Below are 288,358 nucleotides of genomic sequence, written 5' to 3'. Positions count from 1 at the left end.
TATGTACCGTCCGGCGTCCGGTATGTACCGTCCGGCGTCCGGTATGTACCGTCCGGCGTCCGGTATGTACCGTCCGGCGTCCGGTATGTACCGTCCGGCGTCCGGTATGTACCGTCCGGCGTCCGGCACGTACCTCTTGGGGACGACCGCGTCGGCTCGCGGCAGGTTCCTGGTCCCCAGCACCATTACAGGCAACATTTGCACAAAGTCCTCACCCGGTTGCGTGAACACAACCTTTATGCTAAGTTGGAGATTGCAGGAGAGACAGAATACGAGGTGCAGCACATTCTCGACAATATATGCAGGGCCAATATAAATAGCTCTTCAGTGACCTGTTCATTAACAGAAATGTATAAAGAACAAGAGGTAACCCTCTGAGACCAGAAGAGCGGGAATTTCATAGAAGACAAAGGAAGGGATACTTTACAGTAAGGACAATAAAGGTGTCGTACCTTGCTTCCTCCACAGGGTGGGCGGCGTGGTGGCGCGACGGGACGGCGGTCGTCTTCGCGGCTCTGTCTGTCGTCCGCTTCGCTGACCTGGTCTTCACTTCCCACGTCCATGCGGGGAGCCGGAGTCAGATGTAACGGGAGGAGGGTATGTCGGCAGGAGGGGCGGCGCTTCTCCAAGCAATTCCAGCACCGCCTTCTCCTGCAGACTGTACATTCAAGGGAAAGGAGGGCAGGACAGCCCAGAGTCTGGTTGAAGGGGCGGCACTTCAACTGAGAGTAGTAAGGAGAGTGTGATAGGCGGATCTGCAGACGTCACATCATAAGTCACGTCCCAGATCCCTATAAAACCTCTGAGCACTCTCATAGCAGCGCTGAGATATTCTGAGACAGTGCATGCCTTGTTCTGCTCTCCTATCCCTACTGTGACCCTTTTGCTGCTTTACCGTATTTGCTCGTTTATAAGACAAGGTACCTCTCGTCTTATATTCGAGGTTGTCTTATAATCAGACCTCAAATAGAGGTCTGACTACAAGACTAAGAGCCACATCCCCTGCAGCGCTGCAGGGGGCCTGTATCCTCCTCTTTGGCAGCTGGATGTGCACAGACAACCTCCGCTGCTGCCGGCACTTCCGCTGGGGCTTCTATGAAAGAGCACCGGTGTGACATGACCGTCCGGTGCTCAGTACCGGCCAGCAGCAGCTGAGGTCTACGTGCAATGCGTGGACCTCCATCGGCTGCCCCCACTAGACACGAGAGAATCTGAAGCATGGAGGACAAGTCTAGGGATGCACTGGTAAGTCAGGGGGTGGTATAAAGGGGGTATAAGGCATATCTGGGAGGCAGAGTGGCATAAATGGGGTATAAGGCATATCAGGGAGGCACAGTGGCATATAGGGGGTTAAAAGGCATATCTGGGAGGCAGAGTGGCAAATAGGGGGTATGAGGCATATCTGGGGGGCAGATGTGCATAACTGGAGGCAGGTTGAGAAAAAAGGAAATAAAAACAAAAAAATCTTTTTTCTCAATCATAGTTTTTATTAAATATGAAAAAAAAAGTTTACATGTAAATTTATATTTACTAGTAAAACTTTTTTCTTATAGGGTAGTCTTATATTCAGGCTTTTTCCTTTTTTCCTAAATTAATATAAAAATTTGGGGGGGTCGTCTTGTAATCGGGGTTGTCTTATAATCAAGTAAATACAATAATATTTCAGAGCTTCTTGATCCAAGGAGAACTTGTCTTATAATCGAGCAAATACTGGACTGTGCTTTAGTTTACCAAGAGTAGATAAATGGAACAGCCTCTCATCAGAAGTGATAGAGGCTAATATAGTGAAGGCACTTAAATATGAATGGGTTAAGAATAAGCTAACCTGGTTAGGGTCTGAGTCTTTAGATCAGAAAAATGGGCAGCAAAGATTGGCCAAATCTATATGAAATTCTGTACATACAAACATGTAAGCATGTTGACTAAAAGAATAGTGTTTGTAAAGGGCCCCCCTGGACGGTCAGGAAGGGGGAACATGACTGCTGTCCCCCTGCCTGGGGTCAGTAGTTCATGGTCCGGTTCAGGATATGGGTTGCAACATTGTTGCTTTAATGTTCTGGGGAGGAATATAGGGGAAACTTTCCTTATTCTGACCTTCAGTCATTTGACACTCTGGACGAGCTTTGCTTCACCATGGCGTCTGAACAATTAGAAATGGCCCTAGTGGCATTTCTACAACATCATGACAGGGCCTCGTTGATGGAGATGGTTGAGAAGGCTGCTCCAGCTCCCGTTCCTCCAGTTCCTGAACAGGCTGATGCTGCAGAAGGGACCAGCAGGCGATCCAGGCGTTCCAGACCTCCTTCCCGTTTAAGCCCTAGTCCTTTAAGGGGCGGAGGGAGAAGATCTCTGCCTGTGTCCCGGGATACGAGGTCTGCACGATCCGGCAGACCTCTGCAACGTCCCACACAGAGAGAACAGCAGCAGGGGGCGTGTCCTCCTTCCCCCGCTGCAGAAGATGATCCGGGGGTCGTGTGTGCTGCCGGCCCATCCTGTGAACGCAGCCGTAGCCCCCACTCACCTGGCAGAAGACGGAGAGAGGCGGCGAGTGTGGCGTCGGGACGGCAACAGCGGCGTGATCAAGTTTCTTCGGGTCAACAGACGACTCCTCGTGAAGGGGGGAGGCGGGCTTCCAGGGCAGCCTCTCGCCCCCACCCTGCTCCTGTTGCTGCACGAGGCCGGAGTGCAGCCTGCAGACGGCGTGAGGATTCTCCATCGTCCATCACTTCAGGAAGCAGATCTACCTCCTCCAGATGTGACGATCTGCCGCCCAGACTTTCTCCTGCTGCTAGCATCGATGGTGAGTGCTTGGGCCAGACGGCCTGGGGCACAGATGTTAGGGGATTGCGGGAATCACAGTGTGGGAGGGAGGGTTCTGGGGCTGACCTGGCAAGGGTCCTCAGGGATTTATTGGATAAACTTGGTAATTCTGGGTCAGCTGATCCTTTCCCTGTCCTTGGGAACTCACGTTTAGCTGCTGTTTCGGGTTCTTCCCCTACACCGGCTGTCCCTACTTTATGTGAAGTTGCGCCGTTGAGTATGCATGTCGCTTTGGATGTTAGGGAAAAAATTTGTAGACTGGAATTTGTTGATTTGCTGTCATTGGTGCCTGTAGACAAAGAGACCGTGGACAGGCCACGGAGGATAGAGCAGAGTGAGGCTGACAAAGGCAAACAAATCCCACGTACTTTTGGTAATTGGCTTCAAGGTTTTTCAGTTTTTTCTAGCATTCTGTGCGAGCGCTTTCCTGACAGAGGCCCGTCGTTGTTTGCATATCTTGATCTTATCTGGGGTGCCTATAAAATTTATGGTGGTCAGTGTTGGTTTAAATACGATCAGCAGTTCCGTCAGAAGATGGCTGTTCGTCCCGGCATGCGTTTTGACATGCAGGACGGCAATTTGTGGTTGTTGTTAATGACCCCTAACAGACCGCTGCCCTTTCATGGGGGGGCCGCCGCATCAGCCCCTGGAGCGGCGGCAGGTGCGAAAAAGGGTGTTTGCTGGCTCTACAATGAGAGTCATTGCAGGTGGTACAGCTCCTGCCGTTTCCGCCACGAGTGCTCCCATTGTGGAGGACCGCACCCGGCGGTTAAATGTTTTAAGAGGAGCAGAGCAGGTGGCAGCAAGTCTGGAGGGAAGGAGGATACCAGCCGGGGCGAGGACCCCGGTGAGCGTCCTAAAGATGCTCCCTTGGTTAGACCGGTACAACAATAGGCGGGAAGCCTTGCTGCTTATGGATGGTTTTAGTAGAGGCTTTTGGATCCCCTTTGAATACTCTGATGCTCCTTCTATGGCTAATAACCTTAAATCTGTTTCATTGAATGAGGATTTGGTTGCAGCTAAGTTGCAGAAAGAGGTTGATTGTGGCCGTATGGCTGGCCCCTTTGTTTCACCCCCTTTTCATAATTTAAGAGTATCCCCACTAGGTTTGGTCCCCAAAAAGGAGCCTGGCAGTTTCAGGATGATTCACCATCTCTCATATCCTGTTGGTTCGTCAGTTAATGATGGTATTGCTCCTGAGGAGAGTCGGGTTCATTATGCTTCCTTTGATAGGGCATTGGAGTTGGTTAGGGTGGCTGGGCCTGGCTGTCTGTTGGCCAAAGCTGACATCGAGTCAGCTTTTCGCCTCCTTCCCATTCATCCCGAATGTTTTCATTTGCTTGGCTGCTTCTTTCGGGGTTCCTATTACTTTGACATGTGCTTGCCTATGGGCTGTGCGATCTCCTGTAGTTACTTTGAGGCTTTTTCTTCCTTTCTGGAGTGGGTGGTGGTCCAAGAGTCTGGTCTCTCTGCCTTACTTCATTATCTTGATGATTTTTTGTTTGTTGGCCCTGCTAATTCTGACTGCTGCACTCTTTTGTTGAACGTGTTTCGTAGAATTTCTGGTGAATTCGGTGTTCCTCTGTCCGAGGACAAAACGGTTGGCCCGGTCACATGTTTGTCCTTTTTAGGGATTGAAATTGATTCCTCTTCTATGCTATTCCGGCTTCCTCAGGCAAAATTGCTCTCTCTGTCTCAGCAGGTAGCCAGGGTTCGGTGTTCAAAGAAGGTTCAGCTTAAGCAGGTTCAGTCTTTATTGGGGCTGTTGGCCTTTGCTTGCCGGGTCATGCCGATGGGGCGTGCCTTTTCCAGACGTCTGTCGTTGGCTACATCTGGCGTTCGAGTTCCCACTCATTTCGTCCGCATTACGCGCTCCATTCGCGCTGACCTGGGAGTTTGGGAGTCCTTTCTCCAGACATATAATGGTCATACTTGCTGGCAACAGGCTGAATGTTCCAATGTTGACCTTGAGCTATTTACGGATTCCTCAGGTTCGGTGGGGATGGGAGCCTATTTTAGGGGGGAATGGTGCTCTCAGACTTGGCCTGCTTCTTGGTTAGGGTCGGATTTGTGCCGTAACCTCGTTTTCTTGGAGCTCTTCCCAATAGTGGTTTCATTGGAGTTGTGGGGTCCCCTTTTGTCGGCTAAGCGGGTTGTCTTTCGAACGGACAATATGGGTGTTGTTCATGTGATTAACCGTTCCACCTCTCGTTCCCCTCCGGTTTTGGCCTTGTTGAGGCACTTGGTTCTGCGATGCTTGGAGTTCAATATCTGGATCAGAGCTTGTCATGTGCCTGGAGAGGCAAATGTCATTGCTGATGCATTGTCTCGCCTTCAGTTTCAGCGCTTCAGGAAAGCTGCGCCGGAGGCTTCGGTCACGGGTCTCCCCTTTCCGCACTCTTTATGGAGCCTCGCCTCTCCAACCTAGTGCCGATGCTCCGGAATTCCTTGTCTTCGAATACGTGGAGAGCCTACATTCGAGTTTGGAGAGCGTGGCTGTCGTTGGCTGAAGTCGAGGGTGATCTTGAGTCGGAGGATTTCCGGACTCGGGTAACGTTGTTGTATTTATCCAGCTTAAGGGCTTGTGGGGCCTCTGGTTCAACAGCTGAGAGGAACATGTCAGCCTTGTCATTTCTGTTCAAATTGTTTGGCTGGCAGGAGCTGGGTTCCAAGTTTGTTATTTCTAAGATTTTGCGAGGTTGGAAAAGACATGTGGTTCCTGATAAGAGGCGCCCGGTTTCCTTTGCCCTGTTGCATCAGATTTTGGCTGTTCTTCCTTACATCTGTTGTAATGGTTATGAAACGTTGTTGTTTCAGGTGGCTTTTTCTTTATCATTTTACGGAGCCTTGCGGGTTGGTGAGGTTGTGGCCCCTAGGGCTGGCTCCGATTCCCCTCTCACGGTGCAGGACGTTGTTTTACAGCCTAGGTTAGTGCAGGTATTTATTCGGCGTTCCAAGACTGATCAGGTGGGCAGAGGTGCTATGGTCAGCATTCGTGCTACCGGCTTGGACTGGTGCCCTGTCCGTCTCATTCATTCTTTTTCTGTTTCACGTCCGGCGGGATGGGTCTCCTTTCTAATCCATTCGTCTGGTTCATCCCTGACTAGGTTCCAGTTTTCCACAGTTTTTCGTTCCTGCTTAATCCGGTGTGGCGTGTGTCCCCGTTATTTCTCTCCTCATTCATTCCGGATCGGGGCCGCCACTGAGGCTGCTCGGGCCGGGTTACCGACGTCTGACATTCAGCGTTTGGGTCGTTGGGGATCCAGGAGGTTTCGCTTATATATTCGCCCGCAGTTACTTTGATTGTTTTTCAGGTCCGTCCCCTAGGCTCGTCTGGATAATCGGTCACTCCTTTATCTACTGGGCGGCTCGTCGGGCTGAGGAGCGGGTATATGGCAGGAACTTGGGTTTTCCGTACGTCGAGGCCAGAATTCGTTGGCGGGGTATTCGTGGCCTTCGGTGGGCTCAGATGTTTCCGGAGTTGTGTTCCTTGAGTAGGTTTGTTCCGTCTTCTATTATCTTAGTTATACATGCGGGTGGCAACGATTTGGGTACTGTTCGTACCATCGATTTAATTTACCGAATTAAAGGGGATCTTTCTCGTTGTTTTGCCCTTTTTCACAAGGTCATTGTAGTCTGGTCGGAAGTTATTCCTCGACCGGTGTGGGCTCAGGGGTTGGGCGCTAGAGCCTTGGAGAAGTGTCGCAGGAAATTGAATGTTGCCGTGTCTCGCTTTGTTACCTTCATGGGTGGCGTGGTTATTCGGCATCGCGACCTGGAGGGGGATAACAGGGATCTGGTTCGTAGCGACGGGGTACATTTAAATGCAATTGGCCTGGATATTTTTAATCTGGGTTTGCAGTCTGGAATTGAAAAGGCGCTGGCCTTGGTGGGGGCGCAGCCATAGCTCAGGCAAGCCTGAGTTGGCTGCGGTGGCGGGAAGTCATGGCCAGCACCTTTGCTTGGATATCCGGTGTATAAAGAAGACTTGGGGAGACGAGTTCTGCGGAGGCTGATGGTACCCAGAACGAGAGCTCTTGGCAATGTTTGGGGTATCTGCCTGTCGGTAACACGACAGCTGGCAGGATGATTATGTTTATGGTTACAATGTGCTGGTTCATGATGTTTAATAAAGCTGTGGCCAATGCCCTTACCCACAAACTGTGTCGTCTTCTCTTTGGGTGGGGATGTGGGCTTTGGTCATGCTTGGTGTGGTGTCTTGGGTCTAAGCAGTCAAGGGCCCCCCTGGACGGTCAGGAAGGGGGAACATGACTGCTGTCCCCCTGCCTGGGGTCAGTAGTTCATGGTCCGGTTCAGGATATGGGTTGCAACATTGTTGCTTTAATGTTCTGGGGAGGAATATAGGGGAAACTTTCCTTATTCTGACCTTCAGTCATTTGACACTCTGGACGAGCTTCCCTCCCACCCTCCCCTGTTTTTTCTGTATTTGTTGTGATCTTTGTTCCTGTGCTGGTGTCGGTTTTTTTTCTTTTCTTTTAGTCACAGCGGGAAGTCATGGCCAGCACCTTTGCTTGGATATCCGGTGTATAAAGAAGACTTGGGGAGACGAGTTCTGCGGAGGCTGATGGTACCCAGAACGAGAGCTCTTGGCAATGTTTGGGGTATCTGCCTGTCGGTAACACGACAGCTGGCAGGATGATTATGTTTATGGTTACAATGTGCTGGTTCATGATGTTTAATAAAGCTGTGGCCAATGCCCTTACCCACAAACTGTGTCGTCTTCTCTTTGGGTGGGGATGTGGGCTTTGGTCATGCTTGGTGTGGTGTCTTGGGTCTAAGCAGTCAAGTAGCTGCACACTGCAAAACATTGACTACAAATGAGTAATTCTCGCACTCCAACAAAGACATGTGAGACTGTATTAAAAATGTAATGCTACATGACAGCAGCCACAGAGAGGCAGGCATTTTTGTAGGTGGAAGATATTTTAATCTTGATACATAGTTGTATTGATATATTATGTTGACTGCAAAATGTAAGGATTCGGAGGCGGTGGATCCAATTTAACGTATTTACTATGCACACTGAAAAATCCTCTGACCATCCGTCTCATAGCGTTTATACCTATTTTACACAGTAGAGGACTTTACAAGTCTGATACACTTCATCACACATTCACAAAGTGTTTCCACCATTTCTATTAAAATCATAAAAGATTTCAAGCGACCTTATAGGAATTAAAGGATCTTGTTACATTTTGAACCTCAAGCGTGAACTAAGCAGCCTAATATTCTGACAAGCAGGAGTTGATTTGTTAGTGGGCTCCTGGTTTATAAAGCAATTTATCACTTCAGGGATATTTGCTCCTGCAACAGCCTAATGCAAATAAGCAATAAAACATAGTGGGGCATATTGTGGCCTTGTTCTGTCTCAATGTATATTTCCAGTTAGATTTCTTGAAGTTTGGCTGTGCATTAGCAATAGATGATAAGTCAAAAGTGAATATTATGGTAATTGTAGTATTTCAAAAAGCCCACTGGCCGGTTATTATTCACTGGACTGTCTGTATGTATTTTCTCTACTTGGATTTAACTAAACCACTGGACAAAAGAATGTAGCATTTAAACATAATAACGAGCCTTGGAAAATATTTATTTATCATTTTGTACGAGGAGAAACTCCAACTCTAGGTCCAAAGCAGTTGGCAGGTTTCTGATGTGATTATCATGTCTCTTTAGCCAATAAAGCCATTCAATATTTGGACAGTTCAGAACAAACAGCAAACTATTTCATGTTTTTTATGGCCAGCATCTGCCATTTAGATGGCAATCTGTTTACTCTGTGTAATAACAGACTCTCCCTTTAGAGGCTTTGCTTGAGTTAAAGTAAGCTGTTATCGAAATGAAGAACTGCAATGAATTCCCAGTTCTGGGCTGTGGTGCCATCAAACTAACAAATCTTCCTTTGCAGGTACTAACTGGATTAGTCTTCAGTTTTCACAAACGGGTCTCTGAAGTGAGTTACATTCACACAAATTATCCTCCAACCTGGAAGAGATTCCCTATTGGGAAACCACGGATGTGTCAGGCTGTATATATATGTTAAATTGGGTGCATCAATCATGCATTTGGATAACGTTAGCATGAAAAAAATAATATGGAGAGTACAAAAGAAAAGTGTGGTGCTTATTTAAAAGTAGTTTATATGAACTATGTATGGTTTTTTTTTTGCCAATGCAACTATACTAGTTGTGACCTGCATTCAGTACAAGATTGGCAGAATAGGGCATTGACAAAGTTACTGATTGGGCTCAGAGGAAAAATAGTAACAAGGTGGAATGACTCAAGACAAGGATGTATCAAAATGGGAGATATGGTTATCTTGCAAGAGCCTCAATTTTCCTTGAGATTTGGAAACACTGAGATAAATATCTCCCCCAACCAGGGCCGGCCCAAGACATAATGCGGCCTGGGGCGAAGTTTAAAGTGCCGCCCCCCCTGCCGACGGGCGGGGCGGCATTTTAAACTTCTCCTCATTATTATCTACCCTCCCTCCCTATTATCTACCCTATCTCCCCCCCTTTGTACTTACCTTTAAACAGTCCTGCGGCGAGTCTCCCTGACGTCACTTCCGGCGCTGAGCATTACAAGCCGGCACCGAGACCGAGCTAGAGGGCTCGCAGAGGAGAGAGAGGGGCACCGAGCTAGTACTGACAACTTGGTAAGCAAAAACCACTCGTCGCCTCTCTCTCCTGCGCTAAAAAAAAAAAAGCGCTTGGGGAGGCAAAGTGCCACCTCTTCAAAAGTGCCGCCTGGGGCAATTGCCCCACTCTGCTCCATTGTAGGGCTGGCCTGCCCCAACTCTAGTTAGCGTAGCAAACAGAACACTATAAAGTATGCAATAAGTATTGTTAACATCTGGTTGTAAACAATATATTTTTACTAGCTGATGGGTTCTTTGTTAAAATGACAGTAGGTGTCCTCCCAACTTTCATATAAGTGTCCAATAAAATCTTTATGGCGGGGTTCTTAGCCTGTTCTCTCTTGCTAACTGTCCCAGCGGTGGAAGTGCCTCCATCAGTGGTAAGGACTGGAGAATCATCAAGATAGAGCCACATGTGCGAATGGCTAAGCACATGGACAGCATGAGCAGGAGATGACTGGGAGAGCCCAGGCCAAGGAGACACACAGTAAGATCCAGCAATCAGTCTCTGTACCAATCAGTGCTCAGTGTCTGTGTGGATATGATGTCAACATTATAGACACCTTACCCTGTGTTGTTTGTCCCATCCTCCCTCCCTGTTTATTTTGTTGTGGGTGGTGGTATTTATGCCATCAAAGCCGGGTTGGTAGCTTACCAGGCATTTAGGGGTTGTGAATGCTCTGGGGGAGAGCATTTAGTGGGAGGTTTCCGGTAGGTGGTGCTGGGAGTCTCAGGTTTGGGCATCTTGGTATGTCCTTCCCTGTGTGATGGTTCCTAGTTTGCCTGGTAGGCTTTATGGATTTTGTTAATTATTTATGTTTATTGATGTCATTTACTATATTTATGTGTTCAGTTTGGTAGTCGTTGCTCTGTTATGGCAACAAGGTGTTGGTGCCTAAGGTTCTGTGGTAATGACTTAATTGATAAATAAAATTGGCTGTGGCCTTTTCAACCCAAACGTTTGGTGTCTGTCGTTATTGGGTTAAGGTAAATTGGGTGGGGGCCTGGCCTGGATATTGAGGGTAATTTGGGAAAAGCTTTTACCCTAGATTTAAGGGCAGTTTTACTTAAGTTTTGAAATCTATCATAGAAGCATTGTTTGCAACACTTTGCAGAAAATTATTATAATGTTTTATTTTTCTGTTCTCAATTATATTAATAGAATTCCCAGTGTAGTTCCACATGGTTCGAGTAGACAGCACATTGAAAGTGACATATAAGCAAGCATTAGAAAGTGCTCCTGGTATGCATACCATATGGTACTTAATTGGTCCCATTATATTTCTTCCCTGAACTACACAAGCTGCTTTTGGATTATTTCCTTTCAACAATATAACAAAATTGTACTAGCTCCCCTATTCCATCCTCCACTGCATTGAAGCGCCTATATTTTACATTATCAGATGAGCAAGATATGTAGATATGTCATATCTAATTGATCTTTTTTAAAAATCATGAATTCAGCCCTTTTACTAATAAATAAATAATAAATAAATAAACACTTCAAGTAGCATAGTTCATTTATTAATTAATATAACTGTGCCCACTTAAAATTGACATGCTTGCAGCCTGCAGCCCAAAATGCCGTTTCTGTCAATATGGTCTAATAAAAAACACATGACCTGTGGGTATACCAGGCACTTTCTGGGTTTGCCCTGACGACTCTGGGTGAAGCATCACTTCTCTGGGTCTCCAAGTCACAGCCCAAAATCTCCGGGTCATGGCACCATGGGAGCAATCCTGCCAACCAATGTCACTGGGCTCTGGGGAGCCGGAACATGGAAGTTCCCAGGTATGCCAGTGGGCATGTAATTTATAGGTTGTTATTTATCTGCTTATGCTCACCATGTGCTGCACTTTAACACACCTATGACTGGTGTAGCAAGGTACCTGCTAGGAGACTTCTAGTGCCGTGGGGACAGTGGAGACCCAATATGTTTCCAGGCTTTTATTGCACCAAATCAATCAAACAAGCACACAAAGTTACTTACTATACAGTAGCCAGCTGAGAGAGAGGCTGTTTCCGCCAACCTGCATTTATCGCACAGTGCAGAGGTAAACCTGGGGTACCTATGTTAATGGGACCAGCAGTTAACCCATTGGCCACTGGGATAACCTACTCTTTCCAATCTCCTGATTACATAGAAGCCATCTTTCACGCTGTCACACTGGCTAAATGTATTATGATGGATAATGTGGATTCTAGTACAGTACCTCTAGTGCCGAAGGTTACTTTAGTGTCCCATTGTCCCTAATGTCCCATTAAGCTCATGCAAAACACTAGCTCAGGCCCCAACCAGCTCAAAATGTGAATTGATTGAGGACATTTGTTTTACTAATATTTTTTTAATTCACATCAGTTCTAATATTATTAATTTCATTTATCAGTAACCTCAGTGACAAGTTAGTAGAGAGGGGAATTTTTCTGTTCATGCCCCGGGTGCAAAAAGAGCTAGGTATGGCTCTGCTCCTGGCTTGGTGCCTTCTTTAAAGTTGGAGTCCTGGATGTCACTGACACAGTGTAATGCTGTTCGGGGGCAAAGATGTCACTGACAACCTGTTTGGCAACAAAAATAGCTATTTGGGCACAAAATATGGTGATGACAAGCTGTTTGGGGTTTAAAAGATGGCACTGACAAGCTGTTTGGGGATAAATATGGCACTGACAATCTGTTTGGGAGCAAAGGTGGCATTGAGAACCTGTTTGGGGAAAAAAATGGCACCAACAAGCTATTTGGGCACAAAGATGGCCCTGACAAGCTGGGGAGAAAGCTGGGCCTGTAGGAAGCGGATGACATGTTACTTTGAAGAGACCAACGAGGTGGAGTAGTTGCCATAGAAAATGGGTGTGGTTAGAAGTATTATGTTTGTTAAGGGGAGGAGTTTTCAACATAGCCACATCCACCTAGGTGCATCAAATTATTGCTATCAATGACCCTAGGCTCGGCTTTGGGATGCAATCTGCCATTTGAGCGGCAATGAAGGTATACTTGCTATGGCAGCTTTGCAATACAAGTCTGACAATGGACAGAATATCATGTACAAAAAAGGCTATTGTAGAAAAGTTCACACCAGCAACTGTTTGTTTACTAAGTGATATTTAAATTGAGTTAGTAACAAAAACCAGCTAAAACTAGTATGGAAATTGCTCATAGAGACTTACAAATGCTGAGAGCAAACAAATAAAGTTCATAAGATCAGGACAGTTTAATTAGCAAACACTGATTACACTATACTTTGCCAAAGGGCTTATGTTTGGTTCATGAATATATTTTAAAAGATAGGGTGAACTAAAAGCAGATGTGTCATTACTACAGTAGATGGAAATGTAATACTTATGCCGTACTTATCATGATGGATTGAAATGACAGCACATTTGTGTGCAATTCAGAAGAAACATCATTACCAAGAAGCAAACTCTTTTTCTTACGAACTCAGTTGTCTTACATTTGCTTTTCGTTTAAAGGCTTCATTCATATATTTTATTCAATACAATAAAAAATTACATTTTTTACCACCAAATCAGCCTGAAGATCAAAGTCTCACAGAATACAATAATAAGTTCCTTACTGAATATCATGAGCAACAAGACCCTGGAAATCAGTTGACAATTTTGATGACAATGCCTTTGATAACAGACACCACTAAGTCCTTTCAGTCAAAAATTATTCACAGACAGGGAATAGGCAGAAAATGTAGGTAGAATAAGCAAAAGGTACAGTAAATAATTGCTTTAAGAGCTTCATGAGTGTGAGCGAGATATACATTGGGAAGGACACCATTAAGTTGTCCACTTTGCTTCACTGGAGCCCCTAGAGTAGACCTAGGCACTTGTCAACTCTGCCTTATTAAGCCCTGTCTGTTGGTAGTATAAAACACCAAGACTTTAATTTCCCTAATACTACTAGACACTTGGAGATTGAATTTGTCCAATGAAAGCCCTGTCTCACATACCTAACAGTGCCCCTTACTTTAGTTAACATTTAATAGCAATTTATAGGCTATGGAAGCTATTTTTTTCACGTAAAGTTATGATAATTTCACAAAACACGTTTTATTTTACCAGCAAGGCTATTATGGATTGCCCAGACACCAACCAGTCAGTCATCTTAAAGTAGCAGAGTCTCTATTTGGCCATTTGAATTAATCAAGTATATGTTATATATTTTGCGGCTATATTATTGTCTCTATGTTTAGGTCAGTGTGTCTTTCTTCAGCCTTATTAGTAAACCCACTTCTGGAATGTTCGACTTTCACAAATTTGTGCTTAGAAAAAGCACTTAATTCGCATACTATATATAGTATTTGGTTATACACAGACACCTAAGATTCACCGTGGCTCAAAATCATTTGCTTAATTCTCTTATAAACATCACAGAATAAATAAGGAAAATAAAACTCTTCAGCTGTAATAATAATAAAAAAGTAGATGGAAATGAGATCGCTAACTGCTGTTCTAATTGGATCTCTAATCATCTCCAATTACTCATTCGTAAGCCCTGGGAAATGGCAGGGGTCCAGATGCCACGAGTTATCAGTTCAACTTACGCAGTTTGTGAAAAGCTGATATACTAATGTCAAACATGGCAGATGTGGTCATCATAAGTTATAGGTAGTTTGAATTAATGAATTTAGTTATACTTTAGGCTTTGATAGTAACAATTAACTCAAGATACACACATTAGGTTGATTTGTTAAAGACGCAATAGAGAAACATTAGAGAATGCATTAGAGAACCGTGCTATTGTGAGTTTACAGTCTATTGGGTTTTGCTCATTGCTGCTTTGTAATAACAATGACTGGGATCATATATGATGCACTGATGGGATAGGTGCAAGGTTGTGTTTCTGCTGTATCAATGGTGGTTATGGGAACTGAATGGTCACCCTACATTGTAGCCTAATCTACTTGTAAATATATATATATAAATGTTTTTCTAGGTTTTCATCAAGGCTGCTTAGGTCAGTATTTCTTTAATTTGCATCTGAAAGCTGACATTATTGGGGCTTTTAAGCTCATGCTGCGCAATGTTATTTCTTCTCTAAATACAACTATTTGAACATTACTTAGTCACTCAGTAATAATTGCATTCTAAAGTAGTAAAAGAAAAACTAATAACAATTGAGAAAAGCAAAAGCTGAGATAATTATCCAACGAACCTAAATCAATTGCCGCCTTGGATCAATAGGGTAACAACCTTCCAAGACCCAGTCTGACTTATTTTGTCCTTCACAGATCACAGTTTTATATTCAGACATCACAGCCATACTATTTAACTTGCATCGGTTTCACTACTGATGGGACTACAATGATAAGAATCTAATCAGACCCATTTGACTGCACTGGGGATTTCATTTGATTTTATTGCTCTCAACAAACACACAAGTGATCAATAAGATAAGAGCACAGTGCCAGGGCGGACAAGCTATTTTTCGTGAATTCCTGTGTCAGAAAATAGATTTCAGGCTAGAAAATTAAATAAAGTATGTGATTCCAACAATACAGAATCCCCAGTGAACAATCCTTAAGACTGAATTGTTAGTCACAATTGGGTTTGAATACAAGCAGAATGGTTTACCTTTGGGATATTATGTCCACCTGTGGAGCAGGCAGCTCTGCCAGTAAGTTATATGAGCCATGCTTAACTCACTGTGTTCAGTGAAGAAATAACCTATAGCATGAAAAGGGCTGAGTTGAATTTACTTAGTTCTAAAACATTCAAAATTCAATTTTATATGTCATATGCCTAATTAGCATTTCACAACACATACACCACATGACTACACATTTGCTTCTCTTTCTCCTTGAACCTGTCTGCATCATCATGGCTTATTGGACTACCTCCGAGTGGAGTCACAGAGACAGCTTCTCTCCCTGTTCCTCCAATCAGTTTTTGTCCTGAAAACTAATGGCACAAAAACAAAACAATAAATTAGATTTTGGTCCATTTGCACAAGTTATCAGCAATGTGAGAAATGTATACGTGTCTTTAAAAAAACAAATGTCATGTTTATTTAAATAGGTGGATCAGTACATTAATCAGAATCAATTACCTGTATTTTGAAACAACTTGGATTCTGAACATTTTTTTTTCCTTTTTAGGTAAGATATTTTGGTATATGAATTTTAAGCAGAACTTTCTAATGCTAATAATTATAATGATTAAAATATATAATAAATCCATGTGAGTAAAGCAGACATTTTTATATATGCAATACTTTCCAAAACTTTTGGTTTGTTTGTTTTTTACCAATTTTGGGTATATTTATCAATAAGTACTATTTTTTATATTTGGTGGTAAAGTATAAGTACGTGTAAGGTATTTAACTATGCATTCTTCGTTGTTGGGACTGTATAGGGCATTTGAATGTCCCTTTAATGAATTAACCCTATCATTAAAAGAAAAGAGTACAGTATGTACTAATAAAATGAAAGCGGTTAGAAAAAGATATTAGCAAGCTTTTATTTGTATTGCTTTTCCCCCAAATAAGATCACAAATTGTAATCCTGCTACCACTTACGCACTCAATCAATGTAGCCAGAAAACAAAGCACAATTGTAATACTGTTCAGAATGAAATAGCTGCTTATTTGTCTCATAAGGACTTGATTTGCTTTGATAATGATATTTATATGACATTATGACATCCGTAGATGATGATACATGATATCATTAACTTGGTCTATTGTGGAAATACATATCTACATAAATTAACTGCTAAATGAAAATGGACCAGATTGAAACTAAATGGTTTTTTCGCTGAAAAATGACACCAAACAGTATGGCGTTTTCATGCAAGTGGGCTGAAGTAAAAATAACATGCAGATTGATAGTTTATCCATATGAGAGTGCCCACTTCACAAAGAGAACATTTTAATGTTATAGCTTTTCTTCCAAGTACTAAAGGGTTCCATCTTATGGAAAGATTTGTAGCAGATGTTTATGTTTTAGATTAACCAAAAACTAATATAAATTGGCCTGTCTCCCCGCTCCAAGAGTTAAAGGTCTTTAACTCCTGACGGCGAACCAAGGATCGGTTGATCAATTGGTTGATGCTAGAGGAGGCCCCAGCCGGCGACTAATAAAGTCGTTGTCATAGAAATTTAACTCCTGACGGCGAACCTACAAATTTAACTCCTGACAACGGAACTTGGCTTGGGGAGACCATGGTCTCCCCGCTCCATGGGTTAAAGGTCCTTCATTGGTTGATGGCAGAAGAGGCCCCTGTCGGCTCGTACAGACCTTTAAAATCCTGGTGCCAAAGCTGCTCCGTAGTGCGTACCGGGTTAACCCCGTATTAACCCCTTCTACAAAAATGAACACAAAGAATGTACACAAATATTCGCCTAAACCAAACACAGGAACGGGCGAATATTCGTGTAATATGAATTTTTTTTCCCCATGAAGACTAACACGAAGAGTTGGCCGGCGCCCAAGTGTAGTATATAAATTGTTAAATTTGTTTCTAATTATCAGTCAATAATTCAATTTAATACATTTCAAGCATAATTCAGAGAAACTGAACTACGGGTTTGAGGTGGTGACAGAGGGATGAATAGTTTGCTGTCCAAAACATGAAATTTGAAATGGAAGGCCAGACCTCAAAATGTAATCCTACCTAGCAATCCTCCAATATTGTCCCCATACATTCAAGTAAGGTATCATCAGTGGACTTTAGAGGAACTGGAGTTTATTCACTAAAGTGGGAAACTATGCTCTTACACGTTTTCAGCGTACGACACTGTGTTTCCAGCTAGCTGATACTTTGGGCGTGCAAAGGGCTGCCCATTATATCTCTCTCTTCAATGATTTCTCACAAAATAGTTTAAAAGTATACAAAGTAAGAAGCAATTTTTAAAAAAAAGAGGAAATTGTGTTATAAGCACAAAACTGATCTTATGGCTGTACAGATAAATTATTAAAATATCTTAAGAAATAATGTATTGTTGAATATTATATGATCTTGTACAGCTATTATGACAGAAACACAAGACACTATCATTAGCATTATCATTTGCAAGACTGCATTGCATTTCAAAAATACCTGAATAACTGTGGCTTCTCCTAGTCTTATAACACATGCGCTAATTCCAATTTACCAATGAGAATTCCAAGACCTACAAAAAAATCTCCATGCATTATTTAAACATAATGCTATACTTATTTAATCTCTTTTTACCAAACCTGGAGGCTTCCAGCTATAAGACTTTTTCAATACGAGTCCCTCCAGAAAAGAGTGCCATAAGGAACTATGTTTCACTTCCAAAGTGATGAAATAAATGTTATTAATAATAAACAAGTCCCTAACTTGTTTCTGCTTTATTGCAGCCATAAACAGGCAGTTAATCAGAAAAAGGAATGGTAAGAGCTTTCATTTCTAGGAGGAAGAAATAAGCTATAGTGCATGGGCACCGCCAGGTGGCTGAATGTTTTTGTTTTTTTTGACAGCCCTGAACGGTGACTTTAGAGTTGAAGTATACATCATCCCTATATCTCTGATGATACTCAACACAATGTTCTTCATTTTAAAAATCTTACTGCTCATGGCTCTCCTCTGTCTATCACATGTTGTCGCTTGTATTAGGGGATCATGTGACCTATGCGAGGTACGTAAAAATGGTGCATATTACATTAGCCCCAAATGTCTGGTACCTAGGATAAATATGAAGTACAAGATATTCGTTGGCCTACTATAGTTCCTACTAAACCAGCCGCATGATGATAGGTTTTAATCCTGATCCTTTCAGAAACATTAACTACAGGCTAACATACATCCTTTGGTTAATGGCTCTAATTCGGACATCGTTATCTAAAGGTATCTAGGAATTTACAATGGGGTCTTGTTTATTGAGCCAATGTAGAAAAAGATGTAAAGTTACATAGGCTTTCAGACCTCACAAGTTTCTGAAAAAAGATACTCCAATGTCACAGTCCTGTCCCCTATGCGCATACGTAATGTTGGTCTTTAACCGCAAGAGTATTAATTGGAAAAGATTACTATTTAGACTAAAGCCCCACTGTGGAAGCTGTAGCAACAAGTTAGCACGCTTGCCAACTATAACAAAAGTTTAATATACTTTTCCTTAACACAAATTATTATTATTATTTAATGTTTTATATAGCACCATCATTTTCCATAACTCTGTACAATGGGGAGCCTGGACGTAACAAGTAGTATATAACATAACAATTTGACAAGTTAACTACAAGAATATAAAGCCATGGAAGACAACATTTAGTCCATATGCCACTATTTGGCTCATATACCACAGGATTAAAACATAGGGTATCTAATTTTACATGATATTTATATCAGTACTTACACCATAAGATTGTGTGGTTTCTGGAGCAATATTCTGGCCATAGGGTTTACACAAGATAGAACACATTTCCTGTCCAGAAATGTTACACTAGATGTATTGGATCCCAACAGCTCATTATTATGTGTGTGATTGTTTTCTTTGGATACAGATTAGCAATTAAATTTGCCTTTTCCTATTCTACAAACAAAAAGCTTTACAGACTTACATAGAATATGTAGAGCACTAGCTATATAGCAGAAAAGCAGTTAATGTAGGAGGTAAAAAATAGATCTCAAAAAGAGTCTTCACGGTAATGTTAATGATAAGTGACATGGCCTTCTGGGAATGATACTCAGTACAAACAAATGACGCTTTGAGTAAACATGTCAACAAACATGGCTTAATTGTTGTAGTTTTCCTCTTATAACTACTCTTGTTCCAGGGATAACCTTGGAATTCTTAACAATACTACTTATTTCTTGATGCATTGATGAAAATTCTGAATGGAAGCCCAGCACAGTCAGTGCCCAGTTTTAAAGGGCATCTTGTGTTCCAAATGATTCTGTTTTTTATCTTTTAAAATGGGCTTTAGTAGCCAGCTGCTCTAAGTACTTGGAAGTAACTTTAGTGATTGCCTCTAAAACACACAGGAAGAATCTATGAGGTCAAAGGACAAGCTGACTTCAAAAAAGTGGTCAATTTAATTAATCAAGATGGAGACAATTTTATTTAAGATATGGAAGTTTTCATTGATTTGCAGGAAGCGAGATATTTTCAAGTAAGAATCATTACGTTCTCTTAACATAGTAATAATATGTATAGTGATATTATAGCACTTAAGATAAATCAAGAGTAATTTGCTTCCAATCAAGTGATCCCAAGGACAGCTTGAGAATGTAAGTCCCAAACCTCAGCATTTATGCTTATGGATAAAGCATCGGTGCAATGATGAGTTTCTCTGGAGACATGACTTTTATGTAAGATGAATTTGTGCTGCTTGGGATTACAGCTCAGTCAGAGTGATATCAGTTTACGTGAAAAAGATGGTGTGGGGTGTTGAGTTTGGAATATGGTCATGAGCAAAATTAGTTCAGACAGTTCATATATGTATACAGTATATATATGAGAACTACAACCTGATAATATGATGGGACGAAGTATGAGAGGCATAGAGGTTAAAGAGAAGATAGATAGAAAGACTGTAGAATTGAGAAAAAGTTGGTCATGAGACAAAGGTAAAAAACAAAGGTAAAAAGCAAAAATTATTTTCATAAACAACATAGCTGTACAACATAACAGCTTTAAATAAGAGGTGGTTACAGAGAATGTAAAACTATGTAACTAGAAAATGTAAAAATACAACTTAATGGTACTCTTCAATGTCCATTGTGTGGCCTGTGCATTGCTGTGAAGACTAAAGTGCAGACCAAATGAGCCATTTTGTTTCCATGGCCCATATACATTCCATATCTAATTGACCAGCGTATGTTAAGTATTACTTTGTGGCATGTGGGGTGAGTTATTGGTTCACTTTGGTAAGCTTACGCATCCGGCAAACTGCCAGGTAGCAATTTTACATGCATTGGTCAGCAACATATGAATCATATATATGTGTCATCAAAAAAGGCAGATGGTCTCTCCCTAGGTATTATTTATTGATTTGAAAAGCACAGTGCAATTGGGCGTAAGAGCTGTATAGGATATGTGACTGTGAGTCAGCTTTGAGCAAATCATTTCGGCAATTCGTGGAATAATAATCCAGGGATGTGATAAAGCTTGCCTGGTTCTTCACTGCTATTTAATTTACCTAAACAAAGATTCCCTTTGTCTGTGTGCTGCATACAAGTGCATTGAATTTGAAGAGTTGGCCATTTGGTATAATACAGAATAATTATCTGCCTGAAGTGATTCCATTAACGCAATCTACATGAACAGATTCCTCTCCTGTGGCAAAATGAGTCATGTGGCTGTTGTCATGTGGAATATGAGTTTATTTGGGAAAAATCTGCTAAACTAAACAGTTCAATCTATGCGTGTGTTCCTGTTCACAGGAATGAAAAATGCTTTTTAAAATAATAATGCTGCATTGTTTTTTTCCCATTGAGCCTTACCATGGCAAATCAGCCATTAAACAGCACCATAAATTAATCTTTTATGTAGGGGGTAGCCCTATAGCGTCCGAGAATCACTTCAATCCTCACACAAGCAAATATGTATCTAAGAGAATATTTACTAACCTATTGATAATAACTAGCCAGCATGCCCACCTCGGTTAACATAGCCAACATCAAGGTGTTTTTGTGAAATTTAGGACAAGCCTTTGTGTTCTTTTTGGAGAGGGTTTTTGTACTGTCACTTCCTTATTGTGGAAATGTGAACACCAACCTTAACTGAGGCACGGTACTTTACATGGTAGTCTGGGTTTTTTGTGACTTCCTGGATGAGGCGTGTTGTGAAATACAACAGCATGTACTGCGTAATATGTATGAATAGCACTTGAGCTGTAGATGGTGCTGTACGGTTATAATTACTGTTTGTATATGCCTGTAAAGATTTTGGTACTGTTACAGGAAGGAAGTCCTGTCCCTCCTTTATTCCTTTTTTTGTTGTATGTGCAGTTTTGTTTTTTTTACACAAGTAAAGTCTAATGTTGCCTTACCACAAGCTGCCAGTGTCTCTTCTTGATACATAACCAATAAGTCATTAATGCTCTTGTGGAAGAATTTTGGTAGGCCAGTCATGCCAGGGAAGTTTTCTCTATTTGGTTCACTGGAGTCCTGAAGCCTTAGAAATTGGTTAGTAACCATCCCCAGTCAATTTTGTCTCATCTGTTGTTGAATTTCTTTAGATCACAACTTTATGTGCTGCTTTTTTAGATCCTTTAACTTACTTCACTGTGCAAGACAGGTTCTAGTTAATTGATCTTTAGATTCAACAGGGCTAGTAGTAATCATACCTGAGTGTGTCTAGTGAAGTTAAACCCAATTGTCATTTGGTTAATTGGTTGATTTAGTAATTAAGGAAGTATTTACACATAGGGTTAGGTAGGGTTTGGGTACCTTTTGTCTTTCTATACATGAAATCATCATTTAAAAACTGCATTTAGTGTTTACTTTTTTGTTTTTTTTATGTTTTTTTTCTGTATATTTTTTTGCTGTGCATATTTTCCGGTTCTGACCAAACCTTAGGTTTGAGCACCCCACCTGCCACACAGGTGCCTCATTAATGGCGTCCAGAGAAGGTTTTAAATCATTTGAGAGCCTCCATGGATTGAAATGCAGTGCAGTCATTCAACTCCTTGGTGAGCAATATAGCCAAAAAAATTAGATAGGACTTGCGTGAATTTGGGGTACTTTCACGTAGTGGCATAAGCAATATATGGCCATATAGTGTAACTGAATCCCAGATTTTTATACCTTTAGAAACGTGTTTTTGAATCGTATGAATGGCTGGGTATGAGCTGTTTACTTGGGTTATCTTTATCTAATGTTAAAATTAGTGAGCTTTAAGTCTAAATGTGCAAAATTAGGGAAGGGGCAAGTACCTTTTCACAGTACTGTAACAGAGGATTAGTAGGGGAAACAGTAAGCTTATCTGTTATTTACAATGTGGATCTTCTCTGTTTCCATATTGAACAACAATAACCATCTTAAGCCTCAAAGTGAATCAGCCAAAATCGACCTTCTCCTATATACACCCACCTACACAACAGCATACACAACCGAATACATTGCTTTGAACTAATATTAATGCCTTACACCCATGCAACTCATGCTTGGTGGTTTTATTACCACTGGCACTTAGCATGACTGCATCAGCCATTTTGTTTCCATGACATGGGCACATTGAAAGTTCTGCCTTAAAGTATATGGGATGTACAAACTCAAAGAAGGTAAAACTAGTACTTTATTTGTGTTTCCGAACAAAATTGACATAGACCAAGAAAGACAAAACAAAGATACATTGGATAGACCAACAAAACAAACTTATGAAATCTACTTATTAGTCTCTATCTGTAAGACAAGGTATCTTAGAACAGACAACATTCAGATGTATGCAGAGTAAGGACCAAAAATACATCTTAAAAGGATTTTTTTTTTTATGACAGATTTTATGACATATTTTTGTAAGCAAACATAAAATAATGCACTTGAAAATTCTGTGTTCATTATTGTCGTGATTTTCAAACCAATCCTTAAAATATCCTGATTGTGCTAAAATCTTATTAAGCAAGGAGGCTGCAGTAACAGCAAAAAATCTGAAGATGGGGAAGTAGTTCCAGCATACAGAGGAATGTCTGAGTGCAGAATATGAAGCGTTCATTACAGCTGTACAGATGAACTTACAGGGAAATATTTGGTTGTTAACATTGTATTAAAAACTGATGAGAACCCTAAGTACTGATCCAAGTGGTTCCCTGCTCTTTGTTAAAGCTGAAACACTCCGGGTCAAGAGGTTTTAAGTAGTACTAGATCCATTTGTTTGGAAGATATACAGTATATATATTTAAAATAATAGAATGTAAAATATAAGGGAGGTCTTTCTTTTTTTCAAGGTTTGATTGTTAGTCTATTATTCTGAATCTCATACCCAAGTTTGAAATAATGTATTTTTCATTAGTAATTTTGTATGATGCAGGTATCGGTATACATGGCTGTGGATTTTTTCCTGAGGGTTAAAATTCTGTGTCATGCAACTTTATTTTAAGTGTGATAAGTTATTTTTTCTAAACAAGGAAACAAGAGAATTTGTGGTCAGGTTTGGGGACAAGGAGGTATATTCACCAAAGGGTCAGTTGTCAGGAGAATTTGCTGGAGAGTTGTGGTTTTAAGTCTTTCACTTCAATATTCATTATGATGGTCCATCACTAGCAAGTTTCACTGGAATTTAGAAGAGCATTTCCATCCTGGGCCTAGAGGTCGGGTCCACACACTCTTCCTGACCCTGCAGCATTGAGCTCTAGGCTACCCAGTACAGGTATCCGAGACACAGTGTCTGTGTCATTTTTTGCCTTAGATTCTATTGCCCTAGAATTTGTAGCCCATCATTCCATTATACACACACAGATCAATACACCAGACAAAAGAACCCACTTCAAGCTCTAATATTGCTTTTGTCAGACCCCTGCTTATCAAACAGATGTGTCAGACATGGCTCCCACATTACATTAGCAGCTGCCATCATCTTGAGTTCTTGAAATAAAGAACTCTTATTGTTTTTGTGGAGTTCTAACTCTAAGTGAAGCTCTGCTGTCTGGGAGCTTTGAACATAAAGTGCCCAAACATTTCTCTGATATGTAAAGTAAAAGACACCTTTAAAAAGTGTGTAACAAGTAACACTTTTTGGATGCCACCTCTCAGGCTATAGTGTGACACTGAGACTTATTGTCTTCTTTATACTGTAAGTAGGTGTACGTCTCTCCTTCATGTGTTTTTTCTAACATCTCTACAAGTCAGAAATAGTTTGCGGTATGTGTTGCTTTCATGGGGCTTCACTTTATGCCCTGTGAGATTTAATTGCACCACTTTCTCCTTTTGGAAGAGTTGTTTGCCTTTCCTGTGGGACCTGGCTGTGTATCTCTCCTGTGGGTTCTTTCTGTTTCTTACCTGAGGGAGTTGCATGTCTTTCTCATGCGAGATGTGAGACCTATTTTTGTGCTCCTGTGTGCTTGTATATTCTCCAATGAGAAATGCATCTTTCACTTCTTTTCCAATTCAAGTTGTGTACATCTCTTGGAGAGAGAGAGGGAGAGAGAGACAGAGACAGTGACATGTATGTCTCTGATACAGAGTGTAACTTGAAATGAAAGCTATCTTTCTTACATAGTCTTAAGGATCTCAGTTAAGTCCTGTATCCAGTTATATGCCCTTCTTTTTGACAACAATGACTTCAAGGTGTTGACTTGGCATCGAAATTTCCCAGATCTCAATCTAATCGAGCATCTGTGGGATGTGCTGGACAAACATGTCTGATCCATGCAGGCCCCACCTCACAAATTTCAGGACTTATAGGATCTGCTGCAAACATCTTGGTGCCAGATACCACAGCACACCTTCAGAGGTCTAGTGGAGTCCATGCCTCAATGGGTCCGGACTGTTTGGCAGCAAAAGGGACCTGCACAATATTAGGCAGGTGGTCATAATGTTACTGCTAATGGTTGTATATAGATCACACTCTAAACCAAAAATCACACTATACTACACATTCGCCAGGCTCAGCCCCACAGGTCACACTGATCCACACAGACACTAGTCACAGCCTCACATATAGCACTGCCACACACCACTTTCAATCACATAGATCAGTTGATGACATATGCTCAGCTGCAATTTTTACATTTCAGTTTAATACAACACCTTATAAAATAATTATACAATTACACAGAAACATATATCTAAAAAAGGTGATATGCCACAAATACTTACATTATATATCAGATTAATCTGAAGCATCCCTTTTCCTTTACCCAAATAGTCACAACGCTATCCTGAGGTCAGTTATGTGAACTCCCCAGATATGTATATGCTATGTGTGATTTGTTCAGTAAACTGTTTGTGATGGTTTGATATAGAGGATTTTTGCATATGATATGGCATTTCAATGCAAAGGAGGTTCAAGACCTGCCAAGGATGGTCAGATTTCCAAGAAATCTGGACTGGCCTGACACATTTAAGCATCTGCTTGTTCTAGCAAGGAATTAAAGTTCACCTGTCATATAACAAGGTGCCAAGAGTAACATTTCAACTATTGGTTAGATGTAGGTCAAAACTTATTTAAAAGATTAAATGTTTCCTTATTATCACTATGGTGTCATAGAGGTACATGTGATCACACGGTAGTCTGAGTGAGAGTGCAGGTATATGGACAAGACATGGAACTGATAACAATGATACCGTATAAAGTGTCATACTATGTTTATGGATCCCAGGTCCACTTTACCACAAATATGCAGATGTAATTCTCTTTTTTTTACAAGGAGACAATGCTGTCATTACTGTTTTCGATAATTTCTGTAATCAAATGCTGTATAATATTTCTGCATAATTTTTTTTAAGGTTACATTTGTGTGATAAAGGTTCATTTCTGCTACAGGTATATAATTGTTTTATTTGGGTTTTAAGAAAGGGCATCATTGATGGCTTCAACACTAAGGATAAAGCATGTAATCAGCTGTAAATAAGTATGTTTTTTTATGTTTCAGTTCATTCAGTTCTTTCACTTTGTTCTCTTTTTATAAATCTGATCTCCTGTCATTCAGCTTTGATAAGCTCCTGCTGACCCCAGATAGGTAAGTGCATTGCTGTATCTTCAACAGTTTTCACATTGATGGAAGGTTACCTGTGGAGAGAAACGAAGGAAATAATATAATAGCAATAACGTGTCGTTTTATGATCAGGGGGGAAAATGAAGCCATTAGCTGTACTTAAAATTCCAGCACTCCTAGGTGATGTACAGATAGATTGTGACACTGAGCAGGTGGCCTGCAGAATATATTTAGTACAGTCTGCTAGGAGTAACAGGGAAGCATCAGTTCTTGGATCCTCAAAAAAGGGCTAGTGGCTTATGTTAGAGACATAAGACATTGATTAATTCTATGTCCTGTATACATATAAATTAAAACAGACTTTCCAGAAACAATCTTGGCAATCAGCATTGTTAACTCATGTTTAAGGATATAAGTATTATTAAAATGCCTTTACATACATTTCATTATACATTTTACCAAGCCTTATATATTAAAACCTCTCTACCCTGCCCTCTAATTACTCCTGTTGATTACCCTTTGTATCTGTTTGTCACATTTACTCTTTATAATTTATAAAGGGTGCCCTTCTCATGGAATGCCAGAGTAATTGTATTGATATTATGTGTATCCTTTTATTTGCATTTAAAAACACCAAGCTGGTATATAAGTATAAACTGGAACAAATATTCAAGTACCATTTCACTTAATGCACGTGTGATATTACCAGTGGCGGAACTACCGGGGTCGCAGGGGGGCCCAAGCCAAGGGGCCGTCCGAAATCTTTTTTCCATTTTTTTTTTTTTTTAAATAAGGCAGGGGCGTCCAACATGCGGCCCGCGGGCCAAATGCGGCCCGCGAGACCTCGAGGTGCGGCCCGCGTAAGATCGGCAGCCAGGGCAACCGATCTTACGCGAGCCGCACCTCAAGCACTGCTACTTACTTGTGGGAGGGTCTTCTGGACTGCACAGAGGAAGCGGAGTTCACGTGACATCCTACTTCCTCTGTGCTTTAGCAGAGAAGGCAGAGGGAGGCCGCGCCCCCTGCTGAAGTCTGTGAGCGGCATCGAGGAGCTGCAGTGCAGGTAAAGGGGTGGGGAGGGTGTTTGAATGAGGGTGTAAGTGCTGGAACCTAGGCATGATGGGACTGTGATTGCTGTTAGCAATCACACTCCTATCATGCCAAGTCAGCCAGTACATGCTGAAACCTGGCCAGCTGCCCCCCTTGTGTAGTGATGCTGCCAGCAGTATGGGGTCTGCACTTACAGCCACCCTGTACCAGCATGTACTGGCTGACTTGGCATGATAGGAGTGTGATTGCTAACAGCAATCACAGTCCCATAATGCCTAGGTTCCAGCATTTACTGGATGGATGTGTAAGTGCTGGAACCTAGGCATGATGGGACTGTGACTACTGTTAGCAATCACACTCCTATCATGCCAAGTCAGCCAGTACATGCTGAAACCTAGCTAGCTGCCCCCCTTGTGTAGTGATGCTGCCAGCAGTATGGGGTCTGCACATCACTACAGCCACCCTGTACCAGCATGTACTGGCTGACTTGGCATGATAGGAGTGTGATTGCTAACAGCAATCACAGCGAGCACAGTCCCATCATGCCTAGGTACCAGCATTTACTGGTTGCCTGGGTATGATAGGAGTGTGATTGCTGTTAGCAATCACACTCCTATCATGCCAAGTCATATTGCTAATTTTGTCCAATTGTGTGTTACCTACTTTTATTAAACATGTGAGTTTTTATTATTATTTTTAAAGGTGGGGGTCATTTTTGGTGAACCCTGAATGTTTTGGTCCAGAATTTTCATTTTAGTTCATCCCTAGAATAAATCTAGGGAATCCTGAATTTGTAGTCGCAAAACTTTCAAGGCCCAGAAATCAGTGAGAGGAAGAGTAAAGGTTTTGTGTCATTTTACTTTATTTTAATCTGCATATTTTAATAAAGGCCATATTTTTTGTCACAGTGAAAAATGAGTGCGGCCCGCGCACGTATACAATTCTGATGAAGTGGCCCACTGCAGAAAAAACTTGGACACCCCTGGATTATGCCCTTTGTACATGCGCCCCTTTTTCTTTGATTTTTTTACAGATATGATTCAATATGTAAATTGAATTTGTTGAAAAAAAATTGTTGGGTAAAAATCATGTTTTTTTTGGGGGGGTGAGGGGGCCCTTAACAGATTCTCACACCCGGGCCCTGAGGCGTCTAGTTACGCCCCTGGATATCACACAGGTCAAACTCCAATACACTGGCAGCGTGATGTCATGGCATGTTTGATGCTACATGTTGGGCGTCATGAACAATGTTCCCTCTAATTTTTCTTGGGTGGTGTGCGCAGAAAATTTCTGTTGTGCAAAATTATTCCCAGAGCCAAAATTTTGTGCGCACAATATGCTTCTACAGTCCATATAAAGCAAAGTTGGTGGAGCTGAAAAAAAATCACATTGCAAGGGGGGCAGAGCTATATATTTCCAACCCCTTTGACTCCATGGTCTATTTTAAAGGTGAAATTCTCACTGCAAAAGTTAATTATGAGTGAATCACGAGCGGAGGCTCCGGGCTGCATAAAGGATCTCTCTCTCTCTCTATATATATATATATATGTATGTGTGTATATATATATATATATATATATATATTTATAATTATTTTTTTATTTTATTATATTTTTTTATTGATAAAAACTGCATAGTTTCTGTCGTTAGACAACCATTGACAGTGGGTACAACATAACACCTATCACTATATACTGAGGCACACATTGACTGGGGTACAGCATAACACCTATCACTATTTACTGAGGCAGACATTGACGGTGTTGCAGCATAACTGCTATCATTATAAACTGAGGCAAATATTGACAGTGGTGCAGCATAACTGTTATTATATACTGAGGCACTCATTGACGGTGGTACAGCATAACTGCTATCATTATATACTGAGGCAAACATTGACAGTGGGGCAGCATAACACCTATCACTATATACTAAGGCACGCACTGACGGTGGTACAGCATAACACCTATCACTATATACTGAGGCACGCACTGACGGTGGTACAGCATAACACCTATCACTATATACTAAGGCACAACACAACACCTATCACTATACATTGAGCCGGACATTGCCAATAATGTAGCATAAACCCTATCACTATATACTAAGCCAAACATTGATGTGGTGTAGGCCTACCGCTTCAGTGTCTGGCTTAGTATATAGGGATGCTCCGAAATGAAAATTCTGGACCGAAAATTCAACATTCACTTGACTGAAACTGAAAATGACCCCCCCTTTAAAAAAAACAAAACACTTTATTAAAAAAAACACACCAAAATTAGACAAAAAAACCCAACAACAATATTATATATAATATATATATATAATTGCTAACAGCAATCACACTCCTATCATGCCCAGGCAGCCAGTACATGCCGGAACCTGGACATCATATTAATGGGATTACAGCCTCCCTATGCCATGCTATCCCCACACTTACACATCCATGCAATCACACACACACTCATTCACAAACATTAAGCATAAACTACAGCATAACACCCATCACTCTCACACACTTACTAATCCACTCTCACTTAATGTTTTCCTACCTTTCCTCTGTTAGTTACTTTTCCTCCTCCTCTTCGTTCTTCCTCTTGCCTCTTCTTCTTCTGTCCTTGCCTCTTCTTCTTCTGTCCTTCTGGTGCAGTAAAGACAGTGTGCGTGGCTTCAGTGCTGTGCGCCGGGATATGACAGCAAATCCCGACGCACAGCATCAGTTGCTGCGCGCATCACAAGGGAGCACGATCGGAGGTCTGCATTAACAGACCTCTAGCTCCCTTGATTGATTTTAAGCCGGTTGGAGGGAGATCCATGATCTCCCCAAACGAGCTTGCTCCTCCAGTGGCGGACATTACTGTCCGTCTCTGGAGGAGTGCCAGCGTCACCTTGGATGGCACCCTGGACGGACTGCCCGCCCCCCTAGCTCCCTGTTAGGTACTGTGCGCACAATTTTAGGACGTGTGCGCTCCCTTGAAAAGCGCACAGCTTAGAGGGAACACTGGTCATGAAGTCACTTCACTTTCCCATAAAACAGCCATTTTGCTTTTGTGAAATGCCCACTGTGCATAGCCTGGCCTGTGGTATTTTCCAAACAAGGTCCACTCGATGCCTAATTTTAGCTAGCCAACAGAGGGACTGGTTTTGTTGCAAATAAAAGCTAGCCATCTACAGGATTTCTACCGGCCACTTGTGCATTTCATATAGCATTATTCGCTGATAAATAAATGCTGTACACACCGACAAGTGCGGAAACCAGGCATTAATCTGATTCCATGGGATAACAATGAAACAATTTATCCATATTATGCAAATTCATGGGGTTATCTGTATCTAATTTGTATTTATTATTTTTCATACAGAAGAGATTTGGTGACATGAAAGGATATAGAAACTTGCTAGCGATATTACATATCAATACTGCAGCTTTCAATTACACAGGACGAATATGCTGTATCTAATGCACTATGTGGGAGAAAAGATTATCTCATAGCCCAGAATGAAATACAATTTACAAATTAATGTCGCTCTGGGAATTAAAAAAAAAAAACAAAAGACAAAAAACTTCTCTCTCTCTCTATAAATATATATATATATATATATATATATATACGTATACATATGTATAGAAATAGCAGAGGAATTATTAAATGTTTATCTACATCCACCAGACAAGCCAGAAGACTTGTAGTGCTATCACCACTGCAAGGGATTCTGGACATGCATATGCAAAAAAGGTAAAAAAAATAAATAAAAAAAAAATCCTTCTCTATATCAATTTTATGCGTAGATCCCTTTAGACCAAATGTTGTCTGTACTAGGCAGCCCTTAAACAAAGAGGTGCAATAACCAGATCGCCACTCATGGACAGCTGTTTCATCCTTATAGGACTTGTCAGCATGAGGCTGCTTATATATATATATATATACAGACACACACACACAATTTAGAGAGATGTTTGTCCTCTACGTCACAAAATGTATGATTGGGAGACTCTGTAGCCATTTTTTGTAAATGGACATTAGGCTAAGCGGATATTTAACCTTACAATGTGTTTAAAGCGTCTCTTTATTCCCTTAAAGGTGAACTGTCAGATTTTAGCATCAGCAATTTTAAAACTGCCAGGTTTTTGTTTTCCACGAGGAGTAATAATTTTGGAGCAATTTTAGTTCTAGTAAAATGGCATCAATAGCATATGCAAAAAGCATACCTCCTAACTGTCCTGAGTTACAAGTTTTTTTCTTGTCCCAATAAGCAACATTCATATCCTGGTTTGCGAGTGAGAGTCTTGCAAAGAAACAGCGTAGTTTTGATTTTCCAGTCACGGTCAAAGAACATGTATCCAAAGGACCTCTCATTAACTAGGGGGTCAATGGTAGGTACCTTTCTTCCTCCACCATATGTGTGATCGGGATCCCAGGGGTTAATACACCATGATATTGTTGATTCTTCTCTAATATTCCCACTTCCCACTTCGAGTGGTGTAGGTCTTTTTTTTTAAATAATAAATTGTAAGATAGTGTCAAGTATTCAGGTGCACTGAGTGGAACATGTGCAATAGGCTGAATTTAGTGGTCTCTCTGCAGGTGAATTGCCTTTCATGTCAGATTGATCCTTCAGCTGTAGGTATATCTATGATTTAAGAACCACAGTAGTTGCTGAGACTATAACAGGGTCAAGCACCACTCAAAGTTCACACTAGAGACAACAGAACAAGTGAGCACTGAAAGTCTCAGGGAGGTTGTTAATTAGGCAGGTGTGTTTCAATATAGATACAACAAGGTTTAATGGAAAAGCTGCAGGTTTTCGAAGAAGATGTGGTTGATGATGCCCTGTAGTACCAAAGGTATGAAGAGCCTTTTTCATCAGGGCATTGCATTTTGGAAAAGACCATTAGAATAGTTAAGAAAGCCCTGAAGTACAAGACCTGCATTACTAGGGATCTGAACACCCTGTAACCAGACTATGCTTACTTCACCCATGTAAGCAGCTGTAACAATCAATGGAAAAGGAAAGCATATGGGTTAAGAAATTACGAACGTAGGTGGAGCTGCAGGGAGAATTGATGTTAGAGGAAATGCAACAGTTATTACTTATACCAACCAATCCCTGCATGGGTACATTCTACATGCTTCCCAAAATCCACAAAGCATTGTGGGGATTGGTTGGTATAAGTAATTCCAAAATCCACAAAGCAGGTAATCCAGGCAGACCTATAATTACAGGTATGGACACACTCACAGAACAGATCTCAGGACTGGTCGAAAACACGCTAAAACCTCTTGTCATTAACACAAACAGCTTCATAAAAGACACCACTGACTTCCTCAACAAACTCAACCAAATCGCCAACCTCCCTGCTAACACCATCCTAGTAACCATGGACGTGGAATCCCTGTACAGCAACATTCCACATACAGATGGCATTAACGCCTGTTCACATTTTCTCTCAGGCACTGACAACCAAAAATACAACCCCCGAATCATCACAGAACTGATAAAATTCATCCTCACACACAACTATTTTGCTTTCAACAATGAGATCTACCTACAAATCATGGGGACGGCTATGGGGACGAAGATGGCACCTCAATATGCCAACCTTTTCATGGCTGACTTAGAACAGAGATTCCTTGAAACACAAGACACCAAACCACACAAATATTACAGGTACATCGATGACATCTTCATCATTTGGACGGAAAGTGAGGAAAAACTGAAACAATTCCATGCCTCTTTCAACTCATTCCACCCGTCAATTAAACTAAAAATGGAATACTCCACAAAATCCGTAAACTTTCTGGACACTACAGTAAGATGTACCAATGGTACAACCCACACCTCTCTTTACAGAAAACCCACAGACAGATGCAGCTATCTCCACAAATCCAGCTTTCACCCCTCCCATACTAAGCGGGGCATCATTTACAGCCAAACAACCAGGTACCATCGAATATGCTCTGACCCCAACGACTGCAACCTGCATCTAAACGACCTCTCCAAATCTATGAAACAGAAAGGCTACCAGTCAAAAACTATCAACCAACAAATTAACTCTGCTCTCAAAGTTCCACGCACACACCTGCTACAATATAGAGAAAAAAGAATCTCTACATGTGTACCACTTGTAGTCACCTATAACCCAACGCTTGAAGAAATCCGGAAAGTCATCAAAGACCTACAGCCTATTCTAACAGAAGATGAGACACTAAAAAACATCTTCCCTGAAACCCCCATTTTGGCCTTCAGACAACCCCCAAACCTGCAACAAAAATTAATTAACCGGAAACTACCCACTGACAGAATGAATAAAGAAAAAGGGACCACACCGTGCAAAAGGCCCCGCTGCAAACTGTGCCAACATATATGCACAGACAACATAGCCACCCACAACAGCAAGACCTACAGTATTAAAGGATCATATACCTGCACATCTAGCAATGTAGTGTATATGATACAATGCACGAAATGTGACCTAGGATGCTACATTGGAGAAACCAGCCAGCAATTAAATGGCAGAATGAACATGCACAGACATTCCATTAAACATCACAAGGAAAATTCCTACTGCACCCCTGTGGGACACCACTTCACCCAAAATGACCATTCTATCAAGGACCTAAAAATCAAAGTACTGAAAGGGGACTTCAGTAATACCAAAGACAGACAAACATTTGAAGTCAGAATGATTCAACTATTCAACAGCAAGAATAGAGGACTCAATGTCGATTTGGGTTTTCTATCCCACTACACAGGTTTTACATAACCCCCCACCTGCTATATGTACTGTTTTTTTAAGTGCACCATGTTCATCTATATGTACCTGTATATATGATAACATGTGTAGACATATACATTCCCATCCCTATATTCATCACTGCACTCCTATTCCCTGTATGTGAGCACTAGCATCTTATGGTATATTTTTATTTTTTTTTGTCAATTTATCTTCAGCAGTGCAAACCCCCCCCCCTCAAAATTCCCCACTCAAAACATTTATGACCCTCTGGAGGGACACATACTTTTACAACATCTCACCCTCCCTTATCAGATCTGGGTAGTAGGCCCCCCCTCCCCTGCCACACAACATTGAATTCTATGTGTCGTTTTGCTCAGAAATGTTTTAGACTTGAGAAAGGGAGAAGAGCTCCCGAAAGCTTGTCATTCCAAAATTCTGTTAGTACAATAAAAAATGTATTATCACAAGATACTTATTCCATCTGTTTTTTGATATTGACACTACTGGACTAATACGGCTACAACCTCTACTCTACTATATATATATATATATATATATAATGACAGTCTACCCATTAATGTTCATGTTTTGGGCATAAAAGGGTATAGAATGAATAAAGGGTGCATGTGAGCCAGACTGAGAGGAGACGCTGTGGCTAAATTGATGCTGGGTAAATTCTGTTGATGCAATCATGGCAAGTCCCATTTCTGTGTATAATCTGCAGAAGTCCTCGTGTGTAATCTGGGTGTTGTGGCAAATTTCATTTGATCTATACCTGCAATCCTTTGTTTCCATGTGGTGTTTATTTTATCTATATATGAACTACATGGGAGCGGTGTAGCAGAGTGAAAGAAAATCTTGTCTTTGGCCTCCTTGTGGCGGTAGGACCCTGTCAGAAAATAGTAAGAAGATACGTTTAGCAGATGACTGCTACTACAGCCCAATTCTAGATCACAGCATATCATAATGACACAAAATAGCCAGGATGGACATCTGGCCTTGTGTGACAGCCCAGGCTTAAAGTTTGGAGTTTGGGGTAGGAGCTGCGAAAACATTAATTGAAAAACGTTAGTGCGTAGTAGTGTTTCTATTATAGAACACATTTTGATACATGTAGTGTGCTGGAAAAGTCATCTTATCTTATGTATTATGAATAAATGCTGTGGCCATTATGTGGCCGAGTGGTTATATGCTTGAATGTATCAAGTGTGCTTTGGCCTTAAGGCGGAATGGAAGTAGAGGATTCCGCTAGGCATGTGATATTATAAACATATACACATGAAGTAAATGCACACTGACACTGCTTAAGCATGGTCATCTCGCTTTAGCTCCTGCAATAACGTTCACGTTAGAATTTATATTTTGTCTAGTGTTCACTAACCTGGAACAAATAATGGTTCATAAAAAAAGTTCCAAACACTGTAATAGTTATTGATTAACTGTACAGATAATGAGCAATTTGCAAATAGATTTTTATGTCTTGAAAAACCATTAATTAGACTCAAATTGTAATGCATAAGGATTCTTAGTTGGAATGTTTATAGTACTTTACAGTAACTCTCTCTCTACATGCCATACACATCCATGAATCAATATATTACTGATGAGATTATATTTTTTTAATTTAGTGCCAGTTCTGTACACTGAGAATGGTAGGCATATTGGCTTGAAAATTTAAAGTATACCTAACATATTTTTAAATAAATATTAATATTTTCCCTGGTTCCACTGAATGTCTGAGACTATACTGCTAAATATTTCATTATGGACTTTGTGCTTATTCAGTGAAGATGCATAAGCCTTAAATCTGCTAGATACATTTCCAGTAAGCCAGACATAAGGCATCATGTGAGTCAAGGTAGCAACTAGGAATGGAGCTGCTTTAGTAATTTTGCTGTGATTCTTTCCTTTAATAAAATTTTGCAGGCATACTTTATTACATGTATCTAGCACAGGAATTTGCCTTGCTCATAAAGTTGTATACCAGAGGTCCATGAATGAAAATGCATAATTGAATGCAATGTGTTGTGGTTCATGATGTCCTGCATGTGTCTGAAGACGGTCTTCTCATGTTTGCAATGTATATTTAAGGATCCATTACTGGTTTTTCTGGCATCATGGGAAAGTTTTTGGCTGGGCCAAACACAACACACACTAACACCAACACAGGAAAACACCATACACTAACACTACCCCCACACACACTGTAACACCATAAATTTAATGGATGAGGCATGGTTAAAGGTGTGCCTGGGTGGAGTGTCCCTGAGCCGTCTTGTAATAACATCTAGTTTTAGCTCAGGAAAAAATGTGCTTGGATGCCCACACATACTGGTTATATATATATATATGTATATATATATATATATATATATATATATATATATATATATATATAATGAAATGTGAGCTGCAGGGAAATATTAAGCATGCAGTCGGAACAGCTGTTGTATGGGCCAATCATAACCTCTGTTCTTAATTATATGTACAATGTATCATTTGCATAATGATATGTGGGTACACAGATGCCCAGGAACCTGGCCTATATTTACCATTGCTTATTATATCATCAGAGGTTGGGAGAACTGCGGGAAAGGGTTCGATGGAAGAGACAGAGGATGCCCAAGAAAGAATGGCAAAATCAGCTTCATCATGCATTAATAATAAAAGGCAACCATCATACAGTTCTTCTGCAAGTATGACTAAATATAAGTCAATACATATTATCAAAGCAAGAAAAGGACAAGAAATTAGTATTTAGATATAGTTTTCCAGTAATTACATGTTAAGTAGACCTGAAAGTCCTACCAGGTCAGCGGCCATAAAGAGAGGACGAACAGCCAGATATCTACTTTCTTTTAAGAAAGGCCTTTACTGCCTCAAAAACCATGTTAATTAAGCATCCTTTAAAAGAAATTCCCCATCACAAATGATTAAAAGCGTATTTGCCTTGCAGCAAAGCATTCTATAGCCTTGTGATGAGTACACTGGTGTTGACTTGCTGCATCTTGAGTAAATCCATTCTTTTGTTTACTTTCATTAAATTTTATGTTGAATCCAGTAATTCCTTCCAAATCCAGCTTTAGCAGGTTTTCCAATGCTTGCTTACAATCTAGTTAACTGCCACATATGCACAATTTTATTGATATCTTATTTTGTGACTGACGGGACCAGGTCTTCTCTTTAATGTGTGGCAGCGCTGAAATACGTATTTCCACATTTGTGCATTGGCTGTAAAAATGCAATATCCATCCTAAGTATATTGGAATATTGTGGTGTCACAAGCACGTCTTAATATCATACACTTCAGCAATAGAAAGACTCAACACAGGTCCCACAACACAAAACAGAAAGGTAGATTGCCCTCTTGGATGACCAGGCCCACAAAGTATGCTGCTGCTCAGTGGGACAGTTACAAGACATTATGAGCCACTATGCTCATATCATATCCAGGCCACCTACAGTGATGGCAGTGACCATGGATTGGGCACTATCATTAGTGTGTGGAGCCCTAATTGTGTTCACCTAATCCCCCCCCCAATTAATTATTTGTGTTCATCAAAGTGGCTTTTTATTTTACAAAAAAGTATTTATTGTATTTTATTACTACAATGACTATACACCATAAATATGCTTGGCATAACTACGAAATCTTCTTTTTTTGGAAGAAACCTCTTTTCATGTGACAACACTGAAGAAATGACACTCTGTTACAATGTAAAGTAGTGAGTGTACAGCCTGTATAACTCAACAAACTACAAAAGTGAGTACACCCTAAGTGGAAATGTCCAAATTGGGCCCAAAGTGTCAATATTTTACAAATGTCAGGTAAATCCTGCTAGAACAGCTGGACCTTATTTGTGATTAATCAGAGTCACTTTAAAAGATGGCAGGCGTGTAATGATAATCTATTTAACATGAGTTTGAATGTGATTAATTCTGAACACAGCCACAGCCCCAGTTATAAGAGGGTGTGCATACTTATGCAACCAGGTTATTGTGTTTAATTTTTTTTCCCCTCAAAGATTTTTAGCTTGTTTTGCATTTGAATTGTTCACATTTATAGGTCACATTAAAGGTGGAAAAAGTTCTGACATGATTTATCTTTGTCTCATTCTTTAACATCACAAGAACCTGGCATTTTAACAGGGGTGTGTAGACTTTTTATATCCACTGTATATATGATACAGTGCTTTGGTTTAAAAAGACTAATGATCAAAATATAGGTAGTGTCGCTACCTTTGGCCATTTGAAGCAAAGGGTGATGATGTATAGTGTTGGAGTGTTAATTGTGGTCATGTTCTTCATAGGTTTAGAATATATGAAAATGTACTCTAAATTAAATTAATAGTAACTAGCTAATAGGAGGTTAATGAGCGACCTGTATAATAATGCTGATAACTCTTTTAATGTTCTCAAATGTCTTTCCTGTATCACTTTTAATGCTAGTTAATTATAATACATTGTGCCAATGGTATATAGTGAGCATCCTTTCTGGTATGTTATGCCATCTTCTATCAATCTCAGCTATGCATTATATGTGGATAGTAGGATTTGCAGAGCAGCAACATCTGGATTTCTGCAGTTTGATAAGTGCTGCCTTAAGCTGTGTTATACCACCCAGTGAGTAAAGTGTATGACCAACTGAAGAATCAACACCCTGTAAATAGGGCAATTGTCAGTGCAAACTGAATAATGTTGTCATAGGGCAACAAGAAACAGGGATGGACTGGCCATATGGCACACGGGTAATTATGGAACATTTGGGTTGGTAGGCATACACTAAAGACCTATTTATGTCCTGCTTAACATTTTCATTGTGTGGATTACTGATATAAACTCAAAATAGGGGGTGCAATGGAATACAATTTCCAATAGGGATTGATATATAATGCAGATAGCTGCCTTCAGCTTATACTGTGCACCCAGTGTGAACTGAAAACATGCATTTGCTGCATTTCTCAACATATTACTTATGCCGTATATGCAGCAAAAGGTCAATCTGCCCCTCAGTTTTGGAGTAGGTGGCCTGCCCTACCCTGGACCAGCCACCCTAGGCCTAGACCAGAATATGTTGCTGATCAAGGCAGTAATTATATTGTATATTAAAGGAATATCTGTACCTGAGACTTATTTCATAAACCTCTTAGATCATTTTAGGACTGGGATTATACAATATATTTACTGTATTGTAGCAAAAATAACAGATCCAGGGAAAAGTTTCATGATGTATGAAACCTGAAGGTGCAGATCCTTATATTGCATGTACATTTCTGCCAGCAAATCATATGTGTATTTATTATTATATATTTTGAAAGCTGCTTTTTGCTGTGTGGTTTACATTAAAATTATGTTTGTATGTCTGTTGTTCCCCCCTGGGCTTTACGAAACATTTATTTTCCATGTGACTCTATATTCTAGCTATGATGCCAGTAGACCAGGAAATGGAAATGCAAAACTTGCATTGCAGATTGATGTTCTCATCTGGAAAAACTATGATATTTTATGTCAGTGTTGTGAAGCAGATAAGTAATATCCTTCATCCCCCATTCATCAATCTAATACCGATGGTTGGTTATTTTCAGTGGATACCTAGTCAGCTATATCATGAAACTGATGCTCCAAACTGAAATGGGAGCACAATTCCAACTTAACAAACATATGTGTACAGATGCAGTCACTTTGTTTAAAAGGAAGTAAATTGAATAGTTAGAGAGTGCTATATAGACAAGTACAAGTACCAACATCAGAATCCATATCCATCTCACTGATGAGTGTCACTAAGGCCAAAATATACGTCATGGCTTATTGGTTCTCTAAAGAAAATTTGCCCAGCAAAGTATTAGCTTTCCCTATGGATGGGATCAGTCTGATACACCAATGGAAATTTTTAACAAATAAGCATTCGGTGGAGCAAAGGTAGGGTACCCAGAGCTAACATTCTTTTAAAGAAGTACATTTGTGAAGGTGCAGGGCTTGCCACACACAATTATCTCCACCAAGCCTTAGGGAATGCAGTTAGTTAAACTTAGCCTGAGCCTAAGAGGAAGCAAGGATTCCCCAGACACTCTTGGTCAAGAGTTCCCATTTATCCAAGTGTGTTAGGTGATTTACCACTGGACAACCTATATCTCAGGCACATTTGCAATTTTTAATCCACATCCAGAAAGGGATTATATCTTCTAGAACTCACTCTAAAAAGTAAGATAAAAGGAATAACATTGAGAAATAATCCATAGCAAACACTTTTACCAATCTGGTCAAGTCTAAGACATGCAAATGAGGGTACCTTTTGTGTACATGTCTTAGACTTAGATATCTCCATATTGAGGTAAGTGTATTTTATATTGCTTGCAGTTCTCTGCACAGTAGAGAACTTCTGTAACTTTTGACCCACCATAATCATACAGTTGGTGTAAAATCCCACACACAAGACAGGTAGGTACACAACATTGGAGCATTATTACCACAAGCAATTCTTTCTGGAATTGGAGACAATAATACATTTCAGTGCTGGATTTTTTTCTGTTAAGTGTGCATATGAAGCTGCCCTTAAAATTACATTGAGGTCTGATATAGTATGTCTGAACATTATTTGATGTGAGGTCAAGCAATGATGTTAAACGAAAAGGCCTGGCTCATAAAAGGATTTTGCCCAAACTGGTGCCACAAATTTGAAGCATGTATTTGTCTAACATGTCTTTGTATGGTGTAGAATTAATACCACCTTTCACTGGAAATAGGGGATAGCCTGTAACTGTCATTACATAGGATTGTTTAGTGTATTGAATGATAGAATGTAGGATCTAAAACAAATGAAACATGCTTTAAATATGGATTACGTGGGTACAATTCTTCCCATGAACCACAACCCATGATTTGGTGAATAAGCCCCTGTATGGTGGTATGGTCTTGTGAATCGTGAAGAAAAGAAATAATGTGGCATGATGATGTGCAAATTCATTTCCATTCTCCTTCTTTGAGAAACACCTAATTTACTACCATTTCCCGGCATGATAAATTGAAAATAGTTGTTAAAGATTATATCCCTGCCGTTTTAATCACAAACGAAGCCAAACTAAAAATGCAAATCCTGACACATGACCTGATATGAATAACTTAGGGATATTTCACAGCCTGCTAGTTTTCCCACAGAGATAACCATTTAGACTGCCTTTGATAGAAAAGGTTCTCAACAACAGTTCTGGTCAGCGGGATATAAATTACATTCTATTCAAATGTGAGCTGCATATTTTTCTTTTAATGTTCTAAAAGGACAAAAAAAACTATTAAAATGCTACTTCTTCCTTTCTACGCACCACAGTTTGGTCCATTACAATATGCAACCTTCTGGGTGGAAAGTGGCTTCCTTTAAAATGACCTCAGCGTTTAGAATGCACAATATATATACGGTAACAGCTTTGTAAAATTCACTTTAAAGGATGTGTTACTAATTACCAAAACGTATCTTATAAGGAGGTATTCGGTCTGAATACAGAGAGGGTGCATAATAAAGATGTGTCATTGGAGGTGCAGAGGTTTGCTTTGGTCTTATTAGACGCACTCTGGGAAATCAGCACACACTGGGTTTGCCTTACAAACTTCTTGTGAATGGCTAGATATTAGTTAGTTGAATTTGAACAATGTGCAATCTGCGTTTTTAATCAGGTGATTGAATCAAGTGCTGGGTGTCAGTGAAATGCAGTGAAGCCAAGCATTACAACTGGTATTTTCACTTTTTCAGGATTTCATACAGATATCTGTGGATGCACTGCTTACTTACTAAAAATATTTAAGCTTTATCCCAAGATTATCTATCTTGCCATATATATATATATATATATATATATATATATATATATATATATGTCTACAATTTTTTATTTTTTTTTGCTAACCACCAAGGTCAGTTTAGATAAATTCAATAGCTTTGCTGAACTGATTTATCTGAACTCAGAAGTTAGTAGTGCAAGGGGTAACAGCAGTGGCCAAATAAAAGCACATTTTTTGAACTAGGAGCAGGAGTGATTTTAGAGAAAAATACAACTCAAAAAACATCGCTCTTCAACATGTTTTAGGAAAAAGGTAAAGGTGTTAGATGAGATGTGAGGGTATGTTAGTGTGAGAGTGAGTGTGCTAGTGCGTATGTATGTTACGGAGGGGGGCACTCCCCAAATTTGTGATTAGAAAAACAATTTAGATAACAGTGAGACAACGTGAAGAATTGTATCAATTTAGTTAGTTTAGCATGAAGCGCTCTTAACTAAATTTGACCCATCAGTCTGAAAAGCAGAGGTGCACTGACAATTCAGAACAGTCAGTCTAATGATGTCAGAAATGTGACTTCCCTCCAGAAAGTCAACTTTAAAGATGAGGAGGCAACCTCATATTACGTTAGGAAACCTTCCCAAGTCGAAATGTGAGATGACTTTTTGTACTAGACAAGTTCCACCTCATGTGGACTTGACTGTTGTTGAATAAACATATTCGGAAAATTAGGATTTATTAAAAATACTATTTAGTTAATACACTGTCACATCCTTAACAACCATAAAACAAGTCTCCAATATCCTCATCCTTGTATGTCCCTTTTAACTGTTCCATTAGTATTGTATTTATTGGCCCTACACTTGCCTCCTTCCCTTGACTGTATGTGTATGCACAACCTCTCCGTACTACTACTTTGACTATAAGCCCTAGGGTCAGAGATCTAATGTATTCATATTTATTGTAGCCCAATCAGGATTTCTGAACACTATTATATGACTGCACTTGTACCTCCCTTTTTATTAACCTGTAAAGTGATAAATATATCTGTTAGTGCTTAAATAAAAATACATGCATATATTGCTTTTTGTGTGCAACTTTACAACATTATTCAAGGTTTGTGAAACATTAGTTCACAGTGTAGAAAGAGCTTTTACTTACCAACACGTTTATTCTAAAACACGCACAACCTATTTAATCCTGCTTTTCAAGTTCATATGTTATTGGTCTACAAGTCTCTTGTGGGCTCTTGACTGCTTTGCTATATATTTCTGTATTTAGACATGCTTTCTCCTTGACCTCACTTGTAGCCTTTCTGTCCCATTTGGCCTATTGACTCACTACAGCTTTCCATTACCCTTTTAAGCAACTTTGATTTCTGTGACTTTGAAGGAAAAAAATAGCTGACTGCAAGAACCAAGGGGGGAACTCTGGAGACTGGCTACTTGCACAGACCATCACAGTAGCCATTAGCCTTTTACATTGGGAATCCACACTATTTGCAAAAGAAGGTAGTAAACATTTCTTTAGTACAGGCGTGTACATTTGTGTCAAAATTGACTGAATCCCCGAAAATGAGGGCGATCCCCAACGAAACCAACAAAAAAGAAATGTGGAAACCACCTAAATTTGGTTAACCCCTTTATGACAAAGCCCGTACATGTACTCAAAATGCATTGTTTTCAATTGGTTTAGGGACTGCCCATTGTCCTTAAGGGGTTAATATTGGTTTGCCTGCTATCACGTATTTTCTGGATGGGTTGACCGTAATTACAAAATGTTGCTTCATCTGGGGCCATACAGGCTTAAACAAACTATAATTAGCATTTTTGGGAATGTTCCTTGAAAAATGAAAAGGATCAAAGTGGGTACATGTTAAGCATTCAGAGCCCAATCAAGCAGGTGCTGCTTATTAAGTATAGCAAATGCAAACTTCACACAAAACCATCAAGGGCAGGGTGCAAAAAGTTACCTACAACAAAAAAGAATAGTTGCCAGAGATATCTATATTGAAAAAAAATAATTTCTCAGATTACGCTAAAATTACTCTTTTAATAATATATTTAAAAATCTAAACCCAAACACCAACTTATACTAGAAAGGTGCACAGTAAAGTAAATCATCCATACATTTAAATAAAAGTATACATCTCCAGGGTCCTGTGGACCTCAAGGTTCTTCTTCTGGGAGGCTTTTACACATATCCACCACCTGCTCATTAACAAAGTCTTCCTCACATTTAGTAAAACTTTATTGCGTTAAATAATAGAAAAAATCTCAGGAGAAGCATAATTAATATGCAAATGACTATTAACCATTTCAGTGTCTGTAAGGAAAGCTATGCATTAATTTACCTCTACAGACAAGCAAGGATTACATTATAATTTAGAGCAGCTTTTATTGCAGGCACTGCGTGTGTGCGCTACATGCCCCTAACCTTCTCCTGTGTTTTTTTTCCAGGACACTGTCTTACATACTGACTTCCCCCTCCTCTCTGCTCCCTGTCAGGGTGGTGTCTGCATCTGCCAAGAAATCAGTGGATATAAGAAAAAGGCTGGAGACAGTAAAACGCAGGTGGGGGGCAGATACAAGGCAGGAGGTGCAGGGGGGACAGAGAGAAATGTGTTTTTTGGCCCCCAAATTTGTCTGAAACGAAAGGGCAGAAAATGAAATCTTTTGCCCGAAATTTAGTTACTAACAAAACAAAATGAAAAATTTGTCCCAAATTATTTTTGACCACGTGCACAAGTCTACTGGTTCATACTGTTTTTCTTCGGTAGAATGTACAGCATAGTTCCATGGTTCCATACATATATTTCTAAAGCAGCTCTTAAATAAAGAGCATTTCTGTCACGGAACTGGGTCCATACAGGCAACTGTAAAGACCCAGAGCGCCCAAAGATTGTGTTCAGGAGTTACGGTGCAGGAGCAGAGTCTCAAGACAGGGCCTGGTGCAGGGCGACCGCATTTACCCAGGTGTTGAGCACCTAGGGTTGTGCAGCCACATACCAGCACCCTGACATAGCAGCTGATGTCCAGAACAAGGCAGAACCAAACTTGACTGGATGTGGAAATCCGAACTAAACTTGGAGATATCCTGCAGGCACCCTGGAGCAGGCATGAGACATAGCACTAGACTCATGACAGGGTGCTGCAGGCTGGGAAGCTAAGCAGAGTATCAACAGAAACATAGCAAGCAAGGACAGAGCAAGGAGGACAGAGCATGAAACAGGGAGACCAAGCAATGAACATAACCAGACAAGATATACATGATACAGGGCACAACAAAGGACAGGGAAGAAGGCAAGGAACACAGGGGAAGGAGTGAGGAGCCAGAATCCTCGGACACTTCTCCTTTAAACAAGGATAGGACTACTTAACTGGGACATGGGGAGAGGAGAGAGGAACCGAAATCCTCAGATGATTCAGGGAAGAAGGGAAAAGGTACATAAGAGACAGACACACATGAATACAGGAACTAGCCTAGGACTATGTGATAACAATTGGAGATTCCATCACATCATATGGCCATAGTATGCTTAGCCCACCACTACGCCAAAGTACTCCAATGACGGTGGGTCCTAACGCTAAGCCCTGCATACGAAAGTACTGATAAACAAAACATTGAATCCAAACACAGAACCGAGAAGGACAAACCTTTAGACTGCAGACTGAGACAAACAGAACAAACGGGTGGGACACACCTTATAAAGGAAATAGGAGCTGAAGCAAAGAGCAGAACTAGAATCCAGGAATCAGAGGTACAGAACAGAGCATACGGAAATCCAGGAATGGATCACAGCAAAACATGGGAACTGAGGCAAGGCAGGGAAAAACAGAGATATGCAGCTCCGCAGCCTGGATGGACCCTGACAATTTCATGAAGGTTTGTCAGCTCTAAAAAGTATCATTATGCCTTAATTCCATATACAAGTGTTACAATGTGATGGCTGTAAAACTCTTGGTGCTTATTTATTATTGTATAACTGTGCAAATAGATTGGCTGGTAAGAACCAGTAAATAGCAGGAGAGGAGAATGACACAGCTTCATGACAAGGTCAGTGGATTGTGAACTCCCAAGCAATGTAAGCGAAGACAAATAAGACATAATGGATGTAATTTCCTTATATGTCTTTATGCATGTCTATTGTTCCTCTGATTACTTAAGATTTATCAGTTTATCAATTTATCATTTATTTTGAGGCAGATTATACAAAGCAAAATCTGCAGCAGGAAAGTTGCATTGGAATAGTTATCATGAATAACATAAACGTGTTTACTAATAACAGAGTTTTAATTAACCCATAATTACAAATTCAAAAGAGAGCTTAGGTTTTCACAATATTAATACAAAATCAGGTTTATTATCATGGAAAATATATGGAAATAGTTAACTTCCTTTAAAGATCATTCCAGTGATTTCATATTGCTCTTATGTATTTGCAAAATTGCTCAGATAAATATGGTCTTCCTGATTTGTAAACTGTTGAGTGTGGGAAGTCAAAGTGCAATGTGACATTGGGTACACTTTATGTCCCTTTAAATTACAAGGTGATAAAAGGCAAGCTGCAGTTGGATAGCCTGTTAAATGTATACAAAGTTCAATACAGAGGCATAACACAATTTGTTTATATTGGAATTTACCTTGTGTTATAAACTATGTCTCTATTATAATTCCTGGGATCACTAAAATTTGTGGCATGTACCTGGCTCTGCTATCATTTATGCTTATAATCAAACCAGTTCTAAGACTGGCTGCTGAAAACTTCTAGATACTAGTGATTAGCCTTATTGCCAGAAACATAAAATATCCCTTTTGTGTCCCCCACTGTGCCTTCAACATTCTAAAATTCAATAGCATGTTGAAAGACATTCCTATGCTAAAGGATCCCTGTCCTTCTGTGCATACCTTTGCCTTCAAACAGTGAATACCTTACATCGTATGTAATTGCGTGGTCAGGTGTAACGGCAACGCGTTTCGCCAATTTACAGCTTTTTCATGAACATTATATTGACTTGTGGGCTTTTTGTCTCTGAACCTTTTGAGCATTGTTGATTAATTTAATATTTTGAGTATATAATTTAACTCCAGGATTGTTTCTGTATAAATTTAGTTGACCACACACACTAAGATCAATTCTGGGTTCTTTTGCTAAGTGCATATTAATCATCACAAACATGCTATTTTCATTGTTTAGTTTCATACGTCGAACTTTACTTCTACGGCAGCTACTTTTTCTATCTTTAAAAACGGGTCACCTTAATCTGCTTAATCTTGAACGAGAACAGAGGATTGTTTTTGAGTTTTTCCTGATTGCTCTATTATTTCTACAACGACACGGTGTGAGGTATATGTGATGTAATGTGTATTAACTTAAGTCGGCATTGGCGCTGTAATTGAACTGTTATTCTTCCAAGTCTGTTCTTAAAAAGATCTGGATAATCAACCTTTTTAACATGATGACGATTGGCTCTGGAACGGCTCATTAAAAATATGGCCCAATTTATCAAGCTCAAAATTTCAATCAATTTTAAATATTTTCTACTGTGCATGTTTACATTTGGTTATCGAGCTGGTTTAATTGTTACAACGCTACAATTAAATTACACAAAAGGGAAAGAAGCATTGGATGACACAAAGTATTTAATCACAATTTATATAATATATAAATAAATATTACATTCTTTCAGTCTACAATGCATTTTAATTGTGTCATGTCATTCTTATTTATGTTAGCTGGCACAGGATTCCAATTCCCTGATCTACCATATGACTGTAGGAAGAAATGTATTTTAAAACAGAATTTGCAACAAAATATTCCCAAGCACTGACTCGTGGCCATTGGCAGAAAACAAGAGACTGCTTGTATGCAGAATAGCAGATAATTAAACACAATAGATGCACAGCTTATTTTTGTATTGCTGGACACTGAATTCATCAGGTTGAATTAAGCCGGTGAATGTGCTATGTAAAAACAGAGCTGCAGAGAATTGATTGAAGTCTTCATAGCAATGTTACATAAAAGTGATTGTAACCATCTAATTATTGGTCTTGGAATAACACAGGTAAAATGTGATTTTCAAGATAAATTGTATTATCACAAATACATTTACAATTGTTTGGGTCTTCTATGTATGCATCAGTAAAATGTTGGAACACATATACAGACACTGCCCATATCTCCAGCTTTCATTTTTTTTAAACCATTGATACATTAGCTTTCAAGTAAAATGCTGCAAAGATAACCAGAGTGAATTGTATTTTGCACTTCAATGCACATTTTAAAGACACGTTTACACATTCCTGTGATTCCAATGTTCCAGTAAGTCTTGAGTCTCCCATTAACCTGTATAAAATATAATAAAACCAGAGTAAGAGCTCCCTACAGCTGCAAAACATAGGTGCACGAGGAATTCAAAAAAATCACCAAGTCTTTTTTGTATCACTGCTGGATTCTTTTAAGGATGCAGATCTCTGTAAAATCCCACGGTAGTCCCTTCAAAAGTTGAGTTCTGGTATTTTGACATTCACTTTACTAGATCTGTTTTCTTTACCTTGGTTTATATGGTGACCACAGCTCCAGATTCCAGCGACAGGTTTAGGGGATTGAAGAAAACCAGAATTAACTATACAAAGTTCCGCTGTTTCTTTGTAGTTCCCATAACTATCCCTACTGTTTGAGAATAGATGACAAACGAGAAATAGAGCATTTCTGGAAAATAAAAAGCAAGTGGATATAGTGACCCATTTAACTATAATTGTTCTGTAGCAGTGCTTTTCCTCATTTAACACAAACTGCTTAGTATATTGGTTTTATAAACCTTTACTATTTGGGGTCCATAATTAAAATGGGTCTCTGAGCAAGACATGGGAGGGGTGCAGCATGACATTTCCCTGATAATTATTTTAAAAAGTCTCATTCTAGTGGAATGATTAAATTAGATGTATTTTATTTTAAAATAATGTCAGCCTTGGCAGTACAACACATACAGTTCGGTGGTCTTGATATTTCTCCATGAATGCCTGTATGAGTATACAATCCTAAATAATTTCTCCATAACGCAGTATCTTTGTTTGCCATAAAATATAATACCATACTGCATTTTGGAGAAGTATGCTGATGTGCAAAACATTACACAAGAAAACACAAGTAAAATGAATACTTGTTAATACTTTGGGGGAGAAACTATTTTTGTAGTTTAGTTATCGTATAAGATTTAAACCACCAGATAAAATATGTCCTTCCCATACCAGCATCGCAATGTGTTCCTTCCCCCTAGTCTGACTTGAAAAATCATCTACATGGTATGCAGAAGAGTATCTTCATTAGACCAAATATGTGAGAAATATGTTCCTGCCCTTCAATTACATTTTCTTAGAAATATAAAATAACTTATTTTTTCGCTGATATTTCTTACTTGTTTTTCATATTTTCCTTTTTTCTTAAGAAACCTCCCTTATCACAACAGACATTTTTTATTGTCCCTTTCTTGAATATTTGTGTGAGTTCTGTGTATCCATGTGATTCCCCCCCCCCCTTAAAATTGTTGCATGACCTCACACATCACACATAATATGGCACCTTTAAATTATGGGAAGTATTTTCTTTGAGGAACCCAGAGGTTCTTGTCATTGTACGTATGACTTAAAAAAACCAGAAGGCATCAAAAAGTTGTCATTAAATCATCCCCGATCACATAAAAGTTATTTATTCTTTGTACTTCTGTATATAATTTTGGAGGTCCTTGGACTGCCCTAAGTCCATATCCTGACACACCCATTTAATGTCATCGTCATTAGATGTCAATAAGGAGTTCACTGTTGGACAACCATCATCAGCTGGGATAGTGGTAAAGGTGGTGAATTTAACCCGCTTCCTCTTGGATGTCGGGGAATGTAGAGGTTCAGATTTTTTATCTTTTGAAGCTTTTTCCATTTCCTCTGCTGATCGATGTATCTGGCTCTGCACATTCTTCTGAGTACTGCCATTGAAAAGGTGCTGGCTCTCTTCCAAGCTTATTCCTCTATCTATAATAGTGGTATGTTCATCTTGCTGTGGAGAGAAATCCGGTGTACTCTCCAATAACTCTGTTTCATTACCAAGCCACACCCAGTCATGTGAGTGTGTCATATTAGCTTGTCCTTCTAATGGTATCTGCTTGTGTCGATATTTAAGGGCAAAGGTTGCACAGTTAATTAGGAAGACTAGTATGGCAAGGCAGAATACACCAAGCAATGCATACATTCCAATCTCAAGATCACTTAGTCCTCTAGAAGCATGAACAAGGTCATTATCTTCTATTTCTCCATTGTTTTTTGGCAAGTCAACTTGAGCAGGAAAATTGGTAAAGTCTATTGGAATGTTTTGCAGTGGACTGTCATCAGAATACTTACTTCCATCCACTCTACTGATTAATACTGACCTAACTGTAGTACTGCTTTTTCGTATGGCGCTCTTGTCCTGTTCCAAGAAGGAGCCATCATACCTTCCATCATTACCGTACCGTTCATGGTCTGACATCTTCTGCCTACGGTCACTTGCGTGATTTTCAATTTCATCTTCACCATTCTCACTCACAGCCCCAGAATTTGCATCATTCTGTCCAAATTTTATTTTAATGTAACCATGGCCCACAGCAAGAATGCTTTTTCTCTTTGTTTTTTGGCATGCCTCTGAGATCATCATATCAATTTTGACCAATGGTCCTTGTCCTTCCCCTTCTGCTATGACAACAGGCCCTTTCTGTAAACTGCTCTGATAAGTTGACACAATGGATTCATCCAATGATGTAGCAGAGATGGAAAAGTCCTTAGGATCATAGATGTCTAGAGGTGTTACCAAGCCATCACTAAACTGTATCCACGTACTAACCACAGCTTCCTAGAGAAGAAAAATATATTAATTAAATACAAAGCAGCAGGTTCATCATAAAAATGGTATGCAAGCCCCTTAAATTCTATGTCTATGTACAAGAAAATATATGATTCCTTGTAATACAAGTTATTGTGGTTATGCTTATGATAAATATGAAAGCCATTGCTGGAAATTAGTGTAGGCTTTTTGGTGAAGACTTACACCTGGAAATACCACTTTTACTGCAATCCCACAAAGTCTAATATTTGTGTACCTATACAGTTTCCCTTAGAAACAGGGTTCAGGATTAAGCTCTGCTGGAACCTGTCCATAACAATCACGTCATGCTACAGCATAAACTAATATGCCATCATTTGAAAAAGGTGCTATGAAAACCGCTTTATAGAATGTTTCACACCAGAAAACTCTGCAAAGCTAGTTGAGGCTAGGCAATGAAGTTCCTTTAGAAGGGACAGCCACGTCAGATTTAGTCTTAGCATTTAATTTTCATATTCGTATGTATTTGCTTGGAATAGTGTAAAAATAATGCTATACAGTCTGATTTAAGCAACGTCATAGCCATGCCACTTGTGTATACTATTAACACAAGTCAATTTATTGCATTTTTTTTCATTTCTTAATGGGATGACTCATGCAAAATTGTTTTTTTTTTCATTTCATTTCTGAAGGAAACACTAGAAAAAAAAAGAATATTGTAGCTTTATTTCAATGTAAAAACTATTATACACCGCAGGGGTCTTTTCATTGCAGATTGTTTCCTGGAGTAGTGATTTCTCCACATACTGTGATCAAACATTTGGTACTATCCTTAGAAATGTATTGCCCTTAACAATTTGTAATAGCAACATTGATAATATGGTGAAGGCAATTAATCACATATGTATTACGTACAGTACACGCTGCATTTTTTTCTCTAAAGATTCTGTTCCAAAAGTTTGTTAAGAAAATCATCTTTAGCAGACCTGACATTTTAGTCTATCATCTGAATTTTTTTATTTATATATATATATATATATATATATATATATATATATATATATATATATAAGTACATAAACATTTTCAGTGCAAAAGCTTATTTGTGCTCACTTTAGTGTTAAATGGAAATTAAGGGTTCCTGAATAAAACGATGGTTTGGAGTTTTAGTAGTACTTGGAATTATATTCCTAAAGGAATAAATATTTTTTTTCAGGAAACGTTTTCATAGATACCAACAGTAGGGTAATTGTACATTATTTCATGTCATATATTGGTAAATATATATCAATATATTTATTTCCAATTATTCCCACATAAATACCAAACCAAATATTAAAAGGAACTTAAACTGAATGATTGTCTTAACCCTTAATGAATAGATGCAGTTGTACATACACATCAATACCACATGCAACCCATGACGGTCATAGTACACAATATAGTACAAGGTAGGCACATATAGGAAAGTATAACATTTTATGCTAAAGATAAAAAAAACTCTAGTTAGAAAATACATATGCCAGCACATATACCATATACATTGACCACAACTCCATTCTGTTTTTGTTTTACTCTTTCTGTATAGGTGTATAGCCTTCTAGAGGCTACCCTGATCCAAGCATGCTGGCACAGATTGAAATGTTTTACCAGCATGCCAGCCAGCTGATTTCACAATAATAGTCATTGACTTCCTCCTGGAGAGGGTTGACTCCCCAGCACTACAGAAAAATCTCTTCTCTGACCACACGGAGCATTTGTAGGGAGGATTCCACAAATCGATGCTATGTACTACTTATGTAGCTGACACACTAAGGGTTAATGGGGCACTCCTGTCATGCTATGTACATTAATGTACCCCCTTTATCAAAATACCACTGATCCATGTGCTCTCTTTCTTTACCCTTAGCTCAATGGATTGTTAGAGCGGAACACATCTCCTGCTTAGCAGTGCGCACACGCACTATTTACACTAGCAGCCTACTCTAAGGACTAGTGAGGCCTTCAGTGAATGGCAGCTTCAAGTAGTCAAAACGGACACCAAGGAGCGGTGCCCCACAGCTCTGGATCTGCTGTGTTTTAGCAATAAAAGGCTTTTTTCCTTTAAAAGAAAATGATGCATATCAAAGTACCTGTATGGAAAATTAAATGTGAGGTTAGCAGTGTGATAGGATATCGACTTTTCCCCTGGAACCTCATTGTCTCAGATCAATAAAATGTGAAGCTAACCAAGGGATTTTGCATTGATGTGACAAACAGTAAGCTGGTATCTAATCAAGCTAATTGCCTGAAATGAAGACACAACAGACACCATTTCCGATGAGGTAAACCGAGATATATCTCTCTGGTAATTAACAAACATGTTTCTGTCAGCCTCTGTTTACGGATTGCCATAGCAGAGGTTTTCTATACTTGGATTGGGAGCCTCCAATCCATCTTTATCTGTTGATAGTAATTGGGGAAACGTGTCAGTAATTGAAACAAATTTATTGATATTGCTCATAGGATTTGCAGATATGGCTCTCTGAAGGACACAGCACTAAATCATTCCAACTTTTTTTTTTTCTTTGGTTTTAGTCATTTACAATATTTAATCGCTTGGGATTAAATCGTCATGGGATTTCTGTTATTACCATACAGCAGAATAAAAAACCAAAAAATGAAGATTAATAGACGAAAATGGACTGCTTGTATATTTTACTAGAATAACCCAAAACTACACTATCAATCTAATTTAATTGTCGCCATATATTCATATCCTGCCACTGTATAATGCGATGGTGCTTTACATAGAAAATAATAACACATACCTGAATGGAAATTCAGTAAGTGGATCTAAAATTATTTTTGCATTATGTTCCACATCTTTCTTGCTGTCACTTTGAATGACCCTTTTTGCTGCTTTAGATTCAAAGTCTGAATGGATGATTTTTTGTTCTTATTACTTTCCCATTAATAAATAGGTCCTAAGCGACCAGGTTGTATTGTTCCTGTATGTTTGTGTAGTTTTCTAGTATAAACAAATTCACATTTCTAGCCTTTCTTATAAATTTTGTAGCCTGTCTCTGCACTTTTTCGAGTTTGATACTGTTCTAATTAAGAACAGGTGCCCATACTTATATACCCCTTTTATGCACTGCAATATATATTACTGATCATTACCGCAGCAGACAGCCCTTAAAAACTGCTAAATTCATTGTCTGCAATTATTCCCAAGTCCTTCTCATTTAGTGGTTTTCCTAATGTGAATCTATTTTTTTCCCCAACTGCATAACTTTGTATTTGTCAATATTAAATCTGCCCCTTGGCTGCCCAGTGCTCCAATCTGACCAAATTCCCTACTAGAAAATTAACATTCATTGTGATTGTGACTGCCTAGTTTTATGTCATCTGTAAACACAACATGTGTTTTTACAAGTGCCAAGGATTGATGTAATCATGCCACCACTCACCTCTCTGAGAAAGAAAAAGTTTATGCCAACAAAAATTCATTTTGATTCACAGATGAAATCTAGAATGCCCACATCCCCAATGTTTACCAGGACAGCTGAACTGTGGGATGTATGACTAACTACAGATTTCCCATTCTGAGAGTTTACACATCCCATGTTCTGCCAAGGGCAAGTGAAATCTATACATGGTATGCCTAGGGAAAAATGCCAGATGTGGTCAGTCTAGTAAAGTCCAAACCCTATTCTGGCCTTGCATATAGAGGATGTGTATCTTTTCTTAATGGGGCAATATATGTGTACTGTATATTGTATATGTTTAAGGCTTGTCATTAAATACGCATTTGGTATTTTTTAAATACTTGCATCATACCTAGGAAAAACCAGCCTTAAACTGTGCATGCTTCATAAGTGGTCCTTAGAAACACTGCTGACAACACAGTCATACCAGGTTTTGTTCCTTTTACAGACAGTCCGGCAATGACTGTAGTATAAGGATTTCACTGTGTTTTCCTGCAGGACAACCCCGATTTACCATTTAGGCTAAGATCAAGTGAGTACCTGTGACAGAAGGTAAGCTTGATCCTCTGGTTCGAAGGCAGAGTGTGCTTTGGAATCTGAGGTATCAGAATTAAGCCCACAAGTTAGGTCCAACTGGGCAATCACTGCACGTGGATAATTTGGGTTACACCCTGCACAGAATGTACCATTTGATACATGCTTTATTTTTGTGCATGTGTCACCTATTTTTTTTAAGCCAGTTGATTAAGTTTATCTGCACAGAACTATTGTACATGCCACAGTAAAGTCAGGCCCCCAGAAGACTCAGCTGTTTGGTAGGGGAACAACAAGTTGACATGATTTGGCTTGGCTCTCATAGCTGCTTGAAGACTTTTGTAATCCCTTGCCTTGTGGGAATGGACCAAGAGGGTCTGTCCCTCCCATGGTTTTCCCAAAGATTGGGCTACATGCCACCAAAGGGGAGTGTAGCCTTAGAAGAGGAACATTGGGACTCAGTGTCCTCTGTGGCCCTGTATAGAGCACTGTCACCATCAACATTTCTTCACTAGACAACCAAGCTTTGCAAATTAAATCACATCTGTGTTAAAGTAGATATCCAGTTAGGTCCCAATCAAATTGAATTACTAAATCACAATTATTAAGTCTCCTAACAAGCTGTTAATGAATCACAGTCTAGACCAGGGCCAAATGCGGCCCGCGTGACATCGAGGTGCGGCCCGCGTGAGATCGGCAGCCAGGATCACAAGCCCTGCCGCTTACTTGTGGGAGGGTCTATTCTCTGCTCCAGTCCTGCCTCCTCTGTGTGGAGAACGAGGGAGGCCGCGCCCCCTGCTGAAGTCTGTGAGCGGCATCGAGAGCTGTAGTAGGTAAGGGGGTGGGGGAGGTTGTTTGAATGAGTATGCCTGTGAGGGAATGAATGTGTGAATGAATGAGTATATGAATGAATGAATGTGTGTGTGATAGCATGGATGTGTAAGTGCTGGAACCTAGGCATGATGGGACTGTTATTGCTGTTAGCAATCACACTCCTCTCATGCTAAGTCAGCCAGTACATGCTGAAACCTGGCTAGCTGTCCCCCTTGTGTATTGATGCTGCCAGCAGTATGGGGTCTGCACTTACAGCCACCCTGTACCAGCATGTACTGGCTGACTTGGCATGATAGGAGTGTGATTGCTAACAGCTAACAGCAATCTGCTAACAGCAATCACAGTCCCATCATCAGGTTCCAGTATTTACTGGTTGCCTGGGTATAAAAAGAGTGTGTTTGCTGTTAGCAATCACAGTCCTATCATGCCAAGTCAGCCAGTACATGCTGAAACCTGGCTAGCTGCCCCCCTTGTGTATTGATGCTGCCAGCAGTATGGGGTCTGCACTTACGGCCACCCTGTACCAGCATCTACTGGCTGACTTGGCATGATAGGAGTGTGATTGCTAACAGCAATCTGCTAACAGCATTCACAGTCCCATCATGCCTAGGTTCCAGCATTTACTGGTTGCCTGGGTATGAAAAGAGTGTTTTTGCTGTTAGCTATCATGGCAAGTCATATTGTTGATTTTTTTGTCCAATTGTGGTACAATGCCCAGCCAACCAGTACATGCTGGAATCTAGGTATGCCTGAGATTGCTGTTAACAATCATAATATATAATTTTTTTGTACAATTTTGATGTGACACTTACTTTTTTTTAAAGTATGTGGGGGGGTCATTTTCGGTTTTGGCTAAGTGAACCCTGAATTTTCGGTTTTGGTCCAGAATTTTCATTTCGGTGTATCCCTAAAATAAATAGAACTATTTCATTTTAACTTTCTAGGCCCAGAAATCAGTGAGAGGAAAAGTAAAGGTTTTGTGTCATTTACTTTATTTTAATCTGCATATCTTATTAAAGGCCATATTTTCTCACAGTGAAAAATGAGTGCGGCCCTCGCACGTATACAATTATGATGAAGTGGCCCACTGCAGAAAAAACTTGGACACCCCTGGTCTAGACCAACACTGTAATATCAGTACTTCAATGGTAGCTTTGTTATAAACAGTAGGCACACTGACGGAAGTACATTTTTTCTTAAATGTCTTCTTTTAATATGGACATATGGTAATACCAGTGATTAGTATCTGGGAGTAATCTATACTGTGGGCTGTACTCCATTTCAAGGAAGGAGCCTTGTCGTTTATGAACTCAAACTGATTTATAATCTGCATTATTATGGCTTGCTATTGATTAAAGGAGTCGGAACTGATTAATGCTAGCCTTATGGGGTGTTGTATTGATTAACATCATACACACCCTGCAGAACTGATCAATTAATACAGCATGTTGGTGGACAAAAATAAATTCTGCTTTGTACACATGTATCATTTGTCATGTAAAAAAGGGAGGTTTACTCATAAAAGTAGTTTTATTTTAAATTATGTGGTTCAATTTGTGCCTCCACTTAGCTGAACAACATAGACATAGATTGGTTGCTATTAAATATCATCAGGTATTTTGAAAATAAACCTATGTACGAACTTGATATATTATCAAGAACCTTGTCGCTAGGTACTAAAAATCATTAATATCACTAATTGACTGAAATAATGCTTCTCTCTATTTGCCAGTCTACTGATTTCGGATCATTTTAAATAAGTCAACACATTAAATAGATAGGTTATGATCTGGCATATGTTTTAAATGCTAAACATTTTCCCTGAAATACTGTGCAGCGCTCTACCTCCAGTCCTAAGTCAAGAATTTATAATGAATCACACCGCAACCACTATCAACATTTCCCCCAATTAACAAAACCCCCAGAACTTCTTGCATGGTCCTTCACCTGTTTGGGATTGTGAAGCAGTTCCTGAGCCATGGAAGTTGCAACAATAACCTTGTTATTTGTTGTGCTAGATTGAAGATGGAGTGACAGTCCTGAGACAATCTGCACTCCCAGGTCTGTTATTGTCACTTTGTCATCCAGTACTGTCACTGTCTTTTCTGCCAGGATGGAATCCGAAAGAGGGGACATCACCTTCAACAGACAAAGAGACCGATTTAATAATAAGCAGCCATATCCATAATTTATACTCGGCATCCTGCTGAACTATCGGGTTGAAATAAACAAAATTTGTATTGCTATGCCACTGCCTTATTATGCAGTAATAAAGAATTAGGAGAGACTGTTAACTGTTTGGGTGCTGCTGTTGCCAACAGCATTTAAGATTTTAGATGTTATTTGGCATGGAGTGCTTTAAAATGTGACTTACTTATAATCTTGTCATGCATACCTTTAAAAACTAGTTCAGATAAGTGCTATACTTATTTTTTTATTTTTTTATGGTTTAATACAATAAAATAAAAATATAAAACAAAGTGTTGTCGCTATTAGTCTTTGCATTGGAATACATATGATTGGAATTGGAATAAGATGCAGTTCCAACAGGAGGCTACCCCGTGGCATGTCCAGTATATATACCTGGGTATAGTACCAAACGGGATAAAACATATAATTTAACTGTAAGTACGTTGAAGGGTTTACTGGAAATACAAAGCTATCCATTGAGCAAACTATGGTCTGCTCTTTAATTTGAAAATTATTTTTTGGCCTAAGAAATTTAACCATAAATAACCATAATCTATAAGAATCTTATGTGGCAGTAAACCCTAACAAATCACATACTTGTATTGTTGTCATTCCAACTTCCCGTCCAATCAGCAGCCTCCCATCTTGCAGCTTTGCGATATTAGGCTCTTCCAATTTCATGAAGTCAGTTACCAAATCTGTTACATCAAACTGCCAGTCGGCACCCAACAAGAACAGGAGATGTCCTAAAGGACCTGGGTCTTCAGCCACAAACTGGGTAAGAACACGGACCATTGCATGTTGGTATTGGAGAGAGCACCCTCTTCCTCTGCGTTCATCCTCTTCGTCATCATCACTCTCTCTTGTGGGTCTGAAAAATATTTACAATAATAGGATAGCCACCACATACAGACTGTCACACCTATTCTAGACAGTGTGATAACTTTAAAATTATTATTTTTATTTTAAAAAGTTTTTTTTTTTTAACTCAGCATAAATAGTTAATATGCAATCAAAAAAATGTAGTGCACATTCTGACAACAATTATTATATTGCTATAATGCCACTAAAGTATATGTTAACTTATAGCTGTCCATCAACTCCTGTCTATATGACCACTACCAACCCCAGACTACAAGTATACATCTTTGGTATATTGTATTATTCCATGTTTATTTGACTATGCTTGTATACACTGTATCATACAGAACAAGCTAGCAAAAAAAAATATAAAAATGATAATTCAATCTTATTTAACAAAGGAAAACCCACCTTCTATTTGCAATGATGGGTACCCTCCATCCTTTGATTTGACTGAGCTCAGTGTCAGATATGTCTATCTGGAGAGGCAGCCGAGGCACCCAGATGGTTATCTGCAGAGGTGCGCTCAGATAGTGATATGTGAAGTTCACCATCACATTGACCTTGCCTTTCATTTCCTTCCCGTTGACAAAAACATAGTCACATCTCTCTGAAACCTGAACAGCAGAACAGCGTGGTGAGAACTGACAGTAACCAGCGGGTTCTAAAAATCAGATCTATACTTCATACATTGTGTATTGTTTGTAAATGCTTTATATATCTATTTAAATATGCTCTATACAATTTGATTTCCATGCCTAGCTGTTAAGAATGTATAGATTTAAAGTATAACATCTGAACAAACCATAAGAAATTACATTTATAAGTAATGAGAAGTCTCGGCATCATTGTTCAAACATTGTCTTACTTTGACATATAACTATTACTTTTTATACACTTAAAAAGCATATACATAAATGTTTTTCATTATCACTGTTTGCACTCTACAGTTATTGGAATCCTCACTTCCAGCAGGAAAGCAAACAGCTTTGAAGGGATTCCTAATTACCAATACGCTTGTTACATCTCAAGAAAACCACTTAAGTAAGACAGTTTTTGTAGGGAAAAAAAAGACAATAAAACGTACACTATCCATTGGTTAAATAGATATCTGAAATGTAACCGTATTGCTTTCACTGTCAGCAACCCAATTCTGAAAGGGTTTTATAAGCGTTCATATTGGCTCCTAGTATGTTATTTTAGCTCATCTCTGGTTGGAATACTAAATAGATTGCTATGTATGGTTTATATGACTAACGCTTTTACCTCTACATTCAAAGAAATGAACCTCTGAATATATTTAATCTTCTTGTCGCCAAGCCTCTGTGACCAGCATTATGCTTTGATTAGACATCACCTTTTTGTTGTTATTGGAACATAATGTTACAAGCATTCTCTGGCTGGGAGTGATTAGCATTGCTTTTTTAGCTTTAAGTTTTCACTTAATTTAGAAAAGTATCATAATTCTTTCATAATTTTTTTAATTAATGGTACCACTCACAGTGTACGTTATGGTTGCAATTGATGGTGGTTTTGATTAAATATTATATTTTGCCTTATGCATTTCTTTTAGAGTTTTTCTTATTCCCATTCAAGTAGGCTTACAGTCCTTGTTATGCTGCCTTGTGGTAAACAGTAAATTACCTCATTTCTATGGAAAAACAGAATTTGCTAAAGAAATAAGCATAATGTAGCTTGCCAGTCATTAATATCTCATGACTACCATCTACAATGGTGACTCCTGGTCAAAGTAACATTCATGTAACACCATAGTTCCGACAAGTGGGAAATCTGCCATGACATGCTTAACAAAGCAGGTTTATGTAGTGGCTGTTGGCTGTCCTAGAAACATCCCATTTACTGGGAACGACACCACAAATAAATGGGGCCTCTCTTATTATCCTTTATTTATATAGCGCCAACAGTTTACGCAGCGCTTAATACAATACATAAATTCAAGGGATATGACAAGACAAGAATTGACAGACTAAGACAAACCGATACATTTGGTGGAGAGAGCCCTGCTCGCAAGCTTACTCTCTTGTAAGTTGCTAGTTTCTGTCAGTTTTTACTGACAGTTGAGTAGACAGGCTCTCTCCACCTAATGTATCGGCTTGTCTTACTCAGTTTTCTCATACCCCTTGAATAGTATTGTAAGAAGTGCTGCATAAATTGTTGGCGCTATATAAAGAAAAGATAATAATAATAATAATAAAAATGGTCTCCATTTTACAATGTTGTTTTGGGAACCAATTTGTAAGAATCCTGAGTGTGTTTCTCTTTCATGAAGTTTTAGTGATATACTCTGGCCTAAGCCAAATAGTCTTAGCATGGTCGAAGTCCTGTTCCACCTTCCCAGTTGCATTATTGGGTTCCATGATGCACCACTTCTCAATAGCATGGCTGGGGAGATTGGAGATCTCCTTTGTAACCACACCATTTACATTTACACATTCTGTTCCCCCACACCATGCATCCTGAATACGATCTCTTAGTACATAACATATGGTCATGGAAGTTTCTGGAGGGTATCTGGGAATGCTGCCCATGGCCAGACCGCACATAGATACACCACTTATTTTAGTGTTGAGCAGTGGAAATGCATATTCTATCATACACATAAACATTATGTTATGACCCATATATCTGACATACATATTGTATGTGTGATGCACCAAACACTTATTAGTGGATATCTAACACTATAGAACAATGAAACTGAAATAAGCAATCAACTTAAGTTTATAAAATTCAATGGAAAACATTTATCGACTGGCGCTTAGACTGTAAATGTGGCATTTTAAAGTATAAACAAATACCTGAATGCATCTGCTGATAGATGCAAAAGTCAAACTGATAGTTGATTTTTAATAAAATGTGCTGCCTGTGTATTTTCCTACTTCAGAGTCAAAAGAATAAAACATATCTTTAATTTAAAACAGAAGCAAAAAAAAGAAGCTCTTATCTGTAAGACGGAAAAAAAATCTTGTCAAACATTTTCTCAAAATGACAATTTGACTATTCTTCTGGGACTCTGCCCAACTTTGTGGAGGAGTGAAAGTTTTCGACAATCAGAAATGTGATGGAAATGCAGAGAAGTAAAAAAGTGTGCTCCCTCTCTGTCATGAAACATTCATAGTATCTAATTTCTATTACCTAGAACATATCAGGCCTCCAGGCAAACCTTTTCATTGAGCTCACTATTAGTCTTAATATAAATAACCTCTGTGTACTCTGGATCTCTCTGCTCTGTCGGGGCACAATGCCAGGCAACAAAAAGGCAGCAATGTTTAATGAAGTATGCAATTGTGGTGACTGCTACAGCGCAATAGGACTGATGTACATTAAGGGATACACGCAGACCCCGTGGCTTTAAAAGGCATATTTGCATGGAACCTCTGGAACACATATTTCCATGATTTTCAAACGTGCTTTCATAGCATGTAATTAATTCTAAATACAACTGAAACCTGCTAGCAAGAATATTCGATAGTAGACACCACCACCATAGCTTGAATATACTGATGGTCGGCAGTCACTTTTATGGTTGTCCGAGCGCTGGTTAATGATGAATTTAGATTCATATAAGCTCTTTTTCAGGTTTGTATTTATCAATCTTTTTGGTTCCAACTTGTATCTAAAGTCACAGGCAACTGGCAAATTAGTAAATTTGCCAGTTGCCTCCTTTTTCAACTGGCAAGTAGTCAGTATCTTTTCCATGCAAGTATAGGCAATTTTATAACAAAAAATAAATTATAATTGCAAGTTGGTTTTAGTAAACATACAAGTTGGACTTTTTACACCAACCCGCAAGCACACTAACCTTAGTAAATAGTCCCCTCTGACTAATAAAAGTCAATAGAAGAACGGACTTAGCATTGCAATATAGAATCAGCTCAGTGTGGATCCAGGTATGCAGATAAAGAACATTTATTAGAACAAAATTAAACAAAAACAGGTATTTTTTTTTTCAAAAGTAGCATTAACCACTTTAAACGGTGCTGTATATTATGCTGAAGGAGAAAACAGAGATAGTCCCTAAGTGGACTGCATGGACAATATTGTATTTGAGACATAAATACATGGTTGCCTGTTTACAAGAAATTTCAGTACACAGAACATTACTAAAGATGTGAGTTGTGCGTGTTTGGTTCCAATATATGAAAGTTTTAAGCTTGAATACTATTAATGATTTCTCCGCATACTCCTGCCTCATTGAATATACGACTATAGTCCTCTGAAGCAAGAGGAGGTGTTGGGGGAAAGGATTATTTGGTCCACATACCCTTCATGCATTTTTTAGAAGCAGTACGGGAGATCAGTATTTTATGCAAGGAAGGACACAAATTGCTGTAGATTAGCTCCAGCCTCTCTCCTGCTTGTTTCTTAGAATCGATTGTCCATTAATGTATTGATGTATGCTTTTTATGAAGCCTTAAATCAGTTTTTATAAAGGTCTCTAGGAGGGACAGTATCGTAAAACAGACACACTGACATATTTCAATACCTCTTCAATTTTATTCTTGCTGTGGTTTTCATTACATTTAGAGAATAAACAATAAAAACTATTTGCAGAAAACAGAAAACATTCAGGGTCACTATCAAACAATAAAGGAAAATCAAATAATCTGATTTTATAGATTATAATTTTATTTTAACATTTTTATAATCTAATGGCTCATGTATTCCACTGAGGGGTTAATGCATTCTTATGTTTCTTGCACACATTCTAGATATATTTTTATGAACTTCATTTTAAGAAAAACGAGTCCTGTTTACTTCCTATTGATTAATATAGTCCACTATCTGTATGATTTATATATATATATATATATATATATATATATATATATATAATTGTTACCTTTTGAGTATCTAAATCACACAGTCAGTATCAAGATTAGAGCAAACATTGGATGGAAAAAAATGTGTTTATGCCACAGATGTGTGTGTGTTTATGATCACAGCGCATTTAAGAAGTATTAGCGATTTAATTGATGCTTGGCTAATTTTAAACCCCGCAATCTGTCCCCCTCATCCTTTAGATCATTGCAGGTCTTTGGAGCCGAGAGCCCTGCAGCTTAGCCCATCTGAAACATTATGTATGTTAGCTGCAGAAGGCTTAACAACACAAGTTTATATGCTCTGTATTCTGGAAGGCAGCGCGTCACAGAGGAGATACTCAGTCTTTAAATGTAGCACCAGGGAAACATTTGAGGTTCTTATGCTCTTGTTCAGTGTCTGCCAACCTCTGCAATACTCATCAACAGTTCTATGAGAATGGCCATTAAATCCAGGAGAGCAAAGAAAGAACACCAGCCAAAACACAGCTAATGGTCCTGATATACTGAGAACAGTGTTGTTTTAAAATACATAATGCCTTTAACCCTTCAAGTGTCACTGCTAACACATTTTGCATCCCACTGAAAAAATTACCAAAGTAATTGTCTTTATGACACAGAGAAAGTGAATTAGTGTTGGATACAATGCAGCATGCACAAAACCTGGCTGTGTTTGTATATCTAGATCAGGGGGTACGTCATGGAAATACTCACTGAAAATTCAGACAACTTGAAAACATGGACATCTGGTTTCCCTAATATACATACAGCCATCAGTATATTGAAAAAGGGTCGCATGAACATGTGGAGAAAAATAAATAAAAGGAACAATAGTGTAATAAATTCAGATCCAAAAAAATTAGGATAAGTGTATAGAATGCACTCACAAAAGTGACTTTAAAGGAGGCGCCAACTAGTATCGGCTTCCTCAGGAGACTGCATTTTATCTTTATTTCTCCTGAGGAAGCCGATACTAGTTAGCTAAACGTGTTGAGACATTTTTTAAACCTACGGATTTACAAGACGGACATTTTAACTTACCTTCTCTGGTCTCGGTTGAGACTTTCCTACTGCTCATATGCATAACTTAGCCGTTATGCCAACTTGTCTGTAAGTTGTTCTGCTTTACTTTATTAAACTACTGCTAGAAATTACTGCACCATTTGTGGTTTTTCATCTATATTACAGACCTCAAGAAGATAAAAAGGTCTTTCTGATGAGCCTCCTTTAAAATTTTTTGGATCTGAATTTATTACGCTATTGTTCCTTTTATTTATTTTTCTCCACATGTTCATGCGCCCCTTTTCGATATACTGATTCTCTGAACACTTGTGAGGAGTGTTATTTGGGAGCGGCAGAACGTGTAGGGTATATATTTATTTATTTACTATCACTTCTTCACGTGAAGGTGGTTCTTTTTTGTTTTCTATACATACAGCCATAACTGAATTGTAACGTTCTGGGAAATGATACATTATTTTTCTTATTGAACCAGTGACGTGTGATTAACTGATTAAATATTGTCAGCCTTTTCCAAAGTTTGGTTATAAAACACAGGTTTTTTTTATTTTTCGGGACATAATTAGTCATAATCCAAAATGTTTTCCTACCTTTGTATTACCATTTTAGTAAGAAGGCTGTCCCAGGTAAATGTTGTGCCTATGTTTTGAAACATGAGCAATAGTGAAGGTAACTAGAAGGTAATGAGTGGGTAGGTGATCAAAATATTTAATTTGCCTCCATACCTAAAATTGTATTTGTGTCACTGAAGGATTTACTATGAACCGTGTCCTTAAAACATGGATTCGAAAAAACGTAAGACATGGAGCATTTTGAGATGATTGTTTAGTATGGGAATATCTGACGTTATTAATCACAACAACTGCGTTCCAGTTTCTAGTTTAGTGTTCTGATGTTCATTTTTACACAAGTTCCGTTTCTTGAATATTACGTGGTAGCAGGAGGCATGGAAAGGGACACAGAGGCAAACATAACTCATAAAGAATCTACACTAAAGAACCTGAAATAGATTAAGCCTTAAAAGGTACATCTTCAATACATTTTCAATACAAGTGGAAATATTTGCAGAAAAATCTAAATCACATGGGACATGTACAGTTATTTTCCGGATAAACTAAAGTGATTAAAGAAACTGTGAAATACCACATTTTGTCATTTCACATAAAAGGTTGTATTATATAGAATTTATCCCAAATTTTGTCCTTCCTTACCAAGAACCCAGCCAAACCTCCTTCCTTAAAACATACAAATCTTTAAGTTGACTTTTTTGACTTAATTAAAACACAAAGCCGCTGTTCATTACTAGATAAAAACTGAAAACTGAGTAATAACTTCCCAAGACATATTTCTATTCTTTTTTTTTTTTGGTTTTAGCATAATGCCATAGTCTTGTATGTACCTCCTGGTAAATTACAAACTTACACACATCAGTGTATACCCATGAGAAACAAATGCAAAAGACCCATGATAAAACCAATGTTGGTTCTTTGTTATTTGAAATGGAAAATGTGGTTAGTGTGGACAGGGAGAAAGCAGATATTTTTCTTCTGTTTACACCGAGGAAGAATTGATGGCTGAGCTCCTGCTGGCTGATTTTACGGAACTGTTGCAACAAACATGGGGCAGCAAAAGTGCTTAAACAACTAAACACGGTTTAAGGCAGATGTGGTGCACATATTTAAAAAGGGATGAAAATCTCTGCGGGGGCCAGTGAGCTTGACGTAGCGGTGAAATTATTTTGGTTTTTAAAGGCATGCATTTAAGAATACATCTTGAATCAGAATATATTTAGTAGTCAGTATGATTTTGTGAAAGATAAGTCTTGTCAAACCAACCTAATAGCATCCATTGAAGAAGTCAGTAAAAATATAGATCTAGGATTGGCCATTTGGACTTTGCTATGGCATTTGAAACGGTTCCGCACAAAAGCTTATTGTATGTACTTGGATTGGAAATTGGCTAAAAAAAAAAGAATGCATAGAGTTGTTGTAACTGGATATTTTTTAAAGAAAAGCAGAACATACAGGGCTATAAATGATAGAATAAACATTCATATTTTAGAGCTTAGTGATCTAAGGAGAAATCTGTTTGCCTTTTGGAGTCAAGAAGGATTTTTTCCCCCTAAGTGGCAAAATCCCAAAATAGCATAATTGGCAGTAAAATAAACGGGGATTAACTGTATGAAAAAAAACCATCGTCTTATATTCGAGGTCGTCTTCTAATCATACCTCAAATAAAGGTCTGACTACAAGACTAAGATCCGGATCCCCCGCAGTGCTACAGGGGACCTGGTGGAGGTCTGTGCAATGCGCGCAGACAACCTCTGCTGCTGCCGGCACTTCTGCTGGGGCTTCTAAGACGGAGTGCCGGCATCACATGACCTTCTGGGCATCAGTTTTTATTAAATCATAGTTTTTATTAAATATGAAAAAATAGTTTACATGTAAATTAATATGTACTAGTAAAATTGTTTACTTATAGGGTAGTCATATTCAGGCTTTTTCTTTTTTCCTAAATTAATATTCAAATTTTGGGGGGTCGTCTTATAATCAGGGTCCTCTTATAATTGAGCAAATATGGTATATATGTATGCATGTAAATATGGTCATCACATATATTTATCAGCTACCACAAGTTAGAGATAAACAAGTTATTTACAGATGAATCCAAGTGTTATGGCACTGCATCTTTACACTAACCTTTATAGGTGGCACCATTACCTTGCCAATTATTTATTTTATTTCTGATGCTTACCGATATTCCCTAAAACCCAACTTGTTTTGTTAACACTAGCTGCTCTTGATTCCACTCTGTTGTTTAATATTGAGAATGTATTGTTTTAAGACCCGTGCTGTTTCAGCAATAAAGGCACCGATACCTTTGTGATGCACTTTGTCTCATCCACCACGCTGATATACTGCAGATGTGCCTCCTTCATACTTAATCTTCCTATAGCGCAGAGGTCACAGATGGCACCTTCTTATACTTGACCTCTAAGTGTCTTGAGCTTATTTTCTTTTATATAGCCTTATTCTAGCCACTCTTACCCTTGTGTGCTCCCAGTTAGTTATGCATGCTCCTGATATTTCTTAGCTCCTCTGTTAACCTTAGCTACTCTTTTGCATTGCTAACTTCATTAATCCCTTGACCTTTTCTTGCTCTACAACATGAAGTTCCTGAGGGTTCGTTCCTAAGGGTCTCTGACGAACCACATGAAGCTACTTGACTCCTGAAACTACCTCAAGCTGAAGTGGCTGGGGAGAAGAACTCTTGGAGTCTGCCCGTTCTCCTAATCTGACAGAGTACACTGTGACATGTGTCCTGACTGAAAAAGTCACACTTCTTACCAGCAAGCTCCTTTGGTAAAGTAGGTATCAACTGAGAGTTTAAGCACATGTTCTGCTTTAATGGAATAAATTGGGATGTGTGCTGGAACTAACAAGATGTTAACACTGACTGCACAAACTATTCTCTGCCAGCCTGACAGTTTTCCTGTGTCACTAATCAAAAATGCCATGTTCGAAATGTGTCAAATGTTCTTAAACATCCAAAGTTCTATCCATCATTGTCATTCAGTGTTTAGTATGGTTCATTTGTCACATCTAGTTACATTGCTGGTTAACTTAAAAACAAATTCATATTGTATCGGCTATGCTTCAGTTACATTAAAAACATGTGCTGAGACTGTTATATATATATATATATATTATGTTGTAGGACGTCTAGCAGTCAAAATGCAGCTACATCTGATGCCATCTGTATTAGGATGACAAGAAATCTACTCTAACTCTTAGTTGTACTGTAATTGCCAATCCAATAAATTGTATTATACACTACATAGTTCTCTCATACAGCTCATCAACTTCACCAGACTAAAATCATCCTGTTTATAAGAAGTACTATAAACTGCACATGAAAATCAATTGTACAATTATAGGAAAATATAGGAAATATTTTTACTTCACTAACACAGGACAGTGTGCAGAATGCCGTGGCTAGTAAGTATTAAAAAGAAATAAATTGTTCCACAATCAATAAGCTATACTATGTGTGTCACTGTAGCAGTTGCTGACGCTGCCGTATAAATATAACGGATTGATTTAAATAACATAATTTGACAGCAGGTAAGGACCATTCGGCCCATCTAGTCTACCTAGTTTTCTTGATGTAAAGATTTAACCATTAATCAGTCCTAGATTCAGGGTAGCCATATCCTCATACAGAATATATATATATATATATATATATATATTATATTTATAATCTTAATGAGAAAGGGTTACATTTTAAATTAAATTTTTCATTTGTTCCCCTCGCAAATGCATGGAACAATTCTGTAGAAAGTAATTTATTTACCATGTACCATACCATGTACTTTAATATGCATTTGTATTTAGTGAGAGTGTGTAGGACATTGTAGTCTCCTTTTAAAGGGTTTTATTTAAAAGTTAACTATTGCACTTATGTGATTGTCTATAACCACTGACATTAAGGTTGAAAACCATATAAATACAACCAACCAACTGTACTGAATCACTCCAGATATTGTAAGGACTACCTTGACCCAATGCATGATTTTGAAAAAAGTTATCTTAAGATAAAATCTAATATGCTGCTTCCACCCTCCATCACTAATGTGTAATAAGTAGTCTAGTAAGTATCATAATTATAGGAATTAATTAATTAGTAATTTATAATTATTCATTTCACTGATTCATTTACAGCAAGGTCAAGGTACTTGACATTGCCTGATTTGTTGCCAAATATTGTGGGATAAATGTTCAATACTGAGGACTGAAGCTTTGTTATATGCTCCTACACACTGGACATTTTGAGCTCCTAAAAAAGAGAGGCCTCAGAGAAACAAAAGGGACACATGGTTTTGGATCCTCAAGGGTGACTTCTTAAGTGCCCTAACAGAGGGACATCTGAAAAAAAGAGAACAATGAGGGAGGAAATGTGACTCTACTACATCACAAGAAGTATCTGCTATGGGATACCATGTGAAAAAAGCAGGGGTAAGCAGAATATTTGTATAGGGCCAACAATGTCCATGACAAGGCTTGTGGAAGTCAAAAGTGCCTTGGGGGCACAAAGCCTGTTGCTGCTACCCATTGGAATAAGGGATGTAAAAATAATAGTCAACTTTGAATTCCCACTCTTAAACACATTCTTTGAAGTAAAAGGGAGTAAAATGTAAATGATTGTCTCTTTACACAGCATGGCACCCACAGACCAGTCTCTCGTTTAATTATACTGATCGTCTCTTCTGACTGTTAAGCATGAACACATAAATGTGTATAATGAGAAAGGAAACTAAAAAGCAGCCATCTTCTGTGAGATTTCAGCAGTTATCACATCTAAAACATTTCATCCAGTGTCCTAAAGGCATTTAGAAATGTTCCACAGCGAGAAGCTAATTTTTCATACCAGAGAATGTAAAAAAAACCAAAAACGACAGAAAAGGAACTCAAAATATACACTCATGTATTTGGTGTGTGGTGGGATATTAAAAGTAGGTTTTAATTTTATTTTAAATTGCATTTAAACATATCACTATGAATACATGTTACTTTCACTATACTTCATAAAAAAGAATTAACATTTCATTTGTACCCTTAAGTATTTGAATCACATAAAACATTTTAAGCCAGATAAACCAAAATAAACAATAGCCTTGTTGGTTTGTGGTGTTGCTTTGGTAAAGTGTTGCTATAGCCTAGTGCTATTTCAGTTAATGCAACACAGCAAAATGGAATCAAGGCTGCACAGACAACATTTTAATGCTAGGTTTGGGTTTTTGTCCTGCGTTATTTTCTTGATGAAAAACGCCAAGAAAACTGCCACTGCATTTACCTGCGTTTTGGCGTTTTTTCTGGACTTTTTTCTGGCGTTTTAGCCTTTCTGTGGAAATTGCTTTTTTGACCTTAGGCAGTTTTTCCAGCCTTTACACGTTAGAAGTTTCACCCAGCTAAAAGGGATTAGGATAAATGGCAAGTATCTGCCCCCTCCTGATGTCATTTCCTTGGTAGAGTTCTAATTAAACACCCCCCCGGCGGACCCTTCTGTCTCTTTTCTGTGGTTTGTAAGGCATGCTTTATTCCGAATGTCTGGTCCTCTAGGAAGATTGGCCCCAAATGATGGTGCAAATTGTTTGCTGTTGCTTTTGGCATGCAGGATCCAGTTGGTTTGTTTGTAATGGCATGTTTGTTCCAAATGGTGTAAAATTCAATATGAACTTTCTTTTGTGTGTTTGTTTCCAGCTTATTTCTCGTAGGACACACAGATACTGGGTCTATCCTCTGCATTTTAACTGTGGAAAAAAACGCCATAAAAAACGCCAAGGCAAAACCCACATGGCTTTTTCATGGCGCTTTTTCTCTCCCATAGACTTCTATTGGAGAAAAACGCCAAGATTTCCTTGCAAAAAAACGCCAGAGTGTCAACATGCTGCGATTTTGAAAAACTGCCACAAAAAAGTGGATATGGCATTGTGCGATTTCCTATTGAAGAACAGCTAACATCTGGCCGCAGCGTTTTTTCACAAAAAAAAACGCTGTGTGGCTGAATTGGCGTTATTATGGGTGTTTTTAGCAAAGTGGAAACCTAGCCTAAGGATGCCAAAAAATTTGGGACACAAAATGCTCAAATTATAAAGGAATATGAAACAACAGACTTATTTTGGCCCAAGTTGTAGTATAAGTTTATGTTTACTGTAAGTTGTCAGAAGAAAGAAATAGGTTAAATTCAATTTCAACTCTTCACCATCAAAGCCTAAAATAAGCACTGTGGGTGCTCACTTCAAGAGGCTGCAATTGTGTTTACTTGATTCTAAGAATATAGTAATCATAAAACACACAATCAAGTACCAGTACACAAGACTGCAGAACACAAGCAATGACTACGTTTAAAAGGAAGAAGAGTTATTTTGGTGCCAGATAAATGAAAGCCCCGTACCTTCCATGTGTTCTGGTTTCCACGAGGCAGTCATGATTTTCAGGCATTGTTGCACTGACCAGCTTTTGCAGGCAGTAGGAATCATGGGCAGATTGGGGAGATCATAAGATCTGACTGGCCCTGGGAGCTGTAAAATCACTGTTGAGGCACAATCCTCCATCATGGTCACTTCACAACACTCTGCAGTTGAGCGCTGCAATGTGGCTCTTGGGGTAACAAGGTCAGATAGCCTTGCCCTGGCTCCACCTGCTCCCACCGCTAGCCATTTACCTAAACACAGGAATCCTGATTTGGATAAACTGGAATGTTGGGAGTAAGAAGGTCTGAATGGAAGTCCTTTTGGTTAATGATATCCCTTCTCCATACCCCACCCTTTCACAGGGTTCCATTAAAGCAGAAGAGTAACATATCAAACAGGAACACATAAATCAACTGAGAGGTATAATTATGCAGACCCTGCTTAACAAAATGAGAGGAAAAACTGTATGGAGCAAAATTATTTCATTTTCAACCTAAAAACAGGAAGTCATGGTCATTGTTTTCATTGTAAACACATAAAGTGGCCTTTTTGTACATACAGTATACTGCTTTTTTTTCTTAGAAAATACCATTACATTGGTTTATCACTTGTGCTGAACTGTGAAGGGTAAAGCTAATAGAATATCCAAGGGTGGCTCAAGATTTTAGTGCCCTGATGTAAGAGGGTACATCTTTAATTATGCTTAAACTAAGGACAGTAATCCATATTTTGATGTCAAGTTAAGATAGATTTGTCACACTTGGAGAGCACTCAAACCTACATTCTCGGGTGGGGGCTTTATAGATCAGTGGATGTCTTAAGTAGCTGTGTCTATGGTTTGCCAATGAAATTGTATGAAGCTCCAGCTTCCCATGTAACTCCTGACAGGAGAGACACTGAACATCAATAATATGGATGCTTGTTTTTTAACGATAAGCATGAATTCTTTTTTCCCAAAGGTTCTCCTCCTTTCTCATATGATTATGCACAATCTTTCATTTACCCTTTGTAAGCTAACTTTCAGACCGGTAATTCTAAAAGAGGATTGATATTGCAAACATTTTGTACATTAAATATTATTATTTTTTTTAATGAAATGACATGTTTGTACATCAGATACTAGGACTTGTCAACCAGTTAAAAATCCTTCTGTAGCGGAGAAGCTCACAGAATTATATGGCATTGTAAATTTAAAGACAAAGAAATTTGTTGACGTTAGTTAGAAAATTAACAGGATTGCATCACCTTGTAAAGTGTTCAAAAAGGTATAAATCATGAACAAAATCTGTTCAACCACACTTTCGTATAATCTGTACAGCTGTTCATGATGTTTTCACATAAGCAAGGGTACATCAATCAGTCTCACGTTAACTCTGAAATATTCACCTATGTTCATAAAAGATCAACCAGTCTTAATCTAAGACGATTCTAAAACCTGTACTTTACACACAATCAGCAGACCAGTTTTGAGAAGCTTTGGTTGCGTTTCTAAGTGAAGTCCCCAATGGATTCAACAGAAAAAATGTTGTTAAACATGTTTTTTAGAGAAATCCATAAACCCAGGCTTTGAGGGGAAATTACTTACTTTTACAACATCTTCATCTGTGGACTTACACTCCACCAGCTCAGAAATATCTGACACATAACCATTTTCCTCCACTGAAACCACCTTAACAGGCACCGCCACTGTCTTCCCAGTGAGAATGGCTGTATTCAGGATCTCCGTGTCCTGCAAAAAAAGAAAAACGAGCACATGTTTATTGTTCATTGTATATTATTTTAATCCACATAAAGTATCAATGTGTGGTTAAAAAAGCAAGTTTCAGTGTGGTGTGCATTCAATTAATCCTCTAAAACGTTACTAAACATTTATTCCCCTCAGGAACATTATATAACACTATATAACAAACGGCATCAACACATCAGAAGCAGATCATCTCATCCTCACCCAAGCTGTCCTCTCCTATTGTCTCACTCCCTTCAACCACCAACTAGATTGTAAGCTCGCAAGAGCAGGGCCCTCCCCTCCTTTGCACCAGTTTGTTATTGTATGTGTTATTGTGTTTGTTTATAAATTGTTCTAATGAATGTAACAGCGCTGCGGAATCGGCCGGCGCTTTATAAATAAATGTAATGTAATGTAATATTAGCACAATTTTGTCCAGCACTTTTAACACATATTGCACCGTGGTGGTTTATACTTAAAGGGACTTACTTTGCTATATGTTCAACCATATTGCACTTGATATATCTTTTTCACATTCTCCCATTTAAGGGACACTCTAATGCCCCATGCAGCTTCTACAATGAATAGTGTCTATTAAAGCACTTTGTAAGTATTTTATTATACAAACCTTAGACCTTTTTTCAAGTGACTTTAAGGAGAAGCTGCATATCCACAGCTTAAACATGATGCCCCCACCATGGTCCCATTTTTCAAGCCACTGATTGGCTGCTTAAGCAGCCAATCAACCGCAGGAAAGCACTCCTTTTGAAACCAATGTGAGCTCTTCAGCTGGGACTAACTGGAAATGAGTACAATGTGTGGACAGTAGTAGATATGTTCAGCCAAACACATCTACTTCAAGACTTGAAGCTGCAAGCAGAAAAAGAGGTAAATACACATTGGGGATTCTGCAGAGGGACACCATGGAAATGTAAAGGTGCCATTCAGTAATCATAAGCATGACAGGGTATATGATGGCAGGAATGTCCCTTTAATCAATTTCTATGTCTGCAGCTACTACATGGACCATTATACCAATCCATTTTATGGAGGCTGGGGTTACTGTAGCGTTGGGGGAGGCCTAGTAAAAAGTGGTCCTTTTCTAGTACCTCTAGAACATAACATAGTTTGTTGACCGGCAGGTATTCTTCAAGGTGAATAACCTGAGCATAGTTGGTCATCATTTTTCAGCGTGGACTGATGATGATAGACCAAATTGCCGCAGTTACTAACTTCACAGCTTGTCTGCATTTGTTTTATCTTTTGTAAGCCATATCCAGCTGTTATACATCTGCAAATATGTCAGCTAGAACCTGCTGTATAAATAATTTGTTGCTTTGTAGCTGCAGCATGAGGCAAAACCTCATCTCATACATTTTGCAGACTGTTTTTTTCTTATCTTGTCTAAAGACTTCATATGTTCATCACAACATGACCACATGGTTCAGTGGGGTAACAAAGACAATTTCACCCATGTCCATAGCTTGGTTATTGAAAACATTCAAATTCCCTGTGTTTTTCCTCTCCTGTTTGTGTTTATGAAGCAGTAAACTTTGATTTTCATGTGAATGCTGAATTTAGCATTTTTTTTCATAAATTGTAAAAGTGAATTTACATACGCTTTACTTATGTGTTATGTTCCTCCCTCCGCAATATTTCACTTTGTTTTACCAAGACATTTTATGCAAAATGGTAACTTTGTAGGAAGAACGGTTCAAAGAACAATTTCTACAATTTTTGTTTCTGCCATATTATAAACAAAACGATGTGTATTAGGGCTGTAGAACACGTTGATGCACTCATACCCACTGAACTGTGGAACATTGGGGGAGGAAAAAGAAAGGCAATTGGTTCCCAAAGAAAGACGCATGTATGCAATTATTATTCAAATCCATGTTTAATTTAATAAACATTCCCCACAGACATGATGATATTATGCCTAATGCATTAAAGTGGTTAAGTAGCATCACCTACATCCCACATGATGAATTCAAGTAGGAGATCTGTCCCACTTTAGTTAATAAAAACACTGCTTTGTTTAACTGACATTATTATAAACAAAACCAGGAATCTCTTTACATAAGGGCTTATGTTACTCTGAGGAATAAGCCAATTAGTTCTTAGCGCTGGTATGTAGACAATTGCTATTCAGTTGTACACTGGAAAGCATTCAAATGGGACTAATTTAGGTACTAATTTAACATTAACTTGGGCAGAATAAAAAAGCGTAGTGACAGCTACTAAATTCAATTCACCAGAGTTATGGCTTTAGTAATAATTTGGTTACAGGATGTAAAAACACTTGTATCACAGCACGTCTATCAAATTTACCATAAGGGGTGATTTTTGTATCTCCCTTTTAAAGAGGAAATTATTGGGTGTTCCTCATTAGGAGCACAGGAGAAATCAGCCCTTTTATACAGTAAATATTTTCATGGGGGTAAAACAGATACACGCAGGCGTTACAACATCTATAAGCAGTACCTTGGAGAGCAACAAGCTCTCACTGATATTGGTTTCTGATGGTGAGTAATGATGGATCCATTCCCTGCTGAGTTAGTTTATTTTGTTATGTAGCTTTTATCCAGTTCAACTACAGCATACTACAAAAAGCACCTATTTAAACTTGTAAATTATTCAGTTGCATAAAGTGCATGCCACTGATTTGAGGCATTTCCTGGCAATTAAAAGGTTAGTTTTATCTACAGTTTGTTACATCCTCTATACTGATGTATTTGCTTTTGCCACTACCTTAGGCCCGAACTAGGAGAACACCTGAGCGGCCCATACACTATGGATATCAAACTATGGAGGCTTTCCAAATGTGCCGGTTGAGGAGATAAGAGATCTTGTAACTCTCTGCAGAATCTCCCTATACATTTGCTTCTCATCGTCACCTTGGCTTGCAGGAGATGTGCTTGGCCAAAAACATGTCCTGTTGCCCTTGCCTGCGTGATATCAACAGGAAGTGGGCATGGGCAAAAGCTGCTTCTGAGTCCCCGGTGCGTAGTCCGGGCAGCGTGTAGAGCTCTACGGGATTCGCATACACAACTTCCGCTGCAGCCGGGAGGAGGTGCGGTTAGCGGCGGGGGTTGTCTGCGTCCATCGCACAGACCTTCCCCGGCTGTCAGAGATCAGAGTTCCCCGTGATCTCTGACAGCCGGGGAAGGTCTGCGCGATGGACACAGACAACCCTGGCTGCAGCGGAAGTTGTCTACGCGAATCGTGTAGAGCTCTACACGCTGCCCGGACTACGCGCTGGGGACTCAGAAGCTCCGGTAAGTTTGGGGGAGGAAGGTGGAGGGAGTGGTAAATGGGGGGGCATAAGGCATTTCTGGAGGCAGAGTGCTCTGTGAAATGCCTTTTAACCCCCTTAATGCCACTCTGCCTCCAGAAATGCCTTTTAACCCTCTATACGCCACTCTGCCTCCTGAAATGCCTTATACCTCCCTTTATTCCACTCTGCCCCATAATATGCCTTTTAACCCCCTAAATTCCAGAGCAGCTAGAAATAACTTTATCTCTGTTGAGTTTCAATGTTAGGGGCCTGAACAGTTCACACAAACGTTCTTTCCTCAGACACGACATCTTCAGATTTAAACCATCATTTTTTTTTTTCATGAGATTTTTCCCTCATACAGGAAACACATTTCAAGGGAGTCAACTATCCTCAACTTCTATTCAAAGGATTCTCCAAAACCTTCTATTCAAATGCAGATGCCAAAAAGCTGGTGTAGCAATAATTATAAAAGACACTAACTTTCCAACTAATTGAGCAACATCAAAGTCCGACTGGCAGGTTCATGATACTCATCTGCAAAATAAACAACATTCTATACACACTGGTAAACGCTTACGCACCTAATACTGGTCAAATCAGATTTTTAAACAAGTTAGTCCAAAAAATCAACACAGTACAAAAGGGCACCTTGATAATAGACGGTGATCTAAATTCAATACATGACTCTTTTCTAGACTCTACTGGCCAAAAAAACAAAAATAGAATCATTCTAGGTAAATGGCTACAAGATAACGCCTTATATGATGTATGGCGTTGTTGCAACGCCTCAGAAAGAGACTTCTCTCACTTCTCTCAGAGACATAACTCCTATGCTAGAATCGATATGTTCCTCTTGAAATCTATCTCCATAAGTGAAGTATTCTCTTGCAAAATAAAAAACATTTCATGGTCAGATCATGCACCAGTACTTCTTGAAATTTAAACTGTGGCCTTTCCAAGTAATATGCCCCCCTGGAAAAACAATACTTTTATCCTATCTAATCCTGATTCACATAAGGTAATAAAAGGTAACTTAGAAGAATTCTTCAAATTTAATGCTTCATCAGTAGACAATCCTGTCACTGTATGGAGGTCTCAGAAGGCCTTTTCCAGGGGCATCATCTTACAACAAACATCTCGGTTTAATAAACTCCATAGAAAAGAACTTTAATAAACCTACCAAACTGATGGCTAACAAAACTAAAGGAGTAAGGGTCCAACATAGAATAGGTCACCTTGTAGATGACATATCAAAAGAAAAAATACTAAATCCAATCGACATAGCTAACACAATAGCGGAATATTACAAAAAATTATATAACCTGAAAGACGACCATTTAACCCCTCAACCTACTCATGAGCAGTATTCCCAATATTTAGCTGAAAGCCAACTACCTAAAATTGATTTAAATCCCCGATCTTCCTTAGAAGCACCATTTTCGGAAGAAGAAATTGAATCAGCTATAAAATCATTACAAATTGGAAAATCACCAGGCCCTGATGGATTTTCCTCTGAGTACTACAAACTTTTTGCAGAGATATTAATACCCCACTTAACCAGCACCTTTAATAAAGCAAAACAAGATGGTGAGTTTCCCTCAGAAATGTTGTTAGCTAATATTGTCACACTTCCTAAGCCAGAAAAGGATCCTACTAGCCCAGGTAACTTCAGACCAATATCACTCCTAAACGTTGACATTAAGTTGTACGCGAAAATCTTGGCTACTCGACTGCAAGAAGTGATCCCTGTGCTGGTCCATCCAGACCAGGTTGGATTCACCAAGGGCAGACAGTCCTCTGATGGGACAAGAAGGGTTGCTTATTTCTTTAGACGCAGAGATGGCGTTTGATAGAGTACACTGGGATTACGTAAAAAACGCTCTCTCACACTATGACATCCCAGATGATTTGATCAAGGCTATCTTCTCTTTATATTCTGGACCTTCTGCTAGGGTCCAATGTAATGGTATTTTTTCTAATAACTCCCAGATCACCAATGGAACTAGACAGGGATGTCCCTTGTCCCACATCAGAAACAACCAGAAAATTAAGGGCATTGATACCCCAATAGACACTCAGTTTATTTGCTGATGATGTTCTAATGATAATTTCTAATCCATTGGAATCCATACCGGAGATCCAGAAGGAATTAGATAGATTTGGCCACACATCTTATTACAAGATAAACCAAAGTAAGTCCCATATTCTAAGTATAAGTACAAGCAAATTTACCAAACTCAACTTACAAAAAAGTTTTAATTATGTTTGGAATCCCAAATCCATAATTTATTTAGGTGTAGAAATCGCCTTGGACAAACTCACTATGATTAAAAAAAAATTCCCAAAACTGTTGGATAGTTTGCAAAACGAGATTGACATGCTAGAAACCCAAGAATGGAGTTGGTTTGGCCGACTAGCATATGAGATGCTTCTCCTCCCAAAATTATTATATAAATTTAGAGCGCTACCGATTCATATCCCTCTTAATATATTGAAAAAATTTCAATCTCAAGTTTCAAAGTTTATTTGGCGACAACTAAAACCTAGAGTTTCCTTACAAATACTCACCAAAAAGGTACAGAATGGAGGCATAGCCCTTCCTAACATTATTGCCTACTATAGAGCCAATCTTTTAAAACAATACTTGAACTGGATACAGAATAGAAACACTTCCCTAAACAATAGATTACACTATTTACTATAGTTAAAACGAATAATTCACTATCACAAATTGGAGCGGACGAGACACTGGATACGTGAAAACTGATGTGCATCGAGGATTGGTCAAGTGGTGAGATTTGATTAACAGTCAATCTGTTATTTTGTTACAGTTTGTTGTGCACGTTGTACTTTTTGATTCTAAAAAACGACACTATTTACATTCTCATGACACATAATTATATGACTTTCTTATTCTTATAATAAAATGTTGACAACATAAAAAAAAAAAATTTAAAAAAAAAATGCCATAGTGGCATATAGGGGTATAAGGCAATTCTGGAGGCAGAGTGGCACATAGGGGGTCAAAAGGCATAACATGGGACACAGTGGCATTTAGAGGGTTAAAAGGCATATCATGGGGCACAGTGGCATATAGGGGGCATAGGGCATTTCTGGGACAGAGTGGCAAGCCAAAGGGCAGATGTGCATAACTGGGGGGGAAGGTTGAAAAAAAAAAAGGAAATAAAACCAAAATATTTTTCTCAATCATAGCTTTTATTAAAAAAAAAATGTTCACATAGTTTACATAAATTAACATTTACTGGTAAAACTTTTTTCCTATAGGGTCATCTTATATTCAGGCTTTTTCTTTTTTTCATAAATTAATATTCAGATTTTGGTGGGGTCGTCTTATAATCAGGGTCGTCTTATAATCGAACAAATACGGTAGATATCCAGAGTCTAAGACAAGACCAAGAACTAAAGCTCCAGTTTCTTCTAGAGGTAAGTAATTTTGGAGGTCAAAGTATTTTAATACATATTCTTGGTTGACGAGGCAGCATGGGACACTAAACCCCCCTTTAATAGTACGGTTCCTTATGTGTGTTCCTTGACTATGTTTTACTGGGAACAGAACATATAATTCCTGTAACATGTACTGAATAGTCCCCTGACATGTGACTTTGATTTATAGCATCCGGATAGACAACCAAATATTTTAAAAAGTCTTGAAATTAGGAGAGTCTGTGGCCTAAAGCAGCCTGAATTTCACAAACTAGACATGGCATCTTTGAAGTACACCCAGTTAATATAAATGAACAGTGAAAAATATATTCCAACTAACCACTGCTTTGATGTGGAGCATTAAAATTGCCTGTATTACTAAAATTCAATTACATTATCAGTTAATATTAAAACTCTTCCTTATGCCTTCAGAAAATGTTATCAAAAGGGAAAAAAGCTATTTCTCAGAACCTTTTCTCTTTGCAATTTTAAATAAAAAATCTTGGCAGTCTTCACAATGGTAAGAAAATTTTTTTTTTATTTTCTTAACCAGCTGGAGCATAAATGTTAGCCCAACCGATTATCACAGACAGTAGTTCTTAAATGCTTAAAGCAACAGTACCAAAAATATGACAGTGGTTTTATGCTCCCATTTTTTCCCAATATGGCTGAAAGAGGAAGTCTGCATGACATAAAGTGGGTGGCGAGTATGTCTATGTAGCCAATGCAAGCAAAAAAAATCATCAAAAAGAATAGGAGGAAGCGGCTGCCACAACATTCTATATGAACAGATTTTAAAAGAGTTCACGCCATAGAGGGTAATCCCCAGATGTGCAAAGGGGCATCTAATCATTACCGGGTACATCTAAAACTTAAAATATAACTCTGTTTGATATATTGTCTTAGCCTATTATATTTGGCTACGTAGAAAGAACATAAACACCCTCAAAAATACTGGATGTTAAATTGGCTGAAAATCAGTGCTTATGATGTCATTAAATTGAAGAAAGAAAGAAAAAAGCATTAGAAAATGTACACTTAATCCCATGGTGATTTTAGTTTTCAGTCTGACAGGTATTGGTATGATTAACCAGAATGAGGAATCTGCACACTCCAAAAGAACCCAGGTGCTTAACTGTGCCAGGAAGGGCCAGTTCCCCAGTAAATCCAGTAGGTAAATAAAGGCTCCAGGCACTCAAGAGTTCCAACGTCAGGCAGATTTATTGAGACAAAAAAAACAAAGTTTCGACCTCACAATGAGGTCTTTTTCAAGTTGTTGGTATGACGTGATAAACACATAACTTTTATTATGTATGAAGTGCAGGAATGGATCATCCAGTTGAGCACTCAGATATCCAGGGAGGGCTAATATCTCTCCTAACTAACAACCATCTGACATAAACTGCAAGGTTGTCATGCCCTGTATTTGAGTTTTATTATCATCATTACATTTCATTTATTGAGATCCAGCATGTTACATAATGGACTACAACTGCCGTCATCCTCAGAGTACTACAGGTGCAAAAAGGGTGCCATACTTGTAGATGTGTTTTGTAGCTATATTTTTGTACTTCTTATGCGTGCCTATCATGTGCAATGCTGCATGCTATCACCTACATATGTTTCATGTGCAATCTACATGTATGTAAAAAATTACTATGAGGTTTTAGGACATTTAGTAAAAGTGACAAGTGCTAAATAATGTTATTTTTCAGTTTTGTTTATATGTGGAAATAATAATCTTTTACTGTTGTTGCTTATAACCACAGCAATACTAAGACTACATTGGCCCTGGGACCAATCTGTTAGTACCTCTGTCACTCACAGGGTTAAATAAAATATTTTTATTAAACATCTGTACTTTTTTATAGTGTGCTGTTCTATCATTATCTTCAAAGCTTAAAATATGTGCAGATTATTCCCCCCCCCCCCCCCAAATTGTCTATCATGATCAATGTGTATCAACAGTGTAGTACCCTCCGGCATTTGTATTTTTTGGTCTGGAGAAGCAGTGATGTTAAGAGAAGTTAGATTCGGTTCAGTGGAAAGACAAGTATTCGTTTATTTGCTAAATCCAGTAGAGATATGGACTACTTTAGAATACTTTTTCTATTAAGTTATTTTTCCCCAATGCCCAAAATAATAAACCCCATCTTTGTTTTGTAAACAATAGAAAATGAAGCACAAAGTTTTAGTTAGAAGGTTAATGGAGAAGATATAAATAATAGTTATATTCCATTCCCCCCCCCACAATGAACAAGTCCATATTACATACACAAAGTGAAAAATGCATTTATACACTATAGAGTATATGGCATCATATATTCTTCACATGTTAAACAAGGTTGTCCTTAACATAGGGGGAACAGGTGCCCCATGCAGCTGTCCCATGGGTCTCCTTTACAGCAAATATGGTCCAGTGGAGATACACTGCATGGACAAAAGTATTGGGACACCTGACCATCAACATGGTCTAAAATGTCTTGGCATGTCCCCTTTAGCATACCAAGACATTTTGGACAATAGTATGGCTCCAACTTTGGGGAAGGCCCCTTTCTATGAGTATGACCATACCCCAGTGCACAAAGCAAGGTCCATAAAGACATGGTTGGATGAGTTTGGTGTGGAAGAATTTGACTGGCCTGCAGAGCCCTGATTGTAACTCCATCGAACACCTTTTAACCGGAATGGAGATTACGAGCCAGGCCTTCTCCTCCAACATCAGTGCCTGACCCCTCAAATGCGCTACTGGATGAATGGGGAAATTCCCACAGAAACCCTCCAAAATCTTGTGGAAAGCCTTCCCAGAAAAGTGAAAGCTTATATAGCTGCAAAGGGGGGACCAAATTAATATCAATGTCTATGTATTTACAATGCAATGTCACAAAAATCCTTCCTGGTGTAATTGTCAGGTGTCCCAATACTTTTGTCCTTATAGTGTATGTGCATACCCGGGAACTTTTGAGCTCCGGCTACCCGGAGCTTTCCCTTGTGGGACGTCGCCAGGATTGAAGTATTTTCATTTATATTAATAAAGGTATATTTTTATTAAAAAATCTCTGCTATTTTGTATGGAAGTTAGTTACACATTTTGTATCCATATAATAGGCTTCTTTATTACTTTTGTGATTTTCAATATTTGTTAACTTAGTTTTTTTTTTTCTCTTGCATTCTCATCATAACCTAAGTTTTATACGAACAAATTATTTCCATTCCCTTCCAGCTAAACATCACCAGCCTACCACTCGACAACCAAATCAAGTTTACATAAACCAAGAGAAATAATTCTTTAGTACTCATTTCTGCGACTCTGTAAAATTAAGAACTTTCCTGGAGGACTGTTAGGGAATATGTACTACAGACAAACCAAAATGATTTCATAATTCATATTTACTCCCAGCTAAGTACCCTACCATAGCCTGAATTAATTATCTATGTTTGAAAGCGCAAACAAGCTAAATATGATGACAAGGAAGGAAAAGCCGTATAATCTTTGAAGGATTGCAGCATAAATAAAAATTAGCCTCAAGACAATGTTAATTACACTTCTTCCATTACAAGTAAGGTAATTGAAGTGTTCATATTACAGCAAAGAGCCGGGCTGTTCCAAAAGGAAAATGTTAAGTTTAATGTACTAATTAAGGTATGGGGCTATAATAACGTACATGACAGATAGAAAATAAATGATGCCAAGAATGTATTTGTTTAGGTAATAGATAGAAGGCACGCTGCAGAGCCAGACATTCTGTACAGTCTATATAATCAAGAAGATTTGATTTGGGAAATGGGGAGATTTAGTAGTGGCCAGGTGATTTTGCTAATGTTCATTCATTAGATGCTGGTGAGATGTTGATGCCATACGAGCAAGGGGCCAAATGATTTGTAAAGCTTGGCCATATGCCAGGTGTTTAAATTGCCCTTGAAATTTAAAAACTAGCAATTTTTAACATGGTTCAACCTTACATTTTTAACAACCTGTGTCAATGCAGCTCTGACGTATGAGGTGTGCTACGATCTCATACTGCTACGTGGAAGAGAGAGGAAATTCTTTTAACTGGTCAACATTCCCCAGGATATAAAGCAGTAAATGCTGGGACCTCACCTCTTTGTTCTGGGACTGTCTGAAGTGTATTGAATTAAAATGTTCAGTTGCAGAACATAAGAAATTTGTTAAGTTTTTTTTAGCTTTGCATTTGTTATTATAATAATTTCTTTTTATATGTTAGTGTTATGGAAGGCCTTATATGTTAGTACCAGGATTTTAAATTTAATTCTAAAGGTAATAGGGAGCCAGTGGAGTATTTCACAGAGTGAGGAAGCAGAAGAGGAGCGGCGTGCAAGGAAGATGTCGAGACAGCAGAATGCCAACCAGAAGAGTGTTGCAATAGTCAAGACGGGAAATGATAAGTGAATGAACCAGAGTTTTTGTGGATTCTTGGGTGAGGAATGGGCAGATGCGAGAGGTGTTTTTAGGTGCAAGCGGCAGGATCTGGAAACGGACTGAATGTGAGGGATGAAGGAAAGGTCAAGGATGACCCAAGGCATCAAGCCTGGTTAGTAGGAGAGAGAGTAGTGTTGTTAATGGTGATAGAGAATTCAGGTAGTGAAATGGAGATGAAAGGAGGGAAGATAATGAGTTCAGTTTTAGAAAGATTAAGTTTCAGGTAGTGTTGTGATATCCATAAAGAAATAGCAGACAAGCAGTTGGTAATACGGGACATGAGAGATGGAGAGAGATCAGGAGATGGAGAGAGTCAGGTAGATTTGGGTATCATCTGCATAGAGATGATACTGGAGTCCAAATAAGTTGATTAGTTTGCCAAGAGATGAAGTATAAAGAGACGGAACCTTGGGGGACGCCAACCAAAAGTGGAAAGGGTGATGATGTCTTGCCAGAGAAGCTGACAAAGAAGCAATGGTTACACAGATATGAGGAGATACAGGAGACAGCTGTGTCTCGAATGCCTGTAGAAGCAAGTGAGTCAAGAAGAAGGTGGTGATCAACAGTATCAAATGATGCAGAGGGATCCAATGCTATTAGAATTGAGAAGTGACCTCCAAGTCATTGGAGACTTTTGTTAGAGCCGTTTCAGTAGAAGGAAGGGGTTTGAAACCAGACTGTAGATGGTCAAGGAGGGAATTAGAGGAAGTTAGTAAGGCGATTGTGTACAATCTGTTCAAGCAACTTAGAGGTAAAAGAAAGCAGAGAGATAGGGTGGCAGTTAATCAGACAGATGGGATCTGAGGAGGGATTTTTTTAGAATTGGTGTGATTAGCGCATGCTTGAAGGCGGTTGGTACAGTTCTAGATGATAGAGAAAGATTAAATAGGTGGGTAAGTGATGGACCAAGGGATGGATATGGAGACTTTGTGAGGCGTGATGGGATCAGGGGGACAGGTTGTTGGGTGAGAAGAAGAAAGAAGAGTGGCTATCTCTTCTTCAGTTGTAGGGGAAAAGGTAATATGGGATGAGTGGAGAGAGTGGTGGTGGTGGGTGGTGTAAAGACGAGAGGTGTTCTCTAATAGTTTCTTTGAAGTGTGTAGAAAGATCCTGGGTAGTGAGAGATGTTTGGGGCGTGGATATGGAGGGACAGAGAAGGGAGTTGAAGGTAGAAAAAAGGCATCTCGGGTTTGAAGAAAGGGAGGATATGAGAGTAGATAAGTAGAGCTGTTTGGCAAGAGAGAGGGCAGAGTTGTAGGTAGGAAGCATTAATTTATAGTGAGTAAAGTCTTCGCTGGATTTAGATTTTAAGCAGTGTTCAGCCGTGCGGCAGCACTTCTGAAAAAAGTGTGCCGTTTTGGTATGCCACAGTTGTCATTTCAATTGTCGTGACAGCTATGCTGTCGAGAGATGAGGCAAGTGTATTGTTATAAAAAGAGGCTACTGCGTCTGGACAGGAAAGAGTTCCAGAGTATCTGGAAACGGCCTACAAATATGAGGTGAGCGCTGCCACTTTGTTTTGTTAGGGGTTAGCACTGGAGAAAAGGTTAGAAGGTGGTGGTCAGACAGAGGGAAGGGAGAGATGGAGAAATCTGAAAGGAAGCATGCCAAAATATGTTATCATGAAGAAAGGTATGCAACCTTTACACTGCTTATATGAAACAGAATATGGATGATGGTTTTATATATATATAAAAATATATATATATTATACATACATATATATATTAGAGTATATTGTAAACTTTGAAACACCCTGAGATCTAGATAGCCAACCAATACTACGTATGGAGACTAATAGAATTCTAGACTTCCTATATCACGAACACAGCATATGGACCAATTGCTTTATGATCTGTCATTATTATTAGTTATGAATACATTCTCCTCTAGAAAACAGATTTTCAGATTTTTTTTTCTTACCTGGTAATAAAACTAAAGCTGCTTTATATGTTCAATAATGGTCAAGATTTTAGTGCTTTGTAATTTGCTACTAATGTCAGGAAGTGAACATTTGTAAGAATGATTTTAGGTGAAAACTTTATTGAGTGAAATAAAACATTAGGTTTTATTATTTAAAGTTGTGACATTTAATTTTCCAAAAATGAATGACCTGCCTAGAAACAGAATATCTGACCAGTAATGGATTTTAATGGCTTACTCTTACGGTCACATTTCCATATCTCCTTTTTTACTGGCAATATTAAAAGTCAGGAGAAGTAGATTCAGACTGTTATAGTATTTTCAAAGGTTAAAGATATCAAAATAGGGTTGGAAAAATTACCAAAGTTTGGCAAGTGAAAAATAGAAAAACATGGTATAGCCGTACAAACCCATGAGAAAATGGATGCTTTAGGGCCAACGTAGAAAAAGGATGTAAAGTTACATAAGCTTTCAGGACCTCATAGGTCTCTTCTTCACACTTTTGTAGAGGTACACCCTGCCCCTTAAGAAAGGGGACATTTCTATAAACAATATCTTCCATTTCCAATAAAAAGCACATTTTAGGCAATGTATGTTAGTCCAAGTAAAAAAAACAGTCCAAAATTCACCTTATACAATACTGTTCTCCTTTTACTTTTACATTCAGGCTTTCATTTTACTCTACTGATATACTGTAAGTGTCACATAGATCATATCTGTGTAGGTAATTTCCACGTCATCCAACACTGCCCTCAAGTGACTACTTGTGGAATAACTATTGACTGAGTGCCCAGAATAATGTTCAAGGCAGGACCTTTTATCCAATAAGGCGGTTCTGGTATAACACTAATGAAACCTCCAGCAATTTGGGGAATATTCATGTGGTCCTTGTTTTCACTTATTAAATATTGCCTATTGATGAAAAAGGGATCTTTAAAAAAAAGGTCTAACTCAGTCATTTGTCATTTTATCAGATCAGCCTAATGTTTTTTTTGTGTCATCCAACAGTGGCAGAACCATAAAATATGTGATTGTAGCTTATTTTTGTGCTTTCCAGCTAATGTACAATATCCCAGCTTTCCTTCTAAGCAAATGGCTAGATGTAAAATTATCCTTTTGAACAAATATTTGTATCATCCATGAGTTTGTTAAATCCATGTAATCCATTTGATTTTACTGATTAAGAGACATACCTGAGAACTCTCTAGGTTTAACCCAGGGTCTCCAAGCGAAGCCTTGCTTCTCATGGTGTGTGGCCGTACCAACTTCCCATCCACTCCCCGCTCACTAAAGACTGTAAAGGGTTAACCCTTCTTGTCCTTATACATGGCACCCTCCAACCCTAATGAAGCCATTTCCCCCCCAAAGAGTAGGAGCTCCCATATTCGGTGATGTTCCCAGGTATGGATACAAAGCTAAGTAAGATTTCAATATTTTTTTTATCTTCTTCTTCAGATGAAGGCCTCCATGAATCCAAACCTTAATCTATAAATATAGATCCATAGATCAGTCTAGTAAAAGGTATCACAAACATCTTTGGGCCATCTTCTCTGAGACCAATACAGCAATGTCCTATTTTAAGTTAAAGCCATGTTTTTAGTATTTTACAAAAAAGAAAAACAATTTCTAGCTGCATCTTTAATCCAATATGACATTTATAAAAATGAACTCTGTTATTGATTATTTTTGGGGGGTAAGTCTGTATTAAAGCTGTTACATGGTTAACTACTGCTAGCTGTCAGAGAACATGTTTTTTCCTGAGACATTTTACAGTTTCCCCACTGTTAGCACTGAAGGAGTTATGCTAATTAAAGAGTTATCATACACCCTAAAAGCTTTTGGGCCAAAATGACACATTTCAGTTTACTGGAGAAATGACTAGCTAGTAATATTAGCTTTTACTGTCTATCTCTGCTATTTGCCAAAGTGCCACATTATCTTGTCAACTTGTGTTATTATAGACAACTCCTTTACACACTGCCAAATCACGAGCACTCTGTCTACTTTACCATCAAGCTTACGTAAGACCAGCTTTTAGAATATAAATATAGATGTATATATTTTACACTAGCAAGGCACGGGTCGATTTGATTATTATTTTCATGGCTAATGTAAACCTGCCATAATCACTACAGCCTCCTCGTCTGTCAATGTTTCTCTCATACTGAAAGTAGCCTCAAGAAAAATGTAATTTTTCTTTCATTATCAGCATCAGTGCTGGAATCCACCAGCACTTGGGGGTGTTTTTAGTACTCATGAAGAAAAGGAGGGCTTGGTACCATGTAGAGGTTTTAGCAGTGGTCTAAAGGTGGTACCACCTCCCGCATGCACCACTTACCAGCACTGGAGGATTATTGGTATTGGATGCCCCAAACAATATTCCAAACCACTGAGTTCTGCTATTTCTCTGTGAAGTTGGAGTTATGCATATTCACAACATTTGGTTGAGTACGGTACTTTCTCATATGATTGTTTTAGACTTTAAGGCAATAGATATACCGTGGGAAAAAGGTATCATTTTCATTAAAAAGTTGTATATGTCTTGACCAAGCTGGTAGGAGGTAATGTAGAGTATGCATAAAAAGTTTGAAAAGACATTTTGGTTTAAATTTACTTTACTTGTTGCCAGATTATTTAAATCCATTTGAAAGGCTTGGCCCGGACACAGATGTTTTGAAATTGAAGTGCATTTGCCCTGAACTACACGATATGACCACTTCATCACTTGTCATTAATATAAGGATCTTCTGCAGCCAGAGATATTGCGCATTAGACACATCTGGAATAGACAAACCATGATGTCATTAATGATTCTGCAATTATAAAGGGTATCCGCTCTGTGTAAAGCTAGCGTGCTATGAGTCAAACGTTATAAGCCTCTGAGAATTTACACTGTTGTTAAAGATAAAGGGATTAAATAGTGAAATACTCATATCTCTATGAACCTTTAGCTTGGTAGAAAGTATTAGTACTAGCTAAATTGCTAAATAAGTTGTTTTTAAAAAAAAAAAAAATTGCAAGAGTGGCAAGGATTTAAATACGAAAGCTTACCAAACAGCAACACTAAGGAATATAAAGTACTATGTGTGTGTGTGATATATATATATATATATATATATATATATATATACACATACATACATATACCTGTACTGTAGAATTTTATTCTATGAAAGGAAAACAATTGAGAGTTGTTCCATGAATTTTGTTTAGTTCCCTGCTTGGTCTTGCACCTAAAAGCACCTTCCTTAGGCAATTCAGACAGGACCAGGACTTCATATAGGTAACTATATTATTTAATGCAGTGTATGAAGCATCTTCTATCATTCCATAAGAATTAGTAACTCCACCAATGTAAAGGAGTAAAGGAGACAGTGTCCTCTAAGTCAGCTATTTTAGCCAAATGAGAATAAGAATACATCTGTGCACATTTATTGGCACTTACATTATCCAACCAAAGATTGATCTGTGACAAACTAGGGGTATCAACCAATTAGTTAACACTGCAGCATACTAAAAATACATACTGGTTGTCAATATTACTTAGCCGTGTTCTGAATTTATCCATTTAGTTATTTACTTTGAAATAAGATAAAAAGGATCAAACTCGTGACTAGTGCCCGTTTAAACAGGATTACCTGTACATAGAATCATCTTGAATGCCAATGTTCCATTAATCTGATAAAGAGCATGCCTTTTATATATATGCCATAGAAATATATCATACCCCAAGACATGTTTTGACAATATTTCCTTAATGTGTTGTTTTTCTGTTATATGGGAAAAATGAATAGTGCGTTTATTAGGCATTGTATGAATGAGGAGACGCATGAGATAGCCTATTCTTTATTTTAACTATCTATGTATCTATCTATCTATCTATGTATCTATCTATGTATCTATCTATCCTGAAGAATAACAGTGTATAACATCTCTTATTCCAAGATTTGGCCGTTTGGAATGTTGGAAGGAATGCCACACCAGAAACCATGTATATTTTAAGCACATTCTAAAGTGGCTCAGATACAGCAAATGATTAGTAGTTTTATCATTCATCCATGAATGTTGAAACAGACAACAATTATTGATGCGAGGGGAATACACTGAGATGCTATTCATCAGTGATATAGCAGTTTTTCTCATACCTAATAATGTGATCCAATAAACGACATTTGAAAGTTGACAATAAATACTGGTTATTTCTTGGACAACAAAAAGCTAAGCGATGGATATGAAAGTACTGAATGCCAATGTCTCTGCTCAGATTACAAAGAAGCGGAAGAAAAGCTATGTATACTGTTATAATAATAACAAAACCAATTTGTCCCTTTTATTTGCTGTCATCAAGAAAGCGAAAAACATTTTGAGTGACTCTAACCATATGTTGTCGTCAGAGTGGATGCACCTTTAAATCGAGTAATCATTTGCTAAATGCCTGTGTTCACCACAGCAATATGCTACATCGCAAAGAGGAACCTGGAAGCAGTTGCCATATGGTACAAGTAAGCACACTCTTAATGAAGCCACTGCAGATTTAACAATGAATCTATCTTAACAATAAAGCTATTAACCAAGGGAAATGTGTGCTGGGGATCACAGCCTCCAATCCTGTGAGGTAAGCAGAATACAAGATGGAGAAAATATGCCAAAGTCAGCCAAAGAAAGGTGAGCCAATAAATCTTCCATTAAGAGAGGCATTTGCTACACTCGATTACACTGGAAAGCATGAAATGTACGGTATTGTTATTATAAGATTTAATAAGATGTGTGTCTAATTCTGCCCAAATAGGTTCCAAAAAATATATACATTGGCTGGTGTCACCAATGTAGATACCTTTACCAGTAAAGAAATACATTAGCAGTAGATATAATAAGTGAAGCACTCATTTTGCTTCTAAAATCATTCAGTGATCTCTGCATTCCTGGTCACTGTGATATAATTTCAGCTAGACAGAAGCACCACATGAATTGCATGGTTTCTCTTTATTGAAGAAAGGAAACTTAATAACTTTAGTGCCCCCCCAAACAAAAAAAGAGATAGCAGAACCCTGTTAGAGTTGGTTTCTCTATAAGAGTCATAGCACAAGCAGACCCAGGAGAGTAAGCACAGTATATATATATATATATATATATATATATATATATACATACACACACACATATACATAAATATATATACCAACCAGACGAGTGACAGTGAGGTCACACATTTGTCTACCATGTCATTTATATCACATGACAAGCAAAGCTTATTTCCTCAATTAAGTCAGACTCAAGGCTTTGCTGGTGTGCCAGTAATCAATGTTGCTACCTTAGAGATGGGAGATAATGAAGTAATAACAAAGATACATAACAACACTATATCTAATTATCATTAGCCTTATGTTAGCACCTCTATGCTATGTCTGAAAAAGCAAAAAATTTGGCTCCCCTGCCAAATGTTGTATATTCATGAAAAAGGTTGGCTAAATTGTCCTCTCATGCTTCATATGGATAAGCTCAACTGGGCTAGCCACTCAGGCCTCTTCTCCTGCTCCTAAAAGTAAAGGAGTGTGGTCATGATAAGGGAACATGATGAGCTACGTATGAGGCAGGGGCAAACTCTAGACTTTAGAGGACTAAGGAATGGGCAGGGAGTAAGTAGTAGGGAGTGGCGTAACCAAATGTGGCTTTTCCCCAAGAGATTGATGTTGCTAACCTGGAGCTCCAGAAATGCAGTGTTTCACTTAGAGACTCCAAGTGAAACCCAGTAAGTTCCCAAGTCTGTGTATAAGGAAGGCAAATAGCACTAGGCTAAGGTATCTTGTGGTTACAATGAATACCCTATTTTTGGCTCCTGTGCAGTATAGTCAATTCACTTTTTGGGTGCCAGATGTGAACATTATGACAAGCTACTCGATGAAGTAAACTTGCTAACAGTGTTCTGGAAGGAAAACAGTTTAGTAAATATATTATTTTTCTTCAGGAAAGCACCTACTTCAAGACATTCTCAGACAACAATGGTTTATCAGCTAATAAAATGAGAATGCAATATGTGGGATTTTTGAAAGGGCCTCTATACTATTTTATCCTGTTATATTATTTTCCAAAGCTCTAAATACCGTAAACCATATAACTCCTTAAACCACCCTTTAGAGATGGATCTGCAACCAACTGTAATGTACTAGCAAATAATTGATTCTCTTGTATTTTGTTATGTGCAGCAAAGGATAGCTGGAGGGATGTCATACCATGTCTAATGGATACAAATGGACTGAATTTAGCACAGGAATAAACTGTATGTATGTGTGTGGTGTCAAACCTTGCCGGACACCAGCCTGCTTCAGGACACGGTCTTAAAATCATTTTTTTTGAAACAGAGACATGAGCACAGGAATATCCAATATTTTATAGTATTTATAGCTTGTTTTTCCTTTTTTAAATTTATGCTACTATTATTATTATTGCAAAACTAAGTGTTACCATATTTATCTGTGCTTTTTACATTGTTGTAGTTCAAATACAAATTATATATTAGGTTTGAGTATAGAATCACTGGAGTATTCTGGCCTAGGCCTAGGGTAGCAGTTCTGGGGAAGGGGCAGATTTCCTTACTGGGCAATTAGGCTTCCCAGTGTGCCAGTGTTCTATAAGCCAGTTGGAGATACAAAAGATTCTTAGTTCAAGCCGGTGAAGCCTCCATAATGAACTCACTCCACATCGCAATGAAGCATGCCGGCATGTGACATTATGGCGGGAAAAGGTTGGGGCCCAGCTTTAGGTCAGGTCTAGACCAGCACTCTGCCAAGATATGTCACTGGATAGAATGCTAAAGTTATTTATCTACCCTACAGCCCATAGTGAGCCAGTATAGGCGCAAGCTCAATGTCTGCAATGTCTGCTTAATCCTTTGTCACTCCTCAGTTGAGTTCCCAGCTGTTTAGGGGCAAAACAAAGGTTGAAACGTGTGTTAAAACCACACAGGGAAAAGCTGCAATGTCTTCGTAAGTGCTCCTTTTTTTTTTTTTTCTTTGCAAGTATGTGTTAATTACATTGAGTTATATTATTTTTGTCAATATGTCATTTTTTAGCAGCATCAACTAATGATATTCTATTAAATGCAAAACAATTTATCTTACCATGGACAGAGGAACAATTCCAACCAAGTCCTTCTGGCTAATGAAGATTTCGGACAGTATAATATCAGATGCCCCTTTTCCAGGATACTCCACCTGCCATGAGATTGGCTGTGTCCCAGACAGACTACTAAAGCTGGTGATCTCAAAGTTCATCTGTACGACCTCATTGAACAGGCTGTTATTCCTGAGAAAGAAATAAAGAAAGCAAGAGGTGTTTCTTTTTTTTAGGGTGATCTGTACATTGTATATATCACATCAGTTTATAAATAGTTTGTAACATGAACTAGACTGATCTATTTACTCTGCTATGTTTTATTACTTTGTTTAGTGCTGAAAGGTCCACAGAGGACTTTTAAACACAGTCTTTTATGAGTGACAGAAGCAGATGTTATTTTTACAATATAATTGTACCCAGTATTGTCAATCCAATAACCGATAAAGACCCAACAAACGTATTCATTTCAGTAATGCTTTATTTTTCGAACAAGAAAGAACAGAATTTTCGAGAAATGGGGAGAGAAAAAAAAACAGATTGGGGAGAAAGCTGGGAAATGGTGAGGAAGACCGGGGGAGCTTTGAAATGGTAATACAGTGGATCTCAAACTAAATTGATGAATGGGACATTTCCTCTTTAAGATATTTTATTTATATAGCACCCAAGGTTCTGCAATGCTTTTAAATTGAGGGGTATACATAATAACACTTAAATGAATGACCATTTTTAGAAATAAACCCTCACGAAAAAATTACTGCAGTTTTTCTGAAGTAATACTGCAGTTTTTTTGGACATGAAAAAACTGCAATACTGCACTTTTACTGCAGTATTACTGCACATTTGTACTTCACTGTACTGCAGTTTTACTGCAGTTATTTTTGTACGGAAGTACAAATGCAATAAAGCTGCAGTACATTGAAGTACAACTGTAGGTTTGCAATATAAAAAAAAAGTGCAGTAAAACTGCAGTACAGTGAAGTACAAATGCAGTAAAACTGCAGTAAATGTGCAGTAATACTGCAGTAAAAGTGCAGTATTGCAGTTTTTTCATGTCCAAAAAACTGCAGTATTACTTCAGAAAAAACTGCAGTAATTTTTTCGTAAGGGAAATCCTTGCAATATGCAAATATGCTTAAAGCCTGTCTCTTACACTGAGATACAACATATGGCGTTTTTGCAGCAGAATGACCCAAACAGTATAAAAGCAGACGTTTGCTCTCAGTTCTTTCTGACTTCAGAAGGATATTTACATTTTGGAGAGAGTTCAGAAGAGGGCTACTAAAATGGGAAATGGTTTGCAGGATAAAAATTACATTAAGTGAGCTCAATATGTATAGCTTGGAGAAAAGACGAGAAAAAGGAGATGTGACAGACACATTTAAATACTTTAACAAAGCACAGTAGCAAAGTTTATTTTAAAGAAGGAGAAATGTTAGAACAAGAGGTCATCTAAAGGGTCAAAGGTTTATATGTAATATAAAGAAGTTTTACTTTACTGAGAGGGTGGTAGATACACGGAACAGGTTCCAAACAGAAGCAGTGGGGATAGGCATAAAGCTATCCAGAAGACAAGATCAACTGATTAAGACCCAAGTCTTACATCAGGAGAAATGGTTTCTGTTTTTTGGGGCTGTAGAATATTTAAGGCACTAATGGTCATCAAACATTCTTCCTTATTAGAAGTGGGAGGGAAAGAGGGACAGTGGGATTTGGGTAGAAAAAAAGGGAATGTTTTTTCTAAAGAGGATGTAATGGAGTTTTTTTGCTACAAACTAAATGAACAGATGGACATACCTAGACCAATGGTTCCCTCCACAGTCCTCATGGCACATCAACAGTACACAGGGCCGGCCCAAGGCAAAATGCCGCCTGGGGCGAATTTTAAAATGCCGCCCCCCCCTTAACTACCCTTCCTCTCCCTCCGTCCCTGCCGCCCCCCCCCCATTATCTACCCTTCCTCTCCCTCCGTCCCCCCCCCTTGTACTTACCTTTCAGCAGTCCTGCGGCGAGTCTCCCTGTTCGGTCTCGGTGCCGGCTTGTAATGCTGAGCGCTAGAAATCTTCCGGCACTCAGCATTACAAGCCGGCACCGAGACCGAACAGGGAGACTCGCCGCAGAGGAGAGAGGGGCGCCGAGCGGGTACTGACAGCTTGGTAAGCGAAAACCACTCGGCGCCCCTTTCTCTCTCTTGGCTCCATTGTCGGCCTAAGGGGTGTGCGACCTGTGCGGCCGCACAGGGCACCATGGCAGCAGGGGCGCCTGCCCGGGACTTAAATTAAAACATCACGGTTCCGGCATTTCATGTTGAACGCCAGAATATGACATCATATTCCGGCGCTCAACATGAAATGCCGGCAAAGCGGGAAGACGGACGCCTCCCGCTCCCACCGCAGGACTCCGGCAACAAGGTAAGTGAGGATAATGAGAAGTAGGGAGAGGGAGTAGATAGTTAGAAGGGGAAGGGGTAGGGGAGGTGTAGTGAGAAGGGGCAGAGGGGGGATAGTGAGAAGGGGGCGCCAGAGGAGTAGTCCGCACAGGGCGCCAGAACACTTAAGGCCGGCTCTGTATGTACTGGAAGAGAATTCTAACCAGGCGAAATATCTGGGTTTGGAATCACTCTCTTAGACCATATTCCGGCTCACTACCAAAACTCAAAGGGTTTCACTATACTACAGTGTAGATTTACATTACAACTTCTTCCAAAAAACACAAGCACGTACTCAGTATGCATTCTTGAATCCATCAGGCATTCTTAGGCAAAGGAAAGTAATACTTTTGCCTTTTTTTATGAATGCACTTTACAATGTACTTATTCCAAATTGGATATAACAGAAACAAAAGACCATCCCCACCACAAACAAAACAAGGGCTATCTTGAAAAAAAGCCCTACACTGAGTGTGGAGATTTAATGCTCAGTATAAATAAAACATTTAGAACCACAGCATCTCTCTCGCTTCTGCGTGTTTATTTGGTTAAGCGAACATGCCGAATGTTTGGAAGACCATAAAATAAAGTTCTAGATGTTATACACCAACCTTTAAAATAAAATAAATTGTACTGTTCTGTAGCCATGAAACAGGTAGTACTGAGACGGAGTTAATACAAATCACTCTAAATTCTATAATCTTCTTTTGGACATCATAGGATTGATGTTACCCTAGACATCGGAGTTGCTAGCAATGTGCTTTTTGGCTTTCAAAATACAGCAGTTTCGTTGATTCACAGTCTCTGGAAAAGCAGATATTTTCTCAGCCTGACACAAACAGCGTGATGCATGCATTTTGCTTATGATTGAGTGCCTACTTTTCTACAGGTGTTAAATATGGAACAGGATCACCATATTATTTTAGCCCCAATATGAGCACACATGGAAGAATAATCATCAGTGGTAAAAGAAGAATCCAATTCAATAGCAATTGTTTGCAATAGTTTATTGTAACACAAATAGTGCCCCTGGTACCCTGAAATACTCATTGCATTTTGCATTGAGAGTTATATAAACAGACAGGGGAGAACTGGCAAGGAGGGCAAAGGAGGGAGGCAATGTCTCCTTGGGCTGCTCTGATTTAAAGATTTTGAACTACTGCCTGATGTGTCTGTGTGCTTTATTTGTAATACCACATATAGCCACTGGGGTGTCTAGCGGAACAAATAATTTTGGCAGAACCCTTACAGACATCTTTATGGGTTTTCTTGGGAAATGTGTGCTGGACAAGTCTAGATAGGGCACAAAACAAAGCAGTAATTCAGCGCATGTCCAGTGAATAAGATTTAAAAGTAGGGCAGCAAGGGTGTTGCTGTGCTTTAAATGTGTTTTACACTCTTTTTCTAATGGGCCACTCTGTTGCACTTGCTCTCCCCAAGACTGAAAGATACATATTTTTATTTATAGGCTGGTGGTATGTGTTCCCCATTAAAAAAAATACAGCTCCAATCATACTCGATCAGTAGTGGATGACAAAATTATGATAGACTTTTGATAACCGGTAATTAACTATTCTATATTTCTTTCTTTGTAATGCTTTAAGGATATGTAAAGCTATAAATGTCTCTCCTCATTTCATGTATACTACATAGAAGCAGCAGTGAACTAGAGAACTACTTTTGTTAGATTGGTATTTCCCTAGAGTACTTTCCTTGAAAACACAAAACATCCAATCATTCATCCTGGTTCCATGACTTGCCAACCCCAGACTCATTGTAACTCATTGTAAATCCCTAATCTGACACTTTGGCATAAATCTGGCTATATTGTCTTTAATAGCAAATTTTATAAAGCCTTGAAATGTTTGTCAAACCTTCGTAATCCCAACCAGGTTTTGCTTGTTTTTTTTTAATATTGAATATTATAATTATCTGAATATTATCTGAATATAATGCAAGGCACACATTTTTAAAAACTAGGCTACAGTTGATCTGGCAACATCTCATTTATAGGGACTGTCAGAAGCTTTTACAGATGCATTATGTGAAAATGGGGTAAAGATGATGTCTACATATTGTGAGCAGAGCCTTGAGTGATACTGCAAAGGATCCAGTGTCTTGGAGTGGGACCCTATAAAGTTGGAAACTATGTGGCAAAGTATCAGAGGTGTTGCAGTTTATCAGAAACTATGGAATCATGTCTCACTGAGAGAGGAAACAGCCAAATTAGCTCATTTGCTTTTAAACCACCATCAGTGCTGGAGTATCCACATGTGTAGGCACCTCTGAACGTCGGCATAATTCTACTACATCGCTGCCACGAGCATAGTAGAAGCTACACTGTGCAGGCTACTGTAGCCAGGAGGTAGGGGCTCAGTGGGGTAACATAAGTTGACCCTGTATTACATGAGCAGCAACTCCCTCCGACTCAAAGGAGGAGAGAATCCAAGCATGTGAAAGGTGTGAAAATGCATTTTGTTTTTGTGTGTACATACGGTATTTATGTGTGTGTGCCTAGGTACCAGAGAAGGTCTTAATCCAGCCCCGGCCAACATTATTTGTTTCTAAGTGTTATTACTGAAAGACTGTAAGCAACATATTTCTAATCAAGATAAAAAAAGATTGCATCTCTTAATTACACTGCCAACTTATCTCACAGGTGGCACTATTAAAGCTTGTGAGCCAACAACTGCACACCTGTACCAAACCAGACATAGGATTAAAAATTTCACTTTTTGCAAACCCTTGGGAAATGCCATTAGATAGCATTGATCTAATCTGTGACAAATTGTTTTAAAAATGAAAAATGTCTGTAATAATCTAAAAAAAGCTACATCCATTTTTAGACACACTAAAAATGGAATGTACAAAGTGAGCAGGGCTCAGAAACACTTAGAGACACTAAGTAATGCAACTAATTATGCAAACTTTCATTATCTTAAAAAAACACTTTCTCATAGAATAGATCCTTGCAAACTTGTAGCACTGACATCAAATAGCTGATGAAATGAAAATGAGGAGACGTTTGAGGGAGACTGCTGGCCCTGAACCGATATTCAAGATATCCTATCAACACTTGTAACCTTCTTCTTCTAATAGCATTTCAGCTTTTTAAAGTTTGAAACATGCTATGAAAATACAATACAGGTACTGACATGATTGTTGACAATTGGATCGTTTTAATGTTTTATAAACCAACCATTTTCAGATATAGTGATGGTTCTTAATATTATATATACATATTTATATATTTGTAAAATGATGTTCATGACTTGTTTAAATTGATTATACATAGACATGTGAAAATGGCAGGGGTGTAACTAAAAACCACGAGGCCCTGGTGTGAAAAGTCCCCCAGGGCCCCTCAACTTCAACACCTGGTCTGTGCCATCATTGCCCCCAAACAACTTGTCTGTACCTTCTTTGCTCCTTACCCCCCGCCTTCCGACATACATAAATTCAGGGGCATTTCCCGGTCAGACGCACAGAGGATTTTAGGCTTCCCTGAGGACCAATAAGCGGTCAGCTCTTGGAGTTCTGTCTGGGAAGCAGAAATAGAGTTCCATTTGGTCTCTCTGCTGCCTCTCTGTACCCCTAATAGGTACAGGATGACTTAAATCCAGCAATGGGAAATGAAGTCAGTCATAATAGTCTTTTGTAGGAAATTTCTGGCCCAGGGCAAGCCAAGTCCCAGCAGTCCCTGAGCCCTTCCAGGACATGAAGGTTTCCACCAGTATTGTGAATGTTTAATGGGAGTGTTCAATAAAGATTGAACATTGTTTGTGTGTTACGGGCTTAAACACATTGTTCATTTTATAAAACAAAAATGGAGGAAACCAGGTAATTCTAAGGTTTGTTTATTTTTTCTTGCCACTGTATGTAGCTGCAAGTCATGTGTCAATAAATGAGGTCATCTTCCTGCAAATTACTAGTCCGAGGTAGATTTTTGTCTAGAGCAATAATCAATATTTCCTACTCTGTGATGTTCAGTGATCCACTCTCTTTTGTTGTTTGCCTACTGTGGGATAGAGTATACTTTTTGTCCTAACAGTATTGCTGACACATTCTTGTTCTTCTGCTCTTCCATATGTATTTGTTCTGCGGGTATTAGCTCCTAACTAGAATCTTGCCTTTTGTGGTTCATGTTATATGTCATATCTAGACCACTATTGCTTGGTATGCAATACCTGCCCATTTTGGTTCATGTTACTTGTAATACTTGCCCAGTAAATTGTATAGTGTTTTGGGCTAAATATCTTTATATAACTCTGGGCATGGGTAGCAAGTATGGATTTTGCTCCTGACCCTCTAGTGCATATACTTAACAAATGTAATAGGCATACAGTTGCCGTGCATTAGGTCCACTTTTACATCTTCTGCCAATATTCTCCTGACCCTCTGGTATGTTTTATGCAATAAGTTTGACATTGTCTAGTCAAAGCTGATTGGTTATGTTGGGAATTAGGACTACTTTTCTGATAGTACATTTCTGTATAATTAAAGCCACTGAGTGTTCTTAATTGAACTTCTTTATTCAAGTAACTGTTTAACAATTATGCAATAGGTTTAGTGAATTAAAAGTGCTTTGAGTCGGAACAGTTTCTCTAAAACACTAAATTCAGAATATAATCGCATAGTGAAGGCTGCTACTAATTGCAATTCAAATGAGAGCTGCCAGTGGAAATTTCACACGAGCCTTTAAATACTTCATAGACGTGGCTATTTTCCAAATGAGTGATTGTACCCACAGGTCCATAACCAACCATTCTGCCAACAGGGCATATTTTGAAACAGAACCTTTTGCCTTAAATGCGTTACATTAACCATAAAGAGGTACAAATATATTTACAGTTGAGATAACATTTTTAATGCAGTTTTCTTGTCTTGGAGTTCTTTGGGTTATTTCATAAATTTCTCTCTTCAAAGACAACATTTCTTTAAAGCGCAACACTAAAAGGTGAAACATTTCCAACAAAATACAAAAGAGTACCCAAACAAGAAGAGAAGGGGAGTGCTTTGCACAGTGCCATGAAGGACTCCAAGATAGTGGAGAGGAAATATGTTGTTAGCATCTTAGGAACTGCTGAACCTTTAAAATGTGAACAGAAAACAGGACCCCTGTTAAAGATAACTGAAATGGCGTCCAACAACTGGACAACATTTCTCTAGAGACCTTGCTTTGATGCAAACAGGAGAAGCCTTTTTAAGTACACTACTGCGCTCTGGACTACCCATCCTACGGCATAAAAGGTCCTGTTATATCGCCTCTTATTCTTCTTGTCAGCAGGAAAACTCATGACATTATATGAGCCCTTACATGAACTCTTATCCTTTTATGACACTTATTGATCTCATAGCAGCTCCAGGCAACAGACAGACAGCGTGGGATTACAAGCAATATATTTACAAGGCCTGTGTTCATATACAAACATTAACACTAATCTTCTAGAGACACAGTTCCTTTTAACATATTGTTGTTCTTGTTATCTAATATATTTCACTCCAGATAACAGATTACCTCATTTGTAAAAAAAAAAAAGTCCCACCAGACAAGATATAGATATATTGATTAGATGGTCACACAGTACAAGTCATCTTATAAATTGTAAAACACATTAACTGGTTATAAGATGACCCCCCTAAAATCTGGATATTAATTTAGGAAAAAAAGAAAAAGCCACAATATAAGATGACCCTATAGGAGAAAAGTTTTACTAGTAAATAATAATTCATGTAAACTATTTTTTTCATATTAAATAAAAGCTATGATATTTTTGTTTGTATTTCCTTTTATTTGCCAACTTGCCCCCCCAGTTCTGCCTCCTATATGCCACTCTGGCCCCAGAAATGCCCTATATTCTTGTGTGGTCTGTTCTGCAGTCAGTGGCAAGAAATTTCAGACCATGTAGGAAGAAAGAAAATTGTACAACGACTGCAATTTCACTGTCACCTAAGTGTTTTATTATTTTCTTTTTTTTCTGTTTTGGAATGTATATTAAAGTATTCATGGAGGATTATGCTTACTGACATAGTACTTTAATATTTAATCTTCTATAGTTGGGATGTCTGAAACATTAAACATTAAAATGAGTAAGCCTAATGCACTTGGCGAGGTCCTCCTCCATACCCTCGGCCTTCCTCTCCACGGACGCCGAGAAGGCGTTTGATCGCGTGGATTGGACCTTCCTGTTGACCACCCTCGAGCACATGGGCTTTGGGGCAGGCTACCTCTCTTGGGTTCGCTCGTTGTACTCCGCTCCTTCGGCACGACTTCGGATTAATGGGCTCTTATCGGACTCTTTTCCTATTCGCAATGGTAAACTGGTAAACTATTTTGCTTGGTCCATCATGCTTCCATTGTCATTTTGCTGAACCAGATGTGATGTTCCTGAATGTATACCCACCACACTGCATATTTCTTCCTACTGCATATGTTATGATGGATTTGGACTGTACCCTTATCCGTGTCTCCCCTCTCCCCTTCTTCTTATTTTTGTATCCCCCCCTCCCCCTTCCTTTGTTGGATTTCTCCAAAAAAAAAAAAAAATGCTTAATAAACATTGATTTACCCTAAACATTAAAATGAGACCAAGGACCTATTATAGTTTGAATCTTTATCAAAAAGGGCAGGCTAGATGGGCCGAATAGTTCCGATCTTCGGTAAAATCCTATGTTTCTATGTTTAATCAAAGTTTTGCAATGCCTCTTTCCTACCGGGTTCAGATACTGTTAACTGTCTCTTATATTATCATAACTAAATTCACAAAACATATGTAGCTTCAGTATGTGGTTGTCAAACAGTGCAATTGTAATTGAGGATAACTAATTAAGGAGCCATTACTTCAGTAAAGTTTGCATCTGACAAAATAACAAAACCTGCACAACTAGAATAAAACATCCACAATTTGCATATAAGTATATTTCCATCCATTCACCTCCTACTTGATGCATGGGGAGTGTAGATGGCAGAAACCGGATTGTAGATTGAAAAATAATGTAGAATACTTTGCATTAGAAATATTTTCCTAAACCATTTCTTCATCACAGACTGGTAACCAGAAAATCGGCATCCAAAACAACTGAGTCATGCTGAATATCAGTTTGTTATTTTGTAAAAGCCAAGTTCTGTTGATTTGCCAGCATCATAAATGTAGTTAAACCAGGCTGTGAAGAGAGAAGAATGACCTGGCAGATAACAGAGGAACTCGCATTGTAATGTCCTATCTGCTGTTAGGATCACAAAGCTTGAGTGTAAATAGAATGACAAAACAAAGAATGATCCTTGCTGGGAAAATAACATGCTATAATTTTGAAATCAAGGTAGATATCTTAAACAGTGCATTCAAAGATATAGGGCATTCATCTTTTTGAATATTTTTATAGCCATTAGATATATATTTGTAAATTGACCATAATGTGGTGACAATTTAATTACACTGCTTTTACTAATCAGCACCTCTTGTCTTTTATTGTTTAACAATAATAGAGTTTTTCCCCCCCTGATTTAATTTACTATTACTGAAACTTGGCTTTGCTATTAAATTTAATGGCCATTTATTTCTGTGAATGAATGCAGATAATTGAGCTGGAAAAAAAAAAGAGAGATAAAGAAAAGACTTCTTAATAGCTAGTGGCTGCTATTAGCAGAAATACTGACATATACACTTACGTTGAATTAGGATATACCGGTTATCTCAAATTGTCATTGTAAATGTAACATTGCTCGCCTATAACATACTGCAATCCTAACATCTTCTAAATTACTTATATTTTATGTGCTGGTAAGGTTAATTAATTGACAACCTATTCGTTTGCACTTAAGACTATAATAACTATCAATTATTGTGTGGGTATTGTACTAACACTGCTCAAATTTGTTATGTCATAAGTAACAAAAATTCATGTGTGGAGGAAAGTTAGAAGTACATTATCCTGGTTTTAATGTGAGATAGTTTTCAGTCACTCTTGATAGAAGTGATCTCAGACATTATTAAAAAAAATAAATCAAAGATTTGTACGATGTAAAGAGAAAAGCAGATCTTACTTAATAATGGCGGGTAACGTGGGTGGCAAGTCCAGGTGAGCAGTGGTCCTTCTGCTTAAAGGTTACAAGGGCTCCACACCTGGCCCATTTACACTATGGAGGCTGTGCCGAGCTGGCACACCTTCCATTTACTACTTTAAAAGGTGAATTGCGCCTTTAAGTCACAGAGGGACGACATATGATGTCATATCCTAGCGCAATGCAGCGAAGATGACAGCCGTGGAGGGGGCAGTGGGGTACCAACCTCAAGTGCTGCTCTAGGTGGGTTATTTCAGATCACCATCCTAGATCTTTTACCTCAGCCCTGTTGAATAATTAGCTGCTTGTGGTAAGTTCATTAAAAAAAATATGTAGAAATGTGGTGTATTATATCACTTATGTTATGATTAACCAAGCTTGTATAAGTGTAGTGTATACAAAAGATAAAATCAGAAAGAAAACCTTTTTTAACTCAATAAAAGAAAAAAAACTCACTTTTCTCTACTTCTATTAAGGCAAACGGTGCAACTGATAGAACTCTGCAATGCATCACAGACAAATTTACTATAACAGGTTATTCAAATATGATGAAACATGGAATATCAAGGGAAATAACTCAAACTAGCTTGATAAATTTCCATTATCTCTTTTTTACCAAGATGTATTTGAAATACTGACTACTTCTGATATAAAATATAATGTTCTTTATGACAGCTCCAGTCTTTCTTCTAGATGTATCTAATGTGAATTCATCTTTTTCAGCTTTCCAACAATAACAGCACAACGGCACTAAAGGAATTCTTCATATCAAACATACTGATGGCCTTATTGGCAGCCTGGGAGTGTCTAGTGGGACCACCAATTTAATGCAGACATTTTGAAAGTAGGCCAAACACTGAGCTAAGATTTGGAAATTAACTAGATTAACTAGAGAAATAAGTTTATTGGCCCAGTAAAAGATTTCTTTAAAAATAACCAGAATATTGGAGTTAAAATGCAGTCTGTATTTCATTAACCTATATACAACAAAATAAATGTTATCAAACTCAGCAAAATATTGCCTTTATATAAAATGTTTTGATTTTATTGTTTTTACTAAATTAAACTATTTATGAAATGTATTCCATACCGCCATTACAATGTGTGGAGTATACAAAATTAACAGTAACATTAATATTCACAAGGAAATGAACACACATAAAATATACTGGTACACTAGAAGAGGGATGTGATCTTATGATCTTACAGTATTACTTACAATTTTTTCTGTACTTTTAAATGTATATTACTTTAAGACACATTATTGTGAATTAACAATTGATTAGGAATCACAATAAGTCTGGCTCAGTCCACCAGATTGTCATTATGCTATCTAGCCAATACGTGACGCTTATTACCAAATAGCAACTTTGTCATTTGCAATGCCGCATAACCTAGATATACACTCTAACCCTGTACGCACATTTTAGACTAATAGCTGATGAAGTAGCTATCAAAAGTAGCAAGGCCATTGTAGTTTAATTGTTAACACTTTGAATACCAAAAGTGCAGAGACTCTCAAAGGACCACCACTAATATCAATAAATGAAGCCTTGTTTTTAAAGAATGACTAATTAAAAATTCCACAAGATTGCATAGGTATTCTCACTGCACAGGTTTGCACATTCTTAGTAAATATGAGTTCTAAAGAGTTATAGTCCTAGCTATCAAATTGTTAAGGAGATGGCAATAAAGGTAAACCCTTTACCATTTCTGTTTATCAAACTGATTAAAAACCTTGAGAGTATTTTAACCTTGTGACTTCACTGTAACCGTTAAATAACCCTTCTTTGTGCTTACAGATAAAACACTAACTCGCGGTCATCAGTTTGGAAAGTTGGTGCTCTGGAGCTTCCATTCTCCCGTCAGGCTGCGGCAGAGTGATGTGTCCTCAATATCTCAACATGACAAATGCATAAGACGTGAATGAAATACTAAGTAGCTTTCTTGGAGAGAATTGTTTTTCCCATCTGACAAAGCCACTCACTTGAAGGAGGCAGTGTCTTAACTAGAAAAAAAAGATGGATGATACCAGCAGGCCAAAATTTGTCAAGAATAGCCTCAATAATGAACAATGTAAGTCTAAGAATTATTAACATGTACTTAAAACATTTTAATGGTTTTCATGAAAAACACATCTTGTTCTTGCTAAATTTCTAGTGATGTGCACATATGTATAAAATATATAATGAGCTGGTCCTGAAACCCTTCAAAATATTAACCAGTAATATTAAATATTAACATTTTCAATATCCTTTTATTAAAAACTGTTTTTTCTGTATTTTGCTATTTGGGGATTTGTACTTAAGTGCAATGTTCAGACAGTATTCTGCATCAATGCACACTGTGCTTATCACTAAAGCATAAACATAAAGCTCCAATATATGTCCTGTTTATTTGATCATAATTGGTTATAAATAGTATTTTATGGGCATACATTTGTCAACCATCATCCCAGATATACCCCAGTAGTTCTACTTTCTACTTCTGTCACAGACTAGACCTTGACCTGAAGGCTTCTGTTTGGAAAGGTCAGTCAATAAGTTACAATGGATCTGAATGATCTGCATCCCACAAGGGAGTTTTCTTGACTAGAGGTTTTTCCTCAGTGGGTTCTCAGCATAACATAAAACGTTAGATATTACAGCAATACTATTACACTGTCAATGTCAGAATAGCCAGCAACATGATGCAAGGATAATGGGCCAACTGGCAGACAATCAGGCCTAGAATTAGATTAGCAGTAGTATAACTAAGTGTCAAATTGAGGTTGAACACACTTTTACTTAAGATAAAAATGACAGAGTGTGCTCACACTAAAGGTCAAAACCTAGAGCAATGCTGATGCAGAATTTCGTTAACTGCAATAAAAAAGTGTTCTGGATGTAGTGAACATTTCCTAAGATCACTTTTCCTAAGTGGACTGTTTGGAAGTGGACAAAGTTGCAGTGGACTATCTAGATTTCCATGCCTGGTTTTCATGCATTCCTCCATTTTTATATACATTCCATGCATTAACTATTTGTCTGGTATGTGTCCTCTTTAGCCTGTCAATTTCAATAGGTTAATGTTCGGTGAAACATCTGCTTCTAGAATGTAATAAACTGATCTGGTCACTTGTGGGGTGGCCCTTTAAATTCTGTTGTTTGCAAAAGCCAAGTAATTAGCTCTTCCTAAATTCACAAATGGACAGATTAAGTTACACTGCAGTCATTCTGCTTAATTTACTTATCTCTCTCGCTCCTTAATCATGGTTTCCTACTTGGCATAATTCTCCCAACTGTACTGGGTCCTACACCTAAATTTTCACTGTTGCTGTATTTTCCTCTTACGCTACTTTGCCCCTATATCATACACATAGTAATTCTCTGTGATTTCAATATAACTATTGACGACCCCTCTTCTCCTGCTTCTCCTACGTTGTTATCCCTCACCTCCTTCTTTGTTCCATTCCTATGGACTACACCATGTGATTGCCCCAGATTTACCTTCTCCCATCTCTGTATTGTCTCTTAATTCTCAAACACTACTTCTGTCTGGCATCCATCTCCTAACTTGCAACCCTACTATACCTCTCACCCATCCTTCATCAAAAACCTCCACAAACCTATACAATTCTTTGTAGACTTGATACACTCCAACTAACATACTTCCTGCCTATCCTTTTTCAATATATCTACCTCCTACTGTCCTAATGTTTTGATATTGATGTACAACCATATGCTACCCTCATTTCTGGAGAAACATAGAAACATAGAAGGAGTCGGCAGATAAGAACATCAGAGTATTCAGTCTGCCATTTTCTGAATACTTTCCTTAGTCCCTGGCCTTATCTTATATCTAGGATAGCCTTATGCTTCGATTCTGTGGCTTCTACACTTTTCAATCAATATCTCCTCTCTTAGAAAAGCAATAGCATTGTTAAGACTATAGTATCACTTCTATCCTGATAAAAGGCCAATCTACTTTTTCTCTCCTAAAATTTCATTATCTCTTATAACTCGTCTCCTGAGCTCTCCATATGAAATTGCATCCAGTAAGCATCCCACTACCTGATGTTCACAAAGACTGATTCTTGTTAATCCCCTTTCTCCCCAATTCCTGATATTTCAATTCCTTGCAAGGGCAGGGGGCTCTTAATGTGTGTTACTATCAATTTGTATATCCTCCATCTAAATTGTTAATTTTGACTCTTTCCTATTGTAACAGGGCTACATAATCTAATGAACATAGATTATGCTAGGACTTGGTCCTGAAATGTTCATTCTGGCTTGATTGACTAAAATGACAGCAGTCAATTCATTGAGTTGTTTATGCTGCCATATGGGCACCATTTCTGTGGGTGTATATTGACTAATTATTCTTTTTGTTAGATTTACAATTCCCCCTCCAAAAAAATTATATTACCACATAACGTTTTCTTATGAATAGCTCACACTTGGTGACGACTACATTTCCCAAAAGAGGGCCTGCTGCTATGGTTCCGTCTCCGGTGCCCAAGAGGAAATACATTTATTCTTTTTTTTCCTCTTGTTTCTTAACAAGGAACATACATTTAAAATATCATGTTAACTTCGCTTTTAATATTTAATTCAAACATAGATATAACCATACAAAATACTGATGAGAGACTCAGTATAACTCGATTTGCAACAATTAATGTATGTTGAACATAATTAGGAACAGACCCCATAAAGATTAAATTTAAGTAGATAAATAGAAGGCTTTTAGAATCTTTAAGTTTGCATTTTTATAAACCTGCTGGGATCTAGAATAAACAAGAAATCAAGTTTTTACTGCTATAGATGCAGCCTTCTTCTAACTGAACAATAGCAAATTCATTGAAAAACAAGTCAACTGCAGTTTCATACAAATTGCAAGAGCATAACCACTCCAGTATTATCATCCTCAACAGATGTTTGTTGGCTTATCTCCATTGACATAATTGCCAATCGAGTTTCAAGCAAAACTAAACTCCTGAGCATGCTGTTTGATGTGTTCATAAAAAACGTTCTTCAAAAATTACATTCTTACTGCTGGACCCAAATACTTTACACACTAAGGAGGGTGACAATAGTTTCCAGTGGTAAAATTCTGGGAAAATATTTCATGTCATACCAGTCAAAGAGGAACACTTAAGAGTTGCCAGTCACTGTTGTAGCCCAAAGAGGGGGCAAAACAGTGATCTTCAAAAGTATATATAATTTGGTGTATAGAAAAGTCACTAAATAGCAAATCTGCTATTAAAACAATGTTTTTCATGTGTATGCTATTCATTTAGTTCAGTGCAAATGTCACCAAAAAAAAGACACAGTGCTACCTTCCATAATTTATTTACGGTTTAAAGAACCCAAATGCACCCTGGTAAGAGTTTTTCAGGACAGCCTCTGCCCTACAGGCGTGGAGCTCCGTGCAAGATGGGTTTAGATGATCCACAGTAAGGTGTAGAATCCCTTAGCTGGGAGTGAAGGTAATTTTACTTCTAAGAAAAGTTGGTGAGAAACATCAACGTACAGGGCCAACAAAGCATACAAAGTAAGACTAACCAAAGAAAAGAGGTTGTCAGGAGTTAGGTGTAAAGTCAAGCAGTTCTCCAGGTCACAGAGCAGAGTAAACATTATGAGCTAGTTGGAAACCCTGCAATGCCCCAGGGAGGATAAAAAGTGTTTTATTTTAGAAAAGTAAGACTTTTGAAAGCCAACAGGTTGCTATACAATGATGTGCTTGCAGCTGCACGTTACATTTTTATACTCGCGCACCATGAAGCTGCACAAACCCAGCCAGCAGCGACACACTACAAATAATCAAGCTGGAGCTGCAGTATCAGAAAGTATGCAGCCCCATATAGTGCATTTGCCTGGTGTGCCAGATGGCCAAGCCTGATCCTGAGTGTAAATATTTGCAACATATATGGTATATATAGCAAATATACAGTATATGGTACATGAAAAGTTATTTTATTGAAAAGATTTCAGCTATTATACCTGTACAAGTACATATTGATGATGCAGAGAGAACTACATACATGACACAGTAGCATACACATGGGTGGGCTGTCAAACTGCATTCATGTGCATCCAATTCAGCACTAGGAATAGCAGATTCCAGGTATGTACAAATTTTGATAAAACCAACTTTTTAGCACCAAATTAACCTTGTCGTACAGGCATTTGTGAGTTTTATATAATTGAATATAAAAGAGTAACCATTTTATATGATCAATTAAATTAAGTAATACATTTGTTATTTTAATAGATCACTTTTACTGCTTTATACTATTTTTTTAATTTTCTTTTTGAAGCACTGGATAACATTCATACTCTAAGTGAATATCTTTAAAGTGAGTCATGCAAACATGCTGCATTTTATTCTCATATGGATACAATAAAGAAGATATTTTTTTTTTTATGATGGTCCAGCCTATCTATTTTTTCCACTCAGAGACTTCTGTAAATCAATTAACAGCAGAGTGATTAAGAGGTATCTGTTGCCCACCGAGGAAGCAGCTAAAAAGAAAACTGTGTCATAAGAGGTATTCACTCTCTGCCCCACCATTACTAGACCACCAGAATATGAGGTTGTAGGGCAGATCTGCTGGACCGTGTAAAGGTGATTTCCTCTGCTAGACAAATAGCAGCCCAGAGAGACAAACCATGAAAGTATATACTGATGACTGTGAGGTGGGCGCTGGCATGTGCATTTTTTTGTTGCCAGTTGTATTGATTTTGTTAGCTGTTAACATGAATGTGTATATTTGAGAGGGAGTCTGAACATAAATGTGTCTGTGCATGGATGAGTAAGTGTGTGTGAGAAAGAATGTGTATGTTTAATCATTAGTGTGTGAGAATACATTTATATGTGTGAGCATGAATGTGTATGTGTGTGTGAGAAAGAATGTGTATGTGTAATCATTAGTGTGTGAGCATAAGTTAATATGTGTGAGCATGAATGTGTGTGTGTGTGTGTGTGAGAGGGAGTGTGTGTTAGCGTGAGTTTGTACATTTGTGTGTGCACTAGCACTAATGGGGGGAGGGGCAAGGGGCTGATGGGTCCACTTGGCTAATAAATAAAAACAAAGCACTTTACCTGACACAGAATATTTAGCTAAATCAGGGGAGGGCGGGCACCTTCTTGCCCAGGAGGAAAGTACCCCCTGGGCCAAAAGGTGCCCCTCCTCCCACTTATTATATGGCACTCTGGGCTAATGTTCAATTATTTGTAGTGATGTTTTTTATTCCAATCCTGCCTTGTTCATAGTAGCATATAAAACATTAACAGCAAAAAAATCAAACCCCTTATACCCTTCAATAAGCCTAGTTAAACATGGTAACATACAATGTGATGTAGGGCTTAAGGGAAGGCAAGGGGCAGAGACTGACTTTGGCATATGATAGATTCTATTTCCAGTTTCAGTAGGCATTTAGAGGGGCTTGTTAGAATAGCAGTGCATGCTGACTTGCATTCTCTCTAAGGTACGGAATTAAAGCAGTGATGGATGACATGGTTCTTCCATTTATTTGGCTCGGTTTCATAATGTGGCAGGGAGGAAATATTGAGGTCTGGGCTAAAACAAGGAAGGTGTAATCAACATTGTCCAAGAAGAATGAATACCATGTCACAAAACTTAAAGGAAAGGCATCATTTTATTAAATTACCCAGGTGATGGATGAGAAGTATCTGTGTTGACAGATATGTCAGCAATTCCTCAGCACTGAATAAATAATGTCTTTTATGGGGCTTAGTCTTAGATTGTGAGCAAAACTATTTGAGCAATGATCGCACTGCATTATAGAGGTTTGTTTTTCCAGTAAGGATTGCAGATATCTTTTCCAAATTCCTGGACCAAGATATTTCTGCCTAGTCAAATTTGAAAAATATTTGTGTATTATATGCTAGGCAGCCTATTTTATATATATATGATACAATGTGCGTGTAACTCAATGTACTGTAACATTGTTTGTAGGCCAACTAGGGCATTAACATCCTTGTTATAAATTATTAATTGAAAATAAATTAATTCATTTAATTAGATGCAACAGGGTTTATGTATAAAAAGTGAATCTGGTACAGAAAGTGGTCTTATCGTCACAGCAACCAATGGAATGTTGTCTTGTAATAAAAGACAACTTTTTATAAAAGACACTCACATTTTCAAAAAGTTGACATTACCCACATTTTAAGAATTTGTATTTATTTTGTATTTTAACATCAAAATATTTTTTTTTCTCCATTATCTCCATTAGTGTATATCTCAACATACCTGAAATGCATGTGGTTCACGTAATGCTATTATTACTTTTAGAAGTATAAACAGCTTACTTTAGCCCAAATATAACAATATATAACAATATTTTTTTGTCCACTCAGTAAAAAATATTTTACCTATAAGAAGTATTTGTCCACTAAGTGATAGGTAGTAAACCCATTAGTTTTATAAACATTATAAATCCCACAATCAAAACGTTATTTAAAAGTCTTTTACTCAGTACCATTCTAAAATGGCCGACATCTAACGTATACACAACTGTACTGTACAATCCACCAATGTCCCTTTTCTCACATATTAAAACCATTACAAAATGTTTCATATCGCATGCCCCTTGAGCAATGAAAAAATATAGAGGGGCAGAAATTTGAATTTCCATCTGAATTAATCCTAAAATACTAAAACATAATCTAAAGAGGCAGAGGGACATAGTTTAATCCGAAAAATGTGATTTTAGCTCAGAGATGATACACTGAATACACAAGTCTCCACTTATTTACCAAATGCATATTCAGCACTGAACATCCATAGAAATCAGGATTATCTTGCCCTATACTGCTTCTCTGGTATGTTCTCTGATTTAAAATAAATAAATAATCCAGACATTTTAGTTGTCGCAGTTAATGTAGGTTTGGACTCACCTCAATAATTTTTCCTGCCCAAGGGAAGCTGAAATAGCAAGATAGACCGCCTGGTAAATTAATCCATAAAATACATATTACATCAACGGGTCAGTGATTCCCCCTTTAGGATTGAAACCAGGGCAACATACACAACAAGTTATGTGATTAACATCCTTATACTAGATCTGCCAATTCCCCCTGATTTATTTTTTCTTGTTCAATGAATTGGAGTCATCCTCACTGATTTTTAAACATTGAAGCCACGTGGATTTGGGCAGAGAGCAACAAATAATAAATTTAAAATGTTCAGTTCGAAAACATAGAAGATGTTGGTCTTTAGGGGTTCTCGTTTGCTCTGAACATGTTTTGCAAGTTGAACATTCCTGGCATTCCATAAAAATTCAAAGTGCAACATTACAATCTTGATTACCGTAGCTACCTGATCATCAAAATCAACTTTGAAGATATTTCTCACAGTTCTGTTTGGAAGAAAATGGCCAGTTACTTTGTATTGACATGGGTCAGCTGTTTATGCAAAGATCCTCAGGCATTTTACAGTAAGCTAGCCATCTATATTAAATGTGACAATCAACGCACACAAAGAAAGAACAAAATGTCATTTTAATGACCTTGTCCTACTATACTTCAATCAAGGTTTGCTAAAAATCAGCTAAAATAACTCAGGAGACAAGACATTTACCAAAATACCATCTGACGAATTATGAAGGTGCAAGAGTACTCAATGCATTTGCTTTTATTTTTTATATTTATCAAAATGTAGTACTGCACTTTGCATTCATGTTACCTTAATCTTGTATTAAGAAATAGGGTAGGGAAGAAAGGGAGTTGTAGTGACATGCAAGTTAAGTCAAGTCATATGAGTCAATTTAATCCTGAAATGAACAAATTGACTTTATTGAATGGACTCCTACAGTGCTAGAGAGGTCTGTCAAACTAATATATGGCATACCCTTCAAGCACTAAAAATAAAAAAAGAACCAGAAGAAACCTTCTTTGAATGTGACAACACAAGAGAGTTAAAACTTATATTTTTAATACACCTGGGCAGCAATGTATACGTCAAGATTTGTATGTACTTATTTGGTATTCAGAGAAGGTTGAGCCACCAGAATAAGATAAATGAAACTAAAGGAGTGTCTTCTAGACACTGGTCGGTAAAGCAAAAATAATGGCAGTTTACTGCATTAACAGCCTTGGTTTTGTCCAAATCGTAAAACATGTGTTAATGTGGCTTAAATGCAAAAAAAATGTTATAGAAATGCAGTCATCAATAAAAGTAAGTAATGCTAACGGTATCCTCCAGTACTACTTGATGGAAAAGACAAGGTCTTTTCATTGTAAAGTTTGACCTTGTTGGAAATACCGTTAGGCTGGCAGATACAGCAGGCAAACAAATGGACTAATTCTGTCCCATTTCGAGGTTTAAAGATTCATTGCTGGTTGTATATTGCCTGCTAAATACCACAAATGATTTTACTTTTGCATTTTGGGTTTAACATTTGAAATGTCAAGAACACTGATTTGTACATCACCCACCAAAGGATAACCAAGTGTTACTGGAAAGGTGACTTTTAAAGAACTGCCTCTCGTGGCCCTGATCCAGGCTTCTACATTTTTATGATACGCATTATGCATTAGTCTCTTTTTTCTCAACCTTAAAATGGACTGTCATGCCAAATATTGATTTTAAAATGTTCCATATTACTATTAATATCAGCTTAATAATTTTATTAAAAAACAAAAAATGTGTTTGCTTTATAAAACAAGTTATTTTTGGCTGATAAGAGCAACTTTCTACCCGGAGCAATTTTTTAATTTTTGCGCTATGTCGGTTCAGAGATTATTCTCTTTTCCTGTGAATAGTGTACCCATGTAAAATATATATTGTTTTTTAAGGAGAGATAGAGCTTTCTTTTGATACCATAGTTGGATGATTAGCTGACAATTTAGAATGAGAAATTTAGTAAAAACTAGTGAAAATTAGATAAAAAAAACTTTTACATTTTCCCTCTGAATCCTCACAAAATTAGGTAACGTGATGGAAAATCCCCTCCAAATTTATCAATTCAGGTGTCCTGATTTCAGAAATACCTAATTTATATAGATTTTCATACTTTCCCAGCACCAGGGAGCATACTATAAGGTGTACATTTTTTGTATAATTTTTATGCCTATGGCTTAACGGGTTTGGGGGTTGTGAACGGGGGCAGGAGGGTTATACTGGATAGATGTTATGCTAGGGCAATGGGATGTAAGGTTTTTTGGGTTTTTTTTATTATCTTTTTTTATATATTTTTTTATTTTTTTTATATATATTTTTTTATATATATTTTTTTTTTTACACAAAAATGGTTAGAGGTCCTCTTAGGGACCTCCTGAACATGCCAGTGATGTCACAATGACATCACAGCTCACATTATTATTTTTTTAATTATTATTTATATTATTATTTTAATGATTTTTTTACTATTATTTTTTAAATGAATAAACTTTTTTTTTTCTGCCTTTCTGTTTCAGGACGGGAGGGGGAGTGAGAGACATGGTTTCTCACTCCCCTCCCCGCAATCCCCCTGCACCGATCACACTGTGATCTCTATGCAGGTCCTCACAGACGTGCATAGAGATTGCAGCGTCTGTGCCTCATCGGAGGACAAGATATCCCCTCCAGGGGATATCCTGTCCTCCGATGACCTTCCGGGTTATGTCAGCAGTGACGCAACCCGGAAGGGAATGCCCGATCGCGCAATCGGGCAGTTTGAAATGTAACAGCTTTCCGGCTTTCATGCTGGAAGCTGTTACAGCAGATCGGACAGCAGAAAGGCAGCGATGCCGGCTTCTGCTGTCAGTGGGGAGTCCAGGCTGTCAAACGACAGGTGGCATTTTATAAACAAACTTTTTAAGTTACTGTATAGTCACTATACTAACTATCTTACTTTTGATAGGTCATCAAATATCCTCTTTTTAGAATGAAGCAGCTGACATCTTGGCAGTCATAGTACCTGGAGGCTCAACTGAAGGGAAACATGACTCTTCTCTCTGAGGGCTTTTCCTAGTTGTCTCAAACCAAGGGTCCATTTATAGAGGCAGCTCTTTATACATGGAAAGTGCCCCTCTTGCCCTATTATGTGGACATTAATCCCACTTAAGCCATGGGGCCTAATGTAAGCAGCAAAACATAAAATGAAATAAAATTCCAAATCTAAGTATGAATTCTGCAACTAAGCTGTATAGCTGTAAGACTTCTGTCCTTTCCAGCCTTTACTCAGTACTACTGGGCTGCAGATCCAGGATAATATACAGGCATATGATTAAAACCATATAATTATTATTAGCTAGTTGCAAAAACAAGAATTTTGTAAAGCCCTTGCTATGAAATTCTGGAAAGCTTGCAGTCTCTTGGTTTAATTGGTTTTGTTTAGTATAGAATGCTTGTTCATTCCCTCGGTAAGAACAGTGCAATTTACAATCTCCTATCATTGTACATGTAGCTCTATTTTTGTCTAGCTGATGCATACCCATTTACTACAGTGCCAATGACCGGTGACATGGAATTTCCCAGCTGCTGGGTGCCCCAGTGCTGAACTCAGCTGTTCACAATTTCAGCAGATGTTCTTGCTTTTAGGAGACAAAAATCTGATTCCGCACCATTTTGTACATTAGATGATCTTACGAATGTGTACAAAACAGGTATTAACCCATTTCTTAGCACAGTCAGGTTACAGGAAGCATCCTGACTAATTAATACATGGCTTACATGGCTTACAGGAGAATGCTTACATTACTAGACTTTCCAAGGTCTTAAAGATTCAATTAAAATTCTTTTATTTTGCATGATTTCCAGTTGTGCATAAGTAAAGTGATGCAATACTTTGTACAAAGCCAGATAACGAATGTTTCAAGCTAAAATTATAACACAAGCAAACCCGATTTTTTGTGTTATTGTGTGGTTTATCAATATGCGCCCAAGTGGGGCGATTATATGGGGAAAAAGAGAAAGAAGAGGAAAGTATGGAAGATAGAATTGAGAAGGATGCATGCATGTCGTCATGTCAATTTGTTAACATGCAAGATGTTATTTTTAACACATATAGGTCGTTATACAATTCTAGAAGGACCTAAACAGGAGCTTGCATCCCAATACAGCATACATAATGTGGAGGTTTTCAAATTCATGACACACAGACCTGGGTAGCATGCATCACCTCATCTGTAAGGTGTGATTGTGAGTGAGCGCACCTTTTTCCAGAGTCATGTAGCTAATATGGAAAAACCAAGTGGTGGTTAATCACGTGACAATATATTAAAACAACAGTCTTACACTATTACTTTATTTTCTAATGTTTTAAAATATGCATACAATATTAAAAATAAAAAGGCAATTTCTTCTTAGAAGTACTTCACACAGTTGACTTGATAGCAAAAAAATTATCAAATATTGGTCCCACCAACTATTTGCACATATTTAGATTGGCTACTTTGAAATTTATCTGGATTACGCTGTACTTTCAATACAAATATGTTCTTGAAAACTCGATCTAGTCCACAATCTATTTTTCAAGTTATAACTACCTTTAGTAATAATATTAAAACCCGCTTTAAGAAACACTCATGTTTTTTGCAATTCCTCACAAAACAGGGAGCTGTAGTTTGGTTTACTTGAACAAACAAACCATGAACAAACCATTCTGAAAAGCCAACTCATGAGAGTTTCTTCTCCAAGAAGGTGCCAAGTTGGCAAGTTCACCGATTTCTGCCCTGCTAGATCTTCCCTGGTCCACTGTCCTCAAGTGCTACTATTGGTAGACCACACACGCTCACAGTGTAGGGCTACTGAGTGTTGAAGCGCATAGCATGTAAAAATTACCTGTCCTCTATAGCATGGGCACAAACTCCCACAGACACTCACAAAAATCTGGTGGAAAGCCTTCTCAGAAGATTGGAGGGTATCATAGCCGCAAAGGGGAGGATAACTCCATATTAATGCCTATAGTTTTGGAATGGTCCCTCCAACAAGCTCATATAGTTGTGATGGTGGGGTGTGCTCGTACGTTTGGTCATATAGCATAGTTTACTTTCTTGAAATTGTTCTCCCTTCTCCTTACCTCACCCATGGTTTCCACCAAAGAGGAGCACTAATTTTACAAAGTGGGTGACATAACTTAATGGAAAGGAAAAAATATCAAAATGCATATCCTAAGATAAGGAAAATTAGATGGCTGTTCCCAAAGTATTATTAAATTGGTAAATAGATTTATTTACCGCAGTGTACTGTAAAGTGTTGGATTATGAAAACATCTGCCCTAAGTTGATGATGATGCTGGCGTAGTTGTGGAGCAGATAAAGAGAGATCCAGTATAAAAGATGTTTTATATATTGTAAGCTTGTTTGAGCAGGGCAGCACTCACCTTTTGTTTCTGCTATTTGATGCACAACTTTAAATGTCCTATTTACTCTTTGTACTGTGAAGCAAAATATAGTGCAATATAAATCAATAAATAATAATTAAATAAAGACAACAGCCTTTTTTAACTTATATGAGAATATAGAGAATATGGAACTTTCTTTAAGGGTTTCCGAAGAGGTTAGTGGCAAACAGAGGCAGCCGAGAGGATCTGAACTCAAATATATTGGAGTGTTGGACAAAAATGGATGTGGGTGTTTAACTCCATAAGTCATTGAAAGGTCATCATTAACATGAGGTTAGAACTAAAATGTGATTTGCTGAGGTATCAATAAGTACCTTTTCCTTCACTACGATGAGGATGGATCAGCGTTATGTGAAGCAGCAACAGTAGGCATGAAAGATATGCCATTTCATCATATTTATGGAACCAGTAAAACTGTAGAATGTGCCTTTGGGTCAACCCAAATTGCCCTCTCTTAAGATCCTTGTCAAAAGAATCATGGTCTGTGTAATTAGTATAGTATGGAGCTTATAAGCACATGGCAGTGAGATATCTGTGACTTTTAAGTATTGCAACAGTATGTAATAGCTAGTCCTAATTTTCTTCCACATCTCTTTCTATGGAAAGTTTAATGTAAGGAACCATACAATGGAAAATTAAGTAATGAAAGAGAATGTCCAGTAGAAAAAAGAGAACAGCACACTATTTTGAAATCTGATGCAAGTAATAAAAAAAATTTGTAAATCAAGTTTAAATAAATTCAACTTAAACCAAAAGGCCTTTAACAAACCCATTCTGCATAACTTTTGGTGTATTAATACACAGTAAAGTTACCTTCTATTGGATTACAGATTACATTGAGAAGCATAGGTCCAAAAGTTCTCCCTTGTAAAAGCATCTACTGGTCTAACGTTCTTATTTATACCTTTGACTGGGGGATTTCTCACTTTAGAAGAATTATAAAAATTCTTATTACATTAATGAAATGAACCAAGACAGCTTTATATTTTATATATAATATATATATAATATCCATATGCGATACACTAAAACTAAAGCTGGGTTTACAGTAGTAGGATGCTTGCACATACCAAAGACCAAAATAGTTAGATATTTGAATTAAATAAGCCATTCTTAGTTAAAGGGACACTCCAACCATCATCTGGACTTTTTGGTGGGTTCTGTGTTGCAAATGCATGGGGGATTATGCAGAATCCTCCCAAATGCAATTTACCCTTTTCCTACCACCCCAGCTAAATGTCTGGCAAGAGATGCATTCAGCTGAATGCATATCCTGTACTCACCTCCAGTCAGCTCCAGCGCTGGCTCTGTTGAAAGCTGCGTGTAGAGGTCTGTGTAAAGTATTCTTGCTGATTTCAATGTAGCATTTGAATTTTCTTAATTTAATTAATTTGGTTAAGATGACAGTGACTTCTATTTCATTGGAAGTACTTTACTGCCACTGATTGACAGTTTAAGCAGCCAATCAATGGCAAGAAATTTTGGATTATGGAAGAAGAATGCAGCATAGCTGGAAAATCTGCTTCAGGAAAGTCTCATTGATATTTGACTGTCCCTTTAAGAGTCTACAGTATTTGACTGACTCTGAAAACATAAGATGCTTTAAGTCAAATCAATGTACTCCTGTAGGTTGACAAATATGATTGTTTTAAGATTATAAATAGCAGGTTTGAGGTTTTATTTGGTATTGAGGAAACTTTCAGTTATGTACTTACTAAAACAAACTAAAGGAGTATTGTCGAGACTAATTGGTGTTTAGCTAATTAAAAGCTTAGTAGATCATTTCTCAATATTCTTCAGCAGGGGTTCCAATGAGGTAATAGTTTTACTGAGTACAAAAGTCCTTTGTATATGCAAATCTATTTACATAAGTGTTTGAACATTCCTAAAATGTATCTACCCAATTAAACCTAAATAATACCACTAGTATTAATCGAAGCCGTGCCTGTGAATTTAATGATCTGGTCCGTTACAATAAATTACGGGCATACAATATAAGAAAAACAAATATTCACGTTTCATGTTTCATGGCCAGCTGCATGGGAGAAAAACTACAGAGAAACCAATGTATCAATCTGTAGGAAGCGTGTGATGGATTTCTATGGGAACCTGTATGTTTCAAATACCCTGTTTGTTCATCAGCTCAACAGAGCTCTCTTTGGTGATGATAAAGCTGTTTATCCTAATTTGCAGCACAATTGAGTGCTTGTACTCACCACAACTTCCAATTTATATATAAGGTTATATATTTTTGTCTGTTTTGTAACACTTTTCTTAGCATATAGCATTGTCACAAATAATGTAGATGGAAGAATGAGTGAGCCACATCGGACTGGTAGACGTTAGACTCGGTGTCGTATTTTATGTTTCTCTGCCCTTGGTATTTAACCTGCCTCACCCTGTTCCTCTGTTTATTTCCTACCTGCGGCAGGTAAGCACCCTAGGTCTATTTCCCATGTTTTAGTTTTACGTGTTCTTTTTTTTTTAAATTTAGGGTTAGTATCAGGACTTGATTTGAAGTAATGTAAAGTGGTGGCGATCTTACATCTTATAGTCATATGATAAACTAAACTTTCCCGTACTTGCATTAGTGTCAGGGCCTATAGCTAGTCTGTTGGTTTCATTTGTATTCTTGGTTTGTTCCGTACTTGCCTGCATCCCTGTCTTTTGCTCCTGTTTGTCATGCCTGCTTGTCACTTGGATCCACCCATGCATCTGTACCACCAGACCAGGCCATGGATTCCTCAGATATTGATTACATTAATCTTTGTCTCTCTACTGGATGTGTTCTACTGTGTACTGCTTTGCATGCTGGACTCCCTCTTTCAGCACTAGACCCCCCTGTGGGTTGTGACAGTAGGTTTAATTTTTTTTGGAGTGATGTGATGACGTGACATATACAATTCATATCATAAGATTTATAATTGTCCAATAAAATAATAATCTTGCATAATTATTGGCCAATTCCTATTGAATGTAGCAAACATACATAAAAATACAAATCTACCTTTTTACAAGTGCTGCATTTTCTTCCTGCTTTAACCAACTTGGAGGTTGTTAGATCTAAAATGTGTTACTGAAGTGAAATGAGCTTATGACACTCATCTACTTATAATGTAATAATCTATCCCCACTAACATCACTTTGCTGTGTTTTTTTCCCCCCAGAAATGAACACACATGAGTATGTAGTCTTTTAATTTATTTCCACGGCTTGCTACCTAGAAATAAAACAGCTGCTATAAGCAATTCTAATGAATAAGGTCAGAGGTGCAGAATAAAACAGAGGGTGAGATGTAAGTCTGCTGCAAGCTCTTGAATACTACATTCCCTGGATAAACAGAACACAACACTACAAGCTTGTTACAAAGTAAAAGACACAGCTCTGAATTTAATGTCTCATGTATCTAATGGCGAAACGTGTTAGACACGCTGTTAATCACTGTATATGTACATCCTAATAATATCATCTACAGTGTAAGCAATATTTGTGATCTGGTGCCCTTCAAGTAGAATCTACCAAACGTCAAAGCATCGCCCGCTGCTTAAATGTTTATATTAGAGGGATGGTGACAGATGGATTGCCGTATTTAGGTTTGGCAGTTTATTTTATACTTAAGATGCCCAAAGGCTTGTGTCTCTAGACCATCTGTCTAGCAGGGCACCATTATGAATGTTTCTTAACACACAGATAATCATCTTTTCATTCCAATTGAATGAGAAGAAAAGAGAATGGAATATATTCTCATGCAAAGCATGGCATTTTTCCTGTAGCCCTCACTGAACACAATATACTGTACTCAGAGAGAGAGAGAAGATGTTGGCATGAGTTTGCTTTATCATCCACACGGCACACTGCATGGTAGACAGCTGCCCTTGGAACAGTCAGTCAATATGCAATTGATGAACTGCTAAGTGTTTAAATGTCACTGTAACTTTTCGGAAAATATAACCACATATTCATCAGGCCCTACTTCAATAGCAACTCATGTTTTCACTGCAGGGTTTTTAAAACTAAACACCCATATGCAAATATAATTCATAGGAAAATGTATAAACAGAAATATTAGTATTAGATTGTTTAACTCTTTATTTGTATGCACCAAAGTGTATCTACTGTCTGATTATTTAAAGCCCAATGGAAAATAAGGTTTCTCCATAATATTCCATAAGTGGGTCAGCGCTAACAAAAACCTAATTTTATATCTTATTTCCAATACATTTGCTTTAGCTGCAGACCTGGAGGCTACCATTATAGTCAGTCATGTCACAATTTGGGTGACTTTCTCTGCTTAAACAAAACTGAGCTTATTCTTTATGGCAATGCCAATGAAGTCTGTTCCTCTATATAGTCTGGGCTGAGTGATGAAGACTGAGACATTCTATTGTTTATCACAGGCAGTTTATTAAGCAGTCAGGATCTTTGCCTAGTGGATTGGGATAGAATAACTCAAACCACAAATGAATGGCTAATATACAGCAGCCTGAAAACATTATACAAAAACTGGAACTGTTTTAAAAAAGAAATCAACACAATATTTTAAGAGTCATTTGTAATCTGATACTAGTAATAACTAAAGTGGGAGTTCCCCTTTAAGGAAAGTTATCATCAGAGCGAAATACTTTTCTGAAATAGCTACTAATCAATCAAATATTTGCTCCCTATCGTTAACTTCAAACCTCCGAGCGCACTTCAAACTGACAGCTGTAAAAAAAGGGTATAAAAACTCACAGGACATGGAAAGCTAAACCTCTACCTCTATGACTACTCACACTCTCCTCCATCATTTTCAGGAATAACCTATAGCACTCAAATTACATCATCCAGACATTGGTCATCAATTAGTGCTGTATGTGTATATGCTTTGTACAATAAATTAACCTATTTAAGAGGACTTAGAAGCTATGGAGGCCAATTTAGCTAAACACATATCCCATATGTGCTCCCCTTTAGCAACCACAGGAAAAAATAAACTTCTGTAGTGCAGCGGGACTTCTGATCACCTGCTGAGCCATGAAAAAAGTAAAACTTACATACCACTGGATATACCCTTGGAGTGGCAGGAATTTGCTTTGAGGACATTGACTTCAGAATTCTCACGTACATTTGATTATAAGTAAACGCCAGAAAAAAAAAAAACATTGAGGAAAGATACGTTGGGGTACAGGATTACATTTGTAAGAGAGTGAAAAAATAAGATAGAAATAACAGGGAGTTTAAATCTTTATGAATAAATTATATGTTTTGGCACCGTACCAATTGAAGAGAACTTATCAGCTAATGATCATAAAACCACTGAAGCCTAGTTTGATGCTGTTGTCATTTCCTTGTTAGTTTAGATAAGTCAATATATCATTCTGATTCAGTTAAGTAGAGATGTCTGTCAAAGGGTGGCTAAACTGGCATCGCTGTATTCTTCCTTCCCCAAGTCTTCTCTATTCTTCTATATGTACTGTAAAATAAATCCATCAATGGTTTAATTAACCTGCCCAGAAGGTGACGCTTGTATCTTTTCCATATCAATCTGACAATCTTTTCACCGATAAATAATGCATAGTCTGCAGCTTGTAGTACACCAAACCTCTGTGATCTAAATGTTTCACAATCTTGTACATTTTCTATGTTTACAATTATTGAAGCATATTGAAATCCCGCAGATACCTAAGGAAGACACCTTAAGAGATCTGGTTTGTTCTTTTGTTGCTACAAGGAGCTGTCCTACCTCAAGGTGCTGATTCTATCACTCTGGCTAGGTGTTTAGCCATAGCCTTTAAACGTGGCTTTATGCGATACTTCTCATCGTATCTGATTTCTGAACTATGGTAGACAGCTGTCAATGCAGAAGAGTATTTATATTTTCATAGCTTGAAACTATGTTGCTCAGTAAAAAATCTCCAAACCTGCAGCTTATCCATCTGTCACCAACAATATACAGATCTATATTTCTCTTGCATCCCCCCTCTAAACCCTGCCAGACACAAATCATTTCTAAAACAATGTTTACGTGTTCTCTAACACTTCCAAGATTCATTATGAGATTGTCAGAGTCTGATATGAGTCTCTAGTATCACTTTTGTGTATTTTACCCATGAACACCTTCAAATTTGAACAGATTAACAATTATACCCCTTTTCTGTAACACCTTAATTATGACATCGTATGCATGTAAAACTATGTCATGTCTTTAAGCTCTATTTATTTTTATAGTCATAGAAATATACAGACGCAAATATGGAAACATAAAACGGAACCGTAGCACACCATAATGGATAGTTGTTACTAAGTAATACGGTACTTATATTCAATAACACATGGAAGTCTGTTAAACTGGCTCAAACACTTCTGAACGTTTGTTTTGAACTTTTACTACAAGACTAAATAAATATTATTGCACCAATAAAAAAATATTGGGCTGGGGACATGTAAATGAAGTGAACATATGTATCACTGTATTTAGCATATACTTAGATAGATACCTTCTATACACTAATTAAAACAATGATATTTGCAGTACATGTACTCAACTATCTCATGGTATTTCAATGCAAGGCAATTATTTGAAAAGTTGGTGGTTCTCTGGATCCAGTTGATTTTGTAGTTAATATATTTTAATTTTAGGGATACTTATATTAGATAGGTGTTTGTGATGCTGCACCAACATTACAAATGATGTGAGTGCCACTGCATCAAAACCTCAGCTGGACACCCCAAATTGATACAATTGAAGCAAACAAATGACAGTAAATTCTTGTTTCCGCTGTATGCACAGTATCTAATAGCGCTGAGTGAGTGCTAATAGGGGTATGGTTCCAGTTTCCTGAATGCCCTGATCCGCTTTAATTCTCTAAATAAAACACTACGATATACAAACACGACTTTGCTTAGAAAAAATTACATACCTACTTACAAAGGCTAATGTAGTTGATGGTAATTAGGACATTAACTTTCATTTGCATAATCGGTGCTTACCATTTTTCATGGGTTAATTAGATATTATGCAAATACTGCTGGGACTGCAGCAAGTTATATATCAAACAACATATATATATGTTGTTTTAATGCTGAGGTATGTTTATTCTCCTAGGGCTGAACACTCTAAAATTGAATCTGAAGTGTCTTATTGCCTTGCAGACACAGAGTTATTCTTTAGAGCTATTTCCATAGTTTTTGTTCATTTTTTCATAAACAAAATGTGAAAAATCTAATCCATTATCCAATTTACTGTAATAATGTGCTTCTCGTGTTTTAAAAAAAATCATAATCTTATGTGTATTTGACTGTATCTCCTGCCAACTTGATTAGACTGTAAACTCTGTGGGACAGGGACCTGCTATGCTAGTGCATAAGCGCATACTGCAGTCCCTTTTATAATGTTTGTTTAACAATTGCACCTTTTGAAGCTCCTGTATTCTGCAACAAAAAAAGTACATCTGATGTCACTATATAAATAAAAATATACATATCTACAAGGTACTGGGCTCCAATCGAAACAATTGTGAATATCACAAGTAATATGGGGTTTTACCAGATGGTATACCAAAATATTACATACAGATGCGGTGTAAAGTGGTAATAAAGGCAGCGTTGTGAAAATGTATTGTCAGACGAAGTACAGGCCATTCCAGTTTACTGCCTACACTAGAAATGAATGTCCTGTTGCCTATAACCAGATGGAAGTGCTGTTAACCGAAGTGCCTCTATTATTCCAAGCTCCAGGTTTAACAGCCTCGGCAGGCAAATTCCTACAAAGGTAGTAGACATGTTACCTGCTCCTGGGGCTTGGTCCTATTCTTTGGCAGATCACTGCAGTGGTTGAGTGTTTGCCTCCATTCCCAAGCTCCTGCTGAATGTCCCACTGCAGGGGGTCACTGATCTTCACATTCAAAATGTTGACACCTTTCTTCACCTTGGCTCTACAATGAGTGATACAAGAGCTGTTAAAAAGTGCTGTTTACAGACAGATGGAGTGACTGTGATGAACATATTTATCCTCATTTCATTCTTAATTGCTTTATTTTATGGAACAGCATAAACAAAACAAAACTAAAAAAAAAGTTTTCTGCATCTATTGTGGGGTCTTGTACTCATACTCTACATTGTGAATGTGTTAATTGGTGAAGCTCAAAAATGTACATATGGCAACTACCAGTATATCACTTGGGCTCCCTCTGGGACATTGAAAAGCATGACTTTTAGAAGAGTGGGCATAAGCCTAGATTTCTCTTTTAGAGTCTCTGTTCCATGGGCTATTAGCTTGTGTTTTCCTAGTGGCATGGTTAAGCTCAGCACTTACTTAAATAGCCAATTTTTAGATACATCTTATATACTGTTCCTGAGAATCTGAATATTTACACTTTCTATTGCAACAGCTATCAGTGAAGGAAAAACCTGATTGCCCAGTCCAATCCTGCTAGGCTAATTCTACTAATAATTCTAATTCTAATGCTGCATTTATTTACAAAAGTGTTAAATTCATCAGAGTATGTGTGTTTAGATTATATACATATAGACACACACATACATATACCCTCATTCAAAAATACACTTATCTATGCAAATTTCACTTTATCATAGAAATTAACAGTCTTGGGTTTTAAATTCACCTCTGATTATGCCTAACACTTGTACATGTAGCAATCTGGGTACAATTTTGTAGATTAACAGTTGCCGTGAAAAAAATAATAAATTTTTTATATAGCCAGACAGCATACGCAATAAGCCTTTTCTCCTAATGTATGCAAACAGCATTTCGATATGTGTGCATCTTCTCTGGCCAACCATATACATAATAACGATTTGCTTGAAGCAGAAAGAATGGTAGAAAAAGGCTTTTGGTCAGCAGCCTCCTATGCAAAATTATGCAAATTCTTGAAATTTACATATGCACTGAAGAATATACTGGCTAAAAAAATGCATGGCCTTCTCTTCTTTCTGTACATAACCTTAAACACAGGAGAAAAAATCATAATGATTAATGGGTCCATATATTAAAATGTGTTGTAATATTTTATTTTTTGACATTTTCTCCCATTTTCAGCATACTGTAGGTCCTGTGAGTGTAGGAATTGGAAATCTGATGCAAAGATAAGGCAGTGACAGCTACAATGAAGATAAGAACAGGACCCGGCTGCACTGAAGAAAGCTGGAGGGAATGCCAACAGGAATGGGTCAATAGTTTTAAAGCTGTAGAACAACAAGAAACAAGCTGGGTCTGGATCCGTAGAGCAGTCTCATAAGGAACAAAGACTGATGAAGAGACAATATGCAGCGTCAACAGGAACAAGCTGAGCCTGGTACAAAGAAGAGACACACTGAAATAATACTTGAGGCTACAACAACAAAGGTCATGTCTGAATGAAAGTCTGGAGTTCAATGATTTCATGCCATCACACGGCTGGGTACAGCAAGGTACACCTAGTAGTATGTCTCCTCGCAGACAGAAAAAGATGGACCTAGGGGAAGAGAAGGTCTCCTGCAACCACAGAGGTGAAGTCTGACAGGCCCTAGAACGTTATCACAATTGGATCTGGATACTGATTTTCATAAATAGCCTATTTTTGGAAAATGTCCATATTGAATTATCCAGATTTGAGGGAAAATGATTGCCATGAATGTGTTCACAGGGCTGCTCTGTGGATCACATCCTGAGGAATTCACCTCTAACTCCTTTGTTGTTCTGATTTATGTATATTTGTACAGTGATCAGACATATGAAAACAAGGTTAACAATGATCAACACTGGTGTACGGTGATTTTAGTCCAACTGGCAAAGCGCAGGGCAAGGTACACCTCGATGCAACTTGGCCTGGGGAAACAAATGGCTTCGGTGTCATGAGTTAAAGGTCCTCTATTGGTCTCCAGCAGGGGGCTCCTTTGCCATGAACCAATGAAGGGCAGCTGTCCTTCATTGGTTGATGCCAGAGGAGCTCAGTGCAGGCGACCAATAGAGTCGCTTACACGGACCTTTAAGTCATAGCACGATCCTACGGATTCCTGTTCCCATTAACCCCTGCGATGCTACGTAGACAAGGTAGGCTAACGAAGACGACCACAAAGATTCTTTGTGTTGTGTGTCTTCGTGTATGTTTAGCAGCCGCCATATTAGTTTATTCGGTTTGAACAACGAAAACACAACATTTGTGTTCATTTTCATGTTCTCCTGAATACGAATGCACAAGTCTAGTATTTACACATCATTATGTTATATATATATATATATATATTAGGGCTGAAACAACGAATCGATAAAATCGATAATAATCGATAACGGAAATCGTTGTCGACGATTTCCGTTATCGATTAATCGAGTGATCGATTCGTTGTTGGAGCACTCGGCTCCTTTTACTTACCTCCGCGAGCGTTCCCCGCTTCCGCTGCACTCTCCGCCTTCTTTTAGTTGCGTGTGGCTCCGTTCGCACAGAGCGGTTCGCTCTGTGCGAGTGGCTCCGTTCGCACAGAGCGGTTCGCTCTGTGCGAGTGGCTCCCTTCGCACAGAGCGGTTCGCTCTGTGCGAGTGGCTCCCTTCGCACAGAGCGGTTCGCTCTGTGCGAGTGGCTCCCTTCGCACAGAGCGGTTCGCTCTGTGCGAGTGGCTCCCTTCGCACAGAGCGGTTCGCTGGGGGGGGGTTGGGGTTTCAGGGGATGCAGGGCAGGGTGTGAGTGTGGGGGCAGGGCAGAGTTGGAGACTGGGTGCAGGGCAGAGTTGGAGACTGGGTGCAGGGCAGAGTGGGTGCAGTGTGTGAGTGTGGGTGCAGGGCAGAGTGGGTGCAGGGTGTGAGTGTGGGGGCAGGGCTGGGTGCAGGGCAGAGTTGGAGACTGGGTGCAGGGGCACAGTGCAAAGTGCTGGGTGCAAAGTGCCAGGGCTGGGTGCAAAGTGCCAGGGCTGGGTGCAAAGTGCCAGGGCTGGGTGCAAAGTGCCAGGGTGCAAAGTTCTGGGTGCAAAGTGCCAGGGCTGGGTGCAAAGTGCCAGGGCTGGGTGCAAAGTGCCAGGGTGCAAAGTTCTGGGTGCAAAGTGCCAGGGCTGGGTGCAAAGTGCTGGGTGCAAAGTGCCAGGGCTGGGGCAAAGTGCTGAGTGCTGGGTGCAAAGTGCCGGGTGCAAAAAGCTGGGTGCAAAGTGCCAGGGCTGGGTGCAAAGTGCCAGGGCTGGGTGCAAAGTTCTGGGTGCAAAGTTCTGGGTGCAAAGTGCCAGGGCTGGGTGCAAAGTGCCAGGGGTGGGGCAAAGTGCTGGGTGCAAAGTGCCAGGGCTGGGTGCAAAGTGCCAGGGCTGGGTGCAAAGTGCTGGGTGCAAAGTGCTGGGTGCAAAGTGCCAGGGCTGGGGCAAAGTTTCTTGAACAGTAATAGTCCACCTCTTTTCAGAATGTTTGGGGTTATTTTGTTTCATAAATATTGTGTTTGGGTTCTTGTACTTTGAAAATATTGTTTTTTATTAAATCATAACAAAATAAGAATGTTAATGTAAATTTTAAGTTGTTTTTTAACATCCAGTTCATAAAATTTTAAATAAACAAAAAATTTGCATATTGTTTTTTTTATCCGATTAATCGATTAATCGAAAAAATTATCGGCCAACTAATCGATTATTAAAATAATCGTTAGTTGCAGCCCTAATATATATATATACATACACAGTATATATATATATATATATATATATATATATACAGTATATACATCGATCAGCCATAACATTACTCAGTCAAAGGGATATATTAGGCAGCAGGTGAACATTTTGTCCTCAAAATCGATGTGTTAGAAGCAGGAAGAATGGGCAAGCATAAGGATCTGAGAAAATTTTACAAGGTGCAAATTGTGATGGCTAGTCGACTGGATCTGAGCATCTCCAAAACTGCAGTACTTATGGGGTGTTCTCGGTCTGCTGTGGTCAGTACCAATCAAAAGCCAAGGCGCATTGATGCACGTGGGGAGCGATGGCTGGCCTGTGTGGTCAAATCCAACAGACGAGCTATTGTAGCCCAAATTGCTGAAAAAAGTTAATGCTGGTCCTGATAGAAAGGACACACAGTGCGTCGCAGTTTGTTGCTTATGGGGCTGCGTAGCCGCAAACCAGAAAGGGTGCCCATGCTGACCCTTGTTCAGTGCCGAAAGCGCCTGTATTGGGCACGTGAGCATAAGAACTGGACCACGGAGCAATGGAAGAAGGTGGCCTGGTCTGATGAATCACATTTTCTTTTACATCACGTGGATGGTCGGGTGCATGTGCGTCGCTTACCTGGAGAACACACAGCACCATGATGCATTCATGGAGGTCCCACCTACTTACATGACTTAAAGGACCTGCTGCTAATGTCTTGGTGCCACAGCACACCTTCAGAGGTCTAATGAAGTCCATGCATTGATGGGACAGGGCTGTCTTGGCAGTATTTCAACACCCACCTCAAAATTATACTTACAAACCCCTTGGGAGAAGGGTAAATCTAAACTTTCATATTTGAAATTTGTATACTCATATATGAGGGCAAAATATAAAGACAAATAGAAAGACAGACATTCATTGTAACATGGTTTCTGAAAAATATGGTACTATGTGAGAATAAAGCATCCAGTAGCAGGGCCTTCCACAACTCCATAGTAATCTTTATAAAATCATATAGACACTGACATGCGTGAAGCAGAACTTGGTAGAAACCTAACAATTTTCAAATGCTGGCAATGCACCTGATCCATACAACATCAATCAAAATAACAGGGAAAGCCATTCAAAAAACTAGCTAAGAAATACTAGGTAAAAAAACCTTGCCTAAAATCCATTCTACAACAAAGTCCATCAAGATATATTGACCTTAAAGGAACATGACAATAAATCATATTTATTTGCAAGAACCCAGAATGCTCCATGTTCTTCTCTTTAACTAAAATGCAGGCTAAAGCTGTGATTGATCTAGAACCATGTTATAAAGTTTTGCTTTTTACAATTAGTATGACCTACATTTTGGCTAAACATCAAAATAAACTTTTTTTTTTCACTAAGGTGTGGTAGATAAGTGGAACAGCCTTCCAGAGATCCAGAAAATAATACAGTAGAAGGTTAACATGCATGAGATAGATGTAAGGCTATGCTGAACATAAAACAAAACCAAGAACCAAATAGTGTTTGGGTTTTAGATTAGGAAAAATGGGCAGGTTCTGTGTTTCCTTGTTTCTGTGTCCAGTCTCTTTGATGAAATACTGAAATACCCTTTTGGTGACACAATGTTTATTTTCAAGGCGTTTCAAGCTTCCGTACATCCAAATTTGAACTGCTATAAGTTCAGCTACATGAGATAGAATTCTTAAACTGGAAGAATAACTTACATGGTTCACAGCTGGCATCCTCCATCTGCTCCTCTGCAGATGCCTTTTATTGTGCTCAGATTTATGGGTTATAGCAGCCTGTTTGTATTTAAAATAGTATTGTGAACAGCAAAGTAAATCAAACCAAAGGTTTTCTTTAGTGCATGAATAGAGTTAGTGCCAGTATCAGCTCCAATAATAGAAATCAAACACTTGTGTTGTCAAAGAGAGAGTCATGCTATTTTTTTAGTTATCAAATTCAGTTGCTTTACTGACTGCTGAATGAAATCCTAGCAGTATTTCATTCACTCACCCAGCAGCTGCCAGATGACCTAAGTCAGTCTAAGAACAGAGAGATATAGGAACCTAAGTCCCTAAGAGGGACTATAATCGATAAAGAAGGGTACTTGGGAGACATTTTTTGCAAGTGGCTTTGGGATCAAAGTCAGCCACAAACCATCTGTGCCACTGCCATGATATCTGCTAGAGAAGCTTATAAGCCACCACACTGAATGGGCCGGGATGCAGGTGCCTCAAGAGACATGTCATGTAAAACAAAATGAAAAATAAAGACCGTTTCTTCAAAAAACAGTAACATTTCAGATTTGACTCTTTCTGGGAATAAATAATGGCAAAGCCGACCTAGTTTTATCTGTTGTCAGTAGGCAGGGCAGGAATACAGAGTTTTCTTCTACTATTGGTGGCACCATTACAAAATAAAAGGGCTTTATTTGGAGGAGAACATGTAGAAATAAAATATAATTTGCTTTTTTGAGCAAAGTTATGTTATACACGTGCATGGCATAGCACCCAGAATATCACTGGAAAGAGAAGTTCTGACAAAAATATTAAACAAAAATAGGTAGTAATGTTTTAGCCTTTATTTTATAACAACTTTTACTAGATATTAACATAACCGATGTAACATATTTAAATGTGCTTTAAAAGTAAAATGTATTCAATTAGAACAGCACATCATCCAATGTTCAAGGACACTTTTTTTTTAGCCCAAATGCCTTTTTTCTCAAATATCACACTTATTGCTGGATAAGTCCTCGACATGGTAGGTTCATGATCAGCATTCAATAATTGAGAAAATAATGGGCACAATGAAGTGGGATACAATTTAAAAAACACTATTGAAAGCTAAAACTATACTTACTAGTAAGCAAATCAACTCCCAGGCAGAGCATAGCTGACACTTTCTGGCCCAAGCACACATATTTACATATTTACATTTACACACTAACGCTAACACACACTAACACATACTCACCCTAGCACACACTTACACATACAAACCCATGCTAACACATACATACAGAAACCCTCTCACTTTCTTAATCCCAGCCACCCTCTCTTACCCCATTACCCTGTTACCTTCTTTTTAGCTGCTCACACCTCCTGACAGCAGCTTTGTTTTTAATGCAAGGTCACCTAATATTACGTTACCTAACCCTGCCACATTCTCACCTTCATGAGAGGGCCAATACACTTTTTTGACCAGTAACTGCACTGCTCGGATTGCTGGTAGTGTGTTAAAAAAACTTTTCCAATTACCTCTTGCTAAAATATCAGTCAGCTAATTTTCTAAACAACAGATTTCTGCAGTCCTGAATACCATGCTTAACTCATGTCTTGGTCTATTAACTTCTTATTTTTACTGCAAAAATATCTTAAATCTTAACTATTTTTAGAGTACACTCTTCTTTGGTTGAATAACTTCAGCAACTGATTTTATGGAGAAAAATTGTCACACTTATTACGGTTTTATATGTCATACAGAATACTCTATGATCCATATAATGAATCACCTTTATCTCATCATAATGGGAGATCAGCCAAAGGCCCTTTTTTGAAAATGCAAAGATAAATATTCAAAATATGCATTTTTTGCTTTTTTGCGATCTCAAGCATATATTATGTTAATAATTTATGATAACTGCACATGTGAATATAGTTCAGTTTTTTTATGCAAAAACAACAGACCCGTATCAGAAATATCCTGCCCTCTAGCTTAGCCCTTCTCACTGACCTGGTATTAAATCATCTATAATTCAAAATAAAACTTAGTTTCACAAGTTTTAAGTAACTTGGGCATTTAAGGATGCGTTACAGAAATGATTAATTTCTTGTTAGAAATCTCTCCTGTTTTGTTTTACTAAGAATGCCTGAGGCCTATTGCAATGTTAGGGTTAATTACTTTGTTTTGTTCACCAGATATGAAATTACAATACTGTTCCTTGGGGTGCAGTAATACTTTAACCCTTTCATGCTAGACAGCAAATCCAACTGCACACCTATGGAATAAATATAACACGAGGCTGCTGGCAAAAGTCAATGAAATTTTATTAAAAGTTTTGAAAATGAACTGTTTATGACAGTATATTGCATTGTAGACTGCCTCGGCAAATGAAATAAGTTTGGTTTGTGTGCTAAAAAATAAACAGTGTGCTAAAAAATAAACAGTGTATTGTGCCAAGATTAGAGATGTTTCTCCTGTGCATCCAACAGAACTTGAAATAGGCTCCACTTAAATGTTACTGGTGTTGTTACCTCTCTTAATTATCTTTGGTTTGTGCAACTTTTACTTAAGTAGTAGCTCATCTTACAAAAACCCCCGTCTCTCATTCCTCCACCTGGTGTGCCTTTTTAAGGAGATGCTTGGTGTGTACAAGTCTATTACAGAGATTCAAAGCCATTAAAAATACAGTCTAGAATCCCATACAGGGCCACCAAAGATTTAATATGCATTGTGTGACTTGTCTTTGGCCCCCTGATTTGTTGGTATTTGCAGTGCCCTGCCTTGACGGCCATCCTGCCAAGCGCCCTGGTTTGAGGGCCATCCTGCCAAGCGCCCTGCCTTGAGGGCCATCCTGCCAAGCGTCCTGCCTGACGGCGATCCTGCCAAGCATCCTGCCTGAGGGCCATCCTGTCCAGCACCTTGTCCTGAGGGCTATCCAGCTTCTACCCTATCCGTAGGCTTCTAGTCTGTTCTGCCTGGCTAAGCTGCAATCCTGCCTTGGTGCGCAGTACTTACTCAGTGCTCAGTCCTGTCTGTGCTAACCAGTCCTGTTTGCACTTATCCATCCGGTCGGTACTCTCCAGTCCTACATGTACTATGAAGCCCTGTCTGTATCTTCCAGTCATTAGTCATGTATCATGGGGTACAGACAGAGTCCATAGTATCCCCTGCTGTAAGGCTTCTCCCTGACAGATCTTGCCCAGATCTTGACGAGGAGAAGCTTTAAGTCCACTGCCCCTCCATGGTCCAACTTAGTAGCTTAGGTTAAAAAAGACACAAGTGCATCAAGTTCAACATTGCTGTTGATCCAGAAGGCTGCAAAAAACCTTCATTGAAGCAATTTACAATTGTACCACAAAAAAGGGAAAACATTCTTCTTGACTCCAAAATCTGATTTCTGTCTAGATCAACAACCTATAACTAAATATGTCTCTATAAACTACATGTTAAATATATTATGAAACAATTTCACTGTGTCACTCTTACCTTTAACTGTATGGTAATACAGTGCAGTTTAATACTGCCTTAAATATACAAACATGATTGGTTCTATTTAATTCTTATTATTTGCAATCCCTGGGTTTCAATTTCTAACTATAAGAGTACTTGAACATCTAGCTGTTTCTTGATAGTATCCCGTGCACAACAAATGGATTGTTAGTCTGACAGCTAGAGATTAATAAAATTAGGTGTTATAGAAAAGTATCAGGCAGATTGATATGTTATGAAAGCCTTCTATTGAATGCAAGTGACTTGCATTGAGAAGGACTGTGGAGATAAGTTAATTACAAGAATAAATTATTCTTAAAATATAGTATACCATGCACAGTGACACATAAAGGAATATAACGAAAAGGGGGAATATGACTGCTGGCCCAGGTCAGGTCATTGGGACGTCAGGATAGCTTTGCCCCTTATTGGACAGTGGGGCACAACATTGTTGCAGGCTAGGGTTTAAAAGTTGAGGACAAGGACACTATTACCTCTTTTCCTGCCTGGAGCCTAAGGTCAGGCATTGTCCCTCCCTCCCTCCCTCCCATTGTTACTGTACTGTAATTTTCATTCTGTATGTGTTTGGTTCTGCTTCTCTGTGGTTCTCTTTTAGTCACAGCGCGGAAGATTCCCCCCCTTTTTGGTCAGCATGGAAGTGGTGGCATCTGGAAGCTGCGCCCGAATGGGCTTGGGGAGGCGGGTCCAGACAGCATCCATAGCATGCTGTATCCACTGTGTGCATCCTTAAGAAGTGCAGCACTAGCATAAAATGCCATTGCAGGCACTCAGTGGAGAAGGTGGCAACATAGAGGTAATGGGCAACAGAGTTGCTGCCTTATGCTTTTCATAGCCAATCAGTACATCAGTAGTCACTTTTGTTTGTTTCTTTTGCCCACAGTTCCTGCAATTCAGTGCCTCTTAGGATCAATTTGTTTAAACCTTATCCTTGACTACAACTACAATCTTTTTTTGCTGGGGACTAAAGATAGAGAAGGAGGAAGGAAAAAACCACTAGAAGGGAAAGGGATCAAGTAAGGTATGAAAATGTGTCTCTACATGGAATCAAGTATGACTTCTCCCTCTGTTTAAAAGTGTTACTTATTTACACATGATTTGGCAACCCCATTATAGTGATGCTTTCTAAACAAAAGAAAGAATATTAAAAAAATAAGAAAGGAATGTGTGTGGGAGAGCAAAAGAGTGAGGAAAAAATAAAGGAAAGAATGAGGAGAAAGAAGAAAGGGAAAGAAAGAATATACAAAGGCAAGATGGAGAGTAACACAAGAAAAGGAGAAATGAAGTGATACTGATATCCTCCCTAACTCTGAATAACCCAAAGGACTATAGTTAATCTGTCTGGATTTACAACCTGTTAACATTGTGCCTGGAGCATAAATAAACATTACACACTCATAATAACCATATAATATGTCACTTGGGTGCTGTTTAGCTTGGATCAACTGGTTAGTACCGATCGAAGAATTATGGTATGTGAGCTGCTAAGAGTCTTTCCAAACCACTCCAGTGAGCATACTCTTCCAGCTGTAATAGAAAACACGAGTTGACAGGCAGCCAGCTCAGCTCTAAAGGTAAGACACAAGCTGTCCTGAAGAATGTAAATTCTTTAAAGTACCATATGCTCCGATATTTCCTAACTTTATCTGCTGCTGAAGAAATCTAGAGGCCGACCACCCCTCCTTTTCACACTTGATATAAGGTCATTTAAAGGTGTGGACAAAATATTTTGTTTTAGAACATGTTCTCACTCTGGGGATGCCTCTAAATAAAACTAATATTCTGCAAGAGGAAATGTGGATAAAAGCATGGTTTGGAAAGGTGTAATCTGCATCACATACTATGGAGATTGATAGGACACACAGAAGGGTCCCAAAATTGCATATAAAACCTTAAGACAATATCACGACCAATATATACTTTAACCCCTTAAGGACCGGGCTCGTTTCTTCTTTTTGTACCCTTTGGCACCGAGGCTGTTTTAATACTTTTGTGGTGCTTGTGTTCAGCTGTAATTTTCTCCTCACCCATTTAGTGTACCCACATAAGTTATATATTGTTTTTTTCAGGACAAGATGGGCGTATCATCTTATTTACTATAAAAAAATAAAAAAAACATGGTGAAAAATTGAAAAAAAACACATTTTATGACTTTTATTTGAAAAATCTTTTACTCACCTAAAAAAGCAAGTAAAAAAACTAGTAGATTCTACTACTTGTCCTGAGTTTAGAAATGCCCAATGTTTTTATGTTTTTTTGCTGTTTTTTGTAAGTTATAGGGCAATAAGTATTTTTTCCAAACCTTTTTTAAAAAATCTGGTCAGTCTGCCTCCATCTCCTCTTTGGAACATCTTTGAAGCCGGTTAACTCAATTTAACCCATTCAAACCATATATTTTTAAAAACTAGACACCCCAGGGTATTTCAAATGCTGTTATTTTAACCCTTTCCATGCAACAGTTATACAACTACACTTTGTCAAACTTTGTAATAGTAATTTTTTTTTATTTTTTTTCACACAAATTGTACTTTAGTTATAGATATACAGGTTCTGGTATATGTCACTGTCAAACAACACCCCAATGTGTGTTCAGGAACATCTCCTGAGTACAGCGATACCCCACATACATGGGTTTGTTAGATTGTTTGGCTGGTAAAGGGCTACTTTTGAGGCAACACAGACTTAGCATCTGGTCATTCTGCCTCCATCTCCTCTTTGGAATATCTTTGAATCTGGTTAACTCAATTTAACCCCGTCAAACCATATATTTTTGAAAACTAGACACCCCAGGGTATTCAAATTGCTGTTATTTTAACCCTTTCCATCAACGATCGCCTCCTAAACGCTTTTAAAACGGGCGTCCGCCGCCATACAATGTATGGCGGCTGTTGACGCCCCAGGGAGGGGCCAGACATGGCCCCTGATGCCGATCTCGGCCTTGCTGAATGCCTCGACATCGAGGCATTACAGTAACGCCGTTTAAGCGAAGAAAGTGATCGTTGATCACTTTCTAAGCTTATTTAATTTTTTGACGGTTCAGGACCGTCAAAGGTCGTTAAGCGACCGTTTTTCCATGACGGTCCTGAACCGGCAAAGGTCGTTAAGGGGTTAACCCAGCTCTTCCACCCTTAACCCTGATTTATCTGCTACATACTGAAGGAAATCCTATACTCGGACAATGTAATGTCTTGGAATGTTTAACATTTGTATGAGATGCATGATACCCAATGCATATGAGCATCGCCTACCTGTAGGCCCGTATGGAAATGAAGAACTGCTGCAGAGAAACATAGGCAAGCTGCCTCATATTGCTTTTGTGGGCTAGGTACAACTATGAAGGGGTACAATAATTCTGAGCTGAAACAAAGATGAAAAAACTCATGATGAAAAACTAAGGAGGAAAAAGCTAACCAGTAAGGAAAGAAATGGGGGTGGGGCAGAAAAAAACAAAAAAACTGATAAGCATAAGTGTATGTATAGAATTTACATGTGAGTCCCTATAAGCCAAGGCCCAATGAAACCCTTCCTCTAGCGTCCCTAAATTCCAAAACTGTGGTTATCCTGATTCCTAACCTTTATAGAAATATAAAAAAACCACTATTTCAGGTAACCAATGTTAATAATATAGGTATTTTGAGTATGAATAAAGATGGTGGGAGATAGGTGGATGTGGGCAAGACTAATATTGCAAAGAACCTGAAGAGAATAGGGCTTGCTGGGGATATACATCTTATGGAACTGACTTTTCATTGCAGCAATGACACTATAGGGTGACAAAAGACTAAAGTAATGTTTGTCATGCATATTGTTAGACACAAAAGCGTCTATTTTTATTATGTATATTTGTATAAAAAATTTTACATTACAAATTATGTTTTAAAAATCTAAACAAAACTGTCCGAATTTGACTTGGCATTATGGTTGTATGAACTACTGCGTTTTAAGAAGAGGAATACCAAATGAGAATGCTTTGATAAATATGCTTACATACAAAAAAACAAGATAAATTGTATTTATTATTTTATTCACTACAAAAAAACTTATGAAAAATGATTTTGCACCCAAAATAAAGATTTTTACAGAAAGATTAAAGAAATCAAATAACTAGATCTGCTTCGTGTATAAAGAAACAGTGTTGACCCATGCACTTAAGTTGCTATTTTTCTAGTTCCGGTAAAATCTAATAAAAATTTGACTGAAGAACAGATACATAACAACAAATGATATACAGCAACATATGTGGGATTATAATAAGAAGAAATTGCTTTATTATTTGTAACTGTTGGAAAATGTAAAATGAGTTTGTAAGGTCACTACATGTCTTTCCATTTCTCGAGAAGGTGGGAAAAACAGAATTTTTCAGATTCCATTGTTATTACTGTAAAATGCTGGAAATTAGTTTTCAGACCAGGTGCGCAAGAATTTGTAGAGTCTGAAAGCAGTGTCTGATACCTACGTTGTCCCAGCCCAAATCAATATTCTCCCTGCTGCATTTCTAACTGTGGGATACCATTCTTCACAATAATATTGTATTCCCACTGGCAGCACACTCTTATCCTCTTTGTTTATTAAATCCAAAGACGATAAAATGCCAGAGGATGAGCACTGATAAGAAACTGAAATTGAAAACAGCAAAACAAAAAAAACTAATTTGTATGAAAAGTCTTAGTTCTTGGTTACATTTCGGTGTTTAGATTATTTGCCAGGTGAAGAGTAGATCTAAGAAATAATGGATATAAATAACTCCAGTGGAAAACTATTAAAGATTGATTATTTCTGTCTTAAGCCATATCAAATGCTTAATTTGATTTTTATTCTGTGGTTTTAATACACCAAACTACAACATGATGTTATTTACATAAAAAGAAAGTTTTTTTTGTGATGAAGATTGAGTTCAAAGTATATACCCAAAGATATGTATATATGTTACGTTAGGTGAAATGGGCACAGCACAACTATAATGGATGGCATATACTTCAAAATAAATGAGGAAAATTAAAACATAGACCACAGGCAGCGCCAGCTCAAGAAATCCCTTTCCATTTTTTATTTAAATCAACTTAATTTGACTCAATATTAAATAATGGTCTATTTACTAAAGGGTTAATGCCACTTTATACCAACTGACATTTAACATTGATGAAAGAGTAGTACATGTGCAGTAATGCACACACAGAAGACTATTTTGTGCTACAATGTGAAGAATATGAAGGTACAGTAGGTACAGGCAGCCATTTTACACATTATGCAAACTAAATAAAGAAGCCTTTTGTTTGAAAATCTATGGGTTCATTTGCATCACATACTAGGGACGGACTTTTTTTGTTTTATGGGGCTCTTAATAGCTAATAGTGTTAATAGTGTTTTTTAAATAGGCCTACATTTTGTAATTTTATTGGATACACATAAATGTCACACTGACATAAGATATGCATGTATGTATGTCTTGTTTAATAAGATAGTATAGTCAGTTGTTCAAACATACATTCCTGCCACCGTTATAAACAATAAGAATTTATTATATGTTCATTAAATAACTTAACCCTTTCAGTGGCAACCAAGTACGTGATACATGGTTGGCAAAGTGGACCCAAAATGCAAACCTACGAGGTCACTTCTCTAAGATCGCTAAAAATGATCACAGATCCATAAGGGGCTTCAAATCTCGTCCCAAGATGACTGGCAGCCATCTTTACCCCCTCTCAATGGACATCTAACTTGCTGAGCTGTACACTTCAGCCTTCCATTAAAAAGCTAATCACAGAGGCTTACTAATCGGCAGCTTCTCCAACTATATGCTGTTTGTGGGCAGTGGGGAGCAAGGGCCAGCTTAGAACATCCTCTGACCTCTCATGACTAACGCAGACTATGCACCGCAAAGTGACACTTCAGGTAAGGTGACCTTGCCTTTGACCATGTCCGATTTGGACAACTGAAATGTTGCAGGGAATACATGCAGGGTTTTTTTTCCCAAAAAAAGGTATCCTGACACCCGCAACAAATGGTTAAATTTAACATATGTTTTCTGAAAAACAATATACCATGGTATCATTAGCTGAAGTTCTGAACGTCTGAATTGGAATGAAACATATTCCTTTTACCAAAAAATGTTTTCTGGCCTCAGTGATGTTTCATTGTAAAACTTCAGTTTCAAGGATTCTGTTCTTAAAAACATGAGCTTTGAGATTTCATACTAGAAGTCATAATGGAAGTCAGCCACTACATCTCTATTCCAGGTTGTTTCAGTCTGAAATATTTTTTACTCTTTGAAGTAAGAATGTAATAAATTTTGAGAGCACATTTCCATTCTTTGCGTAAGTCAGGCACAAAAAAATGCCTTCAGCAAATTAACTTATCATTCCTTATAATAAGAAGTGTGGCTAAACAGATCACTGCGGCATCACTTGAATGGGATTACTGGTTTTATTAAGACAATAGGGGAAAAAAGCATTTTAAATCAACTTGTGGTCTAAGAAGTGCTTTTTTTGGTTCAACTATGATACTTCATGTACTCCTACGTTTCTAAGCCCACCAAATACTTATGGCTCACACTTTATAGTCCAAATAATTGAGAACCATTGTAATAAGTACATTTCTAATGTTTTTGTAACTTAAGTTTTATTGATTTTTGTAGAAAAAGTTACAAAGACATATCAGGTTTACAATGTATAATCATAGTTAGACACAATAAACCTTATGATGTATGTTACTGCACAACAAAACAACTGCAACTCAGATGTTACTACATACATCCTTATGGACAAAAGTATTGGGACACCTGAGCATTACACCAACAGGGACTTTTATGACATTGCAGTTTAAATACATAGACATTAATATGAAGTTGAACTCCCCCTTTCCACAGTGTTTGGAGTGTTTTATTTTGGATAATGCTATGCTTACAACTTTGTGGGAAGAGTTTGGGTAAGGCCCTTTCCTATTCCAGCATTACTGTGCCCCAGTGAACAAAGCAAGGTCCATAAAGACATGGTTGGATGCATTTGGTGTAGATGAACTTGGCTGGCTCCCACAGAGCCCTGACCTCAACCCCATCGATCACCTTTGGGATAAACTGGAATGGGGATTGGAAGCCAGGCCTTCTCTTCTAACATCATTGCCTGACGTCACAAATGCTGTACTGGATGAATGGGCACAAATTCCCACAGAAACACAGAAACAAAAATCTAATGGAAAGCCTTCGTAGAAGAGTGGAAGCTGTTATAGATTTAATAAAAGTTCCTGCTGATTTAAGGGTCAGGTGTCCATATACAGAAGCGTATGTAGAAAGGAAGGTAGAGAGGTAGCCGGAAAAAAGGGAGGAGAAATTAGAAAATGGTCACTGGTCGCTCAGAGCTTGGACATAACAAGGGCTGCGCTGGGTTCTCAATATGACAGAAGGTCACTCTATAGAATGCTTCCCACAATTCCCACGCTTGCTTGTATAGTATCAGGGTCAATACACTGAGAGACAGTACTTATCTGGAAAAATATATGTCACAGACAAGGACACAAGGGGCATTATCTCTAATTAAATTTCAGAATTGGCTTAAATAAGTAAATGGAATAACCTTTAAAAGCCATTTATTAAGAATCTGATTATCTGTATTTTAAAATATTGCACAATATGTTGTAGGTGTGCGTCCCTTTAATGAAGTTGAAAAGTAATACATATTTCAATAAGTTGACACATGCGCACATCCAGCATTCCTGGTTGAACCAATGATGTCTGCAGGCAGCTGGGAGTTCAGTCCCCATTTCAATTAGAACTACTGTGAGGTCATCATTTATACCAGACCTGGGCAAAGCACGGCCCGCGGGCCACATCCGGCCCGCTGAATAGCTCGGACCGGCCCGCAAAGAGTGTCCTGGTGACTCACCAATGAGTCCGGTGTCCCCCCCCGCCCCGGTCACTTACCTTAAACTCCTGTGTTGGAAGCGTTTGTCTCGGGTGCCGGCGCTTTACGCTGGGCGCCGGCATATGACGTCAGACGCCGGCGATCAGCAGTGAAGCGCCGGCACCCGAGACAAACGCCTCACGCTTCCAACACAGGAGTTTAAGGTAAGTGACCGGGGCGGGGGGGGAGATCCTGAGAAGGGGGGCTTAGGGAGTTAGAGGGGAGATACTGAGAAGGGGGGTTAGGGAGTTAGAGGGGAGATACTGAGAAGGGGGGGTTAGGGAGTTAGAGGGGAGATACTGAGAAGGGGGGTTAGGGAGGGAGGTCTTACTGTGTGTGTGTCTTACTGTGTTTGTGTGTGTGTGTCTTACTGTGTGTGTGTGTCTTACTGTGTGTGTGTGTATCTTACTGTGTCTGTGTGTGTCTTACTGTGTCTGTGTGTGTCTCACTGTGTCTGTGTGTGTCTCACTGTGTCTGTGTGTGTCTTACTGTGTCTGTGTGTGTCTCACTGTGTCTGTGTGTGTCTTACTGTGTCTGTGTGTGTCTTACTGTGTCTGTGTGTGTCTCACTGTGTCTGTGTGTGTCTCACTGTGTCTGTGTGTGTCTTACTGTGTCTGTGTGTGTCTTACTGTGTCTGTGTGTGTCTCACTGTGTCTGTGTGTGTCTTACTGTGTCTGTGTGTGTCTCACTGTGTCTGTGTGTGTCTTACTGTGTCTGTGTGTGTCTCACTGTGTCTGTGTGTGTCTTACTGTGTCTGTGTGTGTCTTACTGTGTCTGTGTGTGTCTTACTGTGTCTGTGTGTGTCTTACTGCGTGTGTCTTACTGTGTTCATAGCTTATTCAGTTATTGTAATAAATATTTTAGCCCATTTTTTAGCTCAAAATATTTTTTCCTTTTTTTTCTCCTCTAAAATCTAGGTGCGTCTTATCAGCAGGTGCGTCTTATAGAGCGAAAAATACGGTATGCACTCCGAAGCCTTGTTCATTTTGTTCACTTCTGTGCTGTGCTAATAGTTATTCAGGCCTTACTTATTCAAGCACCTCTACCAATGACGTAGGCTTGAATAACTTTATTAAACAGCACATAAGTTAACAAAATGGACAAGGCTTCGGAGTTTGTAGTTTGTAGAGGTCTGGCCCTCTAAAACCATTCCAATTTCTCATGTGGCCCCATGGGAAAATTAATTGCCCACCCCTGATTTATACCAACTAGTGTGCCAGTATCTACTCACTAGCCACATCTAATGTTCGAAGGTTCGAAGGTATATTTAACCCTTGGCTTATATCGTTTTAAAGGTTCCTGATCCTGCTTAAAATAGTGTCAATCCATAGAAATTCTTGTTGGCAGTTGAAGAGTTAAGTAGTTCTCTGGATTGTTACAGATTCTACTTGCTGGACATGTGCTTTGACAGCCAAGCACTGTGATATGTGGTTCATTCTGGTGAGACATAAATTACATTAAATGAAAAGTCAACGCTTCGAGTTTCCCTTTGAAATATTAAGATTCCTTATCAAATAAACTGTCTGATGGGAAATTGATGTCAGCCCAAAGCAATTGTTCATGGTAAGAAGATTTTGGAGTGCTTTAGGGGGAGAAAAAAACTTCAGTATCTGAAAGTTTTTCACCATTCTTACTATTTTAAAATATGTGCAATAATCATTAATATATTAACCATTCTATGGAAGTAGCAGCAGCCAATCACATGTATGCTATCTGAACACTGAGGTTTTGTATGCATGAGCATGGACACATTAATACTTACTGGTTTCAGTAGAAGCAGCAAACAGAAGTCTCACATTCTAATTCAAATACTAAAAAATGGTCTACTATATGCATTGAAAATAACAATACAATTTTGGGGAATAGATTGTTCCTTTAAGGCAGTGTACACTCGCTACTGCCCTCCACGATGATGATGATAATGTATGGGCATATCTGGGAACTTTATGGTTCTGGCTACCAGGAGCCCCCCTTGCGTGATGCAATCAGGAAGTCCTGACATCTGTGGTTGGTCCTGCTGATGTCCCAGGCGTTCCCGCCTCTGGTTGGGCAGAAAGTGGGGTGCTGCTCCTGTGACCCAGAGTTTCCTGTTGATGACCCGGAGAAGCAACGCATCTCCCGAAGTGAAACCTGGAGAGTTCCCAGGTATGCGGATGGGTTGTAGCCATATATGGGAACATCCAGGCTGCCGCTACCCTGAGTCCTCCTTCCTTGGGATGCAGTTGAGTCCACTGACCCTGACCAGTGTGCTGTCTACTGATGTCAATGGCATGCCCCACTGATGTTGCAGGATTAGCCCTAAACGCAATTGTAAGGGGTAGGAGGCTAAAGACCGCTCCCACAAACCAGAGATTTTCTGCAGTGACCCGGAGAAGTGGAGCTTCACCTGGAGTCTTTGGGTGAAACCTGGAGAGTTCCAAGGCATGGTTGTATCTCCTGGGATAAATTAACCAGATCTTCTAATTCAGTTAATATAAGAAATACCAGAACAAGATGCCGATATCTGAACGTTGATCATTTTGATGTAACATTTAAAACTATGGTAGCTATACTTTATGGCATTAAAAAGGTAAATTTTAAAATGTTTTTCTGTGGACAATAACCCCCAGCAGCCTCATAATAATGATGATGGAGATTGAAATTGTAGCACCTGAAAAGCGGGTGAAGCGAAGGTGCACAAATTTCAGCATACTTGTAGAAATGTTTGTTTTCTACCTATATTTTCTTTCTTTAGTATAAATATTGTGTTTCACCCTTTTTTTACGCATGCCTGCTATGTAATAAATTATGTTCTAAAGCTTACATGGGCTCCATGTGCAGGTTGGTCAGGTGGTCTAAGAAAACTATTTAGTATTAATTACTTTTTGGCATATATTTTTTTTAAATAGTGGGGGGGGATTGTATTTGTAGGTATATGGTAGGTGCTATCAGGCACTTCCCATTTGGGCAGAATGCCAATGGCCAGCCTAGCCCTACATACAAGTAGATACACAATTATATATTTACAGACATTTAATGATGGGTTAAATTCATATAAAATGTCCAAAGATAAAAGCTCCTAAAAAGAAAAAGCCTACGAGCCTGAAAGTCCCTTCTAAATATCTAGAGATATTTGATAATTATACCCTACCTCTAGACAGTGTTGAAAATACTGAATTTTATTGTCACCAAGAGTCAACCGTTAAGGCTTAAGCAGATCAGTACAACAAAGGGTCGTATACCACTAGTCATAAAAGGGTCATCTCCAGAGACAGGGGCAGCTGTGCAGGACCCAGAGGAGCTGTCCTTTGAGCCACTCATCAGTGGTGCTGTCATTTTTAATATATTTAATATATGCATCAGAATGGACTGTTAGTGGTAAATACAACTGGGTAGGGGGGCACTAGCGGAGGCTAGTGCGGAATTTTTTTTACTATTTTTCTATTACCACACAGAGTGGGCTGGGTAGGCAGATTTGCCATAGTTTTCACTCTTTCACAGCGTTACAGTGAATACTGGGTATGCTACTCATAGATGCTCTTGTGCTAAAGCTAATTGGCACTTTTGGTACAAGCCCTGAAGCAACACAGATGGTTAATTATAAATGCTGACAGTAATAAAATATATCAGGTATATTTATTCTGACCCAAAAATTATTTAATTAAGAATGCTGGTTCAGGTAAACATCATTAAGATTCAGTTTGGCATTTCTCTGTCTTTAAGAGAAACTAGTTTTTAATTTTTTTTTGCTTTAACATAGAGGCCTGTCTCTGAGCATTAGCACACATGTCATTTGTGGGTGATAGGACCATCCAGCTAAGGCTGACCAGATTTGTCATTCAAACCGGGAAATATGGCATTTCCTGTAATCACAAGAGACAGCTCTGTGCACCCATTATTATAAATAACGTGGCTTTTCAAAGGGAAAGTCAAAGTCAGTAGAAAACAAACCTAGTGTTCTGTACAGGTTGGAACCCGAAAAACCACAGTCTTGAATAATTACATTATAAAAAAAGGTTTATAAAAATAGCTGTAGGAACAAGTGCTGTAAACAATATTAGCTATACAGTTATAATGTAGACACTGCTAATCTTTTAAATAATAAACAACGTTCAGCTCCTGTTTGTATTGTCTGACCCATTACATTTATGTTCAAAATTGAATATACTTTGTGTGTTTTTCCAAACCGCATTATATTTTTAAAGACACGATATAAGTTAGTTACCTATAATTTCTTATTCTAATACTACCAGGAAACAAATTAATTAGGAACTAAACACGTAACTAAATTATGGAGTGCTATGCAATAAGTCCATATTAATGATTTGTTTTTATATATTGTAGTCGGAAATATATTTGTTAATTATTGTTTTGTTATCCAACACCAGCTGTACTAGATTTCTGGGTTAAATCAGCACTGGCACAGGACTGCAGCCACACACTTCTATACATGGATAATATTTTTAAAGCCTAAAAAATCAGTATTTGGGCTGATTTACCGTCATGCACTTGGTGGTAAATGTGTATCTAAATTAGCCATGCACTACAATGCACATACTGTACCCACTAATGTGCATGTGTTGTTTCATATATTTTTGGCTGAATTATAGGAGGAATTGCAATTTTGATGATTAAAAATGAATGTTTAAATAGATCAAATCGAAAAAAGAGATGGAGCGCCTAATCTCTTTTTTCAATGTAATTTATGTTCAGTTTATTAATTATGATGTTTCTTTTTTTTTTCACTTAAACTATAATTTAATAAATACTATTATTTTCAGTTGTGCGATTTGTTCAAACTGTTTCCCCTACTCAGATACTTGTAAAAATAACCTTACATAGGAGCTCCATGGTTTCAAATAATCCAATATCCAATAATAAAGTAGATAAAATCCAGGTATTACAATACGACTTCCTAGTAGTTGCAATCTCCCCTGAAGGATCATACACAGCTGAATAATTTAGACATGTTACATAACATGAGCATCATGTTAGATGATTTTAAGAGCTAGATTCAGTTAGTGATTTATCCAAGACATGCCAGATTCCTGTTAAGATTTATTTTATATTAAACTAATAGCACCAAAATGATTAATCCTAATACCCTAGTTTAATTAAACATCTAATATGTGCATATCCTGCACAATTCAAATAATTAATTTAACGCATTTGTTACAAGCAGGCAGAGTACTGGATTTCTGTACCTAAACGAAGGGCAAATGTTCATTACCAAGGTGACAAAGTACTTTAATTTATGTGAAATGGAAGTACATAAAAAAATTAATGGTAGAAGGGTAGCATTAGCGTTTCACTGCTTTTGTAATGCAAACTCTATGGAACACTGTACAATACGGTTCTTGATGGCTTTTATTTTGCAGGAATACAGGAAAAAAAGAAGAATATTTTTCATTTAAGGAAACCCTAAGAAACAAATTTTCAATAAGTGGAATACCATTACAATGCACACAGTAGAGATATTAGTGGCAGAGTGCCAGTTGGTTCCTGGAGGCAAATATTTCAGCTCATTGAAAACATTCTTTTATTTTACAGAATATTGCTAGAGTATGTTAAATACATATCGTACTCGGTCTGCTTTTCAATCAAAGCACTGAACGTCCTGACCCCCTTATTGGTTTATTATTCATTTATATTATATATTGTTTTCTTTATTGAGAAATAAATGGTTTTATGCTACAGTCATTTCTTTTATATTTTGATGGTTCAATAAATGAAGAAGGGCTTTATCTTCATATTAAATCCATGTACTCACAAATATAGAAAAGGAAATATGACACAATTTGTGTAGTTTGCCACTACCTGTGCAATGACCCATATACCGGGGTTTATACTTCTACTACAGTAGTATGCACGTGCAAATTTGATAGACGCACATCATTTAACCTTTGATATTTATTGGCTGCCTTACAAGCCTTTTTTCAATATCTCATGGTGAGAAAGTTATGTCACAGATAACTGTACCGCAATTTAGGTGTTTGACACCTAATTGTTTAAAACCTAACTGTTTTGCTTGCCCCTCAACCGCCAACTATCTTGTAAGCTCGCAAGAGCAGAGCCCTTTTCTCCTTTTGTACAAGTTTGTTATTGTGTGTGATTTTAAAGTATTTTAGTGGCTCTTTGTTAGCATGCATGTTGAAGTGTGTGTGTTGGTGTGTCTGTAAGTGTGAAAGTGAGTATAAGTGTGTGTTAGTGTAAGTATGAGAGTGTGTGTATATATGTTAGTGTGTATGTGTGAGAGCGTTTGTGTATGTGTGTTAGCATGAATGTGTTTGTGTAAGTATGTGTTAGCATGAGCATGAATCTGTAAGTGTGTGTTGGCATGTCTGTTAGTGTGAAAATGGGTAGTGTAAGTGTGTGTTAGTGTGAATGTGTACGTTTGTGTAAGTGTGTACGTTTGTGTAAGTGTGAGAGTTTGTGTAAATGTGTGTGCCAGCGCATGTTAGTTACCGAGGGAGGGGGGTTAAGGGGCAAATGGGGCCACTTGGCTTTATCTGCTTCCTGCCGGGACAGAAGGTACCAACCCTCCACAGGACATAACTGTGTAAATATGCATGGCATGTACTGCCATAAGATGTAAAAGGCAATCTGCGCGAGCTACAAAAATAGGATTTACCGCTGGCTATGGGCACGGAGGAAACACAGAACTGAGGACACCCATGAAAAAAACTTTAGGTAGGTTTTCCTGCTTTTCTTCTTTAAGTGATGACTACATTCTAAGCATTCTATGGAAAATCCAGCCATTAGAGCATCTTACATGGCACATCATGCACATGGCAGTGGGAGCACCATAAACTCAACCATCTACCTGCATAGTTGCCCACTCTCCTGTTTTTCCCATGACAGGATTTGGGAGCTTGTCCAAGTACCTTCAGTGTCCCAGTTAATCAGTAGCGGGTGTCAGGCTGATTGGGGATGTATTATATTAACTAGCGAAATGCTGTGATTTAATTTCCAGGTTTTTCTAGGTTATGCCCCCCATGTCAACTGTACTCCCTTCCACATTAAATTTAAAATTTTATATATATATATATATATATGTGTGTGTGTGTGTGTTATTGACTGTGCACCCCTTTATGGCACATTTATGGAAACTATAACCGACGCCTGCTAGCTACTCAACTAAAACCGAAGTGTCTCTTGCAATGCCAAGTCCGGGGGGCACTGGCATGTCCTGGGGTGCAAAAGCAAGTCCTGCGAGGCAACACTTGGTCATATAATCTGCACCATAACAACTGGGTGGAGCTAAAGTATTCTAATTATGTGGGATGGGCAGAGTGGGCAGTGGGCGTTGTACATTTCCAAGTAATTCATAGCTGTTCTGCAAAGTGGCCCAGGATTTTCAAATGTTGGCAACTATGTACTTGGCTGCTAATATCTAAAACTGGTATCGGCTGATGAATCTAGAATGTAATTTTCTGTGACTGACTTTGACCGTGGATTACTAAATTTAAATTCAAAGTTATATACTGTAATGGAATAGCTAATTAATTAATAAAGTCTGTTTGTGTTTATTTTGTAGAAAGGTAGGGTTTATTAACCCCTTCGTGACAAAGGCTGATTTTACTTTTTGTACCCTTCGTGACAATGGCCGTTTTAACATTTCTGCGCTGCTCGTGTTTAGTTGTAATTTTCTTCTTTCCCATTTACTGAACCCACACACATTAGATATTGATTTTTTCAGGACAAGAAGGGCTTTCTTTAGATGACATTGTTTTGATTGTATCATATTATTTACTACTAAAAAAAGTATAAAATATGGTGAAAAATTTAGAAAAAAATGACTGTTTCTAACTTTTAGTTGAAAAATCTTTTACTCATCTATAAAAGGTAATGAAAAAACCTGCTAAATGGATTCTACTATTTGTCCTGAGTTTAGAAATACCCAATGTTTTTATGTTTTTTTGCTTTTTTCTACCCATTATGGGGCAATAAGTACAGGTAGCGTTTTGCTATTTCAAAGCCATTTTTTCCAAATCTGGTAATTCTTCCCCTCATGTGCCATTTCGGGTATCTTTGAACCCGGCCAATGCAATTTACCCCATCAAATCATATATTTTTGAAAACTAGACAGCCCAGGGTATTCCAAATGCTAGTATTTTAACTCTTTCCATGCACCATATCTACCACCAGTTTTTGTCAAACTTTGTGGTAGTCATTTTTTTGCATTTGTTTTGTCACACACATTTTACTTCAGGTATGAATTAAAAGGTTCTCGTTTATGTCACTATCACAAAACACCCCAATATGTGTTCAGCAACATCTCCTGAGTACAGCGATACCTCACATGAATGATTTTGCCTGGCTGTTTGGGGGCAAAAGGGCCACATATTTGGGGCATGCGCATTTTTCAATGTTGAACTTTGGCATTTGGGGATCCACTGCCCATGCCCCATTTGGTACATCTTTGAGCCGGGCCATTTCAGTGTGCCCAATAAACCCATATATTTTTGAAAACTAGACACCCCAGGGTATTTCAAATGCTAGTATTTTAACTCTTTCCATGCACCATATCTACCACCAGTCTTTGTCAAACTTTGTGGTAGTCATTTTTTTGCATTTGGTTTTCCACACACATTTTACTTCAGGTATGAATTAAAAAGTTCTCGTATATGTCACTATCACAAAACACCCCAATATGTGTTCAGCAACATCTCCTGAGTACAGCGATACCTCACATGAAGGATTTTGCCTGGCCGTTTGGGGGCAAAAGGGCCACATTTGGGGCATGCGCATTTTTCAATGTTGAACTTTGGCATTTGGGGATCCACTGCCCATGCCCTATTTGGTACATCTTTGAGCCGGGCCATTTCAGTGTGCCCAACAAAACCATATATTTTTCAAAACTAGACACCACAGGGTATTTTAAATGCTGGTATTTTAACTCTTTGCATGCACACATTTTACCACCAGCATGTTTTCAAAGTTTGCAGTAGTATTTTTGTGTGTGTATTTTTCCCACACACACCTACTTTATGTATGAATTTACAGCTCCTGGTATATGCCGCTGTCACACGACACCCCATAATGTGTTCAGCAACATCTCCTGAGTGCAGTGATATCCCACATGCATGGGTTTGTCGTTTTTGTGGGAACTAAAAGGCCACATTTGGTACGTGTGCATTTTTCTAATTGGAAATTAGGTGTGTGGCCATCCTTCCCCCGGTGTTAATTGGGACGTTGTTGAACCTGGCCAATTCAATTTACCCCATCAAATCATACATTTTTTAAAAGTAGACACCCCACGGGCATTTAATATGCCAGTATTTTAACTCTTTCCATGCGAGAATTGTTTTAAGCTAATATGCTAATTTTAGGACTTGCTCACAAAAATTATTTTTTATATATATATTTTTTTTTTGTCTTTTTAAAAAAAAAAATGTAAAATTTTTTTTCAACTTGGAGGTTCCCCTGATAGTGACATCAGTGGGAAATGATTTTTACATTTTACTATTTTTTTACTATTTTTTTTCTAATTATTATAAATTTTATTTTATTTTTTAATTTATTTTTACCAATCACACTGTGATTAGAAAGCTGGCTTCCATTGACTTGCATGGTGAATGCAGTACCTGTATTCAACCTGCAAGTGGAGCCAAAGTTCTCTAGATGGTCTGGACCGTCTAGCGAACTTTTAAAATTTGTTTGTTCCTGTTACAGGGCAGCGGCCATCTTGCTTGATGGCGAAGATCATCGGCAGCTGCGGCTGTGACCGCTCTCCGGAGCGGTCACAGCCCATCGAAAGGTAAGTGTTTGGTGTCGCTGGATGCCTCCTGATCGAGGCATTCCAGCGACACCATTTAAGTTTAGGAGGCGATCGACGATAAACGCTTTTAATACGGGCGTCCGCCGCCATACAAAGTATGGCGGATGTTGACGCCCCGTGGAGGGGCCAGAGATGGCCCCTTCGTTCCGATAGCGGCGTTGCTGAATGCCTCGAGGTCGAGGCATTCAGCAACGTTTTTTGGGTGCAGAAAGCGAAAACAGATCGCTTTCTGCACCCGTTTAAAGACGTGCCGGTCCTGGCACGTCAATTGTCGTAAAGCACATGCTTTTCCGTGTCGTGCCAGGACCGGCAATTGTCGTTAAGGGGTTAAAAATGATGACTATAGCTTACTGCAGTTAGAAACTCTTGAAACAAAAAAATATTACTGCTTGATTCACAGTCACCACCCCTCTTATTGCACTTCCCCATCAAAGCAGTATTTCCTGTGCTTTTGGCCTCTCTGATTATAACATTACCTTTTCATCACCACCCACCAAAACACTGCTAAAGTAGAAAAAATAGCCCTTACTTTACCATCGAGGTGCTAATACTCGTTCAGGTGATTAAAATTCTCAGTGGATTTTCAGTGGGAAAAAAAATCAGCAGCTAAATGTTAAGTGACTGCACTTAAGGCATAATGTGGTAAAATATTTGTTTCAAAATATATTATTTGCGAATAAAAAAAGCTAAATATGTTTTTTGAAACAGAATGTGCATCATCTTTAAATGAAATTAGTATTTTAACCCCTTAAGGACAATGGGCAGTCCCTAAACCCATTGAAAACAATGCATTTTGAGCCCGTACATGTACGGGCTTTGTCATTAAGAGGTTAACATTAACTGGGTACTGTTAAAAAGCAATGCCATTTTATAGTCTCATAGATTGCTCAAAATAGTGTTCTATTCTATAATTATGATTTGTATCTATCTATATGCAGATTTTTATCATATGATGTCACTAATATGACATGCAGTGATATCATATAAGCAGTATGCAACTTAAAAAGCCTGTGTGACATATCACACTGGTTTTAAATGTAAATGACACGAGGAAGGTCAATGAACAAAGTTACTTAGACATTGTCTGCAATGCTCTCAAGAACATATTTTTCCATTTTGCTTGGCCAAACATGGCAGTGTTCTTTCAACAACGCCCTTACACCCTTTAAACATTCCCCCAGGCAGAAAATTCATATCATATCAATTATGACAGGATATTGTCCAAAAGAAAGAGTAAAGATTCCAGCCAAGTATCACATAGTCTGACACTTCCTGAGCAGAGCACTCAAGAATAATCTGTTACATGCATTTTCCTGCCTGGACAGACTGAAGGTGTTCTTATTTGTAATAAAATACTAACCTTTCTGTGGCTGAGATTTAAAAAAGGTGTTGTTAAAAGTTTTGGTGTCTTGGACACCAGAGAATGCAAACTGCGCATTCGTAAAATTGAGCGCATGCACAGTAGCACTGTCAGTTTGAGTGACACTCTGCTCCTGGTGTCCCAGGAGGTATGGACCAGTCATGGAATGAGTGGAGGGAAAGGATAGTGATAGGGTACAGGAGTGAGCATAACCATACCTGGAAACTCTTCAGGTTTTGCCCGAAGACTCCAGGAGAAATGCTGGCTCTCCGGGTCGACACCTGAAACCTCTAGGTCGTGGGAGAGTTCTGGCACGCCCCTCTCCCCGCCCATTTCCCCCTTAAATGAAGGTGTGTCCTGTGACATCAGCAGGTAGTCCCAGCCGCATCCCGCAAGGGGGACTTCAGGTAGCAAGGTAGCAGGAGCCTAAAATTTTGAGCATAACCCTGGCAAAATAAATTTGCAACCAATGGAGTATGTTAAAAGCACAAAGGGGCTAACAGTAGGGCACCCCTGACAAGCTTACATTTTTCCTAAAGGGCTACTAAACTCTTTTAGTTAGAAAAGTGATTAAAATTGTGGCTTACTTAATATTCCAATGTATGCCAGTTCTATTCAGTGTTTTTCGGAGAAATACATATATATTCCATCACTGAATGAACACCGTGAGGAAGGCTGTTAATGTTCCACACTGAAAATCATAATCCTCTGTATCATTTGGTGTGAGTCTACCATACTACAATGGGACACGGGTGACAAAAAAATGGTGAAATTAAAAGTATATATGTTTAGAGGGGGTCTGAAATGGATAGGCCTGTGCGTGCAGGGTGCAAGGGAAAGAAGGAGGGATAAGTGATACAAACAGAAAGATGAAATGATTGAGAAACATGATTGAGCAGGAGTGTAATGTAAAAGAAAGAGAAGATTAAACAGATTTGAGGGGAAACGAGGGCTGTACATAGCATAGAGAGCAAAAACCTAAAATAAAAGGGGAGATTAACAGAGCATTGAATGAAAATAATTTTAAGGGGTTTACTGGAAATACTATTCCGTGTCTGGAACTATGGTACTATACATGATTGGATAAAAACATTCTAGTCATTAAATGACACATAGTTTAATACAACTATAGTTTCTAGTATTATAACATGTCAGGCATGACCTGTTTGTGATCTACAGCCTTAATAAATAGCTGCTGCTGAGCATTACCTCTAATAATGTAGCAGTTGAGTCATGGTTTACAAAAGAAAGAACAATCTTAAAATATATTACATTGCTCTACTAAACTGTAACCACAGTAGTACAAAGAGATAAATGGGGAAAGGCACAACCGCTTTTTCTTTCTTCCCAGGGAAGAATCTCGAACACCATCATCAGTTACATTCATGTATCTGACGATTCCCCAACTGAAGCAACTTAAACAAATATAATCAAACAAGCAGATGACAGCCGTCTCAAATACACAAAACAAAACAGAGCAGATCTCACATAGTAGAGTATGCACATAAAACCGCACTTCGAGATTTATACATATAATATAACAGAATGCTTACTGTTTGTGGAGAACAAAACAAAATAACTGTGTAAAGAATGAATTCCGCTAAACTCTAAAGTTTTCCCTTTAAAGGTAAAGGTACTGTTTTTACAGCTTTTAGTATAAATAAATTAAAATTAACAGCTTGTGCAGCAGGATAGTGTGTGAATTTAAGGTGGGTGGCTGTCACACAGTTTTGTGTGGGGGAGTAAGTGGTTGCTGGATAGTATTCTGTGTGGAGGAGTGAGGGGATGGAACAGTGTTGAGGTCGCTGTCAGACAGTGTTGTGTGTGTGGGGGGAGTTGCTGTTGGATAGTGTTAGTAGATGTTGAGGAAGAAGAGATAGAAAGAAGAAGCAGAAGAGGGGTTAGAAGAGGAAGAATATAGTACAACTGAGGAAGAAGATAGAGGGGAGAGAAAAAAAGGGAGAAGGGGGAGAAGATAAAAGAGCGAGGAAAAAAGAGGAAGGAGAAAGCAAAGTAATCTGAGAGGGCAGAATAATTAAGACAGATTTACAGTGAAATATAAGGGTTTCCATAACTCTCTTTCTCTGCAAATCTGTCTACATAACATTTGTATGAATCCTAATGCACATTCTTATTTTATGAGCTCATTCACTCCCACTTGTTAACACTTTCATTCACGTTCTCTCACACTCTCATTCTCTCTCTCTTTCTAAATGTCTCCCTATCTAGTTCTCTGACGGCTTCTGCTTCCGTATCTCACAGCTCCACTTCTTGTTCTTCTATCTTCTTTCTCTACATCCGATATGACCTGCCAGTGCACTTCCGCAAAAATGGCAAAGCTCCCGGTGACATCCTCTCTCTCGACATTCCCTCAACAGTTTCCCCTACTTACATCTCGTTACTAATCTCTAAATACACTCCTAACTGTTCTCCACTAATCTAATGGTCTCAGTTTGCCCTCTCCCCTGATACCTAGTTATCATGCATGTTCTCAAGATTTCTCAAGGGCTGTCCTATCCTCTGGAATGCCCTCCCCCCGGCTTATCAGGTTTCCCCCCAGCCTTCCAGCCTTCAAAAAATCCCTCAAAACTTACTTTTTTTTTAAGGACTTACAAATGAACACCTCATATTCCTTAGTTTTCCTTTTCTAGTGCATCCCCTGAAATACTTATACTAGTGTGGCTGGTCAATTCCTAACAGTGGCAGTAATACATCCTAACACCCTGCAGATTTTAAGCTTATTTGAGCAGGGCCCTCCTTATCTGTTGTTTTCTGTAAGTCAAATAGTTATGTTACATATTGCTTTTATAACCTGTTTACGTATTGTACAGCACTGTGGAATATGATGGAGCTATACAATACGATAAATAATAATACATACTTTATGACTAAAAATAAGTGTAACCCCTTCTAATTAGTGAGTATAGGTGTTTCAACAACTTCCATTCCATGTGCACAATGCAAGATACATAAATATATAGTTTGATGAGCTTGATGGAGAGGAACTTGACTTGCCTACACAAAGCTCTGACTTTCACCCCACTGAAAACATGTGGGATAAACTGGGCCTTCTCGCCCACATCAGTGCCTGACCTCATAAATGATCTATTGGTTGAACGGGTACAAATTTCCACAGGCACACTCTAAAATCCTGTGGAAAGCCTTCACAAGCCTTGGGTTGGCATGGGATGACCAACAAGCTCACATACTGTAGGTGTCCACATACCTTTGTGTATGTCATATAGTGTGTGTATATATACATTGTATCTATCTGACTATCCCAATACAATTACACTCAGCTAACAGAAATTCTACAAATGCCCAGCTGCTTCTACTGCCAATTGTGTACACTCACATGTTCTTTCTTAAAATAAATATTTTTGGGTTTTTTTTTTATCAAAGTTTTGGGTCACTTCCATACCATTTGTCAAGATGAACCCAAAATAAAAACAAACTTTTAAGAAACAAGACCTGTGAGTACTCATATTTTTAGTTTGATATATGCAGTATATATAGATATATATAGTTTGTGTGTGTGTGTATATGCACGCAAAATGAACTGCACTTTAATTCATAAAAATAGTTTTTATATTCATGTTTTTAATGTTTTTGCACTAATGTTCGTTGGTTAATACGGGAGGCATACTATAGATACTTAGATGACAAAAAGCATTTCTCAAAGTATATGCTGTTCAAGCATTTGAATAAATTGTGATTTACTGAAGAGGTACCATGTGGAGCACAGATCATTTGGTAAAAAAAAAAAGAGAGAGAATCTAGAAGATACACTTGATTAGTAAGTGGCCCTGTTCTCAATTAATAACATTTAAGTAATGAATTAAATTTGTAGTTAGAAAGTACCGTCACTGTACTTTACAATCAGCTAGAATTAATGTTACAATTAATGTTGCAAGGACCCAGACCTTCCTCTCCAGATAAAAAAATAACCTTACAAAGTAACTGCACATTTTGAAACAATGCACATGAACACATGATGTGTTGGTAACATCCTACATGCTGGATCCAGTCCAAGCTTCACTGAAGGATCCTGGGCAGATTGCATATAAAAAAATCTATAAATCTTTATAACCTACAGTATCTTACAAAAGTGAGTACACCCCTCACACTTTTGTAAATATGTTATTTTATCTTTTCATGTGACAACACTGAAGAAATGACACTGCTACAATGTAAAGTAGTGAGTGTACAGCCTGTATAACAGTGTAAATTTGCTTTCAGCTCATTTGAAGACATGTGAAGACATGTTAAGTGAAATGTCACCCTATGTTGGTTGCAAGGTTTGCAGGTGTCCACAGTAGAGCTTGCAAAGTAGTTAATCCACTTACAAAATAGGCAAAACAGCATATGTATCCAGTGAGATACCTATTTTAACCCTTTAAAACAAATATCTGGCAACACAAAGGTCTATTTAAGGTTTGAGCCTTTAAAGCCGGATAACAAGAGCAGACTAGGTAAAATGAATGTTTTTTGTTGCCTTCTAACACATTCTATGTTTCTGTGTAAATATAGTTAATTGGCTTCCTAGTATAGCATTAAAACAACAGCTTAAAACATTTTGGGGCAGGTAGATACTGGAACATGAAACAAAAACTGGCAGTCTTTTACAATCATACATTACAACATCTGGCAAAATGAATATTAATATGGAATATACATGCTCTTTGTAAACACAAAAGTTAAATGTATGTTAAGCCTCCATATTTAATCCCCCCTTACTATCCACACATCCTCCCTAACACCTTTCATTCTTGGAACAGAAGGAGTCCTATCCAAAGAGATCAAAGAGATGACCCATGATTGAAGTGATTTAATCCAGATACTTGGGGCAGGGCCAATGTACAACCCGATGTTCCATAAAGTGCAGGACTGCAAACTCCCAGTGATAAACCATATAGCAAATGTTATGACCCTGCTTTTATTACCAAATTCCTAATATCCTTAAACTTGTAGCCTATGGGTTTTTTTCGGTTTATAACATTAAAAATAGGTTCCTTTATGGATCAGAAGAAAGCAAGGAGACAACAATGTATAAGTCACAGAAAAATAGCACAGAAAAAGAGCACAGGAATGTGAAAGACATAAAACACATGTAAGGACTCTTGTAACATCCTTTTATCTGATATGTTTAAACTCAGAATTTAGATTACAGATTTTAAACTGGCATTCCTGTTAACCTTAATTACCTGTCTTTTCTTTCATAAATTTTAACAAATTATAAATCCCCTTTTTCTAAACAAAACAAACAAAAAAGAAATAAAAGAAAGCTTTAATGATAATAATTGGACATGCTAGCTACTGTTATTTAGTGAAAATCTGTTTGGCTATTTTTCCCAACACTTTCAAATTTGCCTTTGCAATCCAAAACATACAAAACCTAAAACAAGTGAATATTACACTTGGACACATTTTTGGTTTCGTTTTTTGGACCGTTCATTTTCAGGCAACAAATTTTGTTTCCTGTCCTCAGAATATTACAGAAGGATCTGTGGAGAAAGACAGATTTAGTAACACTTCTCTTTCTCCCTGAATCTGTCTGCAATATTGTTTTTCTTTTTAGAGTACTCCTGCAGCGTGCACCACAGGGACAGTTTATCCCTCGTTCCTCCAATCTCTAATTTATATTACATGTTCCTATGTAAACATCGGACTCACATTGTTTTCACTAATATTAACCTTTCCAGGAAATGAACCAGATGTAAGTGTGAAGGCCTCCTGTATTCACTATTATAGTATTGACAAATATAACGATTGCAAACAAGTTTAGCTTTACACTGCAATACTCAGTCATATAGATCATCATACACTGTATAGCTATTAAAAATGTTTTACAATAAAACAACATTTATAAAGTAATAAAAATATGGTTCTTTTTTAATTTTAGAAGAACAAACCCACCTTAACTTTTATGTCACTGAATGAAAAATACCATCCAGCAAATCCATTTCTTAATATTTCTCATATTAAATCTAAATTATGCATTTAAATATGACATTTTAGTTAGCACATGTGACTTTTTTTTTTGCAAACACCTTTCAAATATTCCTTTTTGAATCGTAAAGCAGAAAAACAAACAAATGGTGTCTTGAAAAGCTAATTTGGATCTGCGCTTCCCCCAGCATTCGCTGCACTGAGAACACAGAGGTTGCTAGGTTGCAAAATTTCAATATAATGATGAATATATACTGTAATTTACATATTAAAAAGCAAGCCATCAGGCGCAAGGTGCGAGGTGAAAATTACCATATAAATACGCGGGTAAAAAAAAAGCTTTATTACATAAAATCATCTTTGCTTTTCTTTGAGATATAATAGGTCCCTATATATTTTTCAATCTGCATCTCTACCCACAGTTCTTCTTCTTGCAGTGAACGGTAGGTGCTGTATGATACTACTAAGTATCTCAGTACTAAAAGATGACTGTAAAAGATTTGCAACTTTTAGCATAATGTAGAAAAACACTTTAAAAGTCTGTAGGTTCTACTAATCGGTCTTGTAAAGGAAACTCTGTAATGAAATGCAACTGCTCTAGAAAAGGGATAGACACTAAACACTGCTAATTAAAGGGACACTCCATCCATCATAGGCGCTTTAATGGATATGTTAGCTGCATGGTCCCTTTTAATTTTTGGGATGTCTGTTTGTTCTAAATGCATGGGGGGGTTCTGCATAATCCCTCATTTGCATTTACCCCTTTCCCACCCCACCTAAGTGCCATGTTCGGCTGATGTGATATACTCACCACCAGTCAGCTCTGCCTCTAGCACAAACGCTGTGGGCAAGGGTTTGTGCAGTGAAATTCCTTTGCTGCCACCTTCAAGATATCCTGGGGCCTTGGACCATGGAGGAAGAGGGCAGAGTCTTCTTTGTCATTTTTATTTTTTCATAGAATAGATATTAAAGCGCTCACATATGGTTAGGGTTTCTCAAAGAGAATTTTAATATGCATTCTTTTATAGGGGTGGTGTCAGGCACATTATACTATTTCTTTAACAATTCTTTTACATTTGTATGCAGCACACATGCAATGTTCCATATAGCTGATGCTGTTTAAATTTTCCCCTTAATAATATGTGTAGTACTATCTCAAGCTGAATGCCTGGCACAGCCCAACTCATCACAAATGTCAGCTGAGATGAAGTGTCAAACTCACTTGCTCCCCTTCCGTCCATAAGGACACATGGTAGAACCTCTATCTCCAGAGGGCAAGTTCTCTGCAATCAGAAGCAAGAAAATAGTAAAGGATCTTCAACTAAATGATAAACAGGGCCACTATCCCTGCTTTCTCACCTGAGAGAGACAGGAACATTTTGCTTGGCCAGCGTCGGTAGAGACACTGGTGCAACGGAGACCCCAGCAGGACACAACAGTATATGTGTGTATGGGTATGTTACTATATGTGTGTATGTTAGCATGTGTGCATGTTATGTATGCGTGTGAAAATATGTTAGTGTATGTGTATGTTAGTGTGTGTGAGTATGTTACTGCGTATGTGTCTGTATGTTTAGGAGAAGCTTGGGATCCCAATGTACATCTAGCAGGGGAGCTCCAGCATTTTTTGTTAAGCCACTAGTAGAGTATTTTATACACACTGACTCTTTGCTCAATTATAAGAGAGCATTTGCTCTGAAAAATACCCCTCGTCTTATAATCAGGGTTGTCTTCTAATCAGACCTCAAACAGAGGTCTGACTACAAGACTAAGATCCAGATCCCCCGCAGCACTGCAGGGGACCTGGATCCTCCTGTCTGGTAACCTCAGCTGCTGCAGGCACTTCCACCAGGGCTGAGCGCCGGCAGCAGTGGAGGTTGTCTACGTCCATGGACACGGACAATCCCCGCTGCTGCTGGCACTTCCGCCGGGGCTTCTATGATGGAGCACCAGCATCACATGACCTTCCGGTGCTCCGTCATAGAAGCCCCTGCCGGAACTAACGCCGGCCTCCATCCGCTGCCCCCACTAGACACCAGGGAGTCAGAATCACTGGGATGTTGGGGGGGTGTTTGTGACAGAATGACCTGTCATACAGGGCCCCAAGGTAGACAGAGATGGCTCCGGCCTGGCTGCATAACAAACATGGCTCAAGCAGGAACTCCATTGTGTTAACAAATCCCATTAATAGGATTACTGCCAGGAGGATATTCAGTAGCCAAAGGGGATTAAAGTCTGGATCGTCTACATATACCTGTTTATTAATGTTAATTCAATTATGTGGATATATATGGCTATGTTTTACATTTTAACAATAAAATGTTCCATTTGTTCTTCACAATCATGGTGGTCGTGACTACTTTTGTGATCTAAGACAAAGATCCATCTATTAGCCTTTTGAGGCTGGAGACTATCCTGGAGGGACAGACAAAGGATTCATAGGGTATCTATAACCCTAACTAAGCAACCCATTACAGTGTTATATGAGGGGCATAAGGCTTTCCTGGAGGCAGAGTGGCATATAGGGGGTTAAAAGGCATATCATGTGGCAGAGTGGCATATAGGAGGGTATATAAGGCATATCAGGGCTTTTTCTTTTTTTCCTAACTTAATATTCAGATTTTTTAGGGGGTCGTTTTATAATCAGGGCTGTCTTATAATTGAGCAAATACGGTATTTACATACACAGACACTTACTTAGACTATATATATGTGGTGGTGTTAGCATCTGTAAGTATGGTGTTGTGTGTGTATTAGTATTTGGTGTCACCCTGTGTGTGTGTGTCAGCATTTATCGTTATCTTGAGTGTTTGTGTCAGCAAATTGGAGTGTCAGGGGAGAGCCTAGGGTTTTTAGTTTTTTTTTTTCTCAATTAAATTTTATTGAAAGGTTTTTCATATAACAGATAAGTATAACTTTTAAGATAGGAATACAGAAAAAGAGAAAAAAAAGGGAGGGGTTTAGCTACTTACAATAGTTAATGTAAATTTTTCATATATACTGTAGTACATCCACATGAGAGTATAATGAGATGTACAATCACAAGGTACAATCTTAATACATCACAGTTGAACTCAGAAAATGACACAATACACTTCTCTTTTTTGTGACGTACACTGAGTTCTAGAGATTTATTTTCTTTATAAAGTGTCAACAATTCTTGTGTATTTGGGACAGTTTGTTTACCCCAGTGTCTAGGGAGAATAGAAGGGACAGCAATGAATAAATGGGAAAGGATAATTATCTGTACTTTGGGAATAACATTGGGAATCACTTTGAATAAAACCATCTTTGGGGTCAGAGAGTTAATAGAAGTTGTTATTAATTTGACCATTGTGAGAATATGTGACCAGAAGGGGGTCAGTTTGGTACAGGACCACCATATATGTTCCATATGTCCTACTGCTCCACAGCCTCTCTGTCACGTGCTTTGCTGCGGCTCTCTCTCCGGCTGTTCACGCCGGCTCGCTGGGCGCCGGCAGCTCCACCTCCATTCCGCTCGCGCGGCTCCGCCTCTACCACCGCCGCTACCACTCACAGGGCTTTGGGTCCTACCTCCACCAGCGTGCACGCCCGCCCACGCCGCGGGCACGTCGCTGCGTCCTCCACGCACGCGCGCCGACCACGGCGGTGACTCGCCGTTTAGTGGAGATGCCAGCCCCGATGCACCTGATTGCATCCGACGCACGCGACACATGCAACGGTGCGGCCTATGACGCCAGTGCCTTTTTTCCTATTTAAACCCCATTTGTTTTCCATGTCTTTGCCCATTCTAAGCCGTTCTAAGTCCGTTATTTAGCTGTGGGTGTGCTATTTCTCGTTCTGCTTTATCTCTGCCTTGTGTACCGACCTCTTTCTAATCCTAAACCATTCTGACAGATCCATTTCAAAACCTAGTTCTTTTTCCCAACTAATCATATGAGAATGTTTATTAGAAAGACTAGATGAGAAGTAACTATAGCACTTGGTGATCATGTGTGCTTTATTGGGATGATTTAAGCAGATGTTCTCTAGGTTTGTGAGGGGTATTGACCAGTCCTTCATGTCTTCTGCAGGGCAATCAATAAAACTTCTAATAACATTTAGTATAATGTCATATTGAATCCGCATTGTTTCTGGTAAATTGTATTCTGCCTTAATAGTGTTGCCCAAGAAAAGATCATTTACATAATGAAATCCATAAGAGTTCCATGCATCTGTGTCAATATTTCCAGGTGTTTTAATCGGGGCTATAGCTGTAAGTGGGGTGGCTCTAGAGCCTCTTTTGAGCTGGAGTTTAAAGAATGTTGAGGGAAGTATTATTGGAACTGTGCGGATTATATATAGGAGTTTTGGAAACAAAGACATTTTAAGGGCGGCAACTCTGCCTAACCAGGACAGCTCATACTTTCCCCATGACCGGAGTTCTTCTCTTAGCAAAGGCCAAATCTTTTTAAAATTATATTCATAAAGATTAGACAAATTTTTAGTTAACTGTATCCCCAGAAATGGTATGTCCTTAGTTTGCCAGATAAAACTGTACTTTTGTTTAAGTGAATTCAATGTGTCAGAAGGTATATAATATGGAAGAGCTTGTGTCTTTGTGATGTTTAATTTATAATATGATATATTTCTGAAATCATGCAATATTGAAAAGTTTTTAGTTTTTTAGAGGTAATCTAAGAAGTTTTACTTTAATAAGAGGGTGTTAAATAAGTGGAACAGCCTTGTACACAGAATGGGATCAATAGCATTTACGGTATATTTTTTTTTAAATGCAATTTGTCAGGTTTAAACTTTTGGAGAAAGATCACATGAGCCAACCACACCTGATAAAATCGAATGTATATTGTTTTCCTGAAATATGTCAGAGAATATTGATTCTGGTCCTCCACAATGATTAAGTGAGCATGTCAGGGCTTCAACAGCACTTTCCACATTATTATCTGGCTGTATTTAATGTGAGTGGATCTCTAAAACCATTATGAATGTCTCACTTAATCTTAGGCATGCATGGAATAGTAACATGCAAACCCATACACACGTATTCTTTACACAAAATATAGAATCCTTTCTCCAATGCTATAGACTAAGTCAGGCCCGGACTGGGACAAAAAATAGGCCCAGGCATTTCAGACTGAGCAGCCCATTTTTATGAAAAAACATATATGTACATACATATACATAATACTTGGTCATTCAACATGGGAAGCCTTTAAGCCACAATTTAGTGCGACTAATCCTTGAAATAAATATTATAGAGTAAATAACACAATACCTTATCTTTTCCACTATTTCAGGGTGATTTCAGGGCCTTGAATGTTTTGTCCCCTGAAGTCACTACAAATTCAGGAGGGCATTTTTTCTCTGGATAAATTAAAATGAAATAGTTCCCACTGTAAATTAAGGAAACAGATAACCAAACACACACACCAAGACAGGCTTTTCCACACCGACGCCCAGACACACACACCAGGACAGGCTCTGCCACACCGACACCCAAACACACACCAGAACAGGCTCTGCCACACCGACATCCAAACACACACACACCAGGACAGGCTCTGTCACACCGACACCCAAACACATACACACACAACAGGACAGGCTCTGTCACACTGACACCCATACACAAACACACACCAGGACAGGCTCTGCCACACCGACATCCAAACACACACACACCAGGACAGTTAAAGAAAGAAGAAATGTTTCAGCACTCAACTCCCAGGAAGCTGGGAGCTAGCAGGAAAAAGGGCAAAACAAAAACAGAAAGCATAACAAAAATAGCAACGTTTCGGCCAAACAGGGCCGTTTGAGCTTGACAAAGACCCTGTTTGGCCGGAATGTTGCTTTTTGGTTTTGCTTTCTTTGAGTAAAGTAACCTAAAGATTGGAAGCTGATTGGAGTGCTGGGGTTCTTTTCTGTGTTCGTACACACACCAGGACAGGCTCTGCCACACCAACACCCAAACACACACACCAGGACAGGCTCTGGACAGGCACACCGACACCCAAACACACACACACCAGGACAGGCTCTGTCACACCGACACCCAAACACACACACACACACAACAGGACAGGCTCTGTCACACTGACACCCATACACAAACACACACCAGGACAGGCTCTGCCACACCGACACCCACCCACCCACACCAGGACAGGCTCTGCCACACCGACACACACACATACACACACAAACCAGGACAGGCTCTGCCACACCGACACCCAAACACACACACAACAGGACAGGCTCTGCCACACTGACACCCAATCACAAACACCAGGACAGGCTTTGCCACACTGACACCCGAACACACACATCAGGACACGCTCTGCCACACTGACACCCAGACACACACATCAGGACACGCTCTGCCACACTGACACCCAGACACACACATCAGGACAGGCTCTGCCACACTGACACCCAGACACACGCACACACATTAGGACAGGCTCTGACACACTGACACCCGAACACACACATCAGGACACGCTCTGCCACACTGACACCCACATCAGGACAGGCTCTGCCACACTGACACCCAGACACACACACCAGGACAGGCTCTGGACAGGCACACCGACACCCAAACACACACACACCAGGACAGGCTCTGTCACACCGACACCCAAACACACACACACACACAACAGGACAGGCTCTGTCACACTGACACCCATACACAAACACACACCAGGACAGGCTCTGCCACACCGACACCCACCCACCCACACCAGGACAGGCTCTGCCACACCGACACACACACATACACACACACACCAGGACAGGCTCTGCCACACCGACACCCAAACACACACACAACAGGACAGGCTCTGCCACACTGACACCCAATCACAAACACCAGGACAGGCTTTGCCACACTGACACCCGCATCCGGAGGGTTTCCACAGACGGTTTCACATCTTTGCCCCCATAACAGCCTGCCTGTGGCAACTTTGCCACCAAAACAGCCTGCCTGTGGCAACTTTGCCACCAAAACAGCCTGCCTTTGGCAACTTTGTCACCAAAACAGCCTGCCTGTGGCAACTTTGCCACCAAAACAGCCTGCCTGTGGCAACTTTGCCACCAAAACAGCCTGCCTGTGGCAACTTTGCCACCATAACAGCCTGCCTGTGGCATCTTTGCCCCCCCTTACACATCCATGCTATCACACACACATATTCATTCACTTGTTCACAAATATTTATTCACTAATTCACAGATAATCATTCACTCATTCAGATATTCATTCATACATTGATACTCATTAATTCCCTCATTCAGATACTGATTTACATATACTCATTCACATTCATTCACTCACTCCTTCACAGATACTCATTAATTCACTCTTTCATTCAATCTCACATACACCATACAGCCTCCCTCACCCCCTTACCTGAACCGATGATGCAAGCGCCGCTCGCAGACTTCCGCTGATCTGCGTACGTCACATGGCTCTGTTGGATTCCTGCGTCCCCCTGGCCGTGGAAGGGACGCTGCTCGCGCGTGTCTGCCGGTAAGTAGCGGGCCCGGTCGTAGTTGCTGCAGGCTTAAGGGGCAGGTGCCCCTTTTGCCCTGCGTTAAGGACGACCGCATAGGCCCAGTCAGTCCGGTCCTGACTGGGCCTATTTTAAGGTAGCCCCTAAGTCAATTCGGCCCTGGCTGGCCCGGCCGCGGCCCTGCTCCGGCCCGGCCCACCGGGCAAATGCCCCGTGTGCCCGATGGCCAGTCCGGGCCTGGACTAAGTCCTAGTTATGAAAACTGTCTGGACTCTCTCCCTGTTGGCTAATGCCATTATGTGTATATATATATATATATATATATATATATATATGTTTTACTATTTATAGGTGTTGATCTAGAAGACAACCCAGTGCTATGCATGATTAGTAGTCAACACAATGATAAGCTGGTAACCTCTGTTTTTTCTCAAACAGCCATGTATGTTTCTGAATTTATTTATTAAATCAAAGAATCAGAGTCTACTCTGAAGACTGGTAAATGATATAATGTTAAGGAATGCACCAATTTCTTTATAATATATAAAAAAAACTGTATTTGCAATTTGATAAAACAAAATGTAACATGATAGTACAGCTAAAAAAGAGCACAGCAAAGGATGTCCAAATTATCTTTCCATGAGGGGACCAAAGCCAATGTCATGGACATAAGTCTTATTTAATTTTCCCTTATTTCGTTTCATAAGCATTTTTTAATTTCCCCTTATAACCCCCAGACTGCAATCATGCATCTTTTAATTTCCCTGTAAATGTGCCTGTCTGTGGAAGCCCTTATAATGAAATAAATTCATTTTACTGTATAAAGAAAATGGTATGTATTCCACAGCATCAGCTAAAATACTTTTTTGATGTGGGTAAAATATACTTTCACAGCTCTTGGAGACATTAACATTAAATATGCGCTAAATAAATAAAATAAACTACATATAACATTTTTGTTATCCTGGGTGAAATGTGTGAATATTTTACATCTGTAAGGTCCCATTTGCTCTAAATCATCGCCCATTAGTTTAATTCACACTTTAACTGCAATAATCCTAGGGGGCAAATCATTGCTTAAGGGAATGTGAGAAATCTTTTAACATATTTCCATGGTCATGAGTGAACAAGTTATGTAAAGAAATCTCAGTGGGATATTCTTCAATGCTAAATAAGATAAATAAAACTTATTGCAAGGTACACCAAGAGGCTAAAAATTACAGGGAAATATGTCTGTTAATTATTATTATTATTACATGTACCCAATGCCCCTCTTTATCACCCAAATCCTTCTGTCCCTCCTTTCTCTCCTGCCTCTTCATCAGCTGCATGTTCTAGCTAAGGTCAACAAGAGTTGCAGGACCAAGGGGGCACAGGCCCTCTGTTGCAAGACCAGGGACAGATCACCCTACTGAAGCTTCAGGAGCTGGGAGAGAGGTAGTTCCAGACTGTGGACCCCAATGGTCTGGCAATATAAACAGTTTGTATGACAGTAACTGGATGACCCACTACAGGCTGCTGTCTATTTAGATTTATTACGGTACTCCCCAGCGGAGCAGAGGGTCAATGCATCTGTGGGGTGAATATTGCAGCAAGAACTCCAAACGGTTCAAGAACAAATAGATACACTTCATCTCGAACAACCAACCATGTGCCATTTCGTAGAGTACTACAAGAGATTAACAAACCTAAAATCAGATACAGGTTGATGAATCTGTTTCATATGTTGTCAATACAGAGCCTAAATCACAACAGAGCAAGAAAAAAATGTTTAACAGCAGGTAGTATGGTTGGGGTTCATACCTTTGTAGAGACAGGAGAATCAGAAAAATTGAGCCCTGAGATAGTACAGACTCGAGAAGACTACAGAAGAGATCGAGGTGAAACTGGAGGAGGTAGCTGTCTGCTTATAGTCATAAGTAGACAAAGATGGGATATCACTACAAGGGGCAGGAGCGGCGCCGGCAAGAGTTCTTGAAACCCCTGGGTCTGCAGCAACATAAGCAGAAAGTAAATTCACAGACATAGTTATAATGCTAGGGAACTCCCAGAATTAGGGGATAAATTCAGGCAATGTGCCATAGAACAGTTACCAGCCTCGCTGCTCCGATCCTGTGGTGCATATGAAATGCCCACGCAGGTGAATGACACCAGTCCTGGCATATGTTGGGTGAAGGCATCCAGTGTTTGAGGAAAATAGCATGTTTCCACAGATCAGTGCAAGATCCAATAACATATCCCCCAATCAGATTTTACACAGAGATATGGACAGGACCTGAAACTGAGTGATGTACACCATGGATGAGGAATAAACTCTTTGAAGGTATATATATCAAAATGGTACCAACTCTCACCATGTTCAGTGCCCTCAAAGGTTCTGGAGCAACAGTGTATGTGTCCAGGAATCTTATTGAACAGTTAGGGACCTTGGAAAAGGTTAGATTGTCTAAGACACAGTAAAAAGACAGAGCAGAAAGAGGGGATAGGGAACCAGGATGCTTAATGATTCAAGTTAACACATAAACAAATGTACCTTATTTTCTTAGGTAGTGGGGTTGCTACAGGAGAGATAGACAGGGAACCTACTAATGTACTGGTGAAATGCAGGTGCAAACTGAGGAGAAAAGGGAAGTTACTGCCAGGCCCAAGAAGGGAGCAACTAAAAATGAAGATGTAGGTGGAGCTTCATTCCACCAGAGTGCAAAAAGACCCACCTGCAAAACTTGAGATGCCTTGATCCACCCCATATGCTGATGCCATTATAAAGGTAAGGCAAGTCCCCATCCTCATCGCTGCAAGCCATCCAAAGTTGCAGTTATGAAACAAAAGGACCAATTCCAATACATAGGCCAGACCACAACAAGTGAGTGCTTTATTAGATACTGGGGCAGAGTTATCATTATTCTAGGGAACCTCACAGAATACTCAGTGTCCATCTATGGCCATAACAAAAATATAATAACCATGCACATACTAATACCACAAAATGTCAAATTCAATTATATAGTATAATGAAAAAATATGCCAACATGATAAGGGCCCACTGCATTGGGTCAAAACAAGACTTATAAAAAGGTTTATATAAATAGGCAATTCGAGAGTTAAAGTAACAGCTATTTTCATCTTAGTTGCCGTTACAGAAGATCAGTACCAAAGTAAATAACCAGAGTATGTTTTCTAACAACCTGGCCTTCCCTCTGACAGGAATCTCAATATGCATGTATAGCTTGAAGGACAGAAGAGAGAAAAGATATAATAGAAACATTTAAATACATAAAAGGATTAAACAAAGTACAGGGGGGATGTTTCTCTCAAAGGTTAGAACAAGAGGTCATTATCTAATACCAGAAGGTCAGGGGCTTAGCTGTGATATAATGGAAGTTTTACTTTACTAACAGGGTGGTATATAATGCTAAAGTACAAATCATCAATGTGCAGTTAACCTCTTCAATGCTAGAGTGCACATCTTGCATGCGTTTGTATATAACTTTGTAAATGCTGAAGTGCAACTTTTATGAGTGTGTTATTAACCCCAGTAACTTCTTAAGTGCAAACGCCTATGTGTGCAGTTAACCTTTTCAATGTGAAATGCAAGCCTTTTTATAAATTACGATCTATCCGATGATTGCTATTCCATTAATCGTAATTTGTCTCTGGCATTGAATTCATCCCATTTGCACTATAGCTAAACAATGTTATGTACTATCAGTTTACTATGTTGGATATCTAAGAGGCATCTAGATATCTAAAACGTAATTTTAAAATAAGAAATGCAATCAGTATGTATACACAAGGATCATGGTGATCACAGTAAGTTTTGGATTGAGCAGTATAAAATGGATTTTATAAAACTCAATAAATCATCAATATTTCTACAGTCTTCCAATCATCTCTATTACTAGATAGCAAAACTAGCAAACAGTCCAATCCCTGCCATTATAAAAGTATCATTCCCATTCCTGCCAATTAGGGTTGCCACCTGGCCGGTATGTCACCGGCACAGCCGGTATTTAGAGCACCCTGTGATTGGCAGGAGCAGGGCCGGACTGGCCCACCGGGATACCGGGAAATTTCCCCCCGACCGGCCAGCCAACATTCAAAACAGCCACTGGGCGGCTGCAAGCGCGATTGAAAGCAGCCTCACCGGCCACCGGCGCCTAATGAAATTAAAGGGGCCGGCGTGCACTCACCGCGCTGCCCAATGGCCGTGCCTCAGCACTTTGTCACATGTCTTAAAAGGGTTGGGACGAAGAGCTGAGGCACGGCCATTGGGTGGCACGGTGTGTGCACGCCGGCCCCTTTAATTTCATTAGGCGCTGTGACAGAATGACCTGTCATACAGGGGCCCAAGGTACTCAGAGATGGCTCCAGCCTGGCTGCCAAACAGGCAGGAACTCCATTGTGTAAACTAATCCCATTAACAGGATGGCTACCAGGGGGATATTCAGTAGCTAAAGGGGATTAAAGGTTGGGTTGTCTACATGTACCTGTTTATCAATGTTGATTTATGTTCTGTGAAGTTCTGTGGCTATATCAGTCTATGTTTTACAACAATAAACTGTTCATTCCTGCTGTACTCAATTCAAGGTAGTTGTGTCTACTTATTGGGTACACATAGCAGGGTTCCAAGGTGTGCATGCTGGCTGGTGCTGGAAGTGATTCCGAGGACAAGAGGAGGCTACATGTGGGTGATCTCTGGGAGTTACTACAGCTCTCTTGGTGAACCCGTTACATTGGCGGCAGCGGCGGGATCCTCCTTGCAAACGTCCCAGCGGAGTACCAGCGGATATACCAGCAGCACGCCAAAGATGGTTCCAGCACTACAGGACGTGTTGGTGCACAGCAGAGTCGCAAGTTACATAAATGGCTGGATGGAGGCTCTCAGAGTGGACCAGGGTGTCCGGGGGAAAAGTCCTCCCATCCTCCAACAAATGGTACGTGCTACAACTAGATTGGCAAATGCAGTACCTGGGAGAGCAGCCTCAAGAGGACTTGGTGGCTGAGTTGGAGAAGTTGCTTCCACTTGAAATGACTGTGCATTGTGGATACCGGGCCCTGTATTGGCAGGCCGTGCAGTGGTGTCCAGAGCTGAAGGATGACTGAAGGATGACTACATGCCAGAGGGCGATGACTTTGGCGGCCCGGGATTGATAATGGAAAGCCTACAAGAGGACCGAGAATTTGGGAGCCCATCGAAATATCGGTGCAAGGAGATCCGGGAGTTCAGGGAAGGGATTCTCGCAGATGTGCCCTGTTACCTGCCCGACTTGTGGGCTGATTTCGATTATTTGGTTTACCAAGAATGGTTCCTGGAGGAGGCCTACCGAGAACTCTTTGACCGTGCTCAGCAGTGTGCCCCAGTGGATCCTGTGAGTGTTGTGCCCCCACCAGAAGCACTAACATCCGAGCAGAGCGCAACTGGCCTCTGCCCACTCCTTTCCCTCACCCCAGACACTTTGCCCTATCCCCCGCAATATGGCCCAGAAACTGACCAAGACCCCCCTGCATGCCCCAGCCAGATCCCCAAGCTGAACTGCTGGCTTCGAGGCAGAGCGGTGCTGGCCTCTGCTCACCCCTTCCACTTGTTCCCAAGCCTGACCGCAGTAACCAAGGAGGGTCCGGTCAGGCAGCCACAGAGTTGGTGGTGCCCCTGGATTTTACAAATGCAGCTGAAGCGCTGCCCTCGGGGCAGAGTGCCGCTGGCCTCTGCCCGCTCCCCTCTGTGACCCCAGCTCCATTGGCTTTACCCCCCCAAGGTTGCCCAGAGGCAGTGATTTCTATGGATCCTATATCCCCAGCAGAAGTGTTGGCAATGGGAGAGAGGCAGATTGACATCTCTCCCCAGCAGATGGAGTATACAGGAGGGGATGCATGTGGCTTTCCTCCCCTCACCGAGGATCATACAAACATTTGTACCATGCAGGTGGATTGGACTACGGTCGCCACCTGCAGTCCCCAGAGGTGCCGAGCAGTCAGCCCAGAACCCCCATAAACTGTTCATTCCTGCTGTACTCAATTCAAGGTAGTTGTGTCTACTTATTGGGTACACATAGCAGGGTTCCAAGGTGTGCATGCTGGCTGGTGCTGGAAGTGATTCCGAGGACAAGAGGAGGATACATGTGGGTGATCTCTGGGAGTTGCTACAGCTCTCTTGGTGAACCCGTTACAGGCGCCGGTGGCCGGAGGCGTTTAATTTCATGAACGGCAGCCTCCACCTGCTGCCCCTACCAGACACCAGGGAGTCAGAAGTTGGGGGGGCTGTTATATTGGGGGGCATAAGGCTTTTCTGGAGGCAGAGTGCCCCATGATATTCCTTTTAACCCCCTTTATGCCACCCTGCCTCCAGAAATGCCTTTTAACCCCATATATGCCACTCTGCTGCTAGAAATGCCTTTTAACCCCCTATATGCCACTCTGCCTCCAGAAATGCCTTATACCCCCCTATATGCCACTCTGTCCCATGATATGCCTTTTAAGGTATTTAAGAAAAAATAGTTTACATGAATTAATAAAGAAATAAAATGGAATTTTTTCATCTAAAAATTTTTGCAGTAGTTTTGATTCCATTATGTCTAATGTATTTAATTTATTAGGGCCTTTTAACACTTTTGCTTTCTGGCATTTTAATACAAATAATGTGATAAAAAGAATGTTTTAAAGTTATTTGTATGGCAGATAGTGTGACTCGGGTATGTATAATGGGTGCATGTGGGTACAAGAGCTTGACCGCGAGATAAACTATATGGGGTTGGTCTCCAAATGTTTTCAGGGCTGCTTTTCCTTCCCAGTTCGGCCCTGGGCAGGAGAGGGAGCACCCATTAGAGTGTTCGCCCTCCTGCCACTCTGTCTTTAGCGCAGCGCTACCGGCCGGCCTGTGCAAGCTCACTGCCTGTGGACTCGGGAGGAAAAAGCCTTATGTCCTTACTCCTGCCTGCACTGATAAAAGTAAACTAAGGTAGGTGCACATTATGTTTTTGTGACAGGAAAAATTGGGGGGGGTAGATGCACATTATGTTTCTGTGACAGGAAATATTTGTTTGGGGGGAAGGTAGGTGCACATTATGTTTCTGTGACAGGAAATATTTGGGTGGGGAGGTAGGTGCACATTATGTTTCTGTGATGTCACACATATATAATTAATTATGCAAATTAGCATTGCTGCTATTTTTTGGCAAGAAAGGTGGCAACCCTACTTTCAGTATAAAGGTATATTTTACAAAGGGATGAATGAAAATATGGTACTATACAAACCAAGTAAAAAGATGAAGGGGAGATGTCTAAAACAAGGTATTGATTTAATGATACACAAACTAAGGTTCGCAATAGAATGTTCTTGTTTTCGGTCACACAAGCTGCCATCTTTCAGCAGAGTCATACCAGGTTGGCATATTTCCTGTGATAACGTGGCAAGAGTTGCAGCTGTCTCTCCTACTCAGCTGGATATCCATGTGTGTTCGACAAAATGCATTAGAGCTTAGGGCGCATGATGAGGCATTAGCAAGCAAGCGGGGAATAAAAACAACCTGAAACTCAGATCAGTGAATGCCTCTACTTTAGCAAATCAACAATCTGCTGATGGGGTCACAAGATCAAGGTTGGGGTATTAAGCCTTTTCTGATGTTAACCGAGTAAAGCAGCCCGAAGTAGGGATCATTCTGAGCATTCCTATCTCCTCTTAGTTACGTGTTTGTTACCTTTTATTACAAAAGATAACAATTGAAATTTAATAGTTTATCAGATTACAATGCTGTAATCTGAAAGAACTGTCCATGAACCCGTAGGTTATTTTTATTGATTAGTTATGACATAACTGATGGTCTTTAATTAAGAAATAAATTTATAGCTACATCACTGTTAGCTCAAGTTACATTAGCATGGTTTATTTTAATAAATACATTCATACTACCCATATTCAGGTAGAAATGGCAGGAGAAACACTTATACAGTGAATTATTGTATTGTCAGCTCCTTTGTTAATATGTTTATACATTCCAAAATACTGCAGATGTAATTATATGAAAATAAACGTTTCATATTATTAATTGTATTACAATATATGAATACCTTATGCTATAAAATGAATAATCCATCTTTTTTACAAAATTACACATTATGGTTAAAAACTGTATGATTTTCATATGCACTACAGCTTGAGCTCCAGTCTGCTATGGAAATTGGCAGATCCTGTTCTACGCATACAAACAATGATACTGGACTTGTTCTTGTAAATGTAGATGCATATGATGGTTGGAGTGTCTTCAAACCTATCATCCAAAGGTCTGCTACAAGTTTTAGCAGCACCAGTCCTTGACCTAATGTCTTCCCTGACAAGAAGCCCCTTTATCTCCACCTACTTGCTATGTCTATTGTATGTATGTATATTTTTGCTTTTTTGACTTGACAAAATGGGAGTTTTATACTCTCGAAAGGGAATGTTAGTCCCATTAAAAGGTATCATTTTATATTGCAATACTGATTTCTTTTTTTAATTTCTACATATAGGTAAAGATCTCTTGTGAACGTGCCTTGGGCATTGTTAAGCCCACCTTAGTCCAGCCACCTAGACTGGCCCTGTAACTGTATATATATAAATCTCAGTAAACTATTTTATGCAACTAAAAAATAAACCCCTATTTATATGAAAAGTATGGTTTGCACAATTGTTACCTTAAACATTTAAGTAAAAAAGCTTTCTTACTTACCATATTGCCAGTCACTTCATTCTACCTGCTTTTACTCGCCTATAGTAAACGTGCCAGATGTGGCCATATCTGTTTTTTAACCCCTTAAGGACAATGAGCGGTCCCTAAACCCATTCAAAACAATGCATTTTAAGCCCGTACATGTACGGGCTTTGTCATTAAGGGGTTAATCCTCACGTCCAGACAGTGAGGACTGGCAGTGATTAATGCTACGGTAAGTAATACAGCTATTTTATTTAAGAAGTGACATTTCATATAAATATGATTTGCTTAAAGGGACAGTTTGGCAGTTTGGCAGTTTTTATGCCATTGTTTCTCCCATCTTGATAACTGGAATACGCATTCCTACACAATTCACACATTACATTATATGATATAACCTCATATGTGTGTAATCGGGACATTCTAAACTGCATATTGGGATCATCCCATCATCCCAATATGTCCTATATCATTGTGCTTGGTTGCACAACAGTTTGGTGTGCCATTTGACAATATCCAAATTTGTCATTTCTTTGTACTGAATAATTAAGCTTACCTTAAAGTAAACTGATCCAGTGTTGAATTATTAGCAACAGTGACATAGACTTTAAACACCTCTCCTTGCTTGGCTGGCTTCGATGGCAGCCAGAGGGCAACATGGTTATCCAACCTGAGTTCAGTCACCTGGGAATTTTCTGGCACACGGTACAAAATGATTGTGCCGATTCTTTGTATATGAGACAAAACATCTTCCGTTGTGTCTTTGCCTTGTCGAATTGCATTTCCTTTTCTAGTTTCCTCAGGTGTACATTCTGTTTTCTCTTCCTCTAAATGGATATTGTAGTACAGTTCCACAGGGATACCGTCAGACTGCTCGGGATTTCTCTTACGCCCCACAACCACTGGGGGAGAACTAAACCAAGATGGCTGGAACTCCAGTTCTGCCACACAGAATCCTAGAATTCCTTGCAACCTACAGCTTCCTTTAGCTTCTCTGGTCTCCCTAAATGCAAACAATCTTAGGCAAGGAAGTTTTTCAGTGGCACTATAATCATCCCAATCTCTGCCTGCAATGTAAAATAAGACTTTAACTTTAGGTTTGTTGGGATAAACCTTTTCGTTGATGATATATGCTTTAAGTACCCAGTTAAAAGTAAACTTGTTGTTCCCAAACAGACGGGAAGTTGATAATAAGTCTTCTGAAATGTCTCGCTCTGAAGAAAAAGGTCCATAACTAGCATTCAGTATTGGTGGTCTTCTTGCTTTTTGAATGAAAAATGACTCGACTCTAGATTGCAAACTTGAGTTCCTCATAAAGTCTTGGTTGCTCTCCTTTAAAAGGAAACTAGTATCTACACTTTCAATTCTATAGTTCACTGGGAGATATGTTGAAGATGCTGAAAACCTCTGGAAGTTGTCTGAAGCACCTCTTGATTGTGTCACTATTCAAAGCAACAAAAAAAAATAAAGTTACTTAAGAACACAATCATTATAAAAAGTAGTGTTTCTTTGTTTATCAAAATTGTAAAAGTAGGACAATTTTTCCACAGCTGCCAGACATAGCAGATGTGATCACCGCCTGGAACCATAAAATTAGTGGCAAAGTAATAGAAACAATTTAATACATCTCTATTGTGCGTTTATGGATTGTCTTCTTCTTAACCACGTAAAACCATTTCATTGATATATTAACCTCAATGTAATTTTCATTCCTTAAGTTTAATCATAATTTATTAATTTGAGACATTTTAATGTATGGTTGGCTGTGTCCTCTCTTATTAAAAAAAACATACTCTTCACTTCCTTTTCCTCGCTTTTGGAAACACACACTTTTACATGTCAGAAAATCTTCACCAGGCACATAATTGCCATATTATCACCTAATACAATCATGCAGAAACATGTATTCTCACTTTGATAAATTGATTTGGCATTTTCATTTCCACAGTACATTCCAGACTCAATTTACATTAAAAGGTATAATGTTTCCTGGACTATAAATCAGTGGTTTTGAATTTCATAATCCTTTGAGTGCTTTCAGATTTATTTATAGATATTAGTAGGATTCTATTTGGAACCAACAGTCATTAGCAGTGTATCAGGCACCACTTACAGGATCTGCCCTCTTCCCTCCCACATGTTCTATACTTTCCATCTCTCTGTCTATCATCTCTGTGTTTGGTGATTCTCTCCAGAGTAATTAAATATTATGAACTACAGGGCATTTTCCTGGGAGTGAATGGCAGATCAGCATAGCCCCCATGCTGTTCTACTAAGCAGACAAACTGCTCACAGTTTTTCAAAATGCACAGAAACATAATTGATTTCTACAGCCTTGCCCTAAAGGAAAAATAACTATTGATCTTGATACTAATAGATATACTGCAAAGCAGTCACCTTTAGAGGGACAGGACTCATGAAAAACCGAAGACTGCTTTCTCCTCTGATGTCACTTTTGACCTTAACATGATTGTTGGTTATGAGTGTGTCACAGTGATCTGCAGTCATATTATTATTATTATTGATTGATTTCTATAGCACCATCAAATTCCGTAGAGCTGTACAATGGGTGGACAGGACAAAACAAGTAGTATGTAACATAACAATTTGACTTTCAGATACAACAGGTGAGGAGGGCCCTGCTCAAACAAGCTTACAATCTATGGATTGAAACATAAAAAATATCCCTTTGGGCTTCAAAATGCTTCAAAATGTCACATAAAGTCCTGCCCACTAGACATAACGTTAAAACAAACATGTTCCACTTTTGGCCATTTCAGATTTTGGGAGGTATGCATTATATGCTAAATATGTCACTTAACTGGTTTTGAAATTTAAGAATATAAGAAAACATTCAAACTACGCATTGACTCAACAATGCGGTATAAATGCTTCTTCTATAATATATTATACCAAAGCCAAAGCTATATTGATCTCATCTCTAAGAAAGTTCCAGACCATTAAATACATTCCAAGTAACAGAAAGGGTCTCAAAACAGGCAATTATGATAACAACTACCTCTTACATTTTCCAAAAATAAGTGAACTTTCAAAGGCACAAAAGTGGTCATGTATTTAACCATTGTGTGACACATACAGAGTACTTATTATATAGATTTAGGCTAGGCTGTTCTTGAATGATAGGTGTAAAGTATCAGAGAGCTGCTTAGGTCTATATGTGGATTGGTGCAGATGCTTTTTCAATTGTTCTTTGACCTTAAAGATTTGGATACTGGCTTTTCAACAGCAAAGGTCTGTGAAGGTCATAGGAATCATTCACCTTATCAATACTGACAGGACAGACATGTCTGATTTACTCAGCTCCACCAAACTGACATATGGGTGCAATGAGATGCATAATCATCCCGGCTCCTGCATCAAATGTCATGTTAGGATACACTGCATGCAAGTATTGGGCTTGGAGGAATATTTATTTGTTAATTGTTTTTGAGTGTTTACAATGTACAGGAAAAGGAGCATGATTTGACATCAAGAACAGCATTACTCATTGAATAATACAGGAACATGTGTTTTATTGCCTTGATGTTTAAAGACTCATTAAAGTAAGATAAGTAACTGCAGTGAGAGCAATTGTTTCATTTCATATGGTTTTCATTTCGCCCTGACCTATGCACATAACTGTGAGCATGAGTCATGCGGTGCTTCCCAGGAGCTCCAGGTCAGTATCTTTAATCCCAGGATAGGGGAGAGATTTTGGGCATGCCTTATTCTTCCTTTCCTTCACTGACCTACCTTTCCCTTCATGTTGCATGTGCTTGTGTGCCCAGCCACAAGCTGCACGGCAGGACTGGCCTTAGTACCAAGCAGCCGGCGCCTTAATCAGAGGGGCACCGCACCATCCAGGCGGAGCCGCCAGCTCTTTCCAGGGGCAGACTTAACTTTCTGCTGCTGGAGGAGCAGGGTCAGTTGGAGGATCATGGATCTCCCTCTAAATGCCCCAAAATGAAGGGAACACAAGGTGCTCTCTCCACCTAATGAATCGTTTTTTCTTAGTCTGTCAATCCTCGTCTTTTCATACCCCTTGAATATATGTATTGTATTAAGCGCTGCGTAAATTGTTGTAATAATACATTTTCCTACAGACCTCTGCTTCACTCCCTCACAATACTGCCAGGGATTGATGCTTAGCACCCGGATGATGTCATATTGCGTTCAGGAGTTAAGTATTGCGCAGGAGTGGAGTTGGACAGGGCCTGGTGCAGGGCGACCACACTCACCCAGGTGTTGAGCACCTAGGGTTGTGCAGCCAAACACCAGCGCCCTGATATAGCAGCGGATGAAGTCCAGAATGAAACGAAGTGATATCCGGCACGCACCATGTAAGTGCCGCCCCTTCAACTAAACTCAGGGCTTTCCCTCCCACTTCCCCTCGCACACATCATCTACAGGAGAAGGTGGTGCTGTAACAACTTTTAGAAGTGCTGCCCAACCTGACGACATCCCCCTCCTCCCTTTGCCACTGCCTCCGGCTCCTCCTGTGGATGTGGAAAGCGAAGAACAGGACGGCGAAGTGGACGACAGACGGAGCCGCTAAGACCAGCATCCCGTCGCACCACCATGCCCCCCCCTGCGGAGGATGACAGGTAAGTGCCTGACAGTAAGAGTGTGAGTTGAGTTTGGAAGAGTGTAAGAGTGTGTGATGGTGTGAGAGTGGGAGAACCCGAGTAAGACTGAAAATGCAAGAAAATGCAAACAAAAATGATGATAGGAGATAAGCGTTATACAGTGACACTGTCAATGCCTTTCTTAGTATATAGTGATAAGAGTTATGCTGTACCTCCATCAATTTCTGGCTCATTATATAGTGATAGGAGTCATGCTGTACCACCATCAGTGCCTAGCTCAGTATATAATGATGGGAGTGTTGTACCACTCTTGTGATAATAATCATAATACATTTATACCCTTCAAAATGTTACAAGGTATCAGTGTGTCAGGAACCAGGTATATCTAGAACAGATTCATGGAAGTATCAATGCTATATTTCCAATGAAATTAAGCTTTTGATACTGGCAAATACTGGCAACAAGTTAGATGAGTAGCTTAGAAAGTTAAGTCTGCGCCCCGTCACCGGCAGCGGTCCTTCTCCATCATACCCCACTCCTTTATGGGAAATACAAACGTTCTCTGACCTTTCTTATTTTAACCACGGCCAAGTCAGTTATTCCGAAATTTTGGAAACAAGCAATTTCCCCATCTATTGCGGTTTGGCTTAATAAAATGTCTTTGGTTTATCAAATGGAAGACTTAATTATGCCTGCTAAAGGTCTTGCACACAAACACGAGTTGAAGTGGTATCCGTGGCACAAATTTCTTTCCTCTCCCTCATTCTCCACGGTTTTGGATTCCTGATTTGTTACCGACTGTTGTGTACTCCATATCCCTGGGTCATAATGGGTGACCTACCGTGAGTTCTGGGCCTGGGTCGCTGTCGACTATCTATTTTCTCCATTGATTTTACTGTTTCTATGATGACACACCGTTATGTGCCTCGCTTTTTTCGTTTTATTATGTTTTATTTTGTTTTTCTTACCCAATGTTTTCAACAGGTTATTATTTCTCCGTCTCATCACAGTCAAACATTCTGTGGTCATGGGCTGTCTTTGCAGAATTACATCACACGGCCACTCAGCGCTGTTCTCCTCTAACGTACTGTTATTTGGCTGCTTCATTGTAACAGATAACTATGTGCCACTTTTGTTAATTTTTTTGTGAATGTATCTTCATTCCATGCCATACTGTATTGTATTTTTTTTTTACTAGTATTTAATAAACGGAGAATTAAGAAAGTTAAGTCTGGTTTGCAAAGGGCATTAGGGTGGGGCAAGTCAGGAAAATAGGGGGTTACAGTAGGAAAAATAAGAAATAATTCTGAAGATTTTGCAGAATCTGAATCACCTCTGTGAAGTGATATAAATGTTAGATACGCATTTTTTTATTGTCTGACTTAATATATTTAAAATTATTTATATGAGGTTTTAAAATTACAAAATCAATTGCACCTAAAGCTCACCTAAGCCACTTGTTTCTTAAATCTGATTTCTTGATGTGCTTTAATTAATTTATCTGTCAATACCATTGGGTATTGTAAAAAATATTTTTGCCCTATGCTCATTGCAGTGTAACTAACCAAATCTAAATGAATTTTCATGGGAAACTGCAAATGTATGCAGATTCCTGTCTAATGTATCTTCCAGTAACCTTTTTATTACTGAACAGGGCATTTCAGAAGTGTCAGAATGAATGAAAATAATATGCTTTCTGCATTGCAAACATTAGCTGTAAAAGTGAAATTGTGCCTGCATAAAAACATAAATTATGCGGAGCAGAATTCGTTACAGCAAATTAATCCAAAATCAGTGATCTTTAGTATTTTGGGCTTTCTAGATAACAGCTGCGCACCTTGTTGGCATATTGATTGAATTAGTGAACATACAGTATGCAATAAATAGCAATAAAAAGTGAACCCTTTGGAATTACCAGCAATGGGGACGACTTAGTACTGTGGCTATTCTCCCTAGAAGTGGGTGCCCAGCGAAGGGCGCAATACAGAATGTTCTATGAGATAAAAAAGAACCCTAGAGTAACAGCTAAAGGCTTGAAGGAATCATTGAAACTGGTTAACATCTCTGTTCATGGGTCTACCATAAGCAAAACATCGAACTAGCAGGGAGTCCATAGCACTGGGGAAAATGTTTGGTGGACTGATGAAAGGTTGAATTGTTCGGGAAGAACACGCAGCAGTACATATAGAGTAAAAAGGCACTGTTTACCCACATGAAAACATCATCCTAATGGTGAAGTATGGTGGAGGGAGCATCAGAATTTAGGGCTGATTTGCTGACTCAGGGCCTGGACAGCTTGCAATATTAGGGGGACAACAAATTCCCAAGTTTATCAAAGCATCACGCAGAATAATGTCAGTGAGGCTGAAGCTCAGTAGAAGTTGTGTAATGCAGCAGGACAATGACCCTAAACATCAAAGTAAATCTACTACAAAATGGTTTCCAAAAAATAAAATCCGCCTTTTTGTAGTCAGAGCCCAGACCATAACCGTTCGACATGCTGTGGAATGACCTTAAGACCATACAAACAAAACGTCCTAGGAGATAGCTGAGCTTAAGCAGTTCTGTAAGGTAGAATGGTCTAACATTCTTCTTGAACGTTGTACAGGTCTGGTCCACAGCTACCGGAAGGTTATTGCTGCCAAATTAGGTTTGACCATATCCCTTGAATATATGTATTGTAAGAAGTGCTGCATAAATTGTTGGCGCTATATAAATAAGAGATAATAATAATAATATTAGTAGACACAGTCCTTCAAAATAAAACCAGTAAAATAAAATACATTTATGCTAATATGGCTATGTCTTAAGTATCTTAGGTAGAGACATGCAGATAATGTCTGCATAAAGTGTTACATGGGCGCTGACATTTACCTGATATGTCTACTTGACAATTTAATAAACACAGATGATTACATTTATGGGGACTTCAATAACAATTCACATGTAGGTTAAGGGCCATGCCTACATTTTGAGTAATATACCCCGCACGCATAACATGTGCATTCAAGAATGACCAGAAACGCAAGAACTACTGACACCCACAGAAACCTAAAAAGTAAATTTCACCACAAAAGTATAGATTTTTGGGAAATTGTGCAAAATTGTGTAAATTTAAAAGGCAGCAGTTTTAATGTTTATAACCATACCTGGGAACTCTCCGGGTTTGACCCGGAGATTGCGGGGTGAGTGCTGCTCCTTCGGTTCTCCGGGTTAAGACCCGAATCCTTTAAATGGGGGTATTTCCCGCTGCCGTCGCCGGGAACTCCCCCAACCTCACCGGGACCGCCCACCGATGGCAGCGGGACCACCCACTAACGGCAGCAGGACCGCCCACCAACATCAGCGGGACCGCCTGCTGACGTCAGTGTGCAGTCCTGGCTGCGTCCCGCAAGGGAAGGCTCCGGGTAGCCAGAGCCGAGAAGTTCCCAGGTATGTTTATAACATAATGGTCTGAAACTACTGAGTAAAAGTTGTGTTTGTTCTTTGAAAATGTCACACCTTGGAAAGGAAAGCCTATCTTGTTTTTTCATAAATATGGGTTTTTAGACAGAAGCTGTCATATGACTCTAATATATGGGTCTTTACATGAATGGTCACTCAAGACTTATACAGAAAGTCCCCAACTTATGTTAGTGGATCATTTCTGCAACTGAGTTTTATGTACCTTACGTTACCAGTTTGTTACGTAAATTTTATACGTACACATACCTCCCAACATTTCAAAATGTGAAAGAGCACTTTCCAATGTCGCGCTTGCATCACCACTTAAAACATTATTGGCAGCACAGTCATGCATATTAAAAATAACCAACACATTGAATTGAATTCCCATGAGGCTTAGCTAGACATACTTCCATGAAGCTGGATGAGCATCATGGGAAGTGCAGTTAACAGTAGATAAAGGTGCAGATGTTTGCTGTGAACTACAATTCCCATGATGCTCAGTCAGCCAGGTGTCCACCTTGACTAGGCGTTATGGGAGTTGTAGTCCACAACACCCGTCACATAATTTATTAACTACAGTTCCTTGGGGGCATCTGGCCCCTGGTGGGCTGTGGTGGCACCCTACTGGGCTGGCAGTGGTGTGGAGGGACCTCCTCCCTCCATTCTGCCTCACACTCCTCATCAGGGCATGGGGCGGTAGTCAGTTCCTACACAGCAGCACTGATTTGCTGTTTCCTAGTTTCCCAACTCTTGCGTAATGAGAGACTAGATTCTGATTGGCTCAAGGTACAGGATGCTGATTGGCTTAAAGCAAAACTGTCGACAGAGGTAGGGACAGTGGGACAGAGTCCCAAAATCGGGACTGTCCTGCTCAAATCCGGACTGTTGGACATGCGTACAGTAAGTCCAGATATACGTACTGTATATAGGACCTACGTAAGTCAGGGCCTGTTTTTGTATTTAGTATCAAGCTGCATCCTTCTTTATTGCCAAGGTCTGGCACTCTGTGCACTGTAGACTATGACTACCACAATTCTTAGCCAGCAAAAGGTTAATTAAGTACGGTATTAAAGGACTAAATGCCAATAAGAGCTGAAGTACAAAGACATTTCGCATTCCCATTCTGTACAGTGGAGGAACCCAACAGGTAGCTCCAGGATGTTATGGAACTACATCTTTCAAGTTCTTCACTTGCTATCATATAAAATAATGTGTATAACGTCTCTGATCCATACATGCTGAGGTTGGGCACTGTTCTTACAGAAAGACAGTAATGTGCTTCAACACTGATTAAAGGATCCTGGCGACTTTCAGTCTTGGTTTTTCAGATGGTGTTCCTATCCTATCAAATGCCCAACACTTGCTTATCAAACTCTCCTCCTGCCCATAAAAATATGTCTCAAGACCTCACAGTGTGTTTGTGTTATAGAAATAAATAAATAGTAAAAATAATACCATAATGTGGGAGTATCTGCTTGAACAAATGTAATTTATTTAGGAATCTATATAGATCCTCTTTTGTTATTATGTTAGATTTAAGAGAAACTAAACTGTTAAGAAACATATTTGTGAGAAATCCATCCAAAGGGATGCCCAGGGGTTAATAATTTCTAGAGTTTCAAGGCCAGCTATTTGTTGAAGCTCCCACTTCAGTTTCTCACTTCTCCATATCCATGAATAAAACACAAACCTCTTCATCCATGAAATCCACGGTAAGACCGAAAGAAAAAAATAGTAATATTTTGCTAAATCATTCAGCCATGACAAAGCTGTATAATACTACAATCGAGTCATTCGTATCAGTCACCTATTTAATGTGCTTACCTTTATGCCCTTTTTTTAGTACTTATTCAGAGGTCCTTTCTAACAGTGAATAGTCGTCATTATTACAGCAATTATTAAAATAAATTACATACATATGCAGTGCATAAACAATTGCATTAGATTGCAATACTGGGAAATATTACATTAAATCTTGCAATAAAAAGGTAAATACGTTTGTGCTAACATGTTTTTAGACTTCTCTATGCATGTGCTGAGTATTAGTTGTATCTTCTAAAGTGACATTAAACTTTAAACTTAAAAAATATTTAGCAAACCTTCTGTACATGAAAAGTATGATTTGCACAATTGTTACTTCAAACATTTAAGTAAAAAAAAATGTAGTACCACGCATAGCAATGCCCTTCATTGGTTTATGGCAGAAGAGCCCCCTGCCGGTGACCAATAGAGTCACTCGTACAGACCTTGACGACAGACTCCTGACGCCAAAACTTGGCCTGGGGAGGGAATAGGAGTTAAAGGTCCATACGACTCTATCGGTCGCCGTCAGGGGCCTCCTCTAGCATCAGTCAATGAAGTGCAGCTGCTCTTGATTGGTTGATGCCAGAGCAGGCCCATGCTCTGACCAATAGACTCGCTCTTATGGACCTTTAACTCCTTGCGCGATCCTACGGATTCCTGTTCCCGTTAACCCCTGCGATTCTGTGTAGACAAGGTAGGCTAGAGGCAGTGACTTATATGGAGGGAAGGGACCAGGGAAATTTGTTAGGAGATTCGTTCGCGTTTGGCCGCCGCCATGTTCGTTTCAACCCATGAAGCAGGAAGCCCAATACTGCTTGCTACAATGTTAACAAACGTGGTAGGGTGATTAAAATGTTAGCATGCTGTCAGATGATCTATTATGAGATTAGCTAGCTGGCATGCAGGTCTGAAAAAAACTAACACAGCAAATTAGTAAATGACGAATTTACAAAAAAATAAACTCCCAACTTTCCAGTAAGGAAGTGAGCTCCAGAGATGCAGGGGAGGTGCAGGGGCTGCATGACGGAGCTAGGCTGACCGGAAAATGTTTGGGGAAAATTAGGAAGGGTTTGGTAGCTAGCTGGGGGTGGGTGTTAGGGTAGGCAGGTTAAGGTGGGGATTCTGGGTAGGTTTAGTAGCCTTAAATGCAGTGTGGGGTGCTTTTGGACTTATACAACAAAGGATTGTGCTGCAGTCCTGAAGAAGAGAGAGGAAATGTATTCCGTGGAGGCCTTCCTGGAGCAATTGCACACAGCAACTGGGTGTCAGGGTAAAGAATGGCTGTAAGGATGCATGTTGGAGCTGCTGAGCATGGCATCACGGGGCCTGAGCGCAGGTCTTTCTCGTAGTCCAGCAGTTGTAAGCCTTCTAAGCTTCCAAACCACTTAGAATGAAACAGGTGGTTCACTTTCAATATGAGTCGCAGGCGGTTATTCAAAACCTATTTTCTTTTATTGTGAGTCCTACTGGGTCTGATTCTTGTGCGTTAGTATTGGCTACTTTGCAAGGAGTAGCAATGCGTTTTCAGGGTGCCGCTCGCTCCAGATCATTGGTGACTTGCAGTGTCAAGGCCCCCTCACCAGACTAAGCAGGGTGGCGATGGTTTATTAGTAGGGGATGTTTCTTACAGCCATAGGCAGTTTAGCGAGGTAGCTAAAGAGAAAAAGTTGGAGTGTGGAGGTAAGCTTGCTGGTGTCGCAAGCAATTTACAAAGACCGAGGAATATTGCTATTCTGGTGTCCTTGGGACAATTTTATGGTTTATCTTTATTTTTATTAACATGTTGTATTGTCAATAAACACTGTGGCTATTTCTTTCCAAAACTGTTGTTATTTGGCAGGACATGTGATTGTCATATCTATACCAGTTGATTTCTAGGCCTATTACCAAAATAGTTTAAGCCATCACAATTTTGAGACAATGAAAATGTTTTCAAGTTTTAGTAAGAACATACACTGAATTATGGTTGCATATTATACACATGAACATTGTATCTGCATTACACTTGCATATTAGCAAGAAGGGATTATTATAATCAAGATTTTGCCTCATCCCTATAAAAATGTCATTTTTTAATGCGAGAATAATAAGTGTTCCTTTAAGAGACATTTCAAATATGCACAAAATTATGTTTCTAATAATTTACCAAAGTATAATAAACCCCACGGCAGCTTGGGGTACAGCCTATCAAAGGTGTAATGGACGCATATGCAAAGAACATTTTCATTGTGAAATGGTGTTCACAGGCATTTTGGGCGTTTAGCTGTTACTCTATGTATTCTATTGTGAATTGAAGAAGCAAAAAAAAACCATGACAGTTTTGCAGGAGTGCGTGGGATTACCGGGACCCGCAGGTATATTGTGTGACCACCCACTCCCACACACAACACACAGAATACTGCCCGCACCCGCAAGTTTTTTGCCAGGACCCATGGGGTCCCAGTCCTGATGATCTATTTGCTACACTTGAGCCTTGAGGGCTAGTTGGATAAGCATTGTCTTATATATTTATTTAAACCCAATATCACTGCATGTTGCAAATATTAAAAGGATATGTGGTAGTGGGTAAAGTAACATTGGAGTCCTTAAACTCAAAATCTAATTTAGTAAACGAGTTGTATCTGTGGAATGGACTGTGAAAATTAACTTTTTTGAGTAACAAATGAAAATAATAATGTTTCACAAGTTTTGCTTGGCTGCATCCAAAGGGGCATAAAACTCAAACTAACGTTCAAGTAATCTAGTGCAATAAAATATATTTTGGCATTAATATACCTGCTGTAAGATTACACCTTAAAAATCCTTAATAATGATACCAAACACGTGATTATTGATAACATTTTATCAGACATCGTGATTCAAGACTTTGTTTAAAAAAAGGCAGAAAGAGAAAATACAAAGAAAGCAGTGGATGCAAAGTTTACAGTTGAGATTGACGATAGCGTGCCAACAGTCCCACCAACAGTGCATATGTTCCAGCTTCAAGCTAACCCTGAAGATGTTATGATAATCAGCACTTTCTGGGGATTAGCTGCTTCCTCCTTTCCTGTGGGTGTAGCTCCAATGAGTGGGCAGATAGCAGGTGGGCAGTTAGTCATGGTTGGGGGGAACCTGGGTGGTTGGTGGGCATGACCAAGTGCTGCTGCCTTGCATGCAAATTTGGAGAAACAACTCTTCACCCACAGGCTACCATTGAAACCCAGCAAGTTCCCAGGCATGATTACTGGTACTACTGGCAGCATGGCAAGTTCTGTAAGCAGAATTTCACATGATGCACCATGCTGCTATCCTCATTACGCTAGTAGGCTATATTACTATTATTTATTGTTTCATATAGTGCCATCATATTCCTTATCACCGTAGTATAATGTCACATTGCTTACTATGTTTTGTGGGAGTGGAACCATGTATGACACCACATGCCTTTAGGATGCCCATTTAAGAAGGTTCTGGAATATTTCTTATTATGTTGAATCCAAGATTTATTTAGTATAAAAAAAACCTTTGAATTATATACATGTTTGAAAAAACTGAGTATTATATTTACCCAGTATATATTAAATGTTGAAAAAATTGTGTTTGAATTTGTATGTAAAATAGATCATTGTGTTTATAGCCTGAAGACCAACATTTTTTATGCTCTGAAGTCTCAGTTCTTTTGCCTTCAAAGCTCATATAAAGCAAATTTAATGGAAAATGATGATCAAAAATAAAAATTGCTTTATTACCGTGCAGCATAGGAAAAAAGAGACTGCGGGTTATCAAAGGTCACAAGGCATAATCCTGAATTTAACTGTGCATCAACACAACCTCTATTCTACTTTATCCAACTAAAGTGGAAACTTTAGTAAATTTAGTTTTTCTTTGCTGTGGCAATTGAAATTAAATGTAAACTCTAACCTTAAGAAAATTGTGTGGGTACATCAAACACAGAAAAGTGGAATCTTGATTAAACCAACTATGGCAAAATGGCATAAAATACGCTATTTAGGATACAAAAACCCTCAGTACTGAAGTTGTTAACCTGAAACTATTCAGCAAGTATGCCCTGTAAATACTCCAAAACACTTTAGAATTTGGGAGGGATGATCTCTTAACTTATAAATCTGTCAATGTTATTTTTTACAGAACAGAATACATTTCCTTGCACACATTGGACTCATTCATTCTTTTCATAGATCACTCCTAAAAATAAAATAGGTTACAGCTGTGACAAATGGAAAGCAGCAATTGTTTTTCCTCTGATAAAATATTCCCTGACCATTCATATAAATTACACAGCTCTAGCCTTTGTTGTGTCTTTGGCAGGGATCACGATCTATTGCACGATCTCAAAAGGTGCCATTGAAAGTCATTTGGAACTTAATACGGCTTCTGCATCTCCTGTGTAACATGACTAGTGTTTCAGTTGTGCACCTGTGCAGTGCCCACTCTATGTGTGGTCTGCACCAGGCATTCCTCTGTAGACATGCAACTGGATCAAAGCATTCCTAAAAATAACTGTGGTTGCTTTTGTTTTTTATTTTATTTGTTAGATCGTATCAATAAAAGGCTTGTAATTGCTGTTATGGGGCAGACAACTGTAGAGCGTTGGAAATAATAAGTACCCAGTTATAGGTAATGTACTTAAGTGTTAATTTTATTTCAAATACAATGAGTTGTGTGCTGTTAGATACAGTTAATTTTGTTAGATACACAAATACGTGCCTGCACTCACCATGTTAATTATAAAGAGCAGTGACATTTTGGGGGTTATGTATAATGGTGTCACACATGCATGATAGATGCAATGCCTTCAATTGCCCCTGTGACTTGAGAGTGTGCGCAAACAGAATTACCACCTTTTATATATCTGGACATGATACTAGAGTGTAGCAAATGTGATATTACCACGTAATTCTTATTGTCAGTTTTTTTTTTGGTGCAAAAACGTCACTTGATTTTACATAAATTGCCCCATTTTTCATGGTGTTATCTGGAGCCAGGGAGACCCATTTCTGTAAAACAGTAGCAGGGAGTCTGCACTTTTGACAACACAAGATGTTCTTCTGTTTTCATTTCCTCACATTGTTTTGGTATGTTAGTGACCCAGGGCCCCATGATATACTGTGAAGTGACCAGTTTAGAGAGATCTATGTCATCGGAGGCACAGGTCTTGAGCCCCCCTACAGCCTGACAACCACGAGATGGAGGTCACGTGGTCTACAGAACCACTGGCCCTTCAGGAACTGCACACATTGTGATTCCTCTACATAATCCACTGTCAAAATCCATCATATGGCACATTTTATAATCTTATTTTGGGGAGAGAGATTTCTGTTCATTGTTTATTATGTTAGACTTATTAAATATACTATATTCTCAGAAAGGTATATAACAGGAACTGTGTCGGCCATAATAATATCCTTTTGGTAAATGTAGCCTTTTATTTTATAGTTAAAGCATTTTCTTTCATCAATTTAAGTGAAACTGAACTGTAAAATATTAAAGAAAATGTTATTAATTTAGAATAATATGTTTTCCCGGAATGTCTTGAATGCTATGCAGTGCTATTTTTAACAGTGCATTGATCTTTTATAACTTAAATTAGTTAATAGCTCTGCTTCAATTGTTGGCTTCCACCTTTAAACAGAGGTAAGGAAAAACTGTTGTTGAAGGTTTTTTATCTTATTATACACCTCGGAATGAGAATCGGGAAGACTAAAACACAGCAGCTCAAATGTGTTTCATCCTTTTTTCCTCTCCAACTGAGCATCCAACAGTAGGAGGTGTTCAAACATAATGTTTGATCAAAATGAAGAACGGGTTTCTTTTCACCTCCAAACAAGCAAACCTTTGTAAATGATGGCCTTCCCAGCAAGGAGTCTTCCCCACAATACCATATGGACACGCCACTTTAAGTGGCAATTGCACCAAGCATTGTGTGCCAGGTCTGCAATAAACTAAACAGAATACTTAACCATGATTTCTAAAAAAATAAATAAAAAACCTTTCAAAAATTGTTTTTTTTTCTTTTTGTCATTTTTATCATATGTTTGTTAAACCTTGATTTCCATTTTCTATATGCCATGTGACCACGAAATTAAACATTTTGTTCAGGACAATTTGTTTTGAATTTAAAGAAATACATAATAATATGTATTCCACACAGTGGGTGCCACTGCTAAACCATAACCCAATTTATGTTCGTCAACATATCCTGGTTACAGTAACAACCAACATGCATAGTTAGTTTTCCTAAAGTTCTAAAGGGCCCCATACATCCCTTACATATAACCCTGTATTGAAGTGCACTGACATAACTACAGAGGACCCGGTGCGACCCCTGTGACCTCTTCTTCCTGCCTCCTCGTACCAGTTCAAAATAATTTAGAAAGGGCCCTTCCGACCTGGACCGCACCGATGTGTACTTGTGTGTGTGTTTGAGCATGGATGTCTAAGTAGAGTGAGATGGAGTGTGTGTTAGTGAGTATGAGTGTGTAATTTGTGTGTTTACATATGTTGTATGTTGGAAGGAGGGTCAAGGGGCAGAGAAGGCACAGACAAGTTGAATTTTCGCACCAGGGCCCTGTGGCTCCTAGTTACACCCCTGTTGAAGTGTTTAATACTACTGGCTGAAGGGCTTTGAGGGATTTACTTTTTAAGTTGAATTTTTACAATATTTTCCTTCTTTTGATTTACTAATTGAGTATGATTGTTTACAGTTTTTAAGGCATTTAACCTTCTTATGAGTCTAGCTTTGATATGTTGTGTAGTATTCAACAATGTGTACAATTTGTGTGCAATCCACATTTACATATGATACAATTATTGGGGTGGGTTTTGCAAATATGTTGGGAATTTTTCTTTTTCCATCTGTGACATTATATCATGTGATGATATTACATTAATTAAGTAGACTGTTCATAAGGTTGTCACCTAAATATAACAGAATTACTTCATATTGAAGAATACTATCTAACGGCAATGATTATGTTTTTAGCGACCCTAGCTTCTCCTAGGTGAAACATTCTGCAGAGCTAAACTTGTCCGTGGTCCCTTATTCTTTGTCAACATAAAATTGCATGTATATTTTTATTTACCTAGAGATAAGATTTACTAAGAGATATAATTTGCTCTTTACAGTACAATAAAATCAATCATATAATAAGTACAGTAGTCAGACACTATACAATAGGCATGGATCACCTTGAAAAGGAGGTACCTGCCATGATGAGCTTTAATTTGCATTAAACATTATGTTAGTTTCCCCAGTTCTTTTTATGGCGTTGTTGTTTAAAATTTGTAGGACAGTCAAATTCCCCAAAAAACAATGTCAATTGAATCATTGCAATGGTAAATTCCAAACATCCAAAACCAACGCAGAAACTGAAATGCAGTGTTGGACATACTACTAAAGCCATTTTGATCAAAGCTAAACCTTGCCAGAGTAATCTGCTTAGAAGTAAATCACTCGTCACATCAGAGCAGTGTATCCTGGAATGGAGAATCCATGTACACCTCCAATGTGCTGGATAAAAAGACGACAGCCACTTGTTTCAAATCAGCCACACTTGGAACTTAAGGGAGTCTGAAAGATGTATGGTACTACAAGATAAGAGTCTGGCAGAGAAGGAGCACCACTCATGCACTGAATATCAAAACCAAATCAAACTGTTTATCACACTTAGAAATATGGTTGATCTAAGTTTTCTTTTAACTTATGTTCATATGTTTAAAACACCTACTAAGCTGTCTGTTCTTAAACTGTCTCCCTTATATGAACAGGATTAACAACAGCGGGGATAAAAATAAAGATATAAAATGTCTGCTATAGAGTTTGTTTTTAGTTGTAGGGTTGGTTCTCTTTGGATTCGATATATAAGCTATACCTCTGCTAGCGATATAAGTCTCTACAATGTAAGATTTTAAAAAAAAAACTGGAAAAAAGGAAAACATTTCATTGATGTTGTTTCCCAGTGTTCCACTCACAGAAGTACATGCTATGGTGGGTGCAGCTCACTACTGAGTCTGTGCCACATGACCATAGTCTTTTATAATGTAAATGTGCTTGTTGGGGACTGGAGCAGTGGGTTGCCTGATGCCCCAACTGAGTGATCTCTCCCTGGCTTTGTGGTAGTGGCTACCAACCCCCAAGACCTGTCATTCTAGGCCAAAATAAGTGAGACATTGATGGGTCTTGTGATCTGGTCTAGGTTAAGGAGGGATGCCCAGGGCCCTGCAGCCCAACTAGAGATGGTCATATTAATTATGCTTACAACAAAAGGAACAAAAAAGGGGTAAAGAAGATTCCTAAAGAGAAAGTCCCTAATTAAGAACATTAATCTATACGAAAGTACTGCTGTATTTTTAAAAAAGTCATATACCGTATATATTATTCACAACAAAGAACCTACTTGAGTGATATACCAGGCCCCCGACACATACATTAGCATTGCAGTTTCCCAAGCTATCCCCAGGAACCTCAAGCCCAGGCCAGGCACCAAAATTGCCTTGGTATGATCTGTCTTTGATTATGAACAAGCCACTTTAAGCCCTCATTCTGACACTTATTAGAGCGTAAACACATGATTGCATAGTTTTGGCTTCAACAAAAAGAGAAGCAAATAAATCAAGACAGTACAGAGGGCTAGGGATTCAGATCTCTGACAGTTTCCCTCAGAGTATGGGATACCTTGCAAGTATGATGCCTACATATTATAGAACTTGACTGAAGGGTTGTTTACCCTATGAAAAGCAAAATCAGATGATTAGCAATAGTTTGTGAAAAATGGACATGAGTGGCCCAGTTTTACAATGACCTTTAATAGCATTAAGTGTCATACTGTTGCACACACTTCTACTGAAGTCAATAATGCCAAATGAACAACCCGATATGAAGCACTAAGTGACAAATGATTTGCCGCTTCAAATGAATGAGGGCTTCAAAGTAAATAATCTTAATTAGTTTTGTCCCACGCGCTACTTATCACTTCTTATGCTCCTGACAGCTGGTGTTAATGAAGCATGCAGTAATGATTATCCCGGAGAAAGTAAGATATTTCACAACAGGTGAATTATTTTATTGCATTGTCTTAGGAATTATAGACCTAGCAATTTCAATTATATTTGTATTACTATAGATTTGAAGAAAGATTGATGGCAAACCTTAACCCATTAGTAGAAACACAAAAAGAGGGCAGTTTAAATTAAATATAGTGTTCTCTATTTTTGATTTCAAAGACCTCCTTAAGTTTCACCCTGAAGACCAGGGTTTCACATGTAAACTATTTTTTTATATTTAATAAAAACTATGATTGAGAAAAATGCATTTTTTGTTTATATTTCTTTTCATTTGCCAACCTGCCCCAGTTATGCAGATTGGCCCCCCAATATATACCTTATACCCCCCTTATATGCCACTCTGCCCCCAGATATGCTTTTTAACCCCCTATATGCCACTCTGCCCCCCAGATATGCCTTATACACCCTATATGCCACTCTGCCTCCCTGATATTCCTTGGTGTCTAGTGGGGGCAGCCAGTGGAGGTCTGAACGATGCCCGCAGACAACCTCCGCTGCTGCTGCCGGCACCTCAGGGGCTTCTATGAATGAGCACCGGAAAGGTCATTTGATGCAGGCTCTCCTTCATAGAAACCCCAGATGAAGTGCCGGCAGCAGCAGCAGCAGCGGAGGTTATCTGCACGCATCACAGAGTTCCACCGGCTGCCAGAGAGGAGGATCTAGGTCCCCTGCACTGCGAGGTCTGATTAGAAGACGACCTCGAATATAACAAGATGGTTATTTTTCAGAGCATTTGCTCTGAAAAAAACATTGTCTTATAATCAAGCAAATATGATACATATATACACACGCGTGTTTTATATATATATACCAAAATTCTGATTTTGGGGTGCTGCTGAAATTACCAATATGTGCATACATCAAAACAAGAAATCAGTGAATATCTAAGGCATAAATATTGAAGATTACCATCTGGCCATATCTTGGTTAAGAAAAAATGTCGGTGCGCTAAGCTAGTCTCAGGCTCAAATAATACAAATGTATAATATGAGGCCTACCAAACAGTGTGAGCATGCTGCAAATACAGTGTGTTGGCTGTACAATGTATACAAAAAACAAAATACTGTCTGCGCTTCTTACCCTAATAAATATCTTGGTTAGCCTGCCAGTACATCAAAGTACCCCAATTTTGGGGAGCACTATTTAATTTTCACATATATTGCTCACCAGTCCCATCAATTCAGCTCCTTGGTATGCCTCAGATATGTCTTTTTAAATAGTATTTGCTGGCTGTGAACTGGCTGAGCACCATTGCTTTTATAGCTGCCTGGGTTGGCCAGGTGACATCAGAGTATCTCACCAACCGGCCTATCATCCTCACTGCCTGCAAAAGCTGTACAGTATGGTAGCTAGTAAAGGCACTGCTCGAAAACTGGGACTGTTGAGAAGTATGCAACAAGTATATTGCTGAGCTTAATTATAATTGATTCCAATGACGGGTAGGTTTTTCAGAAGGGTACCAATTTGATTTGATTAATGCGCTTCAAGGTAGTTGAAGAAAAATCTGCATCATCTCCCCTCATTAGGCAATGACAGGAGACTCTACTTGCTCTGGCCAAATTCTAATATTAAAACCTCGTAATAAACATATCTATGTGTAGGTTTAGTATGCATCTTCCTTCTTTGTTTTTAAATATGGCTGAAATGTTGCCCTAGCAGCTGCCCATTAGCAGTGTTTTCGAGAGCAGGCACAGTCTCCCCTTGTTGTGCAAATACTGAACTTTGTCTCATAGTTTCAATTTTCTTGTTCCCCAACTGAAAGAAAATGAAGACATTGGAATGAGTGTCTTTAAAAGCTCTGTGTGCCTATTGGAAAGCAATGACCCATTCAGGCTCTGCAAATACTTTGACAGGTTAGAGCATTGCTCTGTGGGGGAGAGAGATTCATTAAAATCTAAAGGTTTGAACCTCTTTAAAGAAATCCCAGTTCCTGGACAGAGTAATTAATTCTTTGACTGCCACACCAGGGCTGCAGTGAATGAAAACACACTCTCCAAAGCAACAGTTATGCTAATTGTGAGAAGCTGCCAGAATACAGGAAACAAGATCAGCCGAACTGAAATCCATTTTCTATATTGTTGTGTACAAGTTACACTTATATGAATTTGTGGTACTCAGCAAAACACCGGGGAGATTCTAATCTCATGTATTACTTTAATTACTTAATTAATTAAATGAATTACTTCCTACAAATCTAATTTCATTCACTTGGTGACTATGGGAAATCCATGTTTTAAAGAGTCCCCGACACCCCCTCTTGTAATAGTCAAGAAAAATGACTCCCTCGACACCCTCTTGTAATAGTCAAGAAAAATGACAGCACAGCACAGTATGACTTCAACAATAAGAAAACAACAAACACAAAAATGGGACTTACCTGAGGCACAAGCTGCAACCCTGTTGCTGCCTTCTTTCTTAGTAGTCTCACAATTATTGTCACTGATTGGCTGCCTATGTTGCTCCCTTAACAGTTACTTTAAAAACTGAATTCCAGAACAGGGCACTAAATAGTATAGAAAATCATAAGACCACCCCATTAAAAGTCAGGATAGTTGACATGTATGGAAATGCACGATATCTATCCAAAATAACAAAGTGATATACACTCACTGGCCACTTTATTAGGTACACCTGTTCAATTTCTTGTTAACACAAATAGCTAATTAGCCAATCACGAGGCAGCAACTCAATGCATTTAGGCATGTAGACGTGGTCAAGACAACTTGCTGAATGGGGAAGAAATGGCATTTAAGTGACATTGAACGTGGCATGGTTGTTGGCGCCAGACGGGCTGGTCTGAGTATTTCAGAAACCTGGGATTTTTACGCACAACCATCTCTATGGTTTCCAGAGAATGGTCAGAAAAAGAGAAAATATCCAGTGAGCGGCAGTTGTGTGGACGAAAATGCATTGTTGATGTCAGAGATCAGAAGAGAATGGGCAGACTGGTCCAAGATGACAGAAATGCAACAGTAACTCAAATAACCACTCTCTACAACCAAGGTATGCAGAATACCATCTCTGAACGTACAACATGTCAAACCTTGATGCAGATGGGCTACAGCAGCAGAAGACCACACCGGGTGCCACTCCTGTCAGCTAAGAACAATGGAAGACTGGAAGAACATTGCCTGGTCTGATGAATCTCGATTCCAGCTGCGTCAGTCAGACTTTGGTGTAAGCAACATGAAAGCATGGGTCCATATGGACCAAAATCTCTGAGGAATGTTTTGCTTATAGAAAGTATGCCACGAAGAATTAAGGTGATTCTGAAGGCAAAAGGGGGTCCAACCCAGTACTAGCAAGGTGTACCTAATAAAGTGGCCAGTGAGTGTATAACGATATATAAGTGCATACTAGCCAACTGGGTTTGCTTCACACAGATACCAAACAGCTCACGATATCACACACAATTTTTTCCACCCACTAAATGCCCCGATTTGCTACTTTTGGTCAAGAACCCTGAGCAGTTGAGTATTGCAGATGATAAATTGCCAGCAATGTGAAACACCTGGGGCTAGCCCGAAAAAAGCTAAGAGGTGAATATTTCTGATGTTGAATCTTTTTGCTGTTGGTTATTTTGCTGTATTTCACTATATATTTCTGGTCATCTATCTGCTTAACAATGTACCACACAGGGATCAAGTTAAATTGAAACCCTGGACTAAGCCATAACTAATGTGGCCCACCAATTCCCAGATCACAAAAGCCTCCCTGTGGAGAGAACAAAATTACTGTGAGATTCATTACAAAGTCAGACACAGTTTTCTGTCTACGTTTCTTGAAGAGTTTGAAAACTACTGAATTAAATCATGGTTCAGTAAATCAGCACTGGGCTCTTGTCTTACTACTCTATTAAAATTAGACATGGCTTAAACTCAGCTTATTTTCCCATGAATATATTAGAAAGGAAATGTAGGTAATAAGTAAAAAGAAAATTCTGGGTGGGGCGTCTTTAACGCAGATGAAAGTAGGGCTAAAAGCATAAACAAGACAAAATCTGGGTTGTCTGCCTGCACATACTTACAAACAAGTTGGAGAACAGGTTGTCGTGCTGTATTAAGAAGTGATATACTTAAAAAAAAAACATTAAAACAATCATAATGTAGTATATTGATCAAATTAAAAAATAAATTATCTGTCATACACTCACAAACACAATGTATTAAGGAAGCAATTCAAACAGCAGATGAATAAAGAAGATTTTTTTAATACAATAAAAATATAAAACAAAAGTACACATATAGTGCAGGATCAATCATACACAGGGCTGGTGCAAAGATTTTTGCCACCCTAGGCAAAACATAATTTTACCACCCTTGGCTCCACCCCCACAATCCCCTCCCCTTTTGCCACACCCACTGTGTTTACTCGCTCCCATTCCTCCCCATAGTGACCGGGAGCCGCTGCAGCCTGCACTGCCTGCGCGGCTGCCTGCCTCCCATCAAGTGACCGCGAGCCGCGGCCATGCTTCTAATGAATGCCCTAGGCGGGCGCCTACTTTGCCTGTAGGTGGCGCCGGCCCTGATTATACATGTAAAGTCCCCGCGATATTAGAGTCACTGACAAGATGTTATTGCACCTCAAGTTTAATAAGAAATGCTTTGATGGCAACATCCAAAGCAATAGAATCCAGCACATGACAATATAAAGCAGCAAAACAGCAAATAGAAGAGTTGGATAAGTAAATTTACAGCCTCATAACGTGTTTCGCTGGATCAGGTCACGGCTTCATCAGAATAAAATCAGAATAAAAATCTGAGAAGATTTCACCCTATCTGCTGTTTTACAAAGTGTAGATGTCCTATAAGTGCATTACAGATAATTCATATTTATATTTTCTTCTATTTGATAAATATACTACACTATGATGTTTTATGTGATATTTCAGATTCTGTGACACTCTGATTGTATATTTGTTTGGAACTTTGAACCATAGTGGAGAGTGCTGTAGGGGGCAGCTTTTTTCATGAAGCAAGTATATTTATCAGTTTAATGGTGTACACACATCCTACACCTCTTTTGGTATTTTCTTATGCGCTGTATGAATGACAATGAGTTATGAGTTAACCTTGTACTTCTGGTTTTCTCTTAACAAAGTGAAGGTATTCATCACAGTATATAAAATACTAACCTGAATAAAGATTGAGCGCTCATCTTCTTCAAAACCGCAACATGCAGCATATTTAATGACTGTTTTGCTCCATGGTGATTAATGGACATGGGCTTAGGCAACCATATCCTTAAGGACACATAGGCCCTGGGTAATTCTTTATAAATTATGTTACTAATATATTACAAGGACAATGTTTAATAATATAATAAAATTGTATAGATACAATTTATAATGACGACTGACCGTGAAAGATATAGTTGAAGGTACTGTTCCAATTATCTAAATCATTAATTGCACTGTCTATCAATGCCACAACATGACTTTTGTGCGGCATGACAATGAAATGTCCCCATCAAAAGAGATTAATGATACAAAATTTAGCATTAGTAAATAATTATTTCTGGGAAGGATTTAGGCATGTTTATAGTTGTACAGCATTTAGTGAAAAAAAAGTGCAAAATTCTGCTGAGAAGGTGGAACAACAACTATGATACCAGGTTACTTTTAAAATACAATTTGCCATTAGGGTTAAAGGTTATGCAAGCGACACTTAAGGATACAGGTCTTACAGGGGACAAAAATCTCAGTCAGGAGACTTTCTTCTGAAAGTTGAAACATCTACACTTAGGGAAAGCATGTCTACACAGTAAATATGGTAAAGGTTGAGTGTGGTTATGGTGATAGGATACGTTTTGTAGAAATTTAAACAGAAAGCATAGCTTTTGTTGACGTTGAAGCCAGAAATGTATTCTTTGTACATCACAGAGTTGTGTCAGATTTACCTAATATTAAAGCACTGACCTAGCATACACAGTGACATTATACAAACCTCAAGAGGTGGGAAATGGGCAGTACACAGGGCTCATAAACATTCTCACCTCTGAGTGCCCCCTTCTTCTTCCACCACATTCTGTGACGGAGGTAGTAATTTGACCTTGGGGACATATAACTTAACTATGACCCCGTAACCTCAACCATTCAATCCTGAGCTCAGTGAGATGGGGTGCTTAAATATATTAGAAATAATTAAAATATATATAGATTTTTTTTTATTGTCTCCCCTTGCTCCATTTAATGTTCTCATTGGAAGTAGGGTCTGGGATAACTCTTTGGGGAGGGATAGTGCCAAATCATACCTCAATTTCCCCAGCTTGACTTTTGCAGGGTCTCCCACTGGCGACATAATTTAAGTGTTGAGAATGTGAGACCTATTTGTTTTTTTATGATGACTTCACCAGGGTTGTTGCTACATTCTATAAAGATCTGGGGTGAAGCTCAATAATAATAGACATGTGCCATGCTCTGTGCAGCACACCAAATGTTTTGTCTACCTTTTCTGCATACACTAACACATCATCCACCATGCACTAACACACACTCTAACACCATATCCACACTCACTGTAAACACCATACACTTATACATACATAAACACACTACTTCTTTCATAGTTTTCCCACTCTCCCTCTCACAGCCCCCCCTCTCCTAGCTCTCTGTCTCCTACACTTCTCCCTCTAATAGCTCTCCCTCTCTCTATTCCACTCTAACAGCTTTCTCACTCCCCCACCCCTCTGTTAGGGGGTCCTTTCTTCATATGGCATGCACTGTTTGTACAAGCTTTTGCACGTCTACTGTATGACTGTGACCCCACTGAGTGCCTTGGATACTGGAGTGCCTGGGAGATGGACAAGGGAGAGCATGGGGCTGGGGCGGCTGCCTTGTTTTGTCCTATGCAAAGGGCACTTGCATAACTTGCAAACAATTTGTATATTAATGAATATAAGAATTCCTTCTTGAGTTGTAGCATGCAAGTTGTGACAGTAAGTTCCCTTCAGTCAGTTTACAGTACCCTTTGATAATGGGAATTGTAGTAAGAAAAATTGGATATGTATACATTATAGCAACAAAATATTGTAATTATTAAAAACAAACTTAAAAAATAAAAAGAAACAAGTATACACTTTGTTATGCATGTGCACATATTTATATCATCAGATAGATATACATTTAAAAGTAACAATATGTATTATGGTTATTGATAATACTGAAGAAGGATTAGAGATGTAGAAATTCTTGCTAACTTCTTCATAAAACAAAGATGCCTCTAGTGTATGTTCTTAACAGCTCTCATTTAAGCCTCTTTGAAAGCCTTTCTAAGCAGAACTGATCAGCATTGTGGAACGAAGAATTAGGCAAAGCCTTTTTTGTTAAGCAAGATCTAAGAATGCAATCCATATCCCTTGTTCCTAAACATCTCACTGGGCTATTCAGACAATAGTATTAAAACTGCTCTACCCCTTTGCGAGTTCATCGGCTGTATGATATAGAGACAAGGAACAAATGAACATCCCAGGCAGAATCCAGAGACTTTGCACAAAATGTACTACTCTACAATGCCTATTCTGCTTTACTAAAAACTAGACAACATTTATGCGTAGATTAATCATTTAAATATAACAATAGAGGTACTATCTTTTTTGCAACCTATTTTTAAAATGCTGGTCTTTTTTTATTTCTATAGCATGTACAGGGTAGAAAAACATCTTTGCACTAAAAAACAAAGTGGGAACTTTACAAAGAAAATGTCACCCTTGATGATTTTATCTTAGGTTTGTGGGAAGTAAACAGTAAGGGTTGGTACACTGTACTAGATGTCACGAACAATGGTCAGAGTATGAATCTGGGTGATATTATTCTTCAAATTCAAGAAAATGAAGAGTTTTCTTAAATAAGGCTAAACATCCAATGTCTCTTTAACAACAAGGACATTAGTGAGCATTTCCACCCTGACTGGATCAAGTCGGTTGTTATTCTACTTAGTCCCTGTTGATAAATGTGTGTGGCAGTATAGGAAAGTGCTCAATCAGCACATTGTCTACTAAATTTGTGTTGAGAAAAGTGTTTTGGGCCATTTGGCTGGACTCTTACTTTACTTTGGCTGAAGCCCAAGCATGCTTGGGTGTGCATATAATGGGAGTAGCAGGACACATTCATGGGTTCGCATCCCAAACCCAACCCCGTCCCTACTCTGGTATGGTAGTTTATGAAACAGGATAGGATACCAGTCCCTCAGAAGTGAGCGGGACTTGCACACAGAAACACTGTTTTACTACAAAGAGTCTCCATATGAAGTGCTGGTTCTCTGGGTCTCTGTATCATTCTCCTCTTTCTCTGGCCAGGAGAGCTTTTAGTCACACCCACCCAATTCATCTCCCACTTCCAATCTATTTAAGGGTATCTGGGGCTACCCTTCTCTGCAGCTAACCCTGCCCCTTCCGAAGCCCCCCAGAGAAAGAGCTCTGGGTAACCTACCCTAGGTGGTTCCTGGGTATGAAATAATACCCAATTTAATTCTTTAAACACATTCTAAAATCAGAGTCCTAAAGATAGATTCAGCACATTTCTGGTTTTCAATAAAACAGTGTGTTTTAATATTCACATGATATTCTCTATTTCACCGAAATGCATAAATTTATAAATATGCTATCTGATTAAAAACACATTGCCATTTCAAACACAGGGCATGTATCTGTAGATAAAATTATTGACACAGATTGTTTACGGTTCTTAGATAACCACAGGAGAAAACCCATTTCATAGAAGTCCTAGGAATCTGATTTTTCTGTAGAACTAAGTTTCACAAGACTATGCATGACAAATCTAAGACTGTGTCAAAAAAATTGCATTTTATATATGGAACAGACTGTGTTTCTGTGATTGTTCTAATTCTATCAGGTCAATTATTTTCAATTTGCAAGGTTCATAGTAAATTTAAGATTAAACTACAAACTGATTATACCATTTATTGGAAATCGTTGTACACTAGTTTTTTATAATGAGGTCCAACTTCCTTTAGCTTTGTGAAAAAATTCCCATTACAAGTTTCATCTCACAATGTTATTTAAAACAGAACATGAGGAATGTGTTTCATAATTATAAGTTTTTCACATTAAATTCTACCAGCCATATTTGTCCTTTTGAAAAATAGGCTCATTGCAGGTGCTGTAATGTTTTTTAGAGATGCATCATAAAAATGGAAATTAGATTATTCTCTATTCGAATGATTTGGTTTCTGGGTTTTGGCTTTTTTTTGGGTGGCAATTTAGAAAAAAAAATACTGAAGTAAACTGAAAAATTACAGTTGGTTGCATATAAAAACACAGTGATTTGTGTTTTGGATCTAGAATTAGGATGACAGGCAGCACATTCTGTTGTGACATTTTTGATATTTTGTCCTGGCAACCCATCTTGGGCATTAAATCAACCATAGTTAAACCCACACAGATACTGATTACTTACATTTACAAAGCAAATGTCTCACAGGTGAAGGAACATGTTAACATTTATACTCAATCTTCCCATTGATAGTAATTAAATCAATTAGTGCAAAATAAAGAATGCATGTTTTTATATTTTCTTTTGCACTTGTCTTAGCAATTGTTTGCAATAAAAAAATAAAAATGAATAAGATTTATATATGGTTATACCCAGAATCATTTGATACAGGTTATATACCCCATTTACTAAAGTGTATTTAAATAGCTTAAGCCTAGTAATGTGTTTCCCCTATCTTAAATTACTTAAAATGTGACAGCAAAGTGTAGGTGTTATCGGTTATCGGAGAAAACAAAAATCCCAATTTATTTTTTTTGTATTGTATCTTTTATATTTAAATTATTCTTCTATTTATTTACTGAGATTCTGCACTAGACTTTCTTATCGATAATGATAAAATGTTAATTTCTAGCGGGCAGTTGATAAATACATTTAAAGTGATATAGTTGCATGAGATCGGGCTAGTGATTTTTCTTTGTGACTCATTTTTATGAACATCTAAGGCACCGCTACCCCCAAACAGTGTTTACAACTTCTCTTTAATTCACACTAGTCGCTAATGAGAGGACTAATTAGTATATGTATTTGAAAACACACATCGTGCCAAAAAGTAAGGCAGTGTGTACTTGTATATGAAAAAAAATAATTCAACATACAGAAAGATGTTCTCTACCATCCTTAAAAACATTGTTCCTCTTAAGGTTTGATGTAAAATGCCCCCTGGGATTCCTTAATGGCCTCTGTGTCTCAGCTCAGCAGGATTTTAGACTCCTGCAGTGTTTTTAGCACAAATTAAAGTTTTGACAGACCTATTTTAGAAACAGTATGGAGCACTAAGCATACAGTTTGTGACTGCCATCACGACAAGGTCTTGGCATGTGTTTCTGTATCAAGAAATATCCATCAGTACTCTGATAATTTTTGGCTATAACCTGTCACAGCGGATAAAAAAGCCCCATGGCTAAGCTGTGCTGTCGAAAACAAAGCTCTCTTGTGTGGAAGGACATGATCCTTGAGAAGCTCATAAAAGTGGTATTATCGTCCACGTTCTGGATCCAGTAAAACAGAATTGTTCTGAATGTCACCATTAGGGTCCTATAGTAATCATATTAATCTTTTGCGTTTACCTTGACATTGTTGGCAGTGGATAACCGAAAGTGTTTTTTAAAAGGAATGTGTGTTACAAGATTTAAATTATTATCCTCATTTGTATTTCCAGTAATATTACACCAGCTGTGAAAAAAAGTATGCTAGCCGATTTGTTACCAAATGTACATTATAACATCCTGATATAATACGCTCATATGCATTACATACTGGTGAAATCTCACAAAATCAAAATTGTATCTTTAAAATTGCATACTCCCCATTCCAGCATCCCAAATATTTGTATTAAGTATTTTGAGCAATACAACTGCTAGCAATTTTGAAACTAACCGACTAGAAATAATATGATTTGTACAGCCATATCATTAATATGAAAATGCCTAGTACTTTTATTTTCCACTTTGAGGGGATAAGCATATGGTGCCAAAAAAACCCAAAAAAACATTCACAAGTGACACCTAATTGATTCTGGAATGTATGGGAGCATTAAAGGTGTTAGTTTCACTTGGATAAAACATTAATTGCACTCTTTAGTATGCAAATCTATCATTTTGTACTTGAATTATTTTTTAAAAAAAAAACAGAAACTTTTAAGATGCTTTCTCAGTTTTAGTCAAAATTTTACATATCAAATAATTTGATATTTGGTAGGGTTTGAGCAGTCAACAGTACTAAAAATGATGTGTCTAATGCTGCATGTAGTTACGAAAGTGTTTCATTCAGTAGAGTAGGTAGAGCAGCACCTTTAAACTAAATTAATACATTTCTTATAGTTTTGAAAGGTATATATTTAGGTGAACAGATTGAACGTGATGCAAAATTAATTTTAGGGTTCATGCAACCTAAAATTAAATCTCCTGGCACATTTCACTCATAAGAAATGAACTCAAGCAGGGAAAGATCACTAATGTTTGCTGCATGTGAGAAATATGATCCTTACAAAAGAATGCTTGAATTATATGAGAACTGCACTTTACGGGAAAAAACCTTGGTAACAATGCCAGTCTCTGCTCATGAATGACACTAATTTGCATTTCATGTGCGAACGATGAATGATGAGTGTCATTTGCATACTGGAGGGTTGGTTGGCTCTCTGCATCCAGATACTGACCAGTAATTATAAGGCAGACACATTCACAGGACACCGGTTTATCTCGTTTCAGCCACATAAACTGACAACGTTGTAGCAATGTAACAGCCATTTATAGAGATTACATTTAGCATTGGCATTCAAGCGAAACGTTACAGATGAATAAACATTTAAAAACTGAGCCTACCTCATTGCACTCTATGTACAGAAAAAGAGATAATCCACCAGAAACATAACAGTTAATGAGAATATACAAAAAGCTGAAATGTATGTAGAAACACATTTAATTATTGTGTGCCTGAGGAATGGTTACCAGGTCATCACTACCCCAAGACTGAACGACTATATCAGAAAAACAAAACAAAAAGAAACACCTTTCAAACTGAACTTTAAGAAACCAACTATATATCAATCACCCCATGAACCCTAACCAAATAAAGATCTCTATGTTGATAGAGACGGCTGCAGTCTTTACTTATTATAAACATGTAAAGCTCACTGATGTGGCGAGAGACTCCTTCTTCCATCAAATAATGTCACACACACTCTCCCCTGCCCAGAGGTAGAATAAACTGCCCTGGAGACCAGACACTAGGTCAAACAACAGGGCCCATCCAGTATGATACTGTTACACAGCTAAATTACACACTAATTTATTGCTGTGTATACAGTATCATGCTATGCAAGTAGCCTCAAACAGCTACCCAGTGCCATCTTTGTCCCTAGACAGCATGTCTCTGTCATGTTTGTCCCCAAATATCTTTACAGTGCCAGCCTTGTCCATGCTCACACATTTATACATACACGTTCATGCTGACATACATACATACCCACATACAAACATGTATACAATCTACACCCATCCCACCCTAAATGCGCCCGATCTTGTCTGATCTTGGAAGTTAAGCAGGATTGGGCCTGGTTAGCATCTGGATGGGAGACCGCCTGGGAACAGCCAGTTGCTGCAGATTTGTCGGCTGCACATCCATGATGCGAATCTCCCGTTCCACCACATCCCAAAGGTCCTCTATTAGATTGAGATCTGGTCACTGTGGATGCCATTGGATTTAAGTGAACTCATTGTCATGTTCAAGAAAGCAGTTTGAGATGATGTGAGCTTTGTGACATGATGCATTATCCTGCAGAAGATGGGTACACTGTGGTTATAAAGGGATGGACATGGTCAGCAACAATACTCAAGTAGGCTGTTGTGTTTAAACATGCTCAATTGGTACTAAGGGGCCCAAAGTGTGCCAAGAAAATGTCTCCCACACCATTACACCACCAGACTGAACCGTTGATACAACGCAGAATAGATCCATGCTTTCATGTTGACCCTGCCATCTGAATGTGGCAGCTGGAATTGAGACTCATCAGACCAGGCAAAGTTCTTCGAATCTTCCATTGTCCAATTTTGGTGAGCCTGTGCGAATCCCAGTAGATCAGCAGTTTCTGAACTACTCAGACCAGCCCTTCTGACACCAACAACCATGCCACGTTCAAAGTTACTTTAATCCCCTTTCATCCCCATTCTGATGCTCGGTTTGAACTTCAGCAAGTTGCTGCCATGTGATTGGCTGATTAGCTATTTGTGTTAACAATCAATTGAACAGGTGTAACTATTAAAGTGGCCAGTTAGTGTATATCTTAATTCATTGTGGTGAATTATGGCTGTAATAGTTTAAAACAACGCTTGTCAAACGAGCAACATTAACAATGCAGTCACAAGGAATTTCTCACAATGCAATTCATGATCCAATTTACTAGAAAAAAAACTGTCTAAAAAGATGATGTATTAGCTGGTGTCTCAAGTTCTCATATCTCAAACCAGACCATTAACAAACTATGCAAGACACCATAGAATACTCCATAATACTCCATAAAGTAGTAGTAATCTCAAGGCTCCCTTGCACAGCACTTTTGCACAGTACTGTGCAAAAGTTTTAGTTTTAGGCAGGTTTTAGGTAGGCATGAAAAATCATGTCATGATACATGTTAAAAGTTTATTTTTATCATTTAACAAAAAGCAAAGTGAATGAACAAACTAAGTTGGCTCTTACTGACTTTGGCTGTATGTTTAGGGTCATTGTCATGCTGCAGAATAAATTGAGGCCAAACAGATGCCTCCATGATGGTATTGCATGATGGATAAGTATCTGCCTGTACTTCTTAGCATTGAGGAGGTAATTCCCACCAAATTCTTACCAAATTCTCACCTCCATTTGCAGATATGCAGGGCCAAACATGCAAGGAACCTCCACCATGCTTCAATGTTGACAGCAAACACTGCTTTCCAGCCCTTCGGTGAACAAACTGCAGCAAGAGGCTACAGCCAAATATTTAGACTCATCTATCCAGAGCACCTACTGCGTTTTTCTGCATCCCAATGCTTGATGGCACTACTGGACATTTTCAAATTAAAAAGGTCAGTATGCAGATGCAAGCATGATATCTTTCATCTGCTGCAGTAAATTTCCCTGGCTGACCACTTCATCTATGGTCGTTCACATTGCCTGTATCACGTCGCCGGGACCTGTCGCCGGCAGACAGGCAGGCTGCTGCTATCCGATGCAAGGGTCCACAGAGGCATGTACACACTCAAGTAATGCAGGCGACTCTGTCCGGCCTGAACTGCAGTTCTCATGTACCTTGTGATACAGCGTTCTCCTGTGAGAAAAAAAGGGGGTGGATCTCAATGCCCTTTTAAGCGACTGTTTAATATAGCTTTTGTTCTTTTACTGGAGATGAGCTGATCTCCATAGTGAAACTATCAAGCACGAGTTAATATCTTAATAATAAAAGTAAAGTGAAAATAATCCCTTTTTAATTATGTGGTTTTATTTACTCTTTGCGTGAACTAAAGTAGTTCCAGTATTTATTAAGAACATAGGAATTTTTTATTATTTTCCTCCGACTTTTATGTAGAGAGTCAAACAAGCCGCATCTTGTTTCCATTAAGCATATATACCTAGCTAACAGTGACTGACAAATGGAATATTTTCAACTTCAAGCAAACTCTCTGAGCGTGAGGAGCAAGGTCCTACTTGAGTCATACCCTATAGTTACACAATGTCGTAAGCGAATATTGAGAGCCCATGTGTATGCTACCATGCTCCCTTTTTGTCACGGCGGTGTGAATGCATGCTGCCTTTACGATGTTACACAGCGTTCGGTGTGTTTGCATAAATCCAGTCACTATACATATTTATACAATAAATATCTGTATACCAGTGGCAGAAGTTTCAGATATACATGTGGCTACTATTTTATCATTTGTAGAGTCATTTCTTCAGGATTAATGTCACAACTTTTGAGGTAGACAGCAAAAGTATACACTTTTTTTATTTTGTGCACAGCTTTAATGTTCTAATTTATTTTAAAAGACATTTCCTTTGAAATATTAAATGAGCTTTTTGCCTTCACTAAATTGGGTTTACACAGCCTTCCAAATCTATTGCTCACTTCAAAGACAGAACGTTTAATAGTAACTTTCTCTTTTCCTATCAACAACAAAAAAGAGAATTCTCAGCAGCAGACTGAATATGGCGGTTGAAGCTTGCCTGAGGTCTGTGTGAGGTTTTACATGATTTCACACAATTTTATTGGGATATGTGGGGGGCCTAGAAAGGGGAGAGGGAGAAAACGACACCTTTCCGGGAACAGTGCTGGCAGCAGCCGAGTGAGGATACTACCATTATCCCGGCAGAAATCTCAGTGATAACTTGCAAAGGCTATACTAAAGCACAAGAGGTAATTAAGTTTCCGTCCACAAGTCTGACAGTTCATGTCAAATTACAGAGAATTAGAAAAAAGATGTTTAATTTCCCAGTGTGCTTGATCTAGAAGCTCAAGTACCATTATGCCATTGTTAAACATTACAAGTGACAAATTTGTTTTCAGTGTTGACACTGGACAAATGCAGGGAACCAAAATGTTAGCCCCTCTTTACAAACACATTCTGGCTCCTAATATATATATATATATATATAATTTTTTTTAATATATACATATATATATATATATGTAAATATATATATATATATATTTATTGTTTATTTTATTTTTTTTCTACTTGCCTACTAAGCTTAACACAGGTGACTCAGGCAGCTTCAAGCTTAATATGCAGATGCACCCACTATTCTGCTGTTGAGTGTAAAAAGTCTAGTTTACAAACACTCCTATAACAGAACAGTTCTAGGCTAATTTGTATAATGGAGCTTTAGTTATAGAAAAAGTATCTGGTGCAATATAACAAACAATGAGGTGGTCCTGTCAGCAGGACAGCATCAAGCAGACAGACTTGACTATAAATAGGAGGTGGGGAAATAGGACACATTATCACAATAGAAAAAAATGCAGGATGGAAGATAGTGGTGATCATGAAAATAAACTTTAAGGTTAACTAAAAGACACACAGAATGTGCCGATGGTGGGAACGGTCATAAATAGGGAAACAGAAGGAAATAGAAACAGCAATAGGACATGCGCAGCTAGTAGAAGGTGGTAGAGATCACGTCTATGTATTCATAACATTTTGATCTCAACTGATTTTCTATTCTTTGCCTGGAATATAAATAATTAACACATACAAACATTGTTAAAATAATAAAAAAACATAAAAACAATTCTGTAATAACATATAAGAAATATGTCTAACAATATGGATACATAGCAGTTAATGAATCTGTGAGGTTAGGCTGACAGTTTGCACTAATCTGATAACACAAAATTACATTCTACTTCTAACTTTCTTTTACCATGCAATGGAATACACTTCACATAATGTCTGTTTGTCTTCCCTATAGTCTACTGCAATACGCTGTTATTGCTATTAGAACTCATTGTGTTCCTGATCATTTGGCAATACGCTAATTTACAGCTTGCTATAAATCCTGTTTCCTATTAAATATTTATATCATGCCTCCTCTGTTCCTACAGAAAATGACAATGGCAAATCATCTTAAACTCGCTCACATATCACATAATACATCAAAGAGACGATATTAACTTTGCATTCCTTGTGCATGTTTTAGTCTCGAAGCCTCAGAGGGGGTTTATGAAAGGCAGCAACTCATTGCTCCCCTTATTTACTAACAAATCACAATCTACCCTTTTTTGTACTTTTGTTTTTAAAACAGAAATGCAAAGAAGCCTGTTGTGCCTTAAGTAGTTTTAACTTTTAATGTTCACCTAAATATAAGCCGGACTGGACTCACTACCTTAGATAGCTATGTCGTGCTAACATTTGTAACTACAGAGGTGTAATATTTTGTGCCATCTTATAAATGGCTCCTAAAAAAACTTAACTTGCTTCTAGAATTTTTATTTGTTGTGTCCACTTTAAGGAAGTATAAAAAAACGGAATTTCACCAGCTGGTAACAACATATTCACCCTGGAACAAACCTAGAAGGCTGGAGACGACAGCCTGTTATGTTACCCTTAAAGAGAGCACTTAAAATGCAGATGAGTGGCCTCTAACTGCCACTGATCTCTATAGGGGAGCTGTCAACACCACAGCTAACCTAATGGATGCTGATGAATAACTAGCAATATCTACTCTATTTTCTGTTTTAAAGTTCTCACTCTACCGCCAACCCACAAAGGTTGCCTGAAGCAATCAACAGGAACTTACAAACAGGGGGGAAATCACCTAATAGTGCAGAATAAACATACAGATCTTAAAGATGGAAGCTGAAATTGATTCCCCCAGCGGTATAGATTTAAGGTGGTTCTCTAACACATATCTATTAGACTTGTGCATTCGTCTTCGGGCGAACATGAAAACGAACACGAAGAGTGCATTTTCGTGTTCGTTCCGAAGACACGAAGAAGAGAAGACAGCGGCAGTAAAACGTAGACGAAGACACAGTCGCCTACAGGGACCTCCTCTGGCATCAACCAATTGGTTGATGCCAGAGGAGGTCCCTGTAGGCGACCAATAGAGGAAGACCCTGCAGGTGACCAATAGGCTCACTCGCACGGCCTTTGTAACCCCTGACAGCTAACCTACGGATGTCCGCTCCGTAGGTTAAAGGGCCGTGCAAGCTGGCGACCAATAGAGTTGCTCATACGGACATTTAAACTCCTGGCGCCAGAGCGGCTGCGGTACGCGTTAACCCCGTATTAACCCTTATTAAAACGAAGAAAAAATGAACACGAACAATGTCCACAAATAGTCGCCCAAAAAGAAGAACAGGCGAATATTCGTGGAATACGAAGATTTTTTTTTTTTTGCCGAAGACGAGCACGAAGACGAACACGAAGAGCCCCCTGGTGCCCAAGTCTAATATCTATTAATATTTTTAATCTGAAAACACTGTTACATAGGTGAACTAGACAATATAGGGTGTGGGAAAATATTGTGTATCCTGAAGTTTTCTTAAGTTTATAGTTCAAGTAATGTATTTCAAGTTTGATTATTCAACATTGGTATAATTACAAAATTGAAAATAAAGAAATAAATAAAACAGAAAAAGATGGATATCATCCAAAAGATATTTTATTTGTTTCAAGGCATGTGAACTAAAAAAAATTCAAGAGCACGGTGTGATCCCTCTCATGATACATTACCAAAGTCATTTTGAAGATCATATTTAAAAGGTTAATGCAGTCCAATAGTTTTTGAAACCATACTTACTAATTCTGGTATCTAAGTCAATAAACTCAAGAAACTGGACCACACTGATGATCTAAATTTATCAATATTAAGTGGTTTATTTTACAATAAGGATCAATATCAACTTGGTTATTATCATCCATCAATAAGTGCTGACGATTAATTTCCCGAGAAATCAGTCAAGCAAAGGTGGCAAAATTTATCATTTACATAATTTGTGGCTAATCAAAGAATATGGCTTGGCTGTGCATTTCTCTTTGTGTCAGTGGCAACATTATAATACATTAGAAGACTGTTTGAAATGAAAATGTCAGGTCATGCTTCTTGTATGTCTACGGGGTTTCTGCTACTCCAAATAGTTTGATTTTAACAAATTCCATAAAGGTCTGGAGCACAGGAGTTCAGAAAGTGCCTGGAGCTGAGCTTCCCTTGAGAGCTTTTTGTTTCAAATGTTGTGCGTTTTGGAATCTCACCAACTACAAAAGAAAACCTGCATCCAAGGCAACAGATGCGATTAGTTGACATATATACAAAAAAGTACAAAAAACTGTTAAAAATATATGACCCGCGTCTGCTTTTTTAATAGATGTTTTATCAGCAGTCGGGAGATTTCTGAAAGTGCTTTCTTTTAGGCAATACGAAGGTCCAAAAAGACAATTTATTCAGATATAACAATTTTGTTCCTATTTTTAAGTGATATTGAGTTAACTCTTGGAGTACCAGAGCGATGTGCAGCACAGTAGAAAGGGCTGACTTCCACTTTTAATTTACTATGTTAAATACAAACGAGAATAATAACCTGATAGGTACAGTTTGTGGTTGCAGATGTAATCTTATCTTTTACACTGAACAGGTAGCCATGCCAGTAGAAGGCTTCAAGTGTAGGATTTCATATAAGTGATACGCCCGCAAACTTGGGACATTAAACAACTCTTCAGGTAATGTAGATGGTGCTCACGTATCTGACTGATGCAACAGTGTCCCTTTTAAGGAGGGACAAGGAAATTTGGGTTTCATATGGGCCTATATCGGACCCAAATATCTCTGTTATTGGTGTCACTTTAGAATGCTGTAATATGTATATACCAACCAATCACAGAAATAATAGAGATTAGGGAAGGCAGAGGGAGCTAGGTGCCAAAGAGGGGATGTCCATCCTAAACATCATAGCATTATATATATATGTATTGACCTTATACTGCTTTAGGTCAGTCTCTTCTATACTGATGCTTATTATTCATTACTATATTTGCTTGCCATTTCACCATTCTGAAAATTCAATGTAGACAAATGTAAAGTTATGCACTTCGGGGTAGCGAATGCACAAGCAACCTAAACCCTAAACGGTAGTGAATTAGGGGTAACGACAAATGAGAAGGATTTGGGAATTGTTATAGACAACAAACTAGGCAACAATGTGCAATGTCAGTCTGCGGTTGCTAAGGCCAGTAAGGTATTGTGTATAAAAAGGGGCATCAAGTCGTGGGATAAAGATATAATTTTGCCTCTGTATAAATCAATGGTAAGGCCGCACCTTGAATATGCTGTGCAATTTTGGGCACCTATTCTAAAGAGGAATATCATAGCACTAGAAAAGGTGCAGAGGCGGGCTACAAAATTAATAAAAGGAATGGAGCACTATAGTTATGAAGAAAGGTTAACTAATTTAAATCTGTTTAGTTTAGAGAAACGTCGCCTCAGAAGGGATATGATAACATTATATAAATATATTCGGTGCCATTATGTGGTAATCTGTTCATAAACAGGACTATGCATAGGACACGTGGTCATGCGTTCAGACTGGAAGAAAGGAGATTTAGTCTAAGGCAGAGGAAAGGGTTTTTTACAGTAAGGACAATAAGGATGTGGAATTCTCTGCCTGCAGAGGTAGTTTTATCGGAGTCTCTACAGACGTTTAAACTGCAACTGGATGGATACTTGGAAAAACATAATATTCAGGGATATAATCTGTAATTATGGGGAAATAGCTTATTGATCCAAGGAGAAATCTGACTGCCATTTTGGGGTCAAGAAGGAATTTTTTTCCCTGGTTAGTGCAAAATTGGAAAGAGCAAGGTTTTTTTTGCCTTCGTTTGGATCAACAGCAACAAATTAACAGATATAGGAAAGGCTGAACTTGATGGACGCATGTCTTTTTTCAGCCTATGTAACTATGTAACTATTGTGCATACTAGGGAAAATCAACACATGTCAGTCCTCCTTTGTGTCTTGTGTTTTACAGAATATTCTGTTACTGTCTTTAAAATAAACATGACTTAGGCAAGTCCAATTTTCCTTCCCATAATTTTATTTGTTCAATAAGAACACTGACACCTTTTTTTGGATTGAGAAGGCCACAGCTTTATTAACATGAGATATGAAAATATTAACATAAGTATAAATATATCAACATATATTTTTCATAATACCACAACTGGGAAAGACCGGTAAACCTGTCACCCACGGCTAAGCACCAGCCCTAAACCAACTGATATTTTCTAACCCCCTAGCCGCAAAACACCAGCTCAGAGGGCCCAATGTACTAAACCAATAAGTACCACCACCTGCTGGCTAGCCGTTGAAGTGACCCCATTAGCAACAAACAATTCTATTAACTAGGCCGGACCTCCCCCCCACCTTATTTATCCATCCCTTCACCGCCAATATTCGGCTGTGACAAAAACACACTATGAACCCCCACCAATAAACAGGGCAGGCGGGCGGGCGTGTTCAGCAACGAGGTTAGCTAGTTAACTGAATGAATATGCTATGTGCTTAATCATGTACCTTTTATACCTTTTCCAAATCTGGTGACTTCTGCTTCACCTCCCTACCACCTTTAAACAATCCTGCTAATTAAATTGTTAAACTCTTCATGATCAGGCTGTACTGCCCCAGTCATGCAGCCCTTCAACTAATTGTTTCCAGGGCTTCCATTTTAGATAAACGTATTGTGTCAGGCACTCGTAGCTCACACAATCTCTTTGAAGTGGAAATCACATCAGATTTAATTTTTTCTTTATTTCAGCAAAGTTTATTACACTATAAACACATTTATACTAAGCCAGATTTTAGTAATTGCCTAGAGCAATATTTTTAGAGATGATGCGGGATAACTAGGTGTAGCAATAACCCAGATTCTCCTTTATCCCATTGTTTGCAACAAGAAACCAAACCACAAGGGTTTCCAATATATTCACACACACACACAAACATACAAAATAATGATTACAATAATTAGATGCCTATCAATTGTCCAAAATGTACAGTTTCTACTTTTGTGGCCACTTTCCAAGATTTTGACATCATGCTTATATCCACAATGTGCAATCATTTCCATGTACATCTAATGACACAATGCAATATGGTTTCTAAAGAGTTAAAGTGTGGAGTGTTATAGAATGTGCATACATTTTTTTCTCTGTCAAGAACTGTGTACCTATGTGTTTACTGATGGTTTTCATGGGTAACCGATAACTACTCATAATTAGCCCAAATGCAAAACAAAAAAAAAATAGCTTTGTTCATCCTTTTTATTAGTAAAATATAGTTAGGTCTGATATTTGCCCCGACCTCTTCCTAATCATGGGTTGATTGAGTTTCAGGCAGTATGCAAAACAATCTATAAAGTGTAAAACATATCCTTGACACGTGTTTCACTGTGAGACATTAATCATTCATTAACCACACAGGCCAAACGATCTTTAATTGGAATATATTCTTTGCACGTAGGAGATTATTTTTCCGGTGGACGTTAGTAATGATTCTTGACAGTTTTCCTCGTTTTTTCTTTTCTTCTTTAATCCAACATGTATTTAAAAGGGATGAGTACCTTAACGCTTTCAGTGTCAGACAAATGAGCTACTATTAATCTGTCCTGTCTTGCTGATTAATATTGGCCATCTGTACAAAAAAGTCACAAAAAAAAGAATAGCTTTAAATGTTTCCTAACATGACCAAGGGAAGTTAAGATAAATATATCTTGTTCCACTTCAAACAATAATGGTTTCCCTAATGGATAACAAACTAAAATTTGGCTCATTATATTGGATCTAATGATTGAATGAAAAGAAATCCCAGAGCCTGGAATGGTGTTACTTGTGCCAAAACCTCTGTTTGACAATCACAGCGTCTGCTATGTTGTAATGTTTGATCATACACCGCATGAAGTCTTTTTCTTGCGAAAGAGCAAAGACCTGCAGCTTACATTGAAGAATGAACACATCTGAAAAAACAAGAAATCTCTGTGGTGTCTTAAATCCATGGACAAGGTCAAACATAAGGGCCCTTCACATTGACCAATCCAGAGGCAAATAAATTAAGTACAGAATGTTATTTTATGGGGAAAAAACTTAGATTTTCTTGTTAGCAGTGAATAAAGTTAATTTGATCCTTTTAATCTTTCCATTGAGACACAAAACATTCTAATTTGTATTTACAGTCTGTGTACCTAGAGGATTGGCCAATTTGGCTAGTTACTTACAATGTAATGATGTCTATTTTCACAAAAACTAATAGTAGGTCAAGTTTATGAATGTAGGATTTGTATCCCCTTTAAATGGCTATATGGAAACCAGACATGTTCATTTTTTTTGACCTATTTAACTCATTTTAGGAGGGGTACAACATCATGTGGAAAACTGATGAACTCATGGCTAAGTTTTACCCAGTGCCATGAAGAAAGTAATAAAATAACCCTTCTAAAGAAAAATAAAATAGGGTGTAGGAGAAAGAAAGGCTACAAAGGGAAGGGAGTTGAGATATGTCAATAGATTTCCTTCATTGAACAACATAGCTCCCAAGGGAAATCTTTTTCACATGGGTCTTCCCAGGCAAGAAATGTATTGTTATGTTTTCCAATTGTTTATTAAGTTTGTATCTAAAGGGAAATCTGATGAATTATGTGCTGCCTTCTAACATACATGCTGGGGTCCATATACTATTTGCATTGTCTCTGATATTCATTAGTTGCTGCCAAGCTAACCCACAACTGGGTCTCCTGGGTATATATTTTCCCCTTAGATGAGACAATGGTGAAGTCTAAAACAATTTACAATTAAAATGTGCATTTATAGCAATATTAAGTCTAATTAAGCAATTAAAGACCTCATTTAATATCATGCTGCAAATATCCCCATTGCACTAAGGTCTCTCAGCCTTGACCCACTGCATCATTAATCATTACTCATATATTATTACCTTTGGGTATTTCCAATTTGAGAAAAGTGGCTCTGTGGGTTTGCCAATCACAGATTGTGTATGCCCATAGATTTACATGTAATATCCTTAAATTAAATATCGCGCAGTTATACTATTCCAGAAGAATGAGCTTTAAAAATGGTGTTCAAGTTTACTGGACAGAAGTAAGCAGTGGATCATAGTGCTCTATTTCTCACATACCCTGGAAATCAAGGGGTTACAACAGTGGTTTACATATTAGTTGTAAAGGTGTTAATTGGAATATGGGATACAGACAGCCTTATTGAAGATGAGAGCGGGTCTTATATAATCGATCTAGCCATTTTTTACGTTTTGTAAATGGCATTGAAGACAATAAGCCCAACGCATTTCCTCTTGTCCTGTTCACACCTTGTTCTGCTATGTGCTGACATGTAAGTGATGACCTATTTTCTTCACAGTAGTGAATCCTTTCCAATTATTCCTAGTGTTATTTCATTGGAAATGAAACTAAGACTCCTTGCAAGATACAATACCAAACCTCTGTGGGGCTGACTACAAGGTCCCAATTAGGATGTGATATCTGGAACATTTTGAGTTCTATACTTGATGTTCAGCCATATGTATGGATGGTATAATAAAGGTCTGTCACGTCTGCAAAATGGAAATAATTGCTACCTTACCACCCTATATAGTGAGGCAAAAAATTGCTTACTTCCACTAGATTCTGCCTTGTCTTTACTTTACCTTTTTTTTTTATTTACCAGTTACCCAACACCTTGCGTTTGCTGAATATCCGGCTTAATGGAATCCACAGGCTTGTTGAATATTCTATTTAAAGGAAATGTATCAAGCACCGGACAAATCAATTAATTAATTTTTATAATAGAATCTTCTAGTAAGGAAATATTTTTTTGGAAATAATATAAAACTCAAGTAGGTGACACCCTTAGTTAGAATGGCTTGTTGCCACTGAGCAAAAGGTCACAGTACATAAAATACATATATGAATATGAGTAGCAGTATCATTCGGTAGAAAGTGTTATGGAAAATGCCAGCAGTAGATGTGGAAACTCTTTATAATGTCTGTTCTGGAAAAACATGATATAAACTTTCTTTTTTGTAACACATGACAAATAGTTAATAAAACAAAATCAAATAATTTTTATTCCGGGGAGAAAATAAATAGCTTGTTAAACCCCACTGGCAACTTTAAATTATTTAGAAGTATTGCAAAGTCATACATCCAATAATCTATCCAGGAATTTAGATAAATGTAGCCCCAAAGAGAAACCCCTCTGAGTTAACACACTGGTGTTACGTGCAAGCACTATTTCTTTCGTTGATAGGGGGTCTATCAGATTCTGCATGTGTTCTCCTTGCTGTGTTGATCAATAGAAATTAACAGAGACCAAGAAGTCAATATCATATTATCTCCAGCACAGTGGTTATTTATTCTGTGTGTTAAATTTGTATAATGTGGACGTGATTCCAAAACAAATTTTTACAGCTGAGCCCCTGCTTCTTAAGAAGGTAGATGAATTAATGGAAGCTGGTGCAGATATTCAAAGCATTAACCCCTTCGTGACAAAGGCTGATTTTACTTTTTGTACCCTTCGTGACAATGGCTGTTTTATCGTTTCTGCGGTGTTTGTGTTTAGCTGTAATTTTCTCTTAACCCATTTACTAAACCCACACAAGTTATATATTGTTTTTTTCAGGACAAGAAGGGCTTTCTTCAGACACCAAAATTTTTTTCATATGATGTAATTTCCTATAATAAAAATAATAAAATATGACGAAAAATTGAAAAAAAACCACATTTTCTCACTTTTATTTGAAAAATCTTTTATTCATCATAAAAAACTACTGAAAAAACCTGCTAAATAGATTCTACTATTTGTCCCGAGTTTAGAAATACCCAATGTTTTTATGTTTTTTTGCTTTCTTCTACACGTTATGGGGCAATAAGTACAAGTAGAGTTTTGCTAATTCAAAACCATTTTTCTCTGAATCTGGTAATTCTGTCTCTATGTGGTATTTGGGGCATCTTTGAAGCCAGCAAATTAAATTTACCCCACCAAACCATATATTTTTGAAAACTAGACACCCCAGGGTATTTTAGATGCTGATAGTTTAACCCTTTCCATGCACTAATCCTACCACCAACCCTTGTCAAAGTTTGGGATAGTAATTGTTTTTGGTGTTTTTTTCACATACTTTGTACTTCAGGTGTGAAATTACAGCTCCTGGTATATGTCACTGTCCCACAACACCCCGATATGTGTTCATTGATACCCCACATGCATGGGTTTGTCAGATTGTTTGGGGGCAAAAGGGCCACATTTGGAACATGAGCAATTCAAATTCAGTAGGAATTTTACATCTGGGTAAAGAAAAATGCTTGTACCCAACTATCAGTAGGGACAGGTTACAAGAAAGCCTGGCCTATCTCCAAGAAGGGATTTGATCTAGCACCTTAAGTGGTCCCTCATGCCACGGAATGGACACAGGGGTCACTTGACAGTGCAAATAAAAACGCTTAAAAATGGTGGAGCAAATAAAAGCTAAAAAACAGTAAATGTAACAAAAAATAAAAAAAAAAATACAAAAATGGAGCAGGAACAAAAAAAAAATTAAAAATGGGAAACTGTGTGATACAGCTTGAAGCAGTCACCGACACAGAGTGCAGGTTTTCCAGGGCAATCTGGACAGTAAAATGTGGTGTCCTTTCTTTGCCCCCTGCTGTAGCATACCCTGCATCTCTTTTGGGGATTCTGCTTCTTTGCTGTAGGGGGGATTTTAAAAATAAAATGGGTAGCCCCAATTCTGTTGGTTCCCATCACTACTTGGGGACCAGGTGCATCACGGTACAAGATACCTGAAATTACTTCGAGCTGAAACTGCAAAAAAGACAGCTTCAGCCCAGTGTCTGCTTTTTTGTGCAGCAAAAAAGCGTTATAGGTTGCAATTTGCATTAGATAAATTGCAACCTTCTTGTACCAGGCCTTTGTCTTCCTCATAATGAGGTAGGGCTGTAGGAGTTGATCTGACAGATCAACTCCACCCATGTGCTTGTTATAGGCCCTGATGCACACTGGCTTTGTAGTGACCCCAGCTCTGCCACGGACAGAAACCTCCACGGTTCTCTCATCGTGGATGGTGCTCAGCATGCACACCTCTTTTCTGTCCTTGAACTTCAATGCCAAAAGCTCCTCTTGGCGTAGAGCTGAGGTCTCCCCCTTTCCTAGCCGGGTTCGTACCAGGCGTTGTGGGAAACCCAAGCGGTTCTTTTTTATAGAACCGCAAGCTACCGTATCGAAACAATACAGCAGCTTGAACAAAGGGACGCTTGTATAGAAGTTATCTACATACAAGTGGTAGCCTTTGTTCATAAGGGGGAATATTAGGTCCCAAACAATCTTGGCACTGGTGCCCAGATGATCTGGGCAACCTGGAGGGTCAAGGTAGCTATCCTTACCCTCGTATACCCGGAAGGCATGAGTATATCCTGTCTCGCTCTCGCAGAGCTTATACACCTTCACTCCATACCTAGAGCGCTTGGAAGGAATATACTGCTTGAATCCCAACCTTCCTTTATATTTCATTAGGGATTCATCCACGCAGATATTCTTTCCAGGTGTATAAACCTCTGGAAACCTGGCAGCGAGATGGGTAATCAGGGGGCGGATTTTGTACAGCCTATCAAACTGGGGGTCCTCCTTAGGGGGGCACAGGCTGTTGTCGCTAAAATGCATGAAACGAAGAATCATTTCATACCTTTGCCTAGTTATAGTTTGGGCAAAAATGGGGGTACTAAAGATAGGGCTGGTGCTCCAGTAGGAGCGGATGGAGGGCTTTTTTATAATGCCCATTAACATTGTGAGTGCCCAGAATTTAAGAAATTCTGGCACGTCAATGGGAGTCCATGGCTGTTTTGCCCAAAAAGAATTAGGGCTAGCAGCACGGTGCTGCTGGGCATAAATGTTTGTTTGTGTGACAATGTCTCCCAAGACATCGTCTCCCAAAAAAACCTGCACAAATTGCAGTGGAGTGAATCCTGTAACATCAATATTGATGCCAGGAATTCCAGAAAAAGGAGGGATAGCTGGCTTGTACCTATTAGGCGCTACCCATGCCTCTGGTGCACTGCCACGACTACGTGTGGTAGGCGTCCTAACAGCCACAGATACATCACTAGATGTATCTGTGAACTGACCAACGTCAAAATCTGACGCTGTATCAGTGGCCTCAGAATCTGTGGCCAAAAAGGCATACGCCTCCTCAGCCGTATACCGCTGCATGGTAAGAATTGCAGCAAAAATAGTGGGGAAGGAAAGGGTTAATGGCTATAATAAAAAAAAAAATAAACCTAAAAAAAAGTAAAAAAAACTAAAAAAACATGTAAAAAAAACAAAAAACCCAAAAACAATTGCCACTATGCAAGATCACTGTTTATGCAGTGATCAATGGCAATGAAGGGGTTAATATTATATGGGTGGATCTTATAAGAGCCTTTGGATCAATATATATATATTTTTATTAGGGAACACACCGATCTGTCTCTCTCCCTCACTAGAAGCAAGTGAAGGAGGGGGGCAGATCCAATACTGATCAAAGGCAATGTTTAGAAAACATTGCCTTTGATTTATCAAATCATGATCACTCTTATGAGTGATCTGACCACTAGGGGTGTTATTCACTGGATGTCCATGACATCCAGCAACACCCCCCCGATGATGTCAGCAGGCTCCGCCCCCCGGCTTGATGGGCGCCGCCATCTTGAAACACCGCGTGTGTTTCGAAGACACCGGCACCGGGAAGGTAAGTTGAGCATTTAGGAAGCGATCGCGAGTCGCTTCCTTTGCTAAACAGGTGTTGCAAAGATGCCTCGATACTGAGGCATCTTAGCAACACCAGCTAAGCAAAGGAAGCGACTCGCGATCGCTTCCTAAACCCGTTTTTCGGCGGCGGGCGCCGCCATGTTTGAAAGACGTGCAGTCTTTCAAACATGTTTTTTTTTTTGCTCCTAGGAGCGATCGGGGGGGGGCGGGAATGTTTTTTTTGGTGTTGCTCAATGCCTCGATGTCGAGGCATTAGAGCAACACCGTTTGAGTGAAAAAATCGATCACGGATCGATTTTTTCACCCGTTTAAAGACGTGCCGGTCCTGGCACGTCAATTGTCATAATCGTCACGATTTTCAGTGACGTGCCCGGACCGGCAATTGTCACGAAGGGGTTAAAAAATGCGGGGCAACAGGACTTGCCTTGGTATAAACATACAATTATTGCTATTCCTTTAGAAGGAAATGATTATTTGCAAATATAATATCGAAAAGAAAAAATGTCGGTGCGCTAAGCTAGTCTCAGGCTCAAATAATACAAATGTATAATATGAGGCCTACCAAACAGTGTGAGCATGCTGCAAATACAGTGTGTTGGCTGTACAATGTATACAAAAAACAAAATACTACGTGGCGGGTGAGCTTAATTATGCTTTGGCCAATTCATATAACCAAAACCTCTCATTTATATTATGTTTATATATTTGTTGCCAACTTTATTAGGGTGAGAAGCGCAGACAGTATTTTGTTTTTTGCAAATAGAATATCAACCATGTGAAAGCAAATTTCAGTTGAATACTACTGGAATTAAAATGGAGTTACCGTATACACCTCTGGAACTTACTTCCACCTAACCTCCAGCTTTCACCATCCCTCTCAATATACAAGAAAAACCACAAAACCCACTTTTTCAAAGAAAAATACCTATTCCGCTAGAACCCATCTTATCTCGTCCTGATACAACTTGCACGTTTATCTATGGACTATCTCTCATTCCCTTATGTTTTTCTACATCCCATTCCCTCTGAATTGTAAGCTTGCGAGCAGGGCCCTCTTTACCTAATATAATTGGCATACTCTTTGAATGTAAGTGGTTAAACATACTAATATTAATAATAATAATAATAATAATAATAATAATACAAAAAGCGTTTGATCAGCACAAGGAGCCAAAATGCAAACATAGCTCAGGTGCTTAATAAAATGCAAGTTTTCTAATATTGTTCACGGAAAATATGTAAAAACGTCCTTATCTCTTATGTTTAAAAAAACAACTATACTGTATATAAAAACACAAAATGGTCAAATTGGTCCACTCTAGGTTGTTTTAAACCAATATTCTTTTTTTTGTTAACCAAACTGAAATAGAAACACAATGCATATTTTAATATTTCATTGCGGAATGCCTATTTAAATAATAATAATACAGGAATGAATGATTATTATTACATGAACTACATTCATTTCAGATTTATTAGTTCAGCTCAACACTCTCTGCTAGATGTTAGCCCTTGAGCCACTGCAGGAACTGGTGAAGACATAAGATGAGGGTCCTCATGTATGGACAAACAGTGACCAGAAGCAAACCACTAACTGTACATACAAATAGACTTTAATACTGTTGTAATTTTTTTTACATTTATCAATTTTGTTTACAACATTCTGTTAAGTGGTATGTTTTTATTGGCCATGTGATATTTCCAGCACTTAATGTCTGATTTCCCATTGACGAGGCATCTCACAATGGTGGGACTAATTTTAGTTTAATTACACACAATATACTCATTTTTTTATATCACTTCGATTCCAGGTTACAAAGTTTATTTTCATTTACAACATTCTGTTAAGTGATATGTTTCCACAGGTCATGTGATATTTTAGCAAATGGATTCCAGGTTTTAAAGTTTTATCAAGACTTTTCAAGCACTAAATATACTCTGATGACATTTAAGAGACATGTAGACAGCCAGTCCAGGCACTAGCCATATTCTGTGGATATTTCCATTAGATATGATTTTCATTTTAGAAATAACTGAATTAGATGTTGCAGGTTTGCTATTATTTGTTCAAGATAATTCAGTACATTACATTTACATTGAATTTATTTATATAGCGCCAACAGATTTCCTAGCGGTTTACAATCAGTAATCATTTTATCCAATACTAGAAGCCTGTATTCCACCATTCCCCAACACAAACCATTAATTTATGGGTTCTACTGCAGACAAAATAGGGAAAGTTACTCATGACTATACTCAACCAAGATGTGGTCCTTAATAAGCACTGTTTACGAAGCTTTTGCATTTTTAACTTCTTCTAATTGTTCTAAATAAAGCCTGGCAGATCTAATCTGTGAAAGCTCTTCTACCAAGTATGTTATGATTGGAGTGTCTGACATGTTGGCACAACTTCCATAGTTTAAAGCCACCCAGCACCACAAATTATGGACTGCCTTCTTTTGCGTCTCGTATGAAGTGGCTAGTGGCACTGCCCTGGCTTTGGCCTAGGGCATTGCTGAAGATTAATACGCTAAAGGGTGTGACCTAATCTTTACGGTACAAAATGTTTCAGGAAATAAAGCTGTTGCATTCATCCTGTTGTGGACAGAAATCTGCTGCTTCGGTCTGCTTCTGCAGGTGTCTGCAGTCCCTGGTGAAGTTACTGTGGAGGTGGAAGAAATCATGAGCTTTTCACAGTAACTCCTGTGAGGTGAGGTCAAAATCATATTTTTCACCTAGCTCCACCAAGTACACTCACAGCAGTGCCAATAACTATTCTGGAAATTTCTGTTTTTAAACACATCTGACGAATTATGGCTAAACCTCTATACTCCAGAACGATGGATTCAAATAATATAAACAAAACCTGTTGAGAAAGACAAGGAACAAGCAGAACATTTGGTAACTTCCCTTGATATTCCACTCACCACCTACTGAACCACGTCATTAATAAACTGTGTTCTTGCTCAGTAAAATGTATTAATAAAGATACACTGTACACATGTATATTTAAAAACTTTATACGGATATGGGGATTTATAATAAGTACATGTCTATTCAGGACTGGTCATGGACATGCCTGTGGACTAGAACAGAGACCTATGTGATTTTTTAGTATGCTTTTCTATTTAAAAACATTAATATTCCATTCCAAATTGAGATTTCGTATTTAACTGATTCTTGTAAATAATGTCTATTGTTCTATTTAAAAAATAGTTCTGAGCAAAGTGTCATCCTTTGTTATAGATGGGCAAGCCAGCCTTGGTGCTACATGAGGCAAGCCAGCCAAAAAGTGGCCAATGTACCGAAGGAGTGTAGTAGATGAAACCAACTTGGGTCATCAAAAGGAAAAATTAGATCCAGAGCCAAGCTGGTTTCATCTTCTGCACGCCTTTGGTACATTGGCCACTAAGGTATTTTGGTCTGGCTTGAACTTGGCTCACCTTATGCAGCGTCAGCTAAATACCCACTAATGTTTGGTCATAGCTGGTCCCTCATGTGCAACAAAGGCAGCTCTAAAATTTTAGAGCCCTTATGCACAAAATATTTCTAGTCAATGTCTACAGCATTAAGTGAGAAATCTACCATGGTTCCTACCCCTTAGCACTTTCACATTTATATGTTTCTATGCAAAGTCTATCTGAAATGATATAGCCGCACATACTGGCAGGGAGAGATTTCTATTGTTATAGTGAATTTTAGAGGACGCCCTACTGTGTTTATGAATTATAATCCAACAAAATCCACTAAAGCATTATAAAAGGTAATATAATTGCAGAAGCATATTTTTAGTTTGCAATTATACATGATAGGAGAAAGAATTAAAAGGTGAAATATAATTACTAATCTTAAAATAAAACCTCAAGCAGGAAAAAAAACAATATATGTTCCAGCATTTAAACTGCTGAGAAAAAAAATGCAGAAAAATAAATACATTTTTGCTATTGTGCAATCAAATACTAAATGTGTTTTTTCTGAGCACATAATTGGCATAATAATTAAAGGAACAAGAATTGAAAATTCAGTAAGGTCAGATACTGGGTAGATCAAACTAAGGAGTATATCTGAATCTGTATATATGACAAGAGAAGACAGATATAAGCCAGGTGACAGTCAGAGCACCAATCCAGGATGCTTCACTTGTCCAATTAAGTGCTTCCTTCAAGATACGAGTGAAAAAAGAACCCTCTCTTTTCTATACATACTGAAATATTAGCTGGCGGAGGGCGGCTCATGTCAATAAATCCAAATGCAGCTTCTAGAGAAATGAATGGGGAAAATATGAAAGCACATTACAAATAACGCTTCCACATGTACAGATATATTCAGCCACTAGGAAGGGAAAAAAATGTTCAAACACAGTTTAACGCATAAAAAGACAATGGTTCGTCATATAAATTGATCTCTAGCAGAGATGTTATAGCCACAAGATGCCAAAATAACAATTTAAATTGAATTATATTTTGAAAAAGTGAGAGTAAACTTATAAAACAATATAAAAGAAGGAAAAAAATAAACAAAAAATAGTGGTCCTTAATATGAATCAGATGTATTATCTATAATGCAAACATTGGGACCACATGTGACTCTGCTCACATTAGAGAGGAGATCCTCTTCTTTTACCTTTATTAATATCTAGTATTCTAGGTTTACATGAATTTCAATTTCGAAATTACCAGTGGGTAGAGTCAGTGAAGGACGTATTTGGAAAATATAATTTATAAGTTGGGGTCGCATTAGCCAAAGCAGAAATTAAAGTGAAACAGAGTGATATGGGGAAAAAAATAACACGATTTTGTACCACACCGGACACCAGTTCCCAACTCACAACTTTCAAAGAGTATCGAGTATCATGCCATAAAAATCTTTTAGTAAGTGTTAAGTAAAAGAAATAAAGATTTCCTGGAATTCTGCTTACCACTACTAATAAACATGCAGCTCAACAAACAAAATTCTGAGAGGGATTGGGATCTGGAATAGAGAGAAGGGAATCAGGATAACTCACCTGTCAGCACACTGACAGTATAATAAGTTTTCAGAACAGCCCGTGAAGTATAAAATCACAGTGCCTGATGCAGACAACATTCCCTGCTCACTGCAGGAAATTAATATTCCCCCCCCTTTCATCTCAATGAGCCATAATCAGAATCTCACAGCAGCTGCCGATGGTGTCGGTAGGATCTGGCACAATTGTTGGCTTCTATACAGCATTGCTGAGCTAAAGCTGATCTTAATTCCTGCACAGCAAGATCGTCTCACAATGCAGAACTGTTTCTCAGGGAAATCTTTTTATATATTAAGGCACCTAGAAACCAGAGTCTGGGAGACTTTTCTTTATCTTGACACCCTTCACTGCTTAAGAGAACAGATACTATCTTGCTTCTCACATGAAGCTAAAGACCATGTCGAACAACCAAATGCATTAAGTTTGGGCCTTTTTTCTTCACCCCAGTCCTACCAGAACCAAAATAGACTTTTTAATATCAGGCGTAATAAAAGGGTGAAATACCTTAAAATACCATAAATCATCCAGTGTGTTAACTAAAAGTTCAGAATTCAGACAGCAGAGCTAAGTTAAGAGATGCAAAAATACACTGGATGACACAAAGCTTTTATTATCCATTAATTATAATCATTTCTAAAATGTTTTAAAGATGTTGACACCTTAATGGTTAAGCAACTGAACTTGAACATAAGACTTGCAGGTCTTTCATGTTCAAGTAGTTCAATTTATAAATAAGATTATTTGCTTCCGTTACTCAAAATAATCCTCGATTACCACGTGTCTGTATTTTTCTAAAAATACAGAAAACATGGCTGATAATCGTTGCATTCATTTTTTTTCACCTGTGTGTTGAGCAAGACCACAATAACTCTTGAGATTTGATATGAGCTCCCAGAGCAAAGAAGTAATCAACCAATAAAAAATACCTGGCGTGGTTTGCATGACCCCATATCCTTCACACTTTAACTTTCCAAATATTCAAAATACTAAATGACCTAAAGTTTGAACATGTTAACATGCCTTAGGACATTAATATTCATATGCTACACATCATGGCAACACATTAAATCATACAATAATTGGAATTATACTCCAAAAAGGATCAGGAAGAAATGGCACTATCAATTCATGCTAACTTTCTCAACTATTCTGTTTTTGCTTGGCCAGCAGTGTAACTATAAGAAATAAAGGTATTTGTAAACAAAATTCTGTGTAGGATAATGTACATATACATTTACAATAACTATACAATCCCCCTATAATCCACAGGGCTGTACAATTAGACTACAAAATCTAAAAGTTTTTATGATACTGAGAGGGTGGTAAATAAGTGGAAGTGGTACAGGCTACAACAGTGAGGGAATTGAAACATGCATGGGAGAGGCATGAAGTTATCCTGAATATAAGACGAGACCAAGGGCTGAGTAAGGTCTGAGTCTTTACATCAGGAAAAATGGGCAGTGAAATTCTTTGTTTCTTAAGTGTGTTTGAAACATATATTTTGTTCAATTGAGCTCACTGGATGTTGGAGGAACATCACACTTTTACTTCTATCCTTTTGTATTTATGTATCAGCTTTTTTATTTTGGAGGGTTGACTTTTGAAAATTGTCTATTTTGCTATTTTATGATTTCTTTTAATATAATGATTTTTCATGGTATACATTGCATGACAGTTCATCTTCAGTAACCAAACTATATACACTTTTTGAAGTAACAGATTTGAAAGCATTTTTTACAAGGTGTCCAGCTAAATCACATCATTTTCAATCACACATTTATTTTTTTTTACAGAATTACTGACTGCATCCCCTGGATTCAGGCTGTAAATGTCTCCAGGATATAAACTTGTAGGAATTGTATCTTCAAGTGCCATGGGAAAATAGGCTGGCAGGGGACTTAAAAAAGGCTCCACAATAAGCAGCCTCTTATCTGCAATCCCCTGAGGTCATTGGAACCCACCAAAGCTTGCCAACAAGAGCAAAGCTGCAGAAATGTGTGAGTGTTAAAGACAGAAGAGGTTCAGGGTAGGACAAATACAGCCACTAATAGCAAGCTCGATTGTCAAAGATCATCTGCTTATCTGGGAACCAACAAAAAGTGCTTAATTACACCCTGGGGTCTAATCCATATCCCACATCATCACAGTACAAGGATCCCCATGTATGATCAGCGAAGAAGCTGCAGCTTCTCCCAAGATCACACTGATTAAGGAATCAAGTGGCTCCTTACAACACCAAGTCCACTAATCTTATCTATGCAACATAAGAATACTATACTCAGTTACGGTACAGGCACATATGGGGTTAATTTTATTGATCACTGGTTAATAAGTATTATTTTGGGACTGGGACTGCCTTCACTGGCAGGAAAAGAGTTAATTAAAACCCACAGAGGTTACAATGCAACAGTATTTCCCCTCTAATAGAAAACAAATGTTTGATACATTTTGCTCAACATATGGGATCAGTTACAAGTAATCCACTGGTGATGCGATTCAGAAACAATGAGGGATCGCCACTCGTGGTTTTATTTATGGAAAGAGTATGGAATTTAAAAGAAATGGCTAGATCGCACCTTTTAGCTTTATGCTTTATGGGGGGGAGAAGGGCATTAACCCAATGCACAGCCCTCTGGTAATCCAAGGGTTAATGAAAGTAGATTCAGGAAAGCAGCGATTTGTTTGGGTCTTACCTTTCCATAACAACATCCCAAGTATGAAAGTCATCGCAGGGCCAGTGGGCTGTAAAGTAGTCCATTTACAAAATTCCAACGTGCCCATTGCTGTGCCAGTCACATGGAAGATGAGGGTTTCCAGTAAGTCCGGATGGCAGATGCATAAAGGAATAGCAGTGAGGCACTCAGCTGGCACAGGCAGTGAGAGCGAGACAGACAGAGAGACAGTCCCAGTCCCAAGGTATTGTGTATGAAGACACTGTCAGGATTACAATAGTCTCTGCACATGCAGGGGAATAAAGTAGCTTCTCGCTGGCTGCTCCTATTTCTCGGATCGTGCTTTGGCTGGGAAGCTGTTTCTGCTGCTTGTAGTCGGTGTGCGATGACTCAAAAGCATGATCTCGGTGCAGATTGTAAGGAGTCCCATTATTCCTTCATGCAAATGCAGAATGGTGAGATGATTTGCAGCCTCAAGAAGTGACTTTCGGATGCAGAACTATGTGCTGGGTGATGGTGAGAAGCTCTGATCTCAGCTCAGAACTTTCTTCTTGCAGAATGCGAACCCCACGTGCATGCTGGGAGCCTGGCTGGAATGGGATCAGGGACTAGGGATTTGTTATGCTCACAGACTAGTAGTCCTCACATCACATCCCTCCCCTCTGTGGTCCTCATCTCTCCTTCCAAAATCCACCAACTCTTCCCCATTTCGTAGTGGGGGGGGAATTTACTGACAGGCTGTTAAAAGAACCAATCAGGTCCAAGGTCTACTCGGGCCACACCCACATGGGCGTGTCAATGTGGAATAGTTTTATTCATTCAAACAGCTCACTGGGCATTGATGTAAATGAAGGAAAGACTAAGGGATCTCAACATGTACATAGCTTGGATGAGAGGAGAAAGAAAAAAGTACAAGAGGGAAGTTTATTTTAAGAAGGAGAAACGTTAGCAGAGGTAGTCATAATCTAAAACTAGAGAGTTGGAGGCTCAGTAATAACAATAAGTTTTACTTTACTGAGAGCATGGTAGATGGGTGTAGCAGCATCCCAAAAGCGAAATAAAACCCAATGCCCAGCCCTCTGCCATACAGGCATATGGCTATCCTTTATCTAAGATGGACTGATTAAGGATTCATTTTGAAAAGCAGAAAAAGGGATGACTAGATGGGCGGAATGATTCTTATCTGACGTATCTATGTAGGGTTGCCCTTTTTAAGCATGCAGTGATGTTATTAGTATGTGTAGCATACCCAGAACTGGGACATCTGGTGTGTGAATCATTACTTGTATATTATGTACATTCTGCTTATATACAGATGCAGGCCAGCATATTTGTTTATTAAGGTTAATGAACTAATTGATCCCCATTCCTACAGCACTAAAAAGCAGGCTGCTAGATGCTTTCGTAGCATATGGCTTTTGGCGCTGCATTGTAACCAAAGGAAAAACGTATAAGATGTAATGATAACTAAGAGAAATCTTATATTTATCTTATAGAAACTTTACATTTGCAAGCTTGAAAACATGTATAATACGTGTTAGTAAATCATCACCCCCTAGCAGGGCCGGATTAAGAGCATCATGGGCCTGGTGCTGGCACACATACACACCAGGACAGGCTCTGCCACACTGACACCCAAACACATACACCAGGACAGGCTCTGCCACACGGACGCCCACAAACACCAGGACAGGCTCTGCCACACTGACACCCGCATCCGGACAGGCTAAGCTAACAATATATATATTTTTTCCACACTGCTTAATTCTTTTGTGTTTTTGCCCCCTTATGTATCGCCTCCAGCCAACCCTATGTGTATTTATGCCCAGGGCCGGCCCAAGGCAAAATGCCGCCTGGGGCGAATTTTAAAATGCCGCCCCCCCCTTATCTACCCTTCCTCTCCCTCCGTCCCTGCTGCCCCACCCATTATCTACCCTTCCTCTCCCTCCGTCCATGCCGCGTCCCCCCCCCCTTGTACTTACCTTTCAGCAGTCCTCCGGCGAGTCTCCCTGTTCGGTCTCGGTGCCGGCTTGTAATGCTGAGCACCGGAAATGAGGTAATCTTCCGGCACTCAGCATTACAAGCCGGCACCGAGACCGAACAGGGAGACTTGCCGCAGAGGAGAGAGAGAGAGGGGCGCCGAGCAGGTACTGACAGCTTGGTAAGCAAAAACCCCTTTCTCTCTCTTTCGCTTTAAAAAAAAAAAAAGGGCTTGGGGCAAAGTGCCGCCCTTCAAAAGTGCCGCCTGGAGCGGTTGCCCCACACGGCTCCATTGTTGGGCCGGCCCTGTTTATGCCCCCAGCCTGCCCCTCCCTTTGGTATTGAATTATGTGATGGCCCCAGCTGCCCCCTTGTGTATTTGTGCACTCCAGCAAGCCCCCCATTGTGTATTTATGCTCCCAGCCAGCTCCGCATTGTATATTTATCTCACTAGACAGCCTCACATTCTGTATTTATTCCACCAGACAGCCCCCATTTAGTATTGATTTATGTGATGCCCCAGCCAGCACTCCCTTGCAAATCAATGCTCCCACACCCTTGCGTATTGCCCCTAGCCAGCCCCACATTGTGTATTTATGCTACACAGCCAGCCCCCTTTAGTATCAAATCAACCCTGGCACCCAGATTGCATCCACAGGAACTGCCTAGCACCCAGATTGAAACCATAGGACTTGCCATATTTGCCCCAAACAGCCTCCCTATGGCATCTTTGCCCCTAAACAGCCTGCCTGTGCCACATTTGCCCCAAAAACAGCCTGCCTGTGGCATCTCTGCCCCCAAAACAGCCTGCCTGTGGCACCTCTGCCCCCAAAACAGCCTCCCTGCTATAACATACATTCTTACACCCCCACTTACACATCCATGCTATCACACACATTCAGAAATATTAATTCACTAACTCACAGATACTCATTAATTTTCTCATTCAGATACTCATTTACATATACTAATTCTCAAATATTCCTTCATTTCTTTATAGATATTTATTCATTCCCTAATTCAGATACTCATTCATTCACTCAATCTCACATACTCATTCATACAACCTCCCCCCACCCCCTTACCTGAACTGCAGATGTCTGTGCCACTCGCAGACTTCTGAAGGGACCCACTGCTTCCTTCCGTGTTGCTCGCACTCTGTGCGAACAACTGGTTTTACTGACCAGGGGAAGCAGACATGCAGCAGGGTCATGTGACGTGCATGTGGAAAATAAAAAAAAACATTGTTAGCCTAGCCTGTCCAGATGCAGGTATCAGTGTGGCAGAGCCTGTCCTGGTGTGTGTGTTTGGATGTCGGTGTGACAGAGCCATGCCTGGTGTGTGTGGTTGGGTGTCAGAGCCTGTCCTGGTGTATGTGTTTGGGTGTCAGTGTGGCAGAGCCTGTCCTGGTGTGTGTGTATTTGGGTGTCGGTGTGGCAGAGCCTGTTCTGGTGTGTGTGTTTGGGTGTCGGTGTGGCAGAGCCTGTCCTGGTGTGTGTATCTGGGTGTTGGTGTGGCAGAGCCTGTCCTGGTGTATATGTGTTTGGGTGTGGCAGAGCTTATCCTGATGTGTGTGTTTGGTTGTCGGTGTGGCAGAGCCTGTCCTGGTGTGTGTGTTTAGGTGTCGGTGTGGCAGAGCCTGTCTTGGTGTGTATTTGGTCATCTGTTTCCTGGCACTTTACTTACCGTAGAAATAAATTGGACTATTTAATTTTTACTTATCCAGAGATAAACAGCCCCCCTTCCGAATTTGTAGTCACTCCAGAGGACAAAACTTTCTGGGCCCAGAAATCAGTGAGAGGAAAGGTAAAGGTTTTGTGTTACTTACTCTATCTCAATCTGCATATCTTATTAAAAAGGATAAGTGGCAATAAATTGTGACTTCAGGCATTGCATGTATGATGACTGTACTCCCAATCCCATCACATTACATCAATACGCATTAGAAAATCGGGAAAAGCCTGGGCATGGATGGTGGGCTGATTTGGTGGTGCAACAAACCACTTGACTAGACTTGCCACACACATTAACAAACTGGTACAGATGGAGATGAGAGCCCTGTTCTTGTAAGCTTATAATCAAGACTTGGGGAAGTTGTGGCTGATATTTACCACCCCAGCTATTTGGTGAACTGTTGGAACTTATTGTATAACTAACATTTGTGGAGACCCATGGCTTCAGGGGACCAATTCAGCTACAATATGGAGGTGTACAAATGCTGGTGCACAAAACACAGTAATAAGTAATAAGTATATTTTTCTGATGAAGCTACTGTCCAAATCTCATCATCTGTAGCCAGTGTGGCAGGATGGCACGATTACAAACAAGAAACTCCAAACACCAGCAGATTAAAAGCAAAATGTGGTTTATTGTAGCTTTCTGTAGGGTCCACAGTGTTGTGCTTCACAGTATAAATAAATAAAACAAAAACAAATCCTACTCCATCTTGGAGACTATCTATACAAAATTCTTATCTCACTAACCAACTGGCCAGCAACTCCAGTCCCAGTCATCAAAGTAGTTGCAGCACAACACAGTTTGTGTGGACCGTACCTTTTTTATAAAGTCTGAGGGCCTCTGGCTTGACTGCCTTTCTCCCTGTTTTCAGACAACTAATGCCTCTAACGGCCACCCTTTAAACACCTCAGTGCAGGTAAATTGGATCCACCTGCTAACTCCCAGCAATTAACCCCCTCATGCTGGGAATATTGAGCGTTCCAACCTGCCACTGATATATACAGACTACGTTACCTTGCCACACCAGTTAAACGGCATTCCTTTCTTTCTTCTCTTCTTTTGTACTTCCTCCCGTTTTTGACTTACCTTCTTTTGTTCTTCTTTGTCCTTTCTATCTTCTCTCTTTTCTTCCTTTCCTCTATTCTCCTTTTTTGCTATTTTCTATCTATTTTTGCTTCTTTCATCTCTCTCTTTTAGCTCCAATGTTATTACGTTGGTACAGGTGAGGAAACCAGGATGCAGGAGAGCGCAGTCACTAGGCAAGCAGAGGTCGGCACCGGGTATCAGGCAGAGAAGGGTCAGGCAATCTGGGTCAGGAGCAGAGAGGTCAACAAGGTCACAAGGCAAGCAGAGGTCGGCACCGGGTATCAGGCAGAGAAGGGTCAGGCAATCCGGGTCAGGAGCAGAGAGGTCAACAAGGTCACAAGGCAAGCAGAGGTCGGCACCGGGTATCAGGCAGAGAGGGTTTGGGCAACAGGTAAACATACAGCTTAGTTAAATAGGTATCAGTGCTCAGTTTTTAAACCAGCCGCCCTTCTAAGTCCCGCCCCCATCAGTGACGCCGTCCAATGGACGTTCCGTCTCCTCCATTGGAGACTAGAAGCTGAAGGGGGGCGTGGTGTATGATGCCGTGGGTGTCTATCACTGCGCGGCGGTTCTTTCATGTGAACCGCCGCGTATGAAGACACACCGTTGCGGCATCGGTCCTGGAGGGGTAAGTACCGAGTACCCGCTACTCGTGGGTACTCAGGAGAAGCACTCCTCACCGGAGCGCGACGCCACGAGCACCCGGGCGAGGACCATTACGCCGCGGGTACTCGGGCGACACGCTCCGTATGAGATCCCATCGCAACTGGTACTCGGGCGACGCGCTCCGAACAGGAGCGCGACGCTGCGAGCACCCTTGCGATGCACGCCGGCCGGGATCGTGACAAATGTATTATTTCCCCCCTTTTCCCTCTTCTCTTTTTGCTTCTTTCTTCTCTCTCTTTTAGCTCTTTTAGCTGTATTATTTCCCCCCTTTTTGGCATTAGGTGGTTGCATTCAATAAATGTGAACCCTAGAAGCCTGGGCAGATAGAACAACAACAAAATAAAGTAGATGCTTCTCTGATTGGTTGCCATTCTCCATAACACAGAGAGAATAGAACCCCTCTCATTGGTCACCATTGAGAGTAAGTACTTTTTTCATTTGCTTCCTTTTCCTACACTTTCAACAGTGTTGGTGTTAACTCTAAACCCTCCTCTGCATTTTATTGTTCCTTCTGTGGAAAACCTTGTCTACTGGTTATTTGTCCTAATACCCGATATGTTATCTAGTTGTTTCATCATTCTCCTATTATCTGTACAAGGTAAAAATTTTATTCTCTAAACCACCTTCAGCTGGTTCTTTGTGGGAATGCACAGCTTCACAAAGGGCTATCATATTTTCATACAGTAACGCACAGTGGCAGCGCTCCCTCAGGACCCTGGCAGAGGGATAGCTGCCAATAATGGCCATGGTTCCCATGTTGTTGTAGCTGGAATGTGAGCATTTGACTATTTATATTGATGTTTTTTTCTAAGGACCTTGAGTAATTATTCCAGACTTTGCTACTCTGTGGCTTATTTCTATTATAACATCACCTGAATTGTATTGTCTTCTGTTAGTTTATTCTAGAAGTTACAGAGGACACGTTAAGAGGACAGACTTAGACATCTCTTTGGGCAGCTGACAAATGCATGATGTCACACATAATTCATTCATAATTTCACCTTCTGAAATGGCAGAACGAACTTCGGTCATTGGTTCAAATGCTCAGTTTTTGGGCCAATAATTTATGCTGAAGAAAGTACTGTTAGGGTGAAGCAAGCCATATTTTCATTACATTTTATTTACAGAGCACCAGCAGATTCCTTAGTGTTATTACAATCATTCTAGTGGAGTGAAGATTAACAATTTAACCCCTTCAGGACCGGCGTTTGAGTCCTGCGTCTTCCCTTGAAGACCGCAGTTTTTAAAAAATATTTTAATTCCGTGCTTGTGATTCGCTTCAAAGCGATCACATGCACGGAATTGAGGGGGAGTGGCTGCTACGGATTGCTGGGGACACCCAGCGGTCAGTAGCAGCTGCCCCTCGCGATCCCAACGTTCATAGCAACGCTGGATCATCGATGGTACGTCCCGGTCTGATGGTGACCTATGACCCGGAAGTACCAGGTACATCCCGGTCTTGAAGGGGTTAAAATCGACAATATAAAAATTGTCAATAACATTAACACATGTTCAGACAATACTGTTCAGACAATACTGTAGAATACTGTAGGAAAAGAGGGTTCTGCTCTTGTGATCAACCCTCAGTGTTTAAAGCCAAATATTTAAGGGGGTTTCTGCAATACAAGCATCTAGAAGATGTAAAGGAACATAAACCGTTTAAATTATCACAATTTATTTTCTGACTTTTCATCAGTGTGTTAATAAATAAGGTCAATCCTTTTAGAATATTCAAATATGGTTGCACTTCTTTAACCAAATTTTATTTTTCCCAATGTAAATTCTGTTTATTATTTTCATTGATAAATATTCTGGCATAATACAGCATCAACCACACAAGAATGAAATTCAAATTCACATCACGTACACAAATGCCAATAACCAACTGTGTACATATTTATATGAGAAATTCCAATCATTTTAAGGACAATTTATTATCAGATGTGAACTTTTAAAGAGATGCTGATATCAGAGACCAAAATTAAACAACCAAACGTGATTTCAGAATTGTCTACTGATTATATTGAGGAAACCTGATGACATCCGGGGTCAGTATATGTATACCAAAGAACACTTGAAATCTTGAAATCAGCACCTTGTATAATGCAATCCTGTTGCTTGTAGCACTTATCAAACTGCATTGAATACAATACATATTATTATGATTTGCTGATAACCTAAATTTATTTTTCACTAAATGTAATCTTCATGTCTTTTAACCATTTTGCATTGAGCACGATACATCAAAAGAACACTTTAAAAAATTTAGAAAATGCTGAGAGTGGAAATTGTGCATCCACCATATACAACATATAGGAGAATCTGACAGTTATTCTGATAGATGACATTCTATTTCTTCTTAGTAGCTTGGTAACAGTCTCTGTTTCATTATTATAATGCTGTCAGCACTCAAAGTATATTTCAGGTTACTGTGACGTTTTAAATTGTCCACAGTTATTGCCATCAGAATGTGGCATTAAACACCCCAGTCAGATTTCTAGCCAGAAGAGTGTGTAACTTGAAAGAAATGACACTTAGGAGTCTATTTACATAGTGGTATTGTAGCTTGTTAAATGCAAGAATAATGGAATAACAATGCACCCAAAAAGAGTTGCCCCTTTGGTCATAAACTAGAAGATTTTAAGAACTGGACATCTGTACATCTGTAACTCAACTAAATTACAACACTAAGGAACTCAATATTCATGTCTACGCTTATTTTATAGTTGTAGACATGGTATATTTGTCACACTTACACAGATCTCCATCCTCTATTGGTAGACCATGGACCAGTAGAAGCCCTTAGCCAATAGTTGCCAAGATTCTGCACAGGATTGTATCTACGATCAGCATAGAGGGGCAACTATGCAAGGTAAAGAGTGCCACCCAACAACAATGACCCTGTGCAGGGGCGTACCTAGAGTATTTGGCACCTGGGGCGGATCCTGTAAGTGGCACCCCCCCCCCCACCAAATGTAAAGACATCTACAAAATTATGTTAAGAATATTTATTGCACCAATTTGTAAACTGTATGTCAACTGTAAACAACAAGAAATCTGAAAAAATAAATTAATAACTTATAAGTAAAATAAATACATTTAAATAACATTTACTGAACATATAATAGTGCTTTCTTTAATAACCCTCCAAAAAAAACAGCGTCCACATTGCCCACATAGAACCTGACCAGCACCCAAATTACACACACATAGGACGTGCCATCTTTGCCCCCAAACAGCCGAGTGTACGCCATCTTTGTCCCATAAACACGCTACCTGTGCCATCTTTGTCCCATAAACACCCTGCCTGTGCCATTTTTGTCCCATAAACACCCTGCTTATACCATCTTTGCCTTTTTGACAAATCAACTATACACCTATGATTAACACAAACACTTTTACAGTCACTCACTAATTCACTTTCATTCACACAATTCATTCACACAATCATTTATTCTTTCACACAAATTATTTACACATATTCATTGATGCATTCTCACAAATTCATTAATTCTCTCACTCATTCAAACAATTCATCCACACATTAATCCATTCATTTTCACTCTTTCAGTCTGACTCTTTATTTCAATATTCTTGCTACCCTCCTTTCTCCCTATCTACCCATTATCACCCCCTTCTAACCTATCTACCCCTTCTCACTCCCTTCTCCCTATCTACCCCCTATCCCCCCGTCTCATTCCCTTCTCCCTATCTACCCTCTCCACCCATTGAAGTTCACTTACCTTTCAGGAGTCCTGCGGTGGGGGTGCAAGGCCTCTGTCTCCCAGCTCTGCCACTGTATGGAACAGTATAGAGTGGTGGGAGTTATGATGTACTTTAGAGCATAATTATATAATGAAAAAGACATTGGAAATGGTACAGCATAACACCCATCACTCTCACACATTTACCAATCCACATTTACCAATCCACACATTCCACACATACCAATCCACAGATTCCACACATACCAATCCACAGATTCCACACTTACCAATCCACACTTACCAATCCACAGATTCCACGCATACCAATCCACACATACCACACATACCAATCCACACATACCAATCCACACATACCAATCCACACATACCAATCCACAGATTCCATGCATACCAATCCACAGATTCCACGCATACCAATCCACACATAACAATCCACAGATTCCACACATACCAATCCACAGATTCCACACATACCAATCCACACATACCAATCCACAGATTCCACACATACCAATCCACAGATTCCACACATACCAATCCACAGATTCCACACATACCAATCCACAGATTCCACACATACCAATCCACAGATTCCACACATTCCACGCATACCAATCCACAGATTCCACGCATACCAAGCCACAGATTCCACACATACCAATCCACAGATTCCACACATACCAATCCACACATACCAATCCACAGATTCCACACATACCAATCCACACATACCAATCCACAGATTCCACACATACCAATCCACACATACCAATCCACAGATTCCACACATACCAATCCACACATACCAATCCACACATACCAATCCACAGATTCCACACATACCAATCCACTCTCACTGAATGATTTCCTACCTTTCCTCTTTTCTTCTTACAGCAGTAAGCTAATTTTCTTCCTCTTCTTCTGTCTTCTTCGCTCCTCTTCTTCTGTCTTCTTCCGGGTCAGAGGGCACGGACGGCGGTGGGCGCGGCTTCAGTGTTGTGCGCCGGGATCTGACAACAAACCCCGGCGCACAACAGCAGTTGCCGCATGGATAGCGAGGGAGCGGTATCGGAGGTCTTTAACAGACCTCCGGCTCCCTTGAGTGATTTTAAGCCGGTTCCCTTGAAGACATTGGAAATGGTACAGCATAACACCCATCACTCTCACACATTTACCAATCCACATTTACCAATCCACACATTCCACACATACCAATCCACAGATTCCACACATACCAATCCACAGATTCCACACTTACCAATCCACACTTACCAATCCACAGATTCCACGCATACCAATCCACACATACCACACATACCAATCCACACATACCAATCCACACATACCAATCCACAGATTCCATGCATACCAATCCACAGATTCCACGCATACCAATCCACACATAACAATCCACAGATTCCACACATACCAATCCACAGATTCCACACATACCAATCCACAGATTCCACACATACCAATCCACAGATTCCACACATACCAATCCACAGATTCCACACATACCAATCCACAGATTCCACACATTCCACGCATACCAATCCACAGATTCCACGCATACCAAGCCACAGATTCCACACATACCAATCCACAGATTCCACACATACCAATCCACAGATTCCACACATACCAATCCACACATACCAATCCACAGATTCCACACATACCAATCCACACATACCAATCCACAGATTCCACACATACCAATCCACACATACCAATCCACAGATTCCACACATACCAATCCACACATACCAATCCACACATACCAATCCACAGATTCCACACATACCAATCCACTCTCACTGAATGATTTCCTACCTTTCCTCTTTTCTTCTTACAGCAGTAAGCTAATTTTCTTCCTCTTCTTCTGTCTTCTTCGCTCCTCTTCTTCTGTCTTCTTCCGGGTCAGAGGGCACGGACGGCGGTGGGCGCGGCTTCAGTGTTGTGCGCCGGGATCTGACAACAAACCCCGGCGCACAACAGCAGTTGCCGCATGGATAGCGAGGGAGCGGTATCGGAGGTCTTTAACAGACCTCCGGCTCCCTTGAGTGATTTTAAGCCGGTTCCCTTGAACCGGCTTAAAATCACTCAAGGGAGCCGGAGGTCTGTTAAAGACCTCCGATACCGCTCCCTTGCGAGCCTTCTCCTCCAGCGGCGGACATTGCTGTCCGTCTCTGGAGGGGTGCCGGCAAGTTGGCACCCCCCTGATGAGCGGCACCCGGTGCAGGCCGCCCCCCCCGCCCCCCGCTAGGTACGCCACTGACCCTGTGCCTGCTTTTGCTTCCTTCTGCTTCTAGAATTGGATGTAAAGTTAGGGACTAGACCTTTAACCCTTCCCAGCTCTATTTATGGCACTGATTCTGTGCTACTCTATTGGAGATTTGATGTCAAGTTCCATGTTACACTCAATTTCATCTATTTTTTTCTCAGAGAAATGGCTTTGCTTTTTAACCACAAAAATATGATGTTGAACCATACTTTGTAAGGGGGTGAACAAAATACAGGAGGTAAGTTTGTTTTAAAGGAGGAGAAATTTTAGAACAAGAGGTCATAGTCTAAAACTAGAGGGTCAGAGGTTTAGGAAGTTTTACCCTACTGAGAGGGTAGTAGATAAATAGAACTGCTTGCTGTCAGAATTGGTAGATGCTAATACAGTAAGGGAATTTAAGCATGCATGGCATAGGCATAAATCTATGCTGAATCTAAGACATGATCAAGGACTGAATAAGACCTAAGTCTTACATAAGAAAAAATGGACTGACCAGATGGGCCAAATAATTTTTATCTCCCATCAAATTCTACGTTACTATGCCTAAATTTCAGCATTGGTAAAAGCTGCCCTCTTCTTCCATAATCTGACATTTTATTGCCACTTATTGATTGAAATCAATGGGGGCACTTCCACACATGCAGACTGGGGTCTAAACAGACCCCTGCACGCAGCGTTCACCCGAGCCAGCTCTGGAACTGACTGGAAGTGAATACATCAGGTGCACGGAGATGTGCTTGGCTGAACATACCTCCTGAAGGACATTTAGCTAGGAGATGGGGAAAGAGGCAAATGCATTTACAAAATGGACCACATAAAAATGTAAAAGGGTCACGCAGCAATCATATGCATTATGTGCATAAAATAGCTGGATTATGAATTGTATGTAACCTTTTGCATTCTGGTCTTGCGATTGCTAATACTTAATAAGCAGGACCTGTTCGATTTATCGGACTCATAATTTGCTTAGCATGTGTAACTACTTTGAACCTTAACCACATTTTCTAGGAAGATTGCAAAATGGCAATCACAGCTTGTTTAAGCTCGTCTGACTCCAACAAAAATAACATCTTCAAATTCACTGGCACTCCTCCCAGAAAGTGAGTGGGAGGGGTAGAGATGATTCTACAGCAGACAAACAAATGAACAAATCTTAACAAAATGTGTGACTTCTTGCCATTTGTTTTCATTTGTTTCATTGTAGGCCAAACACATTAAAATTGAGAAAATGTATAAAAGCTAAAGTTTGTACAAATCCAAATGCACAAGTCTAATAAATATGATAAAAAAATATAACAGTTCTTTCACTGATACTAGTATATGATAAATCGATAGCAATACAATGGGGAATTGTCTATGACAATACAAAGCTATCAATATTTTTAACAGTGCAACATACATTGATCTGAGCTGTCTATATCTTGATCTAATCTGTAATCCACGAAAACACTATGTTATTGTTCCATTTGATTTGTTTACTAAAAAAACATCTTCTATGGGCCAAACATTTCTAAGGAGTTGATGGTTTCTTATATTCGGTTTTGGGATTTTTTTTACAATCTCCTACCATTTTAACTATTAACTTGACCACTTGTGCCACAGTTTGGATGACTTGAAGTATTGGGGATATGTTGAAAAGAAACTGAAAAGTATTAAAAGTTTCACTGTTTTTGTAATGTAGTTAAACATTTAAAGGAATGTTTACAAATCATAGCACCTTAGGGATGTGCTAAGCCTACATAACTGGCCCTGAGATCAATTCATATCTTTTATCCAATGTTACAGCATAGTTCTTACCGCATAAGCAGTGCCCATTAATTATTAGATTATGAATACAAAATACAGCTACAATTGGAATATATGAGAATATATTATTAAACTGGCAGCAAACCGATGTATAATAAAGTTTGTAGCCAATTAGTTCTGCACCCCTATCAGTGAGGATATTGTTGCCAGGGTAAGTAAGGTAGATGTACAAATGAAGCAGATAGAATTCTAGCCTATTTTGCCTTGAGGGTCATAACATCAAATATTCGGGTGCCTACATTTTCTGGAGTAAAGGGGGATAGACCTTGCCTATATCAGACACTGCACAGGACATGCCAAATACAGTATTTGCTCGATTATAAGACGACCCTGATTATAAGACGACCCCCCAAAATCTGAATATTAATTTAGGAAAAAAAGAAAAAGCCTGAATATAAGACGACCCTATAGGAAAAAAGTTTTACCAGTAAATGTTAATTCATGTAGACTATTACATGTTTTAAGAAAAGCTATGATTGAGAAAAATATTTTTTTGTTTTTATTTCCTTGTATTTTCCAACCTGCACCCCAGTTACGCACATCTGCCCCCAGGCTTGCCACTCCAATATGGCACTGTGGCCCATGATATGCCTTTTAACCCTCTATATGCCACTGTGCCCCATGATATGCCTTTTAACCCCCTATGTGCCACTCTGCCTCCAGAAATGCCTTATACCCCTATATGCCACTCTGGCATTTAGGGGGTTAAAAGGCATATTATGGGGCAGAGTGGCATATAGGGAGGTATAAGGCATTTCAGGAGGCAGAGTGGCATTAAGGGGGTTAAAAGGCATTTCACAGAGCACTCTGCCTCCAGAAATGCCCTATGCCCCCCTTTAACCCCCCCCACCCCCACCCCCACACACACACTTACCGGTGCTTCCAATTTCCTGTTGTATTGCCGGGAAAGTGGGTTGACGTCTATGCGATTCGCTGCAGCCGGAAGGAGGTGGAGTTGGCAGCGGGGGTTTGTCTGCGTCCATCTCGCAGACCTTCCCCGGCTGTCAGAGATCAGAGTTCCCCGCACCAGTGCGGCACCGGCACCGGTGCGGGGAACTCTGATCTCTGACAGTCGGGGAAGGTCTGCGCGATAGACGCAGACAACCCCCTCTGCTAGCCACACCTCCTTCCGCCTGCAGCGTAAGTTGTCTACGCGAATCGCGTAGACGTCAACCCGCTGCCCCGGCAATACAGCAGGAAATTGGAAGCACCTGTAAGTGTGTGTGGGGTGGGGGGGGGAGTGTTAAATGAAGGATCCAGGTCCCCTGCAGCGGTGCGGGGGATCTGGATCTTAGTCTCATAGTCAGACCTCTTTGAGGTCTGATTATAAGACAACCCCGATTAGAAGACGAGGGGTATTTTTCAGAGCATTTGCGCTGAAAAAAACCTTGTCTTATAATCGAGCAAATACGGTATATAGAAACTGTAATTGCTGATAATGTGTAGAACTATTATCACTGGACTACTATCAACAGAATATACATGTTTGGATAGACTATAATCAGAGTTTGCACCACTTGCATGTGGTGCTTATATCTAGTGGTTTTCTTGTAATATGAGGAACATGACTAATACCACTTGAACCTTGTTGACTCCTGGCTTGCATATTGTTTTGTTTTTCCAGAGTTAACAATGTTCATTATATATGTATGCACACATATGTATGTTTACAATATCTTTATTAGCACATTGTTATGCTGGGGGAGGTTTCTTAGCAACCTTGAACCATGATCATCTTGTGATGGAGTATGCGTTGACAGCTTATCCAAGTTCAACAGTTTAAGAAGAACTTGTCACCAGCTATACTAGTCGAGCTCCTGATGTGCGTCATAATTAAATTCAATGAGGACTAAATGCACAGAATTGCAAAAAGAGGAGGCAATTGCATGGAAGCAACAAGAAATCTAAATACAGTATTTTAACATAGAAACATACTGCATATACAGACATGATGAAAATGCAATCTATCACAGATACTCTGTATATTTTTCAGTAAAAGAGGATGATCAACAAATATGTTGGATTTTCCAGTAGGGTAAGAAAAGAAATATGTAGGGAGCTGTCTCAGTTTAAAACTTGTAGTGTCACCAAGTATATTCTAATCTTAACAAAACATAATATTTGAAAGTCCACGCCAAGTCACAGTTGATACATTTTATTGGGTCAACATAAAAAATGTAAACTTACGTGAGCTTTTTCCATGTCAAAAAAAAAAGAAATGGCAGACAAAAAAAGTGAGAGCTTTAAATACACAGAAACAGATAGTGGGTGAGGGGATTAACACAAGAGGTGTATCCTATGTTGGCACAATGAAAAGCATCAACTCCAAATATACGGTAGGTCATTTTCTTATTAAAGTTCACACCAACAAATGGATCCAGAATTGTAAAAAATTCTAAGATTTCATTATTATAACTATGACCTAACAAGTATAATTTATTTTCCAAGTTCTTCTTCTCTTAACACTGATCCATTAACAGTCTGGTTATTTATTATGTATGATCATTTATGTTAGATAACTCATAGAACGTAATTCTTTTTGCCTTAGCAGTTGAAAATGTAAGACATTATTTTTTTGTGTAACATCTTCCATTAGTTATCCCAGTGGCCTCTCCCCATCTCTTTATTCCAATGAAAAATGCACCGTGTTTTAGAAAAATGTGTGTGATAATGAGAAATGGTTTTCATTACAGACGTTTTGCAGTGAGAGAAGCAAACCTCTTTCAAGAAAAGTCCTAAATAAAAAAGCCTTAAATCCCATGAGGCAGCTTTCTTTGTCTCTGGATTTCAGTTTTAACATATTTTTCCCATCAAATAAATGTATCTAAAAATGTAGTATTTGGAAAGGAATCCCACAGCCTCACACCAGATGTTCAAGTTACACAGTGAAATCATGTTTCTGATTTGTAAAATCCATCTCATACTAAACTGATGCTGATTAAGCAAGCATAACTCTTTGCCTGCCAGAAGAACCTTCTTTGCAATATAACCCAGGTCACTTTGTCATAAAGAAGATTAAAGAGCATATAATTTAGATGTTGGAATTTTCATTAATATCCTTATAATTGCTTTAGGTTTGTATAACCACGGTATAACTAAAATAGAGAAATGCATGTTGGCCAGGTCTACATCCTTACCCAGTGCTGTACCTTCCAACATTTAAAATGACAATTCATTTCTGCACAGCGGATCAAACACACAGAGGAACACCCAATACCTCCCCTCTTAATAAGAAAACTAGTCCAAGGAAGAGCCAAAGAAGACCAGAGAATTGAGGGAACAGCAGTTGGTACAGCTACAAACTCCCCTCTTGACTTCCCAGAATCTGGTAATAACCTGTCACACACAAAGCCATTGTGGCAGTTCTGTGAAGCTCCTGGGTACCTTATTAAGCATCATACCTAGGAACTTCCCATGGTTGGCTACCCTAAGCACTGCCTAATCTGATAGTGTAGCTGGGATTCAGTCATGCCTATGAGCAGGACTAGCGCCAGTAAAAAATTAAGAGGGTGTTAAAAGAGTGGGTAGGAGCAAATGAGGAGTGGGTAGAAGCTGGGAAGAGCAGGTATGACCTAACACCATTCATCTGCATGTCTAGTAATAGCTGCAACTGACTATTATGTTTGTATTTTCCAGGTCCCAAATTGAGACTGCCCTTTTGAGGTATTGGTATTCTAGCTGGATTTTAAACTTGTGTATTCTCCATATGGGGCTTTTTTAATTTTAACATTATTTTAGATTCTCATTCAATTTTAGTTTCACATTTTAAGATCAATTCAGAGCGGTATCCTTGAACTTTTTTAATAAGGTGATCCTTAGCTGGCCAAGTAGGAAAGGGGTGAAAGAAAGGATAGAACATAGGGAAATAACATGTTGGTCTTCACGTACATTTATTCTATATTGTGGTATACTGCCCTTTGACTCTTAACTTCTACTACACATACTGAAAATCAGAAAGTTCATTTTACAATGTTTTAGTGAGATCTTTTCTCTCCCACTGCCCGTCTCTTGTCCTTAGAAACATACTATTTCCAAACATATAGCTATTTGGCTAGTTATTTTGAGAAACAAATGAAAAACTAAATGTTATTTTATTTTAAGTTCATGCTGAAATCAAAAGCAAAATAAAAATTCAATATCTGTCTTTTGTGAATTTTGTAAAACTCTAATGATTTATGCCACATTTATAATGTCCACAAGATGCGATAGTTTATTAGCACTTGGAGCGCACTTGGAGCTCAGTTTCTTGTACACTATAAGCTGTATAAATAAAATAGGGGGCTGTTTTTTTTAATCATGGCTGCACACATATGCAAAAAGAAAATACAAATAAAAATATGGTATTTGCAAACTGTCATATTTATGAGGACCACTGCTCATTAATGTTAATTTGCATTTCAAAAGTGTTGATTACACCAGCTACAAGCATGGAATACCTTGGATCAAAAAGGGTAACACAAAACCCCCCATGTAATTAGTGAGTCACGAAGCAAAGTAGAAACAACACAATGTTAATAATATATCTGCCCATAATTAATGATTTTAAAAGAGGTTTAAAATGTCATTATAGGAGTGGAAAAAAGTGTAGATCACAGATCACAGGTGCCTTTAGTGGATTTATATATTTTATTAAAACAACATGTAGCCTATACATTTGCCTTTTTTTACTTTCATTGTTCTTGCATGCTGACAAGCTGCTCTAACAATAGGACTTCTTTAACCTTTTCCCATGGTAACCGGCATCTTCACTAAGATGCCAGCTTTATACAAAAGTCCATGCTCACAGCGGCATTTTTCCTTCCTTGACTGGAAGATGTAAAGACCATCTATAACACAAGTCTTCCATTTACATTTAAGCATGAAAAATTTAACTGAGGTAACAGAGGAGGCTGGCAATGAATCGTTTGCAGGCTGTGAGGTCCTACTGACATCGGTGGTCCCATTGATGTCAGGGGACACAGCCGTTGTTGGAGGGGAGGTGGGCGGTGAGTGTGGTGTGCCACAACACTGCCCCCACGACCTGTAGTTTCCTCATAGTGACCTGGAGAAAATGTGCTTTACCCGGAGAGTTCCTAGGTATGTTCCTAGGTTTACATGTCCAGCCACATGGTCCATGATGTTTTCTGTATTCTACATCACTGACTCAGGTTTCTCATCTAGTTTATTTGAAATATACTTCTTATTACTGTATACTTAAATGTGCTTTATTTTACAGGGACTATGTACCCATTAACATCTAGTGTCTCCTGTTTGGTTCCCATTTTAATAGCGACCTATATTTTAACCAATAAGATTTTCACTTTAGTACCCTTTGCTAATGAGGCTGTACATCTGGCTGACATGATGTGAGCCAGTAGTTGCCAGTCACTATATAAAATAAATTGCCATGTTGAAAACTTCTACCCCCTCATGTATAGCATGTTAACTGACAAAGGTGATATGATAGCACAGACATCTAGCTCACGTAACATGAAGGGTGAAAATTTCAGAAATTACTGTTAATGCCACCCCAATCAGATCCATCTTGATATAAAAAGCATACTATTTGCCCTTTAAGCTTAGCTTAATGCAGAAATCACTGGGACCTTTGAGGATTCTGACCCTTTCTAGATTTACACCTGACACCCCTGTCCATCAATGTCATCTTTGAAAGGTTTTCACTGAACCAGTCATAGTTACATCCCCAGTCAGTTTTGTTTTCCCAATATCCTCTACTCTATACATAGGCCTATGTGCCCTAGCCACTCTAGCAGATCATGTTTCAAAGGAATTATTTTTTTCCACTAAATCCTGTATTTAATGCACTGGATTATAAAAATAAAGAAACCATCAAAACAAAACACAGCACAAACACAGTCCCAATTAATCTGCATATACAGGTCAGAATGGAAATCCACCAGGGAAAGGAATTTTATTATCACTATGCGATAAAACAAAAACATCTAGCCAACAGTGTTACTTTACATGCAAACAAATCATCAATAGTGGAAAATTATACTGCAACATATTTGCTTCATTAGCAAGCAAATATTTTAAAGTTTAAAGAAAAGCCATTTCCATAATCATTTTGTCACAAATATATTAGGACTTCCACTTGAAGATGTAATTATGGTACGTTATAGTTTTTGCATGCATAATTGGCAGCATTCAGAATAATAACTTCCTGTGTTTAACATATAATATAAGATTGGGACCAAGGGCCAAACAGGTACCCACAAAGTGAAGGCCTTTGCCAAAAGTGGTGGAGGCCTGGTAGCTAATCTTCAATTGGCAGCAGCGATGAATTTACCTTGAAGAATGTTGGCTATTAATGCCGGTCATCAGAGAATTACATCATATTATCAGTGGGGGTTTCAGTCTTCCTTGGAAATAAAGAAATCAGAATTTTGTAAATTTCTAAATATTTTGCAAATATTTGTGTGTCTGTGTATATATGTATGTATATACATATATATATATATATATATATATATATATGCTGTGTGCTCAGCGACCACTCCCAAAGCAGACTATACTGGAGAGATAGTGAGAAAGGAAAGACATAAGATGGAAGAGCGATGGGGACAAAGGGGAGAGATGAAGAAACATTAGCCCCTGGGCTGGTCCACAATTGTTCACAAAGAGCCTTCACCCCGCAGTTAACCGGGAGGCTGTTCACACAGTGTGGAGAAATTAGAGCGATAAAGAGAAATGGGACAGAGAAAGAAGATGAGAAATGAAGCGAAAGGTGGGAATAGAGAGAGAAAGAACAAAGAGAGATAAACAGAAAGGGGAGAGATAAACAAAAAAGGGAGAGAGAAATGAGAGATAAATAGGAGAAGAGAGCAGGGCATCAAAGAGAAATGGGAGAGATTGAGAGAAATGGAGAAATAAAGAGAAAGAGGAGGAGAGCTAAAGAGCAAAATGGGATAGATAAAGAAGGTAACGAGAAAGAGGAGAGATGGACAGAAATGGGAGAGATAATGAGGGGGAGGAGAGATCATGAGGCAAGAATGTGCGTGTTTAGAGGCAGGCATTTGTAAGGGTAGTATATATACTGTATTGGGCCTAAAGGGTATAGTATAAATAAAAGGTGTACCTGAGCCAGACTGAGAGGAGCCCTGACTGAATGGGATGCCTACCGCTAGTTAGCTCCAATGGCTGCTTCTGTCGGACCACGAATAGTAAAACCACCGAGATGGAGGGTAGCTGCAGTTACAGGGCAGCATCTTCTATGTCAGGTAACTGCTTTAATTTTACCTTTTTGTCTTGAAAAAATGCATATAAAAGTACTCACAGAGTATGTTTATATGCATTGTTTAAGAAGAGGTCCACGTGATATTGAATAGGCCATCATTATTACCACTTCAATTCAACATAATAACAAGATCACCCTCTAAAAACTAGGTGATGTTTACAAAATAATTCTAAAAAATAAACAAACCACATTGGAGAATAACCAATAACTAACATTTGGGATCCCTGTCCATTCTTCCCAGTTTCCACACTTCTCATGCTTTCTGTACATTGTGTTGTTAATTTTAAGAGCTGAATCGCAGCTTTCACATGGTGCATTTTAACTGAGCACTACAAGGTGACATCCTGCCCTGAATCCAACCCATCCCTGCAACAACCACTTTTCCAAGGTGTCATGAGATGTTGAGGGTGTGCTATATTTGTGTAGACTAACAGGCAAGTAGCGGTCATACTCTGGACAATTAAACTGCTAGAGTTCCCAGACACATTTATGTTAAGCAAATTGCTCAAAAGTAGTTGCAAGATAATTTATTTATTTTCTGTGATTTATAATTACAAACAATTATTATAATATTATACACATCACATTGTTGTTTTGTGAAGGTCAACTGAAGGAAGGTGACACTGATGGGCCCACAATTTTGTGCCTCTACTAATTTTGTGTGATAGTAGCACTGGTAGCAATCATACTAGCAGCACTAGTCAAGACACTGTATTAAACAAACCTAACAGAACTTAACTTTATTTAAATAACTCAAACCAACAGAGAGATGCTTGAAAATTGCTTTCTAGTGGCTGCTGAAGCAAAGAAAATATATGTATTTGCTTTCCTTGAATGTGTTCTTATAAGATTGCATGAGCAAACTGAATGTATTTTTTTGAGAATGTTCTTTAACAATGAGAGACCCAAATGTTGTTTATCTCCTTGATTATCGTGCTAAGTAGCACCTGTACTACTATAGGTGCTTTAAAATATCAGACATATTGTATGTTTAATTTCCAAATTGAAAGTGGTTCCTGAACAACCTCATGCTGATGAGTCCCATTAAGGACGAAACAGCTGTCCATGAGTGGTGATCTGGCTACTGCACCTCTTCTCGAGCTTTGTCTAAAGGCTGTCCTGTATAGCAGGCAATAACTTTCAAGGGATCCATGTATAAAGTGGATATAGAGGCAAAAGGTGATAATTGTTGACCTTATTTGGATGTGCCTACCCAGAATCCCTTGTGGTTATGGCAGCACCATGAGATTTCTCAGGGAAAAACAAGCCTTCTGGCGTGTCTTGTGTCTGTAGATGAGTGTTTAAAAATGCTTCTACTACTACCCAGGGCCGGACTGGGACTGAAAAGCAGCCCTGGAAACATTTGGAGACCAGCCCCATATAGTTTATTTTGCGGTCGAGCTCTTATACTCACACGCACCCCTTATACATACCCGAGTCACAGTGGCATATAGGGGGTTAAAACGCATTTACAGAGGCAGAGTGGCATATAGGGGGTTAAAAGGCATTTATAGAGGCAGAGTGGCATATAGGGGGTTAAAAGGCATTTCTGGAGACAGAGGGGCATAAGGGGTGTTAAAATGTAACTCTTTCTTTTTCAGGAAGCTCCACTCCGCCCACACGCCCCTGACGGAAATGAGAGACAGCGAAGGCGTGGTACGACAGGGGAAGGAGGAGGTCCAGAAAGCGGTCGTCGACTACTACCGAGATCTCTACTCCCCCAAAGACACAGACCCGGAGGCTGCTGAACGGTTCCTGTCAGGTATCACTAACACCATTGATCCCGCAGGTCGTGCAGCCATGGACGCCCCCTTGACGCTGGAGGAGCTGCACTCTGCCGCCAAATCCTTCAGGAAGGGCAGGACAACGCTGTGGGACCTCATCGGCCCGGACCTCCTTGACATGTACGAGGAGATGGTCGTGGAGGGCAGGATGCCCTCCACGCTGAGAGAGGGAATGATCACGATCTTGTATAAGCGGAAGGGGGAGAGATGTGACCTAAAAAATTGGCGTCCCATCTCTCTCCTGAACGTGGACTACAAGATCCTCGCCAAGGTACTAGCCACCAGGTTGAAGAAAGTCATCGGGCAGATCGTCCACCCCGACCAGACCTGCGGCATCCCAGGGCGCCGGATCGCGGACAGCCTGGCCCTCATCAGGGACACGATCTACCACATCAAGGACCGCAATGTCCGTGCCGCTCTGGTCACCCTAGACCAAGAGAAGGCATTTGATCGACTGTCTCATGGTTTTATGGGTCAGGTACTGTGGAGGGCTGGGCTGGGGGAGATGTTCTGTTCTTACGCTAACCTGATGTACCTTGATATCCGCAGCTCGGTGCTGGTGAACGGCTGGAAGACTGACCCCTTCCCTGTCCTCTCTGGGGTCAGACAAGACTGCCCTCTCTCACCTCTTCTTTTCGTCTGTTGTATAGAGCTCTTCGCCGAGTGCATCAGACGGAATCCAGAGATCAGAGGGATCACCGCGCCGGGCAGAGACAAGAAGGAGATAAAGTGCTCGCTCTACATGGACGACGTGACCATCTTCTGCGCGGATCGCCGGTCAGTGAGAGCGCTCGTCCAGACGTGCGAGGACTTCAGCCGAGCTTCAGGCGCAAAGGTCAACTGCGGGAAGTCGGAGACCATGCTGTTCGGGCAGTGGGACCTGACTTCTGAGCCGATCCCGTTTCCCATCAAAACCGACTTCCTAAAGATCATGGGAGTCTGGTTCGGCAGAGTCGGCGCAGCCCTGAAAAGCTGGGAGGAGAGACTCAACAAAGTAAAGCAGAAATTTGGGCTGTGGAGCCTCAGAGACCTTACCATCGAAGGGAAAGTGCTGGTGCTGCGCAACGAGATTCTTCCCGTGCTGCAGTACGTGGCTCAGGCCTGGCCCTTGCTGGTCACCATTCACCGAGCCATCAACCGAGCAGTTTTCCACTTCATCTGGGGCTCCAAAATGGACAGAGTAAAGCGCGCAGTGATGTACAAGGAACCCGGCAAGGGAGGCAAAGGAGTGCCTGACATCCCTACCATGCTGAGGACCTTCTTTGTGTGCAACTGCGTGCGCAGGACTCTCAGAGATGTAGTGAAAGGCTCTGCTGGAAACTCCATGTCTCGCTTCTTCCTGCTGCTCCTGTGGAGGCAGCTCAAGTGGGAAAAGTGGGACAGCTCCGTCCCTTACAATTGAACTATGCCCTGGTTCTACTCGGACGTGGGCAAATTTGTAAGGGAGCACCAACTGGAGGGAGTTAAACCAGATTTGTGGTTACCCCGTGTGATCCACAAGCTCATCAGAGCCAAAGACACTATCGAGAACATCCCAGGGCTCCCCGACGCCACAGCCAAGACTGTCTGGGATAACGTGTTGTCGAGCAGGCTAACCAACAGGCATAAAGACATTGCATGGATGGCCATTCAGGAAGGCCTCCCCCTAAGGACATTTATGCATGCCAGGGGGCTGTGCAGATATAGACACTGCCCACAGTGCATTGTGGAGGAGGAGACTTCCCTTCACTTGTTCTGGCAGTGCCCGTTTGCACAGGCTTTGTTCAGAGCCCTGGAGCTGGATCTCAAGGACTCTATCGAGAGAAAGTACCTGTCCTACCATTCGGTACTTTATGGACTTTTTCCAGGAACACACACGGAGAGCGCCATTGAGGATGCTTGGCGTCTCATGTGCTGTGTAAAGGACGCTCTATGGTTTGCCAGGAACCGCCTGGTGCTGAGGAGGGAGCAGGTCACAGTCCGTGACTGCCGCAGGCTTATCCACAGCCTGCTGAGAGACTACTCTCTCAAGGACAGTCTAGAGGCTGAAGACTAGCCCCATTCTCCTCGGCCCCCTTTCCCCCCCATTTCCCCAGGTTATATTCCACTAAAGTGCTAACCATATGTGCCATGTCTGGGAATGTAATTGTACACTGCTTCTACTGAGCTTTCCGTAACTGAAGTTGTACTGTAACGTGTATTGCCCTGCGCTGCGTTGCAGTACTGCTTATCGTCTATCTGTACCAATATTACCGATCTATGTGTTGCTGCTAAAACAGGTTGATGTCTGTTTTATCATAATCAGTTTTGTATAATAAACTTAAATACAAAAAAAAATAAATAAGGGGTGTTAAAAGGCATATCATGGGGCATTCTGCCTCCAGAAAAGCCTTATGCCCCCCTATATGCCACTCTGCCCCATGATATGCATTTTAACCCCCTATATGCCACTCTGCCTCCAGAAATGCCTTGTAGCCCCTATATGCCATGAAACTATCAGACGGGACTTCTCTTTGCTGCAACCACCACCTACACCATCACTTCCCCTACTTATCCCACACTAACTGCTAGAAATGAAGAGCAAGCCATTATTCTTTTTTCTTCTCATGTGACCATCACATCTTTTTCTCTCCCCATCCCTTTGTCTATCATTTACCCACCTATTTAACCTTTCCCTCTCCTCTGAAACTGTACCTACAATGTTTAAGCATGCTCTAATCACTCACATTTAAAAAAATCCTTCTTTAGATGTTACCTGTCTGACTAACTACTGCCCTAACTCTCTCCTAGCTTTTTCCTCTAATTTGCTTGAGCGGATTTTGCATTATCACTTAACTAACTTCCTCTCTACTAATTTCCTCCTTAAAACCTCCTTTACTCTCTGTCAAAGCCAAAGGCCACTTCTCCCTTCTACTACCACTGGATCTCCATTCTGCTTTTCATAGTTTTGATCACCACTGTCTTCTATAGGAATTCAAGATGCAACTCTTTAGTAGATCTCCTCATTTCAGTCTAATCATTCTTTTTCAGACTTGACCCTCTGCTCTTCTCTCTTTAGTCTTCATCTCTTGGAAAACTAATCAACTCATTTGTCTTCCAGTATCATCTGAGTCTCAAATCTCAAATCTACCTGCCTTTCCCTGATCTCTCTCCTTAAAGTATTTCTCTGTTATACCAACTGCTTGTCTATTTCTTCATGGACGTCACAACGCTACCTGAAATTCAATCTATCTAAAGCTGAACTCATTATCTTCTCTCCTTCCATCTCCACACCAGTACACTACTATCTTTCCTACTAACTAGGCCTAATGCCTATCTTCAACTCAAACCTCTCCTTCTCAATGCCAAAAGAAAATACAAGCTCACACATTTACACCCCTCTGGATGTGTCTGGCAGGATTGAACACTGACAGTACCTATCTGGCACAATGGCAATGCTAGCATGCTGAGTAATATACGGGCGCACCAAAAAAGTGAAGGGTCACGTGTCAAGCGGATCAAGCGGATGGATGAAATAGAATTAGTTTACATAAATACATTTTAAACACAAGTGATTTACATGAATGCCTTTTGAGAGATGTGAGCTCATTTTAACAGGGCCCGCCCAACCTTTTGTTTTCAAATTGTTTTGTGATGTCCCCTTTGCCCTTTGGACAACATTGTGGAATATGATGATGTATAATTTAATAATAATAATAATTATTATTATTATTATAATATATGTCAGGGTGTAGGCAGATATGTCATTGTACTATGAGCCTTTTGTTTTACTTGATGTGAAGTTCTGATGCATTTAGTATAGGCGGTTTCACCTTCAACTTGCTAGAAAAGGCACTGTTGTTTATAATGGAAACAGTGCCCCCAAGTGGTCAATTGACTTAACGTTTTCTATGTTACATACGTGCAAAATGCAGCTTGAGCTTGCATATTAATAGAATATTCATAGGAATATTATGATCAACTCAACTTTGAGCACAATCTACTAGATGTTGCTTTACCATGATTCCAAACAGATCTTCTGAAATATTGTTGTACTGGTAATTTACATATACAATGTCTGCTTAGTTCCTTAGGTGGTACTAATTACTAATACTGACAAGTATGTGACTAGATTTTTAAATTGACATAGTACTTTACAACCATAAACATAACCATATTACTTTTAACATTTGTAGCCGAATAAATGTACGAAGTTTATGGGATAGAAATAATCTGGATAAATGTGGAAGAGGCCTACTAGCAGATCAAGCCTTATACATATCTATGAGACTGTTGAAATAAGTCAGAATACCTCATTCCAGAATTTTGACACTTGTTGGCCAGGGGGCTACCCTGAAACATTAAATGTACCTGACTTTATTAAGATATAGTGATGTAGCCCCTTCAATGCTGCTTTCTAGTCTCTAATAAGCTAACAAACCCAGACTTACCTAACTACACCCTACGCTGTCTACTCGACTTTGCACCAAAGCGCTTTTATTGAGCCCAGTTTTTTTTTTTACCAATAAGCGATACGTAATGCCTGTCGCACTAAAACTGGCTACCTATATTCAATGACCATTACATCCTCTGTCATGCAGTCCCTGCATCAATTCTTAATTCCAGGGCTGTTCTATCTGCCATTGCCTGCCCAGTACCCAACTCCTCCTCCTGCTTTATCACTTTTCTTACTATGAGTGGAGTGGTAAGTTCATCAAAATGGTAGTTTTTATATTAATGAACTTAACCTTAAAAAACACACTGCACTGATACACTTTTATTGAACCCAATTTAACTGACGAATAAGCTATACAGAATGCCTGCCGCACTAAAACTGGTTACCTATATTTGATGACCATTAATTAACTTAATTCCAGGGCTGTTCTGTCTGCCATTGTTTGCCAGTGCCCAACTACTCCGGCTGCTTTATCACATTTCTTACTATTAGTGATACATTCATCAAAATTGTCCATTTTCTTGAGAAATGAAATCCCATAGCATGCTGCTGGATGTGTTTCCATTGGTGTAGTGCTGCTGCTGCCGGTGGTGGTGTTCCTGCAATGCAAACTCTTCTATAGATCTCTTCCTTAACTTTTCAATGCTGCTGTAAGTGAAAGGTGAGTCCAGAAGGTGGCAGGGACCCCTCCTTTAAAATCACCCATCCGAATTTCATTTAGTAGAATCAAAGAAGCTCAAATAATTGTGTCTGAACCAAACGGTCAGCAAACAAAATTTGTTGTCTGAAAATGAATGCGGCAAAACCAAAAAGAAAATGTAGTCGAAGTCAATTTTCCTTGCCATGTACATGGTTTAGGTCCCACTATTGATCCTTGAGGTACCCTACTAGTAACAAGGCCTTATTTTGAATATATGCCATTAACTACAATCTTCCTGTCACCCATCCAATTTATTTACAAGTCTTCTATGATAGAGATTTTCAAAATGCCTTACTGATGTTTGGTCTAATCTCTGCATTTGTATTGCAGTTAAGTACATAGAGAACCTTAATCTGAAGTATATAAATAAGTATATTAGTTAGAAGTGGTTATTTCATTAGACCTGCAAGGATGCCTCTGCCGTATATTAATCATGGGCATTCCCTAACAAACCTGAGTGAAAAGGCAGCAGAATTCCCAACGGTTATGTAAGTCCTCAAGTACTTTAGTAGAAACAGAGCCCAGTTGTGTTAATAGGCATTCAACAGGGGTTTACAATAAAGAGAGCACTTAAAGTTCAGCAAGAGGCCATTAAATCTATACTGATCTTTAGCTATTAAATTATCTAGCTAGAATTCTATTGTCGATTATTAAAACATGTAATCCTTATTGTTGTATTGGTTTAGTGGGCATGGATGAGACACTGGGCTGGTTGAGTGAATGGGTTCCTTTAGATCCTTAACGGTGGCCACTTCTGTTACCACCAAAAAAGGTTCTCACGCACTGATTCTATCACATGCCAGGATGCAAAAATAAGCTACCTCTGCAATCACTGATAATACTCTAGAAATAGAGTCTGCCTGTATCTCTGCAAATATCCCTGATACAGGAGAGGGACCTATGCACCAAGTGTGTCCCATTTGGCCCCAAATTGCACAGCACAACAAAGAATATGTTCCTCTGCAGTGCAGGCAAATACATATGTCACACAGCAACAGGTAAGTAGCAAATGGTGGCCCCTTGCCACCCGGGACCATGAAGCAAATGTCCTTTTTGCTCCATTTTTTTTCATTTTTATTATTTTATTTAGCTCAAACCATTTCCGAAGCACATCTCATAGTACATACATTCAAAGGGTATGACAAAACATAGAACTGACAGATGAAGAGGAATTGATAAGTTAGGTAAAGATGGCCCTTCTTACAAGCTCACAATTCATTATTTTCCCTTCCCAGACTAGGGTCTATTGTTTACACTGGATAGTTTAGGTCTTTTCTCAATTATACACAAAACTACCTTTACAATTAAATGAAAAGTAGATAAAACTTAAAAGGAAGGTTATAACCACTGAAGGCTTGTTTAGTCATGTGTTATAGTATTTTATGATAATAAAATGTTGCCTAGTACCGTATTCCGACATTCAGTAAGCAGACAGTTAACTTTGAAAGGAAAAAACTGCTGAGGAGAACAAAAAGCCTAATAAAAGATTAAAAAGCAACTGTAGAATGATTTAATCATATTAAATCAACTTAACCTTAAAAAACACACTGCAGATAATCCATGCCTCAAATAAATGAGAGGAAAAAAACATATGGAATGTATTTTAAATGTAAACCAAAAAGTAATAAAAAGCCCTGCAATGACTGTTAAATATATCCAGAAAACACACTGATCATTCAAAGAACAGGCCGTGGCCTCCTGTATAACCTCAAGGCTTTGTTCCACATCTTTAATTTTATAAGCACTTGCCATAAATAACCAGGACTAAAAATGACTAAAAGTGGTGTGGAGGTAGATCTTGAATGCTGCAAGGTGAACATTTCAAACACATGAAGTCACTGGCTTTGGAAATAGGGATTAGTTTATTATACAAGCAGAAAAGATGGACTGAGTATTGTAAATATTAAACAGCCTTTTGGAACCGTATATTAAAATACACAGGGTGTTGCACTACAAATAAACAATACCAATTTACACAACTCAAAATTATTTATCGGTTATATTATTCTCCATTTCAGCTATGGAAAATTAACTGTAGAGAAAACGCAGACTGTCCTAGATGTGGCTACCTTGATGCGGGCTTACTCCATCTTTGGTGGGAATGTCCTATGATAAAAACTTTTTGGGAAGATGTATTTACCTTTGTCAAAACAAAATTTAGATGTAACGGTATAATGGACCCAAAGGTCATGATCTTAGAGATGTGGAACAGTTTGGTAGATTTAATAAAATTTTTAGAAAGATTTTTTTCTTGGGGAGATTATTGATTCTTAGGTATTGGTTTAATAAAAAAGCCCCTTATCTTGCTCAGTGGTTAAAATTGATAGAACGAATTATAAAATACGAACATTATAGAAGTTTGGAGTCGAGAAAGAAAAAGAAAGAGTTCCATCTCACTTGGAGTTTTTGGTAAAATAATTTTTTTTTTTTTTTTTTTTCCCCCCAGACCCTGTTTTGTAATTTTTTAATTCGTATAATAATATTTATGGCTGATATATTGTTATTGCATTTAGGCTCAGAAATGTGAGCTTTTTGTAATATTTGTATTTTTGTATAAGTCATGTTAGCTCGCAATAAAAAAAAATAAAAAAAAAATAAAAAAAAAATATTAAACAGCCAAACATCATCTAATGTTCCCTCAATTGCCTTTACCTTAAGTGTCAGAGAAATGTGCAAGCTTTTCTATAAAGTGAAAGGGTTAAATTCAGCATTTTTATTTGGATTAGGCAAGACTCATCACGTAATATGATTTGCTTTCTGATTTTGTCTGTAAATGATTCAATGTTAACATTGAATTTCCAACCAGGGTTGCCACCTTTGGTTAATAAAAAATAAGGGCACCTCCGACTAGATTGATAATTATATATGCGTCTAATGTAATTTGCCGGTGGGAAGGAGCAAACTTTTGCCAGCCCCAAGCACTGTAAATCAAGGAAATGCAGACCACAATTATCGTGATAGCTGTGTTATGCATTCTATACTTTAAAGGTTATTTGAGAACTGAATAGGAAAGCATAGATCTAAGTGACTATAATTGAAGTCTATTGAGAAACACTTTAAATTTCAATGTTTATCTATTGAAATGCAAAGCAAATGCAAAATGTGACAGTGTGACGCACTCATGAAGACATGAGTGGGTTTGTTTTAACTAATGCACAAAAGCTCATGCACACTTTGCTATTTAAGTTCAAACAGCACGGATGCTTATATGGTTTATAAGAAAAAGTTAATTTTGCACTTGCAAAAGACTTGGAGAACAAACAGGAATCTCATTGTGCTATGAATTGTTTACCAGGTACCTGTTTACCTAACGAACATAGGATGTAGTATTACCTCCCAAGGATTTTTTCATTACCTCCAAAATTTGGAGTTTCTCCCTTTTTAAATAATGGAAAGAAATAATAAAAATATTTGCAAAAATAAATAACAGAGGTAAAATGAAACAAACTATGAAACTGATCCTAGTGATGTCACAATGATACCACAAAGGGGACCATCAGGTTACAGGAGGGATACTTTAGGTCCCTAAATGCCCCAAAGGTATCTCTAGTAAAAAAAGTCTATATATATTGTCACGAACAATGCCTGCCGCACACCAGGCCTCCCTGTCACGACGCCTGGTCCAGCAGCTTGGAGGGAGGCTTCAGGCACCACTTCTCTGCAGGCAGTATGTTGCTTGAAAGCTCACCCGCCCATGGGGGGCTCTTAAAGGCACCACAGCCTGTTCCTGTCTCTTGGGTACCTGGCTGCTCCCATGTCTCCAGTGGTTGACTTCCCGGTTACGACTTTGGCGTGTCCTCTGGGTTACAACTGAGTCATCATGGAACCTTCAGGAGTGGCCGAAGCTATCACGGCACCAACCCAACCCAAGCCAGGAGCTTTAGAATCTTCAGGATGGCGCTTCTCCTGTGCTTACTCCTTCTCCAGCCCTCCAGGTGACTCCTCCTGAGGATCTAGCTCCAAGCATCCTTAAACTACTAACAGAAAGATTCTCCGGCCAACGTGACAAGTATAGATCTTTCGCGTCCTCCTGTGAACTACTTTTTTCTTTTAAGCCACGTCTCCCTGCCCCTCAACCAAAATTTCAAAAAGAGTGTAGTATGTAGGAGAGCATATTGCATAAAAAACTTGTGTAGTCTGTGTATTCTGTTTGGGTATGTTGCTGAACATTTCTTTTAGGTCAGCGGCACATTGCTTATGGAAAAAATAGTAGAATTAACATATTAATTAACATATTCTTAAAACAAAATTTGACAAAACGTATTATTCCTAAAGGAAGGAAATGCAGTATGTTTTACTTTTTTGCTGCAAATTGTACCCATTCTTAGGCTTCAAATAGAAATTTAATATTTTAAAGCTGGTCATATTGGGATTCTTATTCCATGTGTGTACATTGATTTTCTTTTTTATATTGTGACTTCCATTTTAGCCTGTCTATTAGACTGCCAGATCCATCCAGTTATAAAATAATTTCTGTGAGACGGATTGACACATTGTCAAGTTAATTAAACGGCACTGGGACCAGTCACCTGCATTTGGAAATTTATAGTACAGTCTGTTCTGTATCTTGGTAGAAAAGACAAAACTTACTGGAAAAAAAAACAGTGTTTACAGTGAAAAAATCACACCTTTTAGAAAGATCAAAACTAACACGTATACATTTTTAGGATGACTAATCTTTTGTAGCTAAGGTGTTGTACAAACTGACAGAAAATGCTGCTTTTGGGTCCTGTTCTTAACGTGCATGAAAACCTCTCAAGGGGATTATAAACTCTGCACAGGGAAACAGCAGGGACATGGGAACATCTGCAACAGATTTATCAGAGCTTTGCTCAATTGCATATCCAGGTGTTTTTGTCATTAAGGAGAATGTGATATCTTTTGTTGTTGCATATGTTACTGATGCAATTATTTAAAGAAAATTAACCAAAAGTGTAGCGTAATTCTTGGTTTTCAAACTAAATCATTTTATCAATGGACTAGGTTGCTTTGTGGTTATTTAGTTCTAACAAAAAGTTATTCTGCCAAAACAAATGATTTTGGTATATAGTGGAATTGATCATATAGTTTAATAAATATTATTCAAAAGTGTGGCTTTTACTTGCTGGTAGTATCTAGTATTCAAAGCAAGCTTGACAATAATTTATGATTCCAGTTTTACACTCAAAGAATGAATATATAGCCTCATTGTAACAAAAGAAGAATGATTCCTGCCACCAGTGACAGCGATATCACTCCTTCTTCCAGAGTGGTTCGCTAGTGACAGCTCACAATTGTTACCTTGTTGAGAATCTGTATTTGGATTCACATCTTTACATTGGGGTGTATGGAAAAGCAAAAATGTTTTAAGGATAGGGCATACAAGAATGTCTATACTGTAAAGGGTTCATTTTGGCTAGGGGTCAAGTCTGGCTCTGTAGGTGGACATTGTGATTGGTGGAAATTAATGCACGTACAAGGGGATGATTATACATTACAAGTCTACCTCTTCACCCAAAAATTCAGTGTCAGGTGTGAGTACATTTGTCTTACCTTAATTTGATGAATTATGGTTCATGGCCGATGTTGCTTGGCTGCAGGAGAGACTTCAGGTACTGACCGGTCCCCCGGGAAAGGCTGCTCCTCAGGGTGTTCAGTCTGACCGTCAACGCGTGCCTGAGACACGCATCGCTTCCCCAGCCACTCGTAGTGATCTTGATCCAGCAGCATGAGGAACAGAGTGCCAGGTTGCAAAAGTTCATGATAAGGCTTTCAGGAACTATTTGTCTCCTTCGCTCCCTGCCACAGTCCTCACTGCGATGGTGAGCGTGTGAGGCCTCTGTCTCGATGGTGGTGCCGGCGCTTCATGCTGAGCGCCGGAATATGGAGTCATATCCTGGTGCTCAACAGTGAAGCTGTGCGCAACGCGTTGGAGCAGCGAGAGCTGGGTGCTAAACAAGTCTCATGGATGCAATCTGGGTGCTGGGGCGAGTCCTATGTGTGCAATCTGGGTGCTGCTGCAAGTCCCATTGGGTGCTGTGGAAGTGGTTTGGATGTACCTTGTCTGCTGAGCAAGTTCTGTGGATGCATTATATTTACCGTACTTGCTTGATTATATGACAACCCTGAAGACAAAACCCCAAAATTTGAATATTAATTTAAGAATAAAAGAAAAAGCCTTAAATAAGACTACCCTATAAGAAAAAAGTTTTACTAGTAAATATTAATTCACATGTAAACTCTGCACCTGATATGCCTTATACACCCCTATATGCCACTCTGCCTGCCTGATATTTCTTTTTACTCCCTATAGGCCACTCTGCCTCCCTGATATTCCTTTTAACCTCCTATATGACACTCTGCCTCCAGAAAGCCCTTATACCCCCCATATGCCACTCTTACCCTCCCCGACTTACCAGTGCATCTCTAGACTTGTCCCCCGTGCTTCAGACTCCTTGGTGTCTAGTGGGGGTAGCCGGTGGAGGTCTGAGCAATGCCGGCAATTCTGGCAGGGCGTCTATGAATGGGCACTGGAAGGTCATGTAACGCCGGCGCTCCATAATAGAAGTCCCAGAGGAAGTGCCGGCAGCAGCAGCGGAGGTGGTCTGCGCGCATTTCACAGATATCCACCGCCTGCTAGAGAGGAGGATCCAGGTCCCCTGCAGCGCTGCATGGGATCTGGATCTTAGTCTTGTAGTCAGACCTCTATTTGAGATCTGACTTTGCCACTTGCAAGATGGCGGCGTCTCTCCAGACCCTCCTGAGAATCTGGCTCCACTTGCAGGTTGAATACTGGTACTGCATTCAACCATGCAAATCAATTGAGCCCAGCTTTCTAATCACAATGTGATTAGTAAAATAAATAATTAAAAATAAGAAGAAGAAAAAAAATTTTGTAAAGTGTAAAAATAATTTCCCACTGGTGTCACCATCAGGGGAACCTTCAAGTAAAATGCCCACGGGGTGCCCACGGGGTGTCTACTTTTAAAAAATTTATGATTTTGACAAATTATGGAAAAAAAAGGAAAAAAATGACTACCACAAAGTTTGACAAAGACTGGTGGTAGAATTAGTGCTTGGAAAGAGTTAAAATACTAGCATTTGAAATACCCTGGGGTGTCTAGTTTTCAAAAATATATGGTTTGTTAGGGTAAATTGCATTAGCTGGCTTCAAAGATACCCGAAATAGCACATGGGGTGCTATTTTTGCTGGGAAAAAAAACATAAAAACATTGGGTATTTCTAAACTCAGGAGAAACAGTAGAATCTATTTAGCAGGTTTTTCCATTAGCTTTTATAGATGAGTAAAAAATCTCCATTGCTTGAATCTATTCACACCATTTAAAATGTTTGTTTTAAGTTATATACAATCACTATAGTAAATATATTAGTCTTGCATTCATCTTGCCAACTGCTTGGAAATCAAGGGTGTAAAATATGATTTATATTTCGATTTAAGTCAATAGTTAAACTAGTTTAATACACCATAGACCATAGAGTTTTATCAGAGATTTTATATAATTTCTGTAGAATTTGGCAGTCACTACATAATGCCGTAACCCTCCATTTTATAAACAAATACAACCCCATTTGTTTCTTGCAACCAGCCATGGACAATTTATTATGTTCATTTTATTTTAACGTTGTGCAGAATCTGGCTCTATGACCCCTCCAATAAAATCTTTTTACAGCCAGTATATTGGAAGCAATCTTCTCAATACAATGCAAATTCCAATATATAATTGAGCTTGTAAATACATAATTTAACACGAAAGAGACCTTCAATCAGAGTCTGTATACTAGGTGAACGTGTCAAATAAATAAGGATCAATTATGCACAAACGACAAGTAATACCTCTTGGTCTTTGTTATCTACTAATGGGAATTGCTTGACATTTTATATGAATCAATCAGCAGTGGGAGAGTAAATTCACAGTTTGATGGCTGCATGGCCTTGGCCCCTTCCTGTTTCATGAAATTTAGGTTTATGGGGGTTAGTTCAATGCCTCAGAGAATAAATAACATGTTTCCTTTTATGAACCAGGATTTTAATATGATCTCATTTTGCCATTCATCTTGTTGTGCGTAGTAAACAATGCCTTGACATTTTGGTGACTTGAGTAATAAATATTTGGAATACACTGAAAGGCTATGGGTAAAACTACTGGTCAGTGCATCTTGTATAATAGTGTGACTATTGCTGTATTGTTATGTGCAGCTACTTGGCAGTACTTTGCGAGTACTTTAATATGCAGTCATTAAAACAAATAAATAAATAAGAATGAAACAATAATAATAAAATAAAAGCACTCTGAAATTCAGCTACCTACCTCCTCTGTGGTTCAATAATAGGAGCTTGAAGGAGCCATTCAGTGGCAAGTAAGCACTTTGAAACTGAGGGGTTTTCCTTAGAGCCCCCATGGGCCAAACCAGTGCTGTATCCGACAAGCGGTAAGTATATCATGTGCAAGGAGATGTGTTCTGCCAAACAAATTTATATGCAGAGTTCTGCAGAATACCCCATGCATTTGCAAGGGCAGCTTCATGTAAATTTAAAAGGAACTCTTAGCTAGCACATATGATGGATAGAGTGTCCCTTTAACAGGTTGGAAGAATTATTTCTGAGAAAGGTTTAAGCATTCAAAAGTACTAGGAGGAATTAACAAAAGTGATTAATTCAGCAGGGTTGGTGCAACAGCATCTTCTTACTTTCCCATTCTTTCTTCTATAACTCATATGCATGTATTTTTTTAGCCTATTTTATTCTACTGACACTAAATGTACCTTGTAAAATATAACAGGTAATGGATATCACACTTTACAAATTACACCTATTTTATAAAAGAAATTGCTCTTTGTTAAACTAACTGGATACAAAGTACAGGAAAGAATTACCTGCATGCATCGTTAACCAAAATCCTAGTTATGGTTTATGTTCTGTTGAATAACGTTATCACTATTATTTATCATAGTAACCTCAGTAGCACATTACTGACTGAAGACAGACAGATTTATTATTGTAACACCTAAATAAAAGTAGGTTATTTTATATTTGGGGGCGATGAGCACCATGAAAAACATACATCATTTTCTCCTATTGTATGTTATGGAACTCAAGAATTATTCATGCACTCACACAGCCTTCCATGTGTTCAATACACCTGGGAGCGGTATATTTCAAAACAACTTAGTGGCATTGTATCCCAAAAATATTAGGGTATTCAGTAGGACTTGTTGATGACAGTAATCACAGCATGGGATATTGTCCATTGTTGTCCAACTTTGACCCGGAGGTTAGACCCGGAGACCCCTCCGGTTCTCCGGGTCAAGACCCGAATCCTCCAGGTCGCGGGAGCAGGATCTTGACACGCCTGCTCGCCGCCCATTTTTTCCTTCAAATGGGGACCGCTGATGTCAGTGTGCAGTCCTGGCCGCAATTTTCATATAACAAAGTTAAATAGTTTGTCACATTCATTTCTTTGGTGGAAAACTATTAGAGAATCATACGTTGAAGGCCCACATTCTTTTATTACTCAAAGGGTTCAGCACCAGTACGCAAATTAAATTCTGTCGCTGGGGTCATTGTTTGTAACAAACATAAACCATTTCTGTCAACTTCATTGCAGAGTGAAGAAAAATCTAATTTGCATTAGTTCAACAAATACAAAAATCAATGGTTTGCCACTAGACAAAAAAATGACATCATTATTCACAGGTTTTAATCAAGTAAAGTACTCTTTTTCTAACAAACATTTCCTTTTAACTTTTTACTTGATAGGAAGTTATGTGATGTACTGGCAGAACCTTCAGCAATAGAAGAGTTAAAATGTGGTTGATGTGGCAAGCCAATAATATTGTTCTCCACACTGGAGAATCTAAAATTGTCTCTATCAGTATCTCAAGTCCTGTTCTTCATATACTTGACATGTTGGACACTGGTTGCATAACGAATGTGTTTAATCCTCAGAGGGTGGAAAAATTGTCAAGGCTAAGCTTGTGTGATGAACTAATCCTGTCACTTGGGGATGGAGCAAAAAGTAAATGAGTAGAAATCATAAAGCCATTTCCTTGGTGATTAGCTATGATGATGTTGACACTAATGCCGTTTTCGCTCATTTCACTAAGCATGCTTGATACATGCACAGAGGAAAACATTGATCAAACAAAGAGGATACATATTCCTTTACTTCATTTTCCCATGTTTTCCAAGCTGACACCTGAATCAAGCGATGAATAGTTTTTTTTGGCTGAGGCATGGTATGTAACTATTTATTCTTAGAAGATGGTCACATTTAATTACTATCTGTAGCTATATACCTGCAAAGAGCAAATTAGGTGAAGTGTCTTGGGGGGAGAGAACAATGTTGGTTCCACTATCAGCTCAATAGGGACATTATGGCTGCTTTAACTATACCCATGTCTGTTTATTTATTCAGAAACTTACAGGTGAATTTAGAATATGTTGGGGGGTTTAACCTTTTTTTCCTTTGTTTTCCAGGAAAACAAGTGCAAATTCCAGCCATATTAGACAAAAAGAAGGCTAGTACCCCAAAACCTACAGATTTGTAGCAGATTTTTAAACCATTATTGACAGGTAGCTATAATATTCAAAATTTTGATGTTAGAACCCATATAAGGCTAACATTCTTCATCTTTAGCATATTGCAGGGTGTTGGGTGAGACCTTATAAGCAGATACTTGCAATAAAGAAGTCACTTTGTGACTTTGCATTAAAACAACGGCTGATAAGTAAGCGACAATTATAGCCTCCACTGTTGATAAAATCATACATTATTGAATTAAAACAATATAAACCTTAACAGAAACTAACATCTGTCTCATAGTAAAAAGTCTGCTGAAGATTGACCACATTGGATGCATACCTCACTCATAGATATACTCATATGCTTGGCAATTTTAGTAGTCTATATATAATATCTCAGGAAAATAGGAGAATGTGATGCAAAAATGTAGTGTAAGCATGATTGGCGCATGATCAGATATTACTAAGTGCTTAATTTCTCTATATAATGTAGTAAAGATACTGAAAGCAATGTAATCATTAGAACGAATAATGAGGAGCTGAATAAAATGTGTATCCCATTTCTGTGGGATGGAAAATCTTCCAACTATCTACTAAATTTAGGGAAGCTTATATCAATTGAATTCGGTTTTTGTCTTTTCTCCTGTATGTATGGATTTTCTTGCTGTGGTCTAGACGAGGCTCTGGCCAGACATTGAAATCACCTCCTAGCATGAATCCCGCAGAGTCTAGTGCTAACTGGTTGCCTCATGAAAGATTTTTTCAGTATTATTATTAGGGGTGTATACATATTGCACAGATGGAGTACTGTACAGCTAACTATGATGAATCTACCCTGAGGACTAATTCTTTGTGATGGGTTTTTATGGAATAGGATACCCCTCTACGTTTTGAGTTGAATGAAGCGGCTATGTATTCCCCACACCAATTCAGAGATTGTTTCTACTGCTTCTATTTTCCAAACCTTCTAGCTTGCCCTCCAGAGTTTCAATATTCAAACACTTCTATTCTACTAGCCTCAATTTCTCAAGCAGAGAATCAACAGACTATTGTACTTTATCCATTTTGGTGTTAAGAGCTCAACCACTTTCCGCAGATGTCCCGTATCCCAGCCGTCGATTCTCCACGCCCAATGTCAGGATCCACATGGGGTCACCAGCCCCAGCAGAACAATGAATCCATCAGGGACAGTTTTCTATCACCCTATTTTCCAGTCTTCGTCAGCTCTATAAGGTTATTTTCACAAGGGTGTACAACTACAGACCTCAAGGACCACAACCTGACCACAAGGAATTACCAAAATCCTGAACTGTTTGCTGCCCTTGAGGCCTGGTCTTTGACACCCTTGTCTTACACTTCATTCCTCATAGATACAGCTATCCATAAGTGACCAAAAGAAAACAACACAAATAATTTGCTATAAGGGGAGTTACATATGTGATCCAGATGACGGCAAAACTTTAAGCACATGGAAACTTGGCTCCATAGACAGTCATAATAACCTCTGGATTCACAACTTTTGAGTAACAATGTGTAAGCAATCCACTGTATCCTTAAAAACTTTCAAAGTACCTGCAGCACTTCTATCAATGGTACATTGCAGTTTAAGATACAGTAGCTCCTCCAGTCATAATAAGTAGCTCACCTTGTGTCCTCTTCTCTGTGGCGTAATTTCCCTTTGATAGAGACGTTTAACATGTTCCTACATTCTGATGATGCCACCCCTTAAGTGCAACTCATTTAATAAACATTGACTCCACCAATTTCATGTCATAATTAGCATGTGTATTTTCACCACCGAAATGCTTTACTTTACTTTTATCAACACTGCAAATTATCTGCCACTTAACTGACCATTCTGACTATGTAATTAAATCATTCTGCAATAAGCACAAACCCTAACCTGAATTTAAAACCCTGGTGTCTGAAAAATAGTAATTATACTATCAATGCACATTTTTCTAGTTAATTAATATACAAACTAAAAAAGCAAATGACCTAGAATTGAGCCCTGTGGTTCCACACTTTTAACTACATCATCAACTGGCTTGACCAGTACTGGCTTTGGAAAAATATGTGCTGCTGCTGTTTTATATGTTGGCACTAGTAGATTCTACAAAACAGTTAAAAGCAGGTCAGCCAGGTTATTACAGGTTTCCATTTGTCTGCATCTTCACAAGATTTTGTGTTTTTTTTGTTTTTTTTAGTTTCCAAAGAATATTCACACATATTCAAAGAAGGAAGCATAAAAAGGATACATTAATCTTTTAAAACGGATTGCATGTTCTACTATAACAAATAAAAATATAACAAAGTTAATTAAATGTTCACCTTTTAATGACTTTTAATTAACAATTTTTTAATCATAAAGTGTTTCTGATGCAGCATCTAATAGAAACTAAATATTTGGCTTTGTAACATTTTCATAAATGGATTTTCTAAGACGTGTTCATACACAGAGCTCTAAAATTGTGAATATCAATTTCAGTATGCTTCTTATTTTGTAAATATGCTACATAATGTGATAATGATATTTTGCATATTTATCTGTGTGTGGTCTAAGTAAAAGTGTATGTGAAGAAATTGAAAGTGCTAATGAGCATTAGCGTAACAAACTTTGCCTCTGGAGACATTTTCCATTTATTATGGACTCAAGTCTCCCATTCCGTTAAAATATGTGACAGTTTGTCTTGTGTCTGTACACAGCGTTTCCTATTAAAAAATGAGCATCTGTCACATTTTGATATACGCCTCTCTCTTAATTGCTTTATTTCAGATCTTTTAATAACCAATTGTATTAACCTCAAACGGAGACAACTATGTGCTACCTGCAAATTGTTTGTGCTTGCTTTATTTCAGATCTTTTAATAACCAATTGTATTAACCTCAAACGGAGACAACTATGTGCTACCTGCAAATTGTTTGTGCTTGCCGAACCATAACACGGTTTGTGTTGTCAGCTTCATGTAAATTGGGGGCTGCTGTTACTGGCAACGGGGAACACTCAAAATGCATTTTCAAATCGACAATGTATGCAAATCACCATAGAGCAAAACTCAACTCCACGTGATTGTCAGATGCACAAATCTCTACAAATGACACCCACGTATGCATTTTATATTTCAACACAAAGCTCCTAGATTGGATCTGTGAGCGCAGATGGATTTCTGTTAACCCGGTATGTTTGAGAACAGGGTATAAATAAATTGGCAAGTGTTAATCAGCTTTCTGGCACTCAGAGTTAAGGAGAATAATTTGCCCATCTTCGAGTCCTTATTGCTAAAAGGAGGTTTCAACAGGATGCAAAAATAAATTGTCTGGGATCGCTATCTAGCAAACACGTTCTCTCCATCTCACAGAAGGAAAACCACAAAGAATGTCTGGATCAGCAAAAATACATTTCTGAATTGAATGAAAGAAAAATGTTTGATTGCTTTGCCACTTGAAGTCATTCAGTTTATTCTTGCCAGCTTTTGCTCTAGTTTTGCAATGCAATTATCAACGAGAAGAATGTTTATGCATAAGCACAGATGCCCAATTCAGAGAGTAACTGACCCATGGCAAAACATAGTTCCCAACATCAATCCCTCTATGAAATACTATTATAAAACAATTCCATCATATTTTCTTATCTTAAAAAATATATATTTATTCAAAGTACCTGATTGGAGTATTCTGAAGAAAAGTACTTTAATATGCATTTATTATTGTCGCCAATTAACCCCTAAAGTTTGCATTATGTTTAAGCAATAGCAAGCTTTTGGCAGCAGATCAGACTGTGATATTGTATTTAATACATGGTAATGACATTGAGCAGCCCTCACTAGTAACTTTACTTGCATGTATAGCTTTAGCTCTACTGACAAGGTATCAACTTTTCTGGTCCAGTCAGCTAATGGATGATCCATTCAAGTTTACAGGTCCCTGGTTGTATCATTTTCTTATTGACCCCATCTCTACACCTGATCCTGATGAACAGTCTTTTAGTTCAGTTCCAAACATCAGAGTAATGCCTTAATTTTCAGATTACAAGTGTGCTATGAAATAGTTAATGTTCCAAATATAGATTTTTAGGTTTAGGCTCCCAATGTATAATCTCTGCTTTTTGTGTTCATCTCTTGGATAGAAAAAAGTAACATTACATTAATTACTTAATAAATATTTAATGCTTTTGTCAAGAGCAGAATGCATTGATTCGCTTATGATGGTTGTATGTTTTAGGGCCCTGCTAATTATCTCTGGGTAGTCTTCTCCAGTGTATAAACTGATTGGCAAGGTCAACCCAATACTGTTCTGCAAGCATGTATAATGCAAAATTCACATGATGAGCTTAAATTCTCCATTTTACTCAAACTCACCATTTAGTTAATAAAGACTTAGTACTTGCTATTACCTTTCTAAATAGTACTTTACCCATTGTCTTTCAGCAAAGTTTTAAATATTAATAAACATAGCCTATTACTTTAATTTTTCATGTTGTTCATTCTGATTCAGAGATAATGGACAAAACTGTTTGTCTGAATATATTTTCAAACAAACATTAGTCCCCTAAATTTAAGATTTATAGGCAATGGGTAGTTATTCATGAGCCATGTTTGGAACATTGAACCAAAACAACAGAGTTCATCGAACATACCAAAATTAATAAGGTAGTATTTATATATTTCACTGTATTAAACTCTTTTGTGTACCAAATTAACACTTGGCTCTCTCCTATACAGATCGCATTTCGACAATTAATTGTTAGATTCTAAAAGGATTTATTTATTTCTGCCTTTTACAAAGCATGTTATTCCTACTAAGCATTTTGTAGAAACTTATATAAAAACTAGACTTGCGCATTCGTCTTCGGGCGAACATGAAAACGAGCACGAAGAGGCCGTTTTTTTGTTCGTTCCGAAGACACGCCGAAGAGAATACAGTGCCGGCAAAACGTAGGAGAAGACGAAGACTCACAACCACGAAGAATCGAAGATTCTTCGTGATCATCTTCGTTTTTGCCGCGCAGCCGCCAAAATTTCAAACAGGAGTGAGCTGATCTCGTCTGTCCAATCAGCTCACTCTTGTGACGTCACGCTAAGGGTCTCGTCCAATGCCTGTGCTGCTGTTTTTTGAATTCTGAAGGCGCCTTTATAAGACCAGAGCTTGCCTGAGAGATCCATTCATTTTTCGCTGTGACTGCTTTGGCAACACTGCTGTGCTGCATCCGAGCGTTACAGAGAGATTGTTCTGTTCTGTGTGAGACTGGTAAGCCTTAGCCTGCCATTTCTCACAGTGTACTTCATCCTCACTTCAGTGCTACTTAATATAATTAATAATAATAATTTGATTAATTTAATTTTTATTTAATTTGTCATCAACTGTAGTGTAAGTGCTGTTGAGTTGACAGTGCACCCAGTGTCTCAGTGGCACTGGGGTGCCCTTGCCCTGGGCTGGCACTAGTGCCTACTGCCTGTCCTGCTTAAATAAATTAAATAGAATTTATAAATAATAATTTAATAGAGTCTATAATTTAATAGTTCATTATAATATTATATATATATATATATTTGTCAGTCATATATATATATACTATAGTATACTAGTGTAGAGTGTACTGTAGACTTTCATCTACTAGTGTCTAATTTAAAATCAGTAATATTAATTAATATAATTAATAATTGAATTCATTATAAAATTATATATATATTTGTCAGTTATAGTTAGTAATAGTATACTAGTGTAGAGTGTACTGTAGACATTCAAGACATCTACTAGTGTCTAATCTAAAATCAGTAATATCAATAATTCTATAATTCTTTCTTATCTTAATAGTTAATTAAATTAGCTATAAATAAAAGTAATAATATTAATTAATTACTACTAGCGTATAGTTCAGCTAATCTTATTAGTACTGGTGCTGCAGCTCTATAGTTTGTGCTTTGTTTTAGCAACAGCAAGAGACCAAGTCAATTTTTCTTAATTAATAATCTTTCATTTTATTTCATTTGTTTTGCTCACCTCAGTCCATCAGTGAAGTGAACTTGTTGGGCTAGTGAGTGCAGCCGCATAAGTGCTGTGTTTTTTTTTGATCAGCAAGCAGTGACGTTAACTGTTTTGCAAAGATTTTCTCATTTATTTTACATTTTATTTCAATTTTATTAAAAGTACCCTTAGTGTTTTGCTCACCTCAGTCCATCAGTGAAGTGAACTTGTTGGGCTAGTGAGTGCAGCCGCATAAGTGCTGTGTGTTTTTGTTCAGCAAGCAGTGAAGCTAACTGTTTTGTTGTGACATTTTTTTTTATTTCTAATTCTTTTCAAGAAAAATTGACTGTGACGAGCTGTACTAAGCAAAGCTTCAAGCTACTAGCTGTAGTACTAAAATAATTCTAATCTTCTTTAATCTTAATCTATAATATATTATAAATAATATATAACAATATAAATTCTAATTCATAATCTATAATATAAGTAATTCTAATTCTAAATTCTAATTCATAATCTATATTCTTCTATCTATAATACATAATATATAAGTAAATTATTTCTAATCTATTAATATTATATAACTTAATATTAATTAATAAATCATACTGAATCTGATTTAACCTCACTTTAGCTTAGTGGGTTTGAGAGCGTCTGCCTAGAGGTAGACTTATAGTAAGGAAATATAGCTTTAGGCTAGCATAGTAGTAGGCTAAGCTCTTAGGCCCGTGTCAATTCAAATTAAAAATAAAATACTGCTAGTTATTAAATAGTTAATCTTGAGTTAATAATTTAAATAACTTTAGCACTTTGCCAGATTGCACACAACAGCACAGTGCAGTAGTGCATAGTTTTACTTTTTAAGCAGTAGCACTGAAGAGAACTTCCTCTAATTTTTTTGTCTTTAATTTGTTTTTCCTTTTTTTATTTTTTATTTTTTTATAGTTTTTTAAACACTACACTACACACACAACACAAAATTTGAAATGGATCCTCCTTTTGGGACTAAGGAGGGACAAGATCCATCTACCACCACCACCAGCACCACCACCAGTTCTAAGATGAAGCCTTTGCGTCAGTCTAGTCGGCCAAGTAGGCCAAGCTCTCGCTTATCATTTGGGGAAGCATTGCTTGAAGGATCATCAAGTAAAGGAAAGGCACCAAAAGCAGGCAGTAGTAGTGCGGCTAGGCCCACAAGCTCTATGGTTTTTTACGGAAAGCCTAAAGCACCAGAAGCACGTTCAAAGTTAAAGAGTAGCACAAGTAGTACCAGCCCAGTGACCAAAAAGAAGTGCCTTTTGCCCCAAGCAGCATCTTCCCCATCCACAAGCAGCATGCAAGGTACCAAGCAGAGCCAAATTAGCAGCAAGACTCAGAGGGGTCCCAAACAAAAGCGATCTCATTCCTTTGTAGGGAAAACCACCACCACCACCACCCCCACCGCCTCTACCACCACTAGTGCTGCGCCTACTGTTCCCACTGGTACCGCCACGCCATGTCCTCCTAGTACCTCTAGCAAGCCACCAAGTCCTTACAAAATTTTTGTAAAGACAGTTAGAGAGAGGGCTACACATAGTGGGACTCCACCTAGCGAGGTAGCAGAGGAGCCTGAGACTGAGAGGCCAAGTGCAGAGTCTATTCTTCCTGCTCGCACTACTACTAGTCACGAGTCTCACGACGATATCAGTCTTAGCTCCAGCCTAGCAGGAATTCCATTCGATCTGGCTAATGAAGAGCTAGACTATGAGCCAGAGGAAGTAGAGGAGATGAGTGGTCATGAATCAGATTCCTCAGGGAGCAGCGTCCAAATGACTAGTGCACAATTTTCCCCTGAGCCTCCACCTTCTCCGCTACGATCATCACCATCACCACCACCACCAGCAGCAGCAGCAGCAAAACCTAGCAAATCTAAAGCATTTAGCAGTCCCACTATGGCCAGTACTGTTACCACCAGTCCCACCACCACTTGTTCTGCCTCTGTTCATCCACCCCGAGCAGTAGGAGCAGCACCCAAGGCACACTCCAAGGCTATGCGCGCCCCAATTTGGGAGCACTTTGAAAATGTTGAAGAAGGGCGCTATGGAAAGTGCAAACATTGTGGGAAGCTAATAAGCAGAGGGAAAGTGTCTGGCCATTTTACCAGTGCTAGCATGAAGCATCACCTCAGCACTCAACACAACGCTGTGCTATTGGGGAAAGATGCAGAAGTAAAACTTAGTGCAGGCAGCATAGCTGGTGGCCGTGGAAAAACCCCAACAGCTTCTTCTTCTGAGCCAATAGCAGCAGCAGCAGCTAGTGCTGGCAGCCAGAGACCAAGGCAGGTTGGAGCACTGCATGTCCAGCCCACCCTGGAACAATTTGTGGCATTCCAATCCAAAAGGTCAATGCCCAAACAGCAGGCCAATAAAGTAACGCGACTGATTGGTCAGTTCATTGCTGTTGGAGGGGCATCCTTCTCTATGATCGAAGGGGAGCCTTTCAAACAATTGATGGCGGCTGTGGCTCCACAATATACAGTTCCGTCACGTTCCACTTTCAGCAGGAACATTGTCCCCTCATTGTATCGGTCCTGTGTTGCAGCAGTGAAAGAGGAGCTTTCCAAGGCTGCTGGTCAGTGTGTTCATTTCACTACAGATTTGTGGAGTGCACCTAGCGGCCAGCATGCCTTTCTTTCTTTGACAGCACACTGGTGGCAGCCCGGTGTGTCTAAGGAAGCTGCTGCAGCAGGCTACCGATCTTTCCTTCTCCATGCAGAAGTGATGGATGAAAAGCACACTTCCCAAAATATTCTGCATGCCATGAGGAAAATGTTTAGCCTTTGGGTGGGAGCAGAGGCGGGCACCAATGTTGAAGTTGGTTTTGTGGTAACTGACGGAGGTGCCAATACGGTGAAAGCGCTGCGAGATGGTCATATTGTTGGTGTGCGCTGTGCAGCCCACATCATACATCTTGTAGTGAAGGCAGCAATGTCAGAAGGAACTAATGTGGCAGCAGTAGTTCTGTCCCGCTGCAGAAAGATCGCTGGGCACTTTCACCATAGTGTTAAGGCTAGCCAACTTTTGAGGGAAGAGCAAGAGAGGTCAGGTCTTCCCGTACACTGCCTACGCCAGGATGTCAGTACATGGTGGAACTCCACGTTAGACATGCTGGAGAGGATTTTGGAGCAGCAGAGGGCAATCCATAATCTTGCCTCAGAGCACAATATTGGGATTACCTCTCCATTGAATAGGGAGGATTGGACAGTGATCGCCCAGCTAGTGGCAGTCCTTAAACCATTCAGGGATGCCACAGAAAATTTAAGCTCAAACACTGCCAGTCTGGCCCAGGTAATCCCAGTGTTCTCCCATCTAGGCAGCAAGATGGATGTGTTCCTTGGAAACCGTGAGGCTGTTCAAGGTGGCACTCTACATCCTGACGTAGCAGCCATAGCCAGGAAGCTGAAGGATCTGCTAAAAGTACACCTTCGCAAACGAATGGAAGAGAGTCCCGAAATGATGCTAGCGTGCCTTTGCGATCCAAGAATTAAGGGAAAGCTAGCTTTGAAATTTAATGTTCTCAGTAGCTACCTGGAGCAATTGGTCAACAAGGTGCGTGACTGGCAACGTAAAATGGGAATGCTGTCCGAGGAGGGAGAGGCGCAGGAGGAGGAAGAGATGATGTGGTCTGCTACTCCTAGCAGCAGCATCAGCAGCAGTGCCACAAGCAGCACAACACAGCTGAGTGGAGCAGCTGCATTTTGGGAAGAGGCACTTGGGAGTATAGTTGGACCATCTGACAGAGCTAGCAGCAGAAAGGAGAGTAGTGCTGCTGAAATGGTCAAACTTTACCTCTGTGAAGTTCCTTCTGCGCCTAATGTTGATCCTCTTAGCTACTGGGATGAAAAGAAGAGTGTGTGGCCTGCACTCTCATGGGTTGCGCAGCAGCTACTATCATGTCCGCCAACCACTGTTCAAAGTGAGCGCGTGTTTTCTATGACTGGAAACATACTGAGTCCACAGTGCTCACGCATGGCACCTCATCTGATGGAGCAGATTGCCTTTCTTAAATTCAATCTGCCCAAGTTGGGTTACCCAGCTCTTAGCTTGGAAAGTTAATTTTTTTTCTCTGTAATGTTTAAGGTAGTTTCTCCCCCTGGTTGCACGTGTTTGTGGTGTGGCAACGTCTGCTACCTCCGCCGGTGTAGCCAATTTACGCTAGGGCCTAGTGTCTGAGTTCTGGAAGTCCGCTCCCAAACGCCATGGACTGACAGACTTTCATGCTTTGCCCTGGGGTGAAACAGGTGAGCGGGTCGTCAATTGCCCACTCATTCACCTTTTTCCGTTTCCAACGCTGCTGCTGCTGGTGGTGCCAGTATCTTTTGCCAGTTCGCTTCCTGGCTGAAATCATGCCTCAAATGTCCCTAATGGAGAGGGTAGTTTCTCCCCCTGGTTGCACTTGCTGCGGTGTGGCAATGCCTGCTACCTCCGCCGGTGTAGCCAATTTACGCTAGGGCCTAGTGTCTGAGTTCTGGAAGTCCGCTCCTAAACGCCAAGGACTGACAGTCTTTGGATGCTTTGCCCTGGGGTGAAACAGGTGAGCGGGTCGCCAATTGCCCACTCATTCGCCTTTCCCAATGCTGCTACTGCTGCTGGTGGTGGTGGTGCCAGCGTCTCTTCTCTGCCAGTTCGCTTCCTGGCTAGTGTCATGCCTCAAATGTCCCTAATGGTAAGGGCAGTTTCTCCCCCCTGGCTGCGTCTGTTTGCGGTGTGGCAACGCCTGCTACCGCCGCCGGTGTAGAACGTGAGAAATGTGAAACCAAGTGTCAAAAAGTGAGAATAAAGAAAGAAAAAAAAAATAAAAAATTACTTTCCTTTCTTGAGATCGGGTTTTTAGCTGCAGCCCTATATACACTCTCCACGGAATGTAGAAAAAGGGAACACAAATTTGACTTCTGTCTAGGGGCGCTTGCAAACCCACGATCCAGAATAACTCATATAAAAAAATAATAAAAAAGGAAAAAGAAAAAATAGTGTGATACAGTAACAAATGTAACTCCGGCACAACGCTTCAATGAATACACTCACAATGTGAATGGATCTTGTGTCTGAGTTCTGGAAGTCCGCTCCCAAACGCCAAGGACTGACAGTCTTTGGATGCTTTGCCCTGGGGTGAAACAGGTGAGCGGGTCGCCAATTGCCCACTCATTCGCCTTTCCCAATGCTGCTGCTGCTGGTGGTGGTGGTGCCAGCGTCTCTTCTCTGCCAGTTCGCTTCCTGGCTAGTGTCATGCCTTAAATGTCCCTAATGGAGAGGGTAGTTTCTCCCCCCTGGCTGCGTCTGTTTGCGGTGTGGCAACGCCTGCTACCTCCGCCGGTGTAGCCAGCTTACGCTAGGGCCTTGTGTCTGAGTTCTGGAAGTCCGCTCCCAAACGCCAAGGACTGACAGTCTTTGGATGCTTTGCCCTGGGGTGAAACAGGTGAGCGGGTCGCCAATTGCCCACTCATTCGCCTTTCCCAATGCTGCTGCTGCTGGTGGTGGTGGTGCCAGCGTCTCTTCTCTGCCAGTTCGCTTCCTGGCTAGTGTCATGCCTTAAATGTCCCTAATGGAGAGGGTAGTTTCTCCCCCCTGGCTGCGTCTGTTTGCGGTGTGGCAACGCCTGCTACCTCCGCCGGTGTAGCCAGCTTACGCTAGGGCCTTGTGTCTGAGTTCTGGAAGTCCGCTCCCAAACGCCAAGGACTGACAGTGTTTGGATGCTTTGCCCTGGGGTGAAACAGGTGAGTGGATCGCCAATTGCCCACTCATTCGCCTTTCCCAATTCTGCTGCTGCTGCTGGTGGTGCCAGCGTCTCTTCAATGCCAGTTCGCTTCCTGGCTGGTGTCATGCCTCAAATGTCCCTAATGGTAAGGGCAGTTTCTCCCCCCTGGTTGCACTTGCTGCGGTGTGGCAACGCCTGCTACCTCCGCCAGTGTAGCCAGCTTACGCTAGGGCCTAGTGTCTGAGCTCTGGAAGTCTGCTGCCAAACATCTAAGACTGACAGTGTTTGGGTGCTTTGCCCTGGGGTGAAACAGGTGAGTGGGTCGCCAATTGCCCACTCATTCGCCTTTCCCATTTTTCAATGCTGCTGCTGGTGGTGGTTGTGGTGGTGGTTGTGGTGGTGCCAGCATCTCTTCCGTGCCAGTTTGCTTCCTGGCTAGAGTCATGCCCAAAATGTCCCTAATGGTAAGGGCAGTTTCTCCCCCCTGGCTGCGTCTGTTTGCGGTGTGGCAACGCCTGCTACCTCCGCCGGAGTGGCCAGCTTACGCTAGGGCCTAGTGTCTGAGCTCTGGAAGTCTGCTGCCAAACGTCTAAGACTGACAGTGTTTGGGTGCTTTGCCCTGGGGTGAAACAGGTGAGGGGGTCGCCAATTGCCCACTCATTCGCCTTTCCCATTTTTCACTGCTGCTGCTGGTGGTGGTTGTGGTGGTGGTGCCAGCATCTCTTCCGTGCCAGTTCGCTTCCTGGCTAGAGTCATGCCCAAAATGTCCCTAATGGTAAGGGCAGTTTCTCCCCCCTGGCTGCGTCTGTTTGCAGTGTGGCAACGCCTGCTACCTCCACCGGAGTGGCCAGCTTACGCTAGGGCCTAGTGTCTGAGCTCTGGAAGTCTGCTGCCAAACGTCTAAGACTGACAGTGTTTGGGTGCTTTGCCCTGGGGTGAAACAGGTGAGTGGGTCGCCAATTGCCCACTCATTCGCCTTTCCCATTTTTCAATGCTGCTGCTGGTGGTGGTTGTGGTGGTGGTGCCAGCATCTCTTCCGTGCCAGTTCGCTTCCTGGCTAGAGTCATGCCCAAAATGTCCCTAACGGTAAGGGCAGTTTCTCCCCCCTGGCTGCCTCTGTCTGCGGTGTGGCAACGCCTGCTACCTCCGCCAGAGTGGCCAGCTTACGCTAGGGCCTAGTGTCTGAGCTCTGGAAGTCTGCTGCCAAACGTCTAAGACTGACAGTGTTTGGGTGCTTTGCCCTGGGGTGAAACAGGTGAGTGGGTCGCCAATTGCCCACTCATTCGCCTTTCCCATTTTTCACTGCCGCTGCTGGTGGTGGTTGTGGTGGTGGTGCCAACATCTCTTCCGTGCCAGTTTGCTTCCTGGCTAGAGTCATGCCCAAAATGTCCCTAATGGTAAGGGCAGTTTCTCCCCCCTGGCTGCGTCTGTTTGCGGTGTGGCAACGCCTGCTACCTCCGCCGGAGTGGCCAGCTTACGCTAGGGCCTAGTGTCTGAGCTCTGGAAGTCTGCTGCCAAACGTCTAAGACTGACAGTGTTTGGGTGCTTTGCCCTGGGGTGAAACAGGTGAGTGGGTCGCCAATTGCCCACTCATTCGCCTTTCCCATTTTTCAATGCTGGTGCTGGTGGTGGTGGTTGTGGTGGTGCCAGCATCTCTTCTGTGCCAGTTCGCTTCCTGGCTAGAGTCATGCCCAAAATGTCCCTAATGGTAAGGGCAGTTTCTCCCCCCTGGCTGCGTCTGTTTGCGGTGTGGCAACGCCTGCTACCTCCGCCGGAGTGGCCAGCTTACGCTAGGGCCTTGTGTCTGAGCTCTGGAAGTCCGCTGCCAAACGTCTAGGACTGACAGTGTTTGGATGCTTTGCTCTGGGGTGAAACAGGTGAGTGGGTCGCCAATTGCCCACTCATTCGCCTTTTCCATTTCCTTTTGCATTTCCATTTCATTATTTTCCTTCTGATACACAACCAACCAACCAAACATAACACAATAACACAAATAACACAGTGACATAATACATAACACATATAACACACAGTGACAACACACATAACACACATAACACATACACGTACAATGCACAAATCACAAGGACCTTTCCTCTTGTTATTTGTCCTGGCCTTCACTTCTACACTCACTAGCATTAACGCTATAACTCACACTTCATACTATAACATTTTTCCATCCACATACCTGCCAACAGACCCAACTTTTTCAGGGACAGTCCTGCTTTTTTCCAGTCCTGTCCCATCTAATTTAGCTATCTAGGTATGCAAATACACGTTGGTAGTTATAGCTCGGTAGGTAGCACTAGTATAAACATTAAATAAATATAATAAAGTACTAAATAATAAATCTAACTTTAAAATACATTTAAATAAACCCCTTAATTTTTTAAAACCCATTAAAATTAAAATTAAATTATTATTTAGACATAATACATCTTTAACCAAACCAGTGCACTGCTACTAATCTTAAACATAACCGTACATTAACCCTAAGCTATTTTTTAGTTCTTGTCCAACATTTTTCCATCCGCATACCTGCCAACACACCTAAGATTTTGGTGGACAGTCCTGCTTTTTTCCAGTGCTGTCCAGTAAAAGTTGGGTTGTTGCAAAGTATGCCATTGTGAATAAGTAGCAAATGTTAGGCATGTATTACAAGTGGTCCAAAATCAATTTAAAAATGTAAAATAATCCCTATTCTTTTATTAAACATCTATGGATGTGTGACTGTGTATGATAAACGGAGGCCAAGTTCCTTGGAGCATTTGTCTCTAGGTCATTTTGTGTACAGTACACCTCAGTACGTGTGTGCAACTCTATTGGTCGTTTCGGCAGGGGGCTGGCCTGCCATCAACGAATGAAGTGCGTTCTGCAACTCACTTGTTGATGCCAGACCAGCCCCCTGCCGAAACGACCAATAGAGTTGCACACACGTTCCTTCACGGCAGCTGCTGCTGCTCCGATGTGTTGTTAACCCCGTATTAACCCCTGCTAGGCAACCGGGAAGGAAACGAAGATTAAACGAGCACGAAGAATGTCCGCGAATATTCGCCCGAAGAGAAGACAGGAACGGGCGAATATTCGCGGAATACGAAGGTTTTTTTTCCCCCGAAGACGAGCACGAAGACGAACACGAAGAGCCCCCTGGTGCCCAAGTCTAATAAAAACAATCTTTTAAAAAGGGAAACTTACAATTTTTAATTATAAGTATAAATTTTAAAATATATTTTTAAACATATTCTGCTGTCTCTAAAGGTGAAAAAAGCTAAAAGAAATAAACAACTTTGTATTCCAATATTGTAGTTTTGTTTTTTATAAAAGATCTTAGAACCACCATTGTTTACCTACTTTGGAGGGCTTTAGAGAATCTAGATGTCCTTATTGATAATTGTAATTTTCTACATATGAATGCAGGATCTGCAGTCATTTAAACAAGGTCTGCCATATAATTCATGCAATCAATAAACCACCTCTATTTTTATCAATACTCCTTAACATAGCATGTGTTAGAGAATCACATTTATAATTTTTTGAATTAAAAATTGACAAACTGCCCATGGTTCGAGACACTCCATATATATTTTTAATAGCTAAATGGTGACTGCAACACTATATCTATCTATCTAATCTAATCTATATATACACACACCAATCAGACATAACATTATGACCAGCTGCCTAATATTATGAAGATCCTCTTTTTGCCGCCAAAACAACCCTGGCCCCTCAAGGCATGGACTCCACTAGACCTCTGAAGGTGTGCTGTGGTAACTGGCACCAAGACATTGGCAGCAGGTCATTTAAGTCAAGTAAGTTGCGAGGTGAGGCTTTTATGGATCGAACTTGTTCGTCATGTGTTCTCCGGGTAAGAGACCCACACGCACTTGGCCATCCATGTGATGTAAAAGAAAACGTGATTCATCATACTAGGCCATCTTCTTCCATCGCCCAGTGGTCCAGTTCTTATGCTCACATGCCCATTTGTAGGTGCTTTTGGTAGTGGACAGGGGTCAGCACAGGCACACTGACTGGTCTGTGGCTACGCAGCCCCATACACAACAAACTGCGTTGCACTGTATGTTCAGAACCACCATTAACTTTTTCAGCAATTTGAGCTGTCTGTTGGACTTGACCACACGGGCCAGCCTTCGCCTCCTACGTGCATCAGTGAGCCTTGGCCATCCCTGACACTGTCACCTGTTCACTGCTTTTCGTTTCTTGGACCACTTTTGATAGGTACTGACCACTGCAGACCGGGAACACCCCACAAGAGCTGCTGTTTTGGAGATGCTCTGACCCAGTTGTATAAGTGTATAAGTATAATGTTTTCCTGCTGACCTACATGAAGATTCTCCATGGCAGGGGTAGGTGAAGGTTATGTGGCAACATTTTGTAATACAATTGTTGGACGTCACATGTATAGGCTTAATAATTCTTTCTCCTTAACATACACTTGAAAAAAATGTTTTTGTTCTACATAAAAGTTGCAGAGTTTTAGCTTTGCTAAATATTTCAAAGGCCAAGCTATATGACAGATAACAAATTGTAAACCATAGTTGAGTTATAAAATTCATCATTATAAAAATTTCATATTTTGATACATACTGTATGTAATACATACTAAATCTCAGAATGTGTACATTTTTGTTACTTTTTTTTATTCTCTGATTTATAATAGACAAAAGAAAGTGAAACCACTTGCAAGAGTTTGCTATAGGGTCGGAATTCTCATTTTCTCTCATTCTACCAGACTTTTAAGATATGGGAAATCAATTGCAAGTGATTCATTATTGTGAGATGTGTTTCCAACACCCCATAAAGTACATCAGTCAGGACTATAGAATGTCTCAGTGTTTACTTTTTGTCTAACAGATTTTTACAATGACTAAGCTCTGAAGATATGCAGGTTTGGATTTGCAGTGATAACATTGCCTGACTTTATCTGTTTGCGCTGAAGCATACACTTTCTGCAAGTTGAAAATAAATGTGCAAGAAAAAGAATGAATCAGTAACAGGAACTCAATTTCTTATGTTTATGGTGAAATAGTGGATAGGGCAATGGATGCAACTGTTTCCAAACTTTTTATTTAAAACAATATGTGGAAATAGACGCAAGCCTGTTGTAACTTTTCTGTAAGTTTAAAGAAGGCAGTTGGACTAGCTTCCTGGTGCTAATAGTAGGGTATTCACCTACTACAGCCATTTCAATTGAGCCTCCTGGTACTCAGCTGCGACTTCCATGCACAGATGCCTAGGTTTGAGGAGGTACTGTAACCGTGTACACAAACAGGTGGTACAAGAGTATGTATTCAGGTAGCAGAAGTATGGTAAACATAGCCAAGAGATCAAGAGTACTCATAGTCAAAGATAACCAGGGTCAAACACATTAATATCAGCAGACATCAAAATCAGAGGAATAAACAAGTAGAAAATAGCACAAGAGCTCCCAGAATTACAGCAAAGCTGGCTCCTTGATTAGGTGCCAAATAGCTAAAGGGGAAATTTCTGTGTCACATGGATCCAATAGGGCAGTCAATCAGGTCCGAGAAAACGAGGACTGGCTTCTCCAAAACAACCTCTCTTACTCTAGCAGGGTTTTTGCCAAAACTGCGAATAAGAGGCTGCTGATACATATACCTGACTCAGCAGCTGATCAGCTGACTGCTGCCATGGTACATGCAGCTTGTCAGTCAAAAACCTGGCTGCTTCACCACATGTAGCTTAGTGGTCAGAGGAGGCAGAGGATGTCATTGCAATTTTTTTTCTAAATGCAGGACTGCACGACAATTAGAATGGGATTAGAGGAAATTGTAGTTTATATCAAATCCACCGTCGGACATGTAAAGCAATTTGTTACAATATGCAAATTGTGATTATTATCAGCATATATTGTATTGCTGTCTGAAGAGACAAGTTTAGTGAATGTTTAAAATCAAAATAAGTATGAGAGAAATGTCAGAGAACAGGTCCAGCATATGTGAAATCCTGAAGAGACAAAGGAAGGATACAGAATTTGGTTGGATGTGAGGGGTCAAGAAGATAGTGGACTCAAATGTAACACAGAGGCAGCAAACAAACTATTAAGCAGATCCTCATCTGTAATGGATAGATCAGAAACTGGGTATAGCAGAGATGGGGGGGGGGGTTGACCAGCATTTTAGTCTTTGAGAAGCTGAGCTTTAGGGAGTGCCATTCAGAATACACTTTTAGAGAGATACTTCATAAGGTGATATAGAAGAGAGGATGAGTTCAGGAGAGCGAAGGTTTAGTGTGTCACCAGCAATGAGGTGTTACTCTATAAATTCCAAAGATGAGATTAGTTTATCAAGAGAGAAGATCTATATACAGAGGAGTAGAGGCTCCGGAACTAAGCTCTCAGATTTATAAATCCGTAATTTGCCAACAGAGAGCATTTGGGGAGACAAAAAAAGTTGCACAGAGAAAGAGGCTAAAGGTACAGTCAGAGAGGAAGAATTTGCATGTTGGACCTACTGTCTACAAGTGTGTCTTAATTTTACAGGTCTACTTGGTTGGGCCTCCCTCCCTGAAATAAGGTAGCCTGTTATAAGTATATTGGTGCTAAGAGCTGTATGTATTGCACTATAAGTGAACCATATGCTGCTTAATCCTATGTATTTCTCAGTTGTTATGTTTATATTGAACTGTGGGTTAATTATTTCTAAGTATTGTTTATACTCCAGTATAAGCTACTACAGTATAGCCCTGAACGGATTTTTTTATATCAAGTTCTATTAACTAATATATCCTAGAGGTGGTACCAGCGAATTGGATGACCCAAGATGTCGTTCACCAAGCTACTTGTGAACTATACTGTATTGCATATCTGTGAACTATACAGACTACCAGGTGTATGGGTGTACTGCTTATCCTGCTTCTGAGAGCTGTATACACTGAATTGCAGATGAAGTCTATTGTCCTACTCTACTTAATGTATCTTACCAGCCCTGTTTACCAGGGCATGGAAAAGTATAACATGCAGTATGTTTGATGTAAAGACTCATAAACAAGAGTCAGTTATACATCATGCATACTGGAACATAGTATTTGTGAAATGTATACGCATCCTGGAAAAAAAATGGTGATGCCGACACCTCACTATTCAGTATATTTGAACGATTGTGAAAAAGAAAATTCAGGTAGTATTAGTGACTAGATGTGCAAATGGGCCAAAAATCGTTCAGTCAATTTTTGGCCCATTTTGTGTTTTTTTTCCGGGCAATGAATAACGTTCCCTGGCCAAATCGAATTTGCAAACAAAATTTGTTGCCCTGTGCACATATTCACTCTTATTTACTCTCTCACACTCACATTCTCATTCACTCTCTCTTTCACACTCTCTCCTTCTCTGCTGACCACTTCCACCTCTGCTGACTACTTCCGCATCTTCTTGTATATCTTCTCTCTTTTATATAGTATAACCTGGTACGAACTTCCACCAAAATGGTGGCACTTCTGATTACGTCGTCTCGCCCGATCCTCCAATCAGGTGGGAGGACGTCATTAAAAGCGATGCTATTTTGGTTTCAGCCATAAGCTGAACTTCCCCCAACATCACAGAGCTTTTGGGGTTGAATCCAGCTCAATGCAATTTAGCCTGAATAAAGCCACTTAACCCCTTCGCGACCTTTGCCGGTTCAGGACCGTCATGACAAGAAGGTCACTAAATGACCTTTTACGGTCCTGAACCGTCAAAAAATTAAATAAGCTTAGAAAGTGATCAACGATCACTTTCTTCGCTTAAACGGCATTACTGTAATGCCTCGATGTCGAGGCATTTAGTAACGCCGAGATCGGCATCGGGGGCCATGTCTGGCCCCTCCCCGGGGCGTCAACGATCGCCTCCTAAACTTAAATTGTGTCGCTGGGATGCCTCGATCAGGAGGCATCCAGCGACACCAAACACTTACCTGGGGTTGGACTGTGACCGCTCCG

At 39.2% G+C, this 288,358-nt stretch overlaps 1 protein-coding gene and 1 non-coding gene across 2 annotated transcripts; both read right to left on the bottom strand.

The window, feature by feature from the left end:
- Positions 1–49,314: 49,314 nt before the first annotated feature.
- Positions 49,315–181,588, bottom strand: TMEM132C (transmembrane protein 132C). The gene is made up of 10 exons (XM_089491039.1): positions 181,450–181,588; positions 176,452–177,337; positions 125,700–125,846; positions 93,116–93,299; positions 72,769–72,912; positions 58,758–58,963; positions 58,083–58,356; positions 57,243–57,434; positions 50,030–50,487; positions 49,315–49,981 (listed from the first exon to the last, which is right to left on the bottom strand). Exons 1-10 carry the CDS (start codon positions 181,586–181,588, stop codon positions 49,315–49,317), a joined length of 3,297 nt encoding a protein of 1,098 aa, XP_089347165.1.
- A 39,051-nt stretch (positions 181,589–220,639) lies between these two features.
- Positions 220,640–220,769, bottom strand: LOC149289156 (small nucleolar RNA SNORA35). Its single transcript, XR_016277386.1, has one exon. It is a non-coding gene; the product is annotated as a small nucleolar RNA SNORA35 (small nucleolar RNA).
- Between the last annotated feature and the right edge of the window lie 67,589 nt (positions 220,770–288,358).

This window comes from Sceloporus occidentalis, unplaced genomic scaffold (assembly GCF_023333645.1).
Source record: "Sceloporus occidentalis isolate IW3139 unplaced genomic scaffold, rSceOcc1.0.p SCAF_48, whole genome shotgun sequence".
In the NCBI taxonomy this organism is placed as follows: domain Eukaryota; kingdom Metazoa; phylum Chordata; class Lepidosauria; order Squamata; family Phrynosomatidae; genus Sceloporus; species Sceloporus occidentalis.
Note: the sequence above shows the minus strand (reverse complement) of the source record. Positions and strands in the feature narration are given on the sequence as shown.

Excerpts from the sequence above, each read along its gene's own strand:
- TMEM132C (XM_089491039.1), bottom strand. The coding sequence starts at position 181,588 with ATGAAGCAGCCAAATAACAGTACGTTAGAGGAGAACAGCGCTGAGTGG. Across the intron at positions 125,847-176,451 it reads CTGGATCAGTTTACTTTAAG|AGCCAAGGTGAAGAAAGGTG; the intron begins GTAAGCTTAATT and ends CACTCATTGTAG. Across the intron at positions 57,435-58,082 it reads TTGGAATGACAACAATACAA|GTGATGTCCCCTCTTTCGGA; the intron begins GTATGTGATTTG and ends TGTCTGTTGAAG.